This window comes from Conger conger, chromosome 1 (assembly GCF_963514075.1).
Source record: "Conger conger chromosome 1, fConCon1.1, whole genome shotgun sequence".
NCBI classification, from domain to species: Eukaryota; Metazoa; Chordata; class Actinopteri; order Anguilliformes; family Congridae; genus Conger; species Conger conger.
Window position 1 is genome coordinate 30,265,572 of NC_083760.1, and position 245,553 is coordinate 30,511,124.

The 245,553-nt window shown below is 42.1% G+C and overlaps 3 protein-coding genes across 7 annotated transcripts; 2 read left to right on the top strand and 1 right to left on the bottom strand.

Moving 5' to 3' along the window:
• Window positions 1-19,088: 19,088 nt before the first annotated feature.
• LOC133132133 (alpha-(1,6)-fucosyltransferase) lies at window positions 19,089-116,561 on the bottom strand. Of its 3 annotated transcripts, none has more exons than XM_061247338.1 (11): window positions 116,475-116,561; window positions 94,541-94,592; window positions 53,605-54,179; window positions 43,122-43,240; window positions 41,109-41,271; window positions 37,177-37,291; window positions 33,091-33,328; window positions 26,705-26,951; window positions 23,427-23,603; window positions 22,803-22,953; window positions 19,089-21,207 (listed from the first exon to the last, which is right to left on the bottom strand). In XM_061247338.1, the coding sequence occupies exons 3-11, from the start codon at window positions 53,805-53,807 to the stop codon at window positions 20,878-20,880; spliced, it is 1,743 nt and encodes a 580-aa protein (XP_061103322.1). In that variant the 5' UTR covers window positions 53,808-54,179; window positions 94,541-94,592; window positions 116,475-116,561; the 3' UTR covers window positions 19,089-20,877. The 3 variants fall into 3 exon arrangements, with proteins under 3 accessions (XP_061103322.1, XP_061103313.1, XP_061103331.1); XM_061247329.1 differs by lacking the exon at window positions 116,475-116,561 and adding an exon at window positions 115,144-115,361; XM_061247347.1 differs by lacking the exons at window positions 94,541-94,592; window positions 116,475-116,561 and adding an exon at window positions 115,144-115,361.
• Window positions 116,562-118,133: 1,572 nt separating this feature from the next.
• Window positions 118,134-135,610, top strand: dnal1 (dynein, axonemal, light chain 1). 2 transcript variants are annotated; one of them, XM_061262106.1, is made up of 8 exons: window positions 118,134-118,217; window positions 119,924-119,962; window positions 121,639-121,748; window positions 121,935-121,990; window positions 124,005-124,060; window positions 125,182-125,308; window positions 131,915-132,055; window positions 134,336-135,610. In XM_061262106.1, the coding sequence occupies exons 1-8, from the start codon at window positions 118,203-118,205 to the stop codon at window positions 134,383-134,385; spliced, it is 594 nt and encodes a 197-aa protein (XP_061118090.1). In that variant the 5' UTR covers window positions 118,134-118,202; the 3' UTR covers window positions 134,386-135,610. The 2 variants fall into 2 exon arrangements, with proteins under 2 accessions (XP_061118090.1, XP_061118095.1); XM_061262111.1 differs by lacking the exon at window positions 118,134-118,217 and adding an exon at window positions 118,419-118,688.
• Window positions 135,611-139,904: 4,294 nt separating this feature from the next.
• Window positions 139,905-161,132, top strand: tedc1 (tubulin epsilon and delta complex 1). 2 transcript variants are annotated; one of them, XM_061261321.1, is made up of 9 exons: window positions 139,905-140,236; window positions 146,231-146,321; window positions 146,731-146,945; window positions 152,092-152,298; window positions 153,461-153,526; window positions 156,017-156,103; window positions 157,759-157,971; window positions 158,329-158,382; window positions 160,752-161,132. In XM_061261321.1, exons 1-9 carry the CDS (start codon window positions 140,042-140,044, stop codon window positions 161,121-161,123), a joined length of 1,500 nt encoding a protein of 499 aa, XP_061117305.1. In that variant the 5' UTR covers window positions 139,905-140,041; the 3' UTR covers window positions 161,124-161,132. The 2 variants fall into 2 exon arrangements, with proteins under 2 accessions (XP_061117305.1, XP_061117313.1); XM_061261329.1 differs by lacking the exon at window positions 158,329-158,382.
• The last annotated feature ends 84,421 nt before the right edge of the window (window positions 161,133-245,553 follow it).

Below are 245,553 nucleotides of genomic sequence, written 5' to 3' on the forward strand. Positions count from 1 at the left end.
AAATGTTTAAAAAGATATTTCAGGAGCATTGAAACACTAGATAACTACATTTTCCTCATCTCTTAATTTTGATTCTATTTCTTTCCACAGCATTCATCCAATTATGGCATAGAAACTAATCTTATTTTATCACTTTCATCTGATTAACTGCATGTGGAACACTCATCCTTTGTTGCCATGGAAATTCTATTATGGGATATGTCAAGAACAAGAGTCATTATAAATTAAGTTAGCCTCTGCAATGTACTTCTATTTAAGGCTAGAATGCTGTAGCCTTAATCAAACAGGTATCATGTTTACATGTACCACCCACAGACGTTAGTGTAAATGAACTGGGATTTGAAGTTACTGCCTGATCATATATTCCAAAATGGCCTGGCTATTTTTACTCTAAAACAGGGGCAGACCATCTCTCAATGCGATACATGATTTGTGTGTTCTACTTTAACACAATTTAAATGAAACATGTAACATGTTATGAAGCATGTTCAAAGCTTTCTTTAACATAACATGACATCTTCATTTAACATTCATAAGCAAATGTCATGCGTTATGAAGCATGTCATAATGCATGTTATGTATAATGTAAATATTCTGATGACATAATATACAATATCCAAACACCATAATTCCCACATGTACTGTATTGTTATGAATGATTTCAAATATTTTTACAGTTATGAAGACATTGGTTATGAAGACATTTAACATATTTCTAATGGGCTAAAGGAGTGAATACATATTTTAACATGTGACCAGCTTTAATATTTTATAAATTGTATTTTCATATTTTTTTTGTTTATCAATTATTTTTCATTATTTTAAAACTTAATGCTCTGGATTTACTAATTCATGCAGTATGCCTTTGAAACTGTGTGTGTGTGTGTGTGTGTGTGTGTGTGTGTGTGTGTGTGTGTGTGAATAATGCAAACGTTAATCCCCAGCCAGATAAACAATCATGGGAGATGCAATCATACACTCATTGAGCACTTTATTAGGTATTTGTTAGACTCATCTTTTAGACATATTGGTCTTCTGCTGATGTTGCCTATCCACTTTGGTTTGATGCATTGTGTGTTCAGAGATGCTCTTCTGCATGTGGTTATTTGCGTTACTGTCACTTTCCTGTCAGCTTTGACCAGTCTGGCCCCTCTCCTCAGACCTCTCTCATTAACAAGATGTTTTTCCCTACAGAACTGCTGCTCCCTGGATGTTTTTGGGTTTCGCACTGTTCTCTGCAAACACTGAGTTTCAGAGATATTCAAACCACCCTGTCTGGCATCAACAACCATTCCACTGTCAACGTCACTTAGATCATATTTCTTCACCCTTCTAATATTTGGTCTGAAAAACAGCTGAACATCTTGACCATGTTGGCATGTTTTTATGCATTTAGTTGCTGCCACATGACGGCCTGATTAAATATTTGCAATAACAAGCTGGTGTACAGGTCTACCTAATAAAGTGATCACTGAGTGTATAACATTAATTTAAATTAAAAGCAAAACCAATTAATTGACAAGCTCAATTTGAATTCTAAAACCTCTGTAATTTCCAGGATTTTCTTTGTATGATGGAATGTGCTGCTTTTGGCAATGTGTCACTTAATATTAATCATGCAAATTTTATCAGTTGCCACCTCTTGGTTTTCAAGCTTGCCTTTGTGTGTACATGTGGGTGTGTGCGTGCATGTATGCATGTTTATATGTTTTATTTTTTTAAGAGACTGATCCATTTTTGTATGTATGTGGCACACACACACATGCATACAAAAATGACCAGCAAGCAAAATATCATACAAAAAATAGGGGATATAATAGTGCTTAAGCCTATGCAAAACATGTGAAAGACAGAGAATGGATTGTTACAATCAAAACAACAAAAAACCGGGTCTTCTGACTAAATTAATTAAACAATAACTAAAAGGGTATTTCAGGGTTCAAAGCTCACAAAGGTGAATTTAAGACTGAAGTAATAGCACAAGCAGAAAAAACAGGCAGATTTACTGGGGAGTAGAGTGAATTGCATAGTCTTTAATGAAAAGTAATACATCTTTGATGTAATCACATGAAATTGGGAAACTGGGGAGTGAAGCAGGATAATTCATCTTGCCAGGACACTGAAAAAGACTACAAAATCTTGTTTAATATTTGGAAAGTTAATTGTAGCTGGTGTTACTCCAAATAAAGCTGTTATAGCAGTTGGATCAAAAAAAAATCGTGAAGGGATTGGCAAGACCAAGGCATGTGGATTACTGAGGCAGGAGCTTGTCAGCATTTGGTACAAATGGGATCAATATCAAGATACATATTGGAGAGTCTAAGTTTTGCCCAGTGAGTGTGATGAAGTATTTGAAATTGAATCAAGCCAAGTTTGGCACCTATTAAAGTGGAGTGGACACGGTAGATAATCTTTCCCCATAAATCATCAGAGAGGACTTCACCTAAATCATGTTCTCATAGTGCCTTGATCATTTTCAATGAAGGGTTATTAAGAGATAAATTTTTTCTCATAACCATAAGAAATAGAGGTTTTTATACTTGGCGGAGGTGATAGAAGTGCGTCAGTGGAACAGTTCTCAGGTTGAGTGGAAAACTGAGAGGTCATATCACGGACAAAACTGTGCTCCTGAAAGTACCTTAAAAACGACCATTTGGAAGGTTGAAAAGTGCTGGAATGATGTAAAGCTGCCATCGACATATAGATCACGAAAGGACTTAATACCAAGCCTGGCTCAAAAAGAACCATTTATTAAGGAAGGTGAGAAAATATGACTTTCAATTACATACAGTGCATCCGGAAAGTATTCACAGCGCTTCACTTTTCCCACATTTTGTTATGTTACAGCCTTATTCAAAAATTGAATAAATTCATTTTTTTCCTCAAAATTCTACACACAACACCCCATAATGACAACATGAAAGAAGTTTTTTTGAATTTTTTGCAAATTTATTAAAAATAAAGAACTAAGAAATCACATGTACATAAGTATTCACAGCCTTTGGAGCAGGTTTTCATCCAGGATGTCTCTGTATATTGCTGCATTCACCTTTCCCTCAATCCTGACTAGTCTCCCAGTTCCTGCCACTGAAAAACATCCCCACAGCATGATGCTACCACCACCATGCTTCACTGTAGGGATGATATTGGCCAGGTGATGAGCGGTGCCTGGTTTACTCCAAACATGACGCCTGGCATTCACGCCAAAGAGTTCAATCTTTGTCTCATCAGACCAGAGAATTTTGTTTCTCATGGTCTGAGATTCCTTCAGGTGCCTTTTGGCAAACTCCAGGCGGGCTGCCATGTGCCTTTTACTAAGGAGTGGCTTCCGTCTGGCCACTCTACCATACAGGCCTGATTGGTGGATTGCTGCAGAGATGGTTGTCCTTCTGGAAGGTTCTCCTCTCTCCACAGAGGAATGCTGGAGCTCTGACAGAGTCAGGGAGGGTTATTGGTCACCTCCCTGACTAAGGCCCTTCTCTCCCGATTGTTCAGTTTAGACGGGCAGCCAGCTCTAGGAAGAGTCCTGGTGGTTCCAAACTTCTTCCATTTACGGATGATGGAGGCCACTGTGCTCATTGGGACCTTCAAAGCGGCAGAAATGTTTCTGTACCCTTCTCCAGATTTGTGTCTCGAGACAATCCTGTCTTGGAGGTCTACAGACAATTCCTTTGACTTCAAGCTTGGTTTGTGCTCCGACATGCACTGTCAACTGTGGGACCTTATATAGACAGGAGAGTGCCTTTCCAAATCATGTCCAATCAACTGAATTTACCACAAGTGGACTCCAATTAAGCTGTAGAAACATCTCAAGGTTGATCAGTGGAAACAGGATGCACCTGAGCTCAATTTTGAGCTCCATGGCAAAGGCTGTGAATACGTATGTACAGTGGTGTGAAAAAGTGTTTGCCCCCTTCCTGATTTCTTATTTTTTTGCATGTTTGTCACACTTAAATGTTTCCGATCATCAAACAAATTTAAATATTAGTCAAAGACAACACAAGTAAACACAAAAAGCAGTTTTTAAATGAAGGTTTTTATTATTAAGGGAGAAAAAAAATCCAAACCTACATGGCCCTGTGTGAAAAAGTGATTGCCCCCTAAACCTAATAACTGGTCACCCTTAGCAGCAACAACTGCAATCAAGTGTTTGCTAAAAGTTGTGGTAGGTTTGGATTTTTTTTCTCCCTTAATAATAAAAACCTTCATTTAAAAACTGCATTTTGTTTTTACTTGTGTTGTCTTTGACTAATATTTAAATTTGTTTGATGATCTGAAACATTTAAGTGTGACAAACATGCAAAAAAATAAGAAATCAGGAAGGGGGCAAACACTTTTTCACAACACTGTACATACGTATTCACAGCCTTTGCCATGGAGCTCAAAATTGAGCTCAGGTGCATCCTGTTTCCACTGATCAACCTTGAGATGTTTCTACAGCTTAATTGGAGTCCACTTGTGGTAAATTCAGTTGATTGGACATGATTTGGAAAGGCACTCACCTGTCTATATAAGGTCCCACAGTTGACAGTGCATGTCGGAGCACAAACGAAGCATGAAGTCAAAGGAATTGTCTGTAGACCTCCGAGACAACTGCAATCAAGTGTTTGCGATAAGTTGCAATGAGTCTCTTACAGCGCTGTGGAGGAATTTTGGCCCACTCATCTTTGCTGAATTGTTGTAATTCAGCCACATTGGAGGGTTTTCGAGCATGAACCGCCTTTTTAAGGTCATGCCACAGCATCTCAATAGGATTCAGGTCAGGACTTTGACTAGGCCACTCCAAAGTCTTCATTTTGTTTTTCTTCAGCCATTCAGAGGTGGACTTGCTGGTGTGTTTTGGATCATTGTCCTGCTGCAGAACCAAAGTTTGTTTCAGCTTGAGGTCACGAACAGATGGCCGGACATTCTCCTTCAGGATTTTTTGGTAGACAGCAGAATTCATGGTTCCATTTATCACAGCAAGTCTTCCAGGTCCTGAAGCAGCAAAACAGCCCCAGACCATCACACTACCACCACCATATTTTACTGTTGGTATGATGTTCTTTTTCTGAAATGCGGTGTCACTTTTACGCCAGATGTAATGGGACACACACCTTCCAAAAAGTTCAACTTTTGTCTCGTCAGACCACAGAGTATTTTCCCAAAAGTCTTGGGGAACATCAAGATGTTTTCTGGCAAAATTGAGACAAGCCTTAATGTTCTTTTTGCTCAGCAGTGGTTTTCGTCTTGGAACTCTGCCATGCAGGCCATTTTTGCCCAGTCTCATTCTTATGGTGGAGTCATGAACACTGATCTTAACTGAGGCAAGTGAGGCCTGCCGTTCTTTGGATGTTGTTGTGGGGTCTTTTGTGACCTCTTGGATGAGTCGTCGCTGCGCTCTTGGGGTAATTTTGGTCGGCCGGCCACTCCTGGGAAGGTTCACCACTGTTCCATGTTTTCGCCATTTGTGGATAATGGCTCTCACTGTGGTTCGCTGGAGTCCCAAAGCTTTAGAAATGGCTTTATAACCTTTTCCAGACTGATAGATCTCAATTACTTTCTTTCTCATTTGTTCCTGAATTTCTTTAGATCTCGGCATGATGTCTAGCTTTTGAGGATCATTTGGTCTACTTCACTTTGTCAGGCAGGTCCTATTTAAGTGATTTCTTGATTGAGAACAGGTGTGGCAGTAATCAGGCCTGGGTGTGGCTAGAGAAATTGAACTCAGGTTTGATAAACCACAGTTAAGTTATGTTTTAACAGGGGGGGCAATCACTTTTTCACACAGGGCCATGTAGGTTTGGATTTTTTTTCTCCCTTAATAATAAAAACCTTCATTTAAAAACTGCATTTTGTGTTTACTTGTGTTGTCTTTGACTAATATTTAAATTTGTTTGATGATCTGAAACATTTAAGTGTGACAAACATGCAAAAAAATAAGAAATCACACCACTGTACATGCGATTTCTTAGTTGTTTTTTTTTAAATAAATTAGCAAAAATTTCAAAAAAACTTCTTTCATGTTGTCAATGAATTTATTCAATTTTGGAATAAGGCTGTAACATAACAAAATGTGGGAAAAGTGAAGCGCTGTGAATACTTTCCGGATGCACTGTAAGTTTAAAGTTTTGAATTTAAAATGCCATCTTATTGGTATAGTATGCCTTCATGTCTGCGTCAGTGGTTGTATCTAAAATAACTAGCTTAGCAGGAGGTAAGAAAAGTAATTGATACAATAATATTAGTTGACATGGCATTGTCCGAGTTAATTTTCTTGTGAAAGCAAAACTGGCTACAAAAATGTGACTAATAGATTTGATTCTAATAGATTTTGCTGGAGTTAAACACTTTTTATTGAATTGTGTGATTAAATATGTGAATAATTACGATTAATCACAGAATATGTTTGCAATTAATCACAATTTTAAAAAGCTATTGTTTGAAAACCCTAGATCAAACCAATGATTTTGATGAATTGTACGGCCACTAGTTACATCCCTTTCAGTGCCAGCAGTGGGTGTTCTCAATATGGTACGACTACATGATGGTTCAATGCAGGTACCCAAATGCATATTTACAGAACTGCCTTGGTTGTGAATGTGAATATAAAAGCTATGAGAGAAATCAGTTTCCATCTTTTACTATCAACTGGGAACAGGAGTGTAATTTCAACACGTATATAGTAGAAACAATATGCACAGAGGAGACATGATAGCTCTATTCTTCTGTAAATTCAACATTTTTCATTTGTTTCGCAGTCTGAGACAAGTCTTGTGTATTCTGCTTCAAATTCAGCAATTGCTACATGTGTACTTTACCTCATATCATATTTTCTATAATGTGCAACCTTGAGCCATAGGAAACTTTAAAAGGTCATATACCACCTCTGGGAAAAACCATAAATTAATCTCAGAAGGAAAAACAAATGTATTACTGTGGTGCTAGGTAAGAGGAGAGTCTTAAAAGTCAAACTGTGTGGAGGAAGCAACCATTTAGTGAATGCTAATGTTACATGTGTATGTATTTTTAAATCATCCATCCTTGCAAGCGCATTGGTTTCTTCACACAAATAATTAATTATCTTAATGGGAGCGATTAACTCTCATTTGTCAGGGCAGTATTATGTTAAAATGATTCACTGCATCCTATTCACATTAAATAATATCACTGCAAATACATTTTAAAGGCAGGTCTTCACCTGTTGTCAGGCAAATTGAGCCAAAATGAAGACCAAAGAGAATTCAGAGAGAGCTGCTGATCTTTTGTTACACTGACCAAAAAGACCATACAATTAAACACAAATCATTTGACAGTCGTATGAAATTGGTTGCATATCCTCTGCATTAATGAAAATAGTATTTTCTGAGGGAAAAAAATTCACAATGTCTACATTTATTTCATGTGTTTTTTTTGGACTATAATACAACAAAGCTACAGTAATCAATATGACAGGTTGTTCCCATGGAAATGGAATATGAAGAGCCAGGGTTGCATACTGCAGGTGTTCTGAGGGGACGGGGAGTGGGATGCCTGCTTGGCTGTTGAGCACAGAGGTGTTAAAACGAGCGGCTGTTTAACTGCTCATTATTGAAATAATGGGTGCTAGGCGCGCTTGATTGTCTTGCTGTGCGCAAGCAGCTTTCCCCTGATTGATCAGCCTGCGGTTTGCCTGTGTCAGCTGCTGAGCAAAAATGTCCTTCAGTGCAATAGCCGCGCAACTTATCTGGTGAGAGAAGCAGTGCCTGGGCATTCTTCAGGGAGAAGACCTGAGCTCTCCAGAATAGTTGGCGGAGGCCATTTTGAAAGTGGTGGAACTGCTGTAAAATCCAGCTATACCAGCTTGGCCAACTTGAAAATTGAGCAGGTCAAGCAGCTCTTGCTGGGTATGAGTTGGTCAACCTACATGGCCAATCTATTCATAAAGTTGGTCTAACTGGATATGAGCTGGTCAACCAGATAGTGCTGGTAGCTTGTCTGAGCTGTTTCAATTTAAATTTAGCTGGTCAAGCTGGTCATAACCTGGTCTAGCTGGTCAACCGGCTACAGCTGGTAGCTTGTCTGGGCTGGTAGCTGGTCAACCAGATGCCAGCTGTTTCAAAGCATAGCTTGACCTGGTCAAACCATGTCAAGCTGTGAGCAGGTCTGAACTGGTAAAAAAGCTGTTTTGTTCAGCAGGGTAAAGAGCAAAGGGTCTCTAATATATCCCTGCTCTGTCACTCAGAGACTGATCTCTCTCTCTCATCTGCGAGAGAGCAAAGATTCGTTTTCCCCGCTAAGCAACACCTGTTCCCCCGCAGCATGCAGGTTCGGCTCAGAGGGGGGGTGAGTGGAACCCATCCGTACATCCTAGGGTTATATGTGGCATGTCAGCGCTTTAGATCAAATTATGCATCGCCAGGAGGGCTGTTCATTCCTACACCTTCAGCATACAGCAGAGATTCCTCCCGTAACAGGAAACCGAGACACTTGCCTCTCTCTCAGCCTCACAGGAAGGACTCCCACAGAGAAGGATCCGGAATCGTACATATCTCAATTTCCGTTTAACATTTTGAGCAAAAGGGAAGACAGCACTATAACTGTGGAAATCTTTAATAATGTGAGTAGTTACAAAATCTGACAGTGGTTTGTAAAGCAACCAAGGATTCGAGATGAACAGAAGAGTGACTCTGTTTCACTTGGTTGTGTTATTACCATTTTGAGCCTTTACCTATTTTGTCTCCCTAGCCTGTTATTTTCTGTCAGGGACACTAAAGTAAGAGACAATGCCTGCTGATTCTGAATTGGGAAATAAAGGGAAAGATCTCACTCTAGGCCAGCTGCGCGCCCTTGTGATTGATTGAATCCCAGCAAGCCCTATATCAGGGGCTGTTGGCTGTTTTCCCAAATGGATACTTTCTTACTTTCATACTGTGTAGGTGCCAATCGTACGCACCGCCATCCATACTGGCGAGTGCATTTAATGAAGTATCCAAGAGTACAGTTTGAAGGAAATTACACTTGGATCGTATTTTCTCATCTTCACCTTGCCATGAACCTTGACCAATATGAATAAATCTTCCTAGCACATCTGAAAAAAGGCGATAGCTTCTCTCCCTTAAGCTTCAGTGCCCCTGTTGCGCAGGTGTGGGTGGTACAGCTACGTTTAATTAGACGCAATTTGCGGTTCCGAGTACAAAAAATCACGTAAAAAAAAAAAACATTGCAGCGTCATGCTGCAAGGCACTTTCGAAAACGTCACCCGTGGCATTTCGCCGTTTTAATGTGACATAAGTGTCACTGCATTAGATCCAATTATTTTATCAAGCGCTCAGAGCAATAAAACACTCTCTAGGGGCCTGCTAAAATTCGGAGCTTGTCGTGACTCTTCTATACAGATATACTGAAGGAAATTGCCAGATTGTGAAGCGGGTCCCTGCTTGGGGAAGGCAGATTTACTCTGCCCGCGCGGAAGAGCGATGGGCTGAAGTGGAAGGCTTTGTGTAAAAATGTGGATGTAAAGTGTCTGCCGAGATAAGGGATGCGGCGCAATTTTTCACCTGCGGCGTGGACGGACGCGCCTCTAAATCAACCGCTATCTTATCCGCCGCCGCTCAGACGCTAATGGCTATCGAAGCGCGGGCGCCCGGAGATTCCAGCATCCGCCGGAGAGAGGGAGGGCAGGGGAAACGGGGGGGGGGGATGGCAAACGGGATTCCCCCAGAGACTGGACAATTCTGAGAGAAAGGCGATGACGGTGTTAGGACGTTGTTGGCGGATGGTAGTGATAATGTCCGAATCTGAAATCAGAGAGAGCGTCATTGACACAACGGTGATGACATCAGCAGCAGTAATGTAGTAGAAGTAACACGGCCTGTAGTGTAGTGGTTAAGGTAGGTGACTGGGACCCGCAAGGTCGGTGGTTTAAATCCCGGTGTGGCCACAATAAGATCCGCACAGCCGTTGGGCCCTTAGACAAGGCCCTTAACCCTGTATTGATCCAGGGGAGGATTGTCTTCTGCTTAGTCTAATCAACTGTCTGTTACTCTGGATAAGAGTGTCTGCCAAATGACATTAATGTAACACAGTTGAGGTTTTGTTCATGCCCATTACATAACTGTAGTGCAGGTTGGGGTTCTGTCCAGCAATCAACAAGGAGAATATTTGTAGTGAACTGTCCTTCCATCCCTCCATTTTCTAAAATGCTTACTTCTGGCCAGATTCACAGTTCCCACACTCAATTCACTCATACCCCAATGACAATTTAGACCCTCCAGTTAACCTACATGTCTTGGACTCAAGAGGAAACCAGAGTATCTCGAGGAAGCCCATGTGGACACGGTGAGACTCATTGCACCCACCAACTAAACCGCTTGCTCCTGGTCAGGGTGAACTGTGCTCATTTGAAAATTAAGGTTCCATTTAGCTTGCCAATGACAATCATTTAATTAACTTGGATGTAGCATTTTTACATTACCAAAAAGTTAGGAATAAATATCACATTTATTTCCACAAGTTTAAACAGCCAAATAATTGTTGACTTTGGCTACAGGTTCTCTGCAGCTCTACTATCTGCTTTTTTGTTTGCTGAAGAATACCTTCTCCGACACTTTGCTAATGTCAGCAAACAGTTCTGTTGAACAGGAAAACATTTGCATTTGTTCACAAACATTAATTAAAATTTGCTAATGTCTGCCTTGTTGGAAGCAAATCAGATATTAAGAAAGGCCTAGCAGATATTACTAGATGACTAGACTAACCAGATGGTCATTCAATTTTATTTGTATAATGCTTTTCACAGTAGACTGTGTCACAGTAGTGACTAAGATGCTTTATGGAGTAACAGAAGGGAAGAAAAAAAGGGGAAATACCAGTCCCAAGGCCCCAGAGAGCACATGAGGTAAAAAAAACTCCCTAATAGACAGAAATCTCATGAGTAACCCAGCTATAGGGAGGACGTCCATTCTCCGCTGGGTTATAGGTTGAGTTGGTCGCAGCTGAGGTATCAAACTAGCATGTAAACTCCACATTAAAGGATGTACAATATGTTGTTCAGAGGGGCAGGGGGATCAATCTGTAGCTCCAGGACGTGTCGAAGCGTGGGCATGAACTAGGGGAGGAGCAGGGCTGCATGACCTCAGAGTGGGGGTCTGCTTGGAGCGGTCCATGAGCACGGGGGGGGGGGGGGGGGGGTAAGAGCCCCAAGAAAAAGAGACAAAGAAGGATGATAAGAGATCTCTATACTCTTAGTACGGAAAGTAATGTATCAGTTCCGTTAAAGCTGAAGTGTTTGACCTAATTCTTCTCCATAAGCAAAATACAGAATTGGAACGTCATGGCATAAAACCAAAGGCTCCCGTTGTTAAGATAAAACAGAAAATGGAATGGCCGGAAGAGTTAGTTATGATGTTAGCGATGGTGGTCATTTATCTGAACTGACAGTGCAAGCGTGTGTTAGGAAGCAGGCCGGTAAAACACAGAGGCCAGCATACTCCCGGTGGTGTTCTATATGAACGGAAGACTACTCCCGACTGCACAGTGATATCTCTGAAGAGCCTGGCAGACTGCTCCGCTGTCGGCAGCTCGGAGACTTGTCACCTTTTTCTGAACTCGAATTCAATTAGCCTGGCTTATGCTGGAGCTCAGTGAAAATGACATTAACTTGAGTTGTGGGGAATAAGTGTCTCTGTTGTCGGATAGGCTCAGAGAGACGTCTCTGCTGTTGACACCTCTCCCCAGATTCCGTCAGGCATATTCATAGACGGAAAGTTCCCCGTCAAATATTGGGCCTTCAGAGCAGTAATATCCCAGATAAACAATGATAGACATGCCATGACAGGATGCAACTCTTGCAGCACGCAACATCCTTTGTGTCATAGGTGTACCCAGTTTTTCATTGGTATACTGAAAAATCTAAGGCATTGTAACCCCCCCGCCCCCACCCTTGCCCCCTCACCTCAGATAAGAGCGTCTGCCAAATGCCATTAATGTAATGTAAATGTAATGATTGGATCTCTAACACGATTACAGATCAGAAGGCATGGCTGCAAACCCTGGTACACCCGCCCCCCCCTGCAAATACTTATCTGGATGATTGAAATTATTCTTATATTTTTAGATTATGCAAATTGCATGTTATATAAATGAGCAGAAATATAAAATCCAATACAATAAAATACAATTCTCCAGATTTTCCCTTACATCTGTTCAAAATAAAAAAAGACAAAAATTTTAAAAGTGGCCAGCCATGCTGGGCTGAAAGGCCTGTTGCAGTCATCACTTCTTTTATGTACTTATTTCAATTCAAATGATTAAAAATACTTCCAAAAAAACAGTACATGACCAGACTAATCGTGACTAGTGCCTGTTGAAATTTTAGACTTTTCTGATCTGTAGTCCCCTCCCCAGCAGCCCAACGACAGTTTGTTGCTATCATTTGTTCTCTAGCCTCCCGCTCAACAGTCCCACTGGAGAACATTGTCACAACCATCAACCACAAATGATGCTTCGGATCCTGTGGATTAACTTTGAAGTAAATGTGCGCTGACACTTTATTGCATACTGTTATACTGACTCAATGTAGGGACAGGCAACTAAACAAATGAAAATCTACTAGAAAAATGCTGCATGCTTGCCTGGGGTCTAAAAAACTTACTGCTCTGAGAAATTCATGAGTTGGCTGAAAGAATCAATTACAATTACAATTTAATCATTTGGCAGATGCTTTTAGCCATCTGTTTTAAGCCAGCAATTTACAAACAAGTGCATTTAGCATGGTAAGCAAACACCAGTAGAGCTAGAGGTAGGCACTTACAATCAAGAGCCATCTTTGATGTACAGTATATGCCTCAAGACCTGTAAAAGAACGAGAATGGTTAGATTTACCTGACTGGGGTTAGAGTGTATTGCATTTTTAAAAATTATCCTGTTCCTTTGTATTTATTGATTTGTAATGCATCCAAGTACTAATTATAATGATTTAATTCCATCCCTGTTACCTTGCAAAAAATACCATCTTGGGAAGCATTTTTCTACAAAGAATATATACTCCATTTTATAAGGCAGACCTGTACACCAGCTTGTTAATGCAAATATTCAATCAGTCAATCACGTGACAGCAACTAAATACATAAAAGCATGCAGACATGGCCAAGGAGGTTCAGCTGTTCAGAGAAAATGTCAGAATGGGGAAAAAATGTGATCTTAGTGACTTTGACCCTGGAATGATTGTTGGTACCTCTGAACACACATCACATCAAACCTCTAAATGGATAGGCTACAGCAGCAGAACACCAATAAGTCTAAAAAATAAGTCTAATAAATACCAAATAAAAGAGTTCAGAGTGTATTTTAAACAAAAGGTTCATTACTTTTGTTTACTGAGGCTCCAGGAGGCATTTGCTTTTCCATGTCATATTAATTTCTCTTATTTTTTGTACAATAGTTGACAGAATGCAAGACTTATTATTAGCATATTGGACATCATTGCACAATTGTATTTTGCAGGTTACTTAAAAGAATGGGTACTTCTACTCGAGTTTGCTATTCATTGTGCCAAGGCAACACTAATGTTTACTTTTGTCAAATCATAACTACCATTATTCCCGTTCAGCTGTCATTTCCCTTAGTTTTTTTGGCGGATCATTCCAGTTTTCTCTTTGGGCATTTTGAGATTTGAAATATTGGTGGATGGTTGATTTTTTTGGTCTATTGTAGATGTAAAATGTGTGTATGTTAAGCAAAATTAATGAAATCCATTGCAATGTGCAGTTCATGTGCAGTGAACTAGGAGGAGTGTGGCTACACTATATCTCACATTATTTTTAGAAGTGTGAGCACATATTATATTCTCCCTTTTAAGGCTTCATAATGTTAACTTAAGCTTCTGCTAATTATTAACATCATGTTTGGATGCACGCATGCAGTTTAAGTAAATCATTTCCGAGGTTAGAGTGCCTGCAGTGATGCCTTCTCGATGTGTTGAAACGCTGCATAGGCACACTGAATTTCCTACAACCTGACAGGGTTTCTTCGTAGTCATTAGGTTAGGCAAAAATGAATTATTTAGAGCTAAAATCTGCATTAATTTCCAAATACAAGAACCACGACTGGCTTAGAATTCCCCTTCTGCTACATTTGAATAACGGCAACCATGTTGCAGTTATTCAAAGACCGAGGTGCCACATCCATTTGCATTTCGCGGTGTACTGCAGCTAACTTTGGAGATACCATGTCACAGTTGCTGTGGTTTCTGCTGTGAAGCTCTGACAAGGTGCACTCTTGTGGCATGATGACAAAGTAGCCTGTAGGTGGTGGTGATGTCAACGTGCAGTGCTTTGGGAAGTGGTGCTTCATCAGTCCCCACTGATTTTCTCCCGGTGAAGGCCTGATCCCAGCAGTCCAAATTTGACAATGATTAAATAACAATAGGAATAATGCAATAATAATACATACACTGTATGTAATGTCTTTAAGGTTCTCAAGGTGCTGTCTACTGTAGGTGGAAGAAAACTATTCTCAGCCACCTCAGATAGTGTAGTGTAGTGTAGTGTGGGTGATGCACGGCTGCCATTTTGTGGCAGAATACTCGCCCATCAGCTCTTAGAAGAGTGGGAGGGAAAATTGGTACAAAACATCTTATACTTCCAAGGCCTAATTTATTAACAAATAAATTAAATGCTATCCAATCTTTAATTTCCTTTAAATTAATTTTTAACAACACTTCTGTTGTTACTAGCTTTAGCGGCACTTCTGAGCCCAATCTTCAAGTTTGTGAGGAGCTGGATTAGCCCAATTTGACATTTTTTCCAATCTGTGGGCATAATTTGTCAGGAAAATGTGAGAGAGGGAACCACAACATCATACAGCATGTAATAATGTATCATTCTCAGCACTGTGTCATAACTACCAGTATATGGACAGGAGAAAATCTGAGATGTTAAAAAAAGAAAAGAAAATAATAACTGCCGTAATAAACTACTGATATGTGTGCTAACAAGGTCCCCTAGAGGTTGGGCTCTGCAGCCTTGAGTCTACAAAGGGGAACTAATTTGACCATGTAGAGAAATAAATTGTTTTGTTAAATTTGTGTATTTCCTGTTTTTTGATTGTCGTTTGTGGTAAATCACATTGGATAAAACCACTGTGCACAAGGGTCATGATGGTTTAAGAACTCAGTAACCAAAATCTATGAGGAAGCACCTGCTCTCAATATACTGCATCCCTAATTTACAAAGCGTTTCAACCTCTTTGGCCGCTATCTGCACATGTGCAGTGGTGAGTCAGTCTTGGAGGCCGGAAGTTCCTAGCGTTGCTGCTAATCTGTCACTTCCTCCCAAGTAGAGTGACCTAAAGACTTTTCCCCTCAGCGTGCCTCCACATCAAAGCAGTTCCAAAACTCAACAAGAATTGAGAACAAAGGGGGGAAGCAAGGAGACAACCTAAGAAAAGACAATATACACTAAGTGAGCACTTTATGAGGTATTTATTAGACTGTTTAGACGCATTAAGTCTTCTGCTGCTGTAGCCTATCCACTTAGAACACTGAGACGCATTGTGTGTTCAGAGAAGCTCTTCTGCATACCACTGTTGTAATGCAAGGTTATTTGCGTTACTGTCACCTTCCTGTCAGCTTTGACCAGTCTAGCCCTTCTCCTTTGACCTCTCTCATTAACAAGATGTTTCTGTCCATAGAACTGCTGCTCACTGGATGTTGTTTAATTTTTCGCACCATTTTCTGCAAACTCTAGAGACCGCTGTGCGTGAAAATCCCAGGAGAACAGCAGTTTCAGAGATACTCAAATCACCCTGTCTGGCACCAACAATCGCTCCACGGTCAAAGGCACTTTTCACATTTCTTCCCCATTCTGACAATTGTTCTGAAAAACAGCTGAACCTCTTGACCAGGTCTGTATGCTTTTATGCATTTAATTGCCACCACATGATTGGCCATATATAATATTAATATTTGCATTGACAAGCTGGTGTAGAGATCTACCTAATAAAGTGGTCCCTGAGCGTATTCGCTAAAAGAAATATGATACGAATATACTTTATTGTCTGATTATTCAGAAAAGTGCTGGCAGTTCCACAAAATCAAGTAATGTAATTATTGAATGTTTAATAAATTGAATGCTGAATGTTTTTAAATATATTTAAATGTAATTGCATTTTTTATGGTTCAAAAATATTATCTCTCAAAACACTGATTTATTACACTTTGCTTATGAGTTTCTCTTTACACCCCCCTTTCCCCCCCAATTATATTGGAGTCGATACTTACGGCAGGACATTGACATTTACATTCCGCAGACCTTGTTATTCCGAGCTGACATTGCAGCGTATTCTTTCACATACCACCCGTTTATACAGCAAAGTGTTTGCTCCAGCAACTCGGGTTCACTACCTTGCACAAGGGTACAATGGCAGTGGTGCATCTGGGAAATGAAGTTAAATCCCCTGGAGCTGTAGGCCTAGTTCCCTATTCACAGTGGTACATTACACAAACAACAACGATGGAGGTCAAACCAAGCTCCAGACAGACATTGGTTTTGGAGAGCCGTGGTTTCGTACAATGTTGCAACTCACCTTGCTGGTTTTGTGTCTGAAAGATTCGTGTTCTAAGGTGCATTGAAAAAGCAATCAGACCACATACGTTTCCAGGACCAAGTTTAGGGACCCCTGTGGTATGGGATCAGCGTTTTCTTCCTCTTTGTTTTTGTGCTAAGCTTGTACATGTGCACACTATTTTTCCCTAAAGCAATTTTTAATTGAACTTACTCCAGTAGATACAGTGCTGTGAATTAGAATTTCCCCCCCCCTGATTCCCTCTAGTATTGCATATTTGTCACACTGAATGGTGTCAGACCTTTAGATAAAATGTAATATTAGCCACAGAACCTGAGTAAACACAAAGCATATTTTTTAAGTTACCATGTTATTTATTTTATGAAAAAAGTTCTCAAACCCCCAAATCACCCCACTGAAAATGTAATTACACTTAATAACTACCTTTAGCAGCAATAATTCCAAATAAAATGCAACCACTAATTCAGACAAATTTGTGGGTTTCCGAGCATGAACGGTTTGTTTTAGGTCTTCCCACAGCATCTCTATTGGGTTCAAGTAAGGACTTTGACTAGGCCACTCCATTTCTAAGACTCCAGGATCCACAACGAGAGTCCATTATCTCCAAATGGAGAACATTTGGAAGAGTGGTGAATATTCCCAGGAGTGGCCAGTCTGCCAGAAATTCTCCAAGGGAGCAGCAACAATTCATCCAGGAAGTCACAAAAGATCCCAGAAAAAGGATTAACTGCAGGACTTGGACAAACGGGGATTCATGGGAGAGGAGCAAGGCAGAAACCACTGCTAACCAAGAGCAACATCAATGCTTGTCTCTCATTTGCATCCAGCACATGGATGATCCCCAAGTATTTTGGAATAATGTTACATGGGCAAATGTGGAAATTTTTGGATGTCATATCATGGTGTAAAGCAAATACAGTATTTCACAGTACATGGTTTGATGGTGTGGCGATGCTTTGCTACCAAGGGACATGGACGATTTGACATTACTGAAGGAACCATGAATTCTGCTCTGTACCAGAAAATTCTCAAGGAGAATGTCAAGTCATCATTCAGTGAGCTGATACTGAACCATAGGGTTATGCAGCAAGACAATGATCCAAAACATAGAAGTGTCCACATTTAAATGGCTGAAAATAATTATACAAAATGAAAGTTTTGGAGTTCCTAGTCAAAGTCCTGACATGAACCCAATAGAGATGATGTGGGAGAACCTGAAATGAGCAGTTCATGCTCAAACACCTACCTAATTTGTCTGAATTAAAGCCATTTGCAAATAAGACTGCAGTCAACAGCAATGTGAAAGACTGATATGAAATTATAGGATGGTTTCAGGTATTTCTGCTATGTTGCAACCAGCTATGAAGTTTAAGGGGGCAATTACCTTTTCACGGGGGTGATATGGACGCTTGAATGTTTTTTATTAAATAAATGAAATCATAATGTAAAAAAATATGTTTAGAAAAAACCTCTGAAAATGAAACCAATCAGTGGCACAAATATACAATATTAGAGCAAATACTTTTTCATAGTACTGGAGGAGTTTTTTTTGCTTTTTATTGGACAAACTTCCAAGTAGACCCATTGACGCTGCAGGCCTAAAAAATGTGAATGCGTTTTGATGCAAATATCAAAGTTCATAATGGTGCTTCTTTCTGCTGATGTTCCACATAAAATGATGAGAAAAAACCCCTCAGACTGCTCTGTCCTGTTTATAACTTTCAAATAAAGATTTTTGTTTCTCAAAGTGGTTTTACTTCCTTTACAGCAGCAATACCTGACCTAAATATCTATGCTCCTGAAATGTGATCTGATCTGAAATTTCATAGGAATTCCCCAACTGAAACCCGCTCCCATTGCTCATGCATATAATTTATATATCATACAGTATACTACAAATGTTTGTCCATCCATATAAAAATTTAGTTCACAAACAGAAGTTTAGTGAATCAGGAGATTTCCTAAGTTTTATTGTGTACCCTTTTCATAAGCAAAGATTGAATCTGCAACTATATAACTATACCGTATCTGCAAGTACAATGTCTAGAAAAGTACGGTTTGTGTAACAATTCCTTGTGTTTCAGTGACTTTTTGTTAAGTTATGTTAAACAGGGATAGTGCAGGCTTTCACTGTTGTTAAAGGCTAAAATATCTCAGTGACCTTGTAACCTTGATAACTACAAATGTTATCGGGTTAACTAAAGTTATAACACTGCTACTTTCAATCTAATTACCAATTAGCCAATTTGTAACTTTGTAGCTGTGATATTGACCATTCTGCACATTTGCTCTGTACTCATTTGTCAAACACAAACATTCCCTTTAAATAGCAACATAAACTACTTTTTGTTTTGGGGGGAAACATATTTTTCCCTGGGAAATGTTTGATGGAAGAAAAATAATCAGTAAATAGCTGACAAGCACACATTTTGAGAGCCCGGCAGCGTACGCCTGCAAGCGAGCTCTGCGTCCTGTGATATTGTTCTTCACAAAGAAAAATAAAATGTTGCAAATGTTGTCGGGAAAAATAATAAACAGACAAATGAGGCATGTACTGTATTTATTCTGTTCCGGAAACACTGCTCAACGGCCAGTAAACAGAATAACTGACTGAACCGCTGTTGCATTTAAATGGCTGCTAAAGGCATGCCATATTGGTTTCGTGTGCTTTAATGAAATCTGAAACGAGAGCCCTCCTGTTATTTCGAAGGCCCCGGGGGCCTTGCTTTTATTTTATGAGACTCTTCAGTGAACCATTTTTTGGAGGGTGGGATGCGTTTGAGAAAGGAAAATTTAGCATTTGCAGTGTCATTTGAATTTTACATTTTTTTTTTTTTTTACAGTTGAAAAAAGTAACAAATGGAGAAGTCAGTCACCTTTTTTCTAATGCTTCATCTAGCCATTCTATATTCTATATAATAAGCATTAATACAACCAGTTCAGACACTCGGAGATGGCAGAACATCATGAGAACAACAACATTAAGACACGTGGTACAGACAGGGCATTCAGTGCAATTTTTGGGAGATAAAACTGGCTGCAGCCTTGCCATGAGGTTCTGGTCTCACAGCGCTTCTGTGCGGCATTCTGGGAAATGAAGTATATGACTTCCTCTCAATGCCAGCCATCCCACAGACAGGAAGTGAAACATGGAGGAACTACAAATGGTGGACAGGGAGGTGGAGAGGGGGGTCAGGGCAGGGTCTTCAATTGTGCCACATGACTGAAATGTGAAAGCCATACAGGTAAACAGCGCAAAATGCCATCAGGTTTATCCAATTTATTTGATCGATTGCGATTAAAAGTAAATGCCCAGAGACGTATGGATTGTAAAAAAAAAAAAAATCTCTTCCTGGCTTGTGGAGAGGATCATCATTATTAATTATTAACACTATTATTATCATTAGCATTATCTTAAATTATCGTGATCATTACCTTAAATTTGAAATGTTCCTTTTTTTACCCCATCTTAAAATTAAAATATTAAGGTTAAAATATTAAAAATAAAAAACACAAATAAAAAAATGACCAAGACCAAAACAGCATAATCATAATAATAATAATAATAACAATAATAAAACACGTTTGTGGAGTGCAGTTTTACTTTGTGCTCATGGAAGAGGAGTGAACCGTGTCTCTCGTCACCCTCATCGAGCTGAACCCTTTCACTCTTGTAGGCACCGTAATGGGGACTCCCTCTCTTAAAAAGCGCACGGTCTACCGGCACAAAACAAAAGTCGACTGAAATCAGTCGTCGAAAAGCACGACGCGGCGTTGTGAAATGGCAAATTAAGAGCAAGAGGAAGGAAAGGATTGCGGAGTTGGCGGAGAGGACTCTGGAGTGACGGGACAGGAAGGAAGTGAGAAAGAGTTGTTTTGGCCGGGGCGCGTGGGGGGTGGAGATTACAGTACAGTCCGGGAGAAAAGGAGAACTTCCAGTCGCTTTTGTTCACAGTTTAGCACGTTAGCTTTATCCTCTTTTTTTTTTTCCTTAAATAGAGAACTGAGATTGAAATTCCTTCATTGAATCAGACAGTTGCTACTATTCATTTCCTCCATTTTAAAATCTGTTTTGTTCTCTTTTATGCTCCCACCCCCCCTCCCCCACAAAAGGCCAGTGTCATCGGTGGCTAGGGCTGGACCGCCCTAGTGAGAGAGGAGAGCTTAGCATGGTGGGGCAGAGCGGGGTATCAGAGTCTGTACTCCTGGAGGGTGCGCACCGACACACGTACGCGCACTCACACACACACGTAACAAGCAGCGCGGTCCCCCTCCTCTCTCTCCACCGGCTGGGCGGTTCTCCGGTCGAGGTTCGGGCCTCCGCCCGGCATCCTATAGGTGCAGGAGCTTGTCCGCCTCGGGGTACGTGGGGTACTTCACAGTCTCGACTTTTTCCTTCACTTTGTACGAGGGGTACAGGCCCGTCCGGCCCATCTTGCGGTTGATGCCCTTGGAGTAGCCGTCCCAGTGGTTCCCTGCCACCCCGATGACGTCGCCCGGCTCCAGGGGAATGTCCTCGCCGTTTCGGGCCTGGTGCGGGTATATGGCTATCTGGTTGTGTGCGTTCTGGCCGCCAAAGTAGTAGATGTCGTCCAGCGAGTGGAAGTAGGACGAGGCGTCCGGGTGGAGCGTCTGCATGATCTCGTAGGCCACTCGACATACCTGCGGGGACAGGAAGAGGGGACAGGAAACAGGAAGTGCGGTCACGTGAGGCAGGGGCTGCGTCAGAAATCTTACCGTTTAGGATGTCAAAATGGTATTAGTTTGTCGGAAACCATGGCTGTATGAAAGATTGTGCTAAAGCTAGCCGGATGGCACAAAAAAGTTAAAGTGCGCAGACACTGGACACTATGCTGGCACGAGTATCCCATGGTGCATTGCGCTAGGTCATGACCCAAGCAAACAGAAGGGCGGTGTTCAAACCAAAATGGTGGAATAGAGTTAAAATCAATAGATATACTGTATTTATGTTTAGAATCTTTTTTCCTGTTTACCTTACACAAAGTCACATCAACTAGCTGCCGTCATCCACATGAACTGTTAACTGTGTTTAAAGTGCCGATGGTCTATGACTATGTCCGAAAATCCACCTTACTTTTTGCTCATTTATGTATGCCAAACGATGCGCATGCATAGTGGGTAGTGTGTGTTTGATTTCGGACGCAGCCAGGGTTTCCCAATGGCAGCAAAAGAGCGAGACGCAGCAGTGCAGCATGGGTAAAAACAGCTGCGGGCGTGTACGGCCCTGCCGGGGAAATGAAATCGGGACACTGGGTCCATGGGAATCGTCCCTCTCGCTGCTCACTTAGGCAAGCACTTTCCTCGAGAACTAACAGTCCGCGTGCTCAGGGCTTCTAGAACTTTCCAAACCCATGACCCACTTACTGTATTGTGGATTTTTTTCCAATAGTCAATTAAAACTTGGCACAATCAAATACCTTTGGTCAAAACAACTGCACGAGTTCACAACAGTCAGTATCCTGATTGGTCAAGAGACTCAGACCTGTAGCCTAGGGGCTACAGTACATGACTGGGACCTAGAAGGTTGGTGGTTCAAGCCTCAGGGTAGCCACGAAAAGCTGCTGGGCCCTTGAACAAGACCTTTAACCCTGCATTGTCCCCTGCTTAGTCTAATCAAAGGCATGTCACTTTAGATAAAAGCAGCTAAATAACAATTTATTATTATCATAAATTATTACTCAAATGGAAGATTCACCCCAACCACCTCCCTTCATCTTGTTGTGCTCTCCTTCTCCACATCTCAACACGGAATCAACGCAAATCTACGGCGCTTCTTCGGGGAGGCAAGTTCTTCACAAAACCTGAATTGTGCTGGTCCACCGAAAAGTATTGCGTCCATTTAGCAGATGCTTTCATCCAGAACAACTTACACAGCAAAGTACAAAAGTCCATTCGAAAGGCTTACAAGAGCAGAATTAACTACAGAAAAGCAGAGTTAAAGCATTTTGGAGCCGGTAGCAGAATGAATATAAACTATGCTGTCAACATAACTAACCATCCTGACAATCATATTCACCATCAACACCTAAAAAGTGAGAAAAGGTGGAAAATCCATAAAGTCCTCTGCAGTATTTTAGTCAAATTACCTTCAGTGGCTAATTAGCACAATTCTTCAAACGGGAGGTAGAACTAATTGGTGAAATCAGCTGGCTGAGTTCGCGGTTGGAGGAAATGCATGGCAGGACTTTTACTTTATGACTTTTTCCCCCTGTGGAAGTGAGAAGAGGGGGGGTCACCTGTGAGGAGAAGGTGCAGACCAGGAAGTTGGTTTGCGAGAGGAAGTGGATGTCCAGGATCACGCCCCTCAGCGAGTTTTCTGTGTAGCGGTTGTGCAGGCCAGCTGACCACGAGATGGAGTTATCGCTGATGAACTCGTAATCCTGGTACCTGCAGAGGACACGAGGATATGAGAGCTTGCAGTGACCAGGGCAGCTGTATACCTGCTTTCTCTCACACACACTAACGCACACACACACACAAACACACACACACACGCACATACACACACACACACACACACACGTACATACACACACACACACTATATACAAACACACATAAGAAGAATTTATACACGACTGAATGGTTTTTGTCGGTTATCTTACCTTACTTTCAAAATAGCACACAACCTCTACAATAAACAAAAGCATTTACTTTTCTAGTCTGGTTATTTCTCCCTTTTTTGGGAATTTCCCTCTTATGTTAAGAGTTCCCTTTCTTCTTTGTATTGATACAGGCTGTCAAAATACCCATTGCTCCACAGGCAGATACACATGAGCACACTTTCCCACACCCAAACACACAGCCTTCCTAAAACAGACCCCCGCACACACGAACACAAGACGAAAAAACACACTCACTTGGCTTTGGCCTCCTGCAGCAGGGCAGGGTCGTCGGTGGCCAGGTAGACCCGTTTCTTGTCCACGTGCATGCGACGGGCCAGGTGCTGGAAGTGGTCCTCCACATGAACCATGTACTCCTCTATGGGGTGGAACGCTGCCTCGGTCCCCACCTTGTCTGTCCGCCGCACATGCACCCTGCCCACGAGAGAGGGACGATTATTCATGTGCTCTATGTGTGTGTGTGTGTGTGTGTGTGTGTGTGTGTGTGTGCTCTATGTGTGTGTGTGTGTGCGCCTATTTGTGTGTGTGCTCTATGTGTGTGTGTATGTGTGTGTTCTATGTGTGTGTGTGTGCGCCTATGTGTGTGTGTGTGCTCTATGTGTGTATGTGTGTGTGTGTGTGTGTGGTGCTCTATGTATGTGTGTATGTGTGTGTGTGTGCTCTATGTGTGTGTGTGTGTGCACCTATGTGTGTGTGTGTGTTTGTGTGCTCTATATGTGTGTGTGTGTGCTCTATGTGTGTGTGTGTGTATATATATGTACGTATGTGTGTGCGTGAGTACTGTATGTGTGTGTGTGTGTGTGTGTGTGTGTGTGTGTGTGCGTGCCTATGTGTGTGTATGCATGTGTGTGTGTGTGCACGCGTGTGTGAGTGCCTATGTGTGTGTGTGTGTGCCAATGTGTGTGTGCTCTATATGTGTGTGTATATATATACGTATGTGTGTGCGTGAGTACTGTATGTGTGAGTGCGTGTGTGAGTGTGAATGTGTGTGTGTTTGCGTATGTGTGTGTATATATATATACACGTATGTGTGTGTGTGAGTACTGTATGTGTGTGCGTATGTGTGTGTGTATATATACGTATGTGTGTGCGTGAGTACTGTATGTGTGAGTGCGTGTGTGAGTGTGAATGTGTGTGTGTTTGCGTATGTGTGTGTATATATATATATACACGTATGTGTGTGTGTGAGTACTGTATGTGTGTGCGTATGTGTGTGTGTATATATATACGTATGTGTGTGCGTGAGTACTGTATGTGTGAGTGCGTGTGTGAGTGTGAATGTGTGTGTGTTTGCGTATGTGTGTGTATATATATATATACACGTATGTGTGTGTGTGAGTACTGTATGTGTGTGCGTATGTGTGTGTGTATATATATACGTATGTGTGTGCGTGAGTACTGTATGTGTGAGTGCGTGTGTGAGTGTGAATGTGTGTGTGTTTGCGTATGTGTGTGTATATATATATATACACGTATGTGTGTGTGTGAGTACTGTATGTGTGTGCGTATGTGTGTGTGTATATATATACGTATGTGTGTGCGTGAGTACTGTATGTGTGAGTGCGTGTGTGAGTGTGAATGTGTGTGTGTTTGCGTATGTGTGTGTATATATATATACACGTATGTGTGTGTGTGAGTACTGTATGTGTGTGCGTATGTGTGTGTGTATATATACACGTATGTGTGTGTGTGAGTACTGTATGTGTGTGCGTATGTGTGTGTGTATATATATACGTATGTGTGTGCGTGAGTACTGTATGTGCGTGTGTCTGTGTCATGACGGCAGGCGGTGGGCAGCAGCACCTGAGCAAAGTGTTTTATAGCATGGCATGATAAAATTGTTAGGAAAGGATCTTTTATCATCATCATAGCCATCTACAGTGAGCATGTACAAGCATTCCAGTGTCACTTCTACCATCTTCAACCATTTTGGAGGTAGGCTTTACATTTGAGTTCAGCATCACAAAGCATCAACCCTTGGTGTCAGCCTTGGAACAACTTGGCTGAAGATGTAAGCTTTTAGTATTTTATATTTGGTAGTCTTGGTAATGTCCACCGACTCGTGGCAAGGGGTCTGCAAGTGGCAGCAGGAATATTGCGGGCAAAGCAGCTCGCAAGATATTGCTCTGTATGTGTGTGCGTGTAAAATGTGTGTGTGGGGGAGAGTACTGTATGAGTGAGTGTGTGTACTGAATGTGTGGGTATGTGTGTGTTTGTGCGCATGTGTGTGTGAGAGAGAAACAGAAGATGTGAAGAGGTATTTATTATCTGTACTGTGCACAATACCCAGGGGTTCCCTTGTTTGGGAGAAACCGATTAAAAGGTGAAAAATGGAAGAGAGACATCAAACGGTTACACCAGGAAGTGAGGAAGTAAACCTGCTGAGGGTCCTGGGAGTTAAAGCTGCTGAACACACACATACGCACACATACATGCATACATTCACACACACAGTATTCACACACACACACACACACACACACTCACACACATACAAACACAGTATTCACACGCATACACACAAACTCACACACATACAGTACTCTCACAAACACAAACACATACAGTACTCACACACATACATGCATACACACACACACACACATACGTACACATACAGTACTCACACACATACATGCACACATGCACACACACACACACATACACACAGTATTCACACACATACAGTACTCACACACATACATGCATACATGCACACACACACACACACACACACACACAGCATTCACACGCTCACACATACAGTACTCTCACAAACACACACACCCACACACATACAGTACTGACACACACCCACACAGATACAGTACTCTCACGCGCACACACACACACTCACACACACAGAGTACTCGCATGCACACGCACTCGCTCACACACACACACACACACACACATACAGTACTCACATGTACACGCACTCGCTCACACACACTCACATACAGTACTCAAACGCACTCGCGCACACACACACACATAAACACACACAGTACTCACACACACACACACACACACACACACACACAGTATTCACACACACACAGTACTCACACGTACACGCACTCGCACACACACATACACCACGTTTCCGTGACAGGGCTGACGGCTGACGATTGGGGTCTCTCCCATCCCCCCCCTCCGCGGGGGCCATTTTGCAGCACTGAGGAGCCTTCACAGCATGAAACGCTGAGGCACTTCATTAAACTTTCTCTCTGAAGACAAGACGGGGGGGAATTGCTCCTCTTTACTTCAGTACGAGCCCAAACCCCCCGGAGGGGAGGGGGCATGCATACTGTAAACCCCAGAGACACGAAGCGCTGACAAAGGGAGAGAGATGAAGGAGGAAGGGAGAAAAATAAAGAGGGAGGGTTGAAAAGAGAAAGGGGAAGGTGAGAGACAAACGGAGGTGGAAGATGAGAGAGACCGGGGGAGGACAGGAAGAGAAGGAAAAGGAAAGGGAACTTTGAGGGAAGGCGGAAAACCCCAGAGAGACGCACCCGATGATGGGGTGCTTGAAGCCCAGCTTGGCCGTCGTCTCCTGGATCTCCTTCTCCAGCCAGGCCTGGGGGCGGATCAGGTACTTGACGAACTGCGAGACCCACCAGACGGACGGGTCGCCGTGGAGACGGTGCAGGCGGTCCGCCAGGTCCTCGGGGATGGCCAGGGGCAGGTACGGGGGCCGGGGGTGCAAGCTGTCCACTATTGGCAACTCCACTACCTGGACGTTACGGTCGTTGGCCTCTCCTGTGACAGAGGGAGGGAGAAGGAGAGAGTGGGAGAGAGAGAGACAGAGAGGGTGGGAAAGAGATACAGAGAGAGGGTGAATTTAACACACCTTTATTATACTACAAAAAAAAACTCACAAATCACAAGAAAAGAGTAAAAGAGGGGGTGGGAAGGAGAGAGGGAGAGAGGGAGGGTGGATGGGAAGGAGAGAGGGTGGGAAGGTTGTTTGGGAAGGAGAAAGGGTGGGAGGGTTCTTTGGGAAGGAGAGAGGGAGGGAGGGTTGTTTGGGAAGGAGAGAGGGAGGGAGGGTGGGTGGATTGTTTGGTAAGGAGAGAGGGAGGGAGGGAGGGTGGGAAGGAGAGAGGGTGGGTGGGTTGTTTGGGAAGGAGAGAGGGAGGGAGGGTGGGTGGGTTGTTTGGTAAGGAGAGAGGGAGGGAGGGTGGGTGGGAAGGAGAGAGGGAGGGTGGGTTGTTTGGGAAGGGGAGAGGGAGGGAGGGTGGGTGGGTGGGAAGGGGAGAGGGAGGGAGGGTGGGTGGGTGGGAAGGGGAGAGGGAGGGAGGGTGGGTGGGTGGGAAGGAGAGAGGGAGGGTGGGTGGGTGGGTGGGAAGGAGAGAGAGGGATGGTCAGAGGGTGAGAGAGTGAGTGAGGGTGGGAGAGAGGGAGGGTGGGAGAGTGAGAGAGGAAGGAAGGGAGAGAGAAGGAGGGAGAGAGAGAGGGTAGGAGAGCGAGAGAGAGGGTGAGAAAGAGAGGGAGGGGAGAGAGAGAGGGTTGGAGGAAGAGAGAGAGGGTGAGAAAGAGAGGGAGGGAGGGTTGGAGGAAGAGAGAGATTGCATGAAAGGTTATTCTAATTATTCTTGAAGCTAATGTTGGGTGGTAAAATTTGTGAATTTATGACACCCTAAAATCTATGTACACGAGAAATAATCACAGAGTAAAAATGTAGCTTTTTGGCCACATGCACCAGCACTGTGTTTGGCATTCTAAAACGGATGCTTAGTAGAAAAGAATGTGGTTGTTTTGTTTCTTCTGGTCCCACAGCTCTTGTAAGGTCAGTTGGGTCATAAACAAGATATTCTGGCCAACTACCCTGGCTCCCTCTGGAAGCTTAAACTTAACGAATAGATATTGCAGCAAGATGAGCTTACCTAAAAAATTTACTAACAAAAGTTTAACTTGCCACAAAATTATTGACGAGCAATTGGCCATCTCAGTCACCAACTAAAACCCAATAAAAATGTGTGAATTGAAGAGGGCAGTTCACAAGAACACACCAAAGGATCTTGAAAGATACACTGTATGGATTAATGGTCCAAAAGATCCTCTACTATTTGTCCCCCAATCTCATGAACTCCACAATTGCTCATTGAGGGCACCGAACGTACTGCATATCTCACTAAAACTTCATATCTAACAGGGGTCAGGACTTACAACAAAGCAACAGTCACATTATATTCAGGTTTGGGAACTGAAACCTGGCACCAAATTATTTGTACAGTCCTGGACATACAATTACTATGCACCAGTGCTGGTGCAAGCCTACCGTATGGTCTTATGATATGAGAAGCAAATTGGTCATGCTTTACAACAAGGGAATATGAATTAGCATTAACTAATGTAGTGAAGATAAATTAATTGATGTAAAAATACATTAAGCGTGACATTTACATTTACTTTTCATTAGTTAATGTCTTTTTTAGCTACTACCTAATGCATTAGTGACATGAATATTCATACATTAACAAACCATAGGATAAATGCCAATACCAGTATTTATTGGCATTAACTAATGTTGTTGTTGACTTGTATTAATGACATACAGCTATATAAACAAAGCTTTACAGGTGACCTCAGTAACCTAGTTAGTTAGTTCAAAAGTACTGTACATTAGTGTACTTCTGAACGAACTAACTAACTAACTAACTAACTAACTAACTAACTAACATAAATGTCAATTAATGTAACCTTATTGTAAAGTGTTACCAGTAAATTTGTGAATCTGATCAGAGCAATATTTTTATTTGTAAATATTTTAACCGTTTTTTTCTTACAGTATGGTCATCACATCTGATATCGCTGACGCAGTAGGAGTCACTTGGCTTCTCTGCTCGCACCAGTCCACCTACACCTACTCTTTCTGCTACAAACCAACCCCATTGCGGAGGCTGGAGACCAGCTGCGCTTCACCTTGCCCGGCCGTTTCGGGTTTTTCATCATCCTTTGCCCTTGGTTTTTATGGATTAAGGCAGCGCGGATTGACAGATCTTTATCACGTGGATCGGCTGATGCAGTGGGCTTAGCGTATGATGGATGGGCCGGCTCGGTACACGACCAACGGTGATCCAATAGAAAAAAAAAAAAAACAAGGCCGACGCAGTTGTGATTTTCACGAGATAAAACGCGGGCCCGCAGCTGTAAGGGAACTCCGCGACCGTCTCTTTCTTCCGAAGTGTGAACTGCCATCACAGCCTCAAAGGCGACGATCTGTGCAGCGTAATGTTCTTTCTTTTCTCATTCCTGTAAATAGATACTCCGCAGAGATCTCTCTTCGCTCCCTCATTGTGTTCCACCTACAGATTTATACAGACGTTTATTTCTCATCGGGATTTAAAAGCCGAACACAATTGTTTACATCCAGAGAAATTCTGTTTTCGTTTTTCGCGCATTTCCTTCCATTTCGGAGCAAGGAAACGGAAGAAAAATACAAGGTGAAAAACTGAGAAAAGCAGGGCTATCCCCATCTGCTTTTTCTCTCTTACAAAACATTCTCAATGTCAGTGGCAAGGCTGAAACTAGCGAGAGCACAATTACGAAGAGGTCAAGGCATTTAAGGACATTTGAGTGCTACACAGAAAAACGGTCTGAAGAGAAACCAATAGTACGATTTATTATTTCCCATTTTCAATTATTAATATTACCCCTAACACAAATAAGACTTGCATATATTCATATGCAATGTATAGCCTTCTCGTATCCCTCTTTGACTTGAGTCTTTTCAACCCTCCCTTTGCATCCCCGCTCAGGGACGGCAGCATTGCTTTTTCACCCGTCCACGAACCAGAGTGCAGGCGAAACGAGGACAACGACCACGCGGACCGAGCGGGGTGAAATAAAACCGTGACCGCCAGATACGGGATTTAAAGGTCCCACGTTGTGTAAAATGACATTTCCCTTGCTATGTGGATTATAAAGGAGTCGTATGTGCAATAAAATCTATATGAAACTACTACAACGTACAGTCTCCAAAGAAATTCACACAATCCTTATTTAAATGAGCCGTTCGGACGTTCGTAACTGTATGATATCACAACTGCACACTAATTTGCATATGTCCACCCAGCTTGTAGCCGGGAGAAATCCAAGCGCTTGGCAAAGACAGTGTTCAGTTCGTTGCGCAGCTAGCAGGCCAATCAAAACAGAGGTTCATTGCTATTAATGAGCCTTACAGAGACAGTAAGGAAATACAGCCTGTTCTTGGTAAAAACTCATGGGAGAACACAGAGAGAGATGAGAGAGAAGAGGATCTCTCTCTCTGGATGGTTTTTGGTACTTCAAATCACACAAACATCTTCTGGATATCAGGCCATAAAATAAAACACTGGAAAGCTGTATAATATGGGACCTTAAAAAGCAGCATGTTCAAGCCTTTTAGCTGGCATTCTAACCCCTTGAACAGTGGGGTTTTTTGGACCGTCTTTTCAAAATTCTAATCAGTCTGTTGCTTTCAAATCCCAGCAGTGATTCTTATAGCAGCACGTTTGTGAACATTCTCATCATATATTTGTGATCTAATAACTTAAAGAATGCTACATGAGAAAGAGTGAGATGAGCTGGGTGTAGGGGAGTAATGGTGGTTAGGGCTAAAAGAAAAACCGTCTCGACCAAGGTCTCTGTAAGTCCCAGACAATGCATTTCTAAGTGCCCTTATATGGCATACCCAACAGCATAACAGGATAATACAGAACGAGGAACTGAAATGGATATGGCTATGCCTGTGAAAGGGACATGCTTTTAAATTATTATTATACATTTTTTATCCTTGTAAACTTAGCAGTCATAACTCATTTTAACAATTATAACCTAACAGTGGACTGAACAGATCCATAAGTGTGTATTCCCCAGATTTACAGTGAAATTTGGACAGTCGGTAAAATGTCTGTTATTTCAGCTCTGTTGTCCGTCACTTTGGATTTTAAATGAAATGAATGTGAAGGTAAAGTACAGACTTGTCCCGTTTAATTTGAGGGTATTAACATCCACATTGGGTGATGGTGCATGTAGGAATCACATCCCTTTTTATACATGGTCCCCATTTTAGGGGACCAAAAGTAATTGGACGGTTGGCTTCTCAGCTGCTTCTCAGCCATTCAGTCGCTTCCTTAGTGCAGGCATAAGAAACTTTTCAGTGTCTAGTCTTGATTCTAGGCTTTTTATTGCCTTTAGAGTCTCTTATTGGCGTTTGTCAACATGCAGCCCAGAGTTGTGCAAATGACAGTCAATGAAGCCATTATGAGGCTGACCCTTATAATAAGGCTGACAAATCACCCAATATGGATGTAAATACCCTCAAACTAAAGGACAAATGAAACCTCACATTCAGTTTCATTTCAAATTCAATGTGCTAGACTACAGGGCCAAAAGACCAGAAATTGTACCAACTGTCCAAATATATACAGACTGCACTGTACATCAGGCACCACTGGCCATTAACACAAAACAGCACTAATGCCAAAAAATAAAACTGAATAAAGGTCCCAGAAAATGAATGCCGTCCAAGGGTCAGCTTTTTTAAACAAAATCTAAAAATTTAGAGAAGAACTGAACTGCCATTATCTATTGGAAAGATAGATGTTAAGCATTTCAAGAAGAACTGTAGAATTTCTTAACAAGATCACGTTTTTGTTTAGTTTTTTTTAAAGAGAAGCATTTGAACTACCCAATGATAATGAACAGAACTCTCTGTACCTCTGTCAAAATGCCAAAATGTAAAGCCCTTCCTACTGGAAGTAACAAAGCCCTTTCTAAGTTCAATGACATTCAGAGACATTTTGAGGAGGGAGGGAACCCCGTTTTGAACATATGCCCTCTCCTCCTCCGACTACATGTATTAGAGCAGACGCTTTTATCCAAAGTGACTTACAGTTGATTAGCCTAAGCTGGGGCCAACAGCTTGTGATCCTGTTGTGACTGCACTGGGGCTTGAACCACCAACATTGCAGGGCCGAGTCTAGCACCTTAGCCACCAGGCTATAGGCTGTACAAGGCTCGTATGAGAGCGCTGTTAGCATACCCTGTGCTGATATGTGCTAGATGTTAGTATATCTAGAGTAGATATACTAACATTTGTAAAACGTTTTCCCATCCCCATGCAACAAATGACTAGACACTCACATACTCACTACATAGATTACAGCAGAATGTACAAGAGTGGGAAAAATGGGGCAATTTTAAAAGCATTTTATTCATTTTATGAGAGGTATTTGGAAACGTTTTTGGACCACTACATATCTAACATGGCCATAGGCTACCCCTGTTGCCTTACCTAACTATAACCATAACAATATCAATAACAATGCGGGCATTGAACACTGATGAATGATAATGTCCTGTAAATAGCCTCTCCGCCATGTCATCTGCCGTGACGGTCTGTAAATTCGGAAGGATTTCAATTGGCTCTCAGTATTCACTGTTCATGCAGCTGGAAATAAATCGCTCTGAAAGTGATCCCAACGATATTCTTCATCACTGTCATTGTTGCTATAGTTGTGCTGTGGACTCTGCTATCCAACTGACAATGATTTTTAAAAACCTACATATCTTTCTTGGTGTGTACCTGCTTAGGGCTTGGCTCAAGGGCCTAAGAACTGCATTGATCTTACTGTGACTGCAACGGGGTTGGAACAACCAACCTTCCAGGCCTAAATGTAGGCCACTACATGTTTAACATTACAACAACCCAACTATAATAAAAGCAATGAGGCAGGAGAGGTTGTGGTATATCTCCAGTATAGTCGTTGCTAACGGGTGTTGTTAGGCACAAGATAAGCGTGGGTGGGGTGTTGGGGTCGTCTAAGTTCGTAAACATTCATTTGGGGTCGTGTCAGCCGCTAGGCTACATGCGCTTTAGCCACTAGGCTACAGGCTGCCGCGGTCACCTTACCTGACCAGTGTCCAGTGGAGGCCCCGGAGCGGTCGGAACAGGTCTCGCTCACAGGCCGGAAAACGGTCTCCCAGCCCCCCGTGGCGTAGCGCCAGTTCTGCGACTCCAGGATAAGGGTACGGCGCGTGCCGTAGGCGATCATGAAGCAGTAGACCACGTGGTGCAGCTGGCACCCGTAGCCGCAGCCCTTGTTGATGTTGCACACCAGCTTCTGGGCCTTGCTGCAGTCCTTCGGGTTCTGGAGAGGGGGTGCGGAGAATAAAATCTGAGTTAGGGATGTTTTGAAAGTACTTTAGAAATGGAAAGTGGACAGGCAAGTCTCATTTGCATTTTTTTTGCTTCATTCGCTGCTAGAAAGCAAAGCGCATCTCATTCAACAGCTAGAGATTTATTTATTGATTTATGTATTTATTAATCTTAATGCCTTTTAAAGCAACAAAATGTGTCTTCTGCATTTGACCCATCCTAATTACTTCCAGTTCTGATGCCAGCTCTGAGGTCAAGGGCAATGGCAGAAGCACACTGAGGGGAAATTTAGACTCTCCAATTAACTTAACCTGCATGCCTTTGGACTGTGGGAGGAAACCCACGCAGACATGGGGAGAACATGCAAGCTCCTCACAGAGAGGCCCAGCAGAGCTGGAAGCCAGGACCTTCTTATTGTGAGGCAACAGTGCTATCGTACCGGCCATCTTGTTGAGCTGCAAATTAGTAGAATCCCGTGTCTCAAATTAGGGTTGAAATTAAAGGTACAATAGGTAATATTTTTAGATTTAAAACATTGTTACAAGACCATTGTACACCCTTTCCTATCATTGAAAAAGGCTCACTGACATGTTGACTCACCCTTTGCCAGTGTTTATAAGTCCTTAATTCGGGTTTCAAAATATGCAGTTTTGTGCACTTTTGTGTACCAAAACATTGTACAGCTGCACAATAATTGAAGCTCATTGGTTGACAATTGGTTGTAATTGCCACGTCAGCGCGTTCACAGAGAAGGGGGAGGGATAAACAGTGTTGCGGTTTGAGGGCGTTTGTTGCTGGAATCCCTCTCTTGGCTGTTAGAAGTCTGACATTACTTACTGACCTACTGGAGAGATCCCCAGGTAGAAGACTGGGCAGCCCAGAAGTAACAGACAGAGATGGGACCACAGTGCAGAAAGCGTCAGGGCAGGGGGGACTCGTGTTCGGCCTGAGAGCCCTCCGCCCTAAAGACCGTGGCAGGCGTCTCTGGAGCGTCAGCCATTTTAACTTGTCTCCATGTTCATTAGGCATGATTAACCTGTGCTAAGCTTTGATTTTTATGCCGCCTTGGTTTCGCGCGACTTGGTTTTGCGCAGCGGGAGAGGTCTCGGGGTCACGGATGCGAGGTGAGGGCACGGGGGAGGCAGAATCCGGGTCGGTTCAAAGGCGCGGCCGCCGCGGGCGGTTCCCGGCCAATTCCAACGCTCTCGACGAAGCCTCCGACACTGAAGCGGGTCCCCCGATCAATATTTCCCCCTCGCGCCGGTAAGCCTGGGGGCCATGTTCCATTACAAACGGCGGCTCTTAATTACGTGGATTAATTGAGCTGTCAAGGCAATTGTGCGCTTGCATTAATTATGTTATTATCATGCGTTCACAGGTTCGCCGTTTCAGAAAGACATTTTTTATTTTTTTTACGAAGGTGACAGGGTGGGGGATGTCAAATCACTCAACAAATCACAAATAAACATTCAGCCCTTTGGGGGCATGAAATAAATTACTGCAATTAAAAAAACAAAAAAACAAAAAAACACGGGGACGCACTTTGTATCGAGATGTGTTGCTGTGCTCTCTCTTACATACATACATCACGCCATCACATGCGGGGTGCCATCTTATGGTATGACAGGCAATTATAGGGTGACAATAGACGGATATGGATTTTGTGGGTGGAGCACGCCAATATGCCATTTCTCAGACACAGGTGACAGGATATCCCAAACTGATAAGTGGAGTCCTCATCCCAGCTACTGTACCTTCCACCAAGATAAGGTGGCAGTCCAGACACAGGGGTAAGATAACCATGGCAACACCACCAAAAAAAAAAAAAAAAAAAAACACGACGGAGAGGACGACTGCTTTCATTGATCGGTTAAAGGAAGGTCTTGAGGTGGACGGTGGGGGTGGGGTAGACTTCAGGGAGTGTGACATCACTAATAACCACATTACATTGCATCACTGCCATTTAGCGACCTACAGTATACATTCCTTACATCTACACAGCTGGATATACACTGAAACAATGGAGGTTAAGTACCTTGCACAAGGGTACAGTAGCAGTACAGCTTCACTGAACCTGCCACCTTTAGGTTAAAAGGCGAGTTCCTTAACCACTTAACTACACTACCCAGAATACCCACAACACCGGGCGCCATGTCACAATCGGCAGGAAAACCGCAGAGCCAATATACATGCAAAAAAAGGAAGAGAAGAGGCGGAAAAAACACAGCGAGTGATTGGCATCGGGGGAGGAGGCGGGGGTTTGGGAGATGAGTGATGCGCGTCGGCCTGCGACAGGGGCGCTGCCCGGAGTCGCTGTGAGGAGAGATTGCGGTGGCTGTCGGCTGATGAACGGCTAATGGGGAGCCTGGCAGCCCGGAACACTGATCCTTCATCAGTGACAGCAGCTGTTAACAGCGTGTTCCCCGCACAGCGAGCCCCGTTTCGTCAGACGCCGGAGCTCATTACGGCCTCTCCGCTCTCTCCTGCTCGCTCCTGATTTCTCCTCGTTAATGACTGTGGGAGATCTGGGAGGCGTGCGGAGAGCCGGGGGCGACTGGGAGGAGAGAGGGCAGACGACATGCACGGCGAGGGAGAGAGAGAGAGATGCAAGAAGAAGAGAAGAAGAAAAACAGACTCGGATAGCCTGGTGTCGTGTCATTTACAAGTTCTGTATGTGCTTTGGAAATACTACTACTACCTTGAAGAAAAGAGAGAGAAAGAGATTATTTTATCGTAATGATAATAATTTGTCATTTAGCTGACGCTTTTATCCAAAACAAGTAGATTGGACTAAGCAGGGGACAATCCCCCCTGGAGTAATGAGGGGTTAAGGGCCTGGCGCAAGGGCACAACAGCTGTGCAGATCCACCACCATCCTTCCGGGTCCCAGTCACGTACCTTAGCCACTTGCCTACAGGCGGCCCCACAACGTTTCCACGTTCTTAACATTGTTATTCTTTTTTCACAATCCAAATTTCTTGTTTCTGTGTATGGTTGCTGTTCAATTGTTTCTAGTCTTCAGCATTCATGTTTTGTTCGTTTTTATAACATTGTGTGCTTTGGCAACACGAAATATAGTGTTTTGTTATGCCAATAAAGCAAATTGAATGGAATTGAATTCAGAGAATTTGCATTTGCAAGGCTTGTTCTAAATAATTCCTGAAACTAGTGTATGGTAGCATAGTATAGGAGAGAGAGAGAGAGAGAGAGAGAGAGAGATAGAAGGAGAGAGAGAGAGAGAGATTGGGCAAATGAAGTGAAAAGGGGGCCAGAGAGAGGTGGTGAGAGCGCAGAAAAGCAGAGGAGAAAGATGATGAGACTGAAGAGAAACAGGTGAGACAATGAGACAAAGGAGAGACCCAGACAGATAAGCTGACGAGACAAATCCACCTGAACACAGCAAGTCAATTCACCTCAGTACTCTTACCTGAACAGTCTGGACACAGGAGCGCTATATTACCTGACTCTCTGAACTCTCTGTCCTACAGAACTACCTCCTCGTCGCATCAGTATTTAACTCTTTCAGTCCCACGGCACTCAAGCGTAACTATGGTAAATCCCAAGAGTGGCATATGACACTCTCGACCTCATACCAGATTGGCTGCTATACTATTCTCAACTTTCTCAGTTTTCTCAACCAAAGTCAAAACCCCTTGGGATTGGTGGAGCCCCTTCATGTTGGGCTTGGGACTGAAAGGGTTAAAGGAGAGCAGCTGCACTCAGACCCTGCGGGACTGGCCCCGGGTAGCAGTCCCTGTGGGAGGGCATCAGAGGGCGCCAGATAGAGGAGCAGAAGCCGAGAATGATGAGCGGCAGAGGGAGGCGGCGCCATTTTCCTACCTGTAGGTAGGTGATTCGGTTCTGCACAAGCTCAGACAGGTCTTTGGCCTCTTTCTCCCTCCACTCCCCGGCGCCGTCGGCCTGGCTGAGGTAGTACAGGTCCGTCATGATGGACCTAAGTCAGAACAGGAAACGGACAGGGGTCAGGGGTCACAGTGCTCCTGGAAAGTCAGTAATTCAAATACACACAAAAGCATATTTGCAAAAGCACTACACAGCTGTACACATACTACAAATAAAAAATGGATGGTAACATCTGCATACATGAATATAGCATACAGAACATTTGTGTAACCTAACTTAACATCCTACTTCCTTCCCTCAAATCTCATCGAAGTATCTGTGATACAGCTTTAGCCTGATTCTCACCAACAGAATTTGATCTCCATTGGCACACAAATCACACTCCAGTCTCTCATGGTGTCCCACAGGGCTCTGTCTTAGGTCCTCTTTTGTTTATTTACTTTCTCCCCCTTGGCTCTATCAGCATGTTTTACAATTTCATTTTTATGTTGATGATACTGAGATTTACCTCTACACCTTTGACAAGACAGAGATCATTTTGGTTGGGTTGCACCCTCTGCTGCAGTCTGTAACCTAGGAGTTAATTTTCAACACCACTCTCTCCTTTCAGACACACATTAATTCCAATATTGGCTCCTGAGCTGAAAATCGAGGAGGCAGAAAACATCCCCTAAAACTAATAATTGGTTTCGACTTGTTTAAATCATTTCCGTTGATTAACAATAGGGTTAAGTCACAAAGTACTGTATTTTCAGCTCAGGATCCACCACTGATTAACTCTGTAACCAAAGCAGCATTCCTCCTACAATCACTGTCTTTGATCCAGCCACAGTTCTCATAATGCTGAAACCCTACTTCATGCATCCATTGCCTCCCATCTGGATTATCGCAACTCACACGCTACTTCATGCATGCATTACCTCCCATCTGGATTAATGCAACTCACACGCTACTTCATGCATCCATTACCTCCCATCTGGATTAACGCAACTCAACTGCTTTGTGGTAAACCTGACAATTCTCTCAATAAACCTCAACACATTGAAAACTCGATGTACAGCAGCCTAGGTACTTATAATACAAAGAAATATGCTCATACCGTCCATGTTTGTCACCATCTTCATTGGCCTCCTATATCTGCCTGTATTCAATTTAAACTTCTCATCATCACATACAGTGGGATCCAGAATTATTGGCACCCTTACTAAAAATGGTCAATTGGATAATGGTCTATAGTTTATTTTGAAACATACAGGAAAACTATATACTTTTATTTCAATATATGTTGAAATCTCATGTTTCAATGTTTTTTATTTAGTAAACTCAGTTTTTCTGAAAAAAAAATTGAATTTGCCAATAAAATTTTACTTTCATTTAGTTAATCTCAGTCTGAAGGAAATATTTTGTGTCATTCCATCCTCCCAGTTTCACTAGAGTATAAAAATGAGGTAACAAGCATGCAAAATCCCTTTGTCAACCATCAGCATGGGAAAAGCCAAAGAACTGTCAATTCAGAAGACACAGAATGACAGTCCGTGTAACAGGTACAAAGAAATACATAAATGTGTAAACATACCACTTAGCAAAAATGCATGAAACACATGGAATGGTTGCAAACTTGGCAGGGAGAGGATGCAAGTGAATATTATCCCCACGGACAGCAAGGAAGAAGGCCATAAGTAACCCAAGGATCACGGTTTAAGAATTGCAGAGATTGGCTGTGCCTTGGGGTGACCAAGTCAAAAAAAAAATCACCTCTATACCAGGAAACTCTTTGGAAGCGTGGCATGAAGGCAGCCTCTTGTGTTTTCCAAACCTCATTGGCAATGTTAACTCAGGACGTAAGGGCAGTTGTCTGGCAGTCGGGTGTGTCGAAGTGTCCCTGGGCAAGACACCTAACCCCCAACTGCTCAAGACGAGCTGATTGCTGATTGGTACCTTGCATGGCAGCCTATCCCCTTTGGCGAGTGTGTGTGTGTGAATCGGTGAAGGAGAGGCATCAATTCACTTTGGATAAAAGCGCTATATAAATGCAGGCCATTTACCATTCATTGGAATTATGACTAGAAGAGAATTCAATGAGTGTATGTGAATGAGACCATAATTGAACATTATAGCCATACACACTATCGACAAAATGGAATGCATACAAGGAGAAGCACCACATATCTGATATCAAATATGGGTCATTGATGTTTTGGAGAGGTTTTGCTGCCAGTAGTCCATGGGCACTATTTAAGATCAATGGCACAATTAATTCAACAACATACCAGGAAATCTTGGCAGAAAATCTGGATGTCTCTGCTAGGAAGCAGATTTTTGATCATAGGTAGATTGTCCAACATCAAAATCCACGCAGAAATGTACAACAACCATGTTCTCCAGTGACCATCTTAGTTTCCAGACCTAAATTTTCCAGACCCTGAAAAACATGTGGTCTGGATGATAACCAAAGGATATCATTGATTCTGAAAAATTCTGCACGGAGGAATTGTCAGAAACCCATAGAATTCTCTTATGGAGAGAATTCTTCTATCATCAGCTGTGAAGGTCTTCCATGGCCTGCCAGTTCCTTTGCATTTAGTAAGGTCATTAAGTGCTCACTTTCTTCTTAATTATGTTCCAAACGGTTGATTTTGTTAAGGTTTGGCCGAGGTCTCTACCCATTTTCTTCTTGTTTCTCAGTCACAAAATGGCTTCTTTGACATTCATTGGCACAACTTTGTTCCTCATGTTGATAAACAGCAGTTTCCAAAGGTGAACGAAAGACTAGAGCGTTTAGAGCTCTCTTATACAGTACCTGCATTAAGGAGGCAATTAAACACACCTGAGCAATTACAAACACCAGTCAATCCATGCGTCCCAAACATTATGGTGCCCTGAACTGGGGGGAATATGTATAACCACTGCTGTAATTTCTACATGGTGAAACCAAAATGTATAAATATACCCTTTAACAAAACCTTTAACAAAAGAATGTGCACCTAAACCACACGTTGTTTGTGTGATTCCATATTGTGGCAAATCAGAGGGAAATGAAGATTTGATCATGGGTATTTGTCCCAAACATTATGGAGGGCAGCATATTTTACCCGTTTTATTATTGGTATTGGTATTTTAATTATCTGTTTATGTAAGCATTTTACTCGTTTATTACCTACTTCTTGTTTTTGTAAGGCAACCTAGGGAACTTATTTTTATTATTAAAAAGAGGAAGGCAATTTGCCAATATGGAAGCCAAATGAAAAGCGTACACGGATTGCTCTCGCATGGGAATGGATGAAAACAAAAAGCTATAGCAAGGCGAACAGGAGGCTGCTCGATTGCAAGGGATGCTGGGATTCCCAAAGATCAGAGGACCGAGCAGACGAGGTCCGTGGGCGTGTGGGGAAGGGCGGCGACGAGCAAAGGGGTTTTCCCGACTACCATTGGCAGCCTTAAAATTAGCGATGCAATCAGACGCAATTACTGCAATTAGTGGCCCGATTTCCACAAACAAATAAAACTGCCATCGAAATAAGGGAGCGTCTGACTGGAGACCACCATTTTGCAGAAATTGCCTAATGATTCCATTTTGCTAACCCGCCATAACCAGGCCATGGAGGGCAGGACTGTGACAATCGGTGAGAATGCATTGCTTTATGTTGCACACTCAACGCACGCACGCACGCACACACACCCGCCACCTCGCCTGTACTTAATCATCATCATTACGACTAATAAGACTAAAGATAATTAATGGCAATAATATATGTCCATTTCATAACGCAGAACGGTCAGAAGCATCTCACAGCGTTTTTTAAATACGGTTCCGTGAGGTACGAATGACACGAGCCAAGTAATAAACGTGACCCAGGGGTGTGCTTGCCCCACACAACCCGAATCCTCCCGGAGTGTCCGTGTCTGACCTCTGCTGGTGTCCCAGGTCCTGCAGCAGGCTGTCGATGTGCCTCTGCAGAACTGCAGACTCCACTTGACCCAGCTTTTTGATCTCGCTGCGCACAAAGTACCAAAGCTCCTTCACGCCATTCTCAATCTTCCTGCGGAGGACTTCCTGGTTCTTCCCGGGACCTGCTGGCGGGAAGGTGTGATGGACAGGAAGTGAGAGGGAGGGGGGGGGGGGGGGAGTGACAGGCAGGAACAGAGAGACGGTGAGATGCCAGAAGACTGGCTAACCTTCGGACACGCACACACTACGCCGGCCTGATTTTCAGCCCTGACCCGTCGTACTTTATTATTCCACGGTAATAAAGTAAGACAGATGGTGACATATCCATTTATTGGAGAAAAAAACCGGAACAAAGCGGCTCGGTTTGTTTGCACTGCTAATTCTGGTTTAGCCCCAGTAAGTAGCCGTGTCACAGTCAGTTTTGACCCCATTTTAATTAGCCTGAACAAATTCTAGGAGATTTTGCTGCCATCTTTTGCTGTGCTAACTGTCTGCACTGTCTGCAGCCAAACCTATTTTTTTTTATATTCATGATAAGCCAGACAATTGCAGATAAATATTTCCCTATTAAGAATATGCAGATATACAGATATCTGCTCAGTTAATAGAACAGTTCATGTGCACAGACACTGGTGAAATACACCGTGGCACCTCTAGGGGGTGCACCTGCACGCATCACATAATCCAGGTTGAAGCCTGACCCCGTCTGCGACCTACAGTACATTTGCCCGAGAAATGTGTCTGCTCAACTTGCAGTCATGCCCTCTGGACAACAAAAAGGTAGTGTGTGAGCAAGGGGGGGGTGGGGTGACCCAGAATGAGGGAGTTGGCGTGTGTTTTTCAGAAACACAATGGTACTCTGGAGGATTCTGGAAGGGCCTGGGACAAATAGCACACTCAACACACACACCGATACACACTCACAGACACACATAGACTCAGTGACCACTTTATTAGGTATATATTAGACTTATTTTTTAGACTTATTGGTAGCCCATCAACTTCCAGGTTCGAGGTGTTGTGTGTTCAGAGATTCTCTTCTGCATACCACTGTTGTATGCAGAGGAAATAGTTATTTCAGTTACTGTTGTCTTCCTGTCAGCTTGAACTAGTCTGTCCATTCTCCTCTGACCTCTCTCATTAATAAGGTGTTTTTGCCCACAGAACTGCTGCTCACTGGATGTTTTTTGTGACAAAGTCACTTCGATCACATTTCTTGCCCATTCTGAACAACAACGGAACCTCTTGACCATCTGTATGCTTTTATGAATTTAGTTGTTGCCACATGATTGGCTTATTAGATATTTTCACTGGAAGCTGGGGTACAGGATTATCAAAGTGGTTACAGACTGTATTTAGACCACACGCACATACCAGACATGGGTCAAATACGTAATTGTTTTGGATTCAAATACTTCAAACAGTGCGAGCCCAAACTTCTGGTCCTCTTGGTTGGCACAATAGCACCAGGGAAGATCAATGAAGCACAGAAATGCATTTGAATCCAAAATGTCCGAAACACACATTATATTACATTAATGGCATTTGGCAGACGCTCTTATCCAGAACGACGTACAGTTGATTAGACTAAGCAGGAGACAATCCTCCCTTGGAGCAATGCAGGGTTAAGGGCCTTGCTCAAGGGCCCAACGGGACTGGGACCCGCAAGGTTGGTGGCTCAGTCTCCCGGTGTGTCCACAAAAAAATCCACACAGCTTTTGGGCCCTTGAGCAACGCCCTTAACCTCACATTGCTCCAGGGGGGGTTTGTACAATGTCTAATCACCTTTGGGTGAAAAAAAAGCGTCAGCAAAATAACATGTCATGTAATGCTAAAGCAAATACAAAAATAAAGAAAGTTCTAGATGGCACAAATGGCAGACGGTCTCTGTTGGTCTTATGTAACGGTATCCTATAGCGCCGGCCTGACGGCACTAGTTCATATAGATAGAATACAGTGTGGGCTCTCTCACCATCTCCAGGCTGTCTCTGGATGCTGTTGATCTGCTCCTTGGCCTGGATCAGCTGCTCCTCCAGGCTGTGCAGTCGGCCGGCTGCCGCGGGGTCCACCTCCACCTGGCCTTCCGGCACCCTGCGGGAAGAGCCACGCATGAGCTGGCCTTCTCCATGGCAACAGAGCGGCCCGTCTGCGCGTACGTATGCCGTTCACGCAGGTCTTTTTCCTCGCTCGCGCCCATTCGTACGTGCCGTACGCGTTTGTAGCCAGCGCGCCTGTTTACGTGTTGTTCCGACTGTTGCCGTGTTTGTGTGTGTGTGCGCGTGAGTCTGCTCTGGCAGGTGAGCAACGCCAATCATCAGATTTCCCAGGGGGCAACAGCTCTGAACTCCCAGAGCCCATTTGGTGCAATAATCAGTCACCACGGCGACCGCCAGCAATTCGTTCAGTGGCGGCTGCTATTCATCTCTCCCTGCGACATCGCACATCCACAGCTGGGAGAGATCAGCACCCCCCCCCTACCATGCCTCGCCCCCCAAAACGCTCTCAGGTTATATAACACATATAACCCCCCCCCCGCCTCCCCAACACCACCAAAAAATCATCTTTTCCGTACAGCCTTCAGCCTCCTTAGATGACCTACAGGGAGTTAAGCAAGTAAAGGTTGGACTGGGGAGCTATAAGAACAGCTGCTTGAATAGGATTCTGTACCAAGCAGGAAGAGAGGGGGGAACTGTAGTGGTGCTAAAGGAATAACAACACTACCCCACTCCATAAATACTCACACCTCCACTAATCTCTCATTATGGTGCCAGGGGAGCCTTAAAAATATGGAAAGCCATGTATCCATAGAAGTCTTTCATCTCTGAACATACTTGGATGTTTGCACATACTTCCAGGAGGGGGCAGTTAACCATCTGCGAACGCAGTAAGCATGGTTTAGATTTCAGCAGCCTTTTAAAGACACATTCAGGTTCTTCTGTCGGGTAAAACCCAATGACCCCGATACAGGCAACCAGGCACGCACACCTGCACGCACACCTGCACACACACATAGAAGCACACATACAAACACACACTGACATACAAACACACACTGACATAAATGCACACACAAATGTATGCACACGCACACAGGCACAAACATAGACACATACAGGAACAACCAACACACACATACACACACACATGCAGATGGATCACAAACACGTCTGCTCAATAAAAAAAAGCTCTACCAACTACAGTACAGGTGTATCATATTTTTAAAATATATATATTTTATATTTCCATGTTAACAGTACTGATACAATAACTATTACTGTAAAGGGATGTGCCTATGAAATAGTTCAGTTCACCTTTACTGATAAGTTTTGTGGAAAAAAAAAAGAAATTCAAATCCTACATTAAAATTAAAACGCCTACTCAACAATCAAATATTTTAATAGTTTGGGCCAGCCTGCTAGCACACGCACACACACCCACACATGTCACACACACACACACACACACACACACACACACACACACACACACACACACACACACACACACACACACAATCACTCCATGAAACCTGGAGCAAAAACACAAGCACAGATCTAGGTTAAGCACCTAGGACGATTCCAGAGATGCACCCGGGTCTAAGAGCGGAACAAAAGTTCCCAGGCGGAGTGAATGCCGCGCTCTTCCGCTCTCCGACATCACCCCTATCTGCTGTCAAAGTTTCCAGCTGGGAGAGATCAATAACAGCCAGGAATCGGGTGGTGCGACAACGGAACTGACACACCCTCCTCTCTCTCTCTCTCTGACAATAATGAGAACACCGGAGCATGACTTCACACATTTGACATAAACACCCTCTGTGAATAAGGAACTCAACAACAAGGACAAGCCCCTTAAAGCCTCAACATCTATACAGGCAGTCACAGAGCCTGCATGTCCAATCCTATACCAGTTTAACAATATGTCACGCCGAAGTTTCCTTCTTATGCCATTTTCAGGGCTGTTTATGAAGACTGATATGACTATCTGGTCACATTTTGCCTTTATTCCAGTCCTTTTTTTCCGGTGCGGTACAGGCGGAGTATGAATACATCACTTCCTGCCACAGATGTGTCTCTTTTTGCCCTGTAAGCATGGCCGGGAGGACGTCTATACAGGTTCAGGGGTGCCCGTCTGCCCCGGAACCACCCCAGAGCAGTCACAAGCACGTGACCGTCCGAGCCTGCACCACACAGCTTGGGGAAGGCGGGGGTGGAGGGGGGTGGAGGAGTGGGTGGTGTTGTTGCCAGGCTGCTGTCAGAGACATGCTGAGCTCGGCATAGTTTTCCTGCGATGCTGAAGAAGAGAAGGAGGAGGAGGAGGGGAGAGAAGCCCAACTTGGGAGGATGCACTTCCTTGTGAAAAGGAGATGGAAACTGGGGGTGAATGGCTCTGCCCGGAGGTTGGCCCAACCGGCCAATCGGCAGGCGGGGGACAGGTGAGTTGCACGCAACAGCTGCTGCCTCCCATTGGCCCTCTCAACAAAACCTTGGCAAGCTACTGTCGGTGCTCAGACCCACGCAGCGGGTCTCATTACAGCGGTTTAAATATAAACCTGTGGGCGTGAGTGAGGGACGATGCAGAAGTTTCAGCGGCTCTCAGCTTCACGAGGGTTAGCGCATCTGACTAAATCCTAAATTTGCCACCATTTTCTCATTTATAAAAACCGTTCCCCCTTTCCCCCCCTCTGAAGTCGAACAGTGTGTTCACTCGGAACTGCGCCAGCACAAGTGAAGCACCCGTTGAGTTCTACAGGGGAGCATGCGCTAACGGGAGCAGAGGCTAATCCTTTCCCGGACCACAGCGGGCAGGCGGGGTGCGTGGGAAGGGCTAGCGCTCCGTTCGCATTGTCCGTGCCTGGTGGAGTTGAGCTGGGGTCGGCCGCCTCCAGCGGCGATAGCTCGGCCTGCTTTCGATTCATACTGACCGCCGGGGCGCGCTAGGCAGAGGCTGTCCGCGCCATTACGTCACGCGAGAGGCACAGCTGGCTGAAATGAGGCAGCCTGTAGCCTAAAGGCTATGATACACGGAAAGGTTGGTGGTTCCAGCCCCGTGAAGTCACGATAAGATCCGCACAGCTGATTTGCAAGACCCTTAACCCCGTATTGCTCATCAACTGCAAGTCTCTTTGGATAAAATCATCAGCAAAATAACAAATAATTAATTAAATTATTATTATTATTATTATTATTATTGTAAATGTAATCTGGCAAGACGCCAGACAGCACATTCAGAATGAGCCAGTTCTGAGAAAATTATCACACCATTTGTTGCTCATCTCGAGCCGAGTAGGGCCAATATCATTTTTAGACAAACGGAATCAAAATTTAACAGCAGTATATATTTGTGGAAAACACATCGATTAATTTGCTCGTGCGAGCGTAGTCAGAAAAACAGGTGTGGTTAATTAGCTAGATCCCCGACGGTAAGGTTGCCAGCAAAGTCAAGTTACCTAATATAGGCCACAGCAGCAACGGCTGGAAAAAACTGGGCCCAGCACCACGTTCATAGTGTGGGTTCAGTGAGCCCAGCTGTGCAGGAGTAACAGAGTGAAACATCTCGGAGCGACGCGGAGCCTTGGACTGACCACCCATCGTGCATCAGCGACTGTGACCGGTCGATCGCGTGCGTTCAGTCTACCCTTGCCGCGTATTTAGCTTCACCCAACACAATCGCAGCGCAGCTGGGCCGAGTGAAAAGAAGTAACAGCGTAGCGCGTCTGTCCGCTTACGGGCGCCTGAAACGGACGACTGGGCAGCAAGGAAGCAGACTCGCAACCGAACATTTCTACCATCAGACTCCACTGCCAAAGAAACAGGCAGAAATGTCAAACATCTTGTCTGAGTCACGGATAAGTGATTCGCAGCATGTAAAATAAAAGTAACAAACGCCATTATGGATTAGATATAAATACTATGATGCACAGCGATAAGTGCTGATGATTTAGGCTATATCTTATTTGTATTTGGATTATTGAATATCAGAAATTCCCACTCATTTTAAGGCGCTAAGCTAATGAGTCAACAAAGTTTAATCATCACAGTCAAACCCACATGTTTTGCAATAACAGCTACCCACCAAATTTATATAAATAAAAACATTCAGCATGGAAAATTTCAAAAAGTGGTGAAACATATTTCCTATTGGCAAAACTTTACTGTAACAGCCGAACTTGCCAAAGTTTCTCTGCTTTTGAATCCGGTCTCACTGTCACTTAAACCGTATCTTATTGGAGCAGAAATTCAGATCAATGGTGTCAGCTATTCTGCTCTGAAAGTGTGCCAAAGCATATTCCTATTGTCGGAGGTCCTGTTAACACAAAAGAGGTAAAGAATGCTCCGGATTACAGTGGGAGAAGGTAGGCTGCGTTGTGTTGCTTTTGTTCGTTATGAGAAAGGTCTTGAAAGGCGAGACAGTCACACGCTTGTGAGACGAATGGCCTCTTTTCCGCCGAGATTTTCAATTGCGGAGTAATAACCGAAACTGTCACCACCGCGCACCGCGTAACCGTTCGGCCACCGGTTCGTTTCTGTTTCAAAACCAGAACTGTTCAAGTTCCAGGTTTTGTAAAATGAGAAAGCTTGTTAATACAGCCTAATGATTAACAAGCTGTGATGTTGTAGGCTACATAGCCCAGTGTGCATATGCATGTTGAGCAGGGCTCTAGCCTACTATGCGTGTCTTAAAGCAGGAGAGTTCGCTGTGTATTGGAATATTTTACACAGCTCTATGCCCAGGGCTAGAGTAATTTCAGCCTTTAGATATTTAAGCGCAGCGTGCCCATACTGCACCACTAATGCACAAAAAACGCATTTTATCCTCCACTAGACTACTTGGTGCACACTCAGCGAAACGGAAATAAGCACCTACCATCACCACGTTATAAAAAGATTGACCTTGACTGTAAATTAAACCGAACTCCTGCCCGTGCGCGAACCGCCCCGCCCCCGCCTAGGTCCAGCAGCGTTGCCACAAAGTCCTGGAGCCCAGGTGTGGCATATTTCCCGCTGCTGCTGGATCTCAGCCACCGAAACAGCTGTGGGTTCACAGCCCCGCTTGTGAAATCTCTCACACTAAATCAACGATTTCACAGGGGAACCGAAAGCCAGCAAGGGGGGAGGCAGATGCGCAACAACACCTCTTAGACAACTCAAAGACGAGCGATGGCTACTTGCCTGATGCTAGTGCGCAAAGTACCACAGCAAACATATTATTATTATTTATCCATTTTGGCAATTAACAGGAGTCAATTCCACCAAGGTGCAGTATAAAAAAATGAAAATGAGAAATGTATAGAAGCACAACTGTGTCAACAAAAATATCAACCATTTTAACTAATGGCTTGTTGCCAATGGACACTCTCGAACGGTTTAATCATCACAGTCAATCATTGCCAGCAGCCAAACCCACCATATACCTTGCTCCTGCCAAAATGGCTGAAGCGAATCAGGCGTGGGCTTGGTTAGCACATGGATGGGAGACCTCCTGGGAAAACTACAGTAAGTTGCTGTGGGAAGTGGTTTTGTAGGGGCGATCTTCCATCTGGTCAAACAAACCTCAATGCAACGGTGGGAACACTGTATTCTATGAGACACCATCTTCCTGATGAGACATTAAACCAAAGTCCTCAGTCACGGTTGTCATTAAATATCGCATTTTTTGAAATGAGTAGGTTCCCCGGTGTCCTGGCTATAATCCCAACCTGGCTCCCTCAACCACCTAATCATCCTCCAGTTTAATTGGCTAAAGATTGTTCTCTCCCTCTCCACCTCAGCTGATGTGTGGTGAGTGTTACTGCACAAAATAGCTGCAGTACATCAGCCAGGTGATTGGTAGTGGTCTCCCTCATCACTGGAATGTGCTTTGAGTGGGAGAAAAGTGCTATATGAATGCAATATTATTATTACCACACGCGCATACACATTCATTGTTTTCATGGGGCTGAACCTCCTTCGTCAAGGTACTGAGGACGTTTGTTTTAAAACCAATTTCACTGAAGAAAAAAATATATTAGGGAATTTATCATTTGAAGTTCTTGTAGTAATACGTACAGGTACAACGGTGATATGACGGGCAAGAAATCTGGACCATTTTCTAACTATTATCATAATAAAAAAAGAAAATGGCTGCACATTCATTGCGATAAGAATACAATGCTCCAGCTAAAGAGATACTGCTCATTAGCACAAGCTGACAAAGGTGCTGAAATGACATTTTTATCGCTGAGAATGCATTAGGACCTTTTTTTTTTCCTGCATTTTTGGCATCATTCATTTCGGTAGTCTATACCGCTGGCACAGAGAAACCAACTGTATAAAGGAGGTGATCTTAATCATTTAAAATAGAAATGTCCTCACACGTACAGCACCTTATAAAACAAAGAGACTAAAACAGATTTACTGCAGTGATTGAACTTGGGACAAATACTATTAAATTTCCAGCAATTTACGAGACCAAAACAGTTGGTAAAATCAGAGAACGTTGAAATGGATTGATTAAAAGGAGGGTCAGTGATATTCCTTCTGCACTAATAATTCATTAAACGCTGCGGTCTCTCACTATTGGCTTTACACCGGATTGCGTTTGGTGCCCATGCCGTAATGGGCACTTAGTACATGCCATATGTAGGATACTGGAATAGCACGCTTTGCTTCTACTAAGCAGGGACTCTTCTTCCTCTTCCTCTTCTTCTCTGCTTGTGGTGCCTTGGCTAAGGAGCTTGTGACTCGTAACGAGAGGTCAAAGGTTCAAACTTAAGGCGGGGGAACTCCCACTGAATCCACGAGCAAGGAACTTAACCTGAACTTCTTCTGTAAATATCCTGGAACAGAGATATAAACATATGTAATTTCACTCTGCATCAGGGCAACAACAATAAATGCTCTCATTGCTCTCTGTACTCAAAAGTCAGTTGGGCTCTATCCATGTGTCAATTTAGCCACTGGTATGTTTTATATAGAAGTTCTATAATTACAGTTTTGTGAATTCCTCCCAGTTATGTTTCTTTTTATTTGACCGAGAATTATGGCACATACCAGTTACAAGCACATGACGCTGTGATAATGAAAATTCATGCCGTCCATACTGAGCTAGGTAAAAAGGCTTTTCAGTTCTCCACACCGTTGGCCTGGAATAGCTCACGAAGGGGGCTTCAGCTAACAGACCTGGTTACTCCTGGAGAATTTGAATCAATTTTAAAGAGAACCTGATGCATTTGGTCACTTTTTATCTTTATTGTATTATTGATTTTGTGCAATTTATTTGTGCGATTGGGTGTCTGTGTGAAAGTGAAAAGGGGCTTTCAGTAAAAGAGCATGCATATAAATAAGGACAAATAAATAATAAATAAATAAATAATAACACAAGCAACGTAAATTAAACTGAAAGTATGAAAGCATATTTCTTGTCTTGTGCAGATACAATAAATCTCCAGCTGTTGCCCGTTTATTATTATTCTTTTTTTGGACAGGGGGGAGGTTAGAGGCCATCCTGCCTCTAATTAAGAATCGTTTCATTACACCCACACCTGCTTCACAATAAATGTGTTTATTGAATACCAAATTGTGCACATTTGAAGGTTGAAACCAGTTCTGCTGGCAGCCAGCTGAGGTAGCTGTAACTCTGCAGTGTGGGGGTGGGGGGTTGGGGGCAGGTGGGGGGGGGGGGTGATGGTAGGCGGTTCTTGTAGCCTCTGTGGGATTCTAATGGACACATAAAAGCCCTCTCTTCCCTGTTTGCTCTAGTGCGTTCTATGCTTCAGGGCTTGGAGTCGGTGTTTGGGGGTATGTGGACAGCCTTGCAGTGAAGGTGACCCTTTGCATCGCGGTTGTTGTCAACCGATCCTAAAATTCCCTGCTGAGAGACCGAGATGAGATGAGGACTGTGCCCGAGTTTCTGCTTTTCTGGGAGAGTGTGTGTGTGTGTGTGTGTGTGTATGTTAGAGGGAGAGAAGGGGAGAGAGAGTGACTGTGACTGTGTTTGACAACGACTGAGTGCTGAGGCTGAGTGTGCATGTGCGTATGAGTTTGAGTTTGTACCCGAGAGACAGTACATCAATATACTGTTCCTCAAATTACACATTATCTTACCATTTCAGGCAAAAGGTCAAAATTGTGATTCAATCCAAATAAGCACTTGTTTAATCCTGCCACCCATTTTCAACTTCAGATTCAAGTTTTTCCATCATGTGACAGCCAATCCACACACACCTCTTCATATAATTTCCACCTCCGTTCAATTTAGAATGTCACACATGCACTCGCTTTCTCGATCTCTCTAATGTACAACACCCAGTGCTACTGTGCTAGTAACAGCTCTTCTAATAACCAAAAAGTCAATAGTAGCTGGTAAGCCATCTACAGTAATTACTTCCTCCCCGCCAGGAAAGCTGCATTTTTATTCATCATAAAAGGTTTAGGGGTGGATAGCCACTTGCGCTGCTAATCATTGACTTCTTGCGATTTTAAAAGTAGACATTTGTTTTGCTTGTCCAAATTTCACTTGTCGTGAAATAATACCTCTTTGAATTGAACACAAAGAACCATCTGTCACTCCAACTTCAAGTACAAGTGTGGCAGTATCAAATACTGTATTGCCATCAAGCTAATTAGAGTTGGTAGGACTACACTCATTAATATTCAATACTCCCCATATCGCAGCCTGACCACAGGCTATTCGAGCAGTCAGAAATTTTAGTGGTACATCCCCTCCAGCCCTGGCAACACAGCCCATAGACCAGGGATCATTGACCCTGGCCCTCAAATCCAAATCCAGCACTGGTTTTCTTTCCTCAGGGGTAATTAATGCTACTGATTGGCCAGACTTGGTCTTCACACCTGACTCCCAGGCAAAGGGTGGGTGGAAAACCAGCAGTTCTCGGCCCTTGAGGACAACACGTTGTTGAACCCAGCCATAGATGATGCAGCAGTTTTTCATTCTGTGAGCTCAACAGTGCCCCCACTTTCGCAACTCAAATAACCTACTTGGTTGTGAAATTGCATGTCCAATTTACACATTAAAGAGACACGATGATAGTGCATTACTGAGTACTTATTCTGAAAGCAATATCTTCAGTATAAAACAGGTTTGTCAATAATGTAATGTAAGAGAATAAAGATGAACTACTGAAAATATCTACAGTAACAACTGGGTGCACGTGTATTTTAGCAATAGATTAGATACCAATACATCTTAATCATAACATCCAGGTTGTGTTCTTAAATTCTCTCTTGTACTTCCTATTACTTTTGTATCTTAACAGAAATTTTGCAAGGTACTCAGGAGTTTCAGTTTTTTGTTGTACACAACCTATGGATTACTTCACACCAGATCAAATACATAATCGGGTTAAATATGTAATTGTTTTGATTTACAATATTTTTCTACACTGAACTGAGATTGTATTGGAACCTCTGACATACTCTGGTCCTCTTGGCTGGCTCAATTGCACTGGGCAAGATCAATCGAACACTGAGAAGTATTTGAATGCAAAAAATTATGTTTTTGACCCAGGTCTGCTTCATGTATTACAAAACTGAATTAAAGGCAGTCAGTGTTTGACTGCAGCAGATGCTAAAGGAGGAGAGAGCAATGATTTTGGCTAGTACTCTCAGTTTACAGATGACACTCACTCTTCATATACATGCTGCAAGGTACCCACGTGTTTCAGTTTTTCTTGTACACAACCCATAGATTAATTCACACATCACACAACTGAATTAAATGAAGTCAAGGTCCCACTACAGCAAATGCAAAAGTGACGCTTATAGCTAATATGGAAATAAGTAGAATAAGGAAATGAGCACCATGCAAATAAGTCACCTTGTTTCCTTGATACGTTGTCCATGTCCAACAACTGTGTGGTTGTTGCCTAAGGGCTACTGACACAATTAAATATGTCAAATAAAATCAGTCAATAAATGTACCCAGCTTACAAGTGACCCCGGTGTGGTTTTGCCCACGGCACTTTCCTTCCCTCAGTCGGCCAGCGGGTTCAGCTCGCCCAACCGCAGATGACGTGTAGATAATTCTTCACGGACGGTTGTTCTTTAATGTATTCGCTCGCTTTCTCTAATGAACAACATGGAGCGCTATTGCACTAGTAACAGCTTTTCTAATATGTATTTTTTTGTGTATGTATGTAATGTATTTTTAAGAAATCTACGCATGTGTAGCAACGCTAGTGCTAGCTAGATAGTTTGCTAATGCCTCACTATTAGCCTAGTGCTAGCTAGCTAGTTTGCTAATGCATCACTATTAGCCTAGTGCTAGCTAGCTAGTTTGCTAATGTGTCACTATTAGCCTAGCGCTAGCTAGCCAGTTTGATAATGCGTCACTATTAGCCTAGCACTAGCTAGCTAGTTTGCTAATGCATCACTATTAGCCTAGTTCTAAAAGGCTCCGCCTACCAGGCTTCACAGAAAGAAGGAAAGTGGCTTGGTGCAGCGAGGGTTAGTTACCTCAGCGACTCGGCCATCCTCCGCAGGTCCTCGTTCTGCTGCTTCAGGCGCTCCAGCTTGGCCAGGATCTTGGAGAGCTCCCTGCTGGAGCGGTCGGGGTGCTCGCTGTCCCGAACCAGGTGGCCCCCGATGTAGAAGAGCAGGGTGCCCCAGGCCAGCAACACCAGCATGATCCATCGCCAGGAGCCCGTCCATGGGCGCATCTTTCTGTCCCCGGCAGGGGCGGGGAGGGGTCGGGGGGAGGGAAGGGGGAGGGGGGGGTCGTCAGCGCGCTCCCTTCACAAAACCTCCAGGGGCATTGTAACAGCCGTGGGGGGGTGGGGGGAGTGGAGAGGTGAAGGGCGATTGGGTGGTCGCTGGAGAAGTTCTCGGTTGAGTCTCCTGCTCCCCTGGGTTACTGCATTATGGTGCTTTTTTCCGAGGAAGATGGCGGCTATTGCGATGTCATCGTCGCGCCCAAGCTCTTCCGTCGTTTCCCTTCCCCTTCCCGGTGGCCTGTGAGTCTCTCCGTCTGGCAGGGCTACCGGCTCACGCCTTCATCCTGTATCCATACAACTTCCTGCTTCCTCTCCTTCCTATTGAAGAGCAAAAATAGGACCAAGAAAAGAACAGCAGTCATTGGAAAGGGGTAACTTGTGTAACTGTGCTTTATTGTTAGGATTTAAAAAATGTATTAGAATGGGAACAATTCCATCCAATGACTACGTTTTCCATCATCGCTAAATATGGGTTATTCCTGCATCCAAAATGCTGACGAGGAAGCTGCACTGCATACTTATTAGTCTACTATTAATACATTTTCAAAGATCAAATGACAAGGTTCTGTGCCACATTTTTGCTGCATCTTTAGGCAAAAAAAAGGAATGACAGAAATGAATTCCCATAGGAAGCAGCATCTCACCCTCTTCAATCCCCTTTCACCCTAATGAGCACATTTCTAAGTGCTGCCACCCACCTTCTGCTTCAGACTCAAAAGTTTCATGTTATAGCCAACTACCAATTCACATATGCATTTTCACATATGAATTATCACCTCCATTCCGCTTGGTCTCCTGGTCTTACGTAAACATGTTACATTAAATATGCCTTAAAATAATTAGCATAATGAAATAATAAAACTAAGCATTAATAAAAATGACTGTGAAACCTTTAAATACTTTAGATTAGGGGGCACATCTGTCCTGTAGGCAATGGCAGGTAGCTAAATATTCACTTTTCTTCTCCCAGGAGGACTTGAATTGGTTGTGTTCCAGGAAAACACAATAAATCCCCCTCTTTAATGTACAACACCGAGAGCTAGCAACGTTCGTTGCTGAAAGCTAGCAAATTACTTCCATGCCTGTTGGAATTGACAGTGACCATATTTCCAAGAAATTATAAAAGTGGGGGACGTGTAGTCTTTCTCCACTGCACACCCCTTTGCTTGTTCGAGGCAAAGTTGTTGTTTCGAAATATATTGGCAGTTTTCCAGTGAAAAACGAACCCGCACACAGACACAAGTATGATTTAGTACGGAAAGCCAGGATACCCCTCTGGTGAGAGCACTGAGCTAGAGCAAAACCTTGCGACATTACCAGCCCTTCTCGAATAAGACTTGACAGTCCTGTGCTAATTAGGTGATTAATTCAGATTAAGATACTGCAATGTGTTGGTTGCTTAACAAGTGGCTTCGGAAAGGCATTTATCGATCTCTTGGTGTCGGAAGATGGAACTACAGGTATAAAAAGGAAGTCAGGAAAAATTAATGGCCCTCTTTATGGGATATAGCAGAGCTAACAGGCCATTAGCTGATATTAGGATAGATCATGTACCCACTGCAAAGCACTGTTACTTTATTCAAAATTCTATAAATTGACATTGCATGTGGACAGTCCAGTGAGTGAGTGAGTGAGAGATGCTTAAACACTTAATATCTACCTTGAAATTGTGACTCTTATAGACAGGGAGCTTCTCCTCTTGGGAGAGAAGAGGAAATTTGTGATTGGCTGCACAGTATATTGCCACTTTCCACAACCCTTGAGACAGTAAGTAACACAGAATATAATAAAAACCATTTACAGTCTGTGGCTATTTTCATGTTCATATCCTGAAGGTGAAGAATTCAATTTATTTGTTTACTATTTATGTTATTACTGTAGTTCAGGTTTTTACCGGTTATTTCTTATTTGTTCATTATGTCAATATTCTTTATGCTTTAGCAGTGTAAGTGCATTTGTATCATACTAATAAAACCTACTGAATTGAACTGAGAAGGCAAAATAGCCATGGAGAAAGAGAAATAGAGAGAGAACAAATGATTTCTCAAAAACTTTACACCCTCCAAGAGGTACGTTCAGTCAAGCAATACACAGTTCGACAAAAAGGCACCCATAAAACCACTGCACAACTGCTACAACTCTCATCACAGTGGGGCCCCAGTGACATTCCTAAAGGGTCACATTTCACAATTGTTTCAAATATACACAAGATGGTAATACAGATATTGTGTAAGCTTATTTTATATTATTTATATTATGTATAAAGAGCTGTCTGTTTAGGCCTAAGGACCTAATTTCCCGAGAGATACTCACTCAGCTCACCCGAGCTCAAGTGGGGAGCACACATGGGATTCATTATGGATTTTGGAAATGGTGATTATACGGAGGGAGGAGATAATGTGGCATTGATTACGGACGTCCAGAGCACATCCATCATTCACTGCAGACATAAGCAGAATGTGCATCATTCATAACGGCCACTGCGAAGACACATAGGCTCATAGATTCTAGGGTGGAGGCAGTATGGTTTATGGTTTGTGGTTCTAGGTCAGATAAGGCAACCGGAGACCGAACCCAACAAATTATCAAGGTCTCGGCCTACACCAGATGTCAGGCACTAAAAAGGAAGATGGGCTATTGGATTTTATGAGTTTGTCTTTCTGACTGGCAACTCCGTTGTGCAATGGATGTATGGTAAACCACCGGAAGGATGATGAATATCACAATTCTATCAGTGTGGAGTTTTCTAGAATCCATAGCGGCCAGAGAAAGAAAGCAGTCTTCTGTTTGCCATCTGCAATCCTTTTGTTTGTCTCATAGCTGTCCTTCTTATTGGTTTATGGTTTATCTATTTGTTTTTCCCATGTATGAGACAAGCCCTTATGTTTAATTGACGTAACACTGTCAATAACACACACTTTAACTTGTTCTACATCCAAGGTGTAAATGTGTGAAGTAGTTACCTGCACAAATGAAAATGGCTGATGTTGCTAGCACTAGCGGTGCCATTGCATTCCAATCAAATAGATACAGGTAACCTGAAATGTGAAGCTAAACAAGCACTTAAAAAATGTCTAGAAGGAGGCCACACCCAGGATCCGCTCACATTTCTTCACGCTTCCTTGGAGATGTTGAGATAGTTGAGATATTGAGGCTTAATGTACTAGCATGGTTTGTTCTATAGCTTCAGGTGGTGAATTATAGATACATGTGAAGCAATTATAGCCCACGCTTCCCATTTCCCATTGGTCAAGGTGCCAATGGCAATATATAATTTATGATTGATTTATAAATATTTAGCGGGTGGGAAGGATCATGTTATACCCTTACACGGTTTCAGACAAACTGCCAATGTCCAAAACAATCCCTTGTTGAGAATCCTTTAAGGTCCCTCTACGTTCCTCACACTTCAAAACTCCAGAGCTTTTAATGTGCAAACATCTATAATGAGTGTAAGCTCACCGGTTATTGTACACAATTGTCAGAACTGGGGGGGTGGGGGGTGGGTGGTTGTTGTGGCTACAAGATGGGACAGATGGGATACATGGCCCTCTTAAAAATAAGAAAAGAAAAAAAACTGCAAAATCATTTAGAGGACAATAAATCCCTCAGCCATTGCACTCATCTGTTATTTATAAGGAATGCTGGCAATTGCAGCATGAGACTGTAAATCTGGTCCCAATAGTGAGGGAATCCACACAGACCGTTTTCCTTTCCTTTGAATCGACTCTTGGCATTTTATATCCCAACACGTAATGCTGCGCATTGTGCAAGCAATGCAGAATGAAAGCAAGACACCAGTAGCTAGCTAGCTTGAATTCTTGTCTAGTGCCCGAGCAAACAAGCAGATTTATATCACCCTCTCACATTGCAGGCTTTTTGGCTGATGGCAATCTCTAGCTGATCTACTGTGAGGTTTAGTGTGATGTCCAGTATGTGCAGGCCAAGAGATGTCAAATGCTGACTCGGGTGAAATGCACAACTGTTTTCGATACACTGTTCCCTCCATAATATGTGGGACGAAGACCCATCTCAGATTTTATTAAAGTCATTTTCATACATTTTGATTTCGCCATGTAGAAATTACAGCGGTGTTTATACATATTCCCTATTTCAGGGCACCATAATGTTTTGGACACATGGATTCACAGGTGTTTGTAATTGCTCAGGTGTGTTTAATTGCCTCCTTAATGCAGGTGTAAGATAGCACTCCGCACCTAGTCTTTCCTTTCCTTTCAAACACCTTTGGAAACTATAATTGCTGTTTATCAACATGAGGACCAAAGTTGAGCCAATGAAAGCCAAAGACGCTGTTATGAGATAGAGAAACAAGAATAAAGTATAATCGGCCAAACCTTAAGCTAACCAAAATCAACTGTTTGGAACATAAGTAAGAAGAAAGAGAGCTTACTAATTGCAAAGGGACTGGCAGGCCAAGGATGACCTCGACAGCTGAAGACTGTTTCTCTCCATAATAAAGTAAAATCCCCAAAAACCTGTCTGTAAGATCAGAAACACACTTCAGGAGTGTGGTGTGGATATGCCAATGACCACTGTCTACACTGAAATATGAAAACCACTGGTTAGCCGCAAAATGGCAGGTTAGTTTGCCAAGAAGTACTTAAAAGAGCAACCACAGTTCTGGTAAAAGGTCTTGTGGACAGAGGAGATGAAGATGAACTTATATCAGAGTGATGGCAAGAGCAAAGTATGGAGGAGAGAAGGAGCTACCCAAGATCAAAAGCTTACCACCTAATCTGTGAAACACGGTGGTGGGGGTGTAAGAGCATGTATGGCTGCCAAAAGTACTGGATCACTTATCTTCATTGATGATATAACTGCTGATGCTAGTAGCAAAATGAATTCTGAAGGGTATAGACACATCCTATCTGCTCAAGTTCAAGTAAATGGCTAAAAACGTATTGGCCGGTGGTTCTACAGCAAGACATTGATCCCAAGCATACTGCTTAAGGGGTTTTTCAAAGCTAAGAAATTGTCAATTCTTGAGTGGCCAAATCAATCACACAATCTGAACCCAATTGAGCATGCCTGAAGAGAAAACGTAAGGCCCTTTTTTAAGACTAGTCCCTAAAAAAAGCATGAGCAAGGCCTGCCAGAGCAGGAGAGACCCCCGGCAACTGGTGATGTCCATGAATCACAGACTTCAAGCAGTCATTGCATGGAAAGAATATGCAACAAAATACTAAACACGACTACTTTCATTTAGATAACATTGCAGTGTCCCAAACATTATGGTTTCCTGAAAAGGGGGGACTATGCTTTGGTGAAGCCAAAATGTATAAAATACCCTTCATTAAAATCTGACAATGTGCAAATGTGTTCAATCATATGTGATTTCTTTTTTACAAATGTAAAATGTGGAGTACAGAGGCAAATAAATAAATTATGGGTCTTTGTCCCAGACATTATGGAGGGCACTGTAAATACTTTTTCGTGCTTGATTGATCTTGCCTGGTGCTACTGAGCCAACAAGAGGACCAGAAGGTGGGGTCTGCACTTCTTGAGAGCATTCCATAGATTCCAATAACCTGAGAAGCTCAGCAAAGTGTAGAAAAGAGGTGCACGTATGCACTCTGACAAAAAAACAAAAAAAAACATGCTTTCTAATGTGATCAGGACAGCTGCCGGTAACACCAGGAAAACACTAATTTTTCCGTGATGAGGTTGGCCTTCAAGGCGGAACTCAAGTAAAATGATTAGACCAGCGGTAGGCAGTCTCGTTCTGTAGATGAGTTGCATCTGCTCCCAGAATTCTCCTCCATGGGCAGCACGTTCCAATGTGTGTGTGCCTAATCTGTAAGTTATTTTTAAAAATAGACAATGCAACTTAAAAAAAAAAAAAAACTCAGTACATGAAAAATGACATTAAAAACGTTACATCATTCCCTCCAGGATTTGCTGACTCCTACACTAAAACGTGCGCTCTTTCCGTACTACTGAACTTGAACTTCACCGGATTGCAAACAGGAGGTTCACACAGGCTGTGGATCGCTAACAGCAGGAAAAGAAATCACAGCTTATTTGGTTAAGTCCAGTCCTTTCAGCGGCCGTGTAAAAAGCTGTGTGTGGCCTCAACGCTCGGAGGGGCAGGAGAACCCCCGCGTGGTATGCATAGTCTGTAACATAAATTAACTAGGCCGGCCTAATTTAAGCATCGCCCTGTAAATGACAAATTGCCTTTGCCATTTCAGAGGTAATGTGTGATGAGGCACAGAGTGGCACTAAACAGTCATCCTCTGCGTACAGTATCCCTAGTAAATCTTTCATTTCTGATCACGTCAATTATAAACGAGGAGAAATGGCTCGTCGGAAAAGGATCGCTTGAGTCAACGTTTCCCCTTCACGGTATGTGGCCTACTGCACTGCTCTTAGCAAATTTGGGAGCAAACTCACTGTAAACACATCTCCGATTGGCCCTTTGGGACAGACAGGAGGTTTAAGATGTTTCCTAATTCATTAGACTTGCTGCTTCAGTTTTTAACTAATTACATCCAGCAAATTGGCTTTGAAACACACCCAATTACAATGTGGTCCAGCACGAGAGTCAAATTCTGCTCGTTTCAATACTCATACTGAAAGCCACCGTCTCCAGACAATATAAGCGCTCCAACGAACTCTGGACGGTTTACCGCGCTCCAGTGTTTTTTCGAAATGTCCGATTTATCCTCGGAGCCGAGTAACAGCGGGCAGGCGGTTTCTCCTTTTTCCTCTGGATGATCCTTAACGTGAGGTGCGGCTCTCGAGCGAGTGCCCATTCCCGGCATGAGCGCACACACAGCAATTACGACCGTCTCACCGAGAGAAGCGCTGAAGCGATGCCCACAATGCATGTCGAGTCTGGAGAGGAGCGTGTGCCGCTACCCGTGATGATTTTGGTAAAAGCTCAGCGTGAGGAGAGGAGCTGAAGCGGTCCTCCATATGTGCAACTGCTCACGGAGAAAGCCTCACGGCCAAAAACCCACAGTACCAAAGCACCCGTGCAAGAAAAAGCACTTGAAAACAAGATCAGATGCACCAAAATTCAGTTATGTTCCAATAAAGTTTTTGTGACTGACTTATAGCGTGCAAGTGGAGCAATTAGGTCCAATGAAATATCAGTGACAGGGACTTGCATGCTAAAATTAAACTCTTGTGCGAAATAAACACAAAAACTAACTTTACCACCATATATGCCTTAAATGATCCCAGTTACATTCCTAGAAGCAGGTCTGTGCTTCTGGGGTGTAGTTTTAGCACTGCTTCTTTGAAAACAAATTGGACTTAATCCCCCAAAGCTTGTTTTCAATGCCATCAAGTGAGAACACTCTGTAGGTTTGCAGCAAGCCAACAGGAATTGGAAAAAGTCTGCTTCCTTATACATTTAAAAAATGGCTGGAGGTCATTGGGGCCTCCATGAAGATTTCAGTCTTGTTGAATGTACGGTCTTTCATCAAAGTGACATGAGGAGCAACTTTGGGGCAGGTGCAATAAGCGAATGTTGTGGCTCACAGCAATTTGGTCCACATAAGTTCCCTGATGGAGAATGAGGACTGAAAGGGTAAGCACTACACAGTGACACACCCCACAGATACTAGACCTAGTCTTTTTATTATAGCGGTTTCTCATTAAATTACGATGAAATTGTTGCCAATACGGCTAAAAATCGGACAAAATGATTGCTCCTGACAGAAACACCCGAAGGCACACCGAGAAGAATTAGTTCTCTGATGTGTGACGTAACATCTTGAACACAAGCAGCTCTGATATTATACTTTAGGTAGAAAATATGGCAGAAATGGACAGCATCAACACATTTTGTTTATTTTGTCATAACTATTCTGGGTTTCAGGCAAATTTTATAAGTGGATAGTCTTGCAGAAATTTACCCCAATATTTGCTTTTGTGTTAAGAAATGTACCCCACATGCTACACGTTGACTCAAGTGCTTTATTCAGCATTGCACTCAATTGAATGGAGACAGCATCACTACAATTTAAAGGCTAGCTATAGAGGCGGTTTAGTGGCAGAAAAATTTAGTGGCAAAAATGTCTAGCTAGCCAACTGTCTAGTTAGCTTCGCATCAGGGTGGTATATTACAAAGCAAAGGGTAACTGAGTTAAGCTGGGTAAACACTATGTGACCACTATGTGCCACGGTTTTGCACAAAATTGGCAATGTACTGTATTGCTATTCTCCTATTGGTTGTTCATAAGACATCCATTGTCTCTGGTTGTAACAAGTGTTGCATTGCATTGTTTACAACACAAGTTTTTGCATCTGAATACAACACATCTTCAAGCCGTAATAACAGTATCCTACTTCCTAACGAAACTGTCACAAAATATCAACCATGTGCTCATTCTGAAGTTGGCTGAAAATGGGAAGGGGGGGGGGGGGGGGGTGAAAACAGTAAGCAATTACATTTAGGGCTTATTTCTTGCCTTTATGTTAATAAAATTAAGCTTTTAAACGCGGTGAATCATAAAATTGGACAACTTCCATTTGGCGGGTGTAGTTCATTTTTGCTAAATATCTGGTGCTTACCCTTTAAAAAGGAGGCACACTGACTATTTTCTAGGCGTGGGGGCACAAGTAAGGAGGAAAAGTAGAAGGCAAAGCTACTTTGTCTTCCTTATTTTCTGTGAAAATTTTAGTTCATGATATAAAGTGTAGTTTTTGGACAGAGACACAATTCCTGCTTTTCAGCTCTGTACTCCAGCACAATGGATATGAAAACAATGAATATGAGGTTAAAGTAGAGACTGTCAGTTTTCATTTATGGGTATTTACATCTATATCCCATAGAACCATGCAGGAATTTCAGGCCTTTTTATACAGCGTCACTGTCCAAATACTTACGGACTGTACTATATGTTCAACATTCAGGAAAACATAGTTGGACCAAATTTCACAGTGTTGCAGTTTGAAACCCGTTTGAGGTGTGCATTCACACTACAGCAGCTGTGGGATTCAGTCTTCATCTCTGTGAAAGCCTTCCGTAACGACACAGCCCTGGGCACTCACCAGAAATGGCAAAATGGCACATAACGTTTGACTGGTGCTGATGGGAACTGGACCCGAAGCATGGGATTTTAAAGCGCGTATGACATGGCATGGACCTCCCATCAGCCCCTGTGGTACTCTCAGGACATAACCCGATGAGCTGGTGAGTACTCTCGCGCAGTCACCTCTTTTCAGTTTCTGCAAAGGCTACTGTACCTCGTGCATTAATCTGTGGGGATGGAAGTAATTTGATTAAATAGGATTAGATTAGATTATAGCTATTAAACTGGCAACTTCAACAATAACACTTTGGATTAACAACAGACTGCCTTCGAGACCAGCCAGGGGATTGATTTATAGCTGTAAGGCACGGCCAATGCAATGGGAAATGGACAGCAAGTACATTTTAGTAATTACTTTTATTCAGTAATTTAAATCTCCTTGAACAAGTACAGTGGGGACCGAAAGTCTTAAGGACACTATCAAGCCCTGATTGTTTTCATTATCAAGGAATAATGCAATTATGATTCTCCAATTACACTTCTTATTCAAGAAATTGAGATTCATTATTGAGAAAAGTTACCAATAAAATTTTTAACAGTTCCTAAATGCTTTAATACAGTCAGTGCTCTTACATTATAAGACACTTTTTAAACTTATAATATAAAAAAAGAACATTCTTGAATATGAAGTATAAATGAAATATGACAATTTTAAGAGCCCTTGATAAATAATGGCAATAATCAGTGGCAATCATTCTTGTCACTGATAGTCCTCAGACCTTTTGTCTCCACTGTACATGATATGATCCTGCAAGCCAGTAAGTCATTACTCTTTATTCATTTTCACTATCACAGGCTATCCCCAGCCTAAATTTCCCCAAATGGAGAACACCAGCAAAGACAGTAGGTGTTTTGGGTAGGTGGTATGTAAACCTCACGACCCTTGCCACAATATCGCAACTGAGGTATGCATATTTCACCCAAAATAAATGACGTGATTTCGTACAACAGAGCGATGTATAATGCACTGCACTTAATGCCTTTAAGAGACGCTATTTCGTTTGTGAAATTACTGTAACCCCAGGTGGCTTTCTACTTTTATAATCTTCAGCCATTTCCTCACCGCTGGTGTTCACTTTAATCTTACAGCGCTTCTCCAGTGGACTTATCACCCCCCCCTCCTTGTCTAGCATTTATGCATGAAAATATGTTTATAACAGCTATTTCTCCTTTTTTTTTTGGTTGTCACAATAAATTTGCAGGGGTGTTCATAAAAGCTTATTGTATGTACTCCGCTCTAAATTGTTCTCGATAAGGGTGTCTGCTAAATAAATCAACTGTAAATGTAGCGCTCAGTCAGGTATAATACGAATCCTCTCAGACTCGCCACAAACAATCTGCCTCGGCCCTCTCTGAATTTCCTGCGGGGGGGGGGGGGGTACTCGACGGAGAGGCTCGAAACGAGTCCGAGAGCGAACAACGGGAAGGGGGGGGGGGGGGGTCGGGGAGCATCCGGTTCACTCCGCCCGCCGTGATTTGCAGCGCCTGCCGTCCGCGGGGAATCTCCGGGATACAGAGTCTGCGTCGACTTCGCTAGACTCGAGATCGATCTGAATTTTTCATTTGCTGCCTGTGCGCTTCAGAGCATCCTTAGGAGCCCATTAATGTGACACAAAGTGTGCAGAGGGACCAGGGTGTAAATAAGGGCTCGGTGGCTGGGAGGGGGGGGGGGGGGGGGGGGGTACAAGGCCGCGAAATAGGGGAGCTCCCTGCGAGCTTCGGCCCCCGCCCCCCTGCATTGAGGTATCCGTGACAAACTGCGTCCCCCATTCCCTCCGCCGTCAGACTGGTCACGAAGGCCCCCCCTGCGGGAAGGTCCCCGGAACCTTCCGCGGGTTGAGCCCTCGGTCAGACGCGAATCGCCAGGGGCCTGGGGAGCTGCCTTCGGCAAGGTCGTCCCCGCGGAAAGTGACCCACCGACCGGGCTGGTTCCGGATACGTCCCCCCTGAGCCTAGGGGCCAGACAGGAGAGGCTTTTTATGCAAATGGAGATTTAATTAGGATGGGTGAACGCATGATTAGAGGCATAAGAAAAAGCTTTGAATAGCTGGCTTTACTCCTGTCTGTATTCAGCGGGTGGTAGGTGTGCGCCGGCACTGAAAACGGCTGTAACGGGGCCAAGGCCAGGATCGCTGTTGTCAGGAGAGACATAATACCCACTATAAAACACCCGCTGGAAAACACGGCCTGATCTCAAGGTCAGTTCTCCTCATATAATGCAGCCGCTTGAGTGCGTAAAACAGTGTCACTGCTCAAGCTATCTTTGTGGGGTCCTATGACCAGGATCCCAATGTGTATGTGCATGTGTGTGCGTGTGTGTGTGAGCGTGTGTTTGAGTTTATTTTTCTATCTTTGTGGGGTCCTATGACTAGGATCCCAATGTGTATGTGTGTGTGAGCGTGTGTGTGTGTGTCCGTGTGTGTGTGTGAGAGAGAGAGCGAGTGTGTGAATATGTGTGTGAAAAGGGAAGGTGAAGGGGGAGGGGGGGGGGGGTGAATGGATTTGTGTTCACTCTGCATGCATTTCGGTCCATGGGATACGCTATGGAAACACAATGACCCGAGACAGTGAGTAAACCCTCCAATCAGGTGTCAGTGACATTCCATCTCTTCCTGTACTGACACCAAGGGAGTGCCTGGGCGGGTATGCGTGTGTGTGTGTGTTTCTGTGTGTGTGTGTGTCGACAGAATGAGTGTGTGCCTGTGGGCTTGTGATGACTGCAGCATTAAATTTGTGTGCAGCCCAGTCCAAAGTCCTGCACAGAGAGAAGAGCAGGAACAGTAAGCGACAGTGTAGATGATTAGTTAGGATATATTTAGCCGTAGTCTGTTGTCTGAGTCAATCTTGATCCGGGCTGTTCCTCTTCATATTCCTTCAGTGTTTGGCTCAGTGTGGCTGCTGCTGATGAGACAAAGTGACAGCTGACCTTTTCTAGGGCGTGCGGGGTGCAAGCAGCAAACTGTGCGTATGTGTGTGTGTGCGTGTGTGTGTGTGTGTGCGTATATACATGAGGGGTTGAGTAGGTTGGACACTGTACCGTCGAGTGTGAAATCGAATTCCCCTTGATGCGATTGTGGGACTCCTTTAAAAAATCAACAATAACAAAAGCACCTGACCTCTCACCCCCACCCTCTCTGCTCCCCAACCCCGAACGGGTAACATGATCGGCTGAGACAAGGCACGGCACAAAGCCTTCGGAGATACGAGAGCGGATCGATGGACAAGCCTTCTTTCGAGATCCGGGCTCTCGGACAGGCAGCCTTCGGGCTTCCCCGCACCGAATACGTCTGCTGTGGAAACCAAGCCGAGGACGAGCCTGGCTGTAGCGCAGGAATCAAACGGGACCGCGGTATTCCCCCTCACTGCCAGTGACAATGCCGCCAATGGAGTCTCTTAATGTGTCTACAGACGGACACGGCTGGCACAGCCAGGCTGCGCTAGGCTAAGCTGGGTGGGAGAGGGGGACAGCAAGAGGTAGAGAGAGGGAGAGAGAAAGACAGTGAGGGAGAGAGAGTGAGAGAAAGAGAAAGATAGAGAAAGAGAGAGAGCGACAGACAGAGAGCGTGAGTGAGAGAGAAAGAGAGAAAGAGAGTGTGAGTGAGAGAGAGAGAGAGCGAGGGAGAGGAAAGGGTATTGATAATTCCATAATGTAAGATGAACCCCAAAGAAAGGCCGGAACTTCCTCAACCCCCAGGCTGGTCTGCTACATTACAGTTCCGCAAGGCCAACATCTGCTGTCCTGTATGTCTTCCCACCTTCTCTTAAAAAACACGCTGGCACACATACACAGACACACACACAGACGCACACACCAAATAACGCTTACGCGCGCACATACGCACACACACACACACTCACATGCACGCTTACGCACACACACACACACACACACACTCCGAAATAGAGTGTTAAAAGCGCATTCATTTTTGTTCTTCAAGGATCAAATTTCCCAAATGTACCGTGAAAGTACAGCAATGTTCTCTTTGGGTACAAATGAGTACGCTTTCCAAGCAAAAAAAGTACACATTAATTATATATTGCTGGCTCTGGCTACAATTGCTACTGTCCCAGCGACAAGCATTTATACCTTTTTAGGCAGTTTTCATACCTTCATTTATAAGAGTGCACCCACACTCACATACACACACACATTCTGCATTCCCAGACACGCACATGCACACACACACACACACACACACACACACACACACACACACACACACACACACACACACACACACACACACACACACACACGCGCGCGCGCGCGCGCGCGTTTACATCCACACGAGTACACACATGCACACACACGCGTTTACATCCACATGAATACACACATGCACACACTGTGTTCAAAGTACACTCTCTCATATAAAATGTTTTAAAACACGGGGCCCAAAGAGATCAGATTTCTCCCACCAGCATGCGGGTTTGCCCAACATGAACCCGCATCCTCCGAGCTCTGCCAAGGATCAGCAGTCACAACAAGGCTTATGGAACGCATATTGTTATGCAGCACAAAATGGCCGTGTCTTTACACAGACAATGAGGGTTAGGTCATATGTATCCACCTGAGTGAGAGATCAGTGGTCTTAACCTTCAGACTCGTTAAACTGGCTGTCTGTGTATATGTGTGTGTGTGAGCACAGGGTGGGGGGAGATTATTTCTTTATCTGTTCCATGCTGGCAATATCTGATATCTAGTCGAGGTGCGGGTGCTGGATAATACAAGTATGTATGTATGAATTCTGACAGACAGTCAAGACAGTCAGTCTGACTGCCTAGTTGAGGGTTTACTCGCATGAATGTTAAAAGATGCTAAATGTTCGGTAGAACAATGTCGGTGAGCTATACTGACCGATGGTGAGCTCATGCACAAAATTTTTTTACAATCTAGTAGAAATTGAATAAATGGACTAAAAGTAACTCAGGGAATATCTCTGCACATCTACCAACCAAAGAACATCAAAACAATTGCCATTTAATACAGACTTGGATGTCTTGCAGAAATGAAAAGAATTGCGACTGCGAAGGTCAAAAATGTTGAATTCTTTACGCTGTGTGAAGAACAAAAAGCCAAGGAGAACATGTGCATATTTAAGATTCTGGACCTGCCTTCTTGCAGGTAAACATCAGGAACGATGACATCATTCTCTTCCAGTGACTGACAGCCTGACCCTCCCCTCCCCGGGTTGGCCCTAGCCCGCTCAGTTCAGGAACTTCGGCGTTGTTTTGCTAGCGCAGCTGCTTAACACGCGGGCCCACTGCGGTTCTTTACTTTTCGTCTGAATTATTGATCACAGCGTTTGCCGCACAGCTAATAAGCGCTGGTAATAATGCCACAGGCGACTGCATGCTGCGGGAAGCCGGGCCGATCTCCTCCCTGCGTCAAAAACCGAAAGAGGAGAAAAACGGAAAAAGTTACAAGAAACGGGACGCCGCAGAGGTTAAGGGCCGCAACCGACCAGAGTGATTTGTGGGGCGGTGCGGCCGCAACACAGAGGTCTGCTTTACCCATTTACTGGTGCCCTCGGAATTATTCCATTTAGTATTCGTAGGCCTGTGAAGCAATATCAGGAGTTGCGTTTATATCTTTTTCAGTTTAATTAACTTGTGTTATTGTGCGATTAGATTCATGTTTGAAGACTGAATAAATGACAAATGGACACCAAGAAAGCTTAAAAGACGGACCACATCAAACAGTTGCATCAGACCGTTTGATGGAAGACTTTTGAATTCATAAGACTGATCTCCAAGGCCTTAGTTAAGAAATGCACTACAAAGCAAACAAAAAGAATAACAATATATACAATAGTCATGTCAGTTCATCGGTGCTTTTATACAGAATTTACATGCGCCACTGCTTCTGCCCAAAATGAAGCAATGAGCCATCTGGTATACATTTACATTGCCAATGTATATAAGCATGTACGTACATAAGAATCTTTCCCTTTGTAGGTGAATGGTGTATCTTTCTACAGGAAAGGAGAGCAAAGTTATTAAATAAAATACACAAGTAGCAATTATTCATTGCCGGTGATGTGGCCGACCCCTAGGGGTTTTAATGGGATCTTTTCTGTAATTCCCCAATTTATACGAACAAACTTTCTTCCTCTTCAACGCTATTTCGCGACATATGCCAGGCTGCGAGTGCTGCTTTCTCCTCGAGCGGCTTCGCTCCCCGAGCAAAGAAAAACATTACTGTCGCATCTGTCGCTTTTAATCAAGTTTGTTTCCAGATGAGCGTGCTTGCCTTGTCCGATTCCGTTCGCTCCTAGAATTATTTGACTTTCAAACCCCTTCTGCCACCGAGACCCCACAAACTGGGTTGGCCACTGCACCGAAATTGGTGATCGCCAAAATTGGTGACCACCGAAATGTGGTCGTTGTTAAGCAATCTATTCTGGTTAAAGTATTCCAAAACGTGAGAAGCATACAATGGTGATTGACCATGAAATATTACTTTCTGCTTATGGCACAATAGGCCTACAGTTTATTTGAAGACCATATGATTATTGTATGAGCACTAATATGAACTCATGAGAGAATTTGGTCAGATAATAGCTCTGAGACAATATAAAAATGTGCACTCCATCTCCTCATGTGTGTACACAGCAAAACCTTTTGACTGATATAGGCAGACAATACAATAGGGGAAACCTTTTTTCATCAAGGGATTTTACAGATGCCTAAATATGTTCATTACATTACATTATAGTTATTTAGCTGATGCTATACCCATAGAAAAAAGAGTCACATACTCAAGAAATTCTCAGAAGCAACATCTTCTGTTCCCTGGGTACCAGGGACATTTGCAAGGCATCAAAATATGTGACTTGAATGTACCCATGGAAAAAAAAGAGCCACACTAACCACAATCTCTCATGTGACATGCCATCCTCTTAAGTTTGTACATAATAAAGCATGTTTGACTAGATTAAGCAGGGAGAGAATAGCACCGAGCCACAACTTTGATCGGGTGACATTTACCAACTGTACAGGCAGACAATACAATAGAGGAAACCTTTTGTCACGGGCATTTTACATCTACCTAAATATGTTCTTTGGAAAAAAGGGTCACATGCTCAAAGAATCTCCAAGGTGACATCCTGTTCTGTTTGTAAACAACAAAACAAGCTTAACAGACAGTGAATACTGTAGGGGTCACAATTATTGACAAGGTGGAAGTTGCTAGCAACCAAAATATGTGACCTGACTGTAGGCGAGGAGAAAAGAGCCACACTGACCAAAATCTCTCAGGTGACATGCCATCCTCTAATGGTTATACACAACAGAGCATGCTCGAGTAGATTCAACGGGCAGAGAATGCTGTGGAGTCACATTTATTGATAGGGCAGCATTTGGCAGCTATAAAGTATGTGATCTGACTGTATGTATGGAGGAAAGAGTCACACACTAACCAAAATCTGTCAGGTGATGATGCCATGCTATAAACTGAGGCATGTGGCTACGATTATTCATGCCCCTGGACCTCTGGAGTTTAAACGATCCCAAAACATCAGTGACTCACCAACCTCCTTTTATGCATCTCAATTCATTGCCAAACATGCTGATGCTGTATCTGACAAGACATTAAGATTTGGTCTCATTTTGTCATTTAAAGTATGACTGAACAAAGGTGATGTAGTCAGATGAGACCAAGTTGAACATTTTGGTCAGATACAACATCGATATATTTGGTGTTGGAACAGAGATGCATAAAAGGAGATACCCGCTGTGAAATTTGCTGGTGGGTCAGTGAGGTTTTGTGGCTGTTTTAATTCCAGAGGTCCAGGGACACTGGTTAATCAATGGTATAATGGATTCCGCCAAGAATCAGGCAATTTGGCTGACAATGTGGTTTCCTCTACCACAAGGCTGAGACTTGGCGGTCGGTGGACTTTCCAGAAAGACAATGACCCAAAGCACACCTCAAACTCCACACAGAAATGGTTCAGTGACAACAAAATCTATGTTCTGCAGTGACCATATTAGGTGCCAGACCTCATTCCAATTGAAAACCTGCGGGCTGAACTGAAGAGGGCAGCTGGTGTGCGCAAACCCTAGAATCTTGCAAGGTCCAAAATCCCTCCAAATGTGTTCCCTAACCATGTCAAGCATTACAGGAGGTGGATGCACCAAGTAATAAATAAATGTTTCATTTCGGTTGGTTCCATTAAAACATGAATAAAGTATAGTATTTCCACATGTTTAGCATTTTGAGTTTATCTCAGTAATCCTATTGTTTATTTTTATGAAGCATCGCCAGTCAGCCATTAATTCTGGAGCCCACTGTACAAGTGCATTTCAAATTTGATATTCTAGATTCGTTACACAAAGTGACATTTTTCAAGCCTTTTTTTGTTTTAATCTGGATGATTACAGTTTACAGCTCATGAAAATCTAAAATGCAGTATCTCTAGATATTAGAATATTACATAAGATCAATCAAAGAAAGGATTTATAATACAGAAATGTCGACTTTCTGAAAAGTATGTTAATTTATGCACTCAATACTTGGTCAGGGCTCCTTTTGCGCAAATTAATGCATCAAAAAGGCGTGGCATGGAGGCAGTCAGCCTGTGGCACTGCCGAGGTGTTATGGAAGCCCAGGGTTGCTTTGATAGTGGCCTTCAGTTTGTCTCTATTGTTGGGTCTGGTGTCTCATCTTCCTCTTGACAATACCCCATTGATTCTCTATGGGGTTCAGGTCAGGCGAGTTGACTGGCCAATCAAGCACAGTAATACAACGGTCAGCAAAGCAGTTACTAGTAGTTTTGACACTGTGGGCAGGTGCCAAGTCCTGCTGGAAAGGGAAAGTAGATGGATGCATGAAGTTCTCTAAAAATCTCCTGGTAGATGGCTGCGTTGACTCTGGATAAAACACAGTGGACCAACACCAGCAGATGACATGGCACCCCAAATCATCACTGACTGTGGAAACTTCACACTGGACTTCAAACAATTGGATTCTGTGCCTCTCCACTCTTCCTCTCGGACCTTGATTGATCTGAAAAGAGGACTTTGGACCACTGAGCAACGGTCCAGTTCTTTTTATTCTTAGCCGAGGTAAGACGCTTCTGACGTTGTCTCTGGTTCAGAAGTGGCTTGACACTAGGAATGCAACACTTGTAGCCCATTTCCTGGACACTTCTGTGTGTGGTGGCTCTTGATGCACTTGACTCCAGCCTCAGTCCACTCCGTGTGAAGCTCCCCCAAGTTCTTGAATCGGCTTTGCTCGACAATCCTCTCAAGGCTGCGGTCATCCCTGTTGCTTCTGCACCTTTTCCTACCACACTTTTCCCTTCCAGTCAACTTTCCATGAATATGCTTTGATACAGTAACCTGCGAACAGCCCGCCCTTTCAGGAATAACCTGTGGCTCACCCTCCCTGTGGAGGGTGTCATTGAGCGTCTTCTGGACAACTGTGAAGTCAGCAGTCTTCCCCATGATTGCACAACAAAGTATTGAGTGCATAAATGAACATAGTTTTCAGAAGGTCGACTGTATTATAAATCCCTTTTTTGATTGGTCATATGTAATATTCTAATATTTTGAGATACTGGATTTTTAATTTTCACAAGCTGTAATCATCAAGATTAAAACTAAAAAAGGCTTGAAATATTTCACTTTATGTGTAATGAATATATAATATATGAAATTTAACTTTTTGAATTAAATTACGGAAAAAAATGAACTTTTCCCCGATATTCTAATTTCTTGAGATCCACCTGTATATAGATTCAGGTGAATCGGATAACCTACTATCATTATAAAAGGGAAGGTCTAAACTGTATACTATATGTTCTTAGCTCAAAGCATTATAATGTCAATGTGGTACAATGCATTATCAATTTATGGTATGGTATTCATGGTAAGTACATTTTTCTCTGTTTAGTTACTTAGTGGCAACAAAATTCTAAAGCAGTTCTATTAATCATTCAGCTAATTGAAGGGACGCATTATTTATATTGCCTAATCATAATAGCATTCATCACAAAAACCGAAATCTTAAGTTAAATGTTTGCATTTGCCAAAAGACAGGAAATTAAATTGAACACTAACATCAGCCTGCTTTCCATTAAGATGCATCAGCACAAATCTTTGACAACTGCTACAGCTCTGTATGTGTCTACTGTACTTCAAGAGAAACGGGCAGATTGCTTAAGATTCAAACCTTCTCCTGAGAGATTTTGGTTAGTGTGTGGCTATTTTGTTAGTGTGTGGCTACGGTTATTCATATTATTTACCTTGCTGTGATAATGTACATAAAAATCACCAATGTCACACCTTTTGTAATAGTTTAACCATAGAATATAGGCCTATTATTTGTAAAATGTGATGCAAATGAAGCATGTTAAGTTGTATCAGTCAAGAATAGACCCAACATACCACCTATATACTGAGCTTGTGCATGTTTTATTGAAGTTGAATTTGTCAGTGCGAGAGCGAGTTTACATCTAAACACATTTTGTTGGTCACCAATTTTGGTGTTACACCGCCATGTCCAAAACAGCCTCAAAACATGCACTGTATACTAAACATAATACCTACTGCCTACCCTAGTCCAATAAATCAAAGAGGAAGAGGTGGGGGCGTTTCATTACAAAGGCGGATGACACTTCCACAAACTATGGATTCCTTGGGAGTGGAAAAAGTACTGATATATGATATATAACTTGAAATCAGCTCACCAATGAACATTGTTGCTGTTGATTTGGGTGGCTAGTGATACCATACTTGGTGTTCATTCTAGCCACGGCAGAATGCAGCAAACTTTCATGTTTGCACTTCTTCATTTTATTCCTGCGTAAAAACCTCAGTGTCCTGTGTTAATGTGGCCTCTGGGAGCAACAATAGTGGAACACTGGCTGCTTTTGTTTACTCACAAATTGAGCCACAATGGAGGAAATCTGACCTGTTTAATGATACAATGATACCTCCTAAGACCCGGTAATTCATTTTGTCCTCTGTAAGTGGACATGAGTCTTTTGTTTAAATGTCAAGAATCATATAATCTACTATGCTGAATCGTACATGACAAGGAACATTCAATAAAAAATGTAAGAAAAAATATTTTTGAAAATATGACCGTGCAGCACGTTTTTGTCATCCAACACACATTGGTACTATGTCAAAAAATACTTTTTTCTGCTGGGTCTGAGAAGGATATTTGAGGATACCAGGCATTTTATTCACTAATGTTAGATTGACCCAAAAGAGAACTGACATTTGTTTACTGATGTAACTTGGGCCACAATGGAGAGGAGCATGCCTTTGTTTACTGATGTTAAACTAGGCTCACAATGGACAGAGGCAAGCCATTGTTACTAATGTTAAACCAGAGCCACAATGGAGAGGAGCAAGCCTTTGTTTATTGATTTTAAACTAGAGCCACAATGGAGAGGAGCAAGCTACTGTTCATTGATGTCCAACTGAGCCACTGAGCTCACCTTTGTTCACTGATATAAAGTCAAGTCAAGATGGCAAGAAGCCCAGGGCTTGTAATTGGCCCAATTGTCATCTTCTCTGAATGGTGCAGCATCTAAAGAAGCCATTTCAGATAGAATCCCTCTCCAGCAAAGATGCTGGGAACCTTTCTGGATCCTTATGGTCTTTTAGAACATACAGGATATTGTGTTCATCTGTGTTTGTCTCTCTGCGAAAGACAAACAAAAACACAAATTACACACAAGCGGCTACACGGGAAATGCCACCCTTCGATCTGACCTGCTCATTTGCCTACTCAAACAGTACACATTACACACAACACACCTATACCATCTGCAGAGAAGCACACTAATCAGTTTCGACAGGCTGCCTTTTCTTACCCGACAAACAGCACAGGAAGCCCTGCTGAGGATGAACCGGAAGGATGTAGAATTAATTTAGTACAGTATGAAAGAGACTACTCTGTAACCCCCCCCCCCCTACCCCCCCAAGACACACACGCACACACACACACACACTCACACACAAACTCCCCCCTTCCCCTCACGACACAGACAGAACTCCCAGCAACTTCCCATTGTTCCTGCTTATAGGTACCAGTGTGGTTTCCAAGGCCGACTCAACAAAATACTACGGAATTTAGGGGCAGAAGGAGGAGCTTCTCCAAGCGCCACCACAAGACATTTGACACAAGGCTAACATCACCGAATATCAGTTTACTTTCCACCGACAGCCCGCAAGAGGCGCTAACACGAGCCCACAAAGTTCAGCCACTGCGTTACAACATGCTTCACAGAGTTAGAGACTATTAGTTGGTGATTAGAGAGAGAGAGATGGGTTCTTACAGTGACAGCCTCCGGCAGTCCGCACCACAGAAAAAGATGGCACATTCTGGAAACCGTGCAAAAAAGGCCCCTCGGTAAAAAGGCCGCTAACTGTTGCCTAGTAACTACAACACTTGCCGCAGTAATTCTCCTTCATTTTATACATATTTCCTGTTTCTACTTTTTTTTTTTTTTTTACTTCAGAGCTACATCTAGAGGATTAAGATAAATTGAAATTTACAAATCCAATACAGGAGAGGAAAAAGTCTTGTAGGGAACCTCGGGGCCATTTAAAACCTGCGGAGGGGGGATGAGGTTCACAGTTCAAATCGGGCCGTTGGGTGGCTCCTCCTGCTAAAGCCCTGGTTATCAGTGCAGTGAGGTGCCATGTCACTGCCAACTGTAGGCAGTAACTCCAGGGTGGCACACAGAAAATGAGAATAGCAATGAAAACGGGATGCAATTCCAATACGGGACACCCAATATGGATGTAACAACCCTGAAGTTAAAGGTGAGTCTGCATTTTGACCCCACATTTACAGCTTCATTTAAAATGGAATGTGCCGGAATACAGAGCCAAAAGAACAGAAATAGTACCGCTGTCCAAATACTTACGGACTTCACTGTACATGTACTGTACATGCGCCTTGCAGTGCATACTGCTCGTCCCATTCCTCCTAAGGAGCTTTTCACCCCGCATGGCACAGCCAACATTCCCGATGACAGTGACAAGATATTGAGCATGCCCCCCCCCCTTCTCCCCACCCCCACGAAAAAACCTCGGCACAATGTAGACGCTGCTTAATTGTACAAAACCGCTGGGGTCTGGAATGCTTAGTGACAGAGATGTTAATTATTCCCAACTAGAACTGCATGCCTCAGCTGGGCTTCTGTAATTCATTACTTAAGCCTTGCTCCCTTCTCTCTGAAAGGCTTCACAGTTAACCCTTAGCGTGCGTAGGCGACATGTACGCAGAGAACAGCTCTCCACGGAGCGGGGGATAAAACTGTACTAAAAACCGTAAGGACAGGAAAAGACTGCTGTGTAAATGCGTGTTACTTCTCTTTCACCGAGAAACGAAATAAATCAACGGTTTAGTCAAGGTGACCTTTGTCAAGATCGAATCTCGAAAAAGGCCACCTTTCCGGAAAAAGGTCACCTTGATTGAAAGGATGAATTGCTCCGGCGCATAACAGAAGAAGAAAGAGGGAAGTCGCACGTATTTGACGCCATTGAAGTCATTCTGCAACCCTTCCGATGTCAAAAGTTTACAGAATGAAACGAAAATGTACAGGTTTCGAGGCTGTGGCCGGAGACAAGGTTCACCTTAAGAATTCTGAAATCTGAAACTAAACCCCCCCCCCCCTCATTTTTGCACAAGCAATTTTGACCATCAGGTGTAAAGCCGGTCCACATAGGCTGTCAGCGAGTAACCACTCTGCCGTTATCGGACGGATGTCGGGTGACAATTTCAAGAGGCGCTGACCTCCCAGGACCAAAAATATGAACACAGTGCTCAAGCCTTTTCTGGGGCCTCCCGCTTGAAACTGTCAACAGGATCGGGAGCCTCCCGCCAAGAACCACATGCGTGAAAGCAGGCTGATGATTAAGCTGACAAACGGACACTTGCCGTCGGTATGAACTCAAACCCTTCACCGTAACTGCCGCTGATGAAGATGAAGACTTATTTAAGTGAGACAAAAGAGAACGCCTAGGCAGCGGGGATCTTATGGCTCCAGTAACACTGAACTAGTGACTGCTGGGAAGAACATTTCACATACTGAAAGGCTTGATGAAAGTGCTAGAACAATCTAGAAAGAAATTGCAGAAACTATTAAAAAAGATACCACCATTGCTCCTCCCTGCTCCTAGTAATGTTATGTGTGAGTGTATTTATAGCTTGGGATAAAAGTCAAAGAATTTGCAGTTTCACAGTGTATTGGTATGTGTCTGTGTAACATCAAACATTCATGAACTACTGACCACATTTGATTTTAATTACAAAAGAAATCATTCAGAATATTTATTTGCAGAAAATGATTTTGAGATTTTGAAATTTTAGAATAATACATTTTAAAACCTATAAATAAATAATCAAAATTACAATGACTTTGCTCAAGAAGGGTTCAACACACAAGATTTCAATTTCATCCAGAGCTGTATATCCTGCACGTAATACGAATTCTTTGAAGTATAGCCTCAGCCTGCTCCTGGACTCTAGTCTGGAGCGTAGATGAATTTAATTGATGTCCTCCATGAGCTCACTACCCATATCTACCTACAAAGACGAGGGTGACCTCGTCATTCCACTCACACTCTCCTTCTTGCCGTGACATGGAGAGACGATGAAAAGTTATGAAATCAAAATGATGAAGGGCTGCCCTCACGCTCCAGTTGTCCCCCTGAAAGATGTCTGGGAGGGTAATAAAAGGTTTTTTTTTTCCCCCTTTCCCCAATCTCCTTCAGAGAGCTTAGCTGAGACAGCGAACTGCTTGCTTCCCCTTCCTTCCGCTGTCGACCAAAGGACTCGGCTCACTCTGACTCTGAATTGAGGCCCTGCGAGAGGTCTCCTGGTATGGAAACAGCATGTGAACAAACCCCACGGCCTTTCCTGTAGATCTTTACAAGCCCCATAAGCTTCAAACAGACGGCCCCTTTAAACACTATTCCCCAGCCTCATTGATCCTGTTAGCATAATCTCTTCAGACAGAACCAGAAAATTAAATGTATTCATTAAATCATATCAAAAATCAACATACTGAACAGTGTAGGCAAAGACGAGGTGAACACCAATATAGATACAACACCGGACTCTTTTACACAGTCGACACAAACTCTCCTATAAAAATAAGGTGATAACAAACATATTATTGTATATCATGTGGCCTCTGAAGCTTGGATCTTTACTAGAGGAGACCGGGGGACCGACCAAACACTTTTAGGTTTTCGGGAAATAAAAAAATATATACACATATTAGAGTAAATATTTGTACTCCAGAAAGCGTTGATGATTGTCATTCCGCTGAAAAAGTATTATTATAATTATCTTAACAATGCACACTGTATAGCTCAGCCCTAGTGAAGGGGTTGAATAGGCATGAAACGGTAATTAAATGTACTGCAACATCAACCTATAGGTCAACCAGCAGTTGAAATCTGTCTAAAGGTCAGTTCATCCAAGACAGAGTTAGAGAGGGGAAACTGGGTTGAACCAATATGCCGACCATGCCACAGCATGCAGTTTCAAGATGGACACAGTAAGTGGCAGATTTTCTCAGAAAATGGCTTTCTGTCTGTCGGTCTGTCTGTCCTGGTGTCTGCCTCTGCTTGGTGGCAGCATATCCCCTTCTCCCTTGAAGGACAGATGAAGGGCAAGCAAATCTGCAACTGCTGTTTGTTTGTCCAATGAAGTGGGCTCTGCTCGCTGTGCGGTTTTCATTTTCCCTAAGCAAGCAGATGCTATCCAAAAACGGATACGGGCCCCGCCCTGTTGCTTCCACAGAAACGCAACTGAGATCTAAACGTCTTTTCTTAGTTCAACGTCTTTTTTTTCTCTCTCTCTCTCTGAACACTGTACCAAATTTCTAGCAAGCTTGGGTCAAACATTTAAGTTGGCTGCCTGTACCTACCTGGAAAACTACACCAAATTCTTCACCACTACAGCTACATCCAATACTCTACCTTTATACCTCAACTCAACATCAAACCTATTCCCAATACTTCTACAGCAGGGATCATCAACTCTGGCCCTTGGATCAAAATCCAGCCCTGGTTTTCTTTACTCCTGGGGAATTAGCACTATTGATTGTCCAGACTGTCTTCACACCTGACTCCCAGGTAAAGGGAGGGTAAAAATCAGCAGTTCTTGGCCCTCGAGAACCGTCAGTTGCTGATACCAGCCACTAAAACACGATCCGCTATGGCAGTGCCCGAACCTCTAATACATAAGCCAAGCACACTCTCCCCTATGCCAAAAACACTGTCCCCTGTACCCCACACACCATTCTCCTGTACCAAATCCTTGTGGGGACTTGTGGCCTGACTGCAAGAAATATTCAACTGGGGACCTGAGCCTGGGAAGTTCTGATGTTTGCTCAGCAGAAGAAGCCTAATTATTTTTCAATGTTTTTCAAAATCTCCTTTGAGCCTCCAGAAAAGGTCAACCAGAGCAAAGTGACTTTGACAAGAACGCAAGCATCAATCACAGCAGTCGCAATGCCCAGTAAAAAATGCATTCAAAAGGTAGTGCTTTCATTTCTGATTGAAGCTGACCTGGTCAAAGGTCTAAGGGGATACATTTTGACATGAAATTTGTCATTTCCAAGTGTCAGACACTAAACCCTATTCCCTCCTGTCAGGCGAGATGGATGTTTTAAAAAACGGCATGAAATTACCCTGAGAGACCTTGATCTTGATCTACGTACAGTACAATACTATTGTGTTGCTTTGGTAATAATTGACAGTAGTTGTCCTGCCAATAAAGCAAAAATGAAATTGAAAATTGAAAATTGAAAGAAAGAAAGAAAGTAAGAGAGAGAGAGATGTGCCAAAATGATGCTGACCTATAACCCACAACTCAGTGATTTAAATGACACATACAGTCCCCTCCAAATGTTTTGGAACAGCGAGGCCAATTCCTTTGTTTTTGCAATACAATTAATCCATTTGGGGTTGAGATAAAAAGATGAACACGAGACAAGGGTTCAGAATTTCAGATTTTATTTCCTGGTATTTACACCTACATGTATACGTGTTCAACGGCTTAGCACCTTATCAGACCACCCAATTTTTAGGTGAGCAAAAATAGAGAATCAGAGAGTATTTAAGGAAGTGAAAATAAATAACACTTAATATTTGGTAGCATATCCCTTGCTTGCAATAACTGCATCAAGCCTGCGACCTATTGACATCACCAAACTGTTGGATTCTTATTTTGTGATGCTTTCCCAGGCTTTTACTGCAGCCTCTTTCAGTTGTTTGTTTCAAGGGGTTTTCCCCTTCAATCTCCTCTTCAGGAGGTGAAATGGTCTGGTGATTGACTTGGTCCGTGTAAAACCTTTTTTTCCCTAATGAAGTCCTTTGTTGTGTTGGCAGTGTATTTTGGGTCATTGTCTTACTGCATGATGAAGTTCCTCCCAATTATTTTTAATGCATTTGTCCGTTGGCAGAAAGAATGTTTTTGTAGACTTCTGAATTCATCCTGCTGCTATCATCATGAGTTACACCATCAATAGATTAGTGATCCCACTCCAGAAGCCCAAGCCATGACATTTCCTCAACTGAGCTTCACAGATAAGCTTGTATGTTTTGGATCATGAACAGATCGCTTCTTTCTCCACACTTTCCATCACTTTGGTAGAGATTAACCTTGGTCTCATCAGTCCATAAAACATAATTCCAGAACTTTTCTGGCTTATCTCTGCACTTCTTTGCAAATTGTAATCTCGCCATCCGATCCTTACTACTAATGAGTAGTTTGCATGTTGTCGTATAGCCTCTATACTGCTGGTCTCTAAATCTTCTTTGATTGAGATACTTTCACCCCTGCCCTGTGGAGATTGTCTGTTGCTCAGCACGCCAGCGGTTTTTTTTATTTTTCAGGACATTCCAAGTTGTTGTACAAGCTATCCCCAATGCTTGTGCAATGGCTCCGATCGCTTTCCCTCTTTTCTAAGCTTCAAAATTGCTTGCTTTTCTCCCAAAGACAGCCCTCTTTTCTAGGCAAAACCCAAGGCTAAATCCAAGAGTAGACGTTCAGAACTATTTATTGTTTAAACAATCAATCTAACAGTACACATCTGGGCAACAAGAAACACCTGTCATACCAATATGTTTGCTCACCTAAAAATTGGGTGGTCTGATATCACCTTTTGTATCTAAGTTGTTCAGCAAATCTAGATAAAATACCAGGAAGTAAAAGCTGAAATTCAGATCGGTCATCTCATGTACAGCTTTTGACCTCAAACTCAATTGTCTTCAGTGTACAGCAAAAACAAACAGATTGACCTTGCTGTTCCAATACTTTTTGAGGGGACTGTATTAGGAGTGAAATTCATACATCATATGTTAATCAAAAATATACTTTACTTACATGAAGCTAAAACAGAGGTTTGTTAATAACTGTTGATGAGAGTTCAAGCAGATGTTATCCAGAAACAGATACGGGCCCCACCCTGTTGCTTCCACAGAAACACAATCGAGATTGCAGGGATAGACAAAAGCTGACCTGGTCAAAGGTCAAAGCCAGGGGTGTCAGACTCCAGTCCCAGAGGGCCGCAGTGTCTGCTGGTTTTTGGTATGTTTCAGCAGCAGTGACAAATTAAGTCTTTCATTGGCTACAGAGTACAAACACCTTGTTCTCAAGGCCTTAATTGGCTACTGACTGAAAGGAAACCACAAATACCTGCAGACACTGCAGCTTGACACCTCTGGTCTAAGGGGATACATGACATTTGTCATTTCCAAGTGTCCGACACTAAACATATTCCCTCTTGTGAGGTGAGATGGATGTCTGAAAAAACGCACATACTTGTCTTGGCATGAAATTAACCTGAGAGACTTTGATCTTGATCTTGATCTTGGAGAGGGTGAGGCAGGGAAAAAGGGAGAGAGGAGAGATAAGTGAAGGGAGGAATGGAAGGGAAAATGGAAGGAAATGAAGGAAAGAGAAGGAGGTTTTTAAAAAGCTAGTGGATTTTATTTTTACATTCACATGTTAAGCAATTTCCATGTTTCTGTGCGATTATATGTACAGAATAATACTATTGTGTTGCTTTGGTAATAATTGACGGTAGTTGTCCTGCCAATAAAGCAAAAATGAAATTGAAAAGTGAGAGAGAGCGAGAGAGACTCTTAGATCTGATACAGCATCTCAAACAGACCAACAGACCTCAGCACCATTTACAAAATAAAACCAGTTGCCATCTGGTCTAGATTCTGCTGCTGTGTGATTGTATTATAGGGGAGTGGGGTCAGCAGAACGGCACCATATGGGACAAGCACCCAACAGAAGCCCTGCCTGCTCAAATCTGCAGATATACTTTCACAGCTAAAATAAAACATTAATAACAAACAAACATAGGGCCGAGTACATCTACTTTCCCTCAACAGCCAAATAAATGAAAAATATATACATCATACAATTTTGAATTATTTACAGTGGGGTGCAAAAGTTTGGCCACCCCTGGCTTAAATGTCTGTTCTTTACATGATCAAAAGCAAACCTTAACAGTTCAACATGAGACTTTTCTCATGAAAATCTTTATTTAAATGTTTTACTGCTTATAAATTATAAACATTTGTGCACAAGTTTTGGAACTCTTTTGGATTACTCTTTGTTACTTTTTTAAAAAGATGATTACTAAGGCCCAGACACAGGTGATTTACTTGTTAAGGCTTAAATGAGTCAGCTGAGCATGATTCCAGGACTGAACTTTTTATTCTGAAGTAACTCCATGCCTTCTAAGTATCTAACTGCAATGGCAGTTCTGTCTGGTGTTAAAACCATGGGTTCCTTTAAACAGTCCAAGGATTTCAGAATGAAGATGGTTCATTTACACCAAGAAGGAGAAGACTACAAAAAACTCTCTCAATGTTTCAAACTAGCTATTGACACTGCCAGAAACATTATTAGAAAATGGAAGATAAATGGAACAGTTGAAGTAAGGGCAAGGTCTGGAAGACCAAAAAAGATTTCAGACAGAATGGCCTGAGACCTTGTGAGAAATGCTCAAAAGAACCCACACATCACTGAAAAAGAGCCCCAAAAAAGAGTAGCAGACACAGGTCTCGCTGTTCACAGGACAGCAATACAACATACTTTAAAACAACAAAGACCTACATGACAGAATTGCCAGAAAGAACGACCTCAACACAAAATTAGGAGTAACAGAGTACTAACTGACAGGGTCCCCAAACCTTTGCACAGGGCCTTTTTCCTTTTATTATTATTATGAAACTGTAAAAAATGTAAATAAAAAGTAATCTTGCGTTAAACATATCACCAAAGTCACCAAAAAACTCCCTTTTTGATGGCTCTAGAGTGCTCCCATTTTAGGAGCATTTTCTCCTGAAAAATTATTCAGGAGCACGTCAACTAATCAGGATTCATTAACATGCTCCTAAATTTTTCAGCACAGCAACAGACTATCCAATTTTTCTAATCAAAGCCACATGTACACATATGCACACACACAGGGCTACCACATCCAAATTAATTTAAATACAGCACAAATAAACTGTAGCCTATTCATTCAGCATTTTTGCTGTTGTTGGGAGTAGGGAAGGGAGAGAAAGAGAGAGGGGGAGAAAGGGAGGGAAGGAGAGAGGAGAGGGGTGAATATGGGCTGACAGGCAGTTTGTAACCGCTCCGCGGGAGGGACAGGTGAGGTGATGGACAGCCTCATATTGGCGAAAATCACTTCCATCAAATCGACGGCTAGTGCTGCAAAGGGTGGTGTACAAGGACGACAGTGTTTTCCCCTTTAGCCCTTGTTCACTAAACCTGATCAGCCCTATGGGGAGTTCTCCATACCAAATGGACACACAAGAACTCAGCCAAAATCTACACACTTACCCAGGGTACCAGAGCAAATGTATTTCGGCAGCATCAGTAGGTATCTGTGAATATCAGCGAATATCTTATCCTCGCCCACTCCACACACTCAACTTTAGCTCTCGAATCAAAATCCAGCCCTGGTTTTCTTTTCTCCCGGGTAAGGTAATTAGTGCTACTGATTGGCTAGACTGACTGACTCCCAGGTACAAGGAGGGCGGAAAACCAGCAGTTCTCGGCCCTTGAGGACCGCAAGTTGCTGATCCCTGCACTACAAGGTCAAGCCAGCTGAGGGAGATGGAGATTTCAGAGCTCTTTAATCATCATGACTGACAATCTTCCCATTCAGAAATCAAAAAGGTAAATAAAGCACTTCATTTTGGCAATTAGCTGCTAATTAGCATGAAGTAATTATCTTCATCAATCTTGAGATGTGTTATCTAAAATAAATTCAGAGGTCAGAACTTGACTCATCATTAAATAGCTAGCATAAGTGCAGAACTCCCACTTCAAATGCTTAAGTTCGTTCTCGAACTGTTGCAGCTAAGCAGCCACAGCAAACTGCAGTGAAATTTACAGGGAGATGAGAACACGTTGGAATTGTAGTTCTAGATCCTGGTCCCTGGATTGAAAAGCTCCTATTGGTATCTGGGCACAGAGTCAAACGGTGACCAGGAAAAGTCTTATTCCAGTCTGAAAGCCATCTCTCATTTTAAAAACAACTACCAACGGTTGCCAGGACAATTTCTGCTGACACGGCCTAGAGGAAATCATGCCGAATCTCAGAAAAAAAACCCCCAGAGCTCACCTCCAGTGCTCATTAGACTCATCTTCCATCTGCCATCACACCCCCCCCGCCACCCCCTTTCTCCCCACAACCCCCAGCACCACGCTGGGGGATCGAGGCTCCTCAGTCCCCAGGGAGCTGGAGGCCGGGACTGAGTCTTAATGAATGTTAGAGGAGTGTTTACTGTATGCTTCTGCCACCTCAAAACAGACACACACACATACACGCAAACACACAAACACACGTATGCGCTCTCTCTCAAAGTCGAGCATAACCCTCTGTCGGGGCACTCCCATCTTGCCTGCCAAACAGAGGCTCCAGCAAAAAACAAATGAGTTCATACATTAATCATACTTTTTTGTTCCCAAGCGTCGAAACGGGCGACTCGTACTGTGTTTTTGTGAGGCGCACGGTATCTGCCGATTTTGCTGGATCCAGCCGGCTTGGCATGGCTCTGTGAAGGGCACTCTCCAGGAAGACAGCCAGAATCATTTTTCCTTTAAATCAAGTTTAACGATTCACTTTTCCTGCCCAAAGCATTATATCAAATACATCATTTGTGGTTATCACTGCAAACACACACACACACACACACACACACACACACACACAAAGAGATAGGTTTGTGTTTGAGCGTATAGTATACAGGATATACAACAAATGCAGTTTGAATTTCCAATCATTGGCTAGCATGCATTAGTTATTCAACACATCATATGGAGTATGCAGAGTTCAGCAGCCAGGGTGAAAAAAACAAAAAAAAACAATGGGTTGTTAACAGGCTAGAATTATTTAGTTAGCTTGTTATCTAGTTTGCTTGTTGGTTGCTACCAAGACTTAAGCTGGCTAGTTCAGCTTCATCCTGCTGGCTTGATATGCAGACATCACCAGCACTAAATGTTTTCTTTTCAATTGCAAGAGAGCAAGACAAACAAGTACTGGTGAGCCATCAAAGGCTCCTTCAATGTAAGCAGAAGGACACAGCTGAGCACAGGATGGGCAGACCGAAATGGCAGGGATCTGGGAAGCCAAACATTTGCCTATGCAGATGTAGGCCTACCTCAATGTACACAGTGCACCGTGTTGGGAAAAGTAGTGACTGAGGTCACTGTGGTGGTTACAGTGATAAGCCAATAGAGGGGAATCATGGTCATGATTCTTTTGAAGGGTTTAGGTCCAGATGCAAAAACTCCATTGACTTTTTACCTTGGCAGTAGAACATGAAGTGCTGTCTGGACATTTCCCCAACCCCAACAAGTCATAATCATAACCAAACAGATACTGTCATATAAAGTGCGATCGAATAACCCACAATAAGCAAAACCTGTGAAATAGCCAGATCAGAAATAAATCCATATAGTGACATTGCAAAGCATCGAGTTTGGCACTCTAATGGATGAACACCAATGGAAAGCGAAAGTTACTGCTTGCATTGGCCGTAGCCATCAGTGTGGCCCGATCTTTGCTAGATTTAAAATGATTCACCTGTGTCTTGCTTCCATCCAACAGCCAATTGTGTCCTGGTCCTTTTTTGTCAAACTTTCCTTGTTGGCTACTCTTTAGCAACAGCCCTTAAGCTCACTCCCTTGCGTAATTGTGATATAATTTACAGTTTTTTCCTCAATTAGCTCTATTCTTCTCGTTTGTATTTTGCAGTCGCTGTTTCGTATATACGCTACTTCCGATTCCATACCCTGTTCGGTTGACTGGACTTTTCGGTTTTCTGAGTTTCAGAAGGTTCTATTGTAGTTCCTATGAGTACAGAAATCATCCAATCACAATTTGTCAGTACTGAGTACTGAGGCTCATAGGTAATGTAGTATTTGAAATACTGTACGAACAAAAACACGATTTCTCCAAAATGAAGCTGAAACTTTCGAAACAGAGTACTATAATATTGTGGGTATTGCTAAAATTAAAGGCCCATCCACACCAATAACTATAGCTAACTAGAACTATAACTATAACAATGTGAGCATCCACACTGATGAATGATTACGCTCAGTAAATAGCTTCTTGGCTCTGTCATCTGCCATTATGTACATGACGCCCTGTGAATTAGGTTGGATTTTGATTGGCTGGCAGTGTTTTATCGTGCATTTGTCACTGTTGTTGATGTTATAGTAGTAGTGTGGACTCTGCCATCCACTTGAGTTTTAAAATAACATAATTATATAGTAATCGTTATAGTTATTGTTCTTGTGTAAATGGGCCTTGAAATATGTGATCTGGAGAATCTGCATTGAAAAACTTATGAAACCCTGTGAGCCTCACCGTGAACTAAAAAATTTACATGAACAACTAATATACCACAAATGCAACCACATACTCCCTTCACTGAGAACAATGTCTCTCATGAAAGCAATTGTTGGCAAACAGATGGCTAATACTCCAAAAAGACAGGCCACAACCCTACCTCCTACAGTATCTGGCCATGACAAAACGCGCATTTTTTCAGTCAGCTACATCATGACTGAATCATTGTCTGCCCGTGTCATTGTGTTCGACTCTTTCTCTGTCGACGTGCGTCTGACTGGGACTCATCAGTAAAATCAAGCGAGCCAATGATTCGCTCTCGATGACGAAAACAGGAAATTAAGGCATTTTCACACAGCATCCCTTATTTTCTTCCTTTCAAAATCATACAAAACAACGGTTTTCTTTTCTTCTTCTCCTCATTGTTGCTATGTTAAGACCACTGAATCATATCTAATGGTACGCTTAGACTGAGCCTCTATTACCTCTCCTGACAAATTACAAGAAATATAAGTTAATATACTGTATGGATTTCTTATTTAAATTTTTCCAATGAAGTACACAGAGGACTAACTCTAGGATATATTGCTTAGTGTATTTATGCATATGAAAATTACGAACAATAATGGGAGCCACGACAGACACATTTCTATTATAATATATATTTATATAATATCATCCATTTGCACTTAGCCTACTATAACAGCAAACACTTCAAGCATGATGTTGGAAGTATAAAAAGTACACGCAAATCATGCAAACAAACAGGATGTAAAGGTAGGATGGCAAACTGCCAGAAGCTTCCTGGCTGATACACTTATAAGTATATAAACAATTACAAATAAGACAATACATTTCACATTTTACAAAATATAGCTAGATGTGTAGCTAAAGCAATGTAGGTTTAGTATGCTGTTTAAAAGTATGTTTAGTATGTCGTTTAAAAGGAGCAGTACTCCACCAAAGTTTTGACCTGTGGAACTTTCACCAAAGTCGAAGGCACAATACCAAAACACTGAGCTCCATTTATTTGACTATATATAACTGTTGGCCAACAATGTATTTCATATTTACAGTGGTTGTATAGAACATTTGAGCTGTTGTATGGAACCACAAATGTGGAAGCAACTGCAACAGAGGACTGGCTGAGATGGAGCATTTATGTATCCTTGAGTACAGCTCTGCTTTTAGTCCAGGCCTAGCCAGGAATTCTCATCAGCACTCATAACCCACCCCTCTAAGAGCCACTACATGGCACACCAACCCTCTCTGACCATTTTTCAGCAGAACCCTGAAATTCCATTTTCACATTTTAATACTTTGTTTATGTAGGCGACTCGATTGCTTTCGGAGGGCTTTGATCGCAGCACTGGAGCGTGGAAATCACTCCGCGCCGCAACAGTGCCCGCACAAGCGCTTCCTGTCCGATTCCATCCACCCGCCCCCTTGCGCTGCCACGCTGATTGTCACGCACATTAGAGTGCTCCTTGCCGAAATCAGCCTGTTTTATTGGTCTGTTTTTTTCCTAAGAAGCAATCTATTGTCTGCTCCCCCTACTTCGGTCAAGTCAATCCCTGATTTGTTGCCCCTGGCTCAGAATGCGGCCATCTTGTTTCAGCTATTTCCATATTCTGTTAAGTGGCCTGCCTTGCTGCGAGTTCCACTCTGATGCCTTCATTTACAAGCGATTTTGAATGAATCCAGTGCTCACTGCCTGAATACTTGACACTGATCAAAGAGAATAGAATTACAAGAGACTGAACTTCCTTTGAATTGATTTTGCACTACAGGTATCCATCAATCACATAACTTTGTGTATTGTATTTCTTGGCAGTGAAGGTGATTTTACTCCACACTCTCAGCTAGAAGCTGCCAAAACTTGTAAAACTTTGCACTACCATAACATTTATCAACAGGAGAGAACCATTCATTTCATTCCACTTTCCTTTCCGGAAACAAGAAGCATAAACATTTTTGGGAATTACTCACGTTAATAGTTAATTAAAGCGTTTTCATCGTACCTTGCTGTTTAAAGGGTGCCGTCTCATTAACATGTTAATGTGGTTCCACTTTTTACTTACACTTAAAAAAACTATACATTTCACATTAGCCATCAATTCTACATTAAATTAGCAATTAATAATTAATAATTCCTGGTGCAAATCACACGTGACAGCAGCAAAAAGCTCATGTACATAGCAAATAAATAGTGCCCTGTAATCCAATTCCTGCAAAGGAAGGAGACTTTTCCCATGAGGGCCGTAACAGAAGTGGCCATTAACAGTGAATGCCGATTATATAAATATTGTTCAATCAGCGTCTCTGATCTTTTGACTCTGAAAACTACAACTATGGATGCCTGCCAGGATCAAGAAGCTCTCGGGAGAATGACAGCTCTGAGGAGATGGGACTCGGCAATTGATGCTGGACGCACGCAGCCCCCCGAGATGGAAACCAGCAAGGACAGCATGTCCAGCCATCATTTAATGCTCAGTGCACTACTTCCTGCTTTCCCGGTTTGTGGCAGGGCATGCTGCACCTGGGAGATTAACTTTTAAATCTTCCTTCAATCATTTTCTTGTGCTAAAGCAGAGCCCTGTGGCCTACAGCCTTAAGCCGCGCTTTGCTTTGTTTTTGCGGCGGAGGGAATCTTCGCCCATTAGGACTATTAACACAGACAATTCATAAACGCTGAAGCACTGGTGTCGGTCTACGGTCCGCTCGGCTCAACGATCTGCTGGGGTCCTTCCGCATCAGGATTTATTGTGACGTATCGCACTTTGATTGCGATAAAAATCTTTTGAATGACGTATTCAGAATTGAGCTGTTCCTGCAATTGCCTAATAAAAAGTAAAACCGCCAGGAACTATAACGTTGTCCCTTTGGTCGCGTCGTAAGATCTCAGCAATGTTTCAACAATGTATATGCAACTATTTTGCCATAATAGAGGTGCAAACATTTAATTGAGTTTTTTATTATTTAAGCAAACACAAGTATAGTCTCAATGGACTCTGTAACACAAATAAATGTGTGCATTATACTAATACAAACATATATAAATATTTAAATCTTGCTTTTGCTTTCAGAACCAGCTTCATGTTTCGTACATTGCCGGTCAGGAATGTACTTACATTGCCTCATCACTAGTCTAGTCACATCACTAGAAATTAAAATGTGAAATATCACGATACGTCACTACACAACAAAGATATTCAAAAACCCCAAGCAGATTGTTGAGGCGAACAGATCGTTGACCGACACTGGCATATTGCCCAACACCAAACAACAGCCATCAGCCAGCGTTTCCCGCTAAAGCAATGGATTTCCGAGTATTGATGCACCCCATGGTCAGATATTGAATTCAGACTGCGGCAGTGCTGTAGGGTGGCGGCCGGCAGCCATGCTGTGAGGAAAGCAGTCACATGTGGTCCCAGACACCCATGTAGCATCCTCAGCAGTGTTATGGGTATGCACTTTGCACTTTGTTGTACGTCGCTCTGGATAACAGCGTCTGCCAAATGGCATTAATGTAATGTAATTTAATGTGGCAACACATCTACAATTGACTATGTGCACCTATTTTTTTTACTTCTTTTTTTATTTCCTTATTATTTTTTGCACAGTACCTTCCCCAAGGCTATTACCTATTTACATATTACTTAATTGGTTATTTACTCTTACCTATGTTTATTGCGACAGACTCTGAAGTCAACATTTCACTGTACATACTTGTATAAGCATGTGACGAATAAAGTAACTTGATATTGATCATGAATTAGCTGCCAATCAATTACTTTCTTTCCTTTTTTTTTATTTTTTTTAAATACAGGCGCCAATATTGGGGCTTATCCTAGCCAATTCTTACCCTAATTCGGAATGTCCAGTCAGCTATTTTGCAACAGTAGTCGCGTTTGGGCACGTCCCAGTGTAGATTCAGGAGTACATAGACATCTGAGATGGTGTTGTCACCAGCCTGCTCCTTTTCTCACTTCAACCCCCAACCAAGCCCGCATAGAGGGGAGTCAAAAGAAGTAGATTCATCGAGTCACCGCATGACATCATACAAAACTCTACATTTGGTGCAATGAAGAGTTCTCAACACTACAGTCAACACCCTTTTTACACGGACCATGCTGGTAAGACAATGTGAAAGGTCAATGCCGGCACCATACCAGCAAAACTCCATCTTGTACCTGTAACTGTTCTCTCGACTGAAATACCTCTCTCAGCTGCATAACTGAGTACTTGTCTGATAATCCTAGTTAAGCAGAAGGACCTGTGTTAACTCAATACAAAGGGCTTGATCCTCTGTTATTGGAATTAAAACAAAGCCACCAATCTTCTGATCAGCTTCAACGGAGATCTACGGTGACGGATTTTGTTTTCGACGCTCCGCACTCTGCGGGAGACAACGAGTAATCTTATCCTATACCCATGACTCAGAAGACCAAAAAGTAATTTTGGAGAGGGGCAAGAGGGTTTCCATTTAAATAATTTATTTGGTCACAGAAAAGACGAACGCCTACCACACTTCATGCTCTGACTAGCTGTCTCCACCTCGACAGAGAATGATGCACAATATCCACTTTCTCCGTCAATTACAGTAATTGTCTATTGTAGTAATTGCCTATAAGTAGGTGTCAGCATGCACACGGTTTAAGCACAGTGGTGAGAGCAACGTCACCCCCCCCTTTTTCTAGGGCAATAACCATTAAAAGACTTCATCAATTTAACGTGCCTGCTGACAATACGGGGCCTTTCAATAAAGATTAATCTGCTCTGCAATCATTTAAAAAAGAAAGGAAATAACTTCTAATTATGTGCATTTCATTCTTATACATCTAAGAAGCACGGCACAAAGGTCTGGCTTAACATTCATTTGCATGTTCCCAATGTTCAGGGGAAATTTATTAGATGTACTGTAAAAATACATACACACATCAGTTTTCTTTTGAGAAATTTTGAAAGAGGCACTGAAGACGAAATAGGCAGCCCAGGGACAGGCCTTACAATAAGCCACCCATGCTTCCTCTCGTTTAAGACAGGGGCATTCAATCTTATTCAGAGTGCACCAGTGTGGGCGCAGGATTTTGTTCCAAGCATACAGTAACACACCCGATTCTACTAATCAAGGTACTTAGCAAAGACTAGTGGTAGATAAGTACTTGGAACTGTACTTTCCTCTAGGGTCTTCAAGCACTTGTCCCTGGTTCTGATTTGCACTGTTTTGTTCATCGCTCTGGATAAGAGCGTCTGCCAAATGACTGTAATGTAGTAGAATCAGGTATGTAACAGCTTGGTTGGGACAAAAAAACCTGCACCCACACCGGCCCTTTCTGGATAAGATTGGGTACTCCTGGTAAAAGGAATGCTTAGCATTTTAATGGATTTAACATGTCACACATAGCCGAGGAATTCACAGAAAGGGTGAAAATGTGTGTGTGCCTGCCTGCCTGCGCGCGCGCATGTGTGTGTGTGTGTGTGTGGGGAGAGTTGGAGCATGCTAGGTGGCTGCATTTTCTTTTATAATTAACAGAGCCTACTGTAACTACTTTTAGCGAGAACATAGGAAAAGACAAGGCCCCTTTCGAGACTGATCCACATTTTCACATCCTGCTTCGGTGTTAAGTTCCCCTGAGAGGGGGACTGGCGGGCTCGGTTAAGCAGAGGCCGCGGGAGCATGGAGCTCAGTCCGTCCGGTGTGACATTACAGCTCCCCGCTCTTATGTCACGGCTACTTAACACACTTAAAAAAACAGGCCTGTCCAACTCATGAATGAGCCCCACACACAAGACCTCCCGGGTAACCAGAGCGGCTGAAAGAACAGTTACTGACTTACTGACCTACTGCGTGGCTGCCCTGCTCTCTCTGCCTTCATACTGTACACTTCAGAGTATTCGAGTTTAGTGTTGCATTTGGACTTGAATATCTTATTTCTATTACTTTTTTGCTAAATAAGACAAAATGAGGTGAGGCAGTTTTGCTAATTTCAAGATTTTTCCAGATTTTGGATTAGACAATAATTTAACTTAAAACTTAAAACAGGCTAATACATTCTACTTGAGAAAAATTGAGTCTATTACAAGGCTAAAACACTTGATAAGACTGACTTTTTTGTAGTCTATCGAGTCAGTCCAAATGACTGACTCCCTGTCTGTCTGTCTTCCTGCCTGACAGAGTAGTCACTAACTGATTTAAGGAAACCATTTGCCTTGCTCAATGTCTGTCTGAATGACTCTGTATTTTTATTCAGAATCTACCTGAATAACTGACTGTCTCTCTCCCTCTCCCTGCCTATCTGATTGAATAAAAGATTCATCCATCTGCCTTATCCATTCCTGTTAGGGACAAACTAAAATCAGTGACCCCACTTCCCTTCACTTCAGCTCATGTGCCTGTAGACCTGGCTATTATCTAAATGTTCACAAACTCTTAAAAGTATTGTTTGTGATTTACTTCATGCAAAGTATCTCATAGCACAGTTTTGGAAGTGTACAGATAGACCAAGTGTAAGTCAGTGGTTAAAGGGTTTGTCACAAACCTTAGCTCTGGAAAAATTCACCTTTGTAATTAGAAAGAAGGCAGCAGCTTACCAAAAGATATGGGGTTTATTTATTATATTGCTAGAGTGAACGCTTTGCTGTAACCTTGCTTGACCTAATATATTTAATCTTGATTGTGTAAGCATAGTGTACCTGCGTCGCATAAAATACTTGTGTCCCTTTGTTCATACATTGTTCGTACCTTTGTGTTGTGTTGCTATATGGTCGTTACAATGGTTGTTAAATAAAATGTATTTGTCAAAAACGTTCACAAATTCTTACCTATAGCGAACACTGCGCAGCTACGGTACCACACGGTTGGTTACAGACACTGCACTTGCAAATGCTCAGAAGGGAACAGAGCTGCACACTCTGTATGCCCTATATTCCAAATAATGTATTGGTTATGAACAATGGCGCGACCTCTTCTTGTGATTGGGGGAAGCCGGAGACTTTAGCACGGCAACACAAACACGGACTAGGGGAAAACCGAGAGGACAGGAGCGTGTGACACCTCAGAGAGCAACAAAGGCCAACAGATGTGGCACGTTTCTCACGGCATCACCCTGCTGGCAGTGTGGGGGCACGCCCCGGTCACAATTGGCTTATTGGGGTCACAGTGTTAGGTCGCAGCAGTGTGTGTTGATTGTGCCTTCGAGCACCTGCATTACAACCCAAAGCCAGAGGCGCCCCACTCGCTCCGAAGCCCCAAATGTCAAAATAAAACGACTACATCAACAAACACGACGCGGACACAAACAAGACATTGAAGAAATGGTTCCGTTTCCACCTATGACATGCATCTCCTGGTAGCAAAACCACTGTTGCCCCCTCCAAAACATACAAATACAATAAAAAACTGGGGAAAAAAGATGAGAAATATTAACTGAAAATGTTTTTTTCCCCCACAGCAAACACAGACAAACATCAACATCAACTTCTCAAACTGTCAGTTGGTATTTTGTTTATTGTGTAAAGCTAGTCTTCCTGTTTCTCATTTCTCATGAGTGTGCAGAGACAGAGTAGGGAGAAAACGGGGAGAGAGGAGGGAAACTGTATTTTGGACATTATGGCTTGGCATCGTCTCTTATCCTGATTTTACACCAAAAAACCCAATTCCTTAGCCAACGGTGAGGGGCTACTGTTGGGAGATTTAATGACTAAAGGACAATCACAAAAAAAAAAAAACCAGACAAACCTTTGTGATGAGCTGCTAAGGAGTCCAGGAGGTAGTCAACAGCGTGGCGTGTCTGAGGGAAAAATAAAAAAATAAATGAACTTCCTGCTCAGGCATGTAGGATGATGGGGGTGTACCATCATCCAAAGACCTCACAAGCAGCGGGAATGTTTTTGTGATAACTGTGGACATTTTTGATTTTTCATCAATGTTTCATTTATTTCTTTACAAAAACCACTAAGATAAGAAGAGGGAATGTCTTAAGGAAATAATGAAGCCAAAACATTATCGCAATGTTGGTCCCGGCATTTACTCGACAGTTGTCCTCATTTAGGCTCAGAGCTTAATGCAATTGCTCATTCAATCCCTGCTAAATGAAGGCTTGTGTTCTCCCACGTTGACAAAGGAATTCATGTAATGATATGACATGCTCACAATGCAATTTGGTATTCCAAACAACCAGAGAAGGAAAAATGAGGAATAAAAGGATGATAAACATAGATATAAAATGGTCTTTCTACATAAAGCGCTAGTGCTAATCACAAGATATACTTCTATACTCACATTGCCAATACAATAATGAAAAATGTACCCATTTCAGGCCTTCAATTATTAATAATAAGCAATATTTCAGTGTTATAATTAACTGCTTACTGATGAGGAACAATAGTGTGACAAACGAAAATAAGTAATTCAAATTATTGATATAAAAAAACTGAAATAAAAACAAAACAAAAAAAAAACAAAGCCAAATATTGAACAAACGTACAGCAATCCATCCTCTCAATACATCCTCCATCCATACACAACATATAACAGGGATTCAGGAGATTGGACACTTTGGAAATTACAGACAGAACCAAAATCTTGCCCCAATATTTTGAAAATCCCCCATTATTCTCATGTCAGAGTTATTAGAGATAAAATGGTCAGTTCAGATACAAATATTTCTCCAACCCTTTCTTCCAAACCAGAGCAGGCTGTTACAGATGGCAGCACTGTGCACACTAACAACAGAGGGGAACTAGCTACCAGCTGTTTCAAAAACCTAGTTTGAGCTGTTTTTTTCCAGCAGGGTCTAGATTAAAACCTGAACTACATATTATACAATTATTTCAATGTTTTTGTTGGTTGGGGTATGGCAATAAGATCAGAGGAAGAAAAGACAATGATATTACGTGAAACAAGGACACATAGCCAGTCATTTCCATTAGGAATCATGCCCAGTGGCAAGCTTAAGGTGCATGTGCATAGACAAGGCAACCATTGACCACAGAAGAAGGGAATTCAAAAAAGAAACTTGCATAAAGGGAAGCTTACTGGCAGTACACACTGGGTACTGTATTGAACTGTCGTATTGTATTGAATGAATAAGCATTGAAATCACATTGTTGTTAAACTGAACGAGGACACTAAAATGAAAATCTAATCATAGCGAGGAAGGTTTGGCTGCAAACTTTCTTTATATTTCAAAGCCAATACACCAAACAAAAGAATGGTTTTGGGAAAGGATCTTTTTAATATACTGGGATTATTTAAACACATAAACATATAATAATAATCTATATAAAAACACAAACTCACACACATACATCTATTCAGGAAACATCTTTGTTGACATCGTGTTGACATCTTTCTACGAGAAGCGCACCCAATGGTCAAGATAAATTGGGGCTAGCCAGCAGCAGTAGCTGGAAGTGAACGATTGCAAGCAAACATGCAAACAAAGGTTCAAAAGAGCAAGACTGAACTAGACGCATCACAACATCCTGTGGTCGTGACCACCGTCTCACAAGACAAGCAACTTTTCTCATGATACAGACGCCACATCGCCAATGAAATAATGAAAAATGTCCCCCTTTCAGGCATTCAATTATTAAAAATAAGCAATATTTCAAACAAATGAGCAGTTTTATAATTAAATGTTTACTGAAGAGGAACACAATCAGTTACAGGTAGTGATAAGGTGTAGCTATTGATATAAAAACTGAAAAAAGGGGGAAAAACTAAAAAAAAAAGAAAAAAGAACGCAACCGAGTAGCTTTCAAACACATTGCAATCCGTCCTCTTGAACTGACGATTAATGTATCAGAGAGATACACAGTGTCGTGATGGGATTTGCCATCCAATTTTGGTCACAGCATTTCCTCAGGGTAGGGGCGGATGGGGGTTGTTTTTGCGAGACTGCACTCCCAGTTGGTTTGTTTATTTTTTAGCTTCCCGCTCTGCACCCCCCCGGGTGTGTGTGTGTGTGGGGGGGTATGTGGTGCCCTGGCAAAGTTCCAGTCGAAGCCGTTAGCTCAGTTCCTGCTCTCCCCGCCTCTCATGTAGGCCTAAACCTGCAGCCCTCTGGGGCCAGACGCACCTCTGACCGGGTCGGACATCCCTCCCAGTCAAGGCAGGCTCGGAGACCGGTCCCTTCCGATTTGTGCAACCCCCGCATCGCACGTTCAGGTGGCTGACAAGTCAGCCGACTCCAGCCAGCCGCCACCGCAGAAGTGTTAAATTCCATCGATTTTACAGAACCCTGTGCCACCGCGTCTCTGCGACTGACATTGCGTTTAATTATTTGTTGTTCACTCTACTATTTTATGTTGTACAGTTCTACGATGTGCTGTATAGCATTCCTTTCAGTTGTACCATGTTATATTTTGTTGTCATATTAAATGGTGTTGCCCTGTGATGTATAGGGCTGTTTTGTGCAAGACTGCACTCTGGTACACAGGTCTGTGGGTCCGGCATATATTATCCTGTCAATAACAGGGCTGCGCTGTGCTTTACTGTACCGTGTTCCTCTATGCTGTTGCCAACAGCCTCCCCTTGCAGGCAGGTAGCTTCTTGCCATCGACACGCTGGAGAAATATCACCACAGCTGGGGCTCATATACAGGGAGTGAGACTGATGATCCAAGAAATAGCCGATGGACAGATTAGCAGATAATGAGGCTACCTTAAATGTGTGGTGTCGGAGGGTGTTTAAAATCATAATGTAAATGAACTCGACATGGCTCAGGCAGTAAGAGCAGTCGCCTGGCAGTCGGAGGGTTGCCGGTTCGATCCCCCGCCCGGGCTGCGTCAAAGTGTCCCTGAGCAAGACACCTAACCCCCAAATGCTCCCGACGAGCTGGCTGGTGCCTTGCATGGCAGCCAATCGCCGTCGGTGTGTGAGTGTGTGTGTGAATGGGTGAATGAGAAGCATCAATTGTACAGCGCTTTGGATAAAGGTGCTATATAAATGCCAACCATTTACCATTTAACTCGGTGTTCCTCTACAAATACTTTCCCCCTCTATAGGTACTTTCCCCCTACGTCGTGATCCTGGGGAAATATATTTTATTATATTATTATATTTTGTATACATGTTTATTTCACCAACTAGGCTAGCTACATTGAATTCAATGAGACTGTGCTAACACACAACCAAAACTCCCGGTATAACATGAAACGAGAAATTTTTTTGTAATATCTAAAACAAACTAAAATGTCTACTGATTAGGTTACATCGGTACCCAGAATGAGCGAGATTAGCTAGATTCTACTGGCAGCATGGCCTCTCATATCTCTAGCTAGCCTAGTTGGTGAAATAAACATGGAATAAACAAGTGAGACTACTGAGAGCCCAAGGTTTTAAACTATACATGTACAATGGGCTCCACAATTATTTCCACCCTTAACACAAATGGAGAAAAAAGGCTGGATATAATAAACATGGATAATGATCTATATTTTATGTACAAACATACGGAAAAACAATATACTTTTATTTCAATACACACATTATTATTGTAAAGAAAATCACGCAAAAGTGAAATTGGCAATACAAATTTACTTAATTTATTTAATCTCAGACTAAAGGAACTATATTGTGTAATTTCATCGCTCCCTGTTTCTAAATATAAAAATGAGGTAACAAGCTTGCAAAATCTTTGTCAACCAACAGCATGGGAAAATCCAAACAATTCAGAAGGCAGCAAAGGTAATTGACCATCACCCCATTCGGGTAATGAGTACAAAAAAATCATAAATTACACTTAGTACTGTAAGAGCAATAATAAAAAGGTGTAAAACATATGGCATAATGCAGTACCAGGGAATTCTGGCAGAAAATCTGGTTGCCTCTGCCAGAAAGCTTAGACTTGGGCATAGGTAGATTGTCCAGCAGAGCAATGACTCCAAGTATACATCAAAATCCACATAGAAATGTAGATACAACAACCATGTTCTGCAATGGCCATCTCACTCTCCAGACTTAAATCCCATGAAAAACATGTGGTCTGAACTGAAGAGGGGGGTATTCCAAATGATCCTGAAAAATTCTGCATGGAGCAATGGTCAAGATTATGCAAAATGATAGAAAAAAACTCATGGCTGCCATCTTTGCCAGGGGTGTTTGCACAAAGTATTAAACCATGGCTGCCAATAATTATGGAACCTGTTTTTCGAGGAAATCCATTTTTTATTTGAATAAGGTAAAACTTACTTGATTTCATTGAATCATTAACAAAGCACACTACACAACAGTGCCAATAATTATGGAGCCCACAGCTCCATAATTATTGCTACATAATGGAATTTTGAGGAGTGTGAGACATCCGCATTTACCAACATGCTAGTTTTCGTAGTGTGTCTATTAGGTTTTCCATTATACTATTAGCATAAAGCTAATGTTTAATCAGACATAGTACAAAAACAAGTCTGGGTTTTTCAAATACTGCTGTGCAGTTCACAATAAAACGTATTTTGGACATTGGTATAGATTTTTCTGTTTTTGTTCTTTGTCTTCATCATCTTCTTTTACTATTGCTTTCAATGGGAGCAGCTGCAGTGTGCCCCAAAACAGGGCAAGGCATTCCCAAAGATGCTTCAATGGCATATAAGCACTGATATATGTAGATCACAACCAACATCACTCCATAGCCAGTTGGAGACAAGCTTGTACTGTATATTGTGGCTCGAACTTTAAAAAAAAAGAAGAAGTTTTTCAATGACAGAATGGAATGAATACACGCAGTGAGCACTTTATTAGGTGTTTATTAGACATTTTTTTTAGACTTCTACTGCTGTAGCCCATCCACTTAAGAGTTATGATGCGTTGTGTGTTCAGAGATGCTCTTCTGCATACCACTGTTGTAATGTGTGGTTATTTGTGTTACTGTCACCTTCTTGTCAGTTTTGACCAGTCTGGCCATTCTCCTCTGACGTCTCTCATTAACAAGGTGTTTCTGTCTGCAGAACTTCTGCTCACTGGATTTTTGTTGTTTTTTGCATCATTATTTGCAAACTCTAGAGAATAGTGTGTGTGAAAATCCCAGGAGATCAGCAGTTTCTGAGATACTCAACCACCCTGTCTGCCGCCAACAAGCACACCACGGTCAAAGTCACTTAGATCAAATTTCTTCCCCCATTTGGACAGTTGATGGGAACATTAACTGAAGCTCCTGACCCGTATCTACATGATTGTATACATTGCACTGCTGCCACACAATTGGCTAATTAGATAATCGCATGAATGAGTAGGTGTAATAAAGTAAGAATTTTCCTCATAAAGTGCTCGGTGAGTGTATGTAGATCACAACGAACAACACTCCATAGGCAGTTGGCTCGAACATCCAAAAAAAAGAAATAATAATGATAATAATTTCAATGACTGAATGGAATGTATACTATATACTTTTGACAGAAAAGACAAAAATCCTCTTTACCTTGATCCCATTTTGTAAAGTAAGTCTTACGTTTGCACCCAGTCGGCTAGCTGGCTATTTTAGTCACAATTAGAGCTTTTACAGTCTGTGACTGATTTTGTTGTCGTCATGCCCCTTAGTTGTCATGCACCTGGATTGGGCACAACCAATCAGATTACAGTGCATGCCAAGAAAGGTATATTTCATTGTATAGACTACAGAAGTCTACAGCCATAACCATGGGCCCAGCTTCCCTGAAGGAGCTCAGCACTGGAGAAATCCAATCAGGTGAATCCCCCGAGATCCCTGCCAATCCTCTCAGCGAAACGGAAATCCCTCTCAGTGGCAAGCCTGACAGACCAGCTGACCCTGTCCACCTATGGTTACATACTATACCAACACAGAGGGCAGTGTGGTAGAGTCCTGCAGTCATCACTTTGCCCAATAAATGTTGGTGATCCTACTACTCAGCATTTAACTGCCATTAAAACTGATTTCATAATCTGGCTTAAATCGATTGTGGATTAAGTGTGTTTATTTTGGCAATATTTACCAGCACAACTGCATTAAATTAATCTAGCTGGTACACATTTACTGCCTTTGTATTCACTGGATGTTACACAGGCTTAAAATAACATAAAACTAGCCCGCAGCAGAGTGAGAGTCTAATTCAGACTAATACGGGGTAGTCTTTATTCTGTAAATGAGGACAAACTTTATCTCTTAAGTGTGTTTGTTTTGGCAACATCTGTCTCTGTGATGGTCTATGAATTTCCGTACAGCCGCTACACATTGTTGTGCAAAATATACATGTTAGTTTGTATTATGATGGTTAAGGAGCAGCTGGCAACTAGTTAATTGACAGCACCTGCTGAATTAATGGAGTGGAGGTTGTGCATTTCCATCCAATATCAAAGCAGCAGAGTACAATGATTTAATGGTTTGTGCATTTAGTTCAGTATCCAATGCTACAGTAAACTCTGCAAGCTCAGAAATTCCCAATTTATTGGCCAGGGCTCCATTGAAAAATGGATTTCTATTTAATGGAACTCTGGTGACTCATTAAAGAATGAATACAAAAGGCAATTTATGTAGTTATCAATTCTTTCATAAATTTTGACCCTTATTTAGCCTAAATTATATGTGTTACCATCAATTAATGTACTATCCTAACTGGGTTATCCCAGGGGTAACGACAGCTAGAGTGGAGTATTAATATCGTAGGTGAAGGTGTTTTGGGAGAAAGGCCTTTTGCTTACAATTGTTTAGAATTTGCAAACCTTTCAAGGTTGCGGTCAGCCAAGTGGCAAAATAAAATAGGCTGCAGCCACTAAGCAAACTGTGTCCATTTAAAAAAAAATTCAGGAAAAATTCAGGCTTGTTTGTTTTTGAACTCAAGGAACAACACTAGTAATTAGAAGTATTGGCAGCATTGGCTTTTACTGGACAAATTAGCAAAACTGTCACAGTTCTTCACACATTGTAAATACATTGAGTATTAACCAAACAAACACATTTTCTTGTGTGTCAGGGTGGCTCAAGTGTCGGTCCCAGGGGATGCATTTCTCCCCACTTCCCAGAGCTCAACAGGATGGGCTGGTGTGTCGGGGCTTGGCTCTAAAGAACTTTGAAATGGAGATACAGCATACATCTGCTCTTGATTGGAGGCTTTGGGACTGCGAGGTGAACTCCAATGTACTCCACCTGGTTATGAGCACGATGAAACAAGAAACAATCACCTTTCTGAACCGTGGGAGTTTGAGTTTGCGTGGTAGATGGAAATGCTTGAGAGCAGATACACAAGAGAACAGAAGAATCACTGAAGTATTAAGGTTCCTCATGTTCGGGGATTGACCCGCCAGAAAGCTGCCGAATGTAGACCCAAGACTCCAACCAAAATAGTCAGCCATCTTTTCTCTCTACCCAAAAGTCAGCCATCTTCTCTATCTTTCAATCCATCTTCAGAAACCCAATTCCACATCCATATCACTTCATTGAATTGCATATTACAAACTTTTTCCCCCCCCACTCTTACAGAACACATCAGCAAACCACTTTAAGATAGTGGCTGATTGTAAACGGTGCAAGGCAAAATTTACGGTGATTGACTGCATTGTTTTCTCAGTAAATGTTCTCAAAAAGCACTCAACCTTGGTGTGGTTCATGCCTTCTGAATGGTTCCTGTACATTGCAATTTCTTAGTTACAAATCACCTCTAGGAGATCTGATTTGAATGCATTTCAGTCAAACATTTGTATCAAACTTTTCACAGATACATCTTTACAGCAGAAATACAAAAAACGGGGAAAAAAAAAAAAACCCAATCCAAATACAGATATGCATTAATAACATTATTAATGCAAGGCATGAAGTCAGTGACCGATATATCAAGTGTGCAGTTGTACCTTTTGGTTTGGGAGGCTTGCAAATTTGAGCAAGGGATTTAATTTGAATGTGAAAAGAAGAGCAAAGAAGTAAAGTAACAGGGGAAGAGGGAGGAGGTTGTGTCCAAAATGCATGCAAAAGGTGTAATTGCATGTGACAGGATGTGGTTATTTGCTTTCAGTTTCTTTTGAGCCAGTGCAAATAGAGATTATACCAAATCTAAATGCCCACACATTTGTTTAATAGTCTCAGAGCCTCAAGAACTTTATCAAACTGTTGCAATAAACCCATTTGTCTGGCTTAGGATCAACTGTCAACATATTTTTCTCACACAAGAAACCTTGTATGTCAAGCTGGGGCCTGGACAGTGTCAGGAGTTATGTGAAGGTGAAACATTGCCTGGGAAGAAACGCTAAAGAACTAAATCCACAAAAAACAGTACGGCTCCTCAGTCAATATGGGGAAAAGGTAAGACTAAAAGAACAATGGGCTTCTATGGCATTCAGGCTTTGAAGACTAAAAATAGCAGGTGCCCGAATCACACAGTGGCTTCAGCAGTTACATCCTCTCAAGCTTTGACAGTTATATTGTACAGCATGACACCACCCCCTCCAGCAGACTCTTCTGGATTCCAGGCAGGGTCAGGCCAGGTACAGTAGTCTGCCCTTGACTGCATTTACATTCAGCCTAATAATCATCTGTTATTAGTCATAATGAGCACTCATTTGGAATAAAGAGGCCTCATATAAACACTTCTATCACAGAACGAGCCCATTCCGAATGGAAATGTCATCTTCAATGGAAGGGTGGCTGTGTTACCTAGGGACTAAAATGACTCGGTCAATCAGAATACCTTTTTGTCCGCACACGTGTCCAATTGACTCATTTAGACACAAGGCAGGTGAACAATGTTTATGAAATAAATTTTGAGAGACGTGGAAATGGCCTTGATGGTTTTAAAGATCAGAAGATTGAACTTTCTGTTCAAAGTCATGTCAGAAAAGATGAAGAAGCTGGGTCCTGCAGAATGATTGGCCAGATAATGACAGCTGGAAAGTGCGGTAAATAAAATGTGTAAAAATTACTACAAGTTTAACAAAAAGAATGGCACAAGAGCCATCTTTCCTCATTATAAGCACCAGGTTGTCTAACCATTCGATTGTTATCTTCCAGGGATCCCCATAGGCCCTCCAGCAGCACAGTTAAGTGACTAATTGTACAACTGAGTTCCCATTTGATACATTCATACATACACGTTGTTGATCTAATATGGGGAGTATATTCCATTTGCCTAATTTGCGTTCTCGACTTCCCAGTCTTTACTTTTTCTTTCATCAATTTCTCTCCTCTCCCGATGGGTGCAGCTAGTGGCAAGAAAAGGATAAAAGAAGGTTTTTGTTTTAGCCCAGCACTAAGACACCTGATTCTACTTAAACTCTTGACTGAAGACCATGATTAGTTCATTAGTTGAATCATGAATACATTTTCTTATTAAAATTTTTTTTGTGGAAGTTAAATGTTATATAACTAATCTTGTTTAATGACGGCATTTCAGCTTCTAACAAAACCAACAAAAACATGCCCCTGTACAACATTTTAAAATACTGCATGTCCACGGTAGTAAGACGTGTCGCTTGTAAACATCACTGTCAATCATCATCTGTGCTTAATTAGTGGGAATTACTTTATCAATTTAAGATTATTTAGGTGGTGTAAATTAGATAATAAATGAGAGAAGGGTTTTGAGAAAGAGGCTACCGTGACCTCTATCTGGCGGAGGACTGAAGTACAATGCAGGAAAACAAAGGGAGACAATTTGGCCTCATTATGAAATCACAGAAGAGGTTATGGGACGTAGCAGCTTCCGCATAGCTTCAAGGCGAAGTGGGAAGTTGCAGCTTCAAAATAAGTTTTTTGAGATGTTATTAGGATATGTAAATAGGTACCTTAAGTGGCTCGTCTAATTCAGCAGTCATATAAACAGTTTATTGGAAATATAAATTTGGAATGAATTCATCTGGGATGACCAAATATTCGGCATGTAAACATATTCACCATGAACTCTGGTCTGGTCGCACTTTGCTTTGTACTTTTGTTTGCATTCCTACTTGATCGACACAGTTTTGTTTGTACTGTTTGGTTGACTTAATTCTATGCAGTCCCTGAGGTTATTTGCATTAGTGGGTCTTAGTGCTCAGTTAGGAAATCTCTGGGCTATAGTCTTGACACTGCGGGACTTCATAATGAGAGAAATTTACTTATTTTTGTTTGCGGAAATGTGCATGCAGGATTACTTTTTGCCACTGGTCACATTTTCCATAACAGCGAAACTTCCACACACTGTTGTGGAGTTGCCTGAAGGACTGTCAGGCTCTGTTGCAGTGCCTGCTATGTGGGGAAACAATAGAAACACATTGCTGGCAAACAGTAGGAGACTTGCAGCACATTTATTTATAGTACAGTATTCATAGTCTTTATTGCGGTTACTCATTTCACTTCCAATAGCAACGGCACTTCCTAATTACCAATAAAATAGTGAAATAATCTTTCATAGCTGATTGTATCTTTTTTTTATATCCCTCAGTCTTAAATACCACGAAGGAGCCAACACTCCCGTCTGTCTGCCTAAATATCGAACACAGTTTATTTCTCATTATGCTGTTTTTTTCTGTCCTTGTCTTTGGAGTGCCCAAGACTCCCTCTCAAGGTTAACTCTGGACTAGAATATCTTTGGAAAAACATTGTGAGGAGGTAGAGGTGCTTGCGTGCATTTCAGGTCGTCTTCCTTAGCAGCTCAGGCTAATTGCCTTAAACCCTCCCATGGGACCCATTAGGGACTTCCAGAAGTTTCTTGCTAATTTTTTTCCTGGTCATACAAGGCCCAGCTCTATTCAGCAGTTCAAATGAAAGGACAAGGCCCCATTGGATGCAGAGAAGGTTCTCCACACTTCTCTCCAGTGCCCCAGGGATCAAGCCTCATGGTTTGTGCCAGCGAAACTGTATGAAAACATGGCATGATTTCCCCAAAAAAAGGAGCGTGTGACAGACATTTTTCATATTGTCAAAGGTCTGGTTATCTTGGTTGGTGATCTGATCCCCACCCACATCCCAGCCCACAACCAGTAGCTGAAAAGGGAGGAAGCAGGACTGGCCAAGGGCATTCAGAGTTACATTACATATCAGCATCATTATAACCACTCAGGAAATCTTAATCCTTAATCTTGACCATTGTGGCATACCCACCACTTTAGGCATCCAACGGAATGAACTTGAACCCAAAATAATGGAAATTATATATACTCGTAACTATGCTATGCTCTGAAAAAAAGAAAAAAAGTTCAAATATTATGGGGATATGAAACCTTTCAGAGGTAGCTCTGCTTCACCACTGGCTCTCACATATACAGGGTTAAGGCATCACATGGAAGCACATGTGGTATCCGTGGCATCACATGAAACTAATGAAAATGAGCATGAACAGCACCATTTGTTTGGTCATGGGACCAAGGTGCTGTTTTCCTTCACACTTGACCATGGCTTGCTGTGAGTGAAATCATGTTATAACCCCCCCCCCCCCCAATGTATTACAGCCGCACTATAAAACTGCAAACCTGGTAAACGTGGTTAAGGGTTCCCCCCTGCAGTGGTTATTTTGAGAAACGAAGCTCATGCATTAACAGACACAGGAAATGTAAGTAACAGCGTTTTGGTGGTATCTGATGGTAATTCTGTTGTTGATAGCAATTCAAGAACAAACGTACAGGATCATACAATGCATGTACCTCCAAGGGAAATGATTTGAATAAAACAGGAACATTTGTGAAAAGGAAGACTTTTTATCTGTTGAAACCAATGTTTTTTTATGGGTATACCACGTGGAAATAAATACATTTTCAGAATAGCTTCCTCAGGATGTTACACTTATGTCGCTTCCTTACAAATGAATGAGGCTCATCAATTTTCAATGGGGAAGTTTCTAGAATAAAGGTTCAAAAATGATACTGGTCTGACAAGTACCATTCATTCCCAACAGCTCAGAGTCAACATCTGGTTGAAATTCATAAGTGGCAGAAGTGGCAATTCTTGTGATAGAGAAATTCTTTGGAACGGTCTGTAGATGGCCCCCTGTTGTTTATCTGAAGGAGCTTGGTACGCTGCTGGAGTTGGGGGGGTCTGATTCAGACACAGCATGACCATCCTCTCCACGAGCTTCCGCTAAACATACATCGCGGCCTGATTTCAGACGATGGCGACACATTCTGCGTCATGTGATTCAACCCCCCCCCCCCAAAAGAAAAGAGAATGCTGATGCGGAAACTTTAGTCTCCCAAGAAAGGCGAAAACTCGCCCATTCTAAAGAGTGTTGCTGTGTCTTTATCAAGTGAAATCTGCTCGGAGATTGTAATTTTCTATCTCGCAGATAGTTCGGGAGGTGGCAGCTGCGGTCACGGCAGATGATTTGCCTACTGAAGGTTAGCGATTGGGAGCAGAAAACTTAGATTGAATTCCGTGGGTGTGGCTTGTGGATTGACAAGAGGCGCATCACACAAGCTAAACGACAAAAGGTCAGACAGCCGGCCCAAACGGGCAGAGCAGTGACTGGTTAACGATAAAAAGGCTTCGCTTTTATCAAATCAAGCCTGTTCAACTCAGTCATGCTTTTTATGAAATCACTTGCACTTTTACCCACTAAATTTTTATCACTTAACTGCTGATTTATCAATGCACTTGCTGACTGTCAAGGGCCCTCAAAAAATATTAGAACATTTTATAAGGTTTTCTGGTGTGACAGGGCCCAATGTGCGATCTCTCCATAGGGCCCAAAATCCCTGCCAGCCCCCCTGTACCAGGTTATTGTTTTGAAAACTGGATATGAAAAAGATGACACTGTGTATAAATATACATATTAAACTACTGTGAATAGGCCCCAGAGAACATTATTCTGGGAGCTAGGGAAAGGACTTTCATTGAGCGGACAATGTCTTTCTTGGACAAGGATCCCGTCTACGTGATTATCCTCTTGCTTGGTAAATATCCGTCTGCGTACGACGCGTCCGACAACTTTGTCCGTTTCGTGTTCAGGACAGCCGTCAATAAAACGTACTGAAGTTTCTCCGCCTCCAGGGGTTGCCGTGGAAAGTTTCCCAAAGCAGCTTGTCTGATTGGCTGCTACGAGGGAGAGCCCCGCGCACTTGTGACATTACAGTGCCGCGTCCTCTTGAACTACCTGCAGAAAGCCCTCTCAAGTTGTTAGTGTGGCTATATCACAGCCAGGATTCTGCCATGTGGCACTTGATATGGGGGCCTTGTCAGACCCTCGCAGCCCGAGCAGGCAGTGTGCACTGCTGCCCAGCTCAGTGCCAGCAGCACTAATGCTCCTCTCAGTCACCATCTGGAGGGCTGTCATGGAGGCCACAGTTATTAGCATTACTAATACACTCCGCTCACATGTGGAATTTACTCTGACGAGCAGCTTAGGTGAGAACTGTCGCTTCTTTGGCAAACAGCACTGAGGAGAGTCAGAAGGTTAGCACGGGGGGGAGATTAGCTCAGGTGGTAAGAGCGGTCGTGTTTGGTTGGAAGGTTGCCGGTACAATCCCCACCCTGGGTGTGTCAAAGTGTCCTTGAGCGAGACACCTAACCCCTGATTGCTGCCTTGCATGGCTGCCTATCGCCGTTGGTATGCGATATGTGTGTCTGGACGGGTGAATGAGATTGTAAAGCGCTTTGGATAAAAGCACTATATACACTCAGTGAGCACTTCATTAGGTTTGTATTTTACTTCTTTTTTAGACTTCTACTGCTGTAGCCTATCCACATACAGTTATGATGCATTGTGTGTTCAGAGATGCAATTCTGTATACTACTGTTGTAATGTGTGGTTATTTGCATTATTGTCACCTTCCTGTGAGCTTTGACCAGTCTGGCCATTCTCCTCTGATGTCTCTCATTAACAAGGTGTTTCTGTCTACTGCTCACTGGATTTTTTTTTTTTCTTTTGCACAATTCTTTTCACACTACCCTATCTGCCACCAACAATCATTCCATGGTCAAAGTCACTTAGATCACATATTTTCCCCATTCTGGTCCGATTACCTGAAGCTCCTGACCAGTATCTACACAATTGTATGCATTGCATTGCTGTCACACAATTGCCTGATTAGATAATCACATGAGTAGGTAGGTGTGATAAAGTAAAAATGTAAAGTAAAGTGCTCGATAAGTGCAAATGCAGTCCATTTACCATTACAAATGGTAATGGTAAAAGCCAAAATACATTTATACATTAATATATACTGGCTGTCACATATTTATATACAGATTGTACAGGCACTATTGCATTACTAATACACAGTGCTCACCAACTGTATGGTATTTACTCTGACCTTTACCCATACCAGCAGCTTTGGTAAGAGCAAAAGGTACAGAGAAGAGTTGGTAACAGGCAAAATACATGTATATATTCATTTTAACTGGCCATTACATATTTACATCAGGGTGGGATATATTAGGCAGCAAGTGAACAGTGAGTTTTTGAAGTTGAGATGTTGGAAGCAGGAAAAATGGGAAAGCGTAAGGATCTGAGCGACTTTGACAAGGGCCAAATTGTGATGGCTTGACGACTGGGGCAGCTTCTCCAAAAGCATCTCCAAAACGGCAGGTCTTGTGGGGTGTTCCCGGTAGGCAGTGGTTAGTACCTACCAATAGTGGTCCAAGGAAGGACGACCGATGAACCAGCAACAGGGTCATGGGTGCCCAAGGCTCATTGATGTGTGTGGGATGCAAAGGCTAGCTCGTCTGGTCCAATCACACAGAAGAGCTACTGCAGCACAAATTGCTGAAAAAGTTCATGCTGGCTACGGTAGAAAGGAGTCAGAACACACAGTGTATCGCATGCTGAGCCCTGTCCACTGCTGAAAGGGCATACAATGGCCGCCAGAACTGGACCATGGAGCAATGGAAGAAGGTTGCCTGGTCTGAGGAATCAGGTTTACTCTTAAATCATGTGGATGGCCGGGTCATCTGTGTCGAGACGTATGGGAAGTCGGCAGAGGCAGTGTGATGCTCTGGGCAATGTTCTGCTGGGAAACCCAGGGTCCTGGCATTCATGTGGATGTAACTTGGACACATACCACCGACCTAAACATAGTTGCAGACCAAGAACACCATGGCAATGGTATTCATGGCAATGGTATTCCCTGATGGCAGTGGCCTCTTTCAGCATGATAATGCACCCTGCCACACTGCAAAAATTGTTCAGGAATAGTTTGAGGAAGAGTTCAAGGTGTTGACTTGGCCTCCAAATTCCCCAGATCTCAATCCGATCGAGCATCTGTGGGATGTGCTGGATAAAGTCCAATCCATGGTGGCTCCACCTCGCAACTTACAAGACTTAAAGGATCTGCTGCTAACGTCTTGGTGCCAGATACCACAGGACACCTTCAGAGGTCTTGTGGAGTCTACGCCTCGACAGGCCAGAGCTGTTTTGGCGGCACAAGGGGGACTTACACAATATTAGGCAGGTGGTTTTAATGTTGTGTCTGGTCAGTGTATATACATATCATTTACCAGCACTCTTGCACAGTGTAAGTGAATCAGTATATCGGGAGCATTATGCAAAATATAACAGTACTACTATAGACCTACAGGCCTGGGGTAATCCCTTGTGTAACAGCTTTACAGCTCTGTATGGACAGTGCAGTGTTTTCCACAGGGAATCCTGCAGTTCTGAGCTAATTCGAAGGGAGCAAGGGGTATTAGTGAGAAAACTCTATTCCAAGCCCCCATAGGAGGCTATGCCTACAGCAATGCCAGTGTAAGGGTTTCCGGCAGGACTGGGTGGAGCAAATAAAATATGAACTCTAGGCTAATGTTTAACCAACTTTACAGCTCCAGAGATAAGCCACTCTTGATAGCATTCACTTTCGCACCACGTCCCTCATTTCATTTTTTATTTTTTGTTTTTCATCAACTTGAGAATGTTGGAACCGCTGGACTGCAATCACCCTTGTTCAACCGGCTTAACCACCAAAGGAAATAATAAATGACAAACAAAATGTATTCAATAACTGTGCAGCTGTGGATCTGCGTGAGTGTATATGTGCGTGTATATATATATATATATATATATATATATATATATATATATATATATATATGTGTGTGTGTGTGTACCAAATTAATATGTACACTACACATGATGTATGTGACTTCAAAGCTTGTGGTACACTCTCCATGTCACTCACCTTCAGTTTAAACAAGAGCTTTCAAACTTTTCAAGACTCATAACATGGTGTTATACAGGAACATGCCAATGTTCCACATTCTGCCTACTTAATGCACTAGCTCACCACTGACTGTGACTACATTAGTATCACTCTTAGTCACTGCTCAGACTGTAGACACAGTGAGCCTTGCCGTGTGGAATTTTACAGAATATGTGAGACAACAAAACACTGGTGTAAGTAAATTAATATCAGGTCATGATTGTCACTTTATGTCCTGTTGCAATTTCAGACATTTTTTATGTATCTTCATGAAAGACATTTAGAGCACTTGGAAGAGATTTATTTTCTAACAATCCCAGAAGAAACGGTGTTATTACCAATGTGACAGTGCCTGTGGTCATGACTGGTTATGCAAAGGTTACTGCAACTCAGGGTATACTCAGGACCACTCATAATAGAAGGGTGGTGTAAGACCAGTGGTAGTTACATATTTAGTCATGTACCGTTTTGCTTGACTGTGTGAAAAACTGGGTGGAAATATACTACTAGGTACTGTCCCACGGATACAAAAAAATTCCATTTGAATTGCATGGCCGATCGGCATGGCAACAGCCACAATGAAGGCAGTCCTCCAGTTCCCTTCCAGTTCAATCCAGTTTGCACTCTTTGGGGGGGGGGGGGGGTCAAACATTAATCAAATCTTTGACCCCACTCCCCCTAGCTCATTAATATTGATTTAACCAATTAACAATGCAATTAAGTCAATTCCAAAGATGCGCTTTACAGCCATTTTCAGTGAAGGGCACAGAAAAGCTCAGCAGATAAAATCACCAGCCTAACATAAAAGGAACAAATGGGGCCTATACAATGACCACAGGAGCATAGATAGGACGGAGAAATCTGGTCTTTTGCCTTACAGCAGCGTAGCAAACGCCCACCATGTACCCGCATTATGAAAAGTTTGGTGAATTTGCTTGGAGGAAAGAGCAGTAGTTTAGGACGAGATCACAACCTTTTTCGGGTTTCCCACCCCTTGTGGTTCGCACAAAGGATTGCGAGCAGGCTCAAAACTGTGAACTCCGCTTTGTTTGGGCGGTATAATGAGAGGGGTCACACTGACAAATCAATGGCTGCTCAATGCAGTCGTCGACTCCTCCCTGTAGCTCTTGTCAGGAGACTCTTCTGATTTACACTGAGGATTTTGCTATAAGGATTTATCACCTCCTTGCGATTTTTGTCATATTTTGCGCAGCTGCCAATTGTAATACATTCATCACAGAGAAAGGGATGAACTGGGAATGAGGTGGGGCCCACTGCAGTTTTCTGCTTCTGGCAAACAGCCTAATGTTAGTTGCATTGTAAAGCATCACATCAGATAGTGTCCTTTTGATGTGAGGTTATCCATTGTTGTTCACCAAGTATAAAGCCATTTTATAAACTTTTAGTGAGCCTTACATGGCTATGGCTCAGATTCATGTCTGAACAGAGTCTTCTATAGGGAAATAAATGTCCATAACCATGCTGTAAACACACTCTGACATGGTTATGAGTTCCTTTGACAGCCCTTTACCGAGAAAATATGACATAATTCACTCAGATCAATAAGAACTACTTTAGGCATAAACTATTAGTAGACTTGTTTGAAAATGTGAAAATATACCTAGGGAACACTGCATGATTGAACATCCCAACATCTTTGTGCTATCCATCTTTGTGTTATTCACACGGTTCTATCAAACAGGCCAGCCAGTCAAGTAAGGACAACACATTAACTGACAATGGACCTGTGTTTGGCTTCACTGCTGTATGTGGATCCTTGGCTCCCAAAGTTTTGAAACACCTCAAATGCTCTTGTGGTGAAATGTTTTAAGAGAACACATCAATATTTGTAAAAGAATACATTTAAAAAAAAAATATATATATATATAAGCACATTCTCCAGAATGTCACTTACATACTGTATAATCATACGACAACTAGGGACATTATGATAACACATCTCCATGATAAACCAAGCCAAAGGTACAAACAGGAATGTTGCAAATGGCACTGTAACATCTTTGCAGATATAATTAGAGCTTGTTTTGACCCACCATCCAAAGAAAAGAGCCAAGCATTAAATTTTGAAGACAAACCCAAACAGTTCTGGAGAGACAAAAAATATAATTCATTCATTCATTCATTATCCTAACCCGCTTATCCTGAACAGGGTTGCAGGGGGGCTGGAGCCTATCCTAGCATACATTGGGCGAAAGGCAGGAATACACCCTGGACAGGTCGCCAGTCCATCGCAGGGCACACACACCATTCAGTCACACACTCATACCCACAGGCAATTTAGACTCTCCAATCAGCCTAACCTGCATGTCTTTGGACTGTGGGAGGAAACCGGAGTACAGGAGGAAACCCACGCAAAAAATTTCAGACCTATAAATATTAATATTTCCACCTATAACCATCAGAACTGTGACTTCAGTTTTCTTAGAGAGCTTTATGCCAGAAAACAATACAACCACCAAATGTAATGATGAGTAGCAAAATTAGCTTCTTCTAATGTGTGAAAATGCATAAGCAATCAACCGAGCTTATAGGTTAAAGTACTAGCCGGCACTGCCAACCTTGTAATTGCAATTAGGTCTCTCAAGAAGTGAAACTACCTTGCAAAATTTGAAGACAAGATCCATGCAGCCTGTTTATATCCCTTTAAAGCAAATGTTGTCTTTGTCACATTACAGCAATAGCCAGTGTACAAGCAAAACTTAAATGGGCCAAGAATTTTTTATTCTAGCTCGCAATAGCAGACCAACAGAGGGTCCGCTTTGTTAAGGAACTCCACCGATGGCTAAAATGTAGCGCATGAAATCATAGCCTCTTGCACTTCCATGGAAGCTGGGCGCTGATGAACTGTGACAACAGCAGTGCATCCATCGCCTGGCCAGCGCTAAGTCAAGTGCCAGCAAGGGCCGCGATAGGCCTGCTGCGAAGCACGTTGTGCCGTGACCATCAAATACATTAATAATGTATGCTACACCTTTCTCACTAGATATTACGCGTCAGCGGGAGAGAAAATGGAAAGGAGATAATGTGTTTAAATAACGAAGTCCTCCAGCAAGTTTTAATATTTAAAGGCACGAATCCTACCAATCACCGCTTATGCATCTCATCTAGTTCTGTTCTCGGAGAAAGGAACACGTATAGCTATGCTATACAGTCGCTTATAGCCTATCACATAGCCTATAAATAACGAAAGATCACGACCACTTCAGCAACAGAAGAAACGAGAGTGGGCTTTATTCTTTGTTTGATGTTAAACGAAGAAAAGAAACACGTCAGAGCGCATGGTATGACAGTTTTGTAGCTACAATTAAAATATGCATACACAAATTGCACCGACCGCGTCCCTTCACAAAAAAAATTCTACCTTGTTGCAGAATCCAAAATAATGTTACTGCAACGAGAAGATTGTAGCCTAATTCATTGAATCTGTTGAAGCAGGCTGTTGAAGTTCTCGATCCGTATTCACAACATTGTTGGCATAATCGGAAGCCTGATGTTTAATTTCTGACACAACGTGCACACTAATTACATAAACAGCGACGTGCAAAACCGTGACTCTTGATCTCCGAAGAAAAACTCGCATGCTTCCCTATTTTAAACAACCAATAGGCTAACCTACACACATACAAAATAATAACCCAAAAGCAAATTGCGTCTATTACAGAGCTAGGCTACCCATCAACCAGCTATTCAAGCTGCTACGATAGATTCACACAAACCGGTCCTCACGGCTTCGTTGGCTTGAGAGCAGCTCAGATTTGAGCAAGAACAACAAGCGCAGAATCGCTTCCCTGAACAACAGAACCACACCATTTCAATGACTGTAAGGAAAACTGTATTGAGCTATTTTGCTTTTTCCTGTGTGATTTTGCAACCTCTTCGCATTTCTCGTGAAATTGTGCAACATAACTAAGTGCAACCCGTTCATAACGGAGAAAGGGACGAACTAGGAATTAGGAGACGTATCAGTTTATTGTTTCTAGCTAGCTAGTCTAGAAAGCTGACTAACGTAAGTTGGACGGTAGGCTACCACATTCCTGCCTTATTCCATATGCATCTAAAGTTAAAAGAAATATTCTAAAAAGAACCGATTTTCAGAAACTGACAGAATGAAAATCTAACGGGACCACCAACGCCAACAAGCTGACAGCTATTTCGCCATCGTTTATCCCAGCAGCAGCGCAGGCGGCTAGCAACAGGCCGGGAGATGGAGACTGCTCACATACGGTGTACGCATTCATTTCCCAAATAATCGAAGCGGGTGAATCGCTTACCTTTGCTTGACTTTTCAGATCCCTCAAAACAGTTAGATCCACAAGGTCTAACGCTATTCAGCCAGAGGGTCCCGCGCTGTTTTAGCATAAAATTGGACGAAATGCTCAGGCGGAAACAGGAACTGAGAGGGCTGTAGCTTGGATAGTGACTGCTGCCTAGCTCCCAAGAAGACTCAAATTGACATGAGGCTGCAGTGCGCATGCCAGTGTCAGACCGCTATAAAGCAGCAGCGGCGGGGCTCGATTCCCACACTGCTATGCCCACAGTGAGACAATAAATAAATACATAAAAAGTCATCGGTTCCACGGCGCAGTTGAGTCTGGTCGCAAGAAACAGCAACACCACCTCGCATCAAGTCCCCTGTAACATTCTGAGGCAGCGCAGCAAACCATGTTCAGTAGGCCAATAGGTATTAAGCTACCCCTGCTGTAGGCCCCTATAAGACTTATTGTAACGTCATAATTCATTTGTTAAATCACCTACTGCATGATTTATACTATAACTCAATGTATGCATGTAATTCAGTCGTGAAATACGTTTTAGAATTATCATAAATAAGCTATTCCTATGAAATAAATTAAATACTCAGCCGTTTCCATACCTGATCGGAGCCTACTGTACCGAGTTAATTCACTAACTGCCAACGGGGCCTTAACCCAGTCGTGTCTCACATGCTCCCACAGACCTTTCCCGACCGCAGGGCGCCTGGAGCACATGACAGGTGCAACCGTCCCGAGACATAGGAAGAGGTTGTCTACCAATTTAATCATGCTGCCTCGAAGCGTTTGGTTGCGTACATGCGGTAGTCCGGACCAATAGGCTTAGTGCCAATGACTTCTGCCGGGCAAGCCCGTAAGCACTTGAGCAGCACAGACGCACTCAGTGTACTGCCTTGCTGTTATTCACCATCTCCTTTACCCGTCTGTCTCAATATTGTTGCTAGGTAGCCTACTCGGTACTACTTCACCTCATACACTCTTAATCTGACCAGTGTACGCACTAGAGTAGCCATCGCTCCTGTTGCCAAGTTTCTAACCAGAATTCTTACAAACATTATTATCATTATTCCAGGAAGGCAGCTACAACCCTTCATATCCCAGTTGGGTGCTAAGCAGTTTGGAGCTCACCACTGTGGGTATGATTATATTATTATGATTATATGAATATACTATTAACATTCACTCCCTGGCAATGTGAACCAACACATTTTTTTGCCATGACGAATATAAGTAGCTATTTACAAACTCACAACACCGTCCAGCATACACACAAAATAAATCTATTAAAAAATGGAAAAGTATGAGAAAGGAAAATAAATGGTTCAACAAACTTTAACTGAATCCATTCCAGACATGAAACGTCCTGATTCATCTTGGCCCTAGTCATTTCAATGGAATGTTCATTCGCCCTAAGTGGACTGAGGATGTTACTCACTGAGTTTGTCCTCCGTCACAGAACGAAAACCTTTATCCCAGTTTACTTATCAAAGAGCCAATGCCGACAAGACCCCACCTTTGTCATGCTAGTGCCATCCAGTGTTCAAAATGCAGTACTGTAGGGATTTTGACAGAATAAGTCATTTGAATGAGGATGCTTGATTTCCTGTCAATCTTGACCATTGTTGTTGAAAAAATGTTTAAGGTCATGCCCGTTTGGAAAACCCTGCTATTGTTGAAACAAGCTAGATTTTCAACTAGCAAAGGTTTGCCTGTCAGAATACCAAGCTGGTTCCTTTCTACCTGGGGCTGGCCTAAATTGCACACAAATATGTTTCTTTTAAAATAGATAAGCTAAAAATATTGATCTAAAATATATAAATTAAGTCTCAAAACAAAATAGAAATGATAGAGGTGTAGATTGCTTTGCAGTTGGCACAGAAAAAAAAGTTAAAGTTGAGTTAAAAAAGGGTAAGAAATGTATACATGTAAATATACACATTTGAAATAGGCCTACTGCCCATTCCTGATTATAACAAAAACATTGATTGCAGAATAGGAAAGCAAATTCAATGCATCGTTGCATCTTTTCTGTAAATGTATAAAAACCCACCTCTTCAGATTTCACCTCAATGTTTTTATTTAATAGGCTTAATTTTACAGTAGCAATTCATTTTTGAAGCATGCACCTCAACATAACTGCCTACATCTTGCTTTAGGAGTATTTGTTCTTGTGTGGAATACACTTTTGTTAACAACTTTGGCAAAAAAAATCAGGCAGTAAACTTTTGGGGTATTTCCCCCCAAATTAATTCAGTTATAGTGTATTTAAACAACAAACCCCTGAATGCCCCTGCCACCATTATTAAGTGGGGAAGTTGTCATGAACTTAAAACTGTAAATATCTTAAATATGCTTCATCACACACAAACAAAATAAAAAAACATAGCACACATATTGAAACATAAAAAAAAACACAGAAAGTGAACTATATTTTATCATAATGAAGTGGTATGTCGTCATCACCACCACCTGCTCATAGAGCTCCACTCAGTTCCCAAACCCGGCCCTAGAATACCCCTGTGTATGTTGGTTTTTGTTCCATTCCCAATTGCCATCGAATCATTTAAACAAGCTGTTAATCTTTCTTAATTAGGTTATTTTCTTAAAATGGATTATTTCCCAGAAACCACATTATGGCAGAAATAGCTTTGCAAAGGCATGAAGAATAAAATGACCATGTTCATATTGTTACATCAGATTACATCAGAAGCGGTAACAAATAAAAGACTAAGGTTAACTAATAGGCATAATTAGGTAGTTTAACATGCATTTAATTTAATTTGTTTCCTTAAATGTATCCACGCAATGCATGTTTGCCTTGTTATCACATGCTTTGCCTTTGAATTCTTCATTGTCTTCCAAATGGTTACCTTTAGCAGCCAGGTGTCAACAATTTCATCAGTTAGGAACCAATTGATTCACTTCAGTCTTTAATTTGATCAGTTACAATTAGCCATTTTTATGCAATTTTCTCTGCAAAATGTATGCATTATTTGCAATATAAACACAATCTGGACATGGCAATTTATTATTTAGGGTAGGCATAGCTATCTGACAAAATGTGGTGTAAGAAGGTAAGTAATCCCTCTAAACATTAAAAGCACCTAATTGAGAAAAAATAAAATAAATTCGTGAATTGCACTTGTGAATGGAACGAATACACAGGGCCGAGTTTGGGAACCACTGCAATTAATTCTGGATTTAAGGAGACCTGGTAGCATTTACTGATATGTTGCAAGTATAGGCTACTCAATTTGCCACATTGTACCCACAATCAGTAAAATGGGTATTTCAACAAGAAAAAGGAATTAACAAGAATATGGTTCAGTGGTTCAGGAGTGTAGCGTAGCAAATTCTGCTCAATTTCTATTGCATTTAATACAGCGAAGATTTTTCGAGGCTGTTCCTTTTGTTTCGATTCCTTACGTTCAGCAGTGTGGACATGGGAATGTATCCGTAGAAATCTTTCGCCCAGTGGCGTGGAGACGTAATACGCACGCGCATGCGCGTCACTCAGTGTCATAGCAACCGAGAAGGACAACATGGTGAGTGCTTGAAAAAGAGTTGGTTGTACTGAACATCGTTGATAAAAATATTAAATTCGTTGTCTTGCACGGTATTGCTTACTATTCGGTGTCTACTACGTACGACACCAGTTTCTGTTATCGTCAATAACACGCGTGCAAGCCAGCTAGTCAGCTGATCAATTTGGCTAATGCAGTATAAGAATGCATAAGAAGCATTATTTTGCTAGCTCTTGGTATGAGCCCAGCACTGTCATTTCAGTAAAATATCAACCTAACTTAGCTCGCTAGAATGATCAATATAACTATTATAATACCGTTAGTTAGCTAGCAGACCAACTGTCTACAGCCGACAAATTTGGCCGGTAACTTATGTGTCGTTCAATTTCCGTTGGGTCTGCCCGACCTTGCTTGAAAACAGTCATTAGTAAAGCTAACGGTTGCTATATGGGCAATTCCAGCGTTATGGATGTGAAATTACTGTGGAATCACCCATATACAGGTGTAGTTCTAGAAAAAGACAGCTACAATGAAATGTCAAGCTGGTCAGAGCAGAGTATTGAAAACTGGGGAGAAGTATAACCACAAAAACTGAGAAAAATGCACAGCTCGAGGAAGTGTTTCTTGAGACATGGTTTGGGGAATATTCACTTAAATTAATTGTGCGATATAACGTTAGTTATATTTTCTTTTTTGAAATACAATTAATTTACACGAGTGTGACATATTAACCCTGGCTTAGTGTTGTCTGGGTTAGAGAGCTGCTCCTCTACAGCATGATCTGTGTGGTTTCATGCCTTACCCATCACAGATTAGAAGAGCCATGTCCATGTGTTAAAATGGACTGCACATTCCCAACATTTCTGAGCATATAATACATTTAATGGGTGGACATCAACAACTCCCCTGTTAATAAAATAAACATACATTGATAGCTATATGGTATTAACATACACTTGTTTACATATGGCAGCAGGCAACTGCATTACAGTGCATGTAATAGACTAGTGTGGATGTTGATGAGAACTGTTATGTATATCCAATACTTGATTTTTATATCTTCTGACCCATCTTGGCCTCTTCTTGAGGCACCTGGCTAGCAATGTGGCGAAGATGATGATAAGGCCTTTGATTCAGGCAAAATATAGACTGCCAAAACACTTGGCTGGGTAGAAATCTATATACAGGAGATAAATAATGAAAGAACTGCAATGTACTGTGTTACAAATATATTTATGTCTTTGTTTGTTTCCAAGGCAAAAGCAACAACTATAAAAGAAGCTCTAGTAAAATGGGTAAGTTTTATTCATGATAATATATTTTTTTGGGTTGTTTTGCAATATAGTTGAGCTGAAACTACTGTACCTTTTGATTTATTCATTCAATCCTGCATATTCAGTATTTCATACAATTTCCTGACATCCCATCCATGGCAGAACATGTTAGCAGTGTGGTCATATGCAGTGCAGCCTACAAGTACTTGGACACTTGAAATGAAACAATCACCATGTGTTTAAAGACTTTCAGCTGTACAGCCCTTTTTATACATAGTTCCCCCAATCCTTGGAGATGCTTTACCAGGCCTTTACTGCAGCCCTCTTCTGCTCTTACTTGTTTCAGGGCCTATTTGCCTTCAGCAAGTGAAATGCATGCTCAATTGGATTGACTTCAGGCGGTTGACTTGGACAGTCAAGAACATTCCAGTTTCTGGCCCGAAACAACTCCTTGGTTACTTTGGCTGTATATTTTGTATCATTCTCCTGCTGCACGACAAAGTGTCTTCCAATCACTTTCAATGCATTTGCTTGGATCTGGGCAGACACAATGTTTCTGTATACTTTGGCATTCATCCTGCTGCTGCTGTCAGCAGTGACATCATAAATGAACACAAGTGAACCAGCACCTGTGGCAGCCGTACATGCCCAAACTATTACACCCCAACCTCCATGTTTCACAGATGAGGGGGAGGTGCTTTATTTCTAGGACAGTTCCTTTTAACCTTCACACTTTCTCCTTTCCACCAGTCTGGCACAGGGTCATCTTTGTCTCATTTGTCCATAACACTTTGTTCAAGAACATTAAAACATTGAACACATTCTATTCTTGAGGCTTGCATCTTGTGGGGAACCCTCTGAGATTATGCTGGCATAGTTTTCTCTTGATGGTCGTCTTTGACACATCTACACCTACACCCTGGAGTGCTGAACAGCTGCCAAGGGTTGTTTCTTCACCAATCAAATGATTCGTTTGTCGTCCCTGTCTTCCATCGTTCTACCAGATCATTTGTCATTGCTTAGCTCACCAGTGCTTTCTTGCTTCTTAATAATGCACCATACAGTTGATTTTGACACACATATTTTTTTTGGCTGTATCTCTAATTAATTTATTCTGACTAATGATCTTTTCAGCGTAGTGATGGCCTGGTTTACTGGCATTGACATGTCTTTGGACTTCATGTTGAGAAAAAACAACAAAATACAAATCCAGATGAAGAATCAACTCTAGACTTTTTGATACTTCTTGTATGCATGGTCTGATGATAAAACTTAACACACCTTTTCAAGAAACATTCGAGCAGCCAATTGTCCATTACTCTTTGTTTGCAGGAGTACTAAGCGAAAACACAAATTTGTCGCTGTCCAAATACTTACGGACTGTACTGCTGACGAAGCCCTCATCTCCCACAGCTTATCGTGTAACGGAACTTTAGAACAGAGACTGCGCCTATATGCCACTAGTCACCCAGTGGGAAATCTCATATTTTCTCCTATCAGCGTAGGAGAGCAGTATAAGGAATATGAGGTGCCAAGATGATAAATCTGTTAATTTTTTTTTACAGCACCTCACATAATATAATAGTGAAATTGCCCTTGCGTGATGACCTTACAGGATGCCTGCCTGCTGGGATCACCGAGGCTGTGGCAGGACAGAAAGTGGTTAGGCTGTAACTTAACTATCAATGGCTTGGCAGGAGGAGAAGAGCGGTGAGAAAGTGGGCGAGGCGAAGGCAGTGAAGCTCTACGCTCAGATACCCCCCATTGAGAAAATGGATGCCTCCTTGTCTACCCTCATCAGCTGCGAGTGAGTGCCCCTTCCCCCCTATCCCCCGCTGCTATGGTTCTGTAGGTTTTCAGGCCCCTATGCGTTGTAACACTGCGCTGGGGCCCCTCTGTGTGCTGATGCTGAGCTGTGGTCCCTGAGGTTCTCCCTGGGTTCCTCTGCAGCACCGCTGATGTTCTGTTTCTATATTTATGCCCTCTGCCCCAGGAAACTGTCGCTGTCTACAAACTGCATAGAGAAAATTGCCAATCTGAATGGTTTGAGTAAGTATTACCTATCTATCTGTTGTCTAACTGTAGATCTATCTTTGCTGGCGAGTTATACTTATACTGGATACACCCACTGAGTACTTTATTAGGTAGACCATCTTGTTGATGCAAATATTTAATCGGCCAATCATGTGGCAGCAACTAAATGTATAAAAGCATGCAGACACAAGGTTTCGGTGTTTTTCACACCAAATGTCAGATGGGGAAGAAGTGTGATCTAAGTAATGTTGACCGTGGAATAATTGTTGGTGCCAGACAGGGTGATTTCAATATCTCAGAAACTGCTAATCTCCTGGGATTTTCCACACACAATAGTCTCTAGAGTTTGCAGAGAAAGGTGCAAAAAACTAAAAATATCCAATGAGCAGCAGTTCTGCAAGCAAAAATGTCTTGTTAATGAGAGAGGTCAGTTGAGAAACTGCTCAAAGCTGGAAGGAAGGTGACAGTAATGCAATTAACCACACAGTACAACAGTGGTATGCAGAAGAGCATCTCTGAACACACAAGGTATCAAACCTCTTAAGTGGATAGGCTACAGCAGCAAAAGTAAAAAAACCCCAGTAAGTTTAATAAATAACTAATAAAGTGCTCACGCAGTGTACTTATATTTGTGTTGATTCATCACGGCTCAGAGTGCTCAGTTGTTTGTAATAGATAGAAACCTTTATTTAAACATGGATATGCCATGAACAAAGCTTTTACAGTGACGCCATGCAAATACAGCAATTTTATTTCCTTATTTTTATTTAACCTTTATTTATCCTGGAATACCCCCATTGAGATTGAAAACTATTTTGCACAAGGGGACCTGACATCACACATTAATGGACAATAAAGTAATAATAAGAGAATGAAACGGCAGTGATTAGAAAGCAGAGCAGATGTTAAATGTCGGAGCATGCTTCAGTCATGAATTACACCTTTAAAATCAGCAATTGAAATTAATTTGGTAAGCTTAATATTTAGTTTTCTCGATTCTTCCTGCTGTAAGGTGCAAAATATGTGAAACCCAGCTTTCCAATTTCAGTAGAGGGATGAGGGACTTAAAAATATCACATCACTAGAGTGGAGGTGATAATTATGTGTGTTTCTAATTAGCATACAGCTGAGGTAAGAAGGAAATAGACCAATAATTGTTTTTTTAGGAATAATCTTCAAACAGGACCAATATAAGAGACAGTGGTTGGGTTAAAGATTTGGCAGCTGTACTATGGTATACTGTATCCAATGAATGTAAACTAGTAGAGGAAGCACACATTTTTGTGTCTCCATAGCTATAATGAGTCGCCTCTTGACCTTAAAACTAAAACTAAAATAGAAGCCTAACTTTATTCTCAGTTTTCATAATCAATTTATCTACAGTATATGCAATTTACTGTAAAACTACAGGAAAAAAGCAAGTACATTATAAAAAGCAAGTACAAGTTTCCTGAAACATATTCCGTACACGGAGAGAGAAGTATTCATATGGGGAATGCAGTATTCATACGGGGGTTAGAGAGAGTTTCTGAGAGTTCATAGGCCATTCAGTAGATCTAAACTGAAATAGTGAACAGATATAAGATGGAAATGTATCTAACTTTGCTTTGTAAATTAATATTAGGCAGTGGTATTCTCTTTTAGCCAGGTCAAGGTTAAGCCTACCTTCTCATACAATGTACAGTGGTGTGTTGTAAAACTCACCCCCAATACACGAATGCACTATGATATGCATCATGTGCAGTCATAGGGGCAACATGAGCTCAGGAGTTAAGTGTCCCTGAGCAAGACACCTAACCCCTAATTGCTCCTGAAGAGCTGGTTGGTGCCTTGCATGGTTGCCAATCACCATTGGTGTGTGTGTGTGTGTGTGTTTGTGTGTGTGTGTGAATGGGTGAATGAGAAGCATCAATTGTACAGGATAAAGGCGCTATATAAATGCAGACATTTACCATGTAGACATTTATGTGGGTAAATGGATACTGGTTTCTGTTTACATGGCCTGAAAATAACCTCCTCTCTCTTTCAGAAAACTTAAGAATACTATCATTGGGACGCAACAACATAAAGAACCTCAACGGACTGGTGAGTAGCCCAGCAGAGGGGGTTTGTAACAAGAATGTGTGTGGTCCTAAGTGCATACTTGCATACTATATCAAGCATATTGCTATTACATTCTAGTTGTCTATGTCCTTATCCATACAGTGGCATCAAAGTATTCAGACCTCTTCACTTTTTGCACAGACTGCCTCTGCTTCTACATAATTCAGAATCTATTTGATGCAGGTTTTGAATTGTGAGAGATTTGTGTCTGTAAGCGGGAGTTCTGTCGGTGAACGAAACTTGAGAACACCTGAGAAGGCGTAGCTCACGGTAGCTTGCAAGCTAACTAGATAGCTAGCAAGTTTGCAGAACAATGTTAGAGTTTAATAACGTTGCATAGCAACCGCCTGGCACTATCTGCGGCCTGTTAATTAAACATTGTTACTTGGACATTGTTAATTAAAAACACTTTTAACTGGATTGTTTCTATAATATCTATTATCTTCATATTTGGTAACTGTATTATAAAAGCAACGCCCCTTAGCTGTGATAAAATTACAATATACCGCTGCCTGTCGTGAGTTAGTGCCTAAATATAAATTAGATTTCAGTTTTTGATTTTTAAACATGTTTTCATTTGTCATTATGGGCTATTGAGTGTAGATTGATGGGCAAAAATTGCTATTTTATCCATTTAAAATTAAATCTACAACACAATAATGTGTGAAAGTGAAGGGGTCTGAATACTTTCTTAAGCCACTGTATATTATTTCATGCTTTTGCTTTTGAGCCATCAGTTCTGCAGTATGAACATAATTGTTTTTATTTCAAACATATTTTTGCATCACTTTGCCACAAGCTTTTTCAAGTATCTACTGACTAAATATCTATTTTAAGAAAGAGTCCATCATTAACTTTAGTAATATTTCTTGTTAAGCATGTTGAGAAAACAAAGTATTCTTGAAGTATGGATACGCTCCAAAACATGCTATGATTTTATGTCCTCCCAAGCTCTTGAGTTTTGGAATGGAGCATGGTGTGTGAGCCACAATCTTCCGTAGTCCTGTGCAATCTCGTCAGCATGTAGGCTCTTTGCGTGTTTCAGAAATGATAGCGTGTGTCATGAAGCCGTGTTAACAGTGTGCTTGTGGCGCCCCCTGCAGGAAGCAGTGGGTGACTCGCTGGAGGAGCTGTGGATCTCCTACAACCTGATCGAGAAGCTGAAGGGAATTCACGTCATGAAGAAGCTCCGGGTGCTATACATGTCCAACAATCTTGTGAAGGAGTGGGGTGAGTGTCTGACAACCGTTTGTACAGTTTGCCAGACCGGAGGTTCTCAATCCATTCTCTTAGACGACCCCTTAACTCACTTGGTGTCACGGAATTCCAGAACACTATGTCCCTGCAGCGCCAAGCCAATAAGGCTAACGCACAGTCTAAATGCTCACATTTTTCAGTTTCTGACTGTGCATACTTTCAAAAGAAGACCTACCTTTAAACACTTTTTATGGTTGCTAACTTAAGAAAAGAGTCTTAATCCTTTTGTAAGACTTGCACCTGCGAAAGGACATGCTAAAATTGCTTGAAATAATATTACTTGCCAGCTGATCTTATTCAAGAATGTTGATGGTAAACTGTGCCTTGAAAAAAAGAAATCAAATAAAACATTGATTTGAATTCATTTCTCTTCAATTCAGGACAGGGTAAATTGATAAATTCCACAAAGAAAATGGATAAAAATAAAAACCTTTCCATAAATATAGATGCAATTCAATAAAGAAATACTGTATACTGTAAATTGATTAAGTGAATAAATAAGTAATCAAATAAGACTAACAACAAATAGGCTATAATTGAAATAATACATGGAATGAGCTCAATTAGTTCTGACAGCATTACATTCTGTACTGTATTTCAAAAGCATTTCATCACTGTGTACAAATGTACATGGCAGATAAAAGCTCTTGTATAACAAGCCCAGGTTTGGATGACTGGGATTTTGAACAAGAAGTGATTGAGCAAAAAACTGTGAACAGTAAAAATTTAACAATTTAACAAAATGAAGCAACACAGTTTTTTCTCAAGGTCTCATTTATTCCTATCCTTTGTATTTCCTTAAGGGTTGTTGCACAAAACATCTAAAATCTATTTCTTAGATTACAGAAAATACTAAGCTGTTTCCCACATCTGAATATGTCACAGTTGCCATGGTGATCATAAGCAGCCTGAACAGCCGGCCTGTGTATTGCCCCGAGTCCTACAGTTGGCTGGCTAGTAAACTATAAATATAAAAAAAAATCAAATACAATAAAATACGCAATGGCCTATAAAGAACAAAGAATACGAAGACTCATTTGGACAGAGCAGGAGAAGCTTTTGAAACGGCACATAGGTCACTTGTGGACTCGAAACGCATCACTTATTACAGACTGACATGATCCAGTGGCAAAAAAACGTCAAAGCAATCATAAATTGAATCACTCCTGGGAGAGCAAAACTCTGGTTCGGTGGTCCAGTGGTAGCCGGTCAGATAAATGATACATTGACTGTCTGTCAAAACCATAATCCATGATTAATTGTTCATCAGTTAAAGTTAATCTCAATGCACAGAAGCATAGCCCACCTGACGTGAGCAAGAATTATCTCATGATAGCTAGTTGGCTAATATTATAAAGCATACTAACAGCTGGTTGAGGTGAATTTACGTCTAGCTAGCAGTAAACAGTTGATTAATATGTACTAGATTTGCAATCATTATGTTACATTGCTAACGTGGGCATGTCATTTGCCATTTATTTTAAAGGCGGTAATGTTATCTGTTTCAATTGCATAAATACAGAGAGAAATTGCATAAACCTTACCTGTACAGAGGTCAGTCATGGTACCAGCATCTCTGAGTGACGGTGAGGAACAGTGGATTGCTGAATAAGATGGGGGCATCACTGGGCTTCAAGTCATATCACGGAGATGAGATTCCTCACCGTTAACTTTATAACAGTGTTCTGGCTTCACGATATGTAGGAATTATCTGTGTAGGCAACATAGCCCGTCCCCAGTAACATATTCCTGCATTTCCCATGATTAGCCACAGCATATCTCCCTGTACAAATCTCACAGATATGTGTGGCTGGAAGTAAGAAAAAATAAACACCAATGCTACATAGTCATTATACAAACCCATAATTACATATACAGAATTATTGGCACCCTTGATGAATACGCACAAAAAAACTAAAAAGTAATTCTGTTATTGGCATAAACTTTATTTTCCAACATTTGTAGTGTAGTTTGCTTTATTAATGATACAATGGAATCAACCAAAGTCCAAAAAATATATACACTGCTCAAAAAAATTAAGGGAACACTTAAGGGACACATCAGATCTTGATGAACAACGAAAATCTAAGTAAAACATTTAAATCACAGGCTGATCCAACATAATGTCCCATTGGTGCTCAATTGGATTTAGGTCAGGGGAACGTGAGGGCCAGTCAATGGCATCAATGCCTTCCTCATCCAGGAACTGCCTACACACTCTGGCCACATGAGGCTGGGCATTGTGCTGCACCAGGAGGAACCCAGGGCCCACTGCACCAGCTTAAGGTCTGACAATCGGTTTCAGGATTTCATCCCAGTACCCTGCTGGCTATGACATTGAGGTCTGTGCGACCCTCCAAGGATATGCCTCCCCAGACCATCACTGACCCACCGCCAAACCGGTCATGCTGGATGATGTTACAGGCAGCATAATGTTCACCACGGCATCTCCAGACTCTTTCACGCCTGTCACATGTGCTCAGTGTGAACCTGCTCTCATCTGTGAAGAGATCAGGGCACCAATGGCGGACCTGCCAATTCTGGTGGTCTCTCGCGAATGCCAATCGAGCTGCAGGGTGCTCGGCCGTGAGCACGGGTCCCACTAGAGGATGTCGGGCCCTCATGCCACCCTCATGGTCAGAAGTTTGGTCAGAAACATGCACACCAGTAGCCTGCTGGAGGTCATTTTGTAGGGCTCTGGCAGTGCTCCTCCTGTTCCTTCTTGCACAAAGGAGCAGATACCGGTCCTGCTGCTGGGTTGATGCCCTTCTATGGCCCTGTCCAGCTCTCCTTGTGTAACGGCCGGTCTCCTGGTATCTCCTCCATGCTCTTGAGACTGCTGGGAGACCGCACGTATGAATGTGCCATCCTGGAGGAGCTGGACTACCTGTACAACTTGATTGGGCCACAGGTACTGCCTCATGCTACCAGTAGTGACAAGGACACTAGCTGAACACAAAACTAGAGAAGAATCAGTCAGGAAGGATAAGGAGAGAGCAATTGTCTGTGGCCACCACATGCAAAACCATTACCTTTTTGGGGGTTGACTTGCTTTTGCATCTCCATTGCACTTGAATTTGATTCACAATCACTTGTGCTCCCTAAACGGACAGATTGATATCCCTGAAGTTTAGCTGATTTGGTGTTACACTATGATAATTAAGTGTTCCCTTAATTTTTTTGAACAGTGTATTTCCCCAAAAACAGGTTTTTACAATTATTGCCACCCCTGGTTTCATACTTCATGCAAATACCCTGGCAAAGATGACAGCCATGAGTGTTTTCTTATAATTAGTGATAAGGTTAGAGACTTTTGACCATTTTGATCGTTCCTCTATGTGTACATTTTCAAGATCATCAATATCCTTATGGACTGCCCTTTTCGGTTTAGACCACAGGTTTTTTATGGGATTAGTCTGGAGACTGAGATAGCCATTGCAGAGCATGGATATTGTTTTCACTTAATCATTTCTGTGTGGATGTGTGGAGTCATTGTCCTGCTTGAAAATCCTCCTACGACCAAGTCTCAGCTTCTGAGCAGAGGCAACCACATTTTCTGCCAATTTTTCTGCCAAATTTTCCTGCTCCTTTGTTGAATTCATTATGCCATTGATCTTAAATAGTGTCTGTGGACCACTGGCTGCAAAACATCTCCAAAACATCAATGACCCACAGCTATATTTGACAGTAGATATGAGGTGCTTCTCCTTGTCTGCATTCCTCTTTTTCTGCCAAACGTGGCAATGGAGTTCAGTTTTGGTCTTTTTTGGTCACTTTCTTCCAGTCATAATTCAAATGATGTGGGAAAACTCAACCTCTAGATGCATTAATTTGTTTACTCTATTCAATAAGGGCTTTCCCCCCCCCCCCCCTCCAAAGAGTTTGTTGGCATGGAGGTGGTGTTTTATAGTTCTTTTTAAGACTGGGTGACCTCAAGTTTCAACCAATTTCTGAAATATTCTAAACTGTGACTGTGGGTTTTTTATGGCCTCCCTCACCATCTGTGGACCCAGTACACTTCTAGGCAAGTTTGCAACCACTCCATATGTTTACTTTTTTATTTTTTATTACTGACCTTTCAGTGCTCTTTGATATGTTTAAACATTCACTGTATGTATTTTTTATACCCATTACCTGATTTAGGTTAATTACTATCTGTCTCTTCTGAATTGCCAGTTATTTGCCAATTTTGCATGTTTATATTCTAGTGAACCAGGAAGTGATGGAATGACATGACACAATGTAGTTACTTTAGACTGAGATGAACTCAATTAAGTCAAATTTTATTGCCAATTGAACTTTGTTTGATTTTATTTAAAGTAATTGTTAGGGGTGCCAATAAGTTATACTAAAAATCATTGAGGCATGACAGTAAATGTATTGAAATAAAAGTATATAGTTTTCCCATATCTTTGAAGAAAACGTATATAATATTATCTGTGTTGTTTATTAAATGCAGCCTTTTTTCTTCATTTTTATCAAGGGTGCCAATAATTCTGGAGCTAACCGTATTACTGCCGACTAATATTTGCCAAATAACAACACTTATTTGTTAATATAATGTATATATTCACGCCAACAGTCAAAGGCTGCCATGCAAGGTACCAATCAGCTAGTTGGGAGGAATTGGGGGTTAGGTGTCTTGTTCAGGGACACTTCGGCACACCCAGGGCAGGGAATCATACCAGCAACCTTCCGACTGCCAGACAACTGCTCTTTCCTCCTGAGCTAATGTTGCCTCCTAGTACAATTAAAATATTAAAATATTTAATGCTGACAATGATTACAATATTACCTATTATGTGAGGTATAAGGCCTGGTCATGATATACAGTCATGTGAAAAAAATTAGGACACCCCGTTAAATATTCAGTTATTCATTAAGAAATGATCACATATCGATGTCTAATCTTGTTTTTATTTATCTCTGGAAAAGAAAGTGATCTAATTGCAGGTAAACAACAAAAATTAACCTTGTTTTACTCATTAAACAAAAGACATCAACATAAATGCATATTCTAACTGAGGAAAAAGTTAGGACACCCTACCCCCTAATACCTAGTGTTACCCCCTTTGGCTGAAACTTCAGTGAGACGCTTCGTGTAACCATCTACCAGTCTCTGACATCGATCTGAGGAAAGTTTGCCCCACTCCTCAACGCAGAATTCTTTAACCTGTGAGATGTTTGAGGGGTTTCTTGCATGTACAGCCCGTTTCAAGTCACCCCACAGCATCTCAATGGGATTAAGATCTGGGCTTTGACTGGGCCATTCCAGGACTCTCCACTTCTTAGTTTTCAGCCTGTCCTTGGTGGATTTACTGGTATGTTTTGGGTCATTGTCATGTTGCAGGGTCCAGTTCCGCTTCAATTTTTTTACAGATGATCTCACATGTTCCTCAAGCACCCGCTGGTACACTGTAGAATTCATGATAGATTCTATGATGGTGAGCTGGCCAGGTCCTGCTGCAGCAAAGCATCCCCAAACCATGACACTTCCACCTCCATGCTTCACAGTTGGTATGAGGTTCTTTTCCTGGAACACTGTATTTGGTGTGCGCCAAACATGTCCAACACTGGTGTCCAAATAATTCAATTTTAGATTAATCTGTCCAAAGAACATTATTCCAGAAGTCCTGGTCTTTGTCCATGTTCTCTCTGGCAAACTTTAGTGTGGCCTTAATGTTTCTCTTGGAGAGTAAATGTTTCCTCCTTGCACACCTCCCATGAAAGTTAAACTTGTGCAGTCTCTTGCTGATTATAGAGGCATGCACTTTCACATCAACAGTCGCCAGAGCCTGCTGTAGGTCCCGTGATGACATTTTAGGGGTTTTGGAGACTTCTTTTAGCATCTTGCTGTCTGTTCTCGGGGTGAACTTGCTTGGACGGCCAGACCTGGGCATGTTGGCAGTTGTTTTGAAAGTCCTCCACTATTTTCCGGACAGTGCAATGGCTGATTTCAAAATCTTTTGAGATCTTTTAAATCCCTTACCAGACTCATAAGCTGCTACAATCTTCTTTCTGAAGGCCTCAGACAGGTCTTTCGATCTCACCATGGTGTTCACTCTCACGTCAACAGTCAGGAGCACACCAAATTAAATGTCTGAGGTTTAAATAGGGCAAGCCTCCTTCAAAATGCTGAGTAACAATGTTCTAATCATGTGCACCTGATGTGATAAACCTGTGTGTGATTTTAGCCATTTTAGGTGGGAAAAAATGTGGGGGTGTCCTAATTTATTCCTCACCAGAAATTGCATTTACAGAAAGTTTTAAAAAGGATTTTCTTCAGTTTTACTTGTTTAGTTATATTACTTGAATCTCTCAGTTTTGTTCAAATTGATATTAAATATCCATATGTCTTTCCATAGGGTGTCCTAATTTTTTCACATGACTGTAGTTGATTTAATCTTAAAGTTGAAACTATGTCATTCTCAAATATGGAAAATGTGTCAATCAGGTTACATTTTGCTAAGAGCCCTTGGGACTTTTATGGACAGCCTGGGAGGTCCCTGGTATGGATCCCAGTTTGACCCCAGCTGATGAGAGACGTTGCATCCGGCCATGTTGTGTGTGTCGATGTAGGGGAGTTCCAGAAACTAGCAGAACTCCCGTCGCTGGCGGACCTGGTGTTCGTGGCAAACCCGCTGGAAGAGAAGCACTCCACTGAAGGCACCTGGATAGAGGAGGCCACCAAAAGACTCCCCAAGCTGAAGAAACTGGACGGTGAGATGCGCCGGAAACTTCCACATACTCTCGCCAAGAATACATGCTGAGAGAGAAGGGGAAGCTCTCAAGAAAACTACATATGTTTCTCCATACAAGATCATTGATATCCTTGGGTTTGGACTGCCCTGTTCGGTTCAGACCACATGTTTTTGATTGGATTTACTTTAAATGTACAATAGGTAAGATCTTTGTGTTAAAATATTGTTACAAGACCATTGTAAATCCCTTCCTATCATTGAAAAAGGCTCACTGACATGTTGACACCCTCTGCCTGTGTTTATAGTCCTTAAATCCGGGTTTCAAATTATAAATTTGACGGCCTGACACTCTGTACCAAAACATTGTATAACTGTACAAGAATTCAAGCTCCACAGCAAATGGCATTTCAAAGTCAGCGCATTTACAGGGGAGGGAAAAGGGTTTGAAAGTGTTTGTTGCTGCTATTCCTCTTTTGACCGTTAGACCGAAATTACCCATTGTATCTTTAAGTCTGGAGACTGAGATCTCCAGTTCAGAGCATGGATGTTGTTTTCACTTAATTTCTGTATTATTTTTTTGTATGGAGTCATTATCCAGCTGGAAAATCCACCTACGACCAAGTCTCAGCTTCCTAGCAGGAGACAACCAGTGTTGTTGACCATTATTTAAATGAGCAATGTGCCCATAATTGTTTAGCAGATGCTCTTGTGCAGTACAGTATAGTGCATGGAGAAACAGTAGATGAACACAAATACTGACAATAACAATTGAAAAAAGTGTTATAGTTATAAAAATGCAGTACTAAATACACAGTCACACACAAGTGCCGTAATTATTGGCAAATAATACTTAAATAATAATACTTTAATTGTCTGTATTCTAAGTTCATTCCCCCATTCTCTGAATGCCACTGGAGTGCTGTTTGTTAGCTACAGCATTAATTATGAACAATCATCCTGTTGTTATCGAAAATGACATCAGTGGAGATTCAAAGCCAGCTCTGTTATTTGCCGTGTCATAAACCATACCAGGGGCATATATTTTATCTGCAGACCTTTCAGCTTATAGATTAATGTTTACACCCCAAGTCCTAAAGAATTACTATTCCAAATGTTTAGTGCTAATGTGATATAATTTTTTAATTCTGGCATGTAAACTCTTTTCTATCTGGAACTGAATGCAAATGGAAAATTCACTCTAAATGGAAAGTCTGCTGTGGATACAAAACTCATAAAATGATACACAAGCTGAAATGAGGCAAGGCTTATTTTTACTGGCGTATCGATCTGCGTAGCGCTGGACCTTGTCTTCATTGTTTCATCTGTAAGGGCCCCGCGTTTGTCAATTAACTTAAATTCACCAACCGTGTTATGTTACTGATGGAATCAAATCAAGCTCTGCGATTTATTTAGTGAAATCCTCCAGTGCTGTCCCAAGGGGCCCCTTGCAGATTAGGTCCATTACATATTTTTTATATTTTTTTATTTTTTAGGTCATGTGACGCAACGGCAACGAATCTCTATCTCATGTTTAACAAGATATATATAGTTTTCAATGGTGCCCTGCAGCCATCAAAAGGAAATATCAAAAGGTCTATCCAGTTAGCCGCAGCTTGAGAGGCAGTTGAACAGAATTAGCATTTCGGTTCCTGTCCTCAGGTTGTCGTACATCAGTTTCCCAGTTGGGGAGCTTCTGAGCATTTCATAGATGCCGATATCAGACACGTTGGCCTCCGGGATATTTTTAACCCAGATATTACCAGTCACAGTGCTTTTCCTATGCTTTGTTGGGTTTTTATGGAAAGTGGTTTTTATTGTCACAAATCCTGACACGATTTCCTGCTAATCGCGGCTGTGTAGCGATACATGGTGAGTTGAGGGTGGAATCCTTTAATCAGTCAATCAATCTGTTTTTACTTGTATAGCGCTTTTAAGAAAGGGGCTTTGTCACAGAGCAGCTTTACAGAGAACCGGCCCCCAAGAGTACAGTGTCAAGGAAAAACTCCCTGGCTCACAGGAAGAAACCTTGAGCAGAACCTGACCCAGTAGGGGAACCCATCTGCTGCTGGTTGACACCTGTTTGTTGTTAAAATTGTTGTAAATTAATAGACGGATTAATTATAGCACAAATATTTCCGTACAGTACAGTAAGTCGCGGTCACATTTGAAAGAGAAAGTGAAATGTCACTTAAGACTTTTCTTTATTACGATTTATGAATGTTACTCGCTGTAAGAGTTGTTAGCCATTCCTCCTGCAGGAACTATTGTGACTGGCTTTTCACTCAGTTCTTTCTTTCAGGTAACCCTGTGATCAAACAAGATGAGGAAGAAGGGGAAGGTGAAAGTTAACCGATTCCATTTTATGTTTTATTTATGTTTACAGAAATACTTTTAATCAATGTTTTTAAATGGGTCAAGCACCAGCAGTTTGAAAGAACTCTCTTTTAGTTTTTTTTCTTTTCTTTCATATTTTGACATTATAAGCTCAGCTCTCTGGCCCAGAAGTCTGACTTAGTTGTACACTAGAGATATATTTGGTTTTCTTCAGCTGTGAATCAGAGTATCATGAGGACCCTTGCGTATTTGAATAGAATTAACTGCGCAACAAGATTAAAAAGTAATTTAAAATACTGAATATTTATAAAGTCAAATCTACAAGCAGAATTAATATACAAGGCACCATTGAAAATATATTGCTACACAAAACTGATAAAAATATGCAAACAGTTAAGCAAAATAAATCCCCTCTAAACGCACAATGTCAGGCTGTATGCATCAAAAAATGAATAGGTTCATAATGTGTGGATAAGGATTCTGTGATTCATTTAATCAATTTCTTTGGTAAAGGATAATGCTGTAAACACTGAAAAAACAACATAATGACTGGTACGCATTATATCAATATGGATATATCTTGACACATTTATGTGAAAAGTAGTGATTTATTCAATGAATTACAAAAATAATCAGAGTGCATTCACGCACTGGTGCTCTATGAAATCATTTTGATGGAATCTTTTAATAGACCGACCGTAGGCAGCTCTTCAAAATATAATTACGCAGCAACTTCCTAATATTTGTAAAAACATTAAGCTTTTGTGGTGGCGAGCTAATCATATATAATACAATGATTTCTAAATGTACTCAACTGAGTTCTGAAACACAGTAAAAAAAAGTTTCTAACAGAGTTCTGAACCAATGTGATGATGATATAATCTTTTTCGTAGCAAACAAACCGATTTCTAGGAGCAGACACTTGGACATCGGCCCTTAGTAATGTGTTTTATTTCCACGCACTCAGAACCCAGAGAGCATTCTGGGTCACGAGTGTCCATTTCCTTGCTCCTCAGCCTTTTTCAGGACAAGCATAAAGCAAGCAAAGAGACAGCAGCACTTTATGCAAACACTGCGGCATTCCGATGTATTTCATACACACAAATACCGTCTGGTAATTATTTTAAAATTGAAATGAAATGGAATGATATCTACCAGATATTGCACCAGTGACTTTCTGTATAGTTTCTGTATTATTATGGTTTATTTTATTGTCATTTATTATTATTCCCTTCCATTTGGGTACGTACAGTTCTATTAACCACTGTCTTCTGTTCGGGAGATAGAGGTTTCATGAACTACTGTTTTCCTTCTCATTCCCTCTTCCCTTTCCCTCTTATGAATTGAGTACTGAATAATGAATAGTGTCAAATTTTTATTGATTATTACTGCAACATTTTTCTTTTTCTTTTTTTTTACTTATGCATTTTTTAAATCTCATGGCTGAATATCTCAACATTAGATATATTATCTCTCCAAGTATGAACACAACAACACTAAATGATAAATTAAGTGTATCGCTATATGATGAAAAGTAATTGTTCAAGTAATACACACTGGAAAAATAAATGTATGAAGTAAAAATTCAAATATGCATGGGTCATTTAAAACTTGATGCACCTTTACTGGTGTAATTATTTTTATATTTAAGACATTTCTCTGCTGAGATGTATGTATGATATACATTTAGGAAGGATTAGCAGATGGAAATGTTCAATCTATCACAGAGCTGGGCATACTTGCATACCAAAATTTAACTTAGAAGGACCCTCTCCACGGTGGCACTGTTAATAGGATTGAAAAGCACATTGTTGGCACCACTCATTCCATTAATTATTTAATGAAAAAATAGGCAGTAAAACATCTGCTTGACCAATCTAGGTATTATTATTATTATTATTATTATTATTATTATTATTGTGCACCTGCATTCCATTGGGTAGGTTTCAGATATGGTTAGGCACTCTTGAATCTCTCTCTCTTACTGTGGTGCTGTTTTCTGAGGGAGAAAATTCACACTTAGCATTGATGTAGCATCAATCACCAGATGACCTTTGTCTCTAAAGCAGGGATTTCATGATTTACTAGGGCGAAGCACCGACTATTTTGCAGCGTTCACAGTGAAGCACACTGGCACAAGTCTATCTCCAAATTGTATCATGTGAATTATGCATTAGGTCAGCCCGCCACTCAAATCCCTGCCACGGTGAATTTGTCAAATGTCAGATCCATTGTCGGCATTCGGTCAACCGCTCAATCGAGCATAATTAACTGAGAATGGCTCCTGAGCAAGAACTTGCATTAACCATGTTGCCCCCGAACCGAGGTTAGGAAGCACCGATTTCTACTCCTATGGGATCGCTTGATGATATTTCTATCATTAATGTGGTTTTTGCCATTAGTAACTTTATACAATGGGTATCTCCCAGTATCATGCGAGAAATTGGCCTGTGAGTGCCAGAAAGTGCAGCAATTAATTGCATAAAACAGAGCAAACTAATCTTTATAATTGGAGAGACAGAGTACAGTGTGTACAGCTGTGTATCAGCTGATCTTCAGGTTTGACCTCCACTTGCTTTTCACGGTAATAAGAATTCTTTGAAGCAGTTATCGACAACCTCTCTATTTACTGGGGCGCTATAAATTTTCGTTTTGCGGGAGTTCTGTATTAGCCTAGCATTGTACATTGGAGCTTCCAATTCTGTAGTACCTGCACTTACACTCAGTGAGCACTTTATTAGGTAGACCTGTACACCAGCTTGTTAATGCAAATATTTAATCAGCCAATTATGTGGCAGCAACTAAATGCATAAAAGCATGCAGACGTGGTCAAGAGGTTCAGCTGTTTTTCAGACCAAACGAATGGGGAAGAAATGTGATCTTAGTGACTTTGACCGTGGAATGATTTGGTGCCAGACAGGGTGATTTGAGTATCTCAGATTTTCATGCACAACAGTCTCTAGAGTTTGCAGAGAATGGTGCGACAAACAAAAAACATCAAGTGAGCAGCAGGTCTGCGGGCAAAAACACATTGTTAATGAGGTCAGAAGAGAAGGGCCAGACTAGTCAAAGCTGACAGGAAGGTGACAGTAACGCAAATAACCACACATTACAACAGTGGTATGCAGAACAGCATCTCTGAACACACAACACGTTAAACCTCTTAAGTGGATAGGCTACAGCAGAAGACCAATAAGTCTCATAAATACCTAATAAAGTGCTCAGTGAGTGTATATGCACTGGCTGCATTCTTGTTTTTGGCTACTAAAGTTTTAGGGGAGCAGCAGTTCAATTCCCAATACTCAATCTTCAGACTTAGCAATAAGTAAACAAAAAACAGTTGGAACTATACTGATAAATAAAATATGCAAACACCAACTTCAGTAAACCCGAAAACTATCTTTCATTACGAGGCTGTTTAAAACCATTACAGTTGTATCCATCTGTTTTATTGGCCTTGTTTAATTATTAAACTATGTAAAATGTATTCAAGCTATGATTTTGCACAATAGAAAATGGCTAATTATTAGTTGAGTAGAATTTATGCCAGCCCTTTCAAACTCTGGGTAATTGTTTAATCAATCCTACATCTAGCTAGCCTACTCTACTTACTTGAAATGCAAAGGCTCCTGTTCTATAAGATTACTCTGTTCCCATGCAAACCCTAATGAAGTATTGAAGTATGCAGGGTACAGTATGTGCAGACTTTGTGACAAGAGGGTGTGTGGTCACATGGTAGTGCGAGGCTTTGTGAACCCAGAAGTGGATGGAGATATAAAAATGTTATTGTGGACCAATGTTATGACTATCATTTGAAGAACACTTGACAAAAGACTGAAAGTTTAAGTGACAAGAATGCAGCCACTAAATCCGGTCATCCTGTAGGAGAAACATAAATTCCTTGTAACTTAAACACTGGGGTCAAAGGTCATCAGGTCATTTCTAGTATGTACTCCTTGTGACATGACAACTGAGAAAGAAAAAAAAAAAAAGTACTTGTGTGCCATTTAGGTTTGAACATGAATATATTTATAAAATGATTTTTACTTGTTTTGGATATAAATTGATTTACATTTATACATTTGTATAAATTAATATTAAATTAACAATTCAAGTTCGACTAATTTTTCTTTTTTAAAATGTCTTGTGCAATGTTGATATTAGATGTTTGCATTAAAGAATGTTGAAGGCATGTTTCGTCTGAACTTTATTTCCTGTAACCTTCATGTCTTTGTCCACTCTTTCTTTCCTGCATTTTCTTTCTGTTGAATTGACAAAATATTTAGTTGAGTCAAAGCAATAATGGTGAATTAAATATAATTCACATTGGGAAACTCAAACATGCTGAGCCGAATTAGGCCTAGAGGTAATTTACACTTTTGTAATTTAAGTGGTAGATCTTAACCCAAAAGTTGTCATTTGGGTGTCTTAAATGTATGAGAGTCAATAGAAAGTGGGGGATGTAGAGGGGATCTTTTTATGAAGATTATGAAACTGTTTGGGGAATCCTTGAGAAGTCTTTGAAACATGGTCATATATCAATTAACATTGGGATGTCATCTGGTAACGCCTCACAGCAAGGAGGTCCTGGGTTTGAATCCCCGTCGGCCGGGGCCTCTCTGTGTGGAGTTTGCATGTTCTCCCCGTGTTCGCGTGGGTTTCCTCCCACAGTCCAAAGACATGCAGGTTAGGCTGATTGGAGAGTCTAAATTGCCCATAGGTATGAGTGTGTGAGTGAATGGTGTGTGTGCCCTGCGATGGACTGGCGACCTGTCTGGCGACCAGTTGCCAAATCCAGAAAGTAAAGAAACTTTTTAAAAAACGCTAACACGTTCATTTCATCTCGCAGTGAGTTCAACTCGCTGTCACAGCGTTTTATGTTTTTGTTCTATTCACACAAGTTCTAGGGGAAATTACTTTGTCTTTGAACAATAGCCTACAAGTCAAATCAGTGAAAACTACAAACGGTGTAACAGGAAACACCGTTCGACCAGTGCCAGAGGAAAAATGGTGGAAGCTGTATACGAGACGAGACAGAATCATAAAAATATATATTTTTTAATTTTGATAGCGATGTAATTTCCCGAACAACACCCACAGCCACTTTATAAATTATGCACGAATACCGTGTAGTATGGGCGCTAGTCCTATATAACATATGTTTTGATAAAGTGAAACTGTCGCCTTTACGTTGAATATTTGGCTAATAATGTTCTTGAACACTTAAGGCTACAAGCCAATTATTCAAAAAATAGTTCAATATATTATGATATTGTCTAGTCATTGTATAGCTCATTTCTGGTAATTTTGGAAAATCCCATTGATACCGCATTACCTAAAACCGCATGCATTCCACACAATACTCTGAAACGCGTGTTCTCTGCCAATAAACTGTAACCCGAGTAGCCTATCCAAAGTTGAGACTTCACAGAGGTCTCTGCTTTACCATTTGCTCTTTTTTCAAGTATTACATAGTCCCGGAACCGGAAATATGATAAGTAGAAATAACCGGGTAAATTTAAGTGTTGCTACAACGGATTTTGTTACCATACTAACGTTATAACCGTGACAACCATTAGTAAATAAGATATTTCCGATACGCAGGTTTCTGAGTTTACTAGATTATATAATTTTTCATTATGCGTCCTTCTGTAAATTTGCGTGGTTTCGTATGTGGGTGTCTGCCGGGATATTTAAAGGGAGCAATGTTACATTTGTAACATTAGTTGACACAATGCAACGTGGAAAGAGTGTGAAAATAAAAGAAGTCATTGAATCGCTTTGTAAGCTTCTTTCTGCACTTGGAGTGGATTCTGTCCCTGGTACAGACACCTTCAGACGGGCGAAATTTAATAAAGGAGACGCGGTAAGTAAGCCTTGCCATGTAGCCTATATAATGTTCAAGTTACGTTAACTTGCTATCTAGCGGTGTTGCCCATATTGTAAAAGGTTATTCATCTCGGATGCGTGCCTTTCTTAATGCTGTAGCTAGCTGTCACTTGTTACGACTGACACTAATCAGAACAAACCGCAAACTGACTTACTGTCATAGTAAATTCGCTATACATCAGCACTGCTGTCCAGCTAACGTTTTATGTCGAATGCTACCGTTGCCAGCTGCATTCAGTTCTGGCTAGGTATCAGATCCGCTCCACACCCCTCAAGATTTAGAGGCAACATTTGACCCTAAAATTCACAGCGAAGAGTAATTTTATGAAACAATAAAACGGTCTCATTTTAAATTAATTTCTGGCAGTGACACCCCCTTCCTTTCTCAAAATGAAATTCGATTAATTTTGGCATATATTGGCATAATGTAGGCTACACCCTGTAAACAGATGGTTAAGCAAAGTAACTGTTACTGAAACATGGTTTCATTTTCATTTTGTGAGTGGTGGCACTAGATACCGTACCTTAAAAAATGATGATGATGATAATAATAATCATACATTTACCTTTCAAGCAGTACAACACAAAGTGCATTGCAGAGAAGGTCAAAAAATGGAATAGAACGTAAAGAAATGTAGATGGGAACAGTTAAAATGATCAGGCATAAATACAGAAAACAAAGACAATAAAAGAAAATTCAGTAAACGTGATCAATTTAAGCCCTACAATAAAGTAATCTTATAAAGAGCTTATATAAGTAAGATCTACTGCAGCTAAACGGCACTGAGCCAGCAGTTCTAACCTGGTCTGGATCCGTCTCTGCTGTGTGTCTCTGAAAGTGGGGGGATACTCAACCAATGTGTGTGCTCTTGGACTTGTTTGGAATTGGGTTCAGTTTGTTAACATTCCAGATTCAAGCTTCCTATTTATTGTATAATCTGATTGCAATTAGTAATCGCAGAGATTATCCTAAAATGTTTTTTGTTTGGAGAGGCTCAGTTGCCACTTTTCAGAGCGGAGCCATATGGGCTGCGCGAGAGGATCTGGCCTCCACCAGGAAGTGCCTTCCCTTCGGGTGACCTGGTGAAGTGGAGGTGTACAAAGTAGCACTATGTGTACTATGCTACAGGTAGCATAGTTAAGGTAAATGACTGGGACACGCAAGGTCGGTGGTTCGAATCCCGGTGTAGCCACAATAAGATCTGCACAGCCGTTGGGCCCTTGAGCAAGGCCCTTAACCCTGCATTGCTCCAGGGGAGGATTGTCTCCTGCTTAGTCTAATCAGCTGTATGTTGCTCTGGATAAGAGCCAAATGCCAATAATGTAATGTAATGTAATATTAAGATAATATAACCTTAGTGCACCTTACGAGGCCAATTATCGTAAAGCATAATACTGTCTTCATGGGTTTGATCCTAACTGTTTGGACGACACTTCATCGTGCTACAGGACAATGATCCAAAACACAGCCAAAGGAGTTTGTTTGGGCCAAAAAGTGCAATGTTTTTTACTGGCCAAGTCAATCGCCTGACCTTAATGCAATTGAGCATGCATTTCACAATCTTGACAAATCTTGTCAAATTTACATCCACATGAATGCCCAGTCCCAGGGTTTCCCAGCAGAACATTGCCCAGAACATCACTCCCTCCTCCAGCTTGTCTTCTTCCCATAGTGCATCCTGGTGCCATCTCTTCCCCAGATAAACAGCAAACACGTATTCCGGCCATCCACACGATGTAAAGGAAAACAGGACTCATCAGACCAGGCAACCTTCTTTCATTGGTCCATGGTCCTGTTCCAACACTGGCGTGCCCATTGTAGGCACTTTCGACAGTTGGCAGGGGTTTGCATGGGCAGCAGGGTGCGATATGACACATTCCTGCTGTAACCATCATTTAAATGTTCTGTGCCTTGTGCCACAGTAGCCCTTCTGTTGGTTCAGACCAGATGGGATAGCCTTTGTTGCCCTCGTGCATCGATGAGCCTTGGGCACCCAACACCCTGTTTGTGGTTTGTCCCTCCTCGGACCCCTGTCACTAGGCACTGTTGACCACAAGCCTTGCCGTTTTGGAGATCCTCCAACCTAGTCATCTGGCCATAATGATTTGGCCCTTGTCAAAGTCGCTCAGGTCTTTATGCCTGCCCATTTCTCACGCATCGAACACGTTGACTATGGGAGCCAACTGTTTGCTTACCGTCTAATATATCCCAGACCTTGACATGAGATAACGATATAATTATTTGCTTCATTTGTTAGTGGAGATAATGATTTCGCTCATCGGTGTAAAACATCCTTATAAAGTACAAAACCATGCAGCATGTAGCATTGTTTCATTTGGTTGCAAGCAAGAACAGTGCATCAACGTGACAGTGCTCCTGAATGCCCTATTCAGAGTCTTTTCAGGGGGAAATTAAAACGCCTCTGTGCAAGCCCAGTGTAAACTTGCAGATTTATAAATCCTCAACAAACCATTTTTTTACAGCATAGCCGCCAATTTACCCTCCCAGATCTCAGTTTTGTGAAACGACGTGGAGCATTTTAAGTTTTCTCATAAAATGGCAGTTGCCAGAATGCTGAATTCTTCACTTACAAAGGAGATGAGTGTGCACATCCAATTCGTACAGGTGCACAGCATTAAAAATATGTAGAGTGAAAAGAAAATGTCTGATGTTTGAAAGGATTGGCCAGAATTGGTGGCCTTTTCAAATGGTTGGCATGTGGGTTTAATATCTGCATATGTTTGAAATGCAGTGCATTTTTCATGTGTGCATCCATATGCCTCTGTAACTTGGCTCTCTTTGCTGCTTTGAAGGCGGGGTACAGAGGGCAGTGGAAAAAACTTCCTACAGCAAATGTTGCACTCTTCAGCTGTTGGCTGCAAACCAGTGCACCATATGGATAGATGCATCTAGAACAGACACTGTTTTTAATATCTTATTTATGGTAACATTTATGTGCTCCAAATTGTAATTACAAGGACACTAATGATTCAATTTAATTTAATAACATTTTACTTAGTTAAAATATGCCTGGTAGCTTTTAAGGTTGGATTAAAACCAGTATTGGGGAAACTATTGTAAATATTTTTACTATGGCAAATGAATAATTGAGGCTGACTATTAAATATTCAGTTATTTAAACTAATAATACAAAAAAAACAGTTTAAATAAACATGATTTTGGCATTATAAATGGGTGACCGCTTGTAAGGATGGCCATAAATTAATTGGAGGGAAAAGGCAGTGTTCTGTAGTTCAGTATACACTACCATTCAAAAGTTTGGAAATCATTAAATCATTAAAAGAAGTTGATGCTTTTATTCACCAAGGTAGAATTAAATCATATAGCAACTTCTAGCTGTGCTGAATATAATGGGAGTTCTTTCTCTTTTACCAAATTAGCACATTTGCATGATTACAGGAGGAATATCAGTGTGTTAGTAATGGCTGCTGAAAATGGGGCTTTACAATCATCAATTTGAAAGTATCAATTTCTTTCAAAAACATAACAATTTCTCTGTGATTCCAAACTTTTGAATGGTAGTTTACATAACATCTAATGTTATGGTAATTTTCAACAGGTAAATTGGTAATTTGGCAATGACCAACCAAGGCTAACAAACATAGCTGACATTAATATACGTTTAGCTAGCATTCCCATACAAAGGCATTTCATAATAGTTTGCATGTGCTAACATACTGCTGATATTGAAATTACTGGAAGAAAAAATAATATTTATTTATATAAAGCACAAAGTTATATCTCTGCTATAGCATTGTATGTTCAAGAAACCAGCCTTCTTTGACCGTTTCCTTCACGCTGTTGAATGTTACTTTTCTTTTCTGAACTCTGATGATATCTAGGCTTAGAAGAGAGGCCATGACATCCATAGCCGAGGTGCATGCTGTAGACCCCTCTCCATTTTGGTTTAGTGAATGTTTTAGGATAGTCTTTGGGCATATTCTAAGATATCTGGTTATATTTAGTACACTTCAATTGATTTAAAAGGCAGTGCGATATCTATACAATTGAGAGAAGGCAATTTGATATCTTACCATGCCTAATTCAGCCCTCAATGAATTAGTAGGGGTATTCCCCTGTATTTGTAGTAGGTTTTTACAGAATCCTGCATAAAAGGTCTCCACTGGATTTTCTACCCATTTAGTGCAGTAAATCCCGTATGAGTGTATCCAATATTTTTTCCATACAGCACAATGGAGGGATTAATATTATCTAACATTTTTGACTTCCCTCTAATGGGAATATATGTAGCCTATTTCACATGTAGCCATTTTCATTTCATTGCAGTGCAGGCTTTCCCTTTCAATGCTTTGGCTGCCAGAGTAAAGCTCCTTGACACAGATTTTCTGCCTGTGGGACCGCAATAGTAACTCACAGTATGCATGAGGGGCATTTTAACTTGGGCTAAAGCTGCAAGCGCTTTCCTGAGGTGTAGGTTTCCTTTGACAGACAATGGTGTTTGCCGCAGGGGCCCAGTTCTGACAGCATTTCTACAGCAGGTCCAGGGGCTGCTATAAACCCAGCTCCTGGGGGTCCAGGTCATCTGTACCAAGCTGGAATTCAACTCCTGTTTAGTTAAGAGTGAGGCCAGAAGCTGAGGATTGATTATGTTACACTGCTAATTAATTAACAACATGCAAAATTGATTTGATCATATCAAGCGTTTCTCATCCTGCTTCTTGTCCCTGTGTGAATAACTGTGTGCAAATAAATATTTTGGCACGTTTTATTTCACATTTGTTTGGTCATATATTTGTATTGAAAATATTTTTAGAATTATGTCATAATCTTTACTACCTCCACCAGTAAAGATTATGACATAAAGTAGGCTAATAGTCTAGGTGTTGAATGCCAGGTTGAATAAATGCCCTCTGCTGAAGTCAATGAGGCAGCAACAACTGTGCCTTTTTTAATTTTGTCCTCATTAATTTAAGGACAGGAGGGCAAAGGGTGCAAATGTGATCGTTTATATGGTGTCCTCGGTAACACTGAAATTACACTTAATCACAGAAAGCATAGCAGCACATGAGGATATTTTATAAACATGCAAAATTTCATTTGCATATAATAAAATATTGCTTCACTGTTTCTCAGCCTTCATGCATTCGTACTGATGCTCTGAATGCTGACAGAAGGTGCAAATTATGGGAGTGAATTATGCAAGTCATTGAGATTCGTCAAAGCGAGTGACAGCTGAGACTTTTTTTTGTCTTTCTTTAAATTGTTTGAAAACGCAATCGTAAATTTTGTCGGCGAAATACAACGGTCTCGGCCAAATGACTGCTGTAGGTAATTATTGTTGAGAGGAGCCATTTCTGTCAACAGAGCAGCCAAGTGCAAACAAAAGGATAATCTGTACCTGGATTCCTTTGTTTGAAATGTCTGAAGCGCTAATTAGTCAAACCATGCAATAACTGCCATGTTACCGAAAATAATGGAAGCAAGAGCTGGCACCACAAACACACACACACACACACACTCACCTGGGGATTCTGTCACAGATACCTGGTGGTCTCTAGACCCACACCCCTTCTTGGCATTTAATATCCTGCACATTTCTTTTTAATGCTTCATTGAATTTCCAAGACCTTTTCTATTTTGTGTAAAAATGTATATATAAAATATAAAAATATATAAAAATCCTCCTCATACCTTAAGTTTATCTCTAAGATGCAGTAATTAATTTATGTTTCTCGGGTCATATGAAGTTATATAAAGTTTTAATATACGCTGTCAATTAGCGTAATGACTGTGTGGGTGGCAGTGTACTGTAATATGGTGGTTAAGAAACTGAGCCTGCTTTGAATTCCATTTCCTCGTGGGGCACCACTGTTGTACTCTTGCACAAGATTTTTAACTTACTGATTTAGTAAAATATCCAACAGTAAATGGGTAATGCATTAATAAGTTGCTCCGGGTATCAGCATTTGTACTGTGTTTCTGTTTTAGGAGCAAGACCTGTGGAGGTTACTATATAGCCTGCTCTTCAAAGCAGTGCAATGGGAGTGCGCATGTCAAACTACGCAGGAGGATGACGTGGGTAAGGTGATCTTGTGTTCTTATACTGAAATGTAGTTTTAGTTGCTTACAAATTTTGTTTCAATATCGTATGGCTTCAATTGCTACTGGCTACTGATACCTTAAATACGTCACAGCAGGAAAAAGGCTAACAGCACTGTTGGTGCAGGGCACGTGAAGTTACTGTTGCCATGAAAGCGTAAGACAAAAAACTTTGCAAACGTGAACCTGATAATTAATTGAAGATAAACTTAATTTAGTCACTTGTATCCTACTGTAACATTGATCTATTAAAGCGGCACTGCCACGAGCGATAGTGTCTGCATTGTGCCCAACAGAGATTAATGACAGCTGAGGTATTGTAGGTACGGTATTTTAAGGTGAATGTATGAACATATTTCCCTGTCTTCCTGTCCCTTGCCATGTTGAAGGTGCCCAGGCCAGGCTGGTGAGTGGCATGCTGTGGCAGCTTGGCTACGGAGCCCCTTGGCTGGCGGGTACGCGGGGCGAGGGCGGTCGGGGAGAGGAGGCGGGGAGTCGAGACCTCCTGCTGGCCCTGGGGTGGGTGATCTCGTCTGGGAATCTGCTGGAGGCCCTGCTGGGAGAACAGGCTGAGGGGCTGGAGACCCTGACCAACCTGCCGGGGGTGAGAGTTCCCACAATTCCCATAATTCCCATGCTCCCTGTCTTCCTGTCCCTTGCCATGCTGAAGGTGCCCCGGCCAGGCTGGTGAGTGGCGTGCTGTGGCAGTTTGGCTACGGAGCCCCTTGGCTCACCGCGGCTCCCCTTTTGAAAGTGCTCCAAAAGTCTCATGTCCTCCCTCTCATCTTCCTTTGACTTTCTGTGTCCCCTCACCACCAAACTAGTTCGGGCCTCCCCCCCCAGTCCTTGGCTTTCTGATGCTCTACAAGCTGTCCAAACCGAACTGCGGGCAGCAGAGAGAAAATGGAAAAGGTCCTGTCTCCCCAGTGATATGGCTTCCTTCCATGCCCTCTTATCATCTTTCCATTCCTCTGTCTCTCTAGCTAAATCTTCCTTCTTTCACTCGAAAATTAACGCGGCCACCTCTAATCCCCGCAAACTGTTTTCAACCTTCTCCTCTCTTCTGGCCCCCCCTCCCCCCCCACCCCCCTCATCACTCACACCTGATGACTTTGTCTCCTTCTTTGAAAAGAAGGTTGATGCCATTCGCAATTCCTTCTCACAACCCTCTCCCCCTGCTGACCCTCCTACCTTCCCCAACTCCCTAGTCTCCTTTTCTCCCCTCTCTGACGCCGACACATTGAAACTCCTTACATCCCACCGCCCGACCACCTGTCCTCTTGACCCCATCCCCTCTCCCCTCCTACAATCTATATCCGATGACATTCTCCCTTTTCTCTCCTCTCTAATCAACACCTCCCTCTCTTCCGGCACCATGCCCTCTTCCCTGAAGAGGGCCAGAGTCACTCCCCTCCTCAAAAAACCTACTCTTGACCCCTCTGCTCTGAACGACTACCGGCCTGTCTCTCTTCTTCCCTTTCTCGCTAAAACTCTGGAACGGGCGGTCTGCTCCTAACTGTCCACTTATCTTCTCCAGAACAATCTCCGTGACCCCAACCAGTCTGGCTTCAAGAGTGGCCACTCCACTGAGACCGCCCTGCTCGCGGTCACTGAGGCACTCCACTCTGCTAAAGCCAAATCCCTCTCCTCTGTTCTCATCTTCCTCGACCTGTCGGCCGTCTTCGATACAGTCAACCATGAGATTCTGCTCTCATCGCTGTCTGGGATGGGTGTCACAGGGTCTGCACTCGCTTGGTTTTCCTCCTACCTCTCTGGTCGCTCCTACCAGGTGACTTGGAGGGGCTCAGTCTCCGACCCTCACCCCCTACAAACTGGAGTCCCGCAGGGCTCAGTTCTTGGGCCTCTCCTCTTCTTGCTATACACCATGTCTCTTGGTTCTGTTATCTCTTCCCATGGCTTTTCTTATCATTCTTATGCTGACGACACTCAACTTTTTATTTCCTTCCCCCCCGACACCCAAGTCACCACACGGATCTCTGCCTGCTTGGCTGATATCTCTATGAGGATGACTTCCCACCACCTGAAGCTCAACCTTGCCAAAACTGAGCTTCTCTACATCCCTGCTAAGTCCTCTCCGTCAATCGACCTCTCACTGACTGTTGAGGACTTTGTAGTTTCCTCCTCCCGTACGGCAAACAATCTTGCGGTGACTCTTGATAACTGCCTCACCCTGGCTCCACAAGTATCCTCCACTGCCAGAACCTGCAGGTTCTTTCTGTATAATATACGCCGTATCTGTCATCTCCTGACGGAGAAAGCCACCCAGCTCCTAGTCCAGGCGCTCGTCATTTCCCGCCTGGATTACTGCAACTCCCTCCTAGCCGGTCTCCCAGCGTGTGCCACCAAGCCCCTCCAGCTGGTCCAGAATGCTGCAGCCCGCCTGATCACCAGTCAGCCCAGGTCGGCTCATGTCACCCCACTTCTCATTGGCCTCCACTGGCTTCCTATTGCCGCATGCATCCGTTTCAAGGCCCTAGTGGCATTTCAGGCTGCTAAGGGGACTGCCCCACCTTACATACAATCCTTGATCACTCCCTACTCACTAGCTAGACCTCTCCGGTCTGCCAGCTCTGGTCGCCTTATGGTTCCCTCTCTACGTGCACCTAGCGGTCGAGCTGCACGTTTACGCCTGTTTTCCGTTCTGGTTCCTCAGTGGTGGAATGACTTGCCTACCACTGTCAGGACAGCAGAATCCCTCCCCCTATTTCGAAGCAGACTCAAAACCCACTGGATGTGATGCTTTGACTTATGGTAGAACCTATGCACTTGTAAGTCGCTTTGGATTAAAAGCGTCTGCCAAATGACAAAAATGTAAATGTAAAAGGGGAGCCGCGGTGGCGCACGGCTAAAGTAACGGACCTTGGTCCAGGCATCAGTTCATTGCAGTTGCACGCTGAGGGCCGGGGGTTCGGTTCCCGGGCCTGCCAAAGCCGAGTTTGGCCGGCTCTCGTGGGGCGGCATAATTGGCTCACCGTTCCGAGGGAGGGACTCGGCAGGGGTTAGTAGGACCGCAGTCCACAATTGCGCCCTGGGCGCCTTGGAATCACGGTCACAAGCGCGACGATATGGCTTGAAGAAGGCGTGTCGTTCTCCGGATCGCGAGATCCATCCAGAACGTCGACGGTGTATCCTCAGCTAACAGCGATAATTGGAATAGACAGGCTACCAAATTGTGAGAAAATGGGAAAAATTTTAAACGGAAATAAAAAAGAAAAAGAAAGTGCTCCCAATGATTGAGCGCAAAAGTAAATTATGCCCTTTGAAACGGAATGCCGGTGTTTGGTTTGGGATTGAAAGAGCATTCATGGCATTCATTTTCAGGGACTGTTGTGACTTTTGTCACTTGTCACGGTTCTTTATCAGTAGTCTTCTGTACGGTTTTCTGGGCCCTTCAGTTTGGTGGAATGAGAAGGGAATGAAGGGGTGCAATGGGTCCTCAAATTGGGGACATAAGTGCGAGAAGAATAACAAGAGCCTTCATGCGGCCTCCAACAGGTCATTGAAAACTTTGAATGCGTTTTGTTTTCAAAGTGGGGAATCCAAGGCTGTGAAAGTAATGGATTTTTCGGCAGAGTGCTTGAAAGTACTTGATTTTTCTCTTGTTTTATAAATGTCATTATCTTGGCTGTTGTGCATGACCCGTGCAGTGAACGAACTTGGGTATTTAAATTCGGGTGCATCAGCTTTTCTAATAATGCCGTCTCCTCGACAGTCTTGTCAGAAAGTGTGAATGCATTTTGAAAAATATCAATAATTTACAAGTGTCTTTCAAAACCGCCCTTGACGGCCCTTGAACAGTTCTTGAATTTTTCTCTGCAGCAAAACAACCAATATAACACTGCATCCGTAAAAATATGTTGGTCAAAGTGTAAAACACGTTGTGTATATTCAAGCATGCCATTACAACCCTATCAGATGTTCATAAACAAAATTTGTCCTTTTGTTTGTAGCATGGTTTCATTTTAGGGTAACAATTCACATCACTGATTCATCAGTAGTTGAAACTCTGCTGTGTCCTAGAAAGAGCCAGTGCTACACTAACTGTGATGAATATCCCCAGTGAAAAGAACATTTGGGAATATCTGCCCCTGTTGGCTCATGCCATTACTGCTGGTGTAGTTTGTAAGTTACTCTCTTACTGTTTAGACAGTAGACGTTTTGGGGGCGTACTGCATAGTTCTAGGTTCAGTGCCTCAGCTCCAGCTGTATCATCGACTGGCTGTGAACGAGAGTCTGCCTTGCCCTGGCCTTGTCCCTCCAGGGCTTTGGACGGCTTAAGTTGGACAGGGTTTCTATTACTGCTTAATCCCTCTAAATGATGAACCGGGCAAGCATGGACTACTAATGAGAGCTACACCTGTCCCCTAGTTGATGCTTGCTCCTCTTTGGTGCTATTAAGACTGCAGGGTGTACAACACACGCTGTCAATCAAAGGTGTGTACCAGATTCGGCTGCAGCGCTCCTGGTGACCTCTGACCTTTTCCGCAAGGTCAGTTATCCACTCACTTACAGTAGCTTGTACTATATTTAATTTCAAAGATTGGAAAATGAAATACAGTATGAATCTACATGAAAAGATACTGAAATGCAGATCCTGCACGAGGTCAAGTGATTGTACTGCGATCATTTAGCTTAGCCGCTTTCTTCTGGTGTAGCCTATGGCGTCTTTGTGGCACGCGTGTTGAATTACTGCGGTTTCAAACAGGGCCTCCCCACTGCCTCTGCTGCTTCAGAGAGTAGAGAAATGGCGGCAGTCACGGCTGATTAATCATTACTCGGCAGACGGCCGCGCCGGGAGGGGGACTCCGCCGGGGAGATGGAGGCAGTAAAGGCCTCAGTCCAGCAGGTGGCAGCACAGCTATGCAGGTGCAGGAGGGAGCGGACCAGGGCTTCGCCGCAGCACCCAGACGGAGGGCTGACTCGGTGATGAGCGCATGCACAACGGCCCTTTAAACAAGGAGGAGACGGCGAGCGGAGGGGGGTGCTGGGAAGGGGGGGGGGGCTTCGGGGGTCACACTCGAGCGGCCTTGCCCATTTTTCTTCTTCTCTCAATTTGGAGGCCTCCTCTGCAGTCAACAGCCAGCGCGGGGTGGTGTCGCAGCTGCCCTGTCAACCACAGCAGCTGCTGGCGCGTGACGACACTCCGACAGCCCCGCCAACTGAGAACCTCCCTCCCAGAGTGACACCACGGGCAATTACGCCCTGCCCAGACACAGTTAAATATAACTATTTCAAAACGAACTATTACTATTGTGTAACGCAGCACAGAAAGGGCACATTTGGCCTGTACCTTATGAAGTGCGTGCATGGGTGGGGGGTGTTGGGGTTAGGTAGGCCTCCCTCAGTTGGAGCCAAAATGGCGGCACTATTTAGTTTGGGCTCATATAACAGTTTCTGCCTTCTAAATGTCACCAGAACCTTTACACATATTTTAGTCCCTCTGCTCCCAAAGTGGCGACTGAATTAGACCCAGCGTGGTGCATTATTCAAGGACCGGAGGAACTCTGTCTGACTCACCCTGATTAATTCAAACAGACCGGAGACTTTGTCTTTGTTGGAAATGGCCAGGCTGAAATTGTCACACCCTTTATCCATCCTAGCAGGGCTAATGGGGAGGAAAGGATGTGCTTAGAAGGATGAAGCTCCCTTGTCAAAGGGGAGGGATTCTTCAGTCCCGATTTAGTATTTTTCAGTGACAGTCAGACGTCGTTTTCGTTTTTCTTCCACAGGTCCCTGACTGCAGGCCCGGAGGGGAGCACCCTGTTGGGTTTGGACCTGGGGCGAGCCGTCGTGGGAGAGGCCTGAGGAGACAGGGCGTGGAGGAACCAGAGTGGGAGGAGGAGCTGAGGAGGTTGCAGTGGGAGCAGGGGAAACTGCATCTCCTGTGGCGAAGTCTTGGAGCTGCACAGGCCGAGAGAGCCTGCCTCCTGCATCAGGCAAGACTCATTACATTACATTACATTACACTACATTAATGGCATTTGGCAGACACTCTTATCCAGAGCGACATACAGTTGATTAGACTAAGCAGGAGACAGTCCTCCCCTGGAGCAATGCAGGGTTAAGGGCCTTGCTCAAGGGCCCGATGGCTGTGCGGATCTTATTGTGGTCACACCGGGGATCGAACCAGTCATCTCCCTTAACCACTACGCTACAGGTCGCCTTCTGCCCGTGTCACCTCCATCGACATCATTACCATCCTCCTCCTCAACCCTTTAAGACACGGGCTTTCAAACCACATTCTGCCCTTAATTACTTAATTAGCCGTAAAAAAAGTTACACCAGCGCAGGAATAACAGCCAAAGACTGTGTTTGTGTACCGACTGTATATGAAATGTTTTACTGTGATATAATCTATCTATATAATCAAGTGACAGTCCACCACCATGACCCTTTAAGGCACAGGAGAGCAATGAGGGCCATATCAATTTCTGGTTTTCATGCCACATTCTGGCCGTAATTACTTTATTTGCCCTAACTTTTCCGCCATCTGACATTTTAGCGACATTTCTTGGTAAGCGCATGAGTAACAGCCGAAGACTTTCTGTGTCCCTATACTGTATGTGAAACGTTTTACTGTGATGTAATCTATGCGTGAACTAGTGTTGGTATGCAGTCACTTAGCTCATTTAGGCAGGGTAATTGGTGGAAACAAAAAACTGCTTACACACCGGCCCTCCAGGACCGGAATTGCCCACCCCTGCTTGAAGGTGTAATGACATAAATTAGAATGCTGAACAATCACAACTGCTAATTGAAAGCAACTGAGTTCGATAACACTGACTTACTATTTTTTTTTAAACATTCCAACAAACCAAAAGGCTTTTGTTCTCAGCACTGTTTTCATCATTACCTGTACCACAGCTGTTTTGATCACCAGTATTTTTTAATCTTGTGAAAATATGATTCATGCATACCTGGACTCTGTTTATTTTGTCCTTGACGTTGACTTCAATTTTGGCAATTGCCAAAATAATCTTGCCAAATGTGTTTGTAATGAGAGAAGACAAATCCGTAGTATGTTTATGATATGGCATGTTGCAATAGTGTCCTTATGTTGCTCTGGGTATTGATAGACCCCGTCTTCCTTTCCCCCAGGTGCTGTCTTCCACCAATGGGCTGTCAGATACGCACCCTGCCCCAGGCCATACTGGCCACAACAAGGTGACCGACACACACACACAGACTCATGCACGCACACACACACACACACACGCAAACACACTCACTCATACTCACACACACACACACTCATAGTCACACACACACACACAGACACACGCAGACTCATGCACACAAACACACACACACACACACACACACACAGACACACGCAGACTCATGCACGCTCACACACACACACACGCAAACACACACACTCATACTCACACACACACACTCATAGTCACACACATACAGACACACGCAGACTCATGCACGCATGCACACGCACACACTCATACTCACACACACACACACACACACACACTCATAGTCACACACACACACGTAAACACATGCACACACACACACACACATACACTCACACATGCTTACGCACACACACACACACACACACACATACTCACACATACAGATGCTGACACACAGACACAAGCACACAGACACACACAGGCTAATGCACTCACGAAGACTCATACAAACACATACTCCTACACACCCACTCATACTAACACACACATGCAGATGTGCATTCACACGAATATACACATACGTACACTCACACACACACACACACACACACACACACAGGCGCAGACACACACACGTACTTACACACACTCATATTCACACACACACACGCGCACACACACACACACACCGATAACTCTCCTCACCACACACCACTTGTGCTTCCCACCAGTGGAACCAGCGTCATAAATCAGCGTGAATCGGTTGATTAAATCAAGTGTCATAAGTCATCGTAATCGTAACTCGCGGTCCGTTACCACGATTTACAGTTCGTCTCGGTAAATAAAATAAAAATCTGAAGTAAAATATTAACACGGCCCTGACGGGTACCCTGGCGTTCATCACGGAAACGATCCTCGAATGCACGCTTGTGAATCCATCACACGCACGCAGGACACATGTCTGTTAGAGAGTGATGTTCAAATTTATGATTACGATCCTCACACTATGGAATAGAAGGTGATTACAGAACGTGCTGATGGCTGATGTGGGTGATTATGGTGAGACCGTATGGGAGAGATTGCTGGGATATTTTTAACTCTATAATCACCATCCACCTACGCCAACCTTTATCTGTAAAACCATAAAAGGAAGTCGCTCATTTCTACTGCTTCAGATTGCCAATCATAGAGACAGTCAGTGGCAGAAATAGTCAGGGACGGACGGAGAAACCGATATAGACGGGTGTCTATTCGACAAGGAGAACGACAGACTGTCTTTTAAATCAATTTCTTTAGTTTCAGTAGATTTGGTTTGTTAACGGTGCAATTTGAGCACGGACGACAGCAGTTTTTTATGAGATTTAAATGATAAACACTTCCTACATAAGTGTATGACATTATTTTGTGTTGTGTTGTATAAAAACAGTATCATAGATGAATCTACAAGGCCCAAGTCCTTATCTTTGTTGTCGTCTTAGTCTTGAAAAGTGTGCTTCCCTCTAGGGTCTTTAAGTGCACTTGTCCCTGGAGTATGCACTTTTTTTCTCTGGATAACAGCGTCTGCCAAATGTCTGTAATGCAATGTAATGTAAGTAGGGCTTTATCTGTTGAGGGTGGTTTGATCCGGAATGATTTTAGCAGTTTAGATTTTATCTGTTTTTAATTGTTTTCATGTAATTGAGGTTCTTGTTATGTGTACAGTATATTGAGTTTTATTTTATATACATTTTAATGGGTTAATCCAAATCAATAATAAATGAAAATAGAATACAAAAACATTTTAATATTGACTGTAAATACAGGCATGAAGTCTCTCTCCCTGTCTCTCTCAGTCCCTTTCTCCCCCTTCAAATTCTCTCTCTCTGTCTCTCTCCATCCCTCTCTGTCCCTCCCTCCCTCCCCCTTTAAATTCTGAGAGGCAGGCCTGACAGCCGGGAAAATCATATCTCCTGGAGCCCGGTGTCATATTTCAAAGTGAAAAACCCCCCAAAAAACAATCGGTGGCTAGACGCGTGGCGCGGCCCGCGGGGCGGAAGATTCCGGAGCTGTAAGTGAATCCCCCCCTCCCGAGCGGGCGGGCGGGCGTCCAATCCGTGCCCTGGCACTTTCCGAGCTGTCATCCCATCTCAATCCGTTAGCCCCTCTGCTTTCTCCCTGTCTGAAGAAAGCGGAGAATACAAAAGGAGGCCGGACTGTCTGCAGATTGAGAGACAGTGAAGTAGAGGGATAAAAAGAGGGATGAGGTGTGAGAGAGAGATATCGGGAGAGGCACTACATGAGAGGTGTGTGGGATTGCGCACCTGTTATGGCACAATCCTTTTGAAAAATACAGAGTTGAAGTTGATGTAAAAGCATGATGCACCCTATTGCCACACACACATACACACACACACACATTCACACACACACATACGAACCACACGCACGCACACACACTCTCACAAACTCACACACTGTATAATTAAATAAGGTAATACAACAATGTGTAATTGTCCCACAGGAGTTGGAGCGGTTGCAAACAGACATTCAGCTGCTGGAGATATACCTGGACTGGAAGCAGATGGAGCCCCTCTTCTGGTCCTGGATGGTACAGTCCCATCATAACTTCATAAATCTGATGCAATTTAGTTCAGGCACTTAGCAGAGCAAAGCAGGAGAAAGATGTCAATCTTCATCAAAAGCACTTTGGTGCAGTCTCACCCAAACCATCATGCTTGATAGTTTCAATATTTATCACACATTTCTCAGTGCAGTTTCAACCCAAAACTGATGTTGGTACGGTCCTTCATCTGCAGTTCTCGATATACGTAATCTCGCCCTAAGATTGATGCTAATGGTACGTTCCTATATTTATCTGATGTCCCTGAGTATAATCTATTTCTATTGAAGGCAGAAAGAGACGCTTTCACCTGGAACTTTTTCTTTGATAAAGTGTTCACTCAAGGAGCAAGAGATATTTGTGCACTGAAACAAGTGAATAATATTATGTTAGTCCTATGATGAAGGAAATAAAACTCCCCCCCTCAGGACATCAAGGTGGAAATGACCAGACATGAGAGGAATCAAGAATTGATCTTGAGGAAGAAATAACACAATTTTGCCAAGTGCTGCCACTGACTTTCATAACTTTGCCTGGATAAATTCAAAAGCCCATCTGGAAAATACCACTCATGCAGCTCCAACTGACTTTCCCCCCTAAAAACAGGTTCTTTTGACAGGTTGAGATTCATAAGAACTGATGATTCCAGCATTTCAAAAAAGTTTGTGGGCCCAAGGTATAAAATGGAGGCAAAATGCTCATATTAGGGACTACACGCTTTAACACAGTCCCTACTTTAGACACAGTCTATTTATGTAAAGCGGTTCCAGTGCTACTAGTGAGTGTTTACTGAAACATTTCAAAAGCCCCAAACCCTCCAGATAAGTTAGAACCTACAACACGTTTCTTTATATTCTCAGTCGGCTGAAGGTATTCCCCCCTCGCCTGCCGTAGCTTCTTAACATGGAAAATGCTTTATGCTAAAAGCTCGTACTTGGTAAACACTGATCTTCTCAGGAATATCTAATGATGCTGTAACATGGCCGTGTTATTCCTCTGACAGCTCCGGCACCTGCTATTATCTCAGACTGCTGCTCGGAGTAAACGTCTTTCCCTCTTGTGGTGCCTGTGCTGTCGAGCTTGAATTCATCTGCCTTCAGCCTAATTAAAAAGTGCAGGGGATGTCCTGACAAACAGCTACACTGCGTAAAAATCGGAGGAAGAAAAAAACAGAAAGAAAGTTGTAGGTGTTTTTTTTATTGCTTTAGTTGTCCCTGTTTGTGTAGTTTTTGATACCGGTCTTATGTGTAGGCCCTATCCCAACCCATTGCTGCAATGTTCTTTGTCCGTTTGAACAAGAACGGACTAGTATACTCGTGTCCACAGAAGATGTTGGTGTGCTTACTAAAACCCTCCCTCTCTGTGTAACTGAACAATAGTGCATTGCACCATAGAGAGTTTCTGACCACTTCCTGTTCTTGCAAAGCTACAATTCAGTGTCTAATCTTGGAACCCAGTGTTTGCATGAGCAAGTCCCTTGTTTAAATAGTACTTCTGAACAATTTATTTCCTCAATATTAGTTTTCCTATGAAATCCTCTAAAGTCAAGAGGACTTTAGACTGCATTGTAGGCTAATTAAGTCTGCATTGTAGACATTCTTTCACTGCATTGTTGGCTAATTAAGGCCCCCCCCATGTTATAGGAAAGTGTGATTGACACCAGGCCGGCCGAACCCTCCCCGCCCTCGCGCAGGGGTGCTGTTGCTATGGCGCTGAAGAATGTGGTCGTCAAGGGGGCCCGTTGCCAAGGTGACAGCGGGAGAAGGGGCCCGGGCGAGCTGAGCGAGTCGCTGCTGATGCTGCAGGTTCGACTGAACGCTTGGCGGGTGGAGCTGGAGAACCACGCCTCCCCATTGGTGAGCGAGCCCTGAACCCCATCAGACATCGTGGGGGCATTTTCACACTCCGGTCAAAATGTCCCCACGTTACCACAAAGGGCCCCTGGTGTAGTGGAGGCGGAGAACTGATGTGTAACTGTGTGTGTGTGTGTGTGCGTGTGTGTTTGCATTCATCTCTGATACGAATGCCACGTTGTCCGTTTCTCTGTTGGGGGAGAACAGTTCAGTTCAGTTCAAATCGCAAATCCAGCTCTTCCAGCCTGGACTGAAGTCGAATCGCAAATCCAGGTCTTTCGTCCTGGGCTAAAGTAGAATTGCAAATCCAGCTCTTTCTTTCCAGGCTGCAATTTGCACTGAATTGTGCTTTTCTCTAAGGTGGAGAATGGAGATCATGATTCAATCAGCAATAACTATGACTCACAACTAAATGTAAGTGTTCATTTTATTTTCTTCACAAGCAGTTGCGGCAATTAACAATATTAACTTTCCGAGCTAGACAAAAAGTGACAAATGTGCATTTATTTATATGGTAAATGTCAGATCTTGATGGATACCGGGGCTTTGGCTCACTACAAACTAATTTAAGCTGGCCAAGACCATTCGGAAGGCTCGTAAATTCACCTCTTTCACATTGCACTTTCACCACCAAGGGTGGCAGCGCAATAAAGTATTTCCTAATTCCGGCGTATCCTTCTGTACCACTATATCTTGCCTATAAAAATCTTTCCTCGCCGTACAGTGTGGTAAAGTAGCACAGCGTTCATTTCGTACCGTGTGGTCATGCATACAAACCGAAAACATCAGCATTCAGAGGCTTTCCACTTTGCAATTCAAATGAATAATCAACGTTAAGTGGTTTGCGATCCCGAAACAGATGGGTTACTTTGTCCCTCTGGCCCCAATCTGATTTCTTAACACAGGAACGGTTAATATCAGGTTGGGTATCAGGGACCTCCTCATGCAATAATAAACATAACTACCTGCAAATGTTTTGTGTTGCCCTTTATAATAGAATGCTTTGATGGAACAACTGTAACATTAGCCCTTGTCGTTGTCATCAAATTAACTTGGGCTGTCTCTCAGACAGTCTCTCTGAGTTTGTACTGTGCAGCTAATGGTACCACTAGTCAAGATCAAATAACAAAGACAGTGTACAAAATGCAGAAAGCCTTAAGTTAAATATACAGAGCTATGAAAAATTTTTGCCCCCTTCCTGATTTCCTCTATTGCTTATTTGTCACACTGAATGCTTTCAGATCTTTATATAAAATGTAAGGAAAGGGGCAAATACTTTCTCACAGCACTGTATTTGCTTGCTACACTTCTGACATCACCAAAAGTACTATCCCATTGACAATACTAGTGTAAGGCAGTAAAACTAAATAAACACAAAACACAAGTACATTTACTAGAGTAAATTAGCTATTGACTTGCTTCTCAAAAGAGAAACACAGTATAAATTGTTTAGTGTAGCCATAGCCAAATCTGGTCCTGTGTGGCCCTGAAATTTCATATGCATACTTTTGATCCATGCCAAGCTTTCCATAAGTTTGCCGTGATATGGTGGGGGAGAAAGGCTTCACTTCTCAGACTCACGATATAAGAATCAGATTGCTGAAAACGTATCCTTAAATTGCCAGCAGTGGAGCTCCCTCTGCTACAAATCTCCCAAATGCATCTTTCCCCCCTTTTCGTCAATCTTTTTTTTTTTTCATTTTTTGGCAGCACGACATATGCATTTTCTTTTTGGCTATACACTGAGACACCCGTACCAAGCATTGATACGCTCAGATAGAACTGCGACAATTTTAATAATGGTCACTTTCAGGAAGTGCCTTTTTCTGCTAAATTGAATTGGCAGTTAAATTCCGGTTTCATAGCTAAATCAGGATGCGGTTCTGGGAGATGCCATTTTATGACTTTTATGACGGCCCAAACCCAGGCAAGCAGCACACACTCACTGATTGGCTGGAGTTATCACCAGGAGAGGAAGGAGCTACTCCTGCGGGAAGGGTGACAGGTTTCTGGGAGAGAAAGATAAGTACTAGATTACTATGAAATGAGTTCCAAAAAATATTTGACTCTTGAAAGTGCTTGAAAGTTAATACCCGGCCGCTCTTTGGAGCTGTAATTTCGTCAAAAATAGTTCTGTAAGGCACCGTATTTTTTGACCACGCTGCTTTCCTCAACATTTTCTCACAGTAGCTGGCTTTAAACAGATCCGTAATGCCAGGGGTAGAGTATAAATGGGAAATATTTAAAAGGAAAAACAAATAAGATAGTAAGAGGAAGTGTGTCTCTAATTCCTGGCTGGTTCGCACATCAGTGATTCGATCCGCTTAGTGCCCCTAGGCTGAGTATCGGGTCATTTAGTTATTGAGCACAGCTAGCAGCAGATCACTTGAATGCAGACTAGTCACAATGAACCGCCCCAAGCTTTGGCTGCCCAGTGTTTGCTAGTCTTACCAAGAACATTCAAAGTAAATGATCTTTTACGTGCCAAATGCCCCTTCGGGACACGCAAAATGTGGATTACTCGAGTGCAGTCCAGGCCAATCGTTGTTCTGTTCTCCTGTCTTCTCAATTCACTTACAAAAAAAACGAATCGATCTCAACAGAGGAATGGGTGTAGTGGGTACCCTGAAACGATGATGCAGTCTGAGAAATTCTATTTCACACTTATTTTTGCCCATAGAGTCAAAGACAATACTACAGAGGTAGACGCTGACTTGATTCGGCAATTAACCTTTCTCCAGTTTCCCATCTCATCGTCCTCACCTCATTCTTTTCTGTAACAGGAGGACGTGATCAGTAGCTCGGAGAAGGCGAAGATTCGGGAGAGGGTGAAACTCAGGCTGCGTGGCCTGGCCGAGGCCTACACCTCCCAGTCCGCAAGCAGGAGGTTCAGGCTACGACCACCAGAGCACCCCACCCACCGAACGCACCGGCCCACCAAAGACATCCCCTCGAGGGCAGGGCGGCCAATTGAGGCCCAGGCTTCTCGCCTCATTGAGGAACTGAGGGAGGAAGAGGCGGGCCTGCGACAGGAAGTGGCGAGATTGAGGCGGGACCAGAGGGAGGAGCTGCAGGAGCTCGCCAGCCGGCTGGAGGGCGTGGTTCTCATTCCGCCGCTGAAGAGACGAGGGTTTGTCATTGGGGCCGAGAAATAAAAGTGCTAATTTGCTGTCCGTAATCTGTGCCCATAAGTGTGATTTCGTGTCGTGCGTGTGTGCGCGTTTGAACATTTATGTTTCAAGTCGCATAAATGAAGAACGCAACGTGCGATCCGAAGCGCGGTTGATCATGGCTGAAGAAATTTTTTGTTCAAGCAGTTGTTTGCATTTTCATCTCGCGTTTCATCTCATGCATTCATAAACAGGCGAATGGGTTCCAAGTAGGTCAACCCTTGGCTTCCTTATGAAGTCATTAGAAGTAGGCTGAGTCTTTTTAAACTCTTTTATCAGTCTTTAATCAGCCTTCTGAGGCTCGCTCCTCTGAAGACGTACACTGTCATGGGCGCTCGCCTGAAATGTGTACGTGCTATCCATGTAGAGGAAAGTCTGCCCGGTTACTGGCCAAACTCGAGCTTGCAACGAAAATCGCGATGAATACAAAAAACGGGAGGGGAGGCCGCAAGACTTGTGAGGCTTTGAAAATGACAGGATTACTAGCTTTGAGGAAGGCACTCTATGAAAAGGTTTCCTTTCTGGGATTTCTCCGCAGGATTAAAGAGATATGTTAATAGTGCAGCTTCTTGGACCATGAAGGGCCTTAACAAGATTCTGTTTTCATTGCGGCTTTGCTCCCGCCCTTTCAAACTGGGGAGATTGAGAAATGCGCGTATCTGTTGCAGTGGGTATGGTGGATGGTGTGGATTAATCTATCTGATTAAACCGGGTTTCGCACACCCATATGCCATGCTGTGACAGTACATTGCAAAGGAGATGTTGCTGTAGTACACTCATGCCTGTCTTGGGGTGTAATCAGGCCATACAGACTGGGTACGGCTAGCTCATTAAATATGGATTTTCCGTTGTTACTGTCAAATTAAGAGTGGGTTTGGGGTGCGACTACCCCATTAAAGGTAGTCTTAGGTTGTTACTACATCGTTAAAGGTGGGTTTGAGATGCGACTGCCCCAGAGGAACCAGAAAGTAAAAAACTGGACCAAGGGTTCTGAAAGTCCGTAGCATTTCATTGAGATAAATGAATTATGCAATACCTTCTTCAGTCGGCTCATTAATTATTTCCCAAGACACATACTGTATGTTCCCAAAGAAATGGCAAAAACAAATCATCTGTATTTTCTAAAAAAAGAATGCCCCGAATGTTATGAAGCCGTCTAGGAAACGTGGTTACGCTACAGCTGTCTGCCGACCTGAGAACAGATTTGAACGTGACAATTCTGGAACATTCTGCACCCCTGGTGGTGAGTGGCCTGAGGCTCGATCCGAGGAAAATATGCAGTAATTACAGCCGGAGAAGAAATGACACGATTGCCTTGAGGAGGACGGAAAATGCCAACTGGGATGCTGAAGGCGGAATGTTCCGGGCCACAAGTCAAAACTGGAAATACTGTCAGTTGTGTTTTACGCTGATTGTTGGTGTCCCTTAAGGCATCGCATGGAGTATGTAGGCACGGAGTTGTAATAATTGCTGTTGCAGGGATTTTAGAAAATGATAAGTTGCCCATGACAAGTTAAATCTTTCCGATTGTCTGCTTTCGCTACGGTGAACTTGGCAGTGATGGAGCACGCGCGCACAAAGGGCAAAGCGTAAACGTGTCTCTGGGAGATTTGCTGGGACCCAGATAATATGTTGGCTGATAATTGTATGCTGCAGTCATGTTTTACTGAACTTGATGTACGGTAAAACCTGTGTTCATACAGTATAGCCCTGGGAAAACTACCTTAATACGGTGCTGCATGAAATGAAGGTGCCCTGCTCTCGACCCGGCAAACACACGTAACCCAACTGCAATAACTATATTTGTTAGCATGCAGAAAATGCTCTACTGCTTCGACTTAATATCCAGGGCCTCCAGACATTTTATTGCAGACTCATTGGCCGTTCCTTCTGCATCTACAAAAATCAGAAAGCGTAATCGCTTTACAGGTCTCTATGTACCCAATTATGCTCGCTTTGTGGCATTTCTGGGAAGCACATTTCTGCATCAGAAACTTTCAAAGACACCTGGAAGTCACTGTGACCAGGAGGGCTATAGCTCCACATTATATTTTCATTGCACGCTGTTGGCTGCACAGGGCGACTCGCCAACGGACGGTGCATTCTGGGAAGCCACTTCAACCTAGGTACTTCGCATTTCCGCAGAACGTGGACCAGTCCTCAAGGCAGTATCCTCCAGAGCATTTTCACAGCCAGGTACAATATCCAGGGGAAACATGGGAACCAAATGAATTTGCTGCATAATTAATGGCTCTCAGTATGCATATCTGGAGGTCTTGAGTCAGGAACTTAATCTCGATCGTTGGATGGATGCCTCCTGCTTGTAGATTTCATAATTTGCCGTCTGCTTCAGGGTATTCCCCCTGCTGGCTGTTAAAGACCCTTCTGCGGCTTGCTGTGTCCTTGCTCTTACACGTTCCCTGAAACGTTAGCTCCGGAGGCCTTTTAGCATCTCTCCCGTGGTCCTGCGTCGAACCCTCCTTCCCTCCCTTTCCCCCCCTCCCTTCAAGTCCATCGCCTCCCCTGTACCTGGCCTCCTCCGACTGCACATCTGCCCGTTTGTTATTTTCGACAGCCTTCGTTCCAGCTCTCCGGTGTGGCCCCGAGCCAGGCGGCTTCATTCAACTTTAATGCAGGTACATTTTGTCTCCTGTTGCCAAGCTTTCTCTCCGCGCCCGCGCCCCTCTCTTTACTCTGCGACGGCTGAGGCTGCACGCTTGTTGGGTCGCGGAAAACCTTTGACTGAGGGCAGATGTCTTCCTTGTGGACGCGTTCCTTTTGAGGGGAGGAGGGAGTGTTTGCTTTCCTCTCTCCTCTCTGGCTGAGCGGGGCGGCTGTGCGCTCCAGCACTGCAGCTGCTACCGGTGGCTTAGGGAAAAACCAGCAGCAAGCAGGATCGCGGTCGCAGCCGCAATCTCCGCCCGGACGCCCCCGGTCCGCGATTGCAATCTCGCCTCCCCATCCGCAACCGCAATCCCTCTCCGCACGCCATCCACAACCGCAATCTCTCTCAACACCCCCCCCCATCTACGATCGCGATCTCTCGACCCCCACCCCAAGTCCCTGATTGCATTCCCCCCCACCCCCCCACCGAATTCACAAATCGCAACCGTACCCCCACCTGGGATCTCAATCCGCCCTCCCCGGTGGGCCTTCACAATCTCCTGCGCCCCGGGGCCCCTCTCTCTGATGTCAGTGCACCCTCTGGCTATTTACACTGCTACCATGCCTGGCTGTTCCGACAGATTGCCCATGTACACACCACATGGGCTGCTCTGTTCCTGCCATAGTTCATTTTGTCTGAGTTGCTGACTGATTAATACCCATTGCTAGCGCTGCAGCGCAGCCAACACTGGAAACTTGTGTTGCAAACTGAAGCCTCCTGGATTATGGAAGTACAGTGAGTGGAAAGAAGACCAGAGCTGATAACAGAGGGAGGCAAGAGGAATAGAGGTGGAGCCAAAGATATTGGAACCATAATGGCATCCTTTGGCATCATAACAACTGGTGTTGACTTGGATAATGAGCCAAGTAACAGCACCCTAGTACCCCTGAGCACAGCTACTCTAAAACCACAGCTGTTGAGAGCAGTGAAACATACTCTAGTACAGCCTGCCTGTGCCCAGCAAACCTGAGGGATGTTGACTGCAGAGTGTGACTTTGGGCACAGGTCCGTCAGCTCAAGCTTAAGGTTGGCAGGTTAACCTTCGACCAGAAGCCTGCAAGGACAATGACATAGGACCTAACTGGGTTTCCGTCCTATGCAAAGAATATGGTTGTCTTCATGTTTTTATGGGGATTCCTGGAAGTAGGACCCAGACTCTCCCTTTTTACAGTGTTTTAGTCACTTTAATAAGCAGTGGCAGATGACTTTGATGTGAACCTGTTCATTAATTTTCCTTGATTAACAAGTGTGCCAATGATCTGACCAAGAAATTGGCAAGTAACATACTGCTTCTTCACCTTTCAGCACAACCTGCAATAACAAAACACGCTTTTCGAGATTGATTGTCAAACATGCATGCATTGCAGATTTTTCCCATGAATATTCTCTGAGTGCAGAAAATGAATAATTAAGTCTGCATGTATCCACAGATATTGATAAAATGTGCACAATTTTGCAATGCAAATAAAAATAATTGTAGGCTATTACGTGCTAAATGGCATAATTTAGGAGAGCTGGTTATAGCTGATGGTATTTATTAAGTAGCCTATTTCATGATTTAATCACTGTATTACTAATCAGGCAAAATGAAAACAGTTTGAGTCCAATAATCCGTTTCAAGGAAAGTTTCGTGCTCCAGTTTCATCTCACCAAGCACCACTATTAATGAGAATGAGACTGAACTTACCACTGCACTTTGTTCAGGTATTTCATGTATCAAAGCCTACCACACACCAGATTTTTAATGGTACATTCTGTGTTCTGCTTGGGAGATTGTCTTTCCTGGCAGTACGGCCAAGTAGGGAACAGATTCAAATTAGTCTACCCGGGTGTTTTCTGAAATTGTAGTTACAGAAATTGCACCTCCATTATAGATTGCTTTGAAATTTTCACTGACAAGCCCAAGAACATGAGAGCCTGTGCCCAGAGTCTCAGCACAAGCAGAATAACACAGTGAAATATTAGATATGAATAACTCTACGAGGAGTAATGTCCTTTTCCTAAAAAAATAAATAAAAAAAAAGTTAGTGGGCAAAGAACAAGCACCATGCAGAAAAGTGTCCACTTGAAAAAATGTCAGCTACTTGGGTGAACAAGTGACAAGCACCTTGCAGAAAAGTGCAGCTACTTGTTCCCTGGAGATGTGGTACTTGTGAATTCTGGATTGAACTTGGGAGATGCTGTGGGCCTGTTGAGTATACAGATGAAAATACCTGCCTTCCCTAGAGGGAAATGGCAACCGTGCCCTACTGAGCAGGGGACTGGCTGCTGTTGAGTGTTTTGTTGGCTTGGTCAGAAACAAGTACGCCATCTTGCAAAGCAGCATACCTATCTCTCTCTGCCAGGCGTCAGGCTGTAGGACAGCTTAAACCTCTTGACAAGATGGTCAGAGTTTGCTGTGCTCAATTAAATATTTGTAGATCTGCGTTACCTCACTGTCAGTGTCAAACACACGCTGTACAATAGGTATACAGCCTACCTCTGACAAGAACGGAATTTGTTCAATCTATTGAACTGAAATACAATGTCTTCTTGAAGCTTCAATATGACCTTTACTCTTTTCTTATACAGTATCCTCCAAAAGTATGGGAACAGTAGAATGAATGATTTATGCTTTTGCTAAGGAATTTTGTCTTGAGATCAAAATATGAATGTGACAAAAGTACAGCCTTTATTTAATGGTATTTATGAGTCGAAATCTTTATAGAAACTACTGTTTTTGTTTTGAGTCTCCCCATTTTCAGGTGTGCAAATATTTGTTAATGGATGACTGACAGGTGTTAACTGTTGCTCAGGTGTTTCCTTTTGCAGAAGGGAGTTCACAGATGATGATGCGGCTTGTTGCCTCAACCAGGAAGTCCTTGTGTTCTGTCATCATCGCTGTGTAATCTGCCCTAGCCAATGCCTCACCTCATCAGAAAAAGCGTATTACTAAGTGCCCATTGGTAACATTGACTGTTATACCCACATTTACCACAATGTTTGTGATTTCCAATGGCGGTAAATTGTCCATCATATGCAAAACCCCTTATTACACTGATGTGCGGTGGCTTGTTAAATATGTATATATACAATGGGCTCCAGAAGTATTGGTGCAAAAATACTGTAAACAAGTGGTTGCAAGTCGGTCCTGAACACCCCCTAACATGCTAGTTTTTGTTCCAACCACCATTGCAATACCATACAATACTTAATTATGTGCTATTGTTTTGAACCTTTTAAGCCATGTTAAGCTATGCATGCCATGAAGAATACATATATTATCCTAACCAGCTCATCCTGAACAGGGTCGCAGGGGGCTGGAGCCTATCCCAGCATACATTGGGCAAAAGGCAGGAATACACCCTGGACAGGTCGCCAGTCCATCGCAGGGCACACACACCATTCACTCACGCACTCATACCTAAGGGGAATTTAGACTCTCCAATCAGCCTAACTTGCATCTCTTTGGACTGTGGGAGGAAACCGGAGTACCCGGAGGAAACCCACGCGCACGCGGGGAGAACATGCAAACTCCGCACAGAGAGGCCCAGGCCGACGGGGATTCAAACCCAGGACCTCCTTACTGTGAGGCAGCAGTGCTACCCACTGCACCATCCATGCCGCCGCCATGAAGAATAAAATATATATTTAATACATAAAAAGTATGTTCATATTGTGTTGAATATGCTAATTGCAAGTAATTACATAAAAAAGTAACTTATTTTTAACTGATCTAATTTAATTAAAGTGGTGAATCAAAAGGCTCCTAATTGGTGAATGTGTGGATACCACTGCTGTAAACTAAAAAATTAATACTTATTATAACTTCTGTAAACTACTGTGCTTTATTAATGATTCAATGAAATCAACAAAAGTCTTACATTCTTCTAATATATTTCCCAAAAAACATCTTTCACAATTTGCAAAAGAGCTTTTTAACCTCAAGGGTCTTGCCTGCTTAAATAAAGGTTAATAAATATATAAAATATACATTTTTTTCTTCATTTTTATTAAGGGTGCCAATAATTCAGGAGCCCACTGTAAGAAAGGCAAAATTTCAATGCATTAAAGCATAATATGGAAAATCATAAACAGTCTAGCCACTTCTTCATAGATGCACATTTGACCTTATGTGCTTTAAGATCCATGAAGTTAAAATCTCAGGCTGGTCTATATTCAATGTACTGGTACCTGGTTGCCTCAGTGAAGACGTGAAAAGAGTGTGGACTGCAAATCCTTTTATCAGGGATATAGGCTTGTCTGCTGTGGCTGCCTCACAGAATGCTGATGCTGTCACTCAGGCTGCCCTCTGCTTAAACCATATTCTAGCCTTTGTTTGCTCTCTGGTCTCATCCCGAGGTATCAAACACTGAGAAATAATTCACGGTCTTATGAAATGAAACTGCCCTTTCACTCAAGAGGAATCTAATGCTGAAAAAGTTTTAGCTTAAAACTATATTCTGCAATAGGTTGTTAAAGATAAGGAGAAAAACATATTAGCCTACGTATGTGGGTTTATGGTGATAAATTGTGATCATCTGTGCTTTAGCTAACTCTTACCTAGCGAAGCGAAATACCTGTGCTCATTTTTTCACATCTAGACTGCGGTCGTTGTCCTTAGCAAAAAGTATAAGCCCACTCCAGTGACCCAGAGTATAAACCAAATGTCACAGCGACCAGCGACATTCATCGCCCATTGTGGAACGCACGATCACTGGCCTTCACAGGTGCAATCAGCCCGCAAGGATTGTCCCATGCTCATGCAATATGATCCAGGGATGTGCTGGGTGAACACTGAGGTTCAGTAAGTGGTTCACCTGTAGAGAATGATGTTTCAAGGCCCAGATAGCTAGCCAGACAACTGAACTGTTTGCTAACTTACAGTGACACACTGTTAAGCCACTTATCTTAAACTGCTTTAAGTGATGAATCATGCTTAACTAAATGTAGTGTAGCATGGCAGGGTTTCATCATGAAACTGACAGACCAGGAATTCAATGCTCATTACTTTTATTAACAGGAAACACGTGATCAAGCATTTCAGGTTTCAACACAGACAACTTATAATGGGGGCTGGGCCGATAGCCCCCCAGCCGCCCCCAAACCCCACACAGGGTAGCATGCACTTGTCACAGATGTGCACACATTTTATTAAATGTTAACATTGTTCGCTAGCCAAGAAACATGTTTACAGTGGCATTTTAGGCAACAGCGCTTGAATGGTTTAAAACGTCATTTCGCCAACCCGGACGGAAGTGGCGACTTGGCAAATTGAGGCATGCTGGGAGCCCCCTGGTTAGCCTGTTCCTACACCCGGAAGCTACAATAGTTTATCCAGCAACATAACCTCTTATACAGTATGTCGTTGCTTCAGATGACAAATAATAAAATGCCTTATTTATGTAAGAAACTAAGCAGCACACATTTGCTATTTGGCTGTCAGCTGTAACATTTGTGCATAACTTGTAGCTGTTATTAACCACTTGCCCTTCCAGTGATCAAGAACATATTTTTCATTTTCAGATGGGAAAATGTTATGAACATTCACTCATCCTGCAGTGAAATGCAGCCTTTAGCCTTGTGGATAAGACTGAGCAATTACATCTACCTTGGTTAAAACTCCCTTTCCCTGGGAATTCTCTCAAGGCTCTCAAGAGCATTGAGGCCTAGCCTATTGCCATTTTAATACAGTACACAACTTACAGTTGATTCCCAATCCCCCTTGACCGCACATTGGCCCCTGCTTAGTCAAATCAACTGTAAGTCACTTTGCTTAAAGTGTCAGAAAAGTAATTGTAATGTATATGAAAAGGTCTTATGGACAGAAGAGACCAAAATTGACTTGTATCAGAATGATAGCAAGAGCGTATGGAGGCTAAAAGGAACTTCCCAAGAAGCAAAGTACCCTCTTCATTGGCAAAACGTGGTGGGGTGTTATAGTTTGGGCATGTGTTGCTGCCTGAGGTGCTGGCTCACTTGCCTTCATTGATAATGTAACTGCTGATAGCAGCAGCAGAATCCTGAAGTGTACAGAAGTATTTTATCTGCTCAAATTTAATCAAAAACCTCCAAACCCATTGGATGGTGCTTCATTGCACAGCGTGGCAATGATCCCAATCATACACCAGTGCTCTGTCAGGGTTCAGGACCGAGGAAACAAAAGTAACCAGGAAGTAGGCAGTAATAGAGTGTTTATTAAACGTTGTCAGACAGGCAGGAGTCAAACGATGGCAACCAGGTTCAGAGTAGATAATCCCAATCGAGGTCAGGGTCACTATTAGGGTTGCCACATTTGATTTGTGAAAAACGGGGACATTTGACGTGCGACGCGGGGCATTAAACCATATTTACAAATATACTATGTTAACAGTTGCAGGACTCCCTGTTGCCTCTCTTACCTCTATCTGTCCTGACGTAGATGCACTCTGTGGCAACCAGAGGGGGAATCGGGGAGATGTGCGTATAATTTAGAGTGAGACACAAGACCGTTGCATTACATTACATTAATGGCATTTGGCAGACGCTCTTATCCAGAGCGACATACAGTGATTGAACTAAGCAGGAGACAATCCTCCCCTGGAGCAATGCAGGGTTAAGGGCCTTGCTCAAGGGCCTAACGGCTGTACGGATCTTATTGTGGCTACACCGGGGATCGAACCACCAACCTTACGAGTCCCAGTCATTTACCACTATGCTACAGGCTGCCCCCTGGCCCCCTGCAGTTTTAAGCACTCAAGGGTGCATTTATTCACAAAAAGGAGGCTAAAAAAACCCCCCAAAAAACATAGGTTCTTCCCCTCTTCTATTAGGGTATTAAGGCACCTATGCATTTTATAAAACCGACAAAATAAATCTAGTATTAGATTTAGGCTATTACCTCTAGGCTAGTAGCTAGCTGAACTTTCCCACAGTGGGGTCGTTGAAGTGAATGCATGCGCCCGACTGACAGCCCGTGCCGCAGTTGCTAGGTGATAAGGTATACTTTCGTATTTCTGCTACCAATTAAAAAGAAGTATAGGCATGTGGCCAATCAACTGTTTTTTACTCATTTTTACCTGACTAGCAGTAGACGAATCTGGTTTTATTTGGAACTCTGAAATTTAGAAGTACAAAAACATTTTCCGGGGCAGTCACTCAAAAAAAGAGAACAATCCCGGGAAAACCAGAATGTGTGGCAACCCTTGTCACTATCCAAAGTCCAAACACAGGGCAAGCGGACACAGGAATCCAACACATGGTCATGGTCACAGCAAAGGTTCGCACACTGCTAGACAATCCGAACAGACGATGGTACAGAATGTAATCCAATAATCGTTAAACACAAGTCCAATCAAAATTTGGTGACAGGAAATCAAATCAGAAACAGAATGATAATCCAAGAAACATAGGTACACAAAACAGGTTAGGACACAGAACAGACTGGCAGAAAAACTCTGGAAAGAATGGCTAACACACATTACAATCTTGGAAACTAACAAGGGAAACAGGCGGGTTTAAATACACAGGTAATGAAATAGAATGACACACAGGTGAGCATGAAGGAAAACATGACAAGACACAGGTGAGGATGAATAAAAGAACACAAAAGAAGACTAAGGGAAGCGACGAGGGACACGACACACAAAATAAACCAGGAAAGAGACAAATGCCAGAAGCCTGTTGTTCGGCCGATGTCTCTGACTTTCAGGCTCATAATGGCTTCCTTGACTGTCATTGGCACAACTCTGGTTCTTATGTTGACAAAGGCAATCAAAAGCTTAAAATCAAAACGAGATACTGAAAGCTTTCTGATACATTCACTAAGGAAGTGATTGAATGCCCCTGACTAATCAGAAAGGGCTGCGAATCCAACCGTCCAATTACTTTTGGTCCTCCACAATGGAGAGACTTAAAGGTGTCAGTCTGCAATTTTACCTCAAATCATTGTTTAATTGATCCCGCAATCCCGCAAAAGTAAAGTATAACAGACTTCATGCTATTTGTAGTTTACAGAGAATATTAGTGTACTGAATATATTTTAGTATCCCGGGGTGCTCTATGTCTAAGTATATTGCTCTACGCTTGAGGAACTCACTATCTGTTGTTTTACGGAGTGAATTACAGACAGTAAACATTTGATCATTCAGTGCCCCTCACTCGTGTGTTGTAAGTTATGCTATTATTTCTGCCTAAGTTAAAACACTTGGTCACATTATGTTTGAAACTCCCATGGTTATCTTTCCAACAATGCAAAGTGTAGCCTAACTCAATGCAATGTAGCTTACAGTAACACATTTTTGTCACCAGGTTGGCTATAACTGGACTAGTTGCATCAATTTGAAATACATTGCATAGTAGTGTATGTTGTGCGCATTGATATTTGTTGGATATTTTAGCTGTGAAAAAATTCTACACAACTGTTCAAACCTGTTTTTTATAAAAGTTAGACTAAATTAATGCACACCCATGTGACATGTCTCGGCCAATCAGAATGCCGTATTTGCCCTAGGCGGTTGGTTATTTTTCAGCGCTACTACTGGTCTTCGGCCCATAGAATGACATAATAAGTGATTTTTTGGTTTTATGGGTGGATAATTACTTAATTTAAAAAAACAATATTCGATAATAATGATTTTTTGTTTAGTTTTCTCTTAAAACAGTAAAAAGTGTTTGCAATTTTCTAACGCAGGACGGCTAATGAACTTGTAAATCGCTTTGGATAAATGCATCCGCTAAATAACTGTAATGTAATTTGGAACTGGTCCCTTGTAACAACAAGCTTCGCTTCACTCTCGATGAGATATTCAACATCGGCAGTGTGTTTTCCTCAAAATATGAGGAAAATCTTTGACATATTTTCCGGGGCCGCAAAGCTGGACGGGTGTCACAGAGGGGATGTGAAACATGGCATCCCTGTATTTTTTGCATTTCTTTAATGGTCTTCCTTCCTTGTTCTCAGACAAGAGAGAGCTCTGAGGCTCCCGCTCGGCCCTCTGGGAGATCAGATATGGCAGACGAGACACCTCAGCGAATCAGATTACTGTCACCTAACGCAGAGGTCTGACAACCTACCGTCATGACTGTGCTAAATTTGACTCAGCCAGAGAATGCTGGTAAACTTCAAATAGGCCATTGACAGCTAGAATCGGAATGTTATGAACTGCCGTTCAGGAAGGAATCTCGGTTTGCACCCAGAATTCTTCTGCAGGCCGGGATAGAGGCTTGTTATCGAAAGATTATTCTCTGATATGGGAACAGTGTCTGGCAGTCAGAGGTGTGTGGTTCCATTTAATTTGTCTTTTTTCATGTCGATCTCGTCATCAGGGGGCTCAAGTCTCCTAATCAGACATCAACCCCTCTCTGTGGTGCATGTTGGGAATTGGGCACTTGGTGCCAGTCTTGGATAGGGGATTTTGCTTCTTTTTGTTTTCTTTATGGCCATTTTTCCAATCTCTTATACTTTAGTGATATCACAGATTCTACTGGCCCACTGGATACCCAGCTCTATATAGACTCAGTGAGAAATGTATAAGGTAGACCCGTACACCGGCTTGTTAATGCAAATATTTAATCAGCCAGACATGTGGCAGGAAGTAAATGCATAGAATCATGCAGAAGTGGTCAAGAGGTTCAGCTGTTGTTCAGACCAAATGTCAGAATGGGGAAGAATTGCTCACTGAGTGTATGCACTCTGCATTTTACATCAGAACTATATGCTTGGCACATTCTACATTGTTCTAGCCATGTACATATTTTTCACATCTTTAGCATACGGCTGGGCAAAACAACTTTCTGACCCCTGACAAACAGACTTATTGCACGTGATTGCTTCAAAGTCATCCCTTAACTGTATATGGTCCTCCACAGGCTACATACTATACTGTGGTAATGGATGATTTGTACAGTAATGTAGCACCAGAACCTCCTGTAATAAGGAATTTGAGAAGGCGGAGAGAAGCAGAGGCTGTGTGGCGTACAGCTTCTGTATGTCATCATCTCGCTATCGTGGAGGAGAAACAGTTAAGCGTTAAAGGAATAGGTCAGGGTGTGCAGAAGAATGAATAAACTGCTGCAATGTTAACAAAGTCAAGCTTGTCAGTTGATTAACTGAGCGGAAAGGAGCATTTGTTCCCTAGAAATATGCTCTCCACCTCAGTATCTACAGTTATTTGAAATGGACTGCCTTTCATCAAAACAGAAATATTAGAGATATGTTTCGCCATTTACAATATTTCAGGGCCACTAATAGACAATGTGTTCTTTCTTTTTGAAGGTGAATAGGCCTGTTTTTGTTCTCACCTATGCAAACTCTAAGAGGAATCTTTTCACTGTAGTCAGTTGCCTGGAATTTTCTCCCTCCAACCAGTTTTGTGTATCTGTCCAATTACTCCCATGCCACCCAAACCCACACACCAGAATCAGAACCTGGGCTGACCAGAGGAAGAAAAAACTGGTTGCCTGGAAGGTGTTGGGTGAAAGTAAAGGTAGCAGTAGCCTCATGCAGACCTGGATCAAATGACTTGGGTCAAATGTCATCTTGCAGGGTACACTTGAGCCAACCAAAAGGACCAGAAGGTGGGGTTTGAGCATAGAAAAGTATGTGAATCCATAACACTTACATATTTGACCTAGGTCTTACCTCAAGTGTCCTGGGTGAATTTAGCCAGCCTTCCCTGATGGATTGAAGTCATTCGCATGTCATTGGCAGCCACTTCCTGGCAGCATCTGTGCAGTCAGTGGGCAGTGCAGTCAAAAGAAGAGCAGCTTGCTGACGCCCTTGCTGACGAAGTGGAAAAGTGGAAAAGTGACAAGAGAACTGAGATATCTCAAGTTTATCCAATGTTCCCACTAGTCACAAAGGGAATGAATCACTGTATTTTCCCGAGCAAGTGCATTTTTTTTTTAGCTACAAAAAAGGTAAGGCCCAATTGTCGGGACTATCTCTTCAGACACATAGTATGTATATTTACTCCAAAGAAAACCCCCAAAACTCCAAACTTCGCTCTTTGAAAAAGTTTTCATATCGTAAGAGGTTGCAATACACAGAGGCAGAAAACTTCCATTAAGAAGAAGGCACCAAGTTAAAAATAAATGTATAAATCACAGGGGGTTTTGCTTTCTCCCCCTCTATAAATGTTTTTTCCTTCCAGAGCCTCAGTTGCAGGTATTATAAGGTGGCTTTCTAAATGTAAATGATGCCAGAGACAGGAATACTCTTCAAATTTGCTAAACAAAAAAGTCGATTCAAAATATTTATGACTCGCCACAACTGTATATTCCACTTATTCCCCCAATATGCACACCGCTGAAAAGTAAAGATGACACTTCTTATTTACACTGCAGTAGTTACAGTGTATATTTGCTTGTTCTAAAATATGCTAAAACAATTCTGTTTTCGAACATAAATTAGGCTACATTTTAGTCAGGTTTGGGCCACAGAAAATGTATTCATGTATTAAGTGGGTCATGGGCTCTGACAGTTTAGGTACTATTGCCAAGAAACACAAAACATGTGCTTGTTTAAATTTGTGTAGGGTCAAGTGAAATACTATATTGACTAACTTTAAAATTAATATTCATGAACCACAGTCAGTTGACTCGGTTATGAAAAGGATTAGGCTATTTCTGAAATTTCTTTTCATTACCTGGTAGATGATTTGGATACTGTTTGGAGTGTTGCAGCCTCTATGGGGATACTTAATTCAGAGGAGCCAGCGCACAATTTTAGTCTAAATAAAAGTGTGAAGTGAAAAGAGACTGTGTTTTGAAGATTTTCATTTTCTGTTATGTCTGATGACTAATGTATTGGGAACTGTAAACATCACTGGGCTGAGTATTCCCACAATTTCTGCTTGTGGTTTTTCATCACTACATTAAATGTTTTGATTGCTGCTGTTGGAGATTGTTTTACAAGTTAATATAAACTCAAATGGCATTTAATTATTTTTCACGATTGCTTTCGGCCAATTTGTTTACTCTGTGCTATGATTTAATATCGGCCATATATTCTGCAAAATATTTTGTGCAATATATTACTCTCAGAGCATTTGTAACATAACCCACTGTGTTAAATTACATCAAGACTTGTGCTTTTAGGAAATCCATAAAGCGTGCTATTTCTTTTCCTTATTTGGCTGGCGTGTTGCTTCATTATGGTGCACAGGAGGTAAAGATGGCCACAGATTTGGTACAAAGCCAAATCCCAAATGAACACACTGGCGGTGAAGGAAATCAAGTAGTCTTTCTGAATTTATACAATAAATAATATTCCCCAGATTGCTTACACAGATGGATAAATCGTCTTCAGGGTCTTTTAATTCGATTTTATAAAAATGGCCCAATATTCAAGGTGTCGTGGAAACCACTGTATTTGAAACTAGGTTAAGCATTTAATATAGCCTTGTGATGTCGCTTTTAAAACCTTCTTTTAAACTGCAATATAGGTGTTATATTGCAGTTTTAAAACTGTATATATGCTTGCTTGAATTGCTTTTTTAAAAGTGCTTTTTGATATATCTTCTTCAGTTGTTTCTTTTTTGTTCATGCGTGTTTGCAGTCTCTCTGTATGGCCTTGGGTTCCTTGGTTGCTTGTATTCTGTGCTAGACTGCTCATAAATATTTGAAAAATAATTTTACAGTCTGCATCATACCAATATTTTTTTATTTATCTATGGTTTGAGTTTTCATTTTGGAATATTAGAAAAAACATAGAAAGTCACTGTGGGAATCTGGTACGGAGTTGTACGGAGTCCAATTGCGATTTCCAATTTGTTCATTGCTTCATGGTAATATTGCTATTTTGCGCACATAAATTTAAATGTCGAACGGGGATATATTTCTGCATTTCCTCTAGTTTCTGCCCTTTTAAGGAACAGTATTTTTAGTTGACTTGGCTGTGATTGGACAAAGGGGGAAAGTGGCATGACTATTAATGTGCTGAAAGAGAAATGGTCCGAGTCCGTGACAGTGTAATCGACTGTACTCCTGCCAAGTGCAGAGCAATAGACATATATACTCCAGAAATAGTCCTTCTTAATCTACCACTGGCGATGCACAGATCTGGGTCTCAGAGGAGCTGTGCTGTAGCAGTTGCTCTCCATGCATCTTTGATGGATCGCTCTCTCTATCCGTCTCTCCCCTCCCCTCCCTCTCTCCGTCTCTCTCTCTCTCTCTCTTTCTCAATAAGATCAGTGTCCTGTGGGCTCTGCGCGGTGTGTGTCTCCCTCGCTCACTGTCCCCGTCGGAGTGCTGTCGCCCGTCGTCCGTTGTCTGGGCCCTGGGCCAGGCGGTGTTTTGCTCCTGCGTTTCCCTCTGTCCTGCGGGTCTTGTAGATCTAAGAGAAAGTAACGGCGAGGACTGTGTCCCTGCGCCGTTGAGTTGATTTAATGTATCCGGTGAAATATTTAATGGTTGAGATGACCGCACTTGCGGTATGTGCGGACGGAGGTATTGAGTCGGTCTCTCGCAAGTGCTTGAAGCATATTCGAACGGATGTATTGAGTATGGTTCTGCCGCACTCCTATCTGTCCCTCTTTGGTTTTTCATTCTCCTTATAGAGCCGTAGCCCTGACAGGCTATAGAGCTGGTGATTGATACACAGAAGAGAAGTGTGTGTGAGTGTGTGTGTGTGCTTACTTGTGTCTGTGTGTGTGTGTAAGAGCGTGCGATCACAATTCAATGTTATCATGTTGTGCTTTTTACAGAGACACTGTCGCAAAGATGATTTACGACGTAAAGGAAAATTCAGCAAAAACCAGGCCTAACTCCCTAAAAAGCAATGTGCATGCGTGTGTGATTTTGCACACGTAACCTATATTTGATGATGTGCCTGTTTGTGTGATTGAATATATTTGCGTATGCGCTTATAAGTATGCGTGTGAGGGTGTGGCACGTTTCACTGCCCGAGGTACCGAGTTCTCGCTGTCAAATCCGCGTCAAAGTAGAGGAAACTTTTGTGCATAATCATTGTTTGATTTGCATCCATTACCCCGGTCGACTCTGCCACAGACTGGAAACGCGAACGGTAGGTTTCTCAAGGAATAATGAACAGGGTCTTGTTATCGAGTTATTTTTTCCGACAGGGTAATGAAAGGGGGAAAGGCAGAGGGGGAGGAGAGGAGAGGAGAGAAGGAGAGGGGCTAGGCTTCCCCTGTTTCCCGTGGACGTAAATGGCACGGATGACGGCGTAAGGCTCCGGGAGGCCCTGAGGCCGATACCAGGAACCTAACGCTCCGATCGATAGCCATCATGAGGACTGAGGGCTTACAGGTCTATTGATCTCACTGTAACTCAGCATTTCAATTCAGACCAGAGCAGCGGAGCGTGAAGGATCTAACGTGGAGAAGAGAGTTACTGCCGCTGTCTGAATCGGTGTGTGCATTTGCAGCACGTCATGCATGTGCCACGCTCATATGGATGTATCGAGTATACACTACACTGGTACAGATGCATTGTGCATATACCACACTCATGTAGATGCATTATGCATATGCCATGCTCATATAGATGTTTCAGGCGGCATGGATGGTGCAGTGGGTAGCACTGTCGCCTCACAGCAAGGAGGTCGTGGGTTCAAATCCCGGTCGGTCGGCCGGAGTTTGCATGTTCTCCCCGTGTCTGCGTGGGTTTCCTCCGGGTAGTCCGGTTTCCTCCCACAGTCCAAAGACATGCAGGTTAGGCTGATTGGAGAGTCTAAATTTCCCATGGATATGAGTGTGTGAGTGAATGGTGTGTGTGCCCTGCGATGGACTGGCGACCTGTCCAGGGTGTATTCCTGCCTTTCGTCCAATGTATGCTGGGATAGGCTCCAGCCCCCCTGCGACCCTGTTCAGGATAAGCGGGTTAAGATAATAGATGCATGGATGGATGTATAGATGTTTCAGGCATATGTGACCAAACATTCGTGGTAAAAGGGGGTATCAATTACATTTTTATATTTGATGTGAAACTATAAGATCAGTGCTATAAAATGAAGCATCACTTGTTGGGACTGGCCAATCCATTTGGAGATATGGCTGGTTAAATTATATGTTTGTGACAAAGAGTGGTTTTGAGAAATCAGCCTTAAAATTTTTGTCACAGTTTCTCACTGAGAAGTGACCTAGGTGTAAAATCTGGCCCATCAGACACTGCTGTGAAGAGGTCTGAGTGATTGGGGGCAGGACAATAGGGCTGGGGGTGTCAACTAGGGGCAAAATGTAGGCGGGAGCTTTGGATAAGAGCTTTAGGTAAAGCACTTTTCACACCGCAACTTTGAAGTGAAGTGAGCCGGGTTGATGATGTTGTGAAAAAAAAGAAACGGCAACCAAAAATGTGATGTTGGCAACAGCTTTACCTGCAATGCTTTACCCACCCCACCTTAAAGTTCTCTTCATCTTTATCCTCACCACACTATATGAATGAATGTCGGGTGACTGATTATGGGCAAAATCAGTTTCGATAGCACTTTTATTGTGCAATTTGTTTCAATACATTGGTCATTCAGTTCCTGAATAGTGTAAACATTCTCACCTGCAAAATGGCACAAACTGTCTATTTCTTTACTGAGTCGATTTTTTAGAATTTGAAACGCACGGTTATTTTAAGCCAATATATTTAGGAAAAGTGGAAGGAGGGTATTGCGTTTGCAATGTTGCAGTAATTGTCATTTTAAAAGCTAAACGCCAAATGGAGTGGCCCCCACCTTGTGTTAATGGAGCAAGCCAAAGGCCTGTGAAAATAGTGACATTTCGTCAGCACTTCATTTGCATTCATTTGCACAGCTACAAAGAACATGGCGGACCGGCAGGAAAAGCAACCAGACTAAGCTTGATTTTATCTTTTCCCTCTTTTTCATATACTCATTTTGTGGTAATGGATTTATAGCTGAATGATAGGTATATCAAGATTCCAGATCTGCGCTTATCTCATTTTTGACCAAATGAGAAAGTAAAGTTGAGAGTTGCACAGTGATAATCCCTTCACCATGTGTGCCACACTCATACAGGTACTGTGGGCTCCAGAATTATTGGCACCCTTGATAAACATGAAAAAAATTATAATAGAATTATTGACATAAGCTTTATTTTCTAACACGTGTAAAGCAGTCTCTTATTAATGATTCAATGGAATGAAACAAAGTCTTACATTTTTCAAATAAAAAAAGATTTCCCCATAAAAAACGTTCCACAATTATTGGCACCCCTGGTTTAATACATCCATGAGTCTTTTCCTATAATTTGCTGTATGGTTACTGTATACATTTGGAGGGATTGTAGGCCATTTCCCCCGGAGAGGGAGATTCATGCGCACAATAAAGTCCCCCTGTATTGCGCTGCACTGGGGTGGGAGAAGGGGAGAGGGGGAAGGGGGCCACGGCAGGTCACTGGAGATGGCGCCTCTGGAAATGAAAACAACGTAGCAGTCTTTCTTTCTGGAAATATGCTGACCAGATATATATAGCGTTGTAGCGAAGGTGCTTGACCGGGACCTGCAAGGATGGTGGTTCACATTACCATATACATTTGGAGGGATTTTTGACCATTTCTCCATACACAACTTTTCAGAATCATTGATAGCCTTGGGATACCTCCCTCTTCAGTTCAGGTGACAGGTTTTTATGGGATTCAAGTCTGGAGATTGAGATGACCATTGCAGAATGTTATTTTTACTTAACCATTTCTGTGTGGATTTTGATGTATGCTTGGAGTGATTGTCCTGCTGGACAATCTACCTCTCACCAAGTCTCAGCTTCGTAGCAGAGGCAACCAGATTTTCTGCCAAGATTTCCTGGTACTTTGCTGAATTCACTGTGCCATTGATCTTAAATACTGCCCCCAGACCACTGGCAGCAAAATATTGGTGCTTCTCCTTGTAAGCATTCAATTTTTCCGCCAAAAATGTTGACAATGTGTATGGCCAAGACATTCAATTCTGGTCTCATCTGAGGATAGCACACTCTTCCAGACATAATTCCAATAAGGGCTGTCTTTGTGCCTTCCAAAGAATTTGTTGGTATGGAGGTGCCATTTTATGATTTTTGACCCCAAGACACAACCGATCTCTGCAATTCTTAAACTGCGATTCTTGTCCGTGGGGATAATATGCACATCCTCTGCCTGTCAAGTTCGTGAACATTCCATATGTTTTATACCTTTTTATTGCTGCCCTTACAGTGCTAAGTGGCATGTTTCACCATTTATGTATTTTTTGTACCCCTTACCCGACTTTTGAGTCAATTACCATCTCTGTCTTCTGAATTGACAGTTCTTTGGCTTTTCCCATGCTAATGGTTGACAAAGGGATTTTGCATGCTTCGTAAATTATTTTTATACTCTAGTGGAACAGGAAGTACATTACACAATATATAGTAGTTCCTTTAGACTGAGATAAAAATTATATTGCCAGTTTCACATTGTTTGATTTTATTCATTGTTAGCGTGATAATAATTTTGGCACCTGTGGTTTTCATAAAAAAAGAGATTACTAAATACATAAATGTAAACATGAGAGTAAATGTACTGAAATAAAAGTATATCGTTTTCCCATATGCTTGATCATGAAATATAGGTCATTATCCATGTTGTTTATTATAAGCAGGCTTTTTTTCTCTACATTTTTTATTAAGAGTGCCAATAATTCTGGAGCTCACTGTATATCATGCATATACCACACTCATACAGATGAATCAGGCATTTACCACACTCACACAAGTGCATCATACATATAGTCAGTGAGAACTTTTTTCGGTAGACCTGCACACCAGCTTGTTAGTGAAAATATTTGATCAGCCAAACATAGTAACTAAAAGCATAAAAGCATGCAGACATGGTCAAGAGGTTCAGCTGGTTTTCAGATCACATATACCACACTCAAACACATCATGTACACATCATATTCCATACACACAGGTGCATTATGCATACATGCACTCATAAACAGATACCTTAGACATACATTATACCACACCATTCTTACATTGTGTATGTAAATAGATGTTTTGTGTCTATATGTAATTAATATACAGCATGCATACAGACACATATTCAAAGCTGAGTATTACGCTTCCCCCATGACAAGCACTCACACACTTTCTTTTCATCCGTCTCTCTCCCTCTTTCTCTCTGCTTCTTTATCCCTCTCTCTTTCTTTCTCTGCCTCACACACGCACAGGACGCCAGCAAGGCCGTATTTACATGAGCCACGGGTGGCAGTTTGGCGATAACCCCTCCCTCAGCCGTGTGCGTGCGATGTAACACCCTCTTTATAAGTCGCCGAGAAGTCGTCTTCTCTCGCAGAGTCCCCGCAGCCGTAATGGTGATATAAGGACTGGTAAGATAGCCGGCAGCGCAGTGAAGCGCTTTGAAATAAATCAGCGTTGAGTAACGGCTCCGAGTTCGCCCGGAGAGGGAGATTCATACGCACAATAAAGTCCCCCCCGTATCGTGCTGCAGTGGGGCGGGAGAAGGGGAGAGGCGGAAGGGGGCCACAGCAGGTCACTGGAGATGGCACCTCAGGAAATGAAAACAACGTAACGCTTGTTCTTTCTGGGAATAAGCTGACCAGATATATATAGCGTAGTAGCGAAGGTGCTTGACCGGGACCTGGAAGGTCGATGGTTCAAGCCCCTGTGTAGCCACGATAAGATCCGCACAGCTGTTTGGCCCTTGAGCGAGGCCCTTAACGCCCACATTGCTCCTGGAAGATTGCCATCTGCTTAGTCGAAACAACTGTCAGTTGCTTTGAATAAAAGTCGGCCAAATAACAAGTTATTATTATTACTATTGGTTTTGAGTCCACTGATCTCGGGGCCTGCCTTGATGACAACGAGCGAGAGGGGTTTAATGATGAGAAAATGGTCCCTCGCCACCTCGTTCGTAAGGGACGGGTTGAATATCAGGCAAAGCAAATTTCAAAGGCAAAGCAGCTTGGAGGGAAGACGGCAGAGGTCTGTAACTGCGTTGACCTCTCTATCGCAGTTCAAACATTCGCTAAGCTGAGGAAGCCCTGAGTCAATTGTCTACAGTAGGAACAGGTGTAGGGGAGGGGGGGGGGGGGGCGGGGGGTGTAGGTTTATAGAATCAGTGTGAAAACGTCTCTGAAATATTTAACGCTCAAAACACAGCGTGCAGGCACAAGAAACAGATCTGTACACAAAGCGAGAATCGTGGCCTTGCCGAATCCCGCTGATGCAGCAACCCGGCGCGGTGAGACAGGCTCTTATTTTTGCCATTTTCTCGCTGTCAGCGTGTCATTCATCCGCTTTCTTCCTCGGCTATGTATCCTCTGGCAACCTCGCTGTTACCCCGAGCTCCTGATTTACACGGCGCGCCGCATGCAACCACCCCTCTCCCCGACGAGCGCACGCACGTACGCGCACACATCATCTTCCCGCTAAACAACACAACAGCTGTCATAAATACCGAGGGGGTCGATAAAAGATCCACAGTTTGCCAGGAAGTGTGGCGCACACAAATATCCACTTAATCACCGTCCTGTCTGAAGCCGGGCCGATGCCTCCTCGCTGCTTCGCCGGCTGGCTGTGCCTGTCAGTGCTTTGTTTCCTGTCAAGATCTGGGCTGTTCAGAAGTCCCGTCCTCTCTGACGGCTGCTTCGTCCTCAAGCCATCCTTCACCACAGACCTGTTGTATCACAGTGACAAAATAGGAAGCAGAGAATATTCTAGGTTAGGCGGCTATCTACCCTGCGGTGAAATCCAGCCATGTCAAATTGAGCTGGTCTCGCTGGGTATGAGCTAGTCAACCAGCATGGCCAAGCTGGTCATGTAGCGCTGGGAGTTGGCCTGAACTGGTCAACCAGCTAAACCATGTTGATCTGGGAACTGTCCTGAAGTGGTCAACCAGCTACCAGCTGTTTCAAAACCTAGCTTGAGATGTTTTTTTCAGCAGGGTAGTGTTGGGCAGTTCAAGGATAAACAAATCTTTTTGAACAAATCTTTCAAATGAACAAACTGACATGACTCTTCCCCATCAAATATGTGTTCCTATGGCTCTCCCCCAAGTGCTGACACTTGCATCTCCAGCACCCGCTCCTCCTACATCTCTTTATTGCACGAGCCAAATACAATGATTTTCGGGACTTACACGGAGGCCAGCGGCTAGTTATCAGGCCAGCATTTGTGTAAAGGTCAATAGGCTTTCTGAAAAGCCAAATAGCCGCAAATGAATGACATCCTGTGTATCTCAATTCAAATGAGCCATTAATGCCAGCGAATGAGAAATGAATGAACGAGAGCCAGCAAACGAACAAGAGCCAGAGGCTCTTCAAACACATTACTTTATATTCATTTTATTACATTAGTTATATATGACATGTTTTTCTTCAATTTTAATAAAAATATTTGATCTTTGATAGAACTCTTAGGGCTACCCTTCTGAAAAAAAAAGCTCATGCTAAGTTTGAAACGGCTGGTAGCTGGTTGACCAGTTCAGACTTCCAGCTTGACATGGTTTGACCAGCTCAAGGTACTGTATGTTTTGAAACAGCTGGTAGGTGGTTGACCAACTACAAGCTCAGATAAACTACCAGCACTAGCTGGTTGACCAGCTCATACCCAGCTAGACCAGCTTTATGACCAGCTTGCCTATGCTGGTTGACCAGCTCATAGCCAGTTAGACCAGCTTAATTTCCAAGTCTTTGATGTAGGATGATCTGAATATTGAGATGTGACATTATGACCTTATATGTTTTGACAGTTTTTCAGAGAAATACATTTTAATACAAATAATTGCAAGCACATTTCTTTGTGTTACTTTCATTTAATTGATTATATGTTAGTTTTAATTTAAAAAAAAAAATAGAATATTTGTTACAAGTACTAGGGCTTTAAGGTTTTAAGGGTCATATTAGGGTTAGGGTTAGGGAAACCATTAGTGTAAGGGTTGAGGCAAGATTTAGTTTGTGCTTAGTAGCTTGGAAAAAGTTTAAGACAGAGATTAGTAGTTGATTTTGGTATTTTGTATCAATACAAATACAAAATACAGTGACCACTTTCTTAGGTAGACCTCAACTCAAAACAAAAAAACATGCAGACATGGTCCAGAGGTTCAGATATTGTTCAGACCAAACATAAGAATAGGGAGGAAATGTGATCAAAGTGACTTGTGGAATGAGTAATTTTGTCGGGGGGTTTGAGTAACTCAGAGACTGCTGATATCCTGGGATTTTCAGGCACAACAGTCTAGATTTCATAGAGAATAATAACCACCCGTTACAATGCAGAAGAGCATCTCTGAAAACACAACATGTCAAACCTTGAAGCCGATGGGCTACAGCAGCAGAAGACCAATCATTTACATGAATAAATGTAATTAGTACATAATATAGTGGTCATTGAGTGTATATACTCACACTCAGTTGCCACTTCATTAGGTACATTTATTTTGTATGAGCAAGGACCCGCCTTTGCCTCCATAACAGCATGAATTCTTCACAGCATGGATTCAAAAAGGTGCTGGAAACCTTCCTTTGGGGTTTTGGTTCATGCTGACTCAACAGCATCCCACAGTTCCTGCAGATTTGTCTGCCACACAATCATGAAGAAAACCTCCCATTCTACCACATTTTAGTAGGTGCTGTATTGACAAGAGATCTGGGGCCTGTGCAGCCCATTAGAGCAAACTGAAATCACTGTCATGGAACCAGCTTGCGATGATGTGTGCTTTGTGACATCGCACATATTCCTGCTGGACGTATTCGTTTCAAAAAGTTAGACTGTGGCTATAAAGATGGACATCATCAGCAACAATGTTTAAGTATGACTGTGGCATTCAAATGATGCTCAGTTAGTATTAAGAGGCCTAATCGTATGTGCTCAGGAATCCGAGATTTCTAGAACCAGTCTATTTGGTAAAATAGGTCATATTAAGCATAGGTAAAATAATTAGAAATTGTGAGTGTAGCATAAAGCTAACTTGCCATCTTACCTGGTTGAGAGAGGGACTAAAACAGCTTTTCCTCTAGTATAGGGTTTTTTGAATATTTGGAAATAATATACACTCAATGAACACTATATTAGGTATTTTTTAGACTTATTGATTTTCTGCTGCTGTAGCCTATCCACTTAGAGGTTTGACACATTGTGTATTCAGTGATGCTCTGTTAATACATGGTTATTTGCATTACTGTCAACTTCCTGTCAGCTTCGACAAGGCTGGGCCTTCTCCTCTGACCTCTCTCAACACGTTTTTTGCCCGCAGAACTGCCACTCACTGGATGTTTTTAGTTTTTTGCACCATTCTAATCAAACTCTAGAGACTGTTGTGCATGAAAATCCCAGGAGATCGACTATTTCTGAGATACTCAAACTACCCTGTCTGGCACCAACAATCATTCCACGGTCAAAGTCATTTTTCTTCCCTATTCTGCCACATGATTGGCTGATTAAATATTTACATTAACAGGCTAGTGTACAGGTCTGCCTAATAACGTGGTCACTGACTGTATATAATGTTTCCATCGCAATAGAATCACATATTTTGAAACACATGTTTTTATTACAATGATGCTTTTTGTTAAGTTGTTACTAAGCCACTGCACAATGCCAATGACCACAGGCCTGGGCATTACTCAGCATGAATGCTGACTACCTCTGCGTCTGGCATTCAAAATGTGTAACTTCTAGCACCTCAGTCATTATCAGTTACATAATACCGCATACTTGTAAGTTATATGGGTTTGGGAGGATTTGAGGGGAGGTTAGGAGGGGAGTTAGTGGAAATCAGATGAGTTGGGTGGGAGCTGGTTGGGTTTGAGTGGTAGAAGCATTGAGGGTGTTGTGGGTGCAATGGTTGGTTATGCAAGACAAGCGAGGAGCTGAGATGGAATAAATATTTATTGTTTATTGGCCTCCCAATTTTGTGTTTCTCACTCTTTATTATGCGGTGAGTTCATGAATATGTATGAGGGAATTGCAGGTCCGCCAAGGAGTTCATTTCATGGACTGTTGACATGCGGCACTGCTCTCACCTATCACTGTTGTTTGTTTGAGTGACTGTTATGATGAATTCCGATTTCGTGCTAATTCTCGCCGCGGAAAATAAATTTATAAATGAGACAGGAATTGGAAAGCAGCTTGAGTGAAAGAGCCTGGTTTAATCCTCCGCGAAAGGCGCTAATCGCCGGCGTCTGACAGAGACGGGCCGCTTTGTGGAGAGGGGAGAGACGAGGGGGGTTCAGGAGACGTGTTGGGAGGTGATGATTTGCTTGCGCGGTGCTGCCTTATCCTGTGGAGGGAAGTGGGAGCGTCTAATTAACTCCGGCCTGACCCCGCCTCTACCCTGTCCGGTTCCCTCGGCCTGTTCTGCTCCATCTTGTCTGTCGTGACTGCGTTTTCATGAACAAACACCGGGCCGGCATCTTCTGAACATTACTGTAGGGTTACGCCCGCTCGCGATGAAACCGTGCGAACTAACAATATACAAATGTAATATATTGATGAAGAAATTTCTCAATAAAAAGGAATTTAGGCAGGTTGATTTGTTTTGGCAAAGCGTGAATGCCACAAGCTTTTCTACAAATCTATATATCTTATTTGGTATTTATTAGACTTATTTTTTAGACTTCTACTGCTGTAGCCTATCTACTTACAGTTATGATGCGTCATGTGTTCAGAGATGCTCTTCTGCATACCACTATTGTAATGTGTGGTTATTTGTGTTACTGTCACCTTCCTGTCAGCTTTGACCAGTCTGGCCCTCTGACGTCTCTCATTAACAAGGTGCTTCTATCTGCACCATTTTTTTTAGACTAGTGTGCGTGAAAATCCCAGGAGATCAGCAGTTTCTGAGATATTCAAACCACCTTGTCTGCCGCCAAAATCATTCCACGGTCAAAGTCACTTAGATTTTTCCCCCATTCTGATGGAGCTGAAGTTCTTGACCCATATCTACATGATTGTATGCATTGCACTGCTGCCACACAATTGACTGATTAGATAATCGCATGAATAAGTAGGTGTAATAAAGTAGAAATGTTCCTAATAAAGTGCTTGGTGAGCCAATAGCCATCCTCCACCAAGACAGCAGAATAAAAATAACAGAAATGGTCAGAAAAGAACAACAACAGCATCAGCATAGGCTGTCTTTTCACGCTATCTATATTCATTTAGCACTGTTGCTTAAAGTCATTTATAAGGCAGTGTACAGTACATCCAATCAGGTGAGCAACAACAGAAAAGGTTGGTTGCTCTTAGAGCAAACAGGTCCTATGTGTCAGCTATATTGTTAGCATAATCAACTGTCACTCATTGTCAATGTTGGCATATCCTGTATTAAAAATGCTACGGCATGGAGAAATGCCAGGAAAGGCTTGAAGGAAACGAGATGTATTCTGAAGAGGTGGGTGTTGAGTCTGTCCAGTAGGAGAAAGCACATTACAGTTGATCGGCTCTGGCATCAGTCTTCCTGAAGGGCTGATGAAATTGAATAGCATGAAGTCTCTGGGGAAAAGGCTCCCAGTACTCCGGCTTCACAGAGCTCCTCGCAGCAAGAGCAGATGCCAGAGGACCCCCCTGCTTCATTTACATAAGCAAACATTCCTAATCCAGGGCAACACTCTCTTCCCACTCGCAATCATCAGGAACACCCGCTCTTGTTGTTCCTTATGAACTTACAGTACGCCTAGTAAGTGCTACTCAACTCCTCGTCCTGCGGGCCACAGTGTCTACAGGTATTTGCTCCTACCGTGCGCTACACCACCTGATTTCACGAACTAATTTATCTGCTTGGTTCAGATAATAAGCTAATTAGTGAAATCAGGTGGTGTAGCGAATGGTTGGAGCTAATACCTGCAGACATTGCAGGACAAGGGTAGCGTTGGTCTAGCACATCCTTGTGAATTCCTGGGAGATGCTTCATGAAGCAGGATTACTGAGTTAGCTGGATAACTGCACTGAGTAAAACCTGGAACAGCTTTCAAAAAGAAGTCCAGGTTCCAGGTTTTACTTAGCCACCAAACTCAGGAATCCTGCTTCGTGAAATGGGGCCCAGATAAACTGGTGTGACTTTTAGTCCATTTGTGTCTGATTGAGGCTTGAGGCCGCTGGTTATTATCCTTATGAAATAGAGTCATTCGAGTCAGTAGATGATCATTGGTAATCTACTTCTTTGTGCCGATCCCTCTGCCCTACATTTCTCCTGTGGGCTCGATCCTTCACATCTGGGTTCCACCTCCCACAAGCACAAGACCCTTCCTCAACAGGGTCTCCTGATAGTGCCATGAGTTAACCCCCGCTCGCTCTCTCACTCACAAATACACACGCAAACGCACACACACCCTTTCCCCGCTGCCCAAGGCACCCCAGGCATCAACAGACTGTCCCTCAACAGACTCTCCTGACAGCGCCACTAGATAACCCCCTCCACTCTCTCTCGCTCTCTCTCTTTCACTCACATGCACACACCCCCTTCCCCAGCCCAAGACACCCCAGACTCTTTCTCAACAGACTCTCCTGACAGTGCCACGAGTTAACCTCTCTCTCTCTCTCTCTCTCTCTCTCTCTCGCACACACTCACAAACACACACACACACACACACACACACACACACACACAAAGCATAAACAAAACACTAATGCCAGCAGGCCTGGGATTGAAATCAAATGGAATGACAGACCTGTTTGCCCAGCTCTGAAAAAGAGCTTACCAATTATTATGGAAATATACCTCTCCATTTTTTAAACTGCCAGACACTGTTTCATGAACATGGAGAGAATAAATTGAATGAGAGAAGGAGGTGGAACAAGGTTATCCACCCATTGGAGTGGGGTCTCCCACAGATCAGTGATGGGGGGGTCTCTTTTGTTCAGTCCTCTCCTATCCCTGCTCATGCAATCAAAGGGTTTTTTAAACATCCAGATACCCACAATGAATAAGACCTATCACACCCTTTTTCATAAAAAAAAGACTAATGTGGTTTTACCACCTTCCGCTCTGATTGTAATCCCATGGGATGACATAATACCGACATATTCCACCTTTGTGACTGTGATAGAACTTGAATCCAGGACTGGGGGCACAGCAAATAAATCTTTTAGACTTTTCAAATATGGAATTTAGATTGAGCATCACATCAGTATGAGGACATCTTCTACTTACTCAGACACACGCACACACACTGCAGAGAATCAATACCACAGAGAGATGTCCTTTCAGTGCTAAAAAAATACCTTACCTGTGTGGGTGATGAGTACAATATGAACCAAATATTTTCAGGTATAACTTGGTTTGGAAGCGGCAGCAGTTAGATTAAAAACTACTCTGTCTTTTATTTACTTAAATTTGTTTTGAAAAGACACCCCTGTGGCAGTGTGAGAGAGCATTCTACACCCACAAGTAACAAATAAACAAAAATATTCTGACTCCTTCACAGGTTCAGATAGTATAAACCTTAACAAAAGGCAAAACAGAGAAAATGTAGCTTTTTAGAGCAGGCCTGAAAGGCAAGTCTCGAAAGGCGAACACCACAAAGCATCACACGCACACACCCTCAACTTTTGCTCAGTATCACAACAATTGAGGCCAGCCAGGTGCCTGTTCCACAAAGCCGATTAAAACCTGGATTAAAACCCGCAATGTTTCCCAAATCTGGAACATGAGCTGAAATAAAAAGAGCTGTTCCAGGTTTTACTTGGTGCATTTATATCGCTAAGTTTATAATCCTGCTTTGTGGAATAGGCCCCAGGTCTACATGAACTGGCAGGAATGCTTGGCATGTATATTCAATCATTAAAAGGTAAGACACCACTGGGACACAGTAATATAAATATTATAATGGATTGCCTAATGACAGTATACACTGTGCACTGTTTAACAGGGAGTGGCGCCAAATTATATCTCCTCTCCTCTAAGCTGCTCTCTAGCCTCTCCCATGTAAGAATCTCTGCAGACAGAGAAGTGTTGCTTAGGTAAAGACACATAGCACTACTATGTCCCAAAAGATCCATGCAATTTTGTTTTAATGAATGATTTGCATTTCAATGATTTGCTAAATCTGAACCTCACCCAGTTCTTGATTTTTTTAAATTTTTAATCTGCTCCACTCCAAAGACTAATGTTTGTGTTTTTATCCAGACAAGTGATAAAGAGCAAATAACCGTAATGGCACGGAAGTCCAATTTCTGTTAAAATGGGCTAGTAGCCTAGTTTATCAAGCATGCCTTATACTGCAGCCTCTAGAAGTTTTAATGTCGAGGCTAAGTCATGCTCTGGACCTAAAATCTTCTTGGGAATTCCCCTAACTCACCCATACATATGCAAACACAAGGATTTAAGGATCCATACAGGTTTTATTAGTATGCCAGGAGCTATACAGTGAGGCTAAAGCATTTTGGGGAGTTATAACACAACACAAGCCCTCCCACCTAAATGAGAAACAATAAACAACAAAAAAGACAATTATTTTATCTCCCTTTCCTTCTCATTTAAAGACTGAAAATAGATCCATTTCACTTAATATGTAATATTCACAGTTGCTCACCATCTGTTTTATAGAACTGATATGGCATTGGTGTTGGGATTATTTAAGAGCACTTAATATAACAGATATTGAATATGTGATGCAACGCAGTAAAGGGGATATCATGGTGCAGACCTCAATTTCTTTTTATTTGATGTGAAACTACAAGATCAGAGCTTCAAAATGAGTTATCACCTGTTGGGATAGACCAATCTGTTTTGGAGACATAACTTGTTAAAATATATATGTCTGACGGATGTGGTTTTGAGAAATTTGTCTTCAAAGTTTTGTGAGCGTTTGTCATGGATTCTCATCAAAAGTGACATAGGTGTGAGAACTGGCCCATCAGCCACTGTGATGAAGAGGTCTGAGTAGTTGGGGGCAGGAAAATAGGGGGGTGTCTGGGGGTGTAAACGAGTTGGTGGAAGGTTTAAGAGTTATGAGTTACAGTATGTGGTTTAATACTACAAATGTAGCTTTTTTTTAAAATAGCAATATGATGTTTGTCCAGCATTATAGTGTCAATATCTTCACCCTTAGCAACCTATAATACATATTATGAAATCAGAAGCTGTAAAACAATTTTCTAACAACTAAAGGATACAACTGAATACAATGTTTCCCCCAGGATTTTCTTCCAGCAACATTGCACGGGTTACAGGATACAATTTGGGTACCAAAAGTGTTCTTTGTAAAGTTGTTCATGCAGATATACACATTATTTTATACAGATGGTATCAGAATTTTAAAAATCATGTTAAGATGAATGAGATAAAGATTTAATAGAGATTTGCCTGTATAACAGAGTGCAAAACTGTTGTGCTTCAGGTGCTGTTTGGAACATTGTGAATAGGTGTTCGGAACATCGTGAGCTAGCACAGCCTTCTGAACACAGGGAAGTTGTGTAGTTATTTGTTGTTTTCTCTATACTCATTAGTCCAATTCACATGAATCAAAGTTTTAGTGGCTGGGATAGCTAACAAACAACCATAATCATAAACTACATTCTGTCAGGTTTTGGGACAGAGGAACCAAACGCAGACTCAGGGATAACTTAATCAAGCAGGCTTTAATGACAGAGGGGAAGATCCAAAGCGTAGTCCAAAAACAGGCAATGGTCAAAATCCAAGCAGACAGGTACATGAAGGGCAGGCAGAGTGAAGTCAGAAAACAGACAGAGTTCAAAAGCAGGAAGTCCAAACAAGTGAAGGTGCAAGAACAAAAAACAAAAACCAGGCAGATATCAAAACCAGAAAAATACAACAGCAGAACAGATAGATGGGCACATGGCACGGGGCACAGGGCAGCTAGAACCGGTGTAGAGAACAGAATAAAAGGAAAGGGAGGAACTAACTGATTGACAGACAATGAGAAATAGGTGAACTGAATGACAAGAGACAGGAAGGAAGTACATATAAGGAAGTGGAGACACAAAATGAAACACAGATGGAACAAATGAATGAGGGAATGAAACTTGATTATGGTGGTCACAGAGGGAAACAAAAGGCGAAAACTCTAGGGACTTAGACAGAAAATCAGGAAACAGAAAACACAGAAGCTGACAACATTCCTCAGGAGAAAATCTGACGTTAACTCCTGGTGGAAGTGGCCACTTCCCCGTGTTCTCTTCGGAATACGGTCCTCGTTAACTCCCTGGAATATGAGCCATCCATTAGTATATACCTAGCAAATCCATGTCGCTCACCATTTGATTTATCTAAAAGTTTTAACTCTTTCATTAGCTATCCTGAATTTGAAATTGTTTAGCTGGTAGTGATATGAAAGAATGTAACTCATTCATTGTCCAGGAAATGAGACACTTTCCAATTTGTTCACATTATATATTTTAACCTTCATTAAACCAAGGAAGACCAAGTCAGAATAGTGGCCTGTAAGTAACCAGTGTGGAACAATAATGTCAAATAATCACAGTTAATGTTTAAAAACAAAAATGCCACAATTTTGGAGACAATAGTTTATGCGTAGGCTACAGGTAGAGACTCTTCATGGAAAGAATTTTAGGACAACTCAAGCATGAAGTGACTGAGCCTCAAAGTGTTTTTTTAATCCAAAGTTTGATCTATATGGGTGACAAATGGTAATACTCGATACAACTGCCACTGTGCAAATACATGTGTAGGCTACATTTGTGGGTCAGGCACTCTTCACAGTACTGCAACCAAAGCTAAGGCAGCGATTTGCTTGCCATTCTGTCTGGAATGTAAACAAGTTTTCACAGTAAGAAGCTCCTGACCCGTATCTACATTATTGAAAGCATTGCAGAATTAGCTGATTAGATTATTAGACCTACTTATTCATGTGATTAAGTAAAAATGTTTCTAATAATGTGCTAGGTGAGTGTATAGCACTATAGGTACACTGCTTGGCTGACATTTGTTAATAAGAAGGCAGTCTCGTAATCGGTACACCATGCAAAAAGTCCAGTAGCCAGGAAAGCTGTCAGCGGGGCAGAAGTACAGGCGGACGGTAGGCAGGCTCAGGGTCAATGACGGCGCAAGAGTCAAGACCGAAGTCTGCTCCGCGGGGCAAAAGCACAAAGACAGCAGGCAAAGTTGTGGTACAGGCAGGCAATGGTCAACAAAATAGAAGTCAACAATCTTTTGTCAATAAACAGGCTTGGATCGTAACGGGTAAGCAATGGCTTGACAAAACCGCTAAAGCGTGCACTGACAAACAGGGCGCAATAATTTCGCAAAGACATGACATGAAACTGAGCTTTATATGCAGGTGTAGACAGGTGTAGACAATTAGCTTGAGAGCAGCATGAGAATGGAAATCAGGTGTGGAGGATTGACAAGTTAACAAGGTAATTAGTAATCGTTATTAACCTATCCTGCCCTAGCGTTAGTAAATTAGTAAATTACATGCACAAGAAACGTAAGGTAACATGAACACATGGTTAGAATATTAGTATTACCAAATCCTGTTCTAAAGTTAGTAGATTAGTAAGAACACAAGGGAAATTGAAACAATTAGGGTGTGTGTGACAGAAAGGGAGAGAGAGAAAGCAGGAATGCAAGGTTTGCAGAAAGACACGAAAAAGTGTATGCTAAACAATGAACAGAACCACATAACATGAAACAAACAAATCATGACATAAGTTTGCAACTGTGACATGAATAAACTACATAATGTGACATGACAAGACGTAACAACAATCATAACAACAACTAAACATGAAACTTAACATGACATGAAAATTAAATGTAACAAGAAATAAAGCATAACAACATGGCGAGACTAGACTAACATAATACGTGACATGACAATAATGTAACTTAGACAATGACTAAACATGAAACATGACATGACAAACATGAAACTTGACAATCTGTCAATTCTATAATTGTTCATGTGTTTTCCTTTCACCTTTTAGACATACCAAAAATGTTAAATATGGGGCAGAATTAGTTTTTACAGCCCAGTCAGGACAAGAGCTGATAAAACAGTTGCGAAAAACACACCAACATTATGTCACTATTTATCTTATCCTTATCATTATCATTATCCTGTTTTTGTGCCTTGTCAAAGATGCAAATCAACCAGGACCAGTTTGTATTTTTCCCACTCTTATGGTCCTCCTTTCAGATAGAGGTGGAAGCGAGCAAATTGTCTATATCTTCTGAGGTATGGAAGGCTGCCATGCACATCAACAGTGGCATAGTGATAGCAAGAGTATTGCTCCTGGAGTTATTTGAAAGGTAGTGTATCTTATGAATTTGAGTGAAGGGCTAATTTAGTCTAGTGCCAGCATAATATGAATCAGTTTGGGCCAACGTCGGTCGCCAACCAAACTGCTTACAATGGCCCAACGTTGGCTCAACCAGACTGCTTACATTGGCCCAACGTTGGCCCAATGAAACTGCTTACATTGGCCCAAGGTTTTCCAATGAAACTGCTTACATTGGCCCAACGTTGGCCCAATCAAACTGCTTACATTGGCCCAAGGTTTCCCAATCAAACTGCTTACATTGGGCCAACGTTGGCTCCACCGAATTGCTTACATTGGGCCAATGTTGGCTTGCTACTTGGGAACGTTGCTTTTAAAATGTCAAATGTCAAATGGCCTCCACTGGCTTCCTATTGCCGCACGCATCCGATTCAAGGCCCTAGTGTTGGCATTTCAGGCTGCTAAGGGGACTGCCCCACATTACATACAATCCCTGATCACTCCCTACTCCCCAGCTAGACCACTCCGGTCTGCCAGCTCTGGTCGCCTTACGGTTCCCTCTCTACGGGCACCTGGCGGTCGAGCTGCACGTTCACGCCTGTTTTCCATTCTGGTTCCTCAGTGGTGGAATGACTTGTCTACCACTGTCAGGACAGCAGAATCCCTCCCCCTATTTCGACGCAGACTCAAAACACACCTCTTCAAACTCTACCTTAGTCCTCCCTCCTGATTTACCCCGCCCCCCCCTTCTGATACCCCTATCCCTGTCTAACCCCCCCCAAAAAAAAAAAAAAAAAAAAAAAAAAAAAAAAATTGCACTTATGATGACGACTATATGTTTAGAACAGCAGTCCAGGTGTATTTTCCTAGTTCTGGATGTGATGCTTTGACTTGTGGTAGAACCTATGCACTTGTAAGTCGCTTTGGATTAAAAGCGTCTGCCAAATGACTAAAATGTAAATGTAAAATGTAACTTAAAAGCATAAGTAAATGAGCACAACCCTACAGCGCAGCCACACATATGAATAATATGCCATACTTGTAGGGGAAAAATGTTTTGCAGGACAATATAGGCAACAGTTTTACTTGTGTGTTTCAATGTATTAATTTGCCTCACAACACAGCATAGACAATGTTAGCAGCTGCACTGTGCGCCTCTCTATGGGGGAAACGCTGGAATAAACACACATTTTTATTTCAAAGCATTGCTGTTTTGTTATGCTTGGTTAATGAATTGTAAGGCACATTGAGAAAAATGGTACAAAAAGCTCCACGACAAAGTCTCCCCTACTCTCTGACTTGCTAAGACATTGTTTGAATAGCAACCAGGTTGATGATGTTGTAAAAAAGAAACAGCACCCATAATCGGAACATAAACATCATTAAAATCGGATGTTGTTTCAAGCAGTGGATGAGAACATGTGGACTGATGCAGATGTAAGTTATCATTAGAACATTATCTTTTAGTAGAGCTTATTATACTTTTGTAGCACATGACTAGCTATTTCAAACTATACCGCACTTGTCTAGCTTATAGAAGTGGATCTATTATCTCTTGAGTTTAGATAAATACTCACATTTTATTTGCATGTTGTTAATGGTGAGGAGCATATGCAAAGCCAATACAATTGCGGAGAACCAAATTGAATTTGGCCGTTCTATGCAGTAAGTCAAAAGGGCTGTGACAATAAAGGAATACAAAATTTGAAGACTACATCCGTTCCAACAAGGAACCCACAGGACCCACAGGAAAAGTCACTGGACTCGACTTCATATTAAAAGATTTCTCCAAATATCTGCACATTGTGACGCGTAATGGATTTATACCTGAATGATAGATGAGCATTTCAAGATTCCATATCCTTATCTCATTTTTGACAAAAATCTAATCTGACGTTTTCTTCAGCATGCTGCTGAAAACTGTGCGATGAAACACCCTTCATGGCATGGAGTGACATATGTACTTCTGAAATAGACACACTATGATATGAGTTCAATTGAAAATACATATTATCCGCTGGAAAAACATTCCGTTTTGCTATCTGTTCTTTTGCTATCTAAATTTTTTTCTCTAAAACGCAGATAAAATCTGATAGTTGTTCAAACCCTTGTTTAAAGCAATATATACATCTGAAGATATTGAGCATTTATGTGATACTCGAAAAATTTGCCAAAACATATTATTTTTTTATCGAAGAAACAGGGATATTTGCATAAGCGGTTTAGTTTATGGAGAAATGTGAATCTTGTCTCATTCAAAACAAGCAGGTCTCAGGGGAGTGGAGCCAATCTCAGATGAGGACAATGAAGCCTTCTCACAGACCTTAAAAGCCCTGGTCAAAAAACTCACAGCTAAAGCCCAACTGCCCACAACAAATCTATCCATCTCATCTCCTCCCACAGTTCACCTTCACAAAACCTGACTGCTCACAAGTAATCTGTCCATCTCCCATCCTCCAGGCACCACAAGTAATCTGTCCATCTCCCATCCTCCAGGCACCCCTTCAATACCTTGACCACTCGCAACTAATGTGTCGGCCTTGCCTCCTTGCAGTATGCCTTCAAAAACGCAACCATTCACAGATAATCTGTCTGTTCCTGCTCCCAGTCCACCTTAAAAAAACCCTGACTGCTCCCAACTAATCTGTTCATTTTACCTTCAAAGCTCTGTCTGAATGGTCTGGGTAATTTTCAAGTTTCATTGTGCAAGGAGAGGGGTTTTCAGGTTAGTTTGTATGATATACAAACTAACAGTTAGAGGCGCAGATATTAGAGTTTGTCTTATGTAGGTGTCTTATGTGGTATGTTGGTGGTGTGCATTGGTAGCAGACCGGGGTCAAATGCATAGTTGTTTTGGATTGAAATATTTTTTGATGCTTTACTAAGCTTGTCTGGTGTATTGGAGCTGATGAAATACTTTCAAAAAGTGGAAACCTCACCTTCTGGTCCTCTTCGTTGGCTCAATTGCACCAGGATCAATCGAGCACAGGAAAGTATTTGAATCCAAAACACTTACATATTTGGCCCAGGTCTAATTGGTAGTGTATGAGTAATGCATGAGGGAGAGTTGGTGCTATATGCAGATATAGTGGTGTCCGTTCAAAAGCGATCATTGTATTGTAGGTGCAGTTAACATGGCAGGCAGCACAGTTGTTTGTTGTGAATGTAAGACTGACGGTTGAATTTGTAGGCAGGTACAGTCCCTAGGCCGTACGAGGGGCTGTTGGATGTGTTCCGTAGCAGAAATTTGATGAGATGTGGAGTTATGAGACCACTCCTGAACAATACTGCCCAAAGGCATAGTGCTGGGTTTAAATGTAGCTTCCAAAAAACAGCAGGAGGTAACTTCATCTCTGTGCTCTGCGAGGTTTGATCACAGAAAAGACACCTTGCCAGCCAGATACACCAGGGAAAAAGTGCTAATCCACAGTAATCTTCTTACCACCCAACTATAATTCCTGTAAATATTTACGCGACCAGAAATAATTGCCTGCTCATGAAATGAAGCCCCATGGTCAATGCAGCATAGGGAGATGGAGAGGTTTGCCAGAGACTTGCCCTTTGGGGAATGGGTAAATAAACTAAGCCCCCTCTGGAACCAAGAACGTCAATTAGCAAAGATTGTCTGCAGTGGCTTCAGAAAATATTGAGACCCCTTCACTTTTTACTCACTTGTAGATTTCATTTGAAATAGATAAAATTACTATTTTTGCTCATCAATCTATGCTCAAGACCTAGGTCAATTACATAGTTGTTTTGGATTCAAATACCTTTCTACACTTTACTGAGCTAGTCTGGTGTATTGAAACCTATGAAATACTCTGGTGCTCTCATTCATCTCAATTGCACCAGCTAAGATCAATCGAGCACAGAAAAGTATTTGAATCCAACACAATTCCCTTACCTTGAAATAGGTGAAATAAGTCTGATTTGAATGTGTTCTGACTTCCTGGCTCACGGTGAAAATGAATAAAGTCACTTGGTTAGAAAGTAGCATAGCAAAAAATGCAACACCTGAAAATCTGCCAGTCTGTTTTGTATATAGAGCATCTGGGCTGGTGCTGTCTTCTTAGAGAGTGATTGCACTCAGTAGTGACTACTCTCAGCCCCCACAGCCCTCACGCTGTGTTTATATGCTGTGTTGGTATTCGTAACTGATAAACTGCTTCAATTTGTAAAAATCTCCAGTCCCCGCATGCCCTCTGTCCCTAAAAATGTACGGAATTCTGACAAACAGTGACCGTGCAACGGTGTATCAGCTGTGGGGAACCAATCAATTACAGAGGGAAGTTGAATTCTGTTGTTACTTATTTATACGTTAATATCTGCTGAGGTACTTTGTCTCATTAAACTCCATCAGTTAGACTTAGTTTACTCTTCCACATAAAACGCGAATGCCCAATGGTGTAAACATCTTAAATAAATAATTTTAAAGTCCGTCTGAGTCAATCGGCTTATTATCTCAGATTGTGCTTTTATGTGCCAAATTGTTTTTTATGGTTGTGCTTGTGGGTGGAGTCCCAGACAAGTTCAGCTTCCTCTTCAAAGTGATTCCAAAGTGGCCCGGTTAGGCCAGCTCCAAAGCTAGGAAACCAAGATGAAAATAGACAATCTTTAAGAGGGTGGTTACCACATGAAAAAATAATTGATCATGCATTCAGCTTCCTGCTGTGCTTGCATGAAATATAATCTAGCAGCCACTCTGGGTTTTAATTGGAGAAATACATATGAGAAACAACAAGTGAAAAATAAAGGTTTTTCTTCCATACATTTTACCGCAGTGGAATTTTATTTGCAGCTCGCAGCTTAGTGGCTAAGGTACAAGGCCTGGAAGGTTGGTGGTTGGTGGGTGGATCCCACAATACGATCCTTACAGCTTTTGATCCCTTGAGCAAGGCCCTTAACCCCACATTGCTCAGGATTGTCCTTGCTTAGTCCAATCAACTGCAAGTAGCTCTGGATAAAAGCATCAGCAAAATAACTGTAATGTAATGGAGGAGAATCGTAATCCGGCAAGAAACCGAGGATATCTCAAAATGGTAGTGGGGACACGAGCTCTACATATTCTAAAATGAACGCAAAGAACATTAATATTTTATGTTATTCTTGGTTTTCATTTTTGAGTGTCTGTGAATAAAGTGGAATAAATCAATTGAGTCTTGAGGTGAATGAGATTTTTCCCTGCAGATGTTTCCCCTGTCCAATTCAAATTTTGGATGGTTCTGTTGACATACCTGCAAGCGAAGTACCTGAAATTATTATTTTATGATGCGCTTAGCAGGCACCGTCATTGAGTTTTCAATAGAATATATGATCTCATTATACAGTGTATGTTAGTTGGAAACCCATGAAGGAAAGTCAGGTAAAGCATTTTCCTCAAGGGGTACATTCACAATTAATCAACTGGGATGTGAATGTCACGCCCCGTGGTTTCTGGTTTCTTTGTTGCTATGTGTTTTCCGTGTTAGTATTCCGTTTCACATTTTCCCTTTTCCGTATCACATGTCCATGCCCCCCTCACCATATATGCATTTACACTGTCGTAATTGTCTCACCTGTTCCTTGTTGTCTCCTCACTGATCCTGTATATAAGCTCACCTGTTTCTCTGTTTTGTGCCAGATCGTCTTGTGCCCTGCCTTCGTGCTTCTGTTCATTACTTTCCATGGTTTCCATCTCCTGCCTGTCCCATACCTGTTCCGAGTTCCCGTCCCCTGTCCCCAGTCCCGTGTGGTCCCATCCTGTCTCTGTTCTCCTGCCTGCCTTGCCTGTCTGTGTCCAGCCCTGTTCCTATCCACCTGCCCGCCTACCCATTTTCATCAAAGGCCTGCTCCAGCCCTGCTCCCTCCTGTTCTCCTGCCCCGCTGACTGGTAGAGAGATAGATAGATCTTTATTTATAAAGCACTTTTCCAAACAGAAGTTACAAAGTGCTTTACAGAAACAAGCTAAAATAGATAAAAACTCAAGATAAAATAAAACACACAAAATATACCATTTTAAGATCAATGTAAAAATACAAATAAAATGACGAGAGTGGTAAAAAAATAAAATAAATAATAATAATTATAATTATAATAATAATAAGTAAAAAAAAAAGTGGGTTTTCAAAAGTTTTCTTAAATACGAAACAGACTGCAGATCTAATGTGTAAGGGGAGGTTATTCCAGAGGGTGGGTGCACGGACAACAAAAACACCATCACCCTTGGTAACGAGTCTGTCGCAGGGCACTACTAAGCGGTTTTCATCAGTAGATCCAAGTGCCCTAGTTGGGATGTGTGTAATTAATTCAGTAATATTACCCGGGGCCCAACTCTGCAGTGCTTTAAAAGTTATCAGCAGAATTTTCAAATCAATTTCAAAAGCACTGGCAGCCAGTGCAAGGATGCTAGAACTGGTGTAATGTGGGACCTGCATTTAGAATTGGACTAGCAGCACATTTTGGACTAATTGGAGAATTGGTCTTCTGGTTTTGACCCCTGCCTGGACTTGGTTATGACTTCTGCACTTTTGCCTGACCTGCATTATTCTGATTGCTGGAGATTGACCTGTTTCTGTGAACCTTGAATTAAGCCTGCTATTCATTGAATCCTGGTGTCTGCATGTGGTTCTGATCGGTTCCCTAACATGTGAAGTCACAAGCCCAGTTCCTGAACCATACCATACACTGCAGCCATGAGAATAAATGAGAGAATTAATAAAACAAACATATTAATGTGATCATATTTATTATTCATGGAAATGATGACAATATATTACCTTGCATACCCCCTAACTACAGTGCAGCCATTACGATGATGTGATAATCATCTGCACAGGAAGTCGATTCGTTCCCTGGATAGACCATCTCAAAAAAGATGATTTAACAGAAGGACTAGAATTGCCTGATCCTGTTTTATTGCAGACATAAATGAGAATAAGTGCAATTCTAATGGTACCAACCCTGCCCCGAGCAAGAGCAGACTGCTTTATAAGCTTTCCAAAACAAAATAACCCTGAGATCAAATTTATGCAGACAATGTAATTATTCAAATATATAGTCCTTAGCTGAATGACAGTTGCGAAAGGAATATAAACAAACCAATTTAGATTCCAACAGGAGTCAAAATGGTATCCCTAAACACTTTACCGGTCATTTGTCTACAGATCAATTGATAATAAACACTGTATAGCATAACACATTTTCTACATTCCCTTAACAGATATTTGAATGGTAGGGTCTGCTGTCAATTGTCGAGGGAGACAAATCACTTATTTTGTCTGTGAATGAAGTCGCTGTGGACTAGAACTTCTCATAGGAACAAGTTCCTAACTGCCATCGCCTTTCTCCACAGTTCATCCATGCCTGAGGCACAGTCGTTAAGTTGGAGAACCGTGGTTTACGCGCCGTTGGCGATAACAGACTCCAGGTCTCAGAGGGGCTGCTCTGGTGGGATGAGGGAGCCAACCCTTCTGATTAAAAGCCTCCGAGGGTGATGCCTGAACTTTGTGCTGCATAACTCATCATCACGATTGCCACCAGTACAGTACCCATTCCTCTCCAGACCAAAGGCTGCATCATTGTACCAAGGACTAGCATTCTAGCTCGATGACATTGACCCAGGAAGCCTTTTCATCATTTTAAATGAAATCAATTCTTCTCATTAATTTCAGATCCCAATGTCTAAAGACATACACCCCGAACATTAAATATTACTTGCCATCATCCATCACGCTGCAATACAGTTTTTAGTGAAGGTTTTTTTCATCCATACATAATGCGGTAAAAATGTTCTTGCGAGGCATAATAAATAATAGGTCACTCCGAGTTTCAGGTCGTAAATCAAGTATTTTTCCCGCGTAGACTGTTGTTCCTAACAACATGATTAGTTATCGATTAAATTGAAGAAAACACTGTTACCTTCTTGGGCGCTAGTGTCAGAAGTGTGTGTGCCATACCATGTTGTTCCTGCTTTCGCATGTGGTCGCTTTCTTTCAGGTTTGGAATTTTTTGGCCTTGTTCCTGGCTGCAGTATAACAATCCTCAGGCAGCGAGCACACAATTATCTTATCTTTTTACTTAGAAAGAAAGTTTTTCTACTCTTTTCCCTTGATTGCTCCTTTCCCCCTCAAGGCAATACTGGCTCAGAATCTTTAATAAATGTTTTCCTTTGATATTAAGACTAAACCTAGTTTGTTTCAATGGGATATGACTACTTTGGGACATTGTTTTAAAATTGCCAAACGGTGTTTAACAGTTCAGGACAAATATTGATTGACTGCAAGCCAAAATCAATGCTCTGGACTAGATTTGTGGCTTAACCTCGGGACCAGTGGAATCAAGACATATGATTAATTCTGCAGGGATTGATCAAAACATCCCTCTGAGACTCGCATAATCTGAATTGAAATACCATAGGCCATCATAAAAGTGTCCGTAAATATGGGGTTTTGATTTAAAAATTGCACGATTGTATTAGCCAAATTTTCTCTTGCACTGCAGTTTCAGTAGAATTAAAATTGTACACATTTTCAAACCAAGAAAGATGATAATTAATTTTTTGCTCTATTGCCCATGAAATATCTCTGAGGATTTACTGTTCCTGCATTATGCAGCATACATTGTGAAAAGTCTGGGAATTAACATTGAATTGTGCCCTGCATTTGAACCATAATCTAATTGATATATACCTTTCCCCTTCATTTATAATACAAAAAATACACACTGAAATAATGAACATCTCACCTTTTATATTAAGAGCACACTGCTGACTAAACTATTTTTTAATACACAAATTCTGGCAGAGTGGACAGTTTTATGACTATTTGCAATTCATACAAAGCAACATGTGGACTGTTCTGGGGTCCATAAGAGTAGCACACAGCCAACAGGCAACAGTAGTTTAAATTCATTTGGAATATGCAGAAATATTGATCCTGAGTATGATTCTGTTTATATATGCACAGTATACACAGTGGGCTCCAGAATTATTGGCTCCCTTAATGAAGATGGAGAAAATAGGCTGCATATATTAAGCAACATGGATAATGATCTATATATTATATTCAAACATACTGTATATATACTTTTATTTCCATATCATTTACTCTCAGACATACAAACATACGCACTGTAAAGCGGTGAGATACGGACACGGTGATTCAAATATTCTACTTCTAAACACACACTATAACATGCAATGAAAAGAATGGCACCACTTCCGACGGCGCCGTAGCGACCTCCACGCCAACCCAGATCCCAAACCACACACTGCAACGTAAACAGTAAGCTGCCCCAAAGCCCAACTCGATCAACAGTTGGTTTGTCAGTAGTAAGGATATATTAAAAATACAAATAAATACGGAATCCCAGGGAAAGGTGGGTACAACACAGTTTAAAAACACCAATGCTCCACGTAGCCAGTTACGGGCGTATTAATAGAACTGTCGCCCCGCTATCCACGTTCCGCCGTAGCGACCTCCACGGCAACCCAGATCCCAAACCACGCATTCTCTAAGTGAAATTGGCAATACAATTTTACTTTAGTTTAGTTAACCTCTTAAGTATTGCCCCTTTTCTTGACACAAGCTTGAACATGACATTCCCAAAATGGTTACTATTCTTGAACCCTTGACTACAGGCATAATTCTGGTTTCTTCTGAAGGTAACCCTTTGGTGTTTCTTTTCCAAGAAACAGAATTACTCCAGATATTACTAAAACAAAGTTACAGAAGCTCAAACACAGTGAAAGTGGAAGCATTTCAAAACTTTTTCTCATTGAAAAGTTTTTCTGTTTTTGACAGGGTACAGATTATTGTAGCTGTGGCTGGTGTACTTATAAACACAGTGGAGCCAAATGTGAAGACAATATCACCAAAATAGCATTCTGCATTATTTTTTCCTAATCCATGTTTAGGCAGTTTTCCAGAAAGGGCATTTGGAGACTAGAAAAGAACACATGGAAACTGCATTATATTATGGGTTTAATGAGGTGTAATATACTGCATTTTGCTTACCAAACTATACACCACTTTACATTTACATTTACATTTTAGTCATTTGGCAGACGCTTTTAATCCAAAGCGACTTACAAGTGCATAGGTTCTACCACAAGTCAAAGCATCACATCCAGAACTAGTGTGTTTTGAGTCTGCGTCGAAATAGGGGGAGGGATTCTGCTGTCCTGACAGTGGTAGGCAAGTCATTCCACCACTGCGGAACCAGAACGGAAAACAGGCGTGAACGTGCAGCTCGACCGCCAGGTGCCCGTAGAGAGGGAACCGTAAGGCGACCAGAGCTGGCAGACCGGAGTGGTCTAGCTGGGGAGTAGGGAGTGATCAGGGATTGTATGTAATGTGGGGCAGTCCCCTTAGCAGCCTGAAATCCTGAACTTCCTCCTGCCTGTCACCCTCCCCCTACCTCTCTGTCTGAACCTCCCTCAGATAGCTATAGGTCGAGGAGATCATAAAAAATAAATATAATAATCACAATAATACCTTCTTGTATACTAATATATTCATTGAGGTCCATTGATTGTTTTGCCAAATACCCAACAAGTCAAACAGATTCCATAATTTCACATGCTATTTATTATTCAAAAGCAGACTGGCTCCTTATTTAAAAGCATTCTGAATAATAATAAAATATTTTGAGAATGTGTTTAACCCTTGTGTTGTCATAACAGTCAAAAATGACCCGCCACTATGTTTAACAGCAGAGAAAACCCCCTAAAATATTATTTTTTTCAACTTGAAATTTGATAACACAGTTTCTGATGAGTGACAGGTTGTTTCTTCATGCAAAATAGATTTGGGGTTTACAATTAAATTAAGCTGCTTTATTTTAGGGGTTTTAACCTTCAGACAAGAATGAATGTTAGAATGAAAGAATGATGAGACAAGGGTTAAATGCTCACCGCTATAAAAAGGGGTCATGGAAAATGCCCTCTATTGTTTTCACTGTCTTTGTAAGAAATATTCATTCAGACAAAAGATTCCTTAGAAAGGAAGTTCTCTATTTGGATGTAGGCATCACAAAATAAATGTTTTGCTGTGAAACGTCAACCTTTTTGGCATAAAATCTCAAGAACTTAGTGTACGTATTGAAAATGCTATGTTTTTGTTATGCAGGTGAAAAATGCTGTGTTGTTTAATGCAAGCCTAACAAACTATACACCATTGAAAATTTTATGTCATTAGCAAAAGTGCTTTTTAGTTGTCACTTGAATAATCTGCCCATAGTCGGTTCATTCATGAGCTAAAATTTTCTTACCCACGGATGGGGGAAACACGTTTTATCTGCAACTACATGACCAGTACCGGTCAAAGATGCTCGTACTTGGGCTCATCATGTTCGAGAGAGCCTAAACAAAACGTACAATTTATTTTTACTGTACTGTAACGTAAGTCTTTATTCAGTTTAACTTCTCGGAGTTCAGCAATGGACCTTCTATCCTGTTTCTCAGAGTTAACACATTTTTAGAATGAGAAACTCTTATGCATTTGGTTCACAGGAACCTTGCCGTGAGAAAGACACTGACATTTCTTTTGGATTTCAAAATGCTGAGAAGGTGTTGCTTGCTGTCTGTTGTTGCTAAAGCAATGGCATCTTAAAATAGGTTGTACAGATAGAACTGTGATTCTTAACACTTTCAAACGTTATATCCTGTTACCATAGTGATTGAAAACACTTTTAAAGATCGATGGTACAATGATTTCAACAAAGTACTCGGAAATCTTGGCAGAGTCCGAGTCTTGGTTATAGGTATATTGTCCAGCAGGACAATGATTCCAAGCATATGTGAACTGGCATAACACCACTTGATTACGCCACCTTGGGAATTACGCACAAGGAAATATTTTATAAAAATCGAGGATTGGTGATCAATCCCCACATAGGTGTGTTCAACTAAATGAACAAGCAGAGACGTGGATTCAATAATAAAACAGAGTTTATTCATTACAATCTTAAAAACACAGTGGAGAAAACCCACACAAAAACCCACAGGATCCCCAAAATTATAAAATGAGCCTGTAGGTCTTCCCCGCCGCTAGGGGCGCTACTGGGTGCGTACGGGTATGGGTCCATGGAGGGTGGACTTACCGGAAGTGGAACCGAAAGGTCACTCACTCGTGAAGGTGCCAGCAGACATACAAACATACGCACTGTAAAGCGGTGAGATACGGACACGGTGATTCAAATATTCTACTTCTAAACACACACTATAACATGCAATGAAAAGAATGGCACCACTTCCGACGGTGCCGTAGCGACCTCCACGCCAACCCAGATCCCAAACCACACACTGCAACGTAAACAGTAAGCTGCCCCAAAGCCCAACTCGATCAACAGTTGGTTTGTCAGTAGTAAGGATATATTAAAAATACAAATAAATACGGAATCCCAGGGAAAGGTGGGTACAACACAGTTTAAAAACACCAATGCTCCACGTAGCCAGTTACGGGCGTATTAATAGAACTGTCGCCCCGCTATCCACGTTCCTTAGCTCTTTAATGAGCCTACGCGATAAATGCGAATTACTAATGTCGGCAAAACACCAGCTAGCAATGTCCTATAATGGCAGAAAAATATTTGTTAGTGCACATGTAGTGTGGCGTTCTTGTAAGCGCAATATTGTAGCACATTTTAACCATGACATTACCTCAGAAGCTAAATGAGTAAAAGATTAAAATAAATACCTCGATAGGCTATGTATGTGCAGTCTCAAGATCCAGCACTTCGTCTATGGTGACCTACAATAACAATTTTCATCAGTCTTACATGGAACATTACGTGGCTGCAAGTAACAGAGCAAACTGCAACATACCTTGAAGCCAGACAGGAACCTGCACACAAGCAGGGAAGAACAAGAACCCAAACAGGTAACGCATTTCCTTGTACCTAGTTGTTGCAGGCTATTTATAGGCCCCCAGAAATGATTAATATGCGCATCAGCAAACCAGATACCAGAATGCACATTAACATAGCCTATTCGCTAGTTAGGGTGTTTAGTAATCCATAACTCGTAACCTGTTACATCTGCCCCAGGTTTTTGTGTCGTCATCCCGGCAACATACTTTATTCCAGGGCCTGAAAATCGCAGAAACTATGTCACAGGAACCAGGTACCGGGGGATTCACAGGGTCCCTTACCGTTCCCACTGTTGTCTCTGGTAAGTGATGGATATTAGCGTGTCTTCCTGCAGTGGCACGAGTGGTTCGCCGTGGAATAACCCCGCTTGGACCTGGGATAGCCTGAGGAGAGATTGGCACCGCAACACATTCATCAGAATCTACACAGAAATGGTCAAGTAAAAACAACAACCATGTTCTGCAATGGCCATCTCAGTCTCCAGACTGAAGTCCCATGAAAAACCTGTGGTCTGAACTGAGGAGGGGGTGATTCTGAAAAGTTGCATGGTGGATTGGTCAAAACTCTCTCCAAATGTGTTCTCTAACCTTATCACAAATTATAGGAAAATTCTAGGAAAATAACCTGTTTTTTGGGGAGATATTTTATATTCAAGCGCAGACTGAAGACTCATCTCTTCAGGCTACACCTTTCCCTCCCTAACTCACCACCATGATTAGCCTTAGACTGTAATGGCACTCATGTATAGATTGTATAGATATTGTTACTTGTATAGATATTGTTGTTTTTTACTGGCTGTTGTATTGTTGTATTCAGGGTATTCTAGCTGCCAACTGTGGTATGCTAGTTTGGAAGTTGATGTATTCTTCAAGGGTTCCAATTGTATCTGTATGGTCACACTAGGACTCGGAACTGTACTGTCCTCTCAGGTCCTCTTAGCACTCATACTTGTGTTTGATTTGCACATCATTGTACGTCGCTCTGGATAAGAGCGTCTGCTAAATGCCTTGAAATGTAATGTAATGTAATATATGTCAAATGTATGACTTTGGTTGATTCAATTGAGTCATTAATAAAGCACAGTGCTTTACACATAAAGCTTGTGTCAATAACTATTATTTTCAAGTTTACAGCATTTATTTTGTATATTTATATGAATAACTCTGGAGCCCACTGTATATAATACAATACAATACTGTTATTGTTATGATTCTGGAGACCAAAACAAAATTGGCAATGAAAAATAAAATTCAAAACACTAACCATAAATCAGCTCTGAATCTGAGACATTTTGCAATGTAGGACAAAAGACAAAATTGTGAGCATACAGGCTTCATATAACTGCCTACATCCCTGATCTCCCTTCTATCCCAGGAGCAGACTGGTTATGAAAAATCTATATATTAATAGCACACCTTGCACAAAGTTGAACATCACGTTTTGTAGAAGAGAAATCTACTGTGGATGGGATGCACGAGTTAGCATTAGTGATGTACGCCAAAATTCTGGCACCCTGCACAAAGATTATAGAAGCTATTAAATCCACTGAACAAATTGGATTAGCATCAAATCTTTACCCAGGCTTCACTGAAATATTAATTGTCAGATTGCTGAAGGTATACAAAGAGCTTGAGAACCCAAACTGTACTATTATACTACTTATACCAATATCAGACCCCTTCGAATGGTGTGTAATTATCGAGAACAAGTGCTCAACTTATGTGTAAAGATGGATGATAAAATAATTACTGAAAGGTTAATTCTGCCAAAATGAATTCAGAAGACAGAAAATATTCAGCCTTACAAATGTTCACAATGAGGATGATGTTAGCCTAGGAAGCAACATGCCATGTAGCATATAAGAAAAGTGTTCCAGAATCTGAATTGGTTGCAGAATCCAACCAGGAACAAACATTAACTGGGGCTGCAATATGGATGTAAATAGCCTCAAATTAAAGTGAAGCTATCAGCTTTAATTTGATGGTATTTACATCCATATCACTCTAGGAGTGGGAGCTATACTTTCCTCTAGGGTCTTCAACGCACTTGTCCTGTTCTGATTTGCACTTTATTGTACGTCGCTCTGGATAAAAGCGCCTGCTAGATCACTGTAATGTAATGTAATCTAATATCAAGTGAACCTCGTAGGAGTTACAGCCCTTTAAAATGGTGTCTCTGTTCAAATGCTTACAGACCTCACTGTATATGTTCTGGGCAATGCCAATTGTATTTGCAATAATGCACAGACCTTGACCTTGCAAATTATTCATTGTGTTTACTCTCAGTTAGACAGGTGATTAAAAATGAAAAATAAACAATAAATCTGATGTGAGAAGGACTCCAGAGTTCTTTGAACAATGGATACAGAACTCAACAGAACTCTCAGTTGTACATCAGATCTTTACTGCCAGCTATATTTATGCCTGACAGTCAATAAAATAATCGTATTACCATCCATTACTGTAATTATTAGATTGCGTTGGCTTGCCTGCTTGCCGTTTTTGAAATAAAAATGATCTACAAGCCCCGCCCACACTCACATATAGGAACATTAGTCAGTAAAATGCCTCTTCTCCTCAAACTTGACTTCAAAGCAAACATTCTCTTTTCTGAACGCGTCCACCCTTCTCCCCGCTAACTGAATTCTGCACCAGTTTTCTTACAGAGCTTAGCCAACAGGGACCAAACTGAACTTCAGAGGGAACGCAACCAGAATAATTGCAGCGGGACAGAAAACGGTCGAACGGACCGTCGCTCCGCGTCCCTCCTGAGTGATGTCATGCTGCTTTGGCATCCCCGGTTGTGGAGGATACGGCTCTCAACTTAGTGCAGCGCACTGCAGGAGGTGTGACTGGATTCTGAAACAGAACAACAGGCAAAGCCCATCAAGCGTTTGGGTTTTAGGGTGGGCAAACAGAAAACAGATCATGTGGAAGTACACGAGAGGAGACAGAAAAAGGATAAACAGGAGGAAAAACCAAGGGCTGGTGATGACATAGAGGCTATTTGTTTCCAGTTTTCCATCGGTTCACCCTTAAAGGCCCACATGCATCAACATTCACGTCCTGGTTTTAGTATCTAAAACGCCCACAAAATGATTGCAAGGAGCAGTGACATAGGTGTTTTAAAAGTCCCTAACCCTGCCTCCAGAACCTAATTCTCCCCCACCGCCTCCTGTGGTCAGATCTCTGTGTTAACATTCAGCAACATCATCTGATAATTATGCAAAAACATGGGAAAAATCGTTTTCACAAACAGCTCAGAAAAATAGCAGTTAGACCCTAAAATATGCATGCTCCAAAAATTGCAATTATTTTACTTGGATCAGGATGACACATAAATTGAAAGCTCTAGGATGATAAGAAAAGCTCAAAAACATGAAAAATATGCGTGTGGGCAGAATCAGGAAAGATGAGAATATGTTTACCGAGACGGTGTGAGGTTGTCAGGTGGCACAGCTTGTGAGTAGCTGGGGTATAGCTTGGTGAGCCATAGCGGCTGTAAATTTGAACGAGCTTGGTACACAACCAGTTACATACGTGGGGAATGTGTAGACTGTGATCTGTGTCTACGAGCCTTGCCTACTAAACAAATAAATGGATTTTTTTATTCTTGTGTATGCGTGAGTGTGTGTGCATGCCTGCATGTCTGTCTGTCTGTGATCCTGCAGAAAAAGACTTTGACTACTTTCCCCCTCCTGTATCAGAGATGTTTCCTGTTTTCGCCAAATTATAGGATAAAACCTGGTTCCTAAAAGAATCTGGTTTTCTGAAATCTGGTTTCCGAAGATAAAGGCGGGATTATTTGCTCTATAAACTCTGTGTTTGTCTAGTCTTCGCCCATCTCTTCCTGCTGGAAGGTGACTTGATTATTTAGATTGACTGAATAATGGATCTCATCCTTGTGGCCATTGCAAAACGCAAACAGCTTTTCTTCGGTAGGTGTCAGTGACGTGGAATGTTCTTCCGATTGTCAACACGAAACCTTGCCGTCCCTGCTAGCTTTGAAGCCCCGGGCCATTACCGCAAATTAAAATACGCATTCACCTTCCCAATCCGGTTTAATAAAGACCGAATTAAAATACAAATGAATAAAAACAGGGGTCTGAAGGGGTCACTGCCGCTGGATAGAAAGTAGCAGGGAAATAAAATGGAAGGGGAGAGCTATGAAAAGTGATGATGAAACACCTTTAAGAGAATTCTTCATCTGAGGGGGGGATGCACGGAAGAGGCTGTGTGATCCGCAGTTCTTTCCTGTTCTTTCATGTCCTACAAAAAGGAAACGTCCTAGTTCTGTCACTGCTAAATGTAGGACAAAGAATGTGTCTGAGATGAGGGGGGGGGGGGGGGGGGGGGGGTTCAGATTGGAGTGCAGCACCTGCCTCTGTTTCACAAGCACAGCTGGTAACCTTGCCAGTGCATTTATACAGCCTTAATGAATTATGAATAATGGCGTTATACACTATTTCAAACAAACGAAAGAGTTAGATATATTTTCTTTATTAAGAAGGAGATAATGGTACCACTGTGCTATAAATACGCATCGTCCTTTTCAGGTGTCTTAAAGGGAGATGCGCTGTGTGCAAACAAGGCATAGGCATTCATTAGGATGCATACACTGCTACTCCTACTGTAAAAAACAGGAATTAAAATCCAGGCATTCAGGTCCCTGCTGAAAATAAACTTTCAAGTATTCCTGGATGCCCTTACATATAAATGCCACATGCTTTGACTACCATATTGCATTTTATACTTTTCAAAGGTCTCCAATTTCACAAAGATTAGCAGTTCAGATTAATCTTCTCAGTCAAAGAATATTCCAATTCTGTATTGCCAATCAAATGGCTGGGATGTTTAATTGAATGAAAAACTTGTGAAATGACTTTTTTCCTGATATGCAAGTCTGCTTTCTATAAATCTGGCTATCAATCAAATAAAATTGTAGCATTTATGAATTGTTCTTACTCAAGGCAATTTAGATTAGATTAGATTTAGATTACAACAGATTACATTGTATTTATTTAGATTAGAATAGATTAGATCAAATTAGATTTTGATAAATAGCGTAGATTAGATCAAATTAGATGAACTGTATAAAAGCGGATTAAATTAGATTACATCAAATTTCATTATATTAGAATAATTAGATTACATTGGATACAATTCAATGATATTAGATGACATCCATTCTGCTGTTTTCTCACTTGCTGTTAAAATGGCTTCATCATTAGAGATAGGAAATACCAATCTGTAGTTATCACTACATGATAACTGACCAGCAACCGCTTTGTGGAAATGATCACATGGTATGTACTTATAAATTGCTATAGTTTGGCTGCTGTTTTGAGAGTTTTTTACAGTCTTTGACTCCTGCATTTTCCTCCTTGTCTGAATAGGCCCTTGTCAAAACTAATACGTGAGACACAGGCAGTTCCCACTAGGTTTTCTACTGGTGCGCCACACCGGAGACATCAACATTCTTGCACTAAAACAGCATTTTATGGCACCCTAATGGAGATCCTCCACAATCAATACCATTTTACGAGAAATATTCATTTTACAGACATAATTTTACCCTCCTTGGCACGCGGGTCACGTCACACATCATTCTGCCACCGCGGTTAGCCTAGCGCTCGCGGATGTTTTCCGGGGAAAGAGGAACCAGGGTCGCTATGTTCTTGCGTCGCAGGAGCGCGATTCCCCCTTTGCTCACGGAGGTGCTGTTTATTTGTTTGTTTGCAGATCCAATTTCCTGCACCAATGACACCCAGGTGGGCCATTAGTCGTGGAAGAACCGATCGATCACTTTAAACACTGACCCTCCCAGCCCTCTCAAGTGCTGAGGCAAGCCAGACACACAGGAGGCCCATTACTTTAATTACCCAGAATGCCTAATTAATCCACTGAGCCGGTGGGAGCCTTTGCAGATTGTTAATGCAGGAGCCAGATGGGAAATGCTTTTGGAGGGATATCCCTTCAACACCTTTCTCATAAGTGCATTCTCATAACACTTATGGGGGTATGGGCGCTATGGGTGGCTGGAAGCCCCCCTGGCCTCTCTTAAGTAATAATAATAACAACAACAACAACAATAATAACAGGCTGCATGGTGGTGCACTGTCACCACACAGCAAGAAGGTCCCTGATCCGAATCCTCTCTGGGACCTTTCTATGTAGAGTGTTCTCTTCGTTTCCCCTTCGGGGACAGGTTCCCCCCACAGTCCAAAGACGGTTCGGCTAATTGGAGAGTCTAAATTAGGTATGAGTGTGTGAGTCAATGGTGTGTGTGCCCTGTGATGAACTGGTGACCTGTCCTGGGTGTAATCCTGACACATGCATGCTGGAATAGCCTCCAGCCCCCTGACCCTGACCAGGAATGACATGAGTGAATGTAATTATGTCTGTAAACTGATGAACGTGACACACGGTTCAAAGCAACAGCTGTGACAAGACCTCCTCAGCAACGTCACTTAATTCAAAAGATACAGCATATGCAAAAGGTACGGCTGTAATATCGTCTATGTTACCTCTGCTTTTATCAATCTATCTATTTTATTTATTCGCCAGGGACCGTAGACATTAATCAACATTTTCCGTTTCCACATCAATGTAAAGGGTGGCACAGATGGTGCAGTGGGTAACACTGCTGCCTCACAGCAAGGACGTCCTGGGTTCGAATCCCCGTCGGCCGGGGGCCTCTCTGTGTGGAGTTTGCATGTTCTCCCCGTGTCTGCGTGGGTTTCCTCCGGGTACTCCGGTTTCCTCCCACAGTCCAAAGACATGCAGGTTAGGCTGATTGGAGAGTCTAAATTGCCCGTGGGTATGAGTGTGTGAGTGAATGGTGTGTGTGCCCTGCGATGGACTGGCGACCTGTCCAGGGTGTATTCCTGCCTTTCGCCCAATATATGCTGGGATAGGCTCCAGCCCCCCTGCGACCCTGTTCAGGATAAGTGGGTTAGGATAATGAATGAATGAATGAATGAACATCAATGTAAACGTACCAGAGTTAGCTAATGAGCACATTCTCATCTGTAGTCCCTCACCTGCATGTCCTTGGACTTTCTATTACCAATTAAGCTCCCCTTCTAAACTCAGACATTGTTTCCTTATTTGCAGCTACTGATAAAATCAACTGTGCAATCATTGCTTTAATGCTCGCTATTCAGTGTAAATGTCCATAAATGACCTCGAGAAAATAGTCTTTTGATAAGAACAAACAAAAGGATACATATCGCTTTTTACACTTGCGGCCAATCGCAACTGCGGTGTGAAGGGTTTAATTATAGTTTGACTTCTCTGAAATTCCAGACCTCTCATCATCAGTCACACTGTTTGTGTACTCATGAACTTGTCTGCTAACTTCCTTCAAAAGAAAAGAGTGTCCCTGTCTTCTCAATGCAGCCCCCTATTATCTGTTGGCAGAGAGCGTCTCAGCTGCGCATTCACGATCTTCTTTTAAGTCCTCTTTAAAAACCCATCTCTTTAAACTTGTAGTTAATTTTCCACTGTTAATTAGACTTTTTTATTGGCTGAATTTGCATTTATTCTGCATGTGTACTGCACCAGGCTATTTTAAACCTGACTGTATTGTTTGATGAGCTCATTTTAACTGGTTCTTTTACTGCCTTGTTCTATGATTTACATAATTTTTAGAAAACACTTTTTTAACTTTTAAAAAATGTGAAAGGTAGGCTACTTTTGAAAAGTGCTTTCAACATCAAGTATGAAAGTGTGAAATACTTTTAATACGTTTATGAAATCTTTTTTATAGCGAAGTTTGATTGAAAAATGAAAGAAATGTGTGCAAATGAGTACATTTGGTTCTTTTACTTTCCATGAATATTGCTTTTTGTTCTAACACTGAATACAAATATTAAAACAATAACATGTTTTGTGAGCTCCTTTCAGAGCTTTTTTGTGAAGCTGTTGAGAGAGGGTGTGTGCTTGTTACTGTCCTAGTCAGGAACATAATGCTAAAAGTGTTTCAAAAATGAGTTGTCAATGCCCTTTTATTTCTTGTATGATGTTTTTTGGACTCTATTTTCTCATGCACTTCAGCCCACACAATCTGTGCCAGCAGAAGAAAGCATTCCAAAAAGCTCCTTTGTGTCTCCAAAGAGGAAACTTTTCTTATTCAATGGTTCTTTGTCAGGCAAAATGGTTCAATGCTGTAGTTTTCACACATTTTTGCACCTACCAAAGAACGGAAATGGGTTCACTATGGAAGCCAATGGACCCTTTTTTCCGAGACCATTTTAGCACCCAAACAGTGCTTGTGGGCTCCTGAAAGTTTGTCTATAGTTTTTATTTGTTTATTTTTTAATCTCAACTGCATTTGCAGGTCATGCCTTATATAGGCTTCAAGTCTCATTTTATTGGTCCATACAGTATGACTACTTCATTGGCAACAACAGAGAAATGTCATTGGTTCAGTAGTTGAAGCTGCTTTCCTAAATAATTTTATTTTTATTTTTTTTGCTATTTCACTTGTTGATATTTCTCTGTGTGTAATCACATACAGTACTGTGCAAAAGTTTTAGGCAGGTGTGAAAAAATGCTGTAAAGTAAGAATGCTTTCAAAAATAGTTATGTTAATAGTTTATTTTTTAAATCAACAAAATGCAATGAATGAGTGAGTGAACAGAAGAGAAATCTAAATCAAATAAATATTTGGTGTGACCACCCTTTGCCTTCAAACCAGTATCAATTCTTCTCGGTACAATTGCAGTGAGGGATTTTGTAGGCGTATAGTCAGGTGTGTGATTAACCAGTTATACTAAACAGGAGCTAATGATCATCAATTTAATTTGTAGGTTGAAACACAATAATTAACTCAAACAGAAACAGCTGTGTAGGAGGGTTAAAACTGGGTGAGGAACAGCCAAACTCTGCTTCCAAGGTGAGGTTGCTGAAGACAGTTTAATGTTAGAAGTCATAAACCATGGCAAGACTGAGCACAGCATCAAGACACAAGGTAGTTATACTGCATCAGCAAGGTCTCTCCCAGGCAGAAATTTCAAGGCAGGATTTCCAGATGTGCTGTCCAAGCTCTGTTGAAGAAGCACAAAGAAACGGGCAATGTTCAGGACCGTATACGCAGTGGTCGGCCAAGGAAGCTTAGTGCAGCAGATGAAAGACACATCATGCTTACTTCCCTTCGCAATTGGAAAATGTCCAGCAATGCCATCAGCTCAGAATTGGCAGAAACCAGTGGGACCCAGGTACACCCATCTACTGTGCTGAGAAGTCTGGTCAGAAGTGGTCTTCATGGAAGAATTGTGGCCAAAAAGCCATACCTCCAACGTGGAAACAAGGCCAAGCGACTCAACTATGCACGAAAACACAGGAACTGGGGTGCAAAAATGGCAGCAGGTTCTCTGGACTGATGAGTCAAAATTTTCAAATATTTGGCTGTAGCAGAAGACAGGTTCTTGAGAATGGTACAAGAATGAGTGTCTGCAGGCAACAGTGAAGCATGGAGATTGGGGCTGCATTTCTGCAAATGGAGTTGGTCAGAATGAATGGTCTCCTCAATGTTGTGAAGTACAGCCAGATACTTATCCATCATGCAATACCATCAGGGAGGCATCTCATTGACCCCAAATTTATTCTGCAGCAGGACAACAACCCCAAACATACAGCCAATGTCATTAAGAACTCCTGGAAGTGATGGTATGGCCCCACAGAGCCCTGATCTCAACATGATTGAGTCTGACTGGGATTACATGAAGAGACAGAAGCATTTGAGGCTGCATAAATCTGTGGCTAGTTCTCCTAGATGTTTGGAACAACCTTCCTGCCTGAGTTCCTTGAAAAACTGTGTGCAAGTAGCCTATACCTGGAAGAATTGATGCTGTTTTGAAGGCAAGGGTGGTCACACCAAATATTGATTTGATTTAGATTTTTCTTCTGCTCATTCACTTCTTCTGTTCATGCATTTTGTTAATTGATAAAAATAAACTTAACATTTATATTTTTGAAAGCATTTTTCACACCTAAAACATTTGAACAGCACTGTATACCGTAAATCCTCAAATTGTGTCCGGGATTCTATTTGAAGCCGGGACTCGGATAATAGCCGGGGGCGTGGTCGATTCGGACAAATAAAGGCCGGCCCCAAATACAAGCTGGGGTAATATTGCCTACCAGTAGGGCTATCAGTCCATGAGCACTAAAATACATTGTTTCGATTTAACTCAATGAAATAAAAGAGCTCTTCTTAATATTTATATTGTTGGTTGGTTCAATACTGTTGCAAATGAAAAGTAATTGTCCTACACCATAAGTCTCCAACACGTTGCTCTCAAGCTACCAGTCGCTTGCCACCCCCATAGTAGCTTGCCAAAGGCTGAAGCAGTATTCATTTAAACACAATTGTTGCCGCGAGGCATTCCAGCCTATGAATTTAATAAAAAGTAAATCAGGCAAAATTAAAAACAACTCAATTTAGGCAACTTGGCTACGCAATAAGGTTTCCATGCATTTACAGCACAGCACACGTTCAATGAATGAATGAATGCGGCTGCCTTGACTCGCAATAAACAGATGGGTGGAAATCCTGACACTCTTTCAACTACATAACACTTAACAGCGAACTATCAAATACCCCCCAGATTTCAGTGCCCATCAGTCCCAACATTTAGCAATAGAATCAAACAGTCCAAAAGTAAATTAAATCCCAAACCAAAGCGAAAATCTTTTGATAGCCTACCGGTATGCTGCTCCAAACGAAACACATGTCTCACAATAAAACGCACTTTAGGAAAAAAAGATCCTTAACTTGCTGTTATCTACGCTAATTTGTTATTGTTCATGAAGGCGTGTCTGGTAAGTTGTTATTTTATGAAGACGCATCTGTTTTGGCTTTCATTAATGGTTTAGCTACTCAAGTTGCATTTCTGAACAATTACAGGAAGTGTTAAACAGTGTTGGCCCACTTTAACTGTAGCCTTTTACTTTATTTCTAAGAATAAAATTCAACAACAGAAGCCTAATAAGAAATAAAGGCCTGCCTCGAATACAAGCCTGCCCCAAATAAAGGCCTGTGCTTTGTGCAGCCTAAGTAAATAAAAGACCCCGGCCACAATTTGAGGATTTACGGTATACCTTTGTTTCTGAAATTGATCACACGTTAAAGGCCTGTTATATTATTTAAAATAATTTAACAAATGTTTCACATTTAATTCCATTCCACTCAATTTCTAGCAAAAATCTAATCCACCAGCATGTTGTGTGACTAATACCCCAGAAAACACTAATTTAATCAGTATCTAACATTAATTCATGCTTTTCTTTAATTGTTTTGTTTAATTTGTCATGCTTAAAACTGAATACATCTCATTCAAGTCAGGAAAAGATGTCTGAACATTTGCAAGAAAATGCCAAAATGAGAAAACATGCCCATGGTTCCAACTTATGTTGAATTTTCTGCATTTTCAGGAAAGCAGCCTCATAAATCATGAGCTTCTTGTACACTGTATTGTATGTAAACATCATTTTAGTGTCCTACTCTCTTTGGTTCATAAGTAGAAATATCTATAAATTGATTGGCATGACCATGGAGTGGCAGCTTTGAAAAATAAACACCTCATTTTCTTCATAATTTTTTCCGAGTGTTTCACCCAAACCAATAGCTCTGCTACAATTTTGGCAACCCTAAAAGAAGATAAAAATAGCTTGCAACCAATAGCTCGCTACCCAATTGATAGTTTTACAACATGGAACCAATGAAACAATCGGACTTATCTAAAAAGGGCAACGTGTGACAGTTTATATGTCTATCTAGTTTGATTTGCAGACAAGAGGTCGACTTGGGCTCCATTTCAATTGTCTTTACTTTATTCTGTTCATTTTTACAGGGACAGTGCACATTGATAAACATCAGCAAATTTTACTGTGGGTATCTTGCACATCTCCTTTTATGCATCTCTGTATCGATGCCAAATATACCAATGCTGTATCTGACCATTGAAGCATTAATAGAGTGCAGGTGCTCCATCAGGCAAAGTCAGGTGTGCTGTGTGAAAATCCTTTCAAAAATTCAAATGAATTAAAAAATCTTAACAAACAAATCCCAGGGTTCCCATTAATTAGTTACATTATGGCAGCCTGCCACAGTTTCAGAAGGAAGCCAAAATATGTTTTACTCTCATAATTTACATTAACATTTTTTTTTACATGTTTGTCATTTAGCAGACGCTTTTAATCCAAAGCGATTTACAAGTGCATAGGTTGTTCCACAAGTTAAAGCATCACATCCATAACTAGTAAAATATACATAAAGTGTTATTCTAAACATATAGTCATCATAAGTGCAATAAAAAAATTTTTTGGGGGGGTGTTAGACAAGAGGGATGGGGATATCAGAAAGCGGGGCAGGGGAAATCAGGAGTGAGGACTAAGGTACAGTTTGAAAAGGTGTGTTTTTAGTCTGCGTCGAAATAGGGGGAGGGATTCTGCTGTCCTGATAGTGGTAGGCAAGTCATTCCACCACTGAGGAACCAGAGCGGAAAACAGGCGTAAACGTGCAGCTCGACCACCAGGTGCTCGTAGAGAGGGAACCATAAGGCAACCAGAGCTGGCAGACCGGAGTGGTCTAGCTGCGGAGTAGGGAGTGATTAAAGATTGTATGTAAGGTGGGGCAGTCCCCTTCGCAGCCTGAAATGCCAACACTAGGGCCTTGAATCGGATGCGTGTGGCAATAGGAAGCCAGTGGAGGCCAATGAGGAGCGGGGTGACATGAGCCGACCTGGGCTGACTGGTGATCAGGCGGGCTGCAGCATTCTGGACCATAATAAACATGAAATATCGCTTTGCACTGTCACTTGCTATACAAGCGGTCCTTCGACTGTAGTTTCTTTTGAATGCTCGAGTCCTGCACACAGACATGTGTATTTAACAAGACAGGCAAGCACGCCATTATACATGATAAAATATACATTTTAATCAATATTTTCCTGAAACATCAGGACCAAAGCAACCATTGTCTCACAAACTGTTTCACTGTAGCCTGTTAAACTGTAGCCTGTTCCCTGGGGTGACATTACATTTACGTCGATATGAACAAAGTGGTTACAATGGTCTGCCGAGTTAAAACAACTAACGTTAGCTGCACACATGTAGGGTAGTAGGCTATTATTTCAGTTTGCTTACTGTACCATCCTTTGCAAGCTGATTCCTTCTGACAGCCTGTGCTGCTGGTGTATCTCGGGTCATTAACTGGCATCAGCACATCACACCTTCTAAATGTGTCTACATTTAGAAAAAATATTCAGACCTCCTGTGGGCTGTATTGCAATATTCCTCCTAACTTATGCAAACATCTAAAGTGCATTTTCTCTCTATTGCAGTGTGTGTTTTCACACACCTCTTTAAAGACCAATCCATCCAGATGGGCACCAGCTAAGCCCCAGTTCTACACTGGGAGGGGGGGGGGGGGGCTTGGGGGGGGCAGATATAGTAATTATTTGTTTGGGCATAGTGTGTACTATACAGTTCACAGGCTTTTTTCCCCTTGTTTGCATATATGTGTGTGTGTGTGTGTGTGTGTGTGTGTGTGAGAGTCTGTGTCCGTGTGTGCGTGTGTGGGAGTGTTCAGAGAGGCCACTATTTATATTTGTTGAGGTCTAATTATGTGTGTTTGTATTCAGATAACAATGAAGTTAGCAATGTTTGCAGCTTTGCAAAAAAAGTAAACTTGGCAGACAATACTGTTTTTGGCACTGACATTCCTATTGTTGGAATATGAATGCATTTAACTTTTTTACAATAGCCTAACATAATATTTGAAGTATAACAACGGTCTTGCATGTTATGCAAAAGTAGAAGGCTTACAGTAGAGCTAACTACCACTATACCACCCTGGCAAATGAGCTCTTGTCCCCTGCAACAAGAGAAAATAGCCTAATGGGGAATGCAACTTGCCGATGTTAGATACAACTCCAAATAATTTGAGTATTTCTATAACAAAACACATTAAAAAGGCTAGTAGTTCCAACTACTAGAGAGTTAACAATATTACAGTGACTAGCTAATCTTATCCTGTTCTACAGACCCAACAGGAAAAGAAAAGGCAAAACAAGGGAGTTTTTCAAACCCATATTAAAATTCTTGACTGCCCATTGGCTAAGTCATTCACACAAACTGAATCAATTTGAACTTGCCTGCAGTACAAGCCTGGCAGAGCATCACCAGAGAAGATAGCACCCAGCCCATGGTGATGTTCAAGCAGTCATTGCATGCAAAGGATCCGTGACAATGTAGCCTACTCAACTGCTTTAATGTACATAACATCAGTATATCCCAAACTTTAAGTGTACAGAAATATCCTTTAATATATTTCACCTTGGTGTAACAAAAGTAAGTTAATTGCATGGCACTTAGGCCCTACCCCATTTTCTTTGCTCTGAGTGAATGGTAAGGTCAAACGACTTGTCTTTAATGCGGACAAATCAAGTAAACATCAGAGCTTTCTTTAGCTGTTAGCTGTTACTCCATTCTAATGCCAGCCTACATGACACTTCCTCTACCCATCAGGGTACACATGGACCAAGCAGAGAAGTTAGAAAATAATATTCCAAATTTATTCACAAAAGATGTAGGCTAGATGCTGCAACGTCAGCTTTCAGCTGATTAGCAACATCAGCTGTCCCCACCGACTGTTAACAGTAGCGCCAGTATTTGTCTGGCTTGCATTCATTTTTGTGACCTTGCCAAAATTCAGTTTTCAGGTTTGGGTTAGCTATAAATAGAAGTATTTTCAAATTGGCTACTGCGTAGAAATACAGCAAGCCGTAGTTTCATCATTTTAATGGATCATGCTCAAGCATGCATCTCTAGAATAAGATAACTTTTCGCAGATTTTTCTTTTTCTTTTGAACGCAATATTAGACTTATATTAATTATATTTCTTTTTGCTGTGGGCAAACATTAATCTTCCTAGTGACAGACAAGCAGCAACAAACGTAGGGTAACAGCAGATCGGTCTGTCTCCAAGTTTTAAACTCAGAAATACATTGGCAAGTTTTTTTTTTCATTTTGAAAAGAACATTTTTATGATATCCTACACTGAGAAAGAACGAAAAAAATCGGGAAAAAAAGAACAAAAAAATGATTTTAATTAATTATTTAAATAGTCAATGGTCAAAGTTTGGGGGGGGCCCAGCAAAAATTTGGAGGGGCATTAATAGCGGCTGATTACCAAACTAGCTAGCTTGGTAACATTGATTTGATAAAAATACAAGAAGGAAAGTAAAGTGTACATGTAATTTGTTGTTGGCTGAGCTGAACCCACTGACTGACCTGCTGTTTGCGGCCTTGGAGGCAGCGGCTGCCTTCTAGGCATCACTGAGGGAAACAAAGTACCACAGCCATGGCTGCCAGAACAACAGGGGCTGGCATTTGACCTGACACTTTTGAAAGTATCGGGGACTGTCGCTCCAGTGCTTTTAAATAAATATGTATAACACTGATTCATACAGTATTCTGCTAGTGGCTATATGAAGTAAAAACACTTCTGTCCTCTGAGGCAGATTGACAAACCCAGCATTTTGCAAGAGCCAATAACAGCTACCCCAGCATTCTGTAGGAGCCAATCAGCATTTTTTCCCATGGGGGAGCTTTCTCCCTCGTCCCTAATACAAATTTTATACCCATTACTTTTGTAGCTGTGGCGCCACCCTCTGCATATAGCCCTTGCTTCTGCTTTTTCACTGGATCTGGTTTGGCAGTAGATATAATATCAGTTGGTAGGACTTTGATTTCAATCTTATGCTATGCTAAGCGTGTACATGCATATTAGGGGAGGGAGGGGCGGGGCCGGTAGACAAAGACAGCTTGGAAGGAGTGCCAGCCCCATGCTCTGAGAATGAATTCATTTGTCAGTTCTTGGCAGCCATCCCCATTATGCTACTCCAATATGTCCCTTGGTTGGAGTGATGACAGAGCAGCTCATTTGGTGGCTGAGATGGCTCAATCTCAGACGCCCCCCCATCGCTTACTCCACCCACATCTTCCTCACTGAAAAAAATAACTAGCTAGGTTTTGAAACAGCTGGTAGCTGGTTGACCAGTTCAGACCAGCTCGATGCTCGACATGGTTCGACCAGCTCAAGCTACATGGTGAAACAACTGGTAGCTGGTCATTTTAAGCTGGTCATAGCTGGGTTTTACAGCAGGGCTCCCTGGTCGTGCTCGAGGAGGGGTGGCCAAAAGTGCAGCTTGCATATTGCATGCACCTGTTACAGTAAACCAATGGACTAGCCACCTGCTGACTCACAAATGAGCTACTGTCCTTGAGATTGTTGTCACTCAGAGTGTAGCATCTACTGCTCAGGAATGAAACCCCAAGGACAGTGTCATGTACTGCCAGAGAGGTCACTTAGCAAAAAAAAATTATTTACACTTAATAAAACAGCTAATTCAATGACAGCTATGACCTGAACTCAGCTACTACCAATGTGTGGCACCAACCTGGGTGATACATGGCAGCCATTTTTTCCCAGAACACTTACTGCACATTAGCGTGGTTGGAGGGGAAGGAAATTATTCATTGTAAATTATCGATGCTAAATTTAACAAGAACGTAAATCTGGCCAAAAAAAGCTAAAGTGATTCCTTTAAAATATTGAAAGATTGCCCTTGCCAAAAACGACATGCTTTGGAGAGATGCTTATTAGTCTGGGCCTTGAAATCCCACATGTTGTTTGTCAAGACTATTTCAAAATCGCTTCCTCATTTTCTAAATGTATTTCAAAATTTCATCCATATTTCAGGGTACAGTATTTAGGTAACTGTATGAGTATGTCTGCCCTATTTCCTGGTAACTGGGGTATGTCTGTCTTATTTCCCACAAATCCCTGTCATTGCCTCCACATATACCAGTGGTGCAGCATCAAAGACCGAAATTGATCCAGTATTGCTGTGGTCAGGCAAATTAACCTGTGCCCATCTGGGTGGGTTGGTCTTTAAAGGAGGTCTGTTATTATTGCTGACATATTGATATTTTGATGCAGCTCAGCTGTGGTCTATTCAGGGTTGTATAACCTAAAAGAGATAGAGGTAGATTTGAGCCCAGTTATTTTCAGGCTCATTCCCTTATCAATGAATATTAAAACATACAAAAATGGATGTTTTTCAATTAAAAAAATGGGTCACACTATACAAGGTCGCTGAATTGGCATGAACTAATGTAGTTTGTCAGGAGCAATTGGGGGTTAGGTGTCCTGCTCAGGAACACTCTGACAGACCCAGGGCTGGATCGAAGCAGCAACCCTTTGACTGCCTGCTCTTTCCTCCTGAGCAAAGAATGTTTATAGCTCTGTGCCCACATCCTTCAGATTACAGCATCAAACTATACTCTAATTTACTTTATTTAAGATTATTTACAAGGGCAAATTCCATTGCATTCTCCACATTTTAACAAAGCCAGACATTTTCAGGAGGCCAGATCCTGCCAGACTTAAAATGATATTTTTGGACCTCTGTTCTTCATGCCCTCTCTATGTGGTTTAATTGTGAAGCCAATGTCACTTATGTTCCACAGAATTTTTGTTTTTGTTTTCCCTGAACACATTCTAGGATCTACAACATTTGTAAAACTGACCTTGTGCTTACACTGCTAGTTATGTTCATCTGCATATACTATAGAGTCCCTTGGGGGAGGATCTTGGCAGTACACCATCTTCACAAGTTATTAGATGCACTAGGTGCAAAACTGTAAGATATACATCTCAGTCTTAAAACCATCACACAAACTCTAAGATATACATCTCAGTCTTAAAAGCATCGCACAAACTTTTATCAATGAACACGCAATGGAAAAACACCTTTCACTGCTAACTAATGAGATGAATTAGGAAAGACTGTGCAGAACATATCGCATCATCTCGAAACGCAAATCATCTAATTATTCATTTCAGTTTTGCTCGCCGACGCCACTGAAGCTTTATCAGATGAGATTGAGTCCCTCTCCCCAATGTCCTCAGGGTATTCCAGAACTTTCCTCGACATGATTCGGGAGTGTCCCTACCCTGCTGAAAAAAAAAACAGCTCAAGGCTAGGTTTTGGTAGCTGGTTGACCAGTTCAGACCAGCTTCTAGCTCCGCATGGCTTAGCTGGCTGAAAAGTTCAGTCCAGCTTCGAGCTTGAGATGATTTAAAGCTATGTTTTGAAACACCACCTCATATCCAGCTAGCAGCTAGACCAGCTTCATGACCAGCTAGGCCATGCTGGTTGACCGGCTCATACTCAAAAAAACTTAAAAATTGAGCTGGTCAAGCTGGCATAGCTGTATTTTACAGCAGGGAAAGTCACAGATTTTCAAGTCTGATCGCTGTTAGACTGAATCCCTTGCTCTCCCTTGGTACTTTGCTTTATGCTGATTTAGGATTATCTTTGCAATGCAAACAGGTATGGTTGACTGATTTTATTGCTGCCAAGAAGACGGTGGCATGTCAATTGAAGTCACCGAACTGTCAGTCATTGGTTTTCCCTTTATGCAAATATCGCTCAGTCGGAGCTCTCTGTTTCTAGCATGCATAAAGCAATACTGGAAAATATTACTTTTTGGGCTGTTGCTCTTGCTAGAATATGGTTTCACCATTGGTCAATGCATATTTTTATAGTTATGAGTTATAAGTGATTCCTGGGCTGGTGTGGGTGAATGAAGGCATTGTATTTTTATTACCTTGCAATGCAGTCTGTAAGTATTTGGACAGTGGTATAATTTCTGTTCTTTTGGCTCTGTAGCATATTGGATTTGAAATGAAACAATGAATAATGAGGTTAAAGTGGAGACTGTCACCTTTCATTTGAGGGCATTTACATCCATATCAGGTAATCTGTGAAGGAATCCAGAGAGTGCAAATGAAAACCAAGGAAGTCATTATGGGGCTGAGAAATACAAAAAACAATAAGCCAAACAGTAGGCTTACCAAATAACTGTTTGGAACATCATTAGGAAGAATGAGAGCATTGATGTATGTTTAGGATCATTGCCTTGCTGTGGGATGAAGTACTGTCCAATGAGTTTGGAAGCATTGAGCGAACTTCAGCCGATATAATGCTTCTGTACACTTCAGAATTGTCCTATGTACTCTTTGTCTCACTTATTGTTTATTTATGTTTTGACAAACCAATAAAAAATTATTTAAAAAAACATGCATTTATACAGTAAAATTCAAAACCTGCAGTGGCAGGCAAATAAGGTTGAAAATAGCTTTTGCTGCCATTTTTGGTGCCAGAGTGCTAGAATGGAACTCTCTGAAAGCACATTTTGGAGAGTAATCTCACTTTGCTCTCTCTGCTCCACAGTTAAAGATCCCTGTCAGAGAGAGGGATCCACAGCCAGTGACCAACTGTCAGAGATTAATGGCAGCAGAGACCGTGTGATGCATCAAATTGCCTCAATCACATTATCAATCACACACTAGGTCATTGATCCAAAAATAGATTAATAATTCAGCGTTTCAAATGTATGAATGAGCCAGAGAATCTCTGGGAACAGACCCTGCCGTACTCAGGAATAACAGGGGTATCCGTAGGCTTGACAGTGCGAGTCAAATAGGATTGATATTCCAGCCTGGGTTTGGGTGTTAAACATTCACGTGTTGGGTAAGGAGTCACGGGAGCAGTAGAGGGAAGCAATCCCCATTTTTCTTCCAGTCAGTCCCACTTTGAGGCCGTGATGAGTAAGATCCATCCACGCTTGCCCACTCGGATTCGCTGACTCCATAATTGGATATCCAGCGCTTTAATTGGCAAACGCCAAAGCCTCGCTCTCTCGCTGATTACAAATTCACGCTAATTGGTTTTGGGAGACCATTTTTTAAACGGCTGTCAATACTAACAGAATGCGCGTGAGCCAGAAAGAGAATTTGAGCTCCGGTGGAGCTCATTGCGTAGCGCAAGACAATGCAGTTTTACCTCAACCCTCCCTATGTTTCTCTGCCTTTGGAAATGGTTCACCTCAGGCCATGGTTACTGACTTTGTGCATGAAAATGACTTAAATAATTTTTTACCGCACTTCATTGATGTGATATGATCATCTGGCTTGTTTCAGTACAGGGGACAGCAGGGTCTGTTGTGACATGGGGTCCATTGTTACCCAATGTTTTTTCCCCCGATCAGAAACAAGCTAGCCTGCTGTAAATCACATTGCACACCCCCATACAAGTCCTCTTTCACCTCGGATTTTCAACGGACTAGTTTCCTATCAATTTCGTGCTCAGAAAACACGGCGTAACAATCGACCCTGGGTTCTCCCTACCAATCCTCCACTTGCGGATTTTAATCCTGTGTTGCACTCCTACCATTACTCACCAAGCCACATAGGGGGGTCCCCAATCTCTCTTCCAGGAAGAATACAGGGTTACCATGGTCAGAAACATTATGAGGAGCGAAACACTTAATTGCATTCGGTTATTTTGTTTGAACTCATTCTGTGCTAATTAAGATATTTGTTATTACTGAGAGCATTATGCCATTTTTTTGTGCACTTCATGTCTAATGCAATTAACTGGTAGTGCATGAATCTGATCGACATTGCATTAAAACACAAATGTGTGCCACTGATTACTCCAGTTACGGTGCTTGTAGATACACTTGTTTTTGTTTGCCATAATGACCCTTGAAAACAGTCTGCCAAATAAATGTGGATATGGAAACTGAAACAGGATAATGCTGTATCCGTGTCCCTATTGCTCCTAAGCAGTGGCTAAGCTAACAAGCTAAACTCCCCCCAGTGCCATCATGCACGGCTTTGCTCAATGTTATTTGTGTTTTCCATTGCTTCACCTTGATGCTGAGTGCATACTTCTGTCATTTATACTATCTGTGTCAATCAGATATAGACACATGAACACATTGAGAGAAAAGAATTGAGTGACTAAATGGCAACTTCTCCTAGGAGACATCGCCCTTTACACAATTAATGCAAGCCCCTGTCTCTCTATGTCATGTCTGTTGTCTCTCTTTCCCTCCTCTCTCCCTCCATCCAAAGGTGGAATGAATCTAACATATGCAGCAGGTCAAACAGGTGCAAATCAAACCGTTGCCATGGCGATTCACATCATTACATTTTCTCAGGCAATATCAGCCTTATTTATTTCTGCACTTCCAAATCATTTACGACAGACACCTGCAGCCACCTTCAAAAACTGAACGCTGACTATGGTTCTGAGCTTAACACACACCCACATATGCACATGCGCTTGTACACACACACACATACACACACCCACACATGCACACATGTTGTCTTATCTCAGGGCCTGTCTTATTCTCTTCCAGACACTTTCTGTTGTCCTTTTCTGTTTGCTCTCTCTATCTCTATGTCTCTAACTCAGAGACAAACAGAGAGGCATGTAAATAAACATGTGCACATGCACATGCACATACATACATACACACACACACACACACACATACATACATGTTATCCTATCTCTTATTACCTGTCTCATTCTCTTCCAGACACACTTTTTCTGTTGTTCCCTCTCTCTATCTCTATTTATCTAACTTGGAGACACAGAGAGAGGCATGTAAATAAACATGTTCACACGCACAAACACGCACACACACACCCACACACACATACACACTGTCTGTCATTCCCAGTAGAGCACAGCAGTGGAGGAAAACCAGCATGTGAGGTGGGCGTAGCACAAGATAATCACTTCTGGCGACACAGACTTGCACGACACATTTATCACGTCAAATAGAGGCAGATTAAAATACATAATTATTTACCCTCTGGAAGGGATCTGTCAAAACGTGTTATATCGTAAGGTCTAAAGGAACTAAATCAGAAGACATCTTTAAAAATGTTTTGTCGCAGTTTCTGAAGGAGGAATAGTGTGTGTCATACCTAGTGTATGGGGGGGTGGGGGGGCAGCTTTAGAGTCCTGTCCACCACTGTGGACATATCGAATGGATTGCACATATAAAAAGTAATGAAGGGGCTGCAAAAATAATGAAGAGCAACGCACTCCTTTAAACGACTTTTTTTTTGCCTCTGTTCATAGCTTGTTCTGCGCTATTTTTGCTAGCGTGCTGCCCACTGCCTTGCCCCAATGCCTGAACCTTATATCCTTACTCAACCTTCTTTAAAAAAGATTCTGGATGCTATTGTTCTCTTCAGACAAGACAAATACGAATTTCCTGATTATCATCTGCATTGCACACATACTGTACACATTAAATGTATTCAGCATGTCTGAGGCAAAAGAGCAAACAAATGAACAAGACAAAACACAAGCAGTCATACAACAACAACAACAAAAATACATCATTCAAAATTGGTTTGTGCAAGATCTCCATATGAAACAATGTTGATACCCCGCACTGTATAACATACACAAGATCCCTTGGCCCTGTTATCTCTGCTCATGGCATCTCATATCATTGTTATGCCGATGACACCCAAATCTTTCTCTTCTTCCCCCCATCAGACACACAGGTCTCTACCCGTATCTCCGCCTGCCTGAGCGATATCCAGAGCAACCACCGTCCAGGGCAACCACCATATAAAGTTCAACCCCAGGTAAGACGAAGGTAATCTTCATCCCTGCTCTAACCTCTCCCTTCTCCGATTTTTCCATCTTACTACGGGATACCACAGTGACCTCATCCCCTAGTGCAAGAAACTTTGGAGTGGTGATGGACAACAGGCTGTCCTTCTCCGAAAACATCACTACAGTGACCGGGGCATGCAGGTTCTTCCTGTACAACTTCCCTTCCAACCCTTCCTCACCACCTACTCCACTCAGCTCCTTGTCCAAGTAATGGTCCTGTCCCGCCTGGACTATTGCAATTCTCTGCTGGCTGGCCTTCCAGCATCTGCCATCAGACCCCTACAACTGATCCAGAATGCTGCAGCCTGTCTGGTATTCAATGTTCCCAGACATTCACATGTCACCCCCCTGCTCAGCAACCTCCACTGGCTGCCTGTTATGGCTCGCATAAAATGTAAAACTTGCTTGCATACCAGGCAGTTAAGGGATCAGCCCCTGTATATATACAATCGGTTATCAAGACATACAGAACAGCAAGACCCCTGCATTCCACCACTTTGTGCCATCTGGCGCCTCCCCCTCGCCACACCTGCACTTCTCACTCACGACTGCTGTCTGTCCTGGCCCCACAGTGGTGGAATGACCTCCCTGTGGATGTCAGAAGGTCAGAGTCTCTGACCTCTTTCAAACGCAGACTGAAGACTCATCTCTTCAGGCTGCACCTTTCCCTCCCTAACTCACCACCATGATTAGCCTTATATATGCCAGACTATAATGGCACTTATATAGTTATATAGATATTGTTGTGTTTTGTATTAGCTATTGTATTGTACTCGGGGTATTCTGGCTGCCAACTGTGGTATGCTAGTTTGTAAGTTGATGTATTCTTCAAGGGTTCCGATTGTATCTGTATGTTTACACTAGGACTCGGAACTGTATTGTCCTCTCAGGTCCTCTCCACACTTGTAGTTGTGTTTGATCTGCACTCTGGATAAGAGCGTCTGCTAAATGCCTTGTAATGTAATGTAATGTAATGTAATGTAACATAGTTTGCCTAGAGTGTAGCACTGCAAGTTTCAACAACGCTAAACCATCTACTGTCAACACAGTCTAGTATAATCTTAGCTGTAAGGGATCTACTTTAACCATGCACAGTATCAATAATTATGATATAAAGTAGTATTTAAATGGAGCTATTTCTTGTGGTGCAGGACAGGAGTGGGCAGGGAAACCCTTGTCATGAAATTACGCTGTGGTGAGTGGGTGACCACGCACCAGCCAATCAGGACGCTGAGAACACAGAGTGTGAATCAACTTGCAGTATACAATATCCAGCTGAACAGACTCTTAGCACCTCTCTGCTGTGGATTTCCAACTGGATATTGCAACTCATAAGTAATTCAGTGACTCCCATCGTGAACAGAGAACAGTGCAGTTTGTCAAGGACACCGTCTACACCCGAAACCGTCCATTTAGAGACTTAGTCCATCCTTCCCTTACTGTAAATACAGGAGGTCAGATTATTACAGAAGTGACCATATACCAACAGAATCAAGATTGGAGTTCATATATAGTAAATATAAGTGCAGTAGATATGATATCACAGAAGAGAGTAGTGTAACCGCGGGAGAATAGAGTGACAGGGAAAGCATTATATGATCCGGGGGTCGCCATGCTTGGCTCAGCATTTCTCTTTATTGAATTAATCGCGGGCCTGAGTATCAGCCGCAATAACCTTTACGGACATCTCCATTTATCAATTAGCCTATATTGGCCCTTGCTCTTAGAGAACCTTGTCCCCTAATTTCTCTCAATTACCCAGATGGGGAGAGATATCGCTCCGCCGAGCTTGCATGTCACTGCTGAGCTCGCTGATGAGTCCCCTGCATCTCTCTCCGCTCTCCCAGATAAAGGGGGGAGGGAGAAAAAGAGAGAGAGAGGGCAATGGAGAAAATGAGAAAGGCAGAGAGATAGAAAACAAAAGAGGGGGGGAGAAAGAATGCGAGAAAGAAGAGAGAATGGGAGCTGTTATAGCCCTAGGGAGAGCGGCCACAGATGAAACAGTCAAAATAACAGAAAGGGAGTTAGAATATTTCCCTACTGCATCTCTTGAAATCCCTCTTTGAAATTCATAAACTGGCCCGAATGCGGCAGGCGATATTTTCGTAAACTATGTTAGCGTTATAACAATTTTTAAATATTTATGTGCCTTTTTATAGGCAATTTCTGTGTTGCATTTCGTGCTAGTGAAGCTTTTTGATTTAAATTGAGAGCGCACAGGAGAGAGAGAGGGCATACATAAGAGAGATATGTTGAAAGCAATGCCGAAATGTGAAAAACGGCGCTGAAAAACGGTCTGGAAGCGGCGTGGAAAAATCTGCCGACACGCGGAAATCCTCGCCCTCACATGTGAACCTGTGCGATAAGCCGACCCCGCACCTCGGCGCGCGCCCGCGTGACACTTCTGGGAAGAACGCCCCTCGTGCTTCGCGGCCTCCCCTTGGACTCCCCTTCTCACGCTCGGACGCCAAAGCGGGTAACCCATTACCCGCAAGCTGGGAAGCTCTCCTCTTCCTCTCCGAGAAAACCAGAAAACTGTTTCACTGCCTGGAGGTTGAAACAAGGAGAGTGAGACTTAAAGGAGTGGCTCAAGGGGTTGCCTTGGTGTTGCCATGACATCCCGCAGCCGTGGCACCCTGGTCGGATACCCAGAATTGTAACACCAGGGGTGCCGGCTTGGAATCTGTGGCCCCATTGTACCCTTAGGAAAGAAGCCTCCAGCGAACGCAACGTAAACGAATGCGTGTTGCCGGCTCATGTATTTACTACTATCTCCTGTGACACTAATAGCATAAACCTTTATTCATGCGATTATGCAAGTCATTCTGGATAAGCGTGTTGGATAAATGCATTAAATATGAATGTGACAAAATGGATGCCATGTTAAATTTAATACACAGGCTAACAGTTATCACCGGCAAGATTCTTCCCGCTTTTTATTTCCACTATTTCTCTCCTGGTGTAGTGTGACCTGCTGTGTGGAAGATTTTTGCTGGCTTGCAGGCTAATGCATGGGAGGACCGCGTGCATTAGCTTCAGCAGCAGTGCTCCTTGTATGGGGCATAAGTGGCACAGCAAGAAGACTGGAGGGGTGCAATTAGGCTACTCCGAACGGGGTGGAAAGTGTATGCTGCCCTGGTGTCTGGTAAGTAAAACAGTAATGCAGCGTAATGATGCTCCGCTGGTGAGTTAAAGCTCGGATGAGCCTCACGGCGCAGACAGCGTTACCTGTTGGCAGCGTTCTGGCCTGAGCGAAAGGTCAACATGTCAGCGGTCTGTAGATCCACCTCGGACCTGCATGGGAGGGAGGAAGGCTCCCCCGGGTGTAGCGGGCGAGGTCGCTGGCAGGCAGCAGATCTGGGTCAAATGTGATGGTTTAGGATTCAAATACTTTTCTGTACTTATTTATTTACTAGGGAGAGTGCACAGTAATCAATATTTTCAATTTCCACATCAATGTAAATGTTAGCTAATGAGCACATTTTCATTTGTAGTCTCTAACCTCCATGTCTTCGGACTGTGGGAGGAAACCGAGGTACCTGGAGGAAACCCACACAGACACAAGGAGAACATGCAAATTCCACATTGAAAGGACCGGGTGGTGCTCAAACCTGGGAACTTCTTGTTGTGAGACAACAGTGCTACCCAATACGCCACCGTGCAAAATTCTGTGTTTGATTGATCTTGCCCTGTGCACTTTTTGAGGGCATTTCATAGGTTCCAATACACCAGACAAGTTCAGTAAAGCGTAGAAAGGTATTTGAATCCGAAACAATAATGTACTTGACCCATGTCTGTTGGGTGGGGGACACCGGTCCTCAGCCTTGTTGCTGAGGTCCGTCTCCCAACCTGCACGTTTGCACTTTCCGTTATGAGATGGATTCTGACAGGAGTCTCCCGCCAGCTCCCTGCGACGGTCTCTGAGGATGACGCCCGTCATTCTTACCAGACTCTTTTCTTAGGCGGCTGTATCAGACGAGAGTCAGGCTGCAGTACAAAGGCAAAGCGCGAACTACAATTTTTGTCAAAATTGAGTTATGAGCAAAAAAAAACAAAAACGTCTGTTTTATTTTGTAAGAAAGTTGTCAAAATCTTGCTACAAAAAATAGTGTGAAAACTATGCAGTAATGGCAGACTTTGTTTCCCTGTACCTTGGCTGCTGTGACTGTTGTTTTACTTGGGATTCAACCAGGCATCGACTTTGCCCCAGACCTGGGTCAATTACGCAATTGTTTTAAGTTCATAGATATTTTTCTGTGCTTGATTGATCTTGCCTGGCGCAATTGAGACACCTGAGAAGACAAGTAGGCAGGGTTTGCTGTTTTTGAGATTATTTCATAGGTTCCAATACCCCAGACAAGCTCAGTAAATCGTAGAAAAGTATTTGAATTAAAAACAATCATTGCAGGGTTTCACTCCTCACATCTAACCATCCAGCAATCTATAGTCAGCTAACTAACCAGAACAAAGATGCCGCAATCTTTAAATGTACCAAATAGATGAAGATTCAGTGCATAAATTTAAGAAATAGGTTATCATTTCATAATCACAAGAATCTTTGATCTCCGCAGAAGGACACATTAAAATTCTCCTGTAGCGTAATTACATTTTCCCTTAGAACTTCTTACCAAATAAAATTTGGTCAATCTGAAGTATGTACAGGTATTGTAAATTAAATATGTTATAAATATAAAAATAAACTTTGTTGTTGTTTAGCATAGTGATTAAGGTACATGACTGGGACCCGCAAGGTCAGAGGTTTGATCCCCGGTGTAGCCACCATAAGAGCCACACAGCCGTTGGACCCTTGAGCAGGGCCTTAACCCTGCATTGCTCCAGGGGAGGATTATCTCCTGCTTAGTCTAATCAACTGAAATCACTCTGGATAAGAGCGTCTGCCAAATGCCATTAATGTAATGTAATGTAAAAAGGGGATTTGCAGTAGAATCAATAAGTATGTTGCAAAGTGCATTCATTGAAATGTTTGCAATCCTATCCATTAGGAAAGATGCCATTTCGCAGGTCTAGTACAGTGGCAATGGACTCGCCAACTACTGATTTGGGTATAGCTTTGTTGCGCCATTTCTGTGTTATGGATACCCCTAAAAAATTATGACTTTGCACAAAAATAACTACATTTAAATCCAATGGATCCCAACACAAGACATTTCATTATGTTGTTAAATCAGAATAATTATATTATATTTAGTTTTTCTAACATAATTACATATTATGAATAATTTAAAAAAACATGATGACTACCAGTACATAATTTAGTTGACCAATGACAATGGTGAACATCAGTTAAGGACAATTCAATGCAGTCTGGATAAGGGGAGGTAGCACAACCCTAACCCTAACCCAAACCAAAAAATGACGAAACCAAACCAAAAAGCCTTTAAGGGGCCCTTCTTTATAAAGAAGACTGGTAAAGGCAATGCATAACAGCTGGGCTGATCACCAGTCTTCCTCAGCTACACTCATTGACCACTTTATTAGGTAGACCTGTACAACAGCTTGTTAATGCAAATATCTAATCTGCTGCCAATTGTGTGGCAGAAACTCAATGCGTGAAAGCATACAGACATGCTCAGACCAAAGATCGAAATGCAGAAGAAATGTTGTCTAGGTGGCTTTGACTATGGAATGATTGTCGGTGCCAGGTGAGGTGGTTTGAGTATCTCAGTGACTGCTTATCTCCTGGGTGTGACGTACTGTTCAGAGGACCCAGAGGCAGACCAGGGAGTATGCAAACGTTGTCTTTAATCAGTCCAGAATTAAGCCAGGTAAACAGAGTTCAAACAATGCCAGAATCGAGATGCAAAAGAACGGTCAAAAAACAAAGCAGGGGTCTATAATCCGAGAGTCACACGCTGAAGTACAAAAAGGGCTAGGCAAAAACAAAGTCGAAGAAGGCAGAAGGAAAAACCAAATAATCAAACAAGCAAACAAAACAGAAGGATAAGGCAAACTCGGCATGAATGGCAAAGGGTGTCATTCTTGAATCTCAAATATACAGGCTTACTGTGAATCAACGACTGGATATTGATCAACACCAGATCAAACCTCGAAGTGGATGAGCCACATCAGCAGAAGACCAAATCCAAAAAATACTTCTAATAAATACCTAATGAAGTGCTCACTGAATGTACATTATGACTGTTGGTGAAGCTTTTGCTGTCCATGGCCTGGGAGATCCCATTAGGATTTGGGAGACTTTCCCACCGCTACCAACATCTCATGAGTATATGCTTAATTTTATTGACCTTGGAATTATATAAAACACAACATGGACTAATTGATTATTGGAGTGTTTCATGAAAAACTTCTCACTGTTCTGAGAAATGCACTTGCGTGTAAGTTACTTTGAGCTCTGAAGAGTTGTATTTATAGAGAAACGACAACATCAAATCAGTGTTGGGTTCCCTTCTGTAGTAAGTGTCAGAGTGAGGTGTTTTGAAAAGGCTGCGGAAGCATTTCAAAAGGCCATGTGTGCTTGAAAAGATTACAGAGTCGTCTCAAAAGACCCCGTTTCAGAAAGGTTGTGTCTATTTTTTAAAGGCGGCGTGTCACGTCTTGTATGGCACCTCATAGTTTGCCATTTGCTACAAGTTCTAGCAGGTAGCTGAATGCTAATTTTCAGCTTAAGGCCAAATTAAATTATATCTACGCGTAAATATGGCCGTATGTAAATTGTTATGCTTGACAATAACATAAAAAGAAAGATAAATTGTAAAGGTATCATATTTATAAAATAACCCAAAGAGAAAACATCCATCCATCCATCCATTATCTGAACCCGCTTATCCTGAACAGGGTCACAGGGGGCTGGAGCCTATCCCAGCATACATTGGGCGAAAGGCAGGAATACACCCTGGACAGGTCGCCAGTCCATCACAGGGCACACACACCATTCACTCACACACTCATACACTCATACACTCATACACTCATACACTCATACACTCATACCTATGGGCAATTTAGACTCTCCAATCAGCCTAACCTGCATGTCTTTGGACTGTGGGAGGAAACCGGAGTACCCGGAGGAAACCCACGCAGACACGGGGAGAACATGCAAATTCCGCACAGAGAGGCCCCGGCCGACGGGGATTCGAACCCAGGACCTCCTTGCTGTGAGGCGGCAGTGCTACCCACTGCACCATCCGTGCCGCCAAAGAGAAAACAGTAATTGCAAAAATGTTTGGTCTTTATATGAAAAGAGAATGCACTTAGGGAACATCTTGATGAAGATCATTATAAATAAAATAGTGCATTTTTATGCATTTAAAGAAGAAACTTTTTTTATATCCAACCATTTAAGTGTGCAATTATGAGTTCAGCCTTAAAAAAAAAAGCAAATAAGAGAACTAAATAACAAAAGATATAGTAGTATGGGCTGTTGGAGATACGGGGGTATTTGTAATTGAAGCAAATCTGAGGAACAGTAGGGGAGCCTGCTAAAGGAACTGAGCCATGGGGATGGAGAGAAGACAGGGAGGAGAAGAAAAGAGGCAGAGTTCTATTTTTCTTGAAGAATGCATGGGGAGCAGAAAAGGGAACTCCAGTATTCAGGGTAAGAAATTACCTGAAATGACCGGAGCGATGAGCTGGAGCACAATGTGGACCGTATTCTTAGAACGGGGCATCTCAGGACATATCACGGTCAAGTTTGAAATGAAATAGAAAGACAAGGAGGGCTCTGAATGAGCCACTTGGGGAAGAGGGAGGAGGTAGAGAGAATGTCCAGAGAAATGGAAAGTTCTAGTGCTCCAAGGCAATATACTGTATGTGCACACATAAACACTCATACGCACACACACACACACACACACACACAATTCTGTGGTACTAAGATGGGTAGATCACTCTATATCTGCCAAGTGGGGAGCCAAAGTTTCCTTGAATAAAAATGTTTTCAGATTTAATTTAATTTATGATGAATATGTCAATTTTACTTTATAGTAAATTTATGTAAATAACTGGAAATGTAAATGTATAATTAATGTTCGTTGATTGGTTATTTATGGAGGCTTCAGTTAAATTAAAGTATAATAAACCCAAACAGTCATAGATTTTATTAAACAGTGCTTAAGCTTTCTACCAGGTCTATGCTGCAATTTTCTATAACTGAAAAATACTTTTCACAAAATGAGACAGTTAAGGGCTCATCTTCAAACGTGGCTAAATTTGATTTGGAAGATTGGAACAGTTCAACCTTTCCCATAAAGACAATTTGCTTCAATAGCAGACGTATTTAGTGTGCGTCTAGGAGTAAAACTAAACAGGAAATGAAAATGTTGCTGTGAACAGAGTTGGTGGTGCAGTGGATCCTACCTGAGGCAGATGAGTTCAAGGCTGAGGCAAAGATCCTGGTGACTCATGAACATCTCTGGGGGATATCCATGTTTGAAAGAACTGGAGCTAGACCTATGATGGTAGGAGTATCAAGATCAGCTGCTGAAACTGAGATTTTGAGCTTGAAACTGACCGTGAGGTCAATGTCACACGCCGTGACACACCCCAGGGAGGATAGTCGAGCTGGACACAGGGAGATTGGCAAATACCAGATTGTGGTCCTCGGATTGCCTCGCTTCCTTCCTGCAAACGGTGCCCCTACCACAGTCAAGGAACTGGAGCCAGGAAGGATTGAAAGCCAACTCCAATGCCAGGGAAGTCTCTGGTTGCCTCACCAATGGCAGCTTCTGCTTTGCCTGTAAATGTATCATCTCTTGTGCCAACTCCTCTAGTGACTTCCCAAGGCACTTTGTTGGTTAGTTTGGTTCATTTTGATGCCAGTCAGCAAATTTGCTTAGTACCTGAACACATTGCTGCTAACTTTAAATTGGCCAAAATTGGCAATGCAACTTAGTTGGAACAGCTCAGGAGGTATCTTCAACTTTGTCTTTGGAAGAGAGTTTTGATTATGGTGTAGGGAAAGCTATAATTCTGTTCAACCTGTTCAAGGTCAAATCGTAACAGGAACAGGAGTGGGGAATGGGTAGGGAAAATGCAGACTGACTAGTAACTCTAGTCCATATCTGCCTAACCAGCACTAACTAACCAGGCTAATCTTTGAAGGTTACTGGGTATGGGGCTCCTTTGAACACTGAGCTTCAGAACACTCAATCTGCAGGCTGTGACCAAGAGTCTGCACAGTGTACCCCCAGTGGAGATTTCCACCCAGAGTCACCTTCAAAAATAACGGAGGAAAAATAACAAAGCAAAATAACAAAATAAGTGTCCCAATGGAAGGATGTGTAACCCAGCTGGGAACATTTCAACTATCTGGAGTCACTGTATGGCAAGGAGAGGGGGAAAATGAAAGTCAAAGTCGGAATGAATGAATCAGGGTCAAATACAGGCGGAATTCACTGGGACAATCAAAGGGATAAGCAAATATTCAAAATTGAATTGAAAGAGGCAATGGTCAAACCCGAAATCCAATCAGCAAACAAACCAAAAAGGGCTAGACAAGAATCAAAAGTCAAATAAAATAAGGTTGAACGCGCAAAGTCAATGAAGTCATCTCAAATCTGCAAGCAGATTAGGAAGTGCTAGGCTTCACTGGTGAAAGGCAAATGGCAGCTTTTTCAAAAAGAGGAGCCAGCCACAGAATAGGCCAATCTGGGGCAAACCAGGAGGAAATAAAAGATCATCACTGACACACAAAGATAAGCAAATGTAACATAATACTTAAGATAGAGGTCATAACACTTGATTCTCTGTTATTTCTGACTCACTGTGTTTAAACACAATGGTTCCCGAACTTAGTTCTGGGGGACCCCTGTGTATGCTGGTTTTAGTTTCAAGCACAATAGCAATTCAAGAATATTATCAATAACATTAACAATTTTTCTGAATGCTTCTAAGGTGCTTTTCATGTTTTGAGGGATTATTTACCCTCTTAAACTAAATTACATATATTAAATGGAATAAGTATTGGAGCAGCTGGAGAAAATTAAAAGCCATTTTTGTAAAATATTTCATACAAGTGCTGTAGGGGAAACAACACTTAATAAGCATAAATAAACATTTGCTAATTTGTTCATTTCTGTCAAGGATTTCTTGAGATTTTAAACTGTGAGAAAATAAATGACAGTAATAGTGATTTGCTGTTTCATGGGGAGATCTAGACACCTGAAAACTATTTTCATATAAAATTAACCTTTACAATGCAGGCAGTAGCTGTAGTTTTTTGTCACATTGCTTTCTTTGGAGATCTACCTTAACACCAGATTTAACATGTAGATTGCCAGTCAAGGGGCCGTGCTCCATTGTGCTCTTGGTCAAAAGGGCTGTGCTTAAGCATCAGATGTTTTCGTTAGCTTTTTAGGAAGTGATGTTCTTAAAAGTTAAAGCATAATAAACATATTGTTCTTGTGAACATTACACAACCCTAATACACACACACACAGGCACTCTCTCTCTCTCTCTCACACTCACACACACACACACACACACACACACACACACACACAAACACACACAAACATATAAGCCCAAACCAACATGCTCACAGATACTCATTTACCAGCTGTGATGGCTATCTCCTGCTCTCTTGGAAGAGATGTGCAGAGGCCCAGCCTTTGATATGGTAAAGAGGTCACCTGTCTGTTTTTAGAGTGGCAGAGGGAGCTGTGGGAACATACACACACATATAGGAGGAGGCGTTATGGAAGGATACATATTCCAGGTGCAACCCCGATGGGAGAATGTTTTGCTCAGTTTCCATAGGAATTGGACAAAGCGGTCCGTTACAAGTCTTTAAATGAGCACAAAATTTACTCTCTTATTAAAATCTTAGTGATTTCCAGAATGCCAGAAAGCTGCTCTGCAGCTTACTGCACAGAAAACAGGTTTAAAACCCAGATTTGCCAAGAAGCCTGTGGCTAACAAAAACTAACAGCATTAGCTATATGAAATGAAATCACTTCATGATGTAGTAGCATGCACACAGGCTGACACACACACAAAATGTCATGCATTTTATAGATGCTATATAGGATTCTACTGTACAACCTATAAAATGCAATTCCATGTATATTGTTTGTTTTACAACATTTCCAATGTAACCTCCAATGTGAGTACACGGAAGCTATTACTGGACAGGTTACAAGCTCCAGTAACAGGTACACAGGCCCACTCACACACTACTTCATGCATGGCTTGCATGCATGAACACACGGACGGGTGGACATGCGCACACACACACACAGTAGTTTTTCTAACCCATTACCATCACCTGCAGAAGCTACTCCAACTCTGTGCTGATAACACGGACCTTTACCTTCTTTTGAGAGTCACCTGCTCCACAAAAGGAAGTCAGCTGCTGCCTCCATCTCCAAATACCAACTGCATGTGGCTGTGTAACCTGCCTGTGAACAACAGATCCGGTCACTGGTATAAACACTCTATGCAGGCATGGCTCTCCGTGTCTATTCTGAAATAACCAAACTTGTCTTGGCAATGGTTATTAGCTACCCTGTCTTTGTACAATATGTGATGCTACATTTATATCCAGTGTCTATCTTACAGAAAAAAGGTTATATGTATAAACTATTCAATGAAATAACTTGTGGCAGGCTAATTCATTTGGTGTTAGTATTATTTTCTGATACGCAAAGAGTCCTGCTGGGATATATGTTTGCTGTTTTCCAATGTGAACTGTCTTGATCATGTGTTGATAGCTAGTCTAATACGTAAAATATTAAGCGTCATTTAGCTGCCTAGTGTGAAAATGTCCTTGAAGGAGAAAAGTGGGTTGCAGTAAAGAAAGGATAAAAAAGGACCAGGAGGAAAAGGTAGCAAAACTACATAAACTGGACGGCTTTTGGAAAAAAGAATCGCTCAATTGCTACCCTGTTCCCAGTAGGAGTTGCCCATCGCAATCACTACAATCGACGGCTGTGAAACCTTGCAGGTAGGATAGCAAGCTACATATAATGTTAGCCTACTGTACCTTCTGTCTATATGTAAAACCTATATCTCTCAACCTATATCAAGATTTTGCTCAACGCATGTTAATGTGAGCTAACTTAATTTTTACAATGCTCAATCTTGCGATGATTAATAGACATTAGTCAAAGTCCATAAATGTACTTCACTCGCATTGCATTCAAATTAGCTTAGTTGATTTGTTGACTTGTTGATTTGATTCTATGACCATCCTCGTTGGTCCATGTTTCTGACTTGATTTATACAAACGTTCTAAAGTATTGCAAATGATGTAGCCTGTGTCCCAATAACCAAAGTAACTCATGAGCCTGTAAAATATATGTTGAATGGTGCTGTGTGTGTGCGTATGTTATACGGGTAGGTTATACGCGTTTGCGTGTGCGTGCCTGCATCTTAGAGGAAGGGCCCATAAAAAAATATTGCAGCGGGGCCCATCCTAACTAGCTGCCACCACTGTCCCTGCTAAAATACTTATTAAAGTGTGCAAGACAATGTTTCCACCAGTTTGGTCTTCATCAGGTACTGTAAGTGTGGTCATGTGAGTGCAATTTTGTAAATGGACCTATTAATGCCGGTGTACTTACATGACCACACTTACCTGAAAAAGACAAGTAGCCTTGCTCACTTTAATAAGTAGGGAATATTCACAGCAGTGTGTGGGTATTGCTTTCTAGCCTCGCATTCTTCTTTTTTAACCTAGAACCTATGCTAAATACTTTGTATATGTGCTTGACTCTATAATATTAGCACTGTGAGGAAGACCAGGAATTTAGCATGGGAAAGAACTATGAGGGAGGTGCACACTCGATGTGAGGAAAAACACATAGAGGCGATGTGAGGACACACGGCCGCATGCGAGGGGACATGCAGAGCCTTAATTATCCCTCCGAAATAATAACCGAAAATCACATTAAAAAGAAAGATCATTTGGGTTAAGGAACAGAAGGCTAAGGGGCTTGTGGGGCAGTTAGCAGAGCGTGGGAAATCTGAGCAATGTCTAATTAAATCACCACGTCAGCTCGGATCTGAATAAAAATGTCTCTAACTACAGCTGAATGTTTTGGTCTTTTTCCAAAGAAAGAATGTGCTGTCGAAAATGCAGGGGGCATAAGATGCATTAACACCTTCACAGTATACATAAATGGTATTTACCCTGTTGACTGCCAATTATCTACTGGCATACACCCCATTGATTGGTCTCCACTCTCTTGATTCGGCAACCTAAACTTATTTTTTTGACTTATTAAAGGTACAATAGGTAATTTTGGACTTCTAACGGTCAAGAGAGGAATTGCAGCAACAAACATGCTAAAACCACAACACTGTTTATCCCACCCCTTCTCTGTGAACACGCTGACGTTGAAATGCCTTTGGCTTTGGCAATTAGAACCAATTTTCAACCAATGAGCATGAATTATTGTACAGCTATATGAGTGGCGGCCCATCAACTGCATATTTTGAAACCCGAATTTAAGGACTATAAACACAGGCAGAGGGTGAGTCAACATGTCAGTGAGCCTTTTTCAATGATAGGAAGGGATTTACAATGGTCTTGTAATAATAATTTAAAACAAAAATCTTACCGATTCTACCTTTAAGTCTTCTGCAGCTGTAGCCTATCCAATTAGAGGTTTGTGTGTGCTGTATGTTCAGCGATGCTCTTCTGCATCCCACTGTTGCACTGTTGTCAGTGTGCATTACTGTCACCTTTACAGACCTACGGTCTGGCCCTTCTTCTCTGACTTCTCTCATTAACAACGCATTTCTGCCCGCTCACTGGATGTTTTTTTGTTTTTCACGCCATTCTTTGCAAACTCTACAGACTGTTGTGTGTGAAAATCCCAGGAGATCAGCAGTTTCTGAGATACTGAAACCACTCTGGCACCAACAATCATTCTACGGTCAAAGTGACTTAGATCACATTTCTTCCCCATTCTGACAGTTGGTCTGAAAAACAGCTGACCCTCTTGACCACGTCTGCATGCGTTTATGCATTTAGTTGCTGCCTCATGATTGGCTGGTCAAATATTTGCATTAACAAACTGGAACCCTCCAAAAGTATTGGAACAGCAAAATGAATTCCCTTGTTTTTGCTATGCACTTTAAATAATTGAGTTTGAGGTCAAAATATGTAAATGAGATGATAGATGCGAATTTCAGCTTTTATTTCCTGGTATTTTTATTTTGATATGTTAACATATCACCTTTCGTATCTGACCACCCAATGTTTAGGTGAGAAAAAGTATTGGAACATGTGACTAACAGGTGTTTCTTGTTGCCCAGATGTGCCCTGTTAAATTGATTGGTTAAACAATAAATAGTTCTGAATAGTTCTGAAACTCTTGGTTTTAGCCTTGGGTTTTGTCTGTGAAGACTGCATTTGTCTTACCAGAAAGCTGTCTTTGGGTGAAAAGCAAGCCATTTTGATGAGGGGAAATCAATCAGAGCCATTTGACAAGCTTTGGGCATAGCTTGTACAAAAACTTGGAATGTCCTGAAAAAAAGAAACCGCTGGCGTACTTAGCCACCAACATCAAACAGGACGACAAAGGAAAAATACAGCAGTTGATGAAAGAAATTGTGAGAGCTGTAATGAAAAAACCCAAAACATCAGTCAGTGACATCACAAACAATCTCCACAGGGCAGGGCTGCAAATTATATCAATCAACCGTTCAAAGAAGACTTAGAGAGCTACGCTGTAGAGGCTATACCACAAGATGCAAACCACTCATCAGTAGTAAGAATCGGAAAGTGAGATTACAATGTGCAAAGTACAGAGATGAGCCACAAAAGTTCTGGAACAAAGTTTTATGGATTGTTGAGATCAAAATTAACCTCATCTGTGAAGCACGGTGGAGACAGTGTCATGGGATTGAGCTTGCATGGCTGCTTCTGAAGAGGGCTCACTAATCTTTAATGATGATGTCTACCAACTTATGGAGAAATGCGTCCAAACTAATTGTTTTGTCACAAAATAAGAATGCAACAGTTTGGTGATGTCAACGGGTCGTAGGCTTGATGCAGTTATTGCTAGCTAGGGATATACTACTATATTAAATGTTATTTACTTTCATTTACATGAATACTCACAGTTCCAATATTTTTGCTCACTTAAAAATTGGCTGTTCCAATACTTTTGGAGGGGGCTGTGCTACTACTGCTCTATCCTACTGACTGTTACAGACTGGTATCTGCCCGATGCGCTGGTATTTTCCAAACATAAGCGTCAGCTCACTAGCCTACTTTTTTTTTTAGCACGTAGACTAGGC

Coding starts and splice junctions, on each gene's coding strand:
- tedc1 (XM_061261321.1), top strand. CDS start 140,042: ATGTGGGTGTCTGCCGGGATATTTAAAGGGAGCAATGTTACATTTGTA. Junction 140,237..146,230: donor AATTTAATAAAGGAGACGCG/GTAAGTAAGCCT, acceptor TTTCTGTTTTAG/GAGCAAGACCTGTGGAGGTT. Junction 158,383..160,751: donor ACTATGACTCACAACTAAAT/GTAAGTGTTCAT, acceptor TTTCTGTAACAG/GAGGACGTGATCAGTAGCTC.
- LOC133132133 (XM_061247338.1), bottom strand. CDS start 53,807: ATGCGCCCATGGACGGGCTCCTGGCGATGGATCATGCTGGTGTTGCTG. Junction 33,329..37,176: donor ACCGAATCACCTACCTACAG/GTAGGAAAATGG, acceptor CCCCCTCTCCAG/AACCCGAAGGACTGCAGCAA. Junction 21,208..22,802: donor TCTGCACCTTCTCCTCACAG/GTGACCCCCCCT, acceptor CTGTCCCCGCAG/GTATGTCGAGTGGCCTACGA.
- dnal1 (XM_061262106.1), top strand. Junction 121,991..124,004: donor TGCCAATCTGAATGGTTTGA/GTAAGTATTACC, acceptor TCTCTCTTTCAG/AAAACTTAAGAATACTATCA. Junction 132,056..134,335: donor CAAGCTGAAGAAACTGGACG/GTGAGATGCGCC, acceptor TCTTTCTTTCAG/GTAACCCTGTGATCAAACAA.